Genomic DNA, 234,400 nt, shown 5'->3' with positions numbered 1-234,400 from the left:
AGTCACAGCCACACCTAACTATCAGAAGAAGAAGAAGTATTCAAACAACTCTGCAGTCACTAATCTCATGTCTACAAATGGCAGGGAAGAGCCAACGTTTTGGAGGGCGATGCATCATCACTGAGTGATGCCCTGTCCTCTTGGCCTCCTTCCACACTCCTCATCTGTCCAGGTCCCACCCCTCCCGCCAGCCCAGGGGCTCCTCCCCACTGAGCCCCAAATGTGCAGTGCCCTCCTCTCACTGGCTAAACTGTTTTTCTCTGCAAGGGGCCCATGGTGGAATAGGCAGCTCCTAAACTCTTGTCACACAATGAAATCAACAGCCTAGAGTTTGGGGGATTGGGGGCTGAAGAGGGGACCCACAGGGCTAGTTTGAATCTCAGCTCAGCCACCAACAAACAGTGGACCATGGACAGCTCATTTGACATCTGGGACCCTCCCTTTGAACATCTCTAATACGGCGTAGACGCCAATGGCTCTCTCAAATGACAGGTGTGAAGGGACCACATGGACAGTGAGACACCAGCAAAGGCGAGGGGCAAAGAGAGCTGCTATGGTGTTCTCTCCTTTTCCTCATTTACAAGTCCAGGTATGGAAAGTTCAGGAAAGCAGGCCACTGTTCAGTGTACAGTCATGCCTAGTGATGGGGATACATTTTGAGAAATGCATTGTTAGGCAACAATTTCATCAAGTGGTACAACTGCAGCCTTCACAATGACCTAGTGCTATCCCCATTTTATGGATGGCAACACTGAGACTCAAAAGGGTTAAGTAACTTGCCCTAGTTCCCTGGGCTGGTGAATGGCCAAGCTGCCACTCAACCCCATGTACCAAAGCCTGTATTTTAACCACTAGTGCAGAGAGGAGGAAGAGGAGGGGACAGAGCAAGGAGAAGTGAAGCATTAGTCCAGATTCCCAGGCTACTCCCAGGCCGGCCTCCTGCTGTGCCTGCCCCCCCACCTCACCCCCAGTTTGGCACTTGGCCCTGGCTGCCTGAAGGTGTGGGGCATTTCAATGAGTCATTAATTATAACACGTGCAGGCAAAAGTCAGCAGTGTTCCAGGCACCATCTTCTGCCAAACGCCTGGGTTTCCTGAAAACTCAGAGTCCAGGATGAGAGCAGATGAAACAGGAGAGTTAACCATCACTAGGGGCCTGCAGAAGGCGGCGCTGAGAGCCACAGCCCAGTGTGACCATCCCCCCGCCATGGGTCCTAACTCCGTCTGCGAGATGAGGCAGAGAAGCAGCTCCTTGCAGAAGGAGGCCCAGAGGCCTGCAGGCACTGCTGAGACCCTCACCAAAGCTCTCACCTGTGAGCCGTACCCACCCATCTATCAACCTGCCACTGGGGCTGGGATTCCAGGAACACAAAAACCAGATGCAGAAGTCCTTGGGCGAGTCCATTTATGCGAGGTAGTGAGAGCAGTCAAAATAACACGGACAGAAAGTAGAACAGTGGTTGCCAGGGGCTGAGAGGACAGGAAAATGGGGAGTTATTGTTTAATGGGTACAGAGTTTCAGTTATGCAAGATGAAAAGAGTTGTGGAGGTAGATAGTGGTGATGGTTTCATAACATTGAAATATATTCAATACCACTGAACTATACACTTAAAAGTGGTTAGGATATTAAGAAAATGTGGCATATGTATATCATGTAGTACTACTCAGCCATAAAAAAAAAAAAAAATGAACTAATACCTCTTGTATTAACCTGGATGGAACTGGAGGCCACTCTTCTAAATGAAGTATCACAAGAATGGAAAAACAAACACCACATGTACTCAGCATTAAATTGGAACTAATTGATCAACACTTATGAGCATATATGGAAATAACATTCATCAGAAATCAAGCAGGTGGGAGCAGGGAGGAGGGGATGAGTAAATTCACACCTAACAGGCATACTATCTGGGTGGGGGCCATACTTATAACTTTGACTCAAACATTACTAAAGCCATTTATGGAACCAAAACATTTGTACCCCCGTAATATTCTGAAATAAAAAATATACACATAAAAATGGTTAAGATATTAAATTTAATGTTGTATATATTATATCACACTAAAAAAATAATACATTTTAATGATATGTAAATACATTACAAATAATGTGATTAAGAAAATAAAAAATCCTTGGGTGACTGAAAGACCCATGAAGGTAGGCATAGGGATGGGAAGTTATTTGACAGATACTGGTTGAGTATTTGTCCAAGCGCTAGGGGTGCAAAGTGAACAAGATGAACATAGTCCCTTCCTTTCAGAAGCTTAAAACTCATGCACATGCTTGCTTAATGGGCGGGTTGGAGAGGGCTCCTTTCTGGGTGATGGAGAGTTTCAGAACTAGAGGGACACGGTGGCTGCACAGCACTGTGAAGGTGCTAACTGCCACTGAGTTGTTATTGCATGTTATGTGGATTTCGCTCATTTCTATAAATAAATAAATGCATGCACAAAGCATTGGGCCTGGAGATAAAAAAAAAAATTAAATTCCCTACCCAGATCATTTCTCCCCAACCTGTTGACCCACCTTAAAAGTTTCATGGGGGCCAGGTGTGGTGGCTGCGTGCCGTGGCTCATGCCAGTAATCCTAGCACTTTGGGAGGTCAAGGTAAGAGAATTGCTCAAGGCCAGGAGTTCAAGACCAGCCTGAGCAAGAGCGACACCCTGTCTCTACAGAAAAATAGAAAAATTAGTCTGGTGTGGTGATACGAACCTGTAGTCCCAGCTAATCGGGAGGCTGAGGCAGAGGGATCACTTTATCCCAGGAGTTTGAGGTTGCAATGAGCTATGATGAGGCCACTGTATTCCAGCCTGGATGATAGAACAAGACCCTGTTTCAAAACAAAAACAAAAAAAAAAGTTTCATGGGTTTCATTCATTTTTTTCAATATGTCATTTGAAGAGAATGAAAAGGTAAAGAACTTATTTCACCATCAAAAAAATACTCTCTCTCCCATCTCATAACCCTGATAATTCTACATTGAGAAACTTACTTATTCATTTATTCAGAATATCCATCCTATGCTGGGCACTGGGATCACAAATTCAAATAAGACACAAGCTCTGCCTCGAGCCCTCCCAGTCCATCAAGGGAAGCTGACATGTGACATGCAGATACTGTTCCCTGTGCAGGGACTCATCTCCCCTACTCTTCTCCAGGGTAACTCTCACGATCCTTTAATCTCAGTTTCCATTTCTTTCAGAGGGCTCCCTGACCCGCACCCCACCCCTGAGCTAAATTCTGTCTCCAAGAGCCCTGTTCTCATCCTTCCTACACGTGCCTCGGTTTTCAATTCACATCTACTCATATGACTATACTTTTAATATCTGTACCCCCCACTATAGTATAAGCTTCAGGAGAGTAATGCCAGTGTCTGCTGGCCATCCCTGTGCCTGGGACTGGACCTGGCATATAGCAGATGCTCAATAAGTATTAGCTGGGTGAATACATGAATAAAATAATGAGCATAAACCATTTACATCGTGATAAATGCTCTGACACTGAGGCAAGGTGAGGAGAATATGTCTAACTTTGTCTTGCTAAGGGAGATAGAGAGAGGACATTTGCATTGAGTCTTAAGAGATAAGCAGGCAGCACAGTTGGGGAAACGTGGAGATGTGGCAGCCCACGGTATGCATATTCAAGGAACTGGAAGTGCTTGTGGTCTACATAGCTGGGCAGAACAGCAGGAGATAAGCCCAGAGACGTGGGCAGGAACTGGAGGACCACAGGGGACCTTGGGTAGCATGCTAAGCATGCTGGATTCATCCCATAGAACACTGGAGAGCTGGTAAAGCATAGGTTCTAACCTTAGACTCATGAGTCCCTCAGAGGTGGGTTTGGACATCCATCCACTCCCTAAGACTGTATGCATAATTGTGGTCAGACTCACGTTCTCTTGCAGAGAGGGGCATGGCTTTGATCAGATTCTCAGAAAGATGAATAATCCAAAAATAGGTAAAGAGCCACCACCTTCCTTAACCACCCTAGTTAAAACAATCCCACCTCAACCCACGTCATAACTTTCATAGTACTCATAACAAAATATAAAATTCTTGTTTTTTTCTTTGTTTACTTGTTTATTGCCTGTCTTCCCCACGAGAAGGCAATCAGGGACTTTGTCTTTCTTATTCACTGTTCTATCTCTAGCACATGTAACCTGGAACTTATAGAAGCTCAATAAATATATGTTGACTAAATAAATCTTGTCATACATATTTTTTCATGGTGGCAAGATACACATAACATAAAATTTACCATCACAACCAGTTTAAGTATAAGCTTCAGTAGCATGAAATACATTTGTATTGTTGTGCTACCATCACCATCATCCATCCACAGAACTCCTTTCATCTCACAAAACTGAAACTCTGTACCTATTAAAAAATAACTATTAGAACCTATTAAAACTATAAGTCTTCATTCTCTCAGCCTGCCCCTGCCCCAGTTGCCCCTGGTACCCACCATTCTACGTTCTGTCTCTATGAATTTGACTACTCTAAGTACCTAATATAAATGGAATCACATAGTATTTTTTCCTTTGTAACTGACGTATTTCACTTAGCACAATGTCCTCAAAGTTAACCCACATTGTAGCATGTATCAGAACTTCCTTCATTTTTTTTTTTTTTTTTTTTTTTTTTTTTTTTTTTTGAGACAGAGTCTCACTTTGTTGTCCAGGCTAGAGTGAGTGCCGTGGCGTCAGCCTAGCTCACAGCAACCTCAAACTCCTGGGCTTGAGTGATCCTTCTGCCTCAGCCTCCCGAGTAGCTGGGACTACAGGCATGCGCCACCATGCCCGGCTAATTTTTTATATATATATCAGTTGGCCAATTAAATTCTTTCTATTTATAGTAGAGACGGGGTCTCGCTCTTGCTCAGGCTGGTTTTGAACTCCTGACCTTGAGCAATCCGCCCGCCTCGGCCTCCCAAGAGCTAGGATTACAGGCGTGAGCCACAGCGCCCGGCCTTCCTTCATTTTTTTAAGGTTGAATATTATTCACTGTATGTATATACCACATCTTGTTTATCCATTAATTCATTCATTCATTGATGCACAATTGGGTTGCTTCCACCTTTTGGCTATTGTGAATAATGCTGCTATGAACATGGGTGTGTAGGTATTTTTAATCCTTTTTGCAATAAAGAGTAATCATGGAATGAGTGGGTGAATGAATGGATGCATGGATAAGTGATGGATGGATGGATGGATGGATGGATGGATGGATGGATGGATGGATGGATGATGGATGGATAGATGGATGGATGATGATGGGTGATGGACAGATGGATGGATGGATAACAGATAGATGGATAAATAAATGAAAGTACTCTTAACTGAGAGTTAGGGTAGCTGTTCCCTGTCCTGGCTGGCCACTTTCCACCTGTATGACACACTAGGCATCAGACAAACTATGAGGTAACAGTGATCCCATTGTAACAATGGCAGTAGTATTGAGTTAAAGGGAGTTTCAAAATATTTATAAAGATGAGTAACTCTGTGCTAGTTCATAATCACAGTTGGTATGTCCCAGTAAAAGGGTTGCGTGCCAGAACCAAAGGTGTTGCTGACTAAGGAGAGCGGGGTTTCCCGGAGTGATAACGCTGAGAAAGAAGGGAGTGACTCAAGTTGGATAAAACCATCTTCAGTAACAAATATGAAATGACCAAAACATTAGTCAAGATGGCAATGTCAAAACAGGGTTAATGAAACGTCAGAAACTTGAGCCAGAGGATGCTGGCAGTGCATGGGCCCATTTGCCAAAAAAGCTTGTATAAATGAAGAGTGACAAGAGAGGAGATTGTGAGAATACTGCACTCTGCCCTGAACTGGCCCACGGGATTTTCTCAACCACAGTCACACCATCCATGGCAACCATAAGAACCAACCCCAATAGAAAAGGAAAAAAATATAGTGAGCTCATACAAAAGGAAACACAAGTAGCACACAAACATATTAAAAGATACCAAATCTCTCTCTAATAAGATAAATGCCAATTAAATAGGATCTATAGTGAGATACCAATTTTTGCTTATCAGACTGGAAATATTATAAACAACCTGATGACACATTTTGTTGTGAGAGGAAACATATGCCCTCACACATCACTGGTGGGACCATCAATTGGTACCACCTCAAAAATAGTAATTTGAACACATCTATCCAGATTATATCAAGAGAATGAGAAGATAAGCCACAAACTGGGAAAAAATATTTACAATAGGTATATCTTATAAAAGACTGTTACCCGAAATATACAAAGAACTCTTAAAACTCAACAATGAGAAAGTTAACAACCTGATTTAAAAATGAGCAAAAGACCTGAACAGACACCTCACCAAAGAAAATATAGAGATGGCAAATATGCATATGAAAAGATGCTCAACATCATGTCATTAGGGAATTGCAAATTAAAACAACAGTAAGATACCACTACGTATCTACTAAAATGATCAAAATCCAAAAAATTAGCCACACCAAATGCTGGCAAACGTGTAAAGCAACAGGAACTCTCGTTCACTACTGGTAAGAATGCAAAATGGTACGGTCACATTAAATGAAACTATAGCAGTTTCTTACAAAGCTAAACATAGTCTTACCACACAATCCAGCAATCGTGCTCCTTGGTATATAGCCAAATGAGTTAAAAACTTACGTCCTTCAGAAAAACCTTGCATATAGATGTTAATAGTAGCTTTATTCACCATCACAAAAACTTAGAAGCAAACAAGATGTCCTTCTTTAGATGAACAGGTAAATATACTGTGGTGTATCCATTCAATGGAATGTTATTCAGCACTAAAAAGAAATGAGCTATCAAGCCATGGAAAAAACATAGAGGAATCTTAAATGCATATTACTGAGTGAAAAAAAGCCAATCTGAAAAGGCTAAATACCATGATTCCAACTATGTAACATTCTGGAAAATACAAAACTATGGAGACAGTAAAAAGATCGGCGGTTGCTTGGGTTAAAGTGGAGGAAGGGATGAATATACAGAACACAGATTTTTAGGGAAGTAAAACTAAAATTCTGTGATACTATAATGGTCGGTACATCATCTTACGTCTGCCAAAATGCATAGAAGGTACAACACCAAGAGTGAGCCCTAATGCAAACTGCGGACTTTGAGCACTCATGAAACATCAATGTAGATTTCTAGATTGTAGCACATGTACCACTGTGATGTGGGGCGTTGATAGTGGGGGAGGCTGGACATGGGGAGCACAGGAATATATGGGAACTCTCTTTACTTTCCACTCAATTTTGCTCTGAACCTAAAACTGCTATAGAAAATAAAGCTCATTTTTTAAAAATTATATGTTCATATATCCTTTGACCCAACTATTTTACTTCTCAGAATTTATGCTACAGATTGGCTCACATAATAGCAAAATGACCTATGTTCAAAGTTATTTATTGCAGCTCTACTTGTAATTGAAAAAGATTAGAAACAACATGAATGCCCATCCATAAAGCACTGGTTAATACTGTGTAGCTATTTAAAAAAAAAAAAAGAAAGCTCTTGTGTATTGATATGGATTGATCACAAGGATATTTTATTGGGTTCAAAAAGCAAAGTGTGCAAAACAGTGTCTAGCATGCAAACATTAGTGTAAAATACCAGGAGATGGAGGAGGAAATAGGTACATATTTGCTTATATGTATATTTTTTAAAATCTCTTTTTTTAAAATCTCTGACAAAATTGATTGCCTTCAGGGAGAAAATTTGGATGATGGGGGGGATTTCTCTATATATATATTTATGTATCTTAGGAACCATGTGAATGTGTTATTTACTAGATCAACAGATGGTAGGAAGAATGGATGGCAGAAGAGGTAAAGAGGAAGAGAAAGAGAATGAACACTACCCCGGGATCACTGAATATCCAAGTAATAAAGGACCTCAGCGATCTTCTAATTCAACTTCATAGTACAGTCACTGACTCAACAAATACAAGGGCTCTCTGGAAAGTATCCAACCATGTAATATGTTCTTGTTAGATTAACAAGATTAACTGGATAATTTCTGGACAGCCCTTGTGTACCTTGAGTGCTCTCTGTATGCCTAGCACTTGCAGGTGCTGTAGATCGCAAGATGCAAAGATATAGGGGTAAACAATCTCATGGAGAAAGACTTTGCAGTTTATCAGTAAGAAACTGAGGCCCAGAGAAAGGACAGGCCTTGGCCAAGATTGGTGGGACAGCCAAGGCTGAAACCCCCAGGTTTGAGACTCCTGTTTGGTTTTATTACCTACCCTGGGCTTAAAGTACAGCAAAGGAAATGGACTTGATCACCCAGTCAATGTTTATCAGCACAGTGATAACTGAACCACAACGCTAGCTTCCCAGGAAGGCTTTCTTCTCCTAATAGTCCTTTCTAATAGTCATAGTCACCGATGGCCAGTCTCTCATTACTATTTAACACTGTCTTCATCCTCTACCTACAGAAACTATTATTTAGGGGTCACTATAAATAAGTATGGTTAACACACACACAAACACACACACATCCCTTTCCCAATGATGGCTCGTCTGTCCCTGCTGAGACACCAAAAGTGGTTAGACAAAGCAATAAAGCATAAACTCAAAGACACCTGCACTCAAATGTTTATAGCAGCACAATTCATAATTGCAAGGCTGTGGAAACAGCCCAAGTGCCCATCAATCCAAGAATGGATTAATAAAATGTGGTATATGTATACCATGGAGTACTATTCAGCTCTAAGAAACAACGGTGATATAGCACATCTTATATTTTCCTGGTTAGAGCTGGAACCCATACTATTAAGTGAAGTTTCCCAAGAATGGAAAAACAAGCACCACATATACTTACCTGCAAATTGGTATTAACTAAACAGCACCTAAGTGGACACATAAGTACTACAGTAATAGGGTATTGGGCAGGGGGGAGGCGGGAGGGGGGCAGGTATATACATACATAATGAGATGTGCACCATCTGGGGGATGGTCACGCTGGAAACTCAGACTTGTGGGGGGAGGGGGGAAAGGGCATTTATTGAAACCTTAAAATCTGTACCCCCATAATATGCCAAAATAAAAAAAACAATGTATATAGACACACCAAGGGCCCAAAAAAAAAAAAAAAAAAAGAATGATTTTCCGTCTGAGCAAGACGAAAAAAATCTAATCCACTATTAAGTGTCCCTGATCCCTGGGATTTTCTAAGGGTCTTAGGCAAACCCCTCAACAGGGTTTTTCCAAATTTGGGAAATATTACCCAGAAGTGAGAAAAGAAAATAGGAGTGTCATTCTTATTACCTTGAATGACAAAGGCACAATAATCAACAGCTCGGGCCTCAACCTAATGTTCTAAGTTAACTTTGCTTTAAATATTTTATAACACACATGAAAATGGAACCATATACACACAAACGCATCTATAAATGTCCCCCAAATATAGACCCACACAGACATATACACAAATATCAACCCCAGAGCACAGAATAGGATGAAGAACGATTAATTCTAAACTTGCCTACACTTAGAAAGAAATAACCACTGTGATGAATCAAAATGTGAAACCCTAAAATCCCTGTCTTTAGAGTGATTCTATCATATTGCAGGAGGGCCTGGGATCAACCTTCCAGCTTCAGAGTGGCTCAGATGGGTAGGTATACCAAGGAATTGATCCTTGCTGAGAGACATCAATTGCTGATGAGAGAGAGGAGATGGCTCAGGGTTGTGCTTGAAAAGAGAGGCCAGGCGCAGTGGCTAACGCCTGTAATCCTAGCACTCTGGGAGGCTGAGAAGGGCGAATCGCTCAAGGTCAGGAGTTCGAAACCAGCCTGAGCAAGAGCGAGACCCCATCTCTACTAAATATAGAAAAAAAATTAATTGGCCAACTAAAAATATATAGAAAAAATTAGCCAGGCATGGTGGCGCATGCCTGTAGTCCCAGCTACTCGGAAGGCTGAGGCAGAAGGATCGCTTGAGCCCAGGAATTTGAGGTTGCTGTGAGCTAGGCTGGCACCATGGCACTCTAGCCTGGGCAACAGAGTGAGACTCTGTCTCAAAAAAAAAAAGAGTAGAGAAGCCAAACGGAGATTTTTTTATATGAGCTTAGGCCATGAGTCTAACCACAGAGCCTCATTTTTAACGGAAGGCCCCACTGCAAGGCCCCTTGGCTCTGCTCTCCAGCCAGCAGTCATCTTAGATCCCAGTTTAATCTCTTGTTTTGACTCATCCTGAGTCACTTGCCTCTTGCTTCCCACTTCCACTCCTTGCAAAAGCACCTGGGCCGGGAGAGCTTCCCTCAGTGCAAAGTATACTCCAAAGTCACCACTGCATGTGAAAGGGCTGTGAGCAGTTTGGGGCAAAGGCCTCTTTAAACTATAAATGCTATTAATAGTGCGATTACCCCCACACAGCTCTGATATGGGAGAGCTGCTTGTGCTCCCTGAGCACGGGAGCTGCTTGTGTGTGGCCTTGAGTTCCTTTAATGCCCGAATCAGGCCTGGGTCAGGTTTTGGATTTCCACAACCTCCAAGAATAACAGCCTCTTCATACTTACAAGAGTTAAAAGCGTTCAATCAACCCCCTTATTCTACAGTGAGGAAATTGAGACCCAAATTGAGGTACTCTCCCAAATTGAGAGACTCGTCCAAGGTCATGACCTTGTCTCTGAGCTCCTAACCCAGGGCTCTGCCATCTCTAGAAACGTTGTTCAAAGCGAACTTTTACAATTTCTCATAAAGATAAACCTACACCTACCCTGTGGCCTAACAATTCCACTCCGAAGTATTTACTTGAGAGAAATGAAAACCTATATCCACAAAAAGACAAGTACACGAATGTTCCCAGCAGCTTTATTCATAGTTGCCAGAAACTAGATACAACCCCAGTGTCCATTAACAAGCAAATGCATAAACAGATTATGATTTATCTATTCAACAGAATGCTACTCATCAATAAAAGGGAACAAACTACTGATTCACAAACATGGGTGAATCTCATGGACATTGAATTGAGAAAAGTGAGCAAACATAAAAGAATACACACTGTATTATTCCACTTATATGCAGTTCAACAACAGGCAAAATAACTAGTCTGTGGTGATAGAAAATAGACATTTCATTTTCCACCTATGATATTGCTGGATGTCTAGAAGATTAATAATATCCAGTGTTGGCAAGGGTGAGAGAAAATGGGCAACCTCATGCACTGTTAGTAGGAGGATACATTTTTATGGTAATTTAGAAATTACTATCAAATTTTTAAATATGTACTCTCTGACCCAGCAATTCCAACTTCTAGGTGTCTATCCTGTAGAAATATTCACACAGATGAGCAAAAATATTCAACATGCATTATTCATTAGAGTGGAAAAAACTAGAATAATTTAAATGTCCACTATGGGAGATCAGTTTGAATACAGAATTCTAAAGAGCTTTTTTCACATAACAATATATGGAGGAAAACTTTCTTGTATGTTGATAACAGCCTCTTGTTTTTCCAATGGCTGGGAGTAGTCCATAGTTTGTATGTACAATAACCAATTGAACCATTCACCTACGAATGGGCATTCAAGTTGTCTACAGGTGTTCTTTTTCTGACAAGAGTGACAACTCTCTAGATAAAGGGGTGAAAATACACATGAATTAAATTTCAGTGAACTCAGCCAAACCAAACTGAAACATGGACATTACCAGGTTGGCAAATATTAAAAATAATTCTAAAAATCACACAAAAAGATGCTAGCATCACTAACCATTAGGGAAATGTGAATCATAACCACGACTGCATACCTTTTCACACCCACTAGGATGGCCATTATTTTTTTTAAAAGTCAGAAAATAACATGGTGAGCATGTGGAGAAATTAGAACCTTTCTATGCTGCTGGTGAAATTGTAAAATGGTGCAGGAAACTAGTATAGCAGTTCCTCAAAAAAATTAATAATAGAATTACCGTGTGATCCAGTAATTCTACCTCTGAGTATGTACTCAAAAGAACTGAAAGTAGGGATTCAAATAGATATTTGTATTGCATGTATTCATAACAGCATTAGTCACAGTAACCAAGAAGTAGAAATAATCCAAATGTCCACTGACAGATGAATGGATAAACAAAATGTGGTATATACATATGACAGAATATTATTCACACCTGAAAGGAAATTCTGATGCATAATACATCATGGACGAACCTTAAGAACATAGGGCCAAGTGAAACTTCTTAAGCCAGATACAAAAGAACAAACATTGTATGACTCCACTTATATGGGGTACCTAGAATAGGCAAACTTACAGAGACAGAAAGTAGAGTGGTAGTTAGCAGGGACAGGGGGAGGGGAGCATGGGGGTTTATTGTTTAATGAGTACAGAGTTTCAATTTGGAATAAAGGGAAAGTTCTCGAGATGGATGGTGGTGATGATTGTACAACAATGTGAATATACTTAATGCCACTGAGCTTAAAAATGGTTAAAATGATAATTTTTATGTTATATATATTCTACCACAATAAAAAGAATGAAAAATTTCTGAGTTTCAAGTCAAGTGAAAAACAGAAAAAAGTCATCAAAAAATGATAATAATTCTAAATCCCACTGCAGTGAGAATATGGATGAACCCACAGTTTCACACTTTGCTAAAGGGAGTGTCATTTGAGACAATTATCCTGCAAGGCAGCTTGGCAACACATATCAAAGCCTTAAAAATAATCAAGCCCTTTGACTAATAGGTCCTGGGCTAGAAATTCATCCAAAAAAATAATCAGACAAATGTTAGAGGGACATTCATCTCAGTAATGTCTACAATGATAATAGCTCTAACTGACCAAAATTTCCAAAGATGGAGGATTTATTAAATAAACACAAATATATCAATATGCTAGAATAAGTTGTGGTACTTAATAAGGCTGTTGTAGATCTATAAAATGTTTATAATTATTAATAGATGTAATATATTACTATATTATGTTTAATATATATTTTTTAGAAATCTGACAGAATATATACACCAAATGTTAACAGTGGAAATTTGTGGAATATGGGCTTAAGAATAAGACATTTCTTCTTTTGGCCTGCCTATATTGCCTTCTTTTTTAAAAAATAAAATACAATAATGTATTTTGGGCGTAATTAGAAAAACACAAATGAATATGTGCATGTTCTCATACACCTGGATGTCAAAGAGGCTGCCTGAGGAATGGGAGGTGAGTCTGTTGGCAAATTTTGCTTAGTTTTTTGTTTTCTCCTTTTTTTCTTTGCTTTTTCTTTCCCCTTTTTTAAAATTTTTTTTTGTAATCAACAAGAAAGCAACCTGATATTTTGGTTTATGAGTCCAAGGTTGCAATTTTCATAACGCATTATATATAGAGAGAGGTATATGTAAGTGTACACCTCCGTAATGCAGGCGTCAGGGAGAGATGGTCCCAGCAGGTGACTTTCTATTCTGAGTTTAACACATATTTATTAGTATCTTTGAAGAACCAAGAAAGGCTTTACAAAGGAGGCAACACGAAAATGCCTATTTAATGTATAAAGCCTTTCTGCTGTGACAGTTACAGGGAACTGCACAGGCAAAAGCAGGGGAATGTGAACAGTCCTGTTTGGATGTATATTCACTATTAATATTACTATATCTATTCATATAATTTAATGAATAGTTACTGGACACCTTCTATGTGCTACACGTACTCCTCTGGGCACTAGAGGTACAGCAGTGAAGAAAACACAGTCCCCCTTCCCATCTACTCGTGGAATATAGGTTTAAAAAAAGCAAGCAAAAAAGTACATAATATGTCAGGCAACAGTTAAGTGCTAAGAAGGAAAATAAAGCAAAATAAGGCGATAAAGAGGCCAGGAAGGGGACAGCTGAGCATTAGCCTTTGCTAATAGTGTCAAAGGAAAGAGGGACTGAGCTGCGTGGATGTCCGGGGGATGGCCCCCCAAATAGAGAGAACAGCAAGTGCAAAGGCCCCGAGGGGGAAGCATGAAGAAAAGGAGAATGAAGTTTGGACAGACAGACCCAGGACTATGTTGCCAAAGGCCTCAAACACCTCTTAATTCAACAGCAGGGATTCTTCCAGGAGTTTGACATAAGGCAAGAACACTGGTCTAGGAATCAAGATTCCTGGATTAGGGTCTGAGCCTGCTTTGTGTCCTTGGGCAAGTCACTTCAAGTCCCTGGGACTCAATTTCCCTTTGGTCCAGTGTAAGCAATAATCTTTACTCATCCATCTTGAGGTGAGGCTCAAAGGAAGGCAGAGATGTGTGATTGTTTAGAACACGCAGAGTTCTTTTTAAGAGGGGAGGCAGTGTGACTGGTAAGGCCATAGAAGGGCTGGGAGAACAAGAGGCATTCGCCGTTTGGAAGGAAACGCTCTAAAAGGAAAGTATTAAACAGGAAGCTGATTGTCCTAAAAGTGGGAAAGAAGAGGTGGCTTGGATACTCTCCTTGAAAATCACTTTGGAGCCCCCTTCCAAGGCCAGGCTGCAGAAGCCAGAGAACATGAGAAGGAATGTCTCTGGAAGCCCCCTACAAAAAGTGTCTACATGACCTGGAGGTGGCTTGACACTCTAGATTTCTTACACTCTGTGTGTGTGTGTGTGTGTGTGTGTGTGTGTGTGTGTGTGTGTGTGTAAAGTGGTGGAGGAAGGAAAGAAAGCCTACAGGACAGCATAGGGGGTCCAGGGAAGAGGGTGCAGTTCAGGGCTTTGCAGCAAACCTTCTCTGTCTTCGACCAAAGCAGTGATTCTCTGGGAGGCCATTAGAAGAATAAAAGAGCTGTCATTAATCAATTGCTTGCTAGCATTTATTGAGCACTGCAGTAAATCCTTTACAAACATTATCTCCCTTAATCCTCACAACACCCCGATGACATAGGTGCTATTATATTATCCCCAGTTTCCTCAGATAAGGAAACTGAGACTTTAGATTAAAGTAACTTGCCCAAGGTCACACAACTACGGAAGGACAGGACTGGACTGTGACCCCCTTGCTTGTAACCACACATTAAAGACACGTGCCCAGAGAGGATGTCCTGGGGGGGGGACTCTGAGTAGGAACTCAAAACCCTGGTGTCCAGTCCTTGCCCCACCCTCGATTCACTGTGTCACCCTAGCAAGTCCATTCCCCTCTCTGAAATGGTGTGCTTCTCAGCAACCCACCTCCACCAACATCTCCTAATTCCTCGGCCCACTGGCCTCCTTCATCCGCTCGGGAGTTGTGCATCGCGCTACTGGCCCCTCTGCCCACATTTCCAGCTGTGCCAGACTCAGGTTCTGGCTGGAGCCCAAGGTCTTGATGGCCAGTGGGTGAGGATCTGGGAGGACAGGCCGGGTTGCTCTGCTGTGCTCAGGCCCCTGGGATCCTTCTCTGCGACCTTTAGCAAGGCCCATAACTCAAGCCTTATCGCATAATGAGTTGGCACTTGGAGAGGTCAAGAGACCACACACTACCCTCTGAGAAGGTACACAATTTAGGCAATAAAGTCATGTCAACATACCCCCCACTGCAAAAAAAAAATGTAAAGGGAGCAGAGTATCTAACACTGTTATCGCAGCTCCCTGATTATCCACGTGTCACAGTGATCCCAGCTCCTCGGCTACCTGACCCAGGAGCCCAGAGCTTTGGCGTCGTGCCAAAGTCAGCGCACCACCCCAAGCTCTGCATTTCCAATCTGCTCACCTCAGTCCCAGCTCACTCGGCTTCTTTAGAAGACCAAGAAATTAGAGAGTGGCTCCAACGTAAACCCAGGAAAAGCCACTAGAGACGGCACAACTGACCCCTGCCTTTCCCTAATGGGACGCTGAGGCCCAGTGAGGCCACGTGACTCAGCTGGACCCAGATGCCAGGCCTCTGATCTCACACCGCTTCTTTGATTCTTGCCCCCATTTCATCCCTTAGCTGGTTTCTGGACCCCATGGAGGCTTCCTTTGAAATGCCTCTTCTAGTGCTTTCTTCAGCATGGGCATCCCAGACCAGGCCCCGTCACCTTTCCCTGGGTTATTGCAACGGACGGACCCTTGCGGGCTCCCTCCCCCAGGTCTCCCCTTTCTCCAACCCATCCCTCGCAGTGCACTGTGTCACTCTCTGACCCAAAACTGTCAGGGGCTCCACCAAAGAAAACCCAAGGCCCCAGCCTGACATTCAAGGGCCCCCACCAACCAGCACCAACCTGCTTCTGGCTTCCCGTATCCCCCCACCTCCTCTCCTCACACACCCGAAGTCCAGCCCAACTGGATTGGCTGCTGTTCTCAGTATCTCCCTTCTCCGCATTTCATCAGCGCTGCTTCCTCCAGTGAGTCTGCGGGACCACCTTGCCCATCGCCCCGCCTGCCACCCCCACCCCATGAAACCTCCTCACACTCCACTCCCAGTGGGAGTAATTGTCCCCGCCTCTGGGCCCCGAAGCACTTTCTTGGTGACCCTATTATGGGTAGATCAACATTAAGCCTTAGCATTTATGTACCTGTTTTCTCACCTAGCAGGAGACAAACCTGCTGAAAAGCAGAATACAGAATCAACTCTTCTGTGTGCTTCCCACAGGCCCAGCATGGTACCTTTGGCTCATTGATTCATTCTTTCTTTCATTAATACTTTATCAGGCCGGGCGCGGTGGCTCACGCCTGTAATCCTAGCTCTCTGGGAGGCCGAGGCGGGCGGATTGCTCGAGGTCAGGAGTTCGAAACCAGCCTGAGCAAGAGCGAGACCCCGTCTCTACTACAAATAGAAAGAAATTAATTGGCCAACTAATATATATAGAAAAAATTAGCCGGGCATGGTGGCGCCTGCCTGTAGTCCCAGCTACTCGGGAGGCTGAGGCAGTAGGATTGCTTGAGCCAGGAGATTGAGGTTGCTGTGAGCTAGGCTGACGCCATGGCACTCACTCTAGCCTAGGCAACAAAGTGAGACTCTGTCTCAAAAAAAAAAAAAAAAAATACTTTATCAAACAGAGTTTTGGAGTCCAACCGACCTAAGGATAAGTCCAAGCTCTATCACTTGCTAGTGGTATAACCCTGAGCAAATCATTTAACCATTGTGAGCCTCAGTTTCTCCTCTGCAAAAGGGGAATAACAACACCTATTTCACAAATTTATTTTGATTAATGAGAAAACATATAGTATATGTTTAGCACATTGCCTGGCACATAGTAAGTATTCAATTAATAAGTCAATACTACTACTAATAATAATCATCATAAATATAGTTCCTACTATATGCCTGGAATGGTGAAGAATGCTTAGGATACAGAGATAAATAAAACAAGGCTCATACCTTTGAGCACTCAAAGACTAGAAGGGAGACAGACAACAAGGAAACAGCTGACCTCCATATGTATACAGGGCAGCAAGTACTGGGTGGTAAGTGCTATAACACAGAATCCTCACGGTGCTCCAGAGCTTCCAGAAAGTGCACTGAATGGGGCTGTGCCCGGGGAGACTGGAGGCAAAGGAAGGCTCCCCAGAAGAGTGATGTGGGCAGCGTTTGGAAAGACCAGCGATGGTGATCTTGGGGGAAAGGGCAAACTGGAAAGGCAAACAGAAGGCACAGCACAAGAGTAGGAGCACACAGGCAAGTTGGAGCAGCACTGCACCCTGCAAACAGCTGGTGCTCAGTATTTGCCAAATGAGAGGCAACCTGGAGGGGAGAGCAGAGCCCTTGGATTTTCTGCCACCATCATGGCATGTGGCCTTGAGTAAGCCTCACCCCTTGTCGTGGGCTCCGTGTGCTCAGATAACTCGCTAGGTCTGCCCCAGTTCCGAGATTCCGAGATAGGGAAGTAACATCAGGTCTTTGACTTGTGCTCCTTCCTTCCTCCAGCCCAGGCAGGCAGAGGCATGCCTGAATTCAGAAGTTTGGCCCACGGAGGCTGGCACCACCCTCTTCATACCAGTCTCTGAAGCAAGAAACACTAATCACTTTACGAGTATTGTCACACCCTCTCCCTGGGAAAACTGCAGACTCCTTTTCCTTTTCAAAGCTGGGATAGGGAAGCCAGAGATTCTGAGGGGCTACCGGCCTCTGATTCTATCCGAAGAGCACCTGGTATAGAACAGGAGCAATCGTTGAATTGGGGGTAAAAATAAGCAATTTCAGTGAGTATACATTTTTTTTCAGTGAGTGTAAATTTGATTCATCTGATGAAAAACAAATAAATTACATTTAAAACAATCATTTTGGGCCGGCCATGGTGGCTCACACCTGTAGTCCTAGCACGTTGGGAGGCCGAGGCAGGAGAGTCACTTGAGCTCAGGAGTTCAAGATCAGCCTGAGCAAGAGTGAGACCCTGTCTCTACAGAAAATAAAAAAGTTAGCTGAGCTTGGTGGTGAACACCTGTATTCCAGCTAGTCAGGAGCCTGAGGTAAGAGGATAGCGTGGGTCCAGGAGTTTGAGGTTGCAGTGAGCTATGATGACACCACTGCACTCTAGCCAGGGCAAGAGAGTAAGACCCTATCTCAAAAAAAAAAAAAAAAAAAGAAAGAAAAGAAAAGAAACAATCATTTCAAAAGGAAAAATACTGAATTGTAAAAAACTAGTCAATTTTGTCAATTCAGTATTAGATTAGCTGCTTCGTTTTTTTTAAAAACTCACTCTATTTGATGAAAATATCCACCTAAATTATTTGCATCATGTAACCCAAAATGATATAATCAAAAGATTTGGCTCATTCTTTTCATTTTTTTATTGTTCTAGTGTTGTGTATAGTGCTAGAGAGGAGGCAATGGACCAGGTCTCAACCATAGCCTGCACTGTGATTCACAAATGCAAAATTAGCATCTTAAACATCCAGCTGCTCCAAGAAGGAAGTGAGGTGAGGATGGGGGAGGGCAGGTGTATTAGTTTCCTATCCTGCCATAACAAATTACCACAAACTTGTTGGCTTAAAGTAACACAAATTTGATTCAACTGATGGAAACTCAGTTTAAACCTATATAAAGGGCCAGGTGCAGTGGCTCATGCCTATAATCCTAGCGCCTTGGGAGGCCAAGACAGGAGGATCACTTGAGGCCAAGAATTGGAGACCAGCCTTGGCAACACAGTGAGACCCTGTCTCTAAAAAAAAAATTAAAAATTATCTGGGCATGGTGGCATGCACCTGTAGTCTCAGCTACTCAGGAGGCGGAAGCAGAAGGATTGCTTGAGCCCAGGTGTTTGAGGTTCCAGTGAACTATGATGATACCACTGCACTCTAGCCTGAGACAATAGAGCAAGACTCTGGCCAAAAAAAAAAAAAAGAAAGAAAACCTACATAAGGGAAAATAAAATAAACACAAAGCATGAGTGAGTAACATATCTGTATATTCAACAAAATTGTGGGCAGGATGATAGGAGGTGGATTTATGCATCACTGGACCCAGAAAGCCAAAATGTCAAGATTCCCTTGTTCTAACTTTGTTATCTCATCTTTGCTTTTCCTATGTTGACCTCTTTCAAACTATAGCTGAGTGTCCGCATATGGTGTGGAGCATGAATACTATTGAAAAGTATTTTTAAGGCCAGGCGCAGTTGCTCACACCTGTAATCATGACACTCTGGGAGGCCGAGGCGGGCAGATCGCTCAAGGTCAGGAGTTCGAAACCAGCCTGAGCAAGAGCGAGACCCCATCTCTACCACAAATAAAAAGAAATTAATTGGCCAACTAATATAAATAGAAAAAATTAGCCGGGTGTGGTGGTGCATGCCTGTAGTCCCAGCTACTCGGGAGGCTGAGGCAGGAGGATTGCTTGAGCCCAGGAGTTTGAGGATGCTGTGAGCTAGGCTGACGCCATGGCACTCACTCTAGCCTGGGCAACAAAGCGAGACTCTGTCTAAAAAAAAAAAAAAGAAAGAAAGAACAGTATTTTTAAGTCATCCAGCATCCAAGATAAGCCCTACTAACAAGTTTCCTTCCAGGTTTTATGTATGTTATTGTATGTACATATAATACCTCCCCAACATACACACATACACACACACACAAGCATACATAATTATTTGGGGACCAAACTGTGTGCATATAATTTTATAGCCTGTTTTTGTTATTTAGCACTTTTTTTTTGAGACAGAGCAATAAATGCCTATACCAAAAAAGAATATCTCAAATAAATAATCTAAGGTTATACCTCAAGGAACTAAAAAAAAAAAAAAAAAGAACAAACTAACCCCAAAGTTAGTAAAAGGAGGAAATGATAAGATCAGAGCAGAAATAAATGAAATAAAGATAAGAAAAGCAATAGAAAAGATCAATGAAACTAAGAATTTGTATTTTTTGAAAAGATTTTAAAAATCCTCAAAACCTCAGCTAGACTAAGAAGAAATAGAGAAGACTCAATAACAAAATCAGAAATAAATTAGAAGATATACAACTGATACACAGAAACACAAAGGATCATTAGAGTCTACTATGAACAATTATATACCAACAAATCGGATAATCTAGAAAAAAATGGATAAATTCCTGAACACATACAACCTACCAAGACTAAAACATGAAGAAACAGAAAATCTAAATAGACCAATAATGAGTAAGGAAACCAAATCAATAAAAATAAATCTTGCATCAAAGAAAGCTAGAACTTGATAGCTTCACTGCTAAATTCTACCAAACATTTCAAGAAGACTTACTACCAATGCTTCTCAAACATTCCCCAAGTCAAAAAGAGAGAAGACACAATACATGATTAGAAAAGCAGCCATTAAAAGAGTAACAATAAATGACTATTAACAATTCTACACACAAAACTTTGACAAATGTGATGAAATAGAACAACTTGTTGAAAAGACAAAAACTACCAAAACTCATTCAAGAAAAAATAGATAACCAAAATAGTCCTTTTTATGTTGAAGAAATTGAACTCATAGTTTTTAAATCTTCCAACAAAGAAAATTCCAGGCCCAGATGGTTTTGCTGGTGAATTTTACCAAACATGTAAGGAAGAAATAATACCAGTTCTACAAATCTTTTCTAGAAAATTAAAGTGGCAGGAACACTTCTCTAGTCATTTTATGAAGACAGCATTACTTAACACCAAAACGAGACAAAGACATTACAAGAAAAGAAGACTACAGACCAACATCTCTCATGAACATAGATGCAAAATTCCTTCACAAAACATTAGGTGGCTCATGTCTGTAATCCTAGCACTCTGGGAGGCCAAGGTGAGCGGATTGCTCGAGGTCAGGAGTTCAAAACCAGCCTGAGTGCCTACAACTTAAAAGCTGAAAGAAAAATAAAAAAAAATAAAAAAAAAAAAACCAGCCTGAGCAAGAGCGAGACCCCGTCTCTACTATAAATAGAAAAAAATTAATTGGCCGACTAATATATAGAGAAAAATTAGCGGGGCATGGTGGCACATGCCTGTAGTCCCAGCTACTCGGGAGGCTGAGGCAGAAGGATTGCTTGAGCCCAGGAGTTTGAGGTTGCTGTGAGCTAGGCTGACGCCATGGCACTCACTCTAGCCTGGGCAACAAAGCAAGACTCTGTCTCAAAAAAAAAAAAAAAAAAAAAAATTAGCAAATCGAATCTAACAACATACAAAAAGGATCCTAGTAGGATTTAGACCACAAAGACTGGTTCCACATTTAAAAATCAATCAGGCCGGGTGCAGTGGCTCAGGCCTGTAATCCTAGCACTTTGGGAGGCTGAGGCGGGAGGATTGCTTGAGCTCAGGAGTTTGAGACCAGCCTGAGCAAGAGCAAGACCCTGTCTCTACTATAAATAGAAACAAGTTAGCCAAACAACTAAAAATAGAAAGAAAAAAAAAATATCCAGGCGTGGTGGCGCGTGCCTGTAGTCCCAGCTACTGGGGAGGCTGAGGCAGCAGGATCACTGGAGCCCAGGAGTTTGAGGTTGCTGTGAGCTAGGCTGACGCCACGGCACTCACTCTAGCCTGGGCAACAAAGTGAGACTCTGTCTCAAAAATAAATAAATAACCCAATCAGAGTAATTAACCACATCAGCAGACTAAAAAAGAAAAACTCCATGAGGATCTTGGTATATGCAGAAAAAGCACATGATAAAATTCAACATTCATTCACAATAAAAACTCCCAGCAAACTGGAAATAGAAGAACTTCCTGAACCTGGTAAGAAGTACCTACAAAAAAACCTACAGCTAAGAACTTGTCTAAAATTGAAAGAGTAAAGGCTTTCCCCCCTAAGATCAGAAAAGGGCAAGGATGTCCAATCTCATCGTTCCCATTCAATACTGGCCTAGCAAGTGCAATTGGGGGAGGGAGGGGTAGGATGCGGGGGGAAAAATGAGGCGAGGAGGGGAGATGAGGACAAGAAAAGGAAGGAAAGAAGGGAGGAAGGGAAGAAAAGAGGGAAGGAAGGAAGAGGAATGGAGGGAGGAAGAAAGGAAAATTTATTTTAAAAACTAAAAAAACAAAGTTTAATAAAGAGAGAAAAATTTTTTTGAAAAAAGAAAGTTAGATTTGTTGGAAAGGAAAATATAAAACAGTCTCCACTCATAGACAACATATAAAATCCTGCGGAGGCCGAGCATGGTGGGTCAGGCCTGTAATCCCAGCATTTTGGGAAACCAAGGTGGGAGGATTACTTGAGACAAGGGGTTTGAGATCAGCCTGAGCAACATAGTGGACCTTGTCTTTACCAAAAATGAAAACAAAAAAACATTAGCCAGGCATGGTGGTGTGCCCCTGTAGTCCCCACTACTCAGGAGGCTGAGGCAGGAGGATCCTTTGAGCCCACGAGTTTGAGGCTGCAGTGAGCTACAATGAGGCCACAACACTCTAGCCTAGGCAACAGAGTAAGACTCTGTCTCAAAAAAAAGAAAAAAACCTCATGGAATCTACAAAAACATTCTAGAACTAATAAAATAGTTTAGCAAGGTAACAGGGTACAAGATCAATGTACAAAAATCAATTACAGTTCTATACTAACAAAGAACAATTGGAAATTAAATTTACAGTATTATAATAGCATCAACAAATGAAATGCTAAGGTATAAATCTAACAAAACAAAATATATGCAGGCTCTGTATTCTGAACATTATAAAACTCTGATAAAAAATAGCAAAGGCCTAAACAAATGGAGAACTATATCATGTTCATGGATTGGGAGATTCAATATTGCTAAAAAGTAAATTCTCCCCAAATTTATCAATAACTCAACACAATTTCAGTCAAAATCCCAGCAAGATTTTTTGCAGATATTGAGAAGATCATTGTAAAATTTAGAAAGGCAAAAGAACTAGAATAGCCAAAACAATTATGAAATAGAATAACAAAGTTGGAGAACTCAGACTATCTAATTCCAAGACTTATCATAAAGCTAAAGTAATCAAGACAGTATGGTATTAGTGAAAGGATATATGCATAGGTCAATGGGGATAAAGAGCCCAGAAATATACAGAAATATAACCAGTTGATTTTTTAATTAATACTTTACTTCTTAGAGCAGTTTTAGGGTTATAGAAAAATTGAACAGCAAGTACAGAGAGTTTCCATACTCTCTCTCCTCTTCCCCCAGTTTCCCCTATTATTAGCATTTTGCATTAGTGTAGTACATTTGTTACAATTGGTGAACCAATATTGATATGTTATTATTAAATAAAGTCCATAGTTTATATTAGGGTTTTCTCTTTATGTTGTACAGTTCCACAGGTTTTTGCCAAATGTACCATGTCATGCAACCACCACGACAGTATCATAGAAGAGTTTCACTGTCCTAAAATCCCCCTGTGCTTCACCTATTCATCCCTCTACCCTCCCAACCCTTGGCCAACCACTGATCTTTTTACTGTCGTGATGGTTTTGCCTTCTCCAGAACGTCATGTCGTTGGAATCATGCCATATGTAGCCTTTTCAGACTGAAACCTGATAGAATTTGAAATATGATAGTCGATTACATAATCTATTTAAATTGTGGAGCCACATGTTAGTTACCATTCTATTTGTTGAGTGACAATATGCAAATTTAGAAATTTTCAAGATAGAAACTAAAAGCAAAGGAAGATACAGCGCCACCTTGTGGTGAGACCCAACACTGCACTAAGATGGTCCCTCACCCCCTGCAGCCCTGCAGTCATACTTGGCCACATCTGGGTCTGAAGTCACTGCATGGTGAGGGACCAGCAGAAGCTAAGCTAAGAGCTAGAGTAAACAACAGAGTCGGGGGGCCTTGTTCTGGGGCTCCCTGGATGACCTAGAGGCCTCCCTTCTTCCTAACATACTCAGGCAAGATCAGGACAGCCAAAATCCTCAGCCAACAAAGCCTGGAAGGTAAATTAAATGAGAGAAGACAAAGGAATACTGTAGTGACATTCCCAGGTGGCAGAAATAAAGTGTTATTGATTACCTGTGAGCCTCAGACCTTCTTCAAAAATAAATTAACCGGGTGAAGAAGGGGCCGGCCTTCGAGCGACAGCGACGCAAGATGGCAGCCACCACGGGCTCGGGAGTAAAAGTCCCTCACAATTTCCGACTGTTGGAAGAACTCGAAGAAGGCCAGAAAGGAGTAGGAGATGGCACAGTTAGCTGGGGTCTAGAAGATGACGAAGACATGACACTTACAAGATGGACAGGGATGATAATTGGGCCTCCAAGAACAATTTATGAAAACCGAATATACAGCCTTAAAATAGAATGTGGACCTAAATACCCAGAAGCACCCCCCTTTGTAAGATTTGTAACAAAAATTAATATGAATGGAGTTAATAGTTCTAATGGAGTGGTGGATCCAAGAGCCATATCAGTGCTAGCAAAATGGCAGAATTCATATAGCATCAAAGTTGTCCTGCAAGAGCTTCGGCGCCTAATGATGTCTAAAGAAAATATGAAACTCCCTCAGCCACCTGAAGGACAGTGTTACAGCAATTAATCAAAAGGAAAAACCACAGGCCCTTCCCCTCACCCCTATTCGATTTAAGCAGTCTTCATTTTCCACAGTAGTAAATTTTCTAGATATGTCTTGTAGACCTCAAAGTACTGGAAAGGAAGCTCCCATTCAAAGGCAGTTTATCTTAAGATACTGTAAATGATACTAATTTTTTGTCCATTTGAAATATATAAGTTGTGCTATAACAAATCATCCTGTCAAGTGTAACCACTGTCCACGTAGTTGAACTTCTGGGATCAAGAAAGTATATTTAAATTGGTTCCCATCATCACTGGTGGGGCACATCTAACTCGACTGTGAAAAGACACATCACACAATCACCTTGCTGCTGATTACATGGCCTGGGGTCTCTGCCTTCTCTCCCCTTCCCCCGCCTCCATCCCTCCCTGCAACAGCCCTCCAGCTCGGGGGCTTGTTAGAGTAGATGAGATGTGAAGGTTTCAGGTCGCAGCCTGTGGGACTACTGCTGGGTGTTCGGGGTGCTTTGCCTGCACCCCTGGTTTCTTTCTTTAAGTCTTAAATGATGCCCCCTTCCAAGCCATCGTCCCCTCCCCCCTCTCCTCCACTCCCGCCCTTGGCCAAAGCGTAGATTGTAACCCCTCTGCTCCCCTCTGAGATTGGCCTTTGGTGAGGAATTCAGGGCTCTCCATATCTTCTCTCCCCCACCTTTATCGAGGGGTGCTGCTTCTCCTCCCTCCTCCTCAAGTCCCTCTTTGCACTGTCATCACCCAACACTTTACATGACACTCCTTGCTTTGGCCAGAAGCCATCAGGTAAGGTTGGACAGAGTCTCTGACCTCCCTCGTTTAGTTTTGGAACCGCATTTATTCACTCCACCAGCCTGGGAAATAAATTTGGGGTCCTCAGCCCTGCCACCCTCTGCTGTCATCATCAGCTGATGCGTTTTTAGCTCAGGTTTTGATAAGGTGAAAAGAACAGTCACCAGGGTTACTCAGACCTGCCAGCTCTCAGAGTCCTTGGTGGTTAAACTTGGAGAAAGCCCACATGAAGACACTCCTAAGCACACATGGTCCCTCTGAATTGTTTTATTTTCCTGTAATTGCTTTTGCTTTTAAACATTGAAGAAGTTTTGAACAGGGCTCTCATGTGGTCATCCTTGCAATCCATTGGGGTCTAGTTTGGAATCTGACAACTGGAACAAAAAGAACCTTGAATTCAGTTCATACTTTGGTTTTGGTGCTGCTGCTTCTCACGACACTCAGCAGGGATCCAGAAAGAACTGGGTGTGCACAGCAGATCCCCGAAATTGGCAGGCTGACTTCCTGGCAAATTGCTGCGTTTTTCCACTTTCTGTTCAGGACCACTAAACGCTGAAATGTGGATGCATACCGAAATAAAAGCAATTCATTGTGTACTAAAGTTTTTTTTTTTTTTTAATTTAATATTTGTGTAAAACCACCTTTTGAGCAGCAACTGTCAAAAGTCTGAAAAGCGATTTCCATTCATCTTTTTCTGGGGAAAACCTTAGTTCTAAGGATTTAACATCCTGTAAGCAGAGTTTAACGTAACAGTATTCCATAAGCAGCCTTTTTATTGTCAGACCATTGCCTGATTTTAATATAATAAAAGAAAAGTGTGCGTTAATATTTAAAATAAATAAATAAATAAATAAATAAATAAATAAATAAATAAATAAATTAACCGGCCAGGCGTGGTGGCTCACGCCTGTAATCCTAGCACTTTGGGAGGCCAAGGCGGGCGGATTGCTCAAGGTCAGGAGTTCAAAACCAGCCTGAGCGAGACCCCCCCACGTCTCTACCAAAAATAGAAATAAATTAATTGACCAACTAAAAATATATATACAAAAAAAAATTAGCCGGGCATGGTGGCGCATGCCTGTAGTCCCAGCTACTCGGGAGGCTGAGGCAGGAGGATCGCTGAGCCCCGGAGATTGAGGTTGCTGTGAGCTAGGCTGACGCCACGGCACTCACTCTAGCCTGGGCAACAAAGTGAGACTCTGTCTCAAAAATAAATAAATTAATTAATTAACCGTTTTTTTACATTTAAAACTGCCCAATAGCAGAAGCGAGGATCACCAGTCACAGATGGCAAATAGTTTTCATCTCCAATGTCAACTTCAACTAATTGGTAGGCGCCAATGGGAACACTGTGTTAAGTAGGATTCCAAGCCAGAGTTTGAGCTCAGTGGAAAGAAGGCCACTAATGATCACAGCATCAGTCCCATGCATGGGAGGGCAGAGGAGCAATACATGTACCCTAGGGAAGGTTCCGCTGCTGTAGAACTCTATGTAGCTCTAACTTCTCTGAGTCTCTGTTTCCCTCAGTTAAAAAATGAGGATAATTATGCCTCCTAGGTCTATTGCACAAAAAGAAAACCACAGATTTGAAGAGTTTTCAAATTTTTAAGGATATATACAAGTGTGAGGTGATCCAAGTATTTCCGTTGCCTTCTCTGGATGAACGAGAGATCTCATGACTCCAGAGTTATGAAGGAGCTAAAAGACATTGGATTAAAAATGTTAGGGGCTAATTAGATCATAACATCAAGTCAAATAAATTGTGTAAGCTGGGGTCTAAAGAGTTTATATCTGCCAAGCATGTTAGCTCACATCTGTAATGTTAGCACTTTAGGAGGCCTAGGCAGGAGCATCACTTGAGTTCAGGAGTTCGAGACTAGCCTATGCAACATAGTGAGACCCTGTTTCGGCAGGTGGCATGCACCTGTAGTCCCAACTACGTGGGAAGGTAAAGCAGGAGTATCACTTAAGCCCAGAAGTTTGAAGCTGCAGGGATGCCACTGCACTCTAGCTCCAGTGACAGAGTGAGACTCTGCCTCAAAAAAAAAAAAAGAGTTTAAATTATTAGTTGTGAGAGACTGGAAAATCCTTGGCTTGGTGTTGTAATTTTTTTCAGGGCCAGAGATAAAATTAAATGGAATCAAATAGCCTCATTGAAGAATCCTTAGATCAGTTAACTCAACAATTACTTATTAACCATCCACTCATTTGCTGATTTAACAGATATTTATTGAGCACCTATTATGCAGAAGTTCTATGCTAGGGCTAGGAATATAGTCAAGGATAAGACAGTTAGGTACCTGCCCTAAAGGAGTTTACAGTGTAGTGGGAAAGGTAGATAATAAATAAACAATTATCATAAAAGTGGTAAGTTTTATGAAAAGGGGGATATGGAGTACCGGAGGAGCCACTGGAAGAGGCTTTAAATGTCTGGAGGGGCCAGGCACTGTGGCTCATGCCTATAATCCCAGCACTTTGGGACACTGAGGAGGGAGAAAGATTTCTTGAGGCCAGGAATTTGAGACTAGCCTGGGCAACATAGTGAGAGTCTCTACAAAAACATTTACAAATTAGCTGGGCATAGTGGCATGTGCCTGTAGTCTCAGCTACTCAGGAGTCTGAGGCAGGAAGATCACTTGAGCCCAGGAATTCAAGGTTATAATGAGCTATGATAGGGCCACTGCACTCCAGCTTGGGTGACAGAGTGAGACCTCATCTCTAAAATAAATAAATAAATATAAATAAAATAAATGTGTGTAGGACAGGTTGTAAATTCATGGTATGTGAAACAAATTCAACCACAAATAACTTTTTTGACCTGCCCCATGCTTTTAAAGTACTTAAATTACAGACCAATGTTTCTTAAAAACATTGATGTGAAAGTCCTCAACAGAATACTAGAAAACTGAATTCAACAGCATAGTAACAGGTTATATATCATGACCAAGTGGGATTTATTCCCAGAACGCAAGGATGATTCAACATGTAAAAATTGATCAAGGTATAATAATATACCATAGTAAAAGAATGAAGGCGGATCATGATCATTTCAACTAATGCAGAAAAACATGACAAAATAACACCCTTTTATGATAAAAAAAAATCAACAAACTAAAAATAGAAAGAAACCACCTCAACATAATAAAATCCATATATGAAAACCCCACTGCATACATCAGTAAAAGACTGAAAGCTTTTCCTCTAAGATCAGGAATAAGGCAAGAATGCCCACTCTCACTACTTTTATTCAGCATAGTACAGGAAGTTCTAGTCAGAGCAATTAGGCAAGGAAAAGAAACAGAAGTCATACAAATTGGAAAGGAAGAAGTAAAATTATCTCTGTTTACAGATGATATGATCTTACATGTATAAAAATCTAAAGGTAAAAAACTGTCAGAACTAATCAATGAATTCAGCAAAGTGGCAAGATACAAAGGCAACATGTGAAAATCAGTTGTATTCTCTACACTAGCAATGCACAATCTGAAAGAGAAATCACAAAACAATTCCATTCACAATAGCATCAAAAAGAATAAATACTTAGGAATTAACCAAGGAAGTGAAAGACTTGGTTTGAAAGTGAAAAACTATAAAACATTACTTAAAGAAATTAAAGAAGACATAAATAAATGGAAAGCTCATATTCCTAGATACATCTCATATTCCTGCATTGGAAAACTTAATATTGTTAAGATGTCAATACTACCCAAAGCAATCTACAGATTCAATATAATCCCTATCAAAGTCCCAATGATGAGGCCGGGCGCTGTGGCTCACGCCTGTAATCCTAGCTCTTGGGAGGCCGAGGCGGGCGGATTGCTCAAGGTCAGGAGTTCAAAACCAGCCTGAGCAAGAGCGAGACCCGTCTCTACTATAAATAGAAAGAAATTAATTGGCCAACTGATATATATATAAAAAATTAGCCAGGCATGGTGGCGCATGCCTGTAGTCCCAGCTACCCGGGAGGCTGAGGCAGAAGGATCACTCGAGCCCAGGAGTTTGAGGTTGCTGTGAGCTAGGCTGACGCCACGGCACTCACTCTAGCCTGGGCAACAAAGTGAGACTCTGTCTCAAAAAAAAAAAAAAAAAAGTCCCAATGATGATTATTTTATAAATAGAAAAGCCTATTCTTTATTTTTATTTCAGCATATTATGAGGGTACAAATTTTAAGGTTTCAAATAATGCCCTTGCCCCCGTCCCCCCACAAGTCTGAGCTTCAAGCGTGACCTAGCAATTCCACTTCTGGGCATATACCCAAAAGAACTGAAAGCAGGATATTGAGGAGATACTTGTATCCCCATGTTCATAGCAGCATTATTCAAAGTAGCTACAATGTGGAAGCAACCCAAGTGTCCATCAACAGATAAATGCATAAGCAAACTGTGGTAGATACATACAATGGAATACTATTCAGCCTTAAAAAGGAAGGAAATTTTGACACATGCTGCCATAAGGATAAAACTTGAGGACATTACTGATAAGTGAAGTAAGCCAGTCACAAAAAGATAAATACTAATGACTCCAGTTATATGAAGTAGTTAGAGTAGACAAAATAATAGACACAGAGAGTGAAATGGTTGTTGCCAAGGGAGGGGGGTAGGAATTAGTGGGCAGTTATTGTCTAATGGGCACAGAGTTTTAGTTTTACAAGATGAAAAGAGTTATGGAAATGGATGGTGGTGATGGTTGCATGTTATGAATGTATTTAATACCACTGAACTCAACACTTAAAAATGGCTACGATGGTAAATTTCATGTTACATGTTATTCACTATAATAAAAACAAATTTCTTTTAAAAAGTGCTGGACAGCTTCAGTGGCACAGACACTCCCCAGTTTTCCACAGTCCCCACCGTTCCATATTGTGTCCCCCCCCCCGTGCTTGCTCACATGGAGGTAGCCCGGACCCTGAAGGACATGCCGTGGAGGAGTCAGCCAGGTGAGTGGGCTAGGAGAGGGAGTGAGGGAGCGTTCCAGGTGAACAAACATCCAGATCAGAGAGAGACCGTGGTGCATCCCAGGAATTGGAAGTTCCAGGTGGCCAAAGTGTGGAAGGAGACCAAAGGGTTCAACTCCTTTAGGTGACATATGGAGAAACTGACACCTGGAGGGAACAGACTTGCTCAAGTCACGCAGCTAGCAAGTGACAGACCCGAGGCTCAACCCCAATCCTTCCTGCCTCTCCAAAGACCAACTCTTTCCCTGCGACCCTTTCCTTTACTCCTAATCTCTAGTGATGCGTCGCCCAGGGAATCTCCAGGAATCCTGGCCCATTCACACCACCTGTCCATCAGGATTCAGACCAATCAGGCAAGAGGCCTTACTCCCGGCGTTGCTCCACAGCATCTTCTGTGACTTCCTTGAGTGTGAGTCAGGCCCCGACTTAGTAGCTGGCAAGTTTCAGGGGCTGGTTAAGGATCCGCCCCATCTGTGGTTTCCTAAGTTGCGTGATGACCATGAAATACCTCTCCCAAACACGTGAGGACACTTAGAATTTCACCACTAGCCCTTCCTTCCTTCCTCTAGTCTAAGGCTCTGTCCCGCCTTTAAATGCAAATACCTGGGGAGAAGCAACACTGTCACCTTAGTCTGAGTGTACATAGAAAACCACAACTGGAAAGAAACCCACAGAGTAGCCAGGCCAACTCTATTCTCTTACTAATGAGAAACAGGAACCCAGAGCAAAGGGACTGCCCCAGGATTATCTAGTGTCCAAAGCCAGGGGAGAACCCTGGTCACCCGATATCTGGTTCCAGGTGCTTTCTACGGCTCCGCACAGTTAAGGACATTAAGTCCTGTCCTAAGAATGTTCTCCTGGAGGAACAGAGGAGAGAAAGAAAAGGAAGCATCACAGAGGTGGGGAAAGGCATCAGAAAAAAAAAAAATAGGCGGGGCGTGGTGGCTCACGCCTGTAATCCTAGCACTCTGGGAGGCCGAGGCGGGCGGATTGCTCAAGGTCAGGAGTTCGAAACCAGCCTGGGCAAAAGCGAGACCCTGTCTCTACTATAAATAGAAAGAAATTAATTGGCCAGCTAATATATATATAGAAAAAATTAGCCGGGCATGGTGGCGCATGCCTGTAGTCCCAGCTACTCGGGAGGCTGAGGCAGGAGGATCGCTTGAGCCCAGGAGTTTGAGGTTGCTGTGAGCTAGGCTGACGCCACGGCACTCACTCTAGCCCGGGCAACAGAGTGAGACTCTGTCTCAAAAATAAATAAATAAATAAATAAGGAAACTTGGTTGGCTTTATAAATTTTCAACTCTGATTTAGTTCATTCTTTGATTCAGCATATATTTACTGAGGGTCTTCTATGTTCCAGGCACTGTGCTGGCTGGCTGCCGGAGGTAGTGCCTTTGCTTGGAGAACTTCCAGGCCAGGGCCTCCAGCTGACCTGCCTGCCCTGCTCTTCCCTTCCCCCACCCCACCTCACTGTCCCCTTTGCTAAGCCAATCAGCAAGCTCATAATAATCACTTCACTTGCTGCATTTTTCATGCACAGGGCACTGTATGTTCATTATTTCATTAATTCTCCCCAAAGACATAATAAAACATGACAAAGAGATTATCACTCATTTAACAGATGAAGACACTAAAGCTCACTCTTGCCTCGGTTCAAGCACCCTTGCCTCTCTCTCACGCAAACCACCTTCCTCCCAACTGGTTTGAAAAAGGAGGAGAAAGAAAGGATCTCGCCGCCTCCTCCCCAAAAGCTCTCCCCTCCTCCAGCCCACAAACAAGTCTGAGGCAAGAAGGGCAACCTTTCATCTCATAGAGTTTCTAGGAAGATTGGGAGCCTGGTGCCTGAGTCTGCGTACCCTCAGCAAATGAATGACCAATGAAATTCTGCCAGAGGGTAGGAGGAAAGGGCCCCCACTATTTGGTTGGAAGACTCAGTCCCTACAGAAACACAGGAATCTCCATGGGTGCAGAAAAAGCTCCTTTCACCTTTCTGATTCCCACTTCAGCACTCTCTGCGATGCTGTCCTCTGTAGAGGCAGAAATCAAGGCCCAGACACAGGCAGTGTCTTGCAGAAGATCACACAGTGAGGACAAGGGAGCCAGACCGAAGCCCCCAGCGTCTGATGCTGTTTCCACTACCTCGCGCGACTTCCTTGGAGCCTTAGGCGACCTGGCACAAGAATCAAGTCCTTGGCCAGAGCCCCCGTCTCCTCCTAAGAGAAGCCTAACAGGGTTGGAGGGAGGAACAACATCTTACTGAGGCTGTCTCAGATAAAGACCCTGAGCCAAGGACCAGAACAAAAGCCTGGCTGTCTTTCTTAGGACTCTCCTTATTCATGAACACCTTCCCACTACTGGATATAGAACCAAAAGAAAGACAGTTGGTGTATCGAAGAGATATCTGCATGTTTATTGAAGCACTATTCACAATAGCCAAGACATGGAATCAACCTAAGCATCCATCAACAAGATGAATAGAGAAAGAAAATGTGATATTTGTATATATATGCAATGGAATACTATACAGCCACAAAAAAGAATGAAATCTTGCCATTTGCAGCAATATGGATGGAACTGGAGGACATTGTGTTAAGTGAAATAAGCCAGGCACATAAAGATGAATATCATATGTTCTCCCTCAAACATGGGGGGGCTAAAAAAGTTTTGTTTTGTTTTTGGAGACAGGTTCTCACTGTGTTGCCCAGGCTGCTCTTGAACTCCTGCCCTCAAGGGATCCTCCCACCTCAGCCTTCCAAAGGGCTGGGAATACAGGAGTGAGCCACCAGGCCCTGCCTTTAAAAAAGCTGATCCCATGAAGGTAGAGAGTAGAATGATGGTTATCAGAGGCTGGGAAGTGTAGTGGGGAAGAGATGAAGAGAGGTTGGTCAATGGGTACAAACATACAGTTAGACAGAAGCAAAACGTTCTTATGTTTGATAACAAGTAGGGTTGTCAACAGTAATTTGTTGTATATTTCAAAATAACCAGAGAAGAAATGAAATGTTCCCAACAAAGAAACGATGCATGTTTAAGGTGATAGATATCCTAATTACCCTGAATTGATCATTATACACTTTATGCGTGTATCAAAATATCACATGTACCCTTTAAATATGTATAATTATTATGCAGCAATGAAAAAATAATTTTTAAAATTTAAAAGAAAGAAAGTACTTAATTCCACTGAATCGTGTACTTAAAACATGGTTTAACAGGCCAGGCACAGTGGCTCGCACCTGTAATCCTAGCACTTTGAGAGGCCAAGGGGGAAGGATTGCTGAGGCCAGGAGTTCGAGATTGGCCTGAGCAAGAGCAAGCTCCGTCTCTACAAAAAAATAGAAAAATTATCTGGGCATGGTAGTGCATGCCTGTAGTCCCAGCTACTCAGGAGGCTGAAGTAAGAAGATCCCTTGAGCCCAGGAGTTTGAGGCTACGACAACACCACTTCACTGTAGCCTGGGCAATAGAGTGAGACCCTGCCTCCAAAAAAAAAAAGGTTTAAGTACATTTTATGTTGTGTATGTTTTGCAATTTTTTCAAAAAATAGCTGCTCCTTCTAAGCTGAGGATAATGGCTGTGGAAGATGTCTCATGCAGCTGTTCCATAAAAATTAAATCCATGTTTCTTCTCTTTATCCCCACCACCAAAATTGACAAAGATTCTATGCTTGACCAAACTTTAGTCAGGTTCCTGAACCTTCTCCTAGGCCCATCTGTGCGTTTCCATATAAACTTCGGTTTTAGCAAAGAACACTGCCAAGTCAGTTTAGCAAGAGCCCCTCGCCCTCGATGCCTGAGCCGGTTTCTCATGCTCCACCACCCGCCAGGGGACTCCGGTCACCCTGGCCTGTCTTCAGTCAGAATCCCGTTAGGTTGGTTTAGCTGGTATTCCCCTTCCCCCTGATGTTTCCTCTTGTAACTTTCCCTCCACTGACCCCCACCCTGCTCCTTGGCTATAAATTCCCACTTGCCCATGCTGTGCTCAGAGCTGAACCCAATCTGTCTCCCCTGGTACAAAATCCCATTGCAGTGGTCCCCATACCTGTCACAATGGTTTTAAATAAAGGTTTCCTCACCATGCTTTAACCAGTGTCTTTGAACAAGTTTTTCTTTAAAAAAAATAATAATAATAATACAGCTGGAGAGCTACACACAGTGGCTCATGCCTATAATCGCACACTTTGGGAGGCCAAGGCAGGAGGATCGCTTGAGCCTAGGAGTTCAAGACCAGCCTAGGCAACATAGCAAGACTCTGTCTCTACAAAAAAATAGGAATAATTAGCCAGGCATGGTAGCATGTGCCCGTAGTCCCAGCTACTCAGGAGGCTGAGGAAGGAGGATCACTGGAGCCCAGGAGATCAAGTTTCCAGTGAGGTAAGATCGTGCCACTACACTCCAGACTGGGCAACAGAGCAAGAACCTGTCTCTAAAAAAAAAAAAAAAAAAAAATACAGACGGATGAGATCTTAGTGGTTAAGAACATAGATTTTATAGTCAGAACACAGCTGCATTCATTGTTTGCTTTGGTGACCTTAGCAACCTCTATAAAAAGGCTTCCAAACTCCGACGTGCACACAATCCCTTGAGGCACTGAAACTTCACCACAGAAACAACCGGGGTGCTGATCTCTGTTTCATAGGGTTGTTAGGAAGATGAGATGAGACACTATTTGTAAAGTGCTTAACACAGGGGCCGGGCGCTGTGGCTCATGCCTGTAATCCTAGCACTCTGGGAGGCGGAGGTGGGTGGATCGTTTGAGCTCAGGAGTTTGAGACCAGCCTGAGCAAGAACAAGACCCCATCTCTACTAAAAATAGAAAGAAATTAATTGGCCAACTAAAAATATATAGTAAAAATTAGCCGGGCATGGTGGCACATGCCTGTAGTCCCAGCTACTCAGGAGGCTGAGGCAGCAGGATTGCTTAAGCCCAGGAGTTTGAGGTTGCTGTGAGCTAGGCTGATGCCACAGCACTCTAGCCGAGGCAACAGAGTGAGACTCTGTCTCAAAAAAAAAAAAAAATGCTTAACACAATTCTGAGCATTCAATGAATGGAAACTAATATTCTTTTTCTTTTTTCTTTTTTTTTTTTTTTTTTTTTTTTTTTTGCCTAGTCTTTGTCTTTCCAAATTTAAGAGTCATCTGAGGGTTTGGTGGAATTTGGTTTTTGGTTTTGTTGTTTGTTTTTTGTTTGTTTGTTTGGGGTTGTTTGGGGTTCTGGGGGTTTTGGTGTTTGTTTTTGTTTTCTGTTTTTTGCTGTTTGTGCACAACTGGGTACATAAAAGCCCTTGCACGTGCAGCAAGTTCCTCGCACAGTCGTTTGCATGCTGGGAACATACAGACCGGCGTAGAAGCACGTGCCATGGAGGCACGCGCCCGCCCGTGGCAGCTGAGCGGGCGTGTGCACGTGTGTCTGTGTGTTTATAAAGCACTGTTTCCTCAGAAGACTTCATTGTCAATGAACTAATTCAATTTATCATGGTATCAGCCAAGGTTAGTGAGTGCGAAGGTAATTAAAGATTAATTGGTCAAAGGGAAAGACTGTGTTTTTATTGAAGTCTCTTATCCTACCCAAAGGTTCTAGATACTGGGGAGAAATGTAATAACAGGTCGTAAAAATCCTGGTCTATAGATTGCTGTGGATCACCAGGCTGTACACGTCACAAGGTGCCCCAGGTCTCCTGCCCAGCCTTCCCAGCCCGGGGTAGGAAGACTGATCGTGGGGTGGCCCTGGTCTTGGAATGCCCTTTGTGCTGCCCTCCAGAGAGGCTCTCTGCAGGCTCGGGGAGGCTAAGGCCTAGGAGGCAGGACCCCTGAGTTCTGGCTGGCATCTGTGGCCGCCTCACTTTCCCATGCCAGGATTCCAAGGCCACACTGGCAGAGGGGTGCAGTGTGGTGCAGTGGTTAAGAGCACAAGCATTAAAGTCAGACAAGCCTGGGCTTAACTCCCAGGGCCTCCGCCTTCCAACTGGCAAATGTGTGATTCAGTGACTTCCTCTTTCTGGGCTTCTAGATCCTCAACTACAAAACATGGATCTTAGAAAAGAAAAGAAAATTCATTCATTCATTCAACAAACACTTATTGAGCATCTCTTATGCTGTAGGCATCGTGCTCAATGGGGCAGGGTCTTGGCCCTTCTGATCTCAGTCTGGTGGGGAGACAGACGTATAAGCAGATAGTCAGAAACACATTTGATGAGTGCCGTAGCTGCCATTAAACTTTGTTTAATTGGGAGGCCATTAGGCTGAGATGGCTTTAGCGCTTTAGGTTGCTACCCAAACAAATTGTCACCCAATGTAAATAGTAAAATAAAACTAGAGATTTGGCCGGGCGCTGTGGCTCACGCCTGTAATCCTAGCTCTTGGGAGGCCGAGGCGGGCGGATTGCTCAAGGTCAGGAGTTCAAAACCAGCCTGAGCAAGAGTGAGACCCCGTCTCTACTATAAATAGAAAGAAATTAATTGGCCAACTGATATATATAAAAAAAAAAAAAAACTTAGCTGGGCATGGTGGCGCATGCCTGTAGTCCCAGCTACCCGGGAGGCTGAGGCAGAAGGATCACTCAAGCCCAGGAGTTTGAGGTTGCTGTGAGCTAGGCTGACGCCACGGCACTTACTCTAGCCTGGGCAACAAAGCGAGACTCTGTCTCAAAAAAAAAAAAAAAAAAACTAGAGGCTTTACCAATCAGAAACCTCCAACTAACCTCTAAATAGGAACTTTTCACTCTAACCAAATGTGTTTTCTTTGTCTTGTTTCCACAAACGCTTTATAAATGTTTTGCACCCCCTCAGCGGAGTGCTAGACTGGTTGGGGTCTGGCGCTGCCTGATTCCTAAGTCACCATCTACTCAAATAAACCCTGTAACGCTTCCACGTGCCTAAGTTTACCTTTCAACACTGCAGTAAATGCCATGCACTGTAGGAACTAGGTAGGGAGGGTGATTCTGCCTGGGGCGTCAGAGAAGGCTTTCTAGTGAGGAGATGAGCTGTATCTTCAAGGTTAAATAGTAGTGCCCCTTGGCCAGGGGGCCAGGAGAGAAATTCTAAGTAGAGGGAACAGCTCGTGCTGCCCCCGTGGGTATGAAGAGTAACTAGGTACAGCCGGTGCTCTGAGACACGTGGATGCCTGGGGCAGAAGAGGCTGAAGATGTGGCTTCAGACTCACTAGGAAGGATGTTAGACTCCAGGCCAATGAGTTTAGACTCCATCCTGGGCCAAAAAGGAACAAGGAGGGTTTTTACATGGGGGAGTCGTATGTCACATGTTTATTTTGAGAAGATCTCTCTGGCAGCGGCCTGGGGGTGGGGAGGGGGTGGGAGGTGAAGAGTCTGGAGGCAGGGAGAGCAGTGAGGGGGTCAGTCCAACAGCTCAGGTGACCGATGATGAGGTTTGAACCAAGGCAGGGGTCATGGCAGTATAGAGGAGAGGACAAACTCAAGATGTCTAACAGGTCTGCAGTTTGGGAAACTGGGTGTTTACATTGGCGACAGTTTGCTTGGGTAGCAACCTAAAGTGCTAGAGCCATCTCGGCCTGATGGCCTCCACATTTAAAAAATTTTAACAGCAGCTACGGCACTCGTCAAATGTGTTTCTGACTATCTGTTTATACGTCTGTCTCACCACCAGACTGAGCTCAGAAGAGCCAAGACCCTGCCCTGTTGAGCATAATGCCTCTGACACAAGAGATGCTCAATAAGTGTTTGTTGAGTGAATGAAGGAATGAAAAATTGATAAAGTGAGCACAGAAAAGAAAATAAATGAGTCCCGTGCAAGGACCAATTTCTGAGCCTTGGTCTCACCCAGTAGCACAAATTAAGAGTCTATAAGATGGCATGGAGGCTGAGAACTAACCAAAAACTAGCCTTGTTTTGCCACCTGGGAATCACAGATTGTCAAAGTGAACCAAAGACCAGGGAGATACTAAGACCTCCAGACAAGTGATTTGTCCAAGGTACCCCAGTGAGGCATCCACAGAGCAGAACTAGAAGACAAGCCTCCTGCCTCCTACTTCTGGAAGTTCTCATCCAGGCCAGCTTCTGTCCAAAGTTCCAGATAGGAGAAGCAAGGTCGTCTTATACACAGGGCCCCCAAGAAGGTACCCCTTTGCTAAAGCTGCCAGATGCACAGTCAAGCTCTGCTGGGTTGAGTTGTGTTCTCCCCACTGCGAAAAAATTCACATGTTGAAACCCTAACCTCCAGTAGCTCAGAATGTGACCTTATTTGGAGATAGGGTCTCTACAGAGGTCATCAAGTTAAAATAAGATCATTAGAGTGGATCCTAATCTAATATGGGCTGATGTCCTTACAAAACGGGGAACTTTGGACACAAAGACACCAACACTACCGGACCTTGGTTTCAGACTTCTACCCTCCAGAACTGTGAGAGAATAAATTTCTATTGTTTAAGCCACCCAGTTGGTGGTACTTTGTGCTGGTACCTAGCAAACTAATGCAAGTGCACCAGGGCAGTGGTTCTGCAAGTGTGGTTCCTGGACCAGCAACATCGGCATCACCTAGGATTTGTTAGACAGGCAAGACCTGCCATAGAAAGTCTGGGAATGGACTCAGCAAGCCCCCAGCTCATTCTGATGCACACTACATTTGAGAACCACTGCTTTCGAGCTACTCTATCCATGCTGGGTTACTGGTGCCCTTCTGAAATTCAAGTTCACCTAGACTCTCAGAATGTGACCTAGCAGAGGCAGGGAACTTACAGCCTTGGGGCCACATGTGGCCTTCTGGATCCTTGAGTGTGGCCTTTTGACCGAATCCAAATTTTGCAAAACAAATCCTTGTAACAAACAGATTAAAGCCATAACAAACAGATTAAAGCAGGATCCAAATGTTTACCCTTCCCCAACCCTAGGTAAAAGCCTCTGAAACTCAGCCTATTTTTGTTTCTTTAGAGATGAGGTCTCACTATATTGCCCAAGCTAGATTTTAAACTTCTGAGTTCAATCAATTCTCTTGCCTCACCCTTCCAAGTAGCTGGGACTACACTGTCTACACCCAGATCCTAGTCTACTTTTAAGACCCAGGTGATGACCTAGAAAAGGTGCTCGACTCTATGGCCAGAGACCTGACTTCAAATCCCAGTCCCTCTGACGTCCCCTGGCTTCGGTCTTGCCTCTGCAAAAGTGTCAGGCCTGAGTGGGTTGACCTCTGAGGGCCCCTCAACTCTGCTGTGGGCCATTCTGGATCTTAGGGTTGTGTATCTGTATGCATGGAACAGGGTCCAGGCAATTCCTAAAGGGGACAAACAGATTAACCATTAGGCTGGGTCGGTTCCAGGAAGTACTCAAAAATTAACCTGGTTACTCTTTTTTTCCCATTTAATCTTTACCATTTGTAATTCCAGTGAGGCATCATTCCTCTCCTGTTCTTAACTCTTCAAAGCACCTGTGGGTCTCTTAGCTCCTTGGATCCTTGCAGGAACTCTGTGAGACAGGCAACCACAGGACAAATGAGAATCTAGAGCCCATGGAAGTGAAACAATTTGCTTAAGTCCACATGGCAAGTTGGTGGTAAACCTCAAAACTCATGCCAGAGTTCTTGCCTCCCAGCCCCAGACTTTGGGGTGTACAAATCATAGCCTCAGTTTCTTTCTAAGAAACTGCAGCCTGGGGATGCCTCCATACCAGCATGTGAAAACACACACACACACACCATAGATATCTATCTTCACACTCCATTCTTTATAGGAACAACAGCCCAAGGAAGTTCCCAGCCAGCCCGATACATTTTCTAGAAGAGATTGCAAGAGACCAGAAGATGCTGAACTTGGTCCTGCTTGCTCTGATGAGCTCTCCTCGGCTCCTTCCCACCTCCCCGTGCACCAGCTTGCTTAGCAGGGAGTAGAGAGGGCTGAGAGCTCTGGAGTGTATATTAGTTTGCTAGCATAAGAAAATACCATAGGTTGTGTGGCTTAAACCAGTGGTCCCCAAGTTTTTAACCTTTTTTGGCACCAGGCACTGGTTTCATGGAAGATAATTTTTCCACAAATGGGACGGGTGGGAGAGGGATGGTTTGGGGGTGATTCAAGTCCATTTCATTTATTGTGTAGTCAAATCTCTCTGCTAATGATGACCTGCATTTGCAGCCGCTCCCCGGCGCTAGCATCACCACCTCGGCTCCACCTCAGGTCACCAGGCATGAGACTTTCACAAGGAGTACACAACCTAGATCCCTCGTATGCACATTTTACAGTAGGGTTTGTGGTTCTACGGGAATCTGATGCCGCCACTGATCTGACAGGAGGTGGAGCCTAGGGGAGCGGCTGTAAATACAGATGAAGCTTCATTTGCTCACCTGCCGCTCACCTCCTGCTGTGCGGCCCAGTTCCTAACAGGCCACAGACTGGTACCAGTCCACAGCCTGGGGGTTAGAGACCACAGGCTTAAACAACAGAAATTTTATTTTCTCACAGTTCTGGAGGCTAGAAGTCCAAGATCAAGGCCAGCACGTTTGGTTTCTCCTTTGGCCTCCCTCCCTGGCTTGCAAGCGGCCACCTCCCCACTTGTCCTCCCATGGTCTTTCCTCTGTGTGCACGCGTCCTTGGTGTCTCTTTGTGTGTCCAAGTTTCCTCTTCCATCAGTAAGATTGGATTAGGGCCCACCCATACGACCTCATTTACCCTTAATTATCTCTTTTAAGGCCCTGTCTCCAAATATAGCCACATTCTGAGGTACTGTGGGTTAGGACCTCAACATGTGCATTTTAGCAGGGGACACAATTCAATCTATAAGAGAGTATGTGCAAGCATTCCAGCACACAACTGGTAGGTGGTCTTCCCAGTCAAAACATCATCTTTGCCCAGCCCAGCATCTGCGGAACCGTATTCTCTCATCATAGCCACCACCGCTGCTTGTTTTGCAGAGTTATTTAGGAGTCTGTAAATTTACATACATATTCATAGGCACGTGCAGGTGTGTATGGACAGGTGCATTTTGCTATTGTGTTTGGTTTGAATGTGTGTGTTGTGTAGGTATAACGCAAACATGCATGTGTTTATCTGCAGTTACCCTCCTGCAAATGCGTACACGAGTGGATGAGCATGTGTGTGGGCATAAATATTTGTTCATTCACCATTCACTCATCAGTCCAACAAAGATGTGTTGATGTTGCAGGCACTATGCAAGGTTCTGGGGATGAAGAAGACACAGTGCAGGCCGGGCGCGGTGGCTCAGCCTGTAATCCTAGCTCTCTGGGAGGCTGAGGCGGGCGGATCGCTCAAGGTCAGGAGTTCGAAACCAGCCTGAGCAAGAGCGAGACCCCGTCTCTACTATAAATAGAAAGAAACTAATTGGCCAACTAATATATATAGAAAAAATTAGCCGGGCATGGTGGCTCATGCCTGTAGTCCCAGCTACTTGGGAGGCTGAGACAGGAGGATCGCTTGAGCCCAGGAGTTTGAGGTTGCTGTGAGCTAGGCTGACGCCATGGCACTCACTCTAGCCTAGGCAACAAAGCGAGACTCTGTCTCAAAAAAAAAAAAAAAGAAGACACAGTACACGGATGGATGTTCACCAGGGTACATGAGTGGTGGGTGTATTTTTCAGTACTGTATAGGTGTCTATGAAATATTTACATATACGTATGTGTACATAACAGCCCACATCAAGCTAGGAGAGTTCTAGATTGCATCTTTAGCATCTGTTGATGTTAAGAGATGCCGCTGTGGTCTGTCCCCAAGCCTAAGGATCAGCTTCAACAGCCCTTGTGGAAGCCATGGGCAATAGAGGCATCCTCTGCCCACTGGTCTACTAGGATGGAAGGCTGAAGTTCTGGGTCCTTCATCATCCCAGCCACCCCACCCTCCCCACCCATAGGGAGGGGAGGCAGCATTTCTCGATAACAGGGCACCAAGAGTCCAGGCCACTGGAGTCCATCTGAGCTTCACGTGGTTTTATGGTTTCACAATTAATGTTTGGCCTTGGGTTATTTCTAGGAGGTAAGCTGGGAAAGGCAGGAGAGAGATGGGGTCAGGCGAGATAAGGTGCCAGGTCACCTGCAGGAGGCACCTGCCCTGGCAGCTGCCTCTGGCACCACAATAACTGCAGAATTCCAGATCCTGCCAAGGGAGGGAGGTGCCACACAGGGAGAGATCAAGGGCTTCTGGGAACAGGGGTGGAAAAGACAGCCTCTGCAAAATGCTCCCAAGACCCAGGAAGCCCCGCTATCAACAGTCAGCCAGCCTATGCGAGGTCACTCCCAGGACATGAGGAGCTCACAACCTCCAAGATGCTCCCGTAAAATATATATTGGGAAGAAGTCTACCTCCTTCCATTCACTGATCCTATTTTCCCTCTCAAAAAAATAACTTGACTCTCACTGGGAATAACTATCCTTTGATTAATGTCTCCAGGAGATCCTGTTTCTAATGCTAATATATAACTTAGAAAAAATACATTATTACTTTATAGCATATTTGACCACTTTTCTTTCCCATTTGAAGTCTTCAAACTTCCTAAGAGTAGAAATAAATGTATACACACATATATATTACAAACTATGTATATGTGTATACTATGTTCATATATTTTATATGTAAATACTATGCATATATATTTTATATGTATATATTTTGTGTATATATTTATATACATATTATATATTTGTGTGTAAATATACATATATACTGTATATACCACCATTTAATTAATATTTACTATATAAGGCACCATATTCAAAATTCACACATGTGCTCTCTTATTTAATCTCTACAACACTGGAGAGCATTATTTTTTCTATTTTATAGAGGAAAAAAAAGAGAAGTTAAGTGCCCTGAGCGAGACCCCCAAGCTAATGAGTAGAATTCAAACCCAAGTCATTCTGATTTTAAGCCTGGCCCCTTGAGCACCACACTATAATTATTCCTGTGCCATGCACAAAGTAAGGCTAAATTAATGCTAGGTGAATTGCATTAATTATAATAACTAACCCATCCATTCCTAGCATGAGTGAGTTTATCACATGAGTCGGCTGCAACTAGAATGGGTGGGACATAGGACAGATGAATTTACACGGGAGGACAAGAGACAGTCTGAGCCTAGACCAGAAGTGTGGGCCTTTGGACTTCAAGGTGTTGCCAGTAGAGGAGGGAGACACGTGAACGGAAATGCAGTGGGCTTCTGAGCTTCCCCCCAAATCACCCTTGAGCTGAGTCCTTGGGAAGAATCCCTGAGTCTTTTACCTAGAATGCCTTCCTCCCCCTTGTCAGCCTCTCCTCCTTCAAGATCCAGCTCACATGGCACCTTTTCCCTACAGCTCAAGCTACCCATTCTTTCTTTCGAGGCAGAATTATTCCTCCTCCGGCTGGGTTCCCACTGTCCTTCATACACATATCTCAACTATAACACACATCCCATCACATTGCATTGAAATGTCCGCCTATCTCCCTAGACTATGAGGTCCTCAAATGCTGGGCTTTTCAGTCTAAAGGCTTATTAGCACAGGCCCCTGCAGAGGTGACACTCAGTAAACAGATGATGTGAATGAGTCAGTGAGTGAGCGAAAGATTGAAGAAGGCAAGAGCCATCTTGCAGAAAGGAGAAATTCCTAGGCCCAAAGCAGGCCAGAGGTTTGCACCTTACAAATGACACGCAGGAGTCCACCTGCTCAAGTCTTCTTGGGAGTGCCTCCGGGTCATGGTCCTCTAATTTGGCTCAGAATAAATCTCTTTAAAATTAAAAAAATGACATACAGGTTTTTATCACTGTCATGCTCCTGCCTTGAGGGTTGGCATGGCAACCCCCTTCTTCTCCAGGGCCAGGGTCCTCCAGAGACCTCCCCACCACTCCCAGTGAGAACTGAAGTGTGAATCATCTGTCACCCCAACACCCTTCTCCTTGGGGAGACCAGCCAGCTAGTCTCCTGTCTTTTTCTTTAGCTGTGGACAGGACACGAGAAGCCCCTGCTCTGCAAAGTTTGCCAACTGTGTCCACGCGGGACCAACAGGGACAGTCTAGGACACCTTGGAGACCAAGAAATCTAAGATAACTGGAATGAGTAGGATGTGGAGAGAGGAATTCAGTGAGGCCAAAGTGGACAAAGGCTATAGTAGCCAAGATCCGGCTACACAAACAATAAGGAATATGTCTGGGCAATGGAGAAGGGCTCCAAACACACAATTGTTACCCCTTGGGAACAGTATGGCCAGTGGGAAAGGCCCAAAACCTAGGGCAAGACCTGGGTAGAGAAGGGACCACCAGGACACATGAGGCAGAAAGGGCACTAGACTGCATGTTTAACATCTAAGTCTAGCTGTTCCCCAGAGCAGTCTTACAGGGCAAGGTTTCCTGATAGGATGTAGGGTAGAACTCACCAGGCTTAAATCAAAGAATCTCAGACTATACCACTGGCGCATCTAAGAAACTCCTCTGGATAACACAGTTCTATCCAACCTGGCTTCCAAACGGGGCTCTAATCTGCTCAAGAAAAGAGAAGAACAAATGGCAACAAGCACATGAAAAGAATTTCAGCATCATTAGTCATTAGGGAGATGCAAATCAAAACCACAATGAGAACCCACTTCAGACCCAAGAGGATGGCTAGAGTCAAAAAGCAAAAATAATAATAAAAAAATAACAAGAGTTGATAAGCATGTGGAGAAACTTCATACATTGCTTACGGAAATGTAAAGTGGTGGTCCTCAAAAAGTGAAACAGAATTACCATATGACCCAGCAATTCCACTCCTAGAAGAATTGAAAACAGGCATTCAAACAAAACCTTGCACACAAGTGTTTATAGCAGCATTATTCACAATCACCCAAATGCCCATCAACTGATGAGCGGTTAAACAAAATGTGGTAGGTCCATACAATGGAATATTATTCAGCTATGAAAAAGAACAAAGTACCAATAATACATGCTACAACATGGATGAACTTTGGAAACACTATTCTGTGTAAAAGAAGCCAGACACAAAAGATCATACACTGTATGATTCCACGTATATGAAATGTCCGGAATAGGTAAATCCATAGAGACAGAGCAGATTAGTGGTTGTCAGGGATTGGGACAAGGGAGGATTGGAGAGTGACTGTTTGATGGGTATAAGGTTTATTTTGGGGGTGATAAAAATGTTTTGGAACTAACATAGAAGTAATGGTTGTACAGCATTATAAATATACTGAAGGCCATGGAATTATATACTTTAAAATAGTTAATTTTTTGCTTGATACTTATTATTATGCTACAAAAATATAAAATAAAATAGTTAATTTTATTATTGAATTTCACCTCAATTTAAAAAAAAATGAAAAGGCCATTGGCTATCAGGGCCATATGAGTCACTCTGCATGGTCATTGCCTTCTCACCAAGGTGGACACTGGGCCTCTGCCTGACATACTCAGGGAGTCACAGCTGGGGACCTTTAGCAACCCAGACAGCGTTGGGGCAGAGTGCCCCTTCCTTACTTCCCTCCTCGCCACCTCAGCACCTCTCTGTCTAGCGAGGCCACGGCACCCCCTCAAGCCCTCAGAGGCGTCAGAGCAGGAAGTCAGGGCAGAAGGCCAGCTCCTCAGCACTGACCTTCCCTTGAGCTCACTAAGTACCTCCTTCACGGGTTTGCACAGTCAATACCTGCCTCCCTGCCAAGGCGCTGGCGGGGCAGAAAAGCCCCCCACTTCTCTGCTGTTAAAGGGGCCCAGGCTGGTGAGGGAGATTCTGTCTGCTCCCCACTCTTTACTGATGGCCTACTATGGGCCAGCACAGCACGTGCGATTTGACATGATTATCACATTGAATCCTCACAATAACCCTACTTTGGGGTTTTATACACACACACACACACACACACATATGTATTTAGGTTTCAACTAAAATATCACCTCCTCAGAGGCCTTTCCTGACCAGCCATTCTGAAGGATCCAATTCCTACCCCTGCTCTCAGTTACATTGCCCTCTTCCTCTCTCCCTAATTCACCAGCAGTTAATACGCATAATGGTTTATTCAGTAACTCGTATATCAACTCTAACTGGTCTAGAATATTCTCAATGATATCTGTTTGCCACTACTGTTATTCCTTTTGTCTGAAACACAATAAAGACTTGATAAGTAATATTTGTGGACTCAAAAAAGAATGCAAAGGAAATACTCAGGACCAGGAAAGAAGATCTGCGGAAGTGGAGAAGTAGTTAAGACCCACCAGGTGAAACCAATAATAAACCCCGTCTCAAAAGCCTGAGAACTAAAGAAACCACAGTTGGTTCTGGAACACAAAATCCCATACTGGGCACAGGCAGGGGGATGGAGGGTCCAAGTGGGCCAGACCTGATGCCAAGGGTGGGGCATTACCTGATGCCACACGCAGCCCCTCCCTGCTCTAGGACCAGGAGAGAGGGCAGGAGGGGCAACCCTGAGAGCACTTTACCCGAGTCTCCCTTCGACACTAAAAGGGGCAATGTGAGGATCTCGAGCTCCAGGGCTGCACTCAGGCTGCCGCCCTCGGCCTGGCCCTGCCATCCGGGAGACTTGCGGGCCCAGGGGCGTGGTGAGGCTCAGAGCGCCACAGTGACAGGCGAGCACAGCCTGTGCCTGAGGTAGATATTATCAGGGCCTCAGTAGGACTTTGCGGGTCCAAGGCACTGTTGCCTTTATGGGCCCCTTTCTCCATTAAAAAACATGAAAAATTCTATTTCACAACTGCATTGAGATAAATATATTAATATTATCTTAATTTATTTGACCTAAAAGTTCATTTTCTTCTTCTGATTTGAAAAGAAACTAAAACGTTTTCATGGACCCCTAAAAGTACTGCCAGACCTAGACATTATGCCTCCTGTGGCTGATAGAGAAGTTAGTCCTGGTATATTATTATACCACTTTACAGATGAGAAAACTGACACTTAAATTACAGAGCTCAAAAGTGGTAGGAATGTTTATGGTCAGTTGATTTTACTTTCTTTTCTTTTTTTATTTTTCTTTTTATTTTTTCAAGACAGTCTCACTTTGTTGCCCAGGCTAGAGTGCAATGGAATCAGCCTAGCTCACAGCAACTTCGAACTCCTGGGCTCAAGTGATCCTCCTGCCTCAGCCTCCTGAGTAGCTGGGACTATAGGCATGCACCATTACAGCCAGCTAATTTTGTCTATTTCTAGTAGAGATGGGGTCTTGCTCTTGCTCAGGCTGGTCTCAAATTCCTGAGCTCAAGCGATCCTCCTGCCTCAGCCTCCCAGAGTGCTAGGATTACAGGTGTGAGCCACTGCACCTGGCCTGGTCAATTGATTTTAAACCAGGGTGCCAAGACAATTCAATGGAGCAAAAAATAGTGTCTTTAACAGATGGTACTGGGACAACTGGAAACCCATATACAAAAGAATGAAGTTGGACCCCTACCTCACACCATATATACAAATTAACTAAAAATGGATGAAAAAAACTAAATGTGTCCACAGGTCGCTCCTAGGCAAAAAAAAAAAAAAACTAAATGTAACAGTTAAAACTATAAAACTCTTAGAAGAAAACATAGATGTAAATCTTCATGCTTTCTTAGATATGACACTTAAAACACAAGTCACCAAAGAAAAAGAAAAAATGGATAAATTGGGATTCATTAAAAAATTTTTTTTAACTTTTGTGCTTCAAAGACACTATTTAAAATGTGAAAAGACAACCCATGGAATAGCAGAAATATTTTCAATCACACATCTGATGAGGGTCTAGTATACAGAATATATTAAGAACTCTTAAAACCCCAAAATAAAAAGACAACTCAATATAAAAATGGGCAAAGGACTTGAATAGAAATTTCTCCAAAGAAGATACACAAACAGCCAAAGACATAAAATGATGTTCAATGTCATTAAGGAAATGCAAACCAAAGCCACAATAAGGTACCACTTCACACCCACTAGGATGGCTATAATTTTTTTAAATGGAACTTAAAGTGTTGGCAAGGATATGGAGAGATCAGAAACCTCATACATCACTGGTGGGACTGTAAAATGCTGCAGCCCCTTTGAAAAACAGTCTGGCAATTCCTCAAGAAGTTAAATATAGGCCGGGCGCGGTGGCTCACGCCTGTAATCCTAGTACTCTGGGAGGCCGAGGCGGGTGGATTGCTCCAGGTCAGGAGTTCGAAACCAGCCTGAGCAAGAGCCAGACCCCATCTCTACTATAAATAGAAATAAATTAATTGGCCAGGTAATATATATAGGAAAAAAAATTAGCCAGGCATGGTGGCGAATGCCTGTAGTCCCAGCTACTCGGGAGGCTGGGGCAGTAGGATAGCTTGAGCCCAGGAGTTTGAGGTTGCTGTGAGCTAGGCTGATGCCATGGCACTCACTCTAGCCTGGGCAACAAAGTGAGACTCTGTCTCAAAAAAAAAAAAAATTAAATATAGAGTATGACTAGCAAATCCACTCTTATGTGGATTCAAGGGAAATGAAAATGTATGTCCATACCAACATCTGTACATGAACATTCACAGCAGCATTATTCATAATAAAAAAGCAGAAATAATCCAAACATCCATCGAGTGGTGAGTGGATAAACAAAATATGGTCTATCCCTATAATGGACTATTATTCAGCCATAAATTGAAATGAAGTACTTTTACATACTACAACATGGATGCACCTTGGAAACATTATGCCAAGAGAAAAAAGCCAGATGCAAAAGGCTACATAGTATATGAGTCCTTTATAGAAAATATCCAAAACAGGCAAATCCATAGGGACAGAAAGTATATTAGTGTTTGTCAGGGACTGAGGGGAAGGGGAATGGGGAGTGACTGCTAATGGGTAAAGGTTTCTTTTGGGGCGATGAAGATGTCTAGAAATAGATAGTGGTGATGGTTGAATATACAGAAAATCACTGAATTGTACACTTTAAAATAGTGTTTTATGAGTATGTTAATAGCACTTCCTCTGTGTCTCTAGTTTTAAAAAGTAAATTTGATTGTGGTGATGATAACTGCGAATATACTAAACATCATTAAATTGTACACTTCATTTTTTTTAATTTCAGGATATTATGGGGATGAATGGTATGGTATGTGAATTACACCTCAATAAAGCTATTACCAAAAATAGTTATAGGACAAGGGCTCAAATCCAGGTCTTTCCATTTCCAAAATGAATATCTTTAACCACTATACCACACTGCCTTATTTGCCAGCTCACTAATCCCAGAGGGGCTCTTGACCTCCCTCCTTTCCTCCTACAAGCACCTTTCCCTCTCCTGCCCTGTCCTATGAGCACCAAAAGCTCCAGGCAAGTGGTTTCTTCCTTCTAAGCTCTGTGCTATCCAGATCAGTCCCTCCTGAAAAACTCATAAATGCCTACAATTTAAAGTCCAATCTCCTTAACCTGGAAATCAAGACCTCTCAAGGTCCAGCACCAACTTGGCTTTCCGTGACCCGGCTCCACGTGGCCAACGCCTGCCCTTCCCTGAATCATGTCCTTTCCTGCTGTCCTGCCTGCAAAATCCTGTCTCCACCCCTCCATCGCATGGCCAAATCCTGCCTCTCCACTCTCGTGCTACCTAGCAACTTCTCTGAGTTCAAAGTTACACGCACCCACACACGGGTGTTAATTGCACTTCCTCTGAGCCCTCACGGGTCTCTATTTATACCTCTACATCCTTCTCCGTGTATTAAAGCATCTGGGCATATATTCCTTGAGGCCAACACAATAAACAACCCAAAGCGCCCAGCACAGTGTCAGGCACCCAGCGGCGCTGACAAAAGTCACAGCAAACTAACAGATGTGAATCCAATCCCACCCCTTATCGTCTCACTGATCTTTTTTCCCTAATGGCAGTTTTCCTGCCACCTAGAAACACTGCAGGCAGATTGAACAAGATGTTTAGAATGATAATGAATGAAAATGGATTACAGCCACATTTATTTCATATAAATTAACCTCTGTGAGCTTTATTGCCTTGGTTGCCTTGACTACCCAGCTGTTGATTGGCATAAACTGCTCAGCCCAAGGGGTGGAAATGTCCCCCTGGCAGGGCGATGTCAGCTGGGGGTGATATGAAGTGGATGAGAACTCAGGAGCTAAGGCACCAGCAACATCCTGCATGCTTCATACTGTCACCTCATTGGGACCCCTCCTGCCTGTTCCTCAATTGCAACTGAGACAGCCAAGGAGTTGGGAAGTCCAGGGGGTGTGCCACAGTTGTGCTCTAACAAGGTCCCAGAATCGGAAGCCAGGGAGAGCCAGGTCAACAAGCCCTACTTTGGGTTTCCTGTAGGGGTGCCCTTGCCAGAGATGTCCTTCGATTTCCTAACCACTGCTGCCCCCTGGTGCCCCAACCTACCACGCCCTACAAGCCCCACTAGCACTGCGGTTCCCACCGCAAACCCCAGGGCTTCAGACCGGTGCTGGTCTGTGGCCTCTTCGTGGCCGCTCCCCATCGCTCACAGCACTGCGTGGGCCCCACACCACCTATCAGATAAGCGGTGGCATTGGATTCTCATAAGAGCACAAACCCCACTGGGAACTGCCACGTGCAAGGGATCTAGGTTGCGCCCTCCTCGTGAAGAGTCTGGTGCCTGATGACCTGCAGTGGTGCCAGTGCTGAGGAGCGGCTGCAAGTGCAGACTGTCATTGGCAGAGAGGTCTGACTGCACAATGAATGTGGTGCGCTTGGGTCACCCCAGGACCACCCTCATTCTCGGCACTCACTCTCCCTCGCCCCTGGCCGTGGAAGGATTGTCTTCCACGAAGCCAGTCCCTGGTGCCCAAAAGGTTGGGAACCACCCTCTAGCACATTAGAAATACAGTGTAAGGCTGGGCACAGTGGCTCACACCTGTAATCACAGCTACTCAGGAGGCTGAAGCCTGGCAACAGAGCTAGACTTTGTCTTCAAAAAAAGAAGAAAAAAAAATACTAGCACAAATGTAATTTTCTAGTAGCCACATTAAAAAGAGGTAAGAGAGGCCGGGCGTGGTGGCTCACGCCTGTAATCCTAGCACTCTGGGAGGCCGAGGCGGGCGGATTGCTCCAGGTCAGGAGTTTGAAACCAGCCTGAGCAAGAGCGAGACCCCCATCTCTACTATAAATAGAAAGAAATTAATTAGCCAACTAATATATATAGAAAAAATTAGCCAGGCATGGTGGCGCATGCCTGTAGTCCCAGCTACTTGGGAGGCTGAGGCAGAAGGATCGCTTGAGCCCAGGAGTTTGAGGTTGCTGTGAGCTAGGTTGACACCACGGCACTCACTCTAGCCTGGGCAACAAAGCGAGATTCTGTCTCCAAAAAAAAAAAAAAAAAAAAAAAAAAAGAGGTAAGAATAAACAGGTGAAATTAATTTCAATAATATATTTTATTTAACCTAATATATCCAAAAGATTAGCATTTCAACATGTAATCAATATCAAAATTATTCATGAGATAGTCTACAATCTTTTTCCATGCTAATTCTTTGAAATCTGGTGTGCATTTTACACTTTTAGCACACCTGAATTTAGACAAGCCACATGTATGTACCCAACAGCCATAGCCACACTGGGCTAGTGGCCACTGTACTGGACAGCTTAGCTCTTGTGCCTGGAACAGCACTGCCTCTGTGGACCCCATCAACGCTGCCTGTGCCCTGAGCAAAAATATTATCTCTAGTCCAGTCCTCATCCCTGAGCTCCAGACTCTGAGAGCTGCCTGCTTGTCATCGCCAATTGCCTAACAGAAACCTCCTGCTCAACTCATTTCCACTTTCTGCTCCCTCTACCTGGAATGTTCTTCCTCTTGACCTTCAGGTCTCTGCATGGCCTTCCCTCGCCACCTTTTCTCTTTTCTCTTTTTTGTCTTCTCCCACCACCCTCATCACTACTTCTAGATTTCTAGACTCTGCACTCCAAAAACAAGGGGCAGTGTCTGTACAGTTCACTACAATGTCACCACTGCCTAGCACAAAGCCCAGCAAGTGTTGGGTGTCTGAGAAATACTTGTTGAATGAATAACTGACTCTTCTTGGGACCTCCTAGCCCTGCCCAGGCGAGTGATTCCTTGGGGGCATCCTATCAGGTCTCTACAAAAAGTCTGCCTTGCCCTGGTCCCCTCTGGCTTCCAAGGGTGAACCACTGGACCACCCGGGCATGACGTGAGCTGTGGACCTGGCTTCAAAGAAACGGTCAGGACTGGGGCAGAAAGAGGAAGGACCGCTGTCCCCAGGGTACGCCTGCGGTAGCCCATTCCCCTCTCTCCCTCCCTCCCCCAGGGTCATCAGAGCCCTCCCCCAGAAAGGGTCCCAATGGCCCACCCAGGTTGGTCTAAGGCAGGGTTTCTGACCCCTGAGACCCAGCACCTACCCCACGCCCACTGGGCTGGGCACACAGCCCGGCACGCCAACGCTCCCACTTACCGGGCCAAAAACAAGAGTCTATTCCTCAACCCCACCCTGTGGCTGCACAGAGTTCCACAGTGTCCTCGGGAGGGATTTCCCCCTCAGGGCTTGTCCTTCCACTGCAGAAGCCCAGAGAGGACCAGGGCCTTGCCCAGGGTCACACAGCCAAGGCCAGACCCCCAGGCTCCTGCGGTAGCAGGTAACAACCATGGTCTCCCCTGGAGCCCAGGGCTCCTGGCCACCCGACCTTTCCTGTCTTCCATTTTCCCTCCCCGGCTCTGCAAAACCAGGAGAAGCCCCGTTCAACCCTCCTCACACCTGGGCCCGCACCGCCTCGGTCTCATCCCCAACCCCACAGCGCGGGGCTGCGGAGACACGCGCGTCGCAGCCCGGCCCAGCACGGGCCCAGGAACGCCACCCCAGCTCAGGGCCAGGGCCGCCGTGCCTGAGCCCGGGGCGGGCAAGCCCGGTCCCCACCGTGCGGGCCCTGACGCGGCGCGGGGCAGCAGCTCAGGCCGCATCCGCGCCTGCCCGGGGCGGACCGCGTCTGCGCGGCACAGCGACGCGGGCGGGACGTGGCGGCACCTCCCGCTCAGCGCCGAGAGCCAGGCTCGCCCCTCCGCGCAGGGCGCCGCCCCCGCTCCCTCTTCCCGCGGCCTGGGCTCCGCGCGCTTCCTCCCCTCGGCCACCCGCGCGGCTTCCCCGCCCCCCCTGCGAGCAGGGCCAGCACCCCGGGACACAGGTGGCAAGGGCGCCGCGACGGCCAGCTGACCGCAGCCAAGAAACTCAACGAGTAAGGGACAGTCCGAGGAAGTGCGTGGCCAACGGGCTGGTGAGGACCGACGGCTGACAGGCCGCCTGACGGGCTGGCGAGGACCGACGGCTGACAGGCCGCCTGACGGGCTGGCGAGGACCGACGGCTGACAGGCCGCCTGACGGGCTGGCGAGGACCGACGGCTGACAGGCCGCCTGACGGGCTGGTGAGGACCGACGGCTGACAGGCCGCCAGGCCGCCTGACGGGCTGGCTCGAGTGGTCGACAGGGTCGACTGACACTCTGACTGGACTCAGGGGTGACGACAGGACCTGCCCTCATGCGGGCTGCGGCGGGTGTGCGGCGGCCGCCGGCCTCAGCGCGGTCTCCGGCTCCAGCCCCTTCCCGCCGGCTCTCCCGCAGCGTCTCCCGCGGCGGACGGATTCCGGAGCCCGGGCGCGGGGAGCTGGGCGTCCGCGGCGCCCTCCAGGGGTCGCTCGAGCCCCCGCGCGGCTCCGCGGCGCCACCTCGTGGCCGCGCCCGGAGGAAGGGGCGGGGCGGCTTGTGGGCGGGGCGGCTTGTGGGCGGGGCGGCTTGTGGGCGGGGCGGCTTGTGGGCGGGGCGCGACCGGGCAGTGCAGAGCGCTCCGGCAGCCCCTTTCCCTGGTCACCAGCCGCTTCCCCTCGTCCCTCGCTGGGCCCCAGAGCTTGCTCCTCCTCCCCTGTCCGAGCGGACGGGTCCCCGCGGGAGCCTGCGTCGCACTTCAGACCCGTCCAATGGCCTGATGGGGTAGGAGAGACTCCCGGCTTCACCTTGGCCCGCTGGCAGCCTGGGCAACCCGGCGACTCCGGGGACCCGCTGGGGCGGAGGACTGCGGCACCCTCGGGGCGCCAGGCTGGCGCAGAGCACGGCGGGGGCCTGAGTAAGCAGGTCAGGGCAAAAGCTGGTGAAATTTGCATCACAGTATTTCTGTTACTGGGCCCAGAATTACTCGTCACCCCCACTTGCTCCCTTCCCACCACCCCCGTCCCGCGGGTTCACCTGCAAACTCACCTGCCTTCCGGAGGGCCGGGCTGGAGCGTGGTGAACACTGGCGAGCCCACTAGGTGGCGGCAAAGGCCTGAGGAAGTGGTGCCAGGCTGGCGCCTCCCTTCCACCTTAAACACAGAGGAGAGAAACAGCCTCACACCCCAAAGTGCCTTGAACCCCGACTTCCTGCCACAAGGCAGAGAGAGGAGAGGCTATCAGGGAGGGTCCATAGGAAGTGACGATTCAGAACACAAGTGCACTCATAGCTGCCATCCGGACCATGTGACTGCGGGAGTCTCCTCACCTCTCTGAGGCTCAGTGTCCCTACCTGTAATATTAGGGACAAGAAGGGTAGATACCTGCTTCACAGGACGTTTTGAGGATCAACTGATGCTGCATGGAAATCACTTAGCACCGTGCCTGGTGCTCTGTAGTCACATTAATAAATGTAAACAACATCCAAGACCATAGCCAGCTGGCATCTGAGTGTGATGTTCTTTTTAGTGGGTCAAATTGGCTAGGCTACAGCCCCCAGTTATTCTATCAAACACTTATCTAGATGTTTAGATGAAGGTATTTTGTAGGTACAAATAAAGTCCATTATCAGTTGACTTTAAACACATTGACTGCCACGCTACAAAAATATTTTTTTCCATGGGGCCATGGTGTTTTATTATGAAAATAGAATAAAAACTTCAAAAACAAAATGATCCTTTCTAATTTAATGCAAAATGTGTTATTTTTTTTTATTGTTTTCTGTGTGTGAGTTATATGCAACTTGAAAAATAGTTCCTGAGGCTTCCAAGGTAAAGAGATGTGTGAGTTACATATGCTTCATGAAGCCCCGGCTCAAAACTAGCGTGAGTTAAATATAACTCACATGGTAGTTAATGTGTTAAGAAAGAAAATCCTTTTTTTTTAATTTTTAAAAAAATTTTATAATTCTTAAAAAATTTTATTTCCATTTTTATTCTTTTCCATCTATGATTGTAAATTAATGGCAGAAAAGAAAATCCTTGATAATCTGAGTGAGCCTGATGCAACCAATTGAAAGTCCTTAAAATCAGAGCTGAAACTTCTCTGAAGAAGAAATTCTGCCCGTGGACAACAGCTTCAGCCCTTGGCAAGAGTTCCAGCCTATGCTGATTTCAGACTTGCTGAGCTAGCTCTACAGTCACACACACAACTGCTTGCAACAAATCTCTTAATAGGCATCCCCTTGCTGGTACAGTTTCTCTGTTTCTCTGGTTGAACCCTGACTAATACATTGAGGAAGCAATGTGTGTGTGTGTGTGTGTGTGTGTGTGTGTGTGTGTTGGGGTCACAGGGCCTAATCCTCATGTTTATCCTTTCCTTTTTAAGCTCCAGGTAGTTTGTGGCTTTGGGGGTCCAATAGTTGGAGGCTGTGGCCAAAGCATGCCTCTTGATGGGCTCTGAGGGACTGATAGGGGCTGAGTGCCATCCACCAGCCCTGCCCCCCAGGCCGCGGCCCCATGGATGCGACCTGCTTGTTCCCCGCTCCCCACCCCCACTTCCCAGGGGAGCCCAGGCTCGTCCATGGGTATATGATCGGAATGGGGGCTCCAAAGCATGCTATCTCCCTGGAAACCAGCTGGTGAGGAGGAGGCTTCTGCCTCAGCAACTAGCAGGTCCGCATGTCCCTGCCTCTCCTGCCCCTACCCCCCAGGCCCGTGTGTCATGCACGAACCCACGCCTCTTGCCCTCCCACCCGGATTCCAAGAGACGCTCACATTCGTGGATTACATTCTACATGGGGGCACTGTGCCAAGCCCCTTACTCGGCATGCTCACCCTCCCCACCAGCCTGTGGGGTAGGAATTATTACTGATGTCATCTCCATTTTACAGAGGAGGAAGCTGAGGCATAGGGCCATCCCCTTAGCCTTCTGCCCATTCCTCCTCCTGGGGAGACCTGCCCCAGGCGGAACCTTAAAGGCTGGCTGAGAACGCCCATGGTGGAAAGCAAGCGGCTCCGGTGGTGAAGCTGTGCTGGGCTGGCATGACTCGTCATTTCCCAGACCCTTGGTTCATGGTGTTGGACAAGGAGGTGGCTGGCCTGAACCACGTGGAGCTTTACAGGCACTTGGCTTCCTGTCACCAGGCAACTGGAGGCTGGTGAAACATCAGCTAGTGGGAACAGCGTGGGCCCATGAGTCAGCAAGCCTCAGTTTGAGGCCTGGAGCTGCCACTTGCAAGCTGCGAAGCCTTCAGCATGTTCTGGAAGCTGTCTGAGACTCGGTTTCTACATCCGTAAGATGGGCCAGGGAGGAGCCCCCCTCACAGGGCCCCTGTGGGGACAGTATCACAGGTGGCACATACTGTTCTCTCCACCTTTGTTAGAAGGTGGTAAAAGTGAAGGCATTGTTTTACAAACACAAGAAATTGTCATTACCACTGCTGAATGGACACCACCTCCTCCAAAAAACCCCAAAAACCTGCTCGTCCCAGGGGCAGCATGCAAGGAGGCACTCCTATTTAGGACTGATCCTGACTCCTCACATGCCACACCCTGGACACCTCTCTTGCTCGCCTTGGTCCCAGCCCTGCCTGCCTTCCTCATCTGAGAGAAGAGCAGCAGCACTCCCCCACCCAAGAAACCTGGGTATCAGCTCAAGTCCTTCCTTGCCCTCACCCTCGTATCCAGCAAGTCCTGCCAGTTCTACCTTCCAAATACAGATCCACTGTGTCCCTCCATCTCACAGCCACCACCCAGGTCCCCACTACCCAGGCTCCCTCCTGGACAAACGCCTCTCCCACCACCTGCCCCACACAATAGCTAGGGCAGTGTTGTGTTGTGTTTTGTTTTGTTCTTGGAGACAAGGTCTTGTTCTGTTGCCCAGGCTGGAGTGCAGTGGCATCACCATAGTTCATTGCAGCCTCAAACTCCTAAGCTCAAGCGATCCTCCTTCCTCAGCCTCCCAAAGTGCTGGCATGAGCCACTACACCCGGCCCAGGATAAGATGTTTTAAAAACACAAACAGGTTCATGTCTCCCACTGCTCAAAACACTTCCATGGGGCTCCTTAGTGCTCAGAAGACAGATGCCAAAGCCCTGGGCTCCAAGGCCCTGCAAGGCCTAGTCCCTGCCACCCTGCCCTCTCCATTCGTCTCAAATTCCTTTGCCTCCTGCTCTGCACTTGGCTGCCCACCTCTTTTCCCTTGCTGATACTCTTTGCATCCTCCCTTTGCACATGCTGTTCCTTCTGCTAAAGCCGTCTTTTCCCCTACTCCACCCCACCGCTTCATTCACTCCCCTCCATAAGGAGGGCTTCCGGCCCCTCCTGCCCAAGCTGCTTCAGGTACCTTCTGCTAAACATGCCCCTGGAGCTTGGTGCCTTCCTTTGAGCACTGCACTCAGTATCACGGCTTGCATTTGGGTTACAGCGGGACACCCTCACCCGTGACACATGTACACGCACACACTGCGAGCTCCGGGCTCACAGGGACCAGGGCTGGTTTTGCTCACCATGGCACCCACAAACCCACACAACAGGAAGAGCTGAGTCAATGCTTGTTGGATGAGCCATTGGTGAGGGAATGAGGCCAGGCCCTTGCCTGATTATGGGCAGGGGGCCACGTGCCCTGGTTTGCTTGGGGAGGCCCAGGGGTCACTTGTCAACCCTGCATACTAATGTTAGTGCTCCTGTTCACGCTCAACTATCCCATTTCGGTGACATATGATCAGTCTAGTTACTAGAAAGAAGGGGTTCATCCCAGAGCTTCCGCTCTTTCCCAGACCCACATTAATTTTCCACTCTTCCCCGACAAGCTGAAAGCTTTTTCTTCTCCTGAAGTATTTTTCTTCTTTTACTATTCTCCCTACATTCCCCCCAAGCCCTAGAAATATATAAGAGTTCTGTTTTCCGGTTTCACTGCAGAAGTGTTCTCCTGGATGGTTGCCACGGTGATCGAATGATGTCATTGCCCTGGAAACAGTTGCCTAGGAGATGAGTGATGTCACTTCCAGGAGATGATTCCTATGGCAACCGTCTCGGTAAAACTGGGGGGTGGCCAGGAAAGTGAAGGGGGTGGAGGGCGGATACAGAAGGGACAAATATGAAGGGCGGAAGGAAAGGGGGAGGGGGAAGAGGAGGCAGGAAAAAAAGGGCAGGAAGAGGATGGGGACCATCCCAGAGAAGTTGAAAATAATACAGCATCACAGAATCTCAGAAATGGAAAGGTCCCCAGAGACCATCAAAAGCAAAGACCTCATTTTTTACACAGGCTGCTGAGAGGCCAGGACTTGCTCAAGGTCACACCAACAGTTTACAGGTGATGTTCAAACCAAGCCGGAGGCTTCCTGACTCTCCCGTTTTTTATATGGCCCATCAGTAGATCCGTGCGGGGAAATGAAGGATTCCTTTCCATCATTTCTTTTTTTAAAAGTTCTGACTTCAGATCAATCAATTATTCATAAATTCAACAAATTCTTCTTGGCAGCTGTGTGCTAGACCTGGAGAGGATCCTGAGTGACATTTTCAAAATTACTTTACATCTTTTTATTGTATTTCCCCCCCCTAAAGCATCAGCGCCATGAGGACAGGGGCCAAGTCTATGTCATTTACCAAGGCACTCCCGCCACCCACCCAGTGTCTCCCACACAGGAGCGGCTCAATGTGATTGCTGAATGAAGACAGAGTGATAAATGCTACAGTGTGCGGCAGACCGTAGTACAGGACCCCAAAGAGGGGCTCGCAGTAGCTGGCAGGAAGGAGGTAGGATCTCATAGATAGAATTTGAATACAGTGAGAGAAGAAAGCCAGAAGGGAGGGTAACAGCTTGAGTAAAAAGGGAGAGAACAGGCTGAGCAAGGTGGGTGCAGGTGGAAAGGGATTTCAAATGTAGCACCTACAGGCGCCTCACTTTATGAAGTAAAGGAGCTCCAAGGCTTAGGAGAAAGAAAGGCATTAAGGTTTGGATTGCAAGATGCGCCTGGGGGTGGGGGTGATGCAGAAAAAAGACCAGTCTGGCAAACATAAACAAGTCCAGTGAATGAAGTCCGGCCAGCAAGGGAGGACAAGGTCTCCTCAAGAAAGACCTGGAATGTCTGGCTTTCAAGCCCTGCCTGAAGGCAACGTGGCATTATGAAAAGAACAAGGACCTGCGCAGAGACATGCTCTGCCACCTCCCAGCTATGTGACCACAGGAAAGTCCCTTCTCTCTGAGCCTCTATTTTGGAGCTGCACAACCATCTTGGAGCTCACAAGATTATTAGTTTTGAATTTTAAAATGTAGGTAAAGCCCCACTTAGGAGGGTGGCTAGCCCCACAGAAGAGAGTCAGCAAAAGTTCTCTCTCCCCTCCTTTCCTGATACAGTTTCTGCCCTCCAGAATGGCATGGGAGTAGAACTTTGGGAAATGAACTTGACAATGGATTCCTTCGAGCTTTAGCTCACCCAACCTTTTGGAGGCCTTGCTTTGCTAGGCGCCACAGGGGCCTACAGACCAGTGGGGATGGGGAAGAGCCCTCCACAGTAACTTAGAATGATGCAAAGACTAACTCAAAGTCACCCAGCAGTTCAAGAGACAGAGGAGGCTTCCAGCCAGAGCAGAGAGAGATGGCATTTCATTAGGCTTTTGTTTTGTTTTTGAGACAGGGTTTCACTACATTACCCAGGCTGGTTTCAAACTCCTGTAATGTCAGCCTCCCAGGTAGCTGGGATGACAGGTGTGAGCCACCAGGCCGGGCCTCATTAAGCCGTGAAGGAAGAATTTGATTTAGGAAGGACAGAGACCAGAGGCAGAGAGGCTAGTTATTACTTTTCTAGGACTTTTTTCTCCAGATGGGGATCAAAATATGCATTGGGTAGTGAAAAAAGCCTCAAAGAAAGACAGCTTATTTTTGGTTTGTTTTTTTAAGAGATAGGGTCTTGCTTCGTCACCTAGGCTGGAGTGCAGTGGCACAATCATAGCTCACTGAAGCCTCCCGGGCTCAAGGGATCCTCTGGCCTCAGCCTCCCAGATAGCTAGGACTACAGGCATGCACCACGTCTGGCTAATATGTTTACTTTTTGTAGGCACAGGGTCTCACTATGTTGTCCAGGCTGGTCTTGAACTCCTGGCCTCAAGCAACCCTTCCACCTTGGCCTCCCAAAGCCCCACATCCAGCATACACGGGCCCAGTTTTGACCTCAGTTTTACTTCTTACTAGCTGTGTACCTTATACCACCAGTCTGATACCTAGTTTCGTCTGTTAAAAAATATTAACATCCCGGCCGGGCGCGGTGACTCACGCCTGCAATCCTAGCACTCTGGGAGGCTGAGGCAAGTGGATTGCTCGAGGTCAGGAGTTCAAAACCAGCCTGAGCAAGAGCAAGACCCCATCTCTACTATAAATAGAAAGAAATTAATTGGCCAACTAATACATATAGAAAAAATTAGCCAGGCATGGTAGCGCATGCCTGTAGTCCCAGCTACTCGGGAGGCTGAGGCAGCAGGATTGCTTGAGCCCAGGAGTTTGAGGTTGCTGTGAGCCAGGCTGACGCCACGGCACTCACTCTAGCCTGGGCAATAAAGCAAGACTGTCTCAAGAAAAAAAAAATTGACATTCCTACCTTCCAAGTTTGCTGTAAAGATTCAGAGACCATGCACATAAAATGCTCAGAACATAGTAGGTATTTTACTTTTCTTGTTTTGTTTTATTTTTCAATTTTTTAAGTGACAGGTCTTGCTCTGTCACCCAGACTAGAGTGCAAGCAGCACAGTCACAGCTCTCCAAAGCCTTGAACTCCGTGGCTCAAGTGATCCGGCTGCCTCAGCCTCTTAAGTAGCTGGGACTACAGGCACATACTACCATGCCCCACAGTCGGTATTTGAAGTGGTTTTTATCAGCCAGCCTAACTACTGGGTTTCATAAGGAAAGATGATCCGTTAAGTCCCACCCATCTCTGAATCAGTGTTTGTGCTTGCCTGAGAGTTGGAAGGGTCTCCTAAGAACTGAGGCCCCATCTCAGCCTCTGAACGGCAGACAGCGTCTGTGAGGGTGTATGGGAGGAAGGTGTGGAGGGCCCGACAGTCCAAACACAGCCTACTTTACCTTACAGAGCCATGAGGAATCCCGGGCTCCCCAATCCCAAGTGATTTGAATGGCCTAGTATTTACCCCAATAAAAGCTCCATTATCAAGAATCCTCTAAGAAATGGACTTTTGAGCAGGGTTTGAGAGGAGCTACTGGAAATCAACAGCACCACTAAATTTTAACATCCCTTTCCAAGTATAATTTCTTCAATTCTAAGTGAAAACATTAAAAGCACTCAGAGTGGGATGTGTGACATTCATTTTTGTTCTAGTCTCAACCAAAAGAAGGGCATGGCACAGTGAAAAGAACCATGGACAAGGACTTAGGGGATCTGAATGCTGGCCTAGGTTGTTTATTTTCTTCTTTATTTTTTTCCCTTTTTGAGATGGGGTCTGGCTATGTTGCCCAGGCTGAGTGCAGTGTCTATTCATAGGCGCGCTCCCACTACTGATCAGAACGAGAGTTTTGACCTGCTTGGTTTGCAACCTGGGCCGGTACACCCCTCCTTAGGCAACCTGGTGGTCCCCCGCTCCCAGGTCACCATATTGATGCCAAACTTAGTGCGGACACCCAATCAGCATAGCGCACTACAGCCCAGAACTCCTGGGCCAAGGCGATCCTCCCGCCTCAGCCTCCTGAGTGGCTGGGACTACAGGCACACACCACCCACCGCATCCAGCAACCGTCTAGGTTCTGTCACTCATTTTGCTATGACCTAGAAAACTTATTTTATTTCTCTGGACTTTAGTTTTCCCTACCGTAACACTGAGATGACCCCTTCTTAACTACTTCAGAAATTTATCTCGATAGGAAACGCTTTAAAACACTAAGTGGAGAATTAGAGAAAAGCTTAAACCATGCAGCAGAGAAGCCGTCCAGACTTAGGTCACATGTCATTTATAGCTCCCTCTTAGATCTTCTCAAAGAACCACATTTATCATTGATAGGGCTAATTTTAACCAAGCATTTCCATTCTTCCCTGTACCCCATTACCAGACCAAAAAAGGCACCATACCCACAGAGAACCATGAGTTGAATTAAAATATATAATCCAAACTCCACACTTAATAAAAGAGGAACCTGAGCCTCAAAACTGGCATAACTTGCCAAGGCAGCATGGCTCTGCTGGAGCCCACCAGAGGGGCTGGAATTCTGAATTAGAAGCAGAGGCTGTCCTCTGTAGCTTAGCAGCTGTGTGACTTCTAGGGGTCCACAAAGCTGCACCTCAGCTTCCTCACCTGTAGAGACATCTTTCAGAAGATGGCTATGAAAACGCAAGTGCTCTAGCAACTGTGGAAGGACATTTCAAATGCAAGAGCAATTTTTATGTCTACCTGCGTATCAAAACCAAGTCTTAGCCAAATAAAACTTGTAGTTTTAAAATACCTGACCTACTAATTGTAGTAAAACTCAATAACCACTTTAGCTTAAAATTAGGTCAACTTGAAACCAGCAGTATATTTATTGGCTTGTGGGTGGTCATACCTCTACTTCAGAATGAGAAAATAGGTTAAACTTCCATGCTTAAGGGTTTTTATGCTCCACAATATAAATTCAAAGACAGAAAAGGTCATGGCCATTTTCATTAGTCTAGTGCCAAGCTTTGGTCAAAAATAAAGTGTTTAAGACCTCTGGATACCTGAACGAGTCAGCCTAACACACTCATTCCTAGGTTCCACACTGGCTGTGAAAAAACACTGAGGGGCTGGAAACCACATCACTCACGGATGGTCCATTGGTGCTGCTGGCCTCCGGGGACACCTTGGGGTCCACCAAATTAGGGAGTGTTTAAGGGGTTAGTTAGGCTTTTTTTCTTTCAAAACTCAGAATGGGGTCTGTTTTCCTATTTTAAAGAATACTTAAAAGTTTTCTTAATAATAATCACTAAAGATGACTTCAGGGATCCAGGCTCTGCCCCTAATTAACATTTTATTATATCTAATACAGAAAGAATATTAAGAAAATTTGAGGACATGTACAAACTCAGTTTACCTTCAGTGTTAAGTATCAACCAACATTCCAGGGTGGGTTAAACAACCAACCCAAGTTACACACCACAGCCTCTCAGAGGTGCTCTACTGAGGAAGATTACTTTCATTCCACGAGGCTCATTTATAAGCATCAGTTTGTTATCAGAAGATGGATCAGAGAGGCTACGGGTTCAACTGGGTTCATAGACTATTTAAAACCCATGAGACTTATGTGTGTACCGCAAAATATGTAATGGAATCAGAGGGCAGGAAAACTTGAATACTGTACTACAAATACTTCAATGTTTGAGAGCCTCAGACCAGAATTCAAAATGGTTTAAATGGCTCCTTGAGAGAGGAAAAATCAAGACCATACGCATAGATAATATCCCCAAAGCAGCATTTATTTACCCACTGAATTCCAAAACATTTATTTTAGAAGTCTGGCATTTCATAATCACCCATCTTGATTGACATGGGCTGACACACATGGCGCTGTCAGGATACACAAGGACAATAGCCAAAGAGTTACAAAAAATAAATCCATGATTCTTAAACAATTGCAACCAAAAAAAAAAAAAAAAAAAGTTACAAGTATCAAAACTTTAGATGCATTGCATTGAAAAGAAGGTTTGTGCACATCATAATTTAAAGAGGCAAAACAAGGCGCTACTGAAACCTCACGTTGAACAGTTTATTATAAAGCTGACGGAAAGGAGCAAGTTGTCTGTCTGTATCAGCTTCCCTTAACAGTTTTCCATTAGCTGAAGAAAGAGGTGGGAGGGGTGAATTCATTTTTGCATGCACAAGATGTACTGCTTAACAAAACACTATCGGCTTGTTTTAAATGGATCTTTTAAATATCAACTGCAGCCTGTGTTGGCTAATTCTCCTTTCTAATCTCCCCCATTACTTTCACCTGGATTTCTCACAGATCACTAGGCACAGTAAAATGCCTCATTCAGAACGCACTTCTGTGCACAATTCAAAAAGGGAGCTCCTGTGGGCTTCAAAGCAACCATCGGTCCAGCAATGCCCATGAAGATTTATCTGAAACTGCTTCCCAAGGGACAGGAAAGCAGATCTGAGTAGCTGTGCTGCCAATACAGATAGGTTTAGCACTAGATATTTAGTGATTGTGGCAAGGAAGAATCGGTGATGATGGGGGTGGTGGGTGAAGGAAGGGTGGGGGACCCGAAGGATCTTCAGTTGCCTTCTCCTGCTTCTTCATCCTGCTGGTCGCTTGTCCAGAGGGTGAGGTTGTCTCGCAGCAATTGCATGATGAGCGTGGAGTCCTTATAGGAATCCTCGTTTAGTGTGTCCAGCTCAGCTATGGCGTCATCGAAGGCTTGTTTGGCTAAGAGGCAGGCTTGCTCGGGTGCATTCTGGATCTCATAGTAGAACACGGAGAAGTTGAGGGCCAGGCCCAGCCGGATGGGATGTGTCGGCTGCATGTGCTCTTTGCTAATTTCAAAGGCTTCCTTGTAGGCAGCTTCAGAAGCTTCAACCACACTGTTTTTCTTCTCCCCAGAAGCCACTTCTGCCAAGTAGCGATAGTAATCGCCTTTCATTTTCAGGTAAAACACCTTGCTCTCATACTGGAAATCATTGCAGTTCTTGATGAGGAACTTGTCAAGCAGAGCCAGGACATCGTTGCAAACTGTCTCCAGCTCCTTCTCAATCTTCTCCCGGTAAGCTTTAACTTTCTCCAATTTCTTTTCATTTCCATCAGCCATGGTTTTCTGCTCAATGCTGCTAATGACCCTCCAGGAAGATCGCCTGGCACCAACCACATTCTTGTAGGCCACAGAGAGGAGGTTGCGATCTTCATTGGAGAGAGGTTCATTCAACTCCGTCACCTGCAAAACCCCAAAAAGAAAAATATTGAGAGCAAAGTCTGAAAATCTTGGAAAGAAACATTCTCTTCAACATAATCAACAATCCTTCTCAAGAATAAGATTATGGACAAGTCACTGGAGAATAAGCACCACTCATGGACAAAACCAACATAGGCAAGGATCCTATCTAAAGGAAGAATATAGTCTAACAGAAGAGATAAGTATAGCTCATATAGCAAGTGACAGGGACTTGAGAAATTCATAATTCAAGTCTTAAAGATGCTGCTTTCCTACTGGTAGAGGAATGGGGATAAGGATAGTCATGGAGGCCAGCGCGGTGGCTCACGCCTGTAATCCTAGCACTCTGTGCGGCCGAGGCGGGTTGATCATTTGAGCTCAAGAGTTCGAGACCAGCCTGAGCAAGAGCGAGACCCTGTCTCTACTAAAAATAGAAAGAAATTAATTGGCCAACTAAAAATATATAGAAAAAATTAGCTGGGCTTGGTGGCACGTGCCTGTAGTCCCAACTACTTGGGAGGCTGAGGCAGCAGGACTGCTTGAGCCCAGGAGTTTGAGGTTGCTGTGAGCTAGGCTGACACCACAGCACTCTAGCCAGGGCAACAGAATGAGACTGTCTCAAAAAAAAAAAAAAAAAAAAAAAGGATAGTCACAGAAAGGTTGTGAGGTCGTGGTGCATAATGGTGGGGAAGAAAATCTTGAGGTTCAACTATTCTGCAAAAGATATTCTGAACAAGATCGTGCAATCCCTTTGTCAAATGTTCCAAGATGACAGACTGGAATTCTGTTGTTTCAGATTCTACTTCCAGCTTTATAGTCTGAAGAAAACCAATCACTCCTCAAATACATATTAACAGATGAACAGGAGCTTCGCAGATGAGATCAAACATCACACCGATATAGTGGCCAGAGCTTTGCCCCGTGTGGTTACAAATGGAACCCCACTGATATTCCCCCAAACCAGAAGGAAGAACAGTGCATTAGGGACACTAAAACGCCCCAGCTGCTGGTGAAAGGAAGCTTAGCTACTCAGTACAAGCTCTACTCTGGTGACCTGACAGGAAACCCAGACTGGCCACGAAGGATAGGAGCATCAATTATTTCAGATCAAAGAGTTAAATATCATAAGCTGCAACTTCTCCTAGTTTTCCATGATGCCAACTACAAGTGAACTAGCTATGTAGTTAGTAGAAAGCACTAGACCTTCCTGTGGGTTGAAATATATTTTGAAGTCCTAACCCAAGGTACCTGTGAATATGACCTTATTTGGAAGCAGTGTCTTTATAGATGTAATTAGTTAAGATTCAAACATACTGGAATAGGGTGTGTCCTAAACCCAATAACTGGTGTCCTTATAAGGACAACTGAAATTTGGAGACAGACACAAAGACACACACAGAACACCATGTGACAATGGAGGCAGAGACTAGAGTTATGCACCTCCAAGCCAAGGAATACCAAAGGTTGCCAGAAGCCACTAGAAGCTGAGAGAGAGGCAAGGAAGGATTGTTCCCCAGAGCCTTCAGGGGGAGCATGGCCCTGCCAACACCTCAATTTCAGACTTCTAGCCTCCAGAATTATGAGAGAATACATTTCTGTTATTTTAAGCCACCCAGTTTGTGGTAATTGGTTCAGCAACCTTAGGAAATATACAGAATTAGAATCAGAAAACCTTGGTCTGGGCCCCAACAAAGCCACTGACTTGCTAAATTGACCCAGCATATTTCACAAACCCTCAAAAGAGGCTGCATCTTCCTCTACAAAGTAGGATTCCTTAACATGACCTACTGGTAAAGGCCTTTAATTTTACAAAGGATCAGGAAAAAAAAAAAGTAAAGCACTTTTAGGAAACCATAAAATACTAAACAAAAAAAGTATTACTTAAATCAAACTATAAGAACAGATCCTCCAACAAATGGAGGGGAAAAGCCAAGTTTAACGGAGAAAGTTATCAATAGCATATTCAAACACATATGCTTAAAATGGTCTCAGAAGACTGAGCTGTGGAGAACCAGAAATTCTTTTTCACTTTTTTTAAACAAACAATGAAGGTTCATTGGGGAGTTATTGGTTCAAGAACATAAGCAACAAGTGTAATCATCATTACATGTAAAATTCAGAAAACTTGTTTTTTGGTGTCTTTTCAATCCTGAGATCCAGGAATCCAAGAAGTTCTTACCAAGTAAAACAAGCAACTGTCTGAGTGCCTCCTGCACCCCAAACCCCAAAGTAAAAACACCAGTTCCCTCTTCTAATTTCCCCATTTCCCTGTTCCCAGGACCCTTATTTTGCTGCAAATCCTTAACCCAAGGCTAAGGTCTCTCCTCCTTTGTCTACTCAGATCAACCGAACCCCACTTCTTTCTTCAGTATGGTCCTGGCTAACTCCTCAGGAGGGCTGCCTCCCCTCCAGTCAAGCCAGGTTTCTCATTCTTCCTCACACTTGCATTAGTAGTCTCCATTCCTCTGTGATCTGCCCCAGTCACCACTAATTCAAAATCCATGCTCCCTCCAAATCTGGTTGAAGACCTGTAACCCCACTGGTTTTCTCATTCAGTAAGTGCCTTTAAACATTAAAGGAACTGAACATTTAAAGTTAAACATTTAAACACATTTCCTTGCTGCACATACAAAGAGATTCTGTAAATATTTAATAACTTAGTCTCTTAAGGAAGCAAACTTTCTAAATCAAAATTCCATCCCAAATACTCTGACAAATTTCAGAATGTGTGAATCCTCTAGAATGACTCGATTATCTAGGGCAATATTCCACAAAACAAAGCATGAGGCAAAGAACAAAATTTGGAGCGCTCCTTAAATCTTGTAGTCACTAAACCAGACTAAGGCCACTTGACATTAAATGGAACTGATATCCATAACGAAGCTGCTTTTATAAGACTATTGCAAAGATATACTAATAACTGCCCAGAGTATATCACTAAAATTGAGCATGTATCTGAAATCCATTTATGTATCATACAGTGTGTCTATACAAGGGGCGGTATAAACCCCTTTAGTAATTACTAAAACCCAAGACATCTGGAGTTTAGTCTGGGCTAGCTGTGTGACCTTAAAACACCATCTTTCTGGACATCAAAACCAAAATAAGGAGGATGAGCCCTAATGATCCCGAAGGCCTCCTTCAGCTCCAGCATGGTATGATTCCATTTTTCCTGAGCACCAATAAAAGCTGTGTTAAGGCACGAGGCTGAGGTTGACCCTATTAACATAAAAGAAGTTTGGGTGTATCTGTGGGTTTCAGGAACTCACGTAAGCATATCCTTTCTCCATCAAGAGTAAATGGCCAAAAAAGGCTCTGGGCAATATTTATAGTGACACCTTCAAAAGAAAAATCATTTACTAAGAGTATTAGTGTTTATGTAACAATCATCTGGTTGCCTGCCAGTCTGAATGAATCACTATCATCATCAGCTGAGGGTGACTAACATAACTAAGCAAGTAAACATTATTCTTAGAACCCCAGCCAGAGCCTAACTAGGAAATAACTGGATACATTTAAAGATAGTATTTTTTTAATAGTCCTGATAGTTATAACTCAGTTAACAAAAGAAACTTATGGAATGAAGATAGTTTTATTACTTGATCAGATAACTAAAGAAAACTATGTTTTCCCCAGACTGGAAAATTATAGACCCAAGTGAAATCAAATGGCCCATTAAAACACAAAACATTTACAACCAGTCTTAATCGCTGATACTTACTGAAAATAACCTCCATGAACATTAGCAACCAGTTCCAAACACTTCCAATACCAAAATACAGGAGCCAGGAGAACTAACAAAGCACTAAGAGAAGCAGACACTGGGAGGCAGCGCAGTGTAATGGAAAGGCCCATGAGACACTACTAGTTCCACCCACGCTACATACGAAATCAGCTGGATGATCATCCCCATAATCTAGGGAGATGAGATTTATTGCATCTCTGCAATCATAGGTTTCTAAATAATTTTTCTTTCTTTCTTTCTTTTTTTAAGAGATGAGGTCTTGCTATATTGCCCAGGCTGGCCTTGAACTCCTGGGCTCAGGAGATTAGTCCCCCAAGTAGCTGTGACTAATATCACTGAACTTGGCTCCTAATAGTTTCCAATTAGGACATGAAGCAAAGACAAGACATAAAATTTTAGAGATAGAGCTAGACAAGTTCTCAACCTTCTTTCCACTCCAACACCAGTTACAACACTCATTTCCGCCACACACAGCAGCCCTCAGCACAGCAGCCCTCAGCACTGCAACTCTGGGCACTAAGTCTTCATGGCTACAACCCACCTAAGGGATTTTGCCACCTTTACTCACAGCCTATGCCTTCCTGATCCCCTGCCCACCTCCCCACCACCATTTAACCTACCCACAGCCCTCCCACATATAAAGGCCCTCCTCTCCATTTCTTTTAAGGACTGCACTCCCTGCCAGCCATTTACCTACCCACCCAACCTTTGGCTACACCCACTCCCAACCCCAGGGTGCTCACTCCACAACTTTTCTTTGCTCCAGAACTACACAGCATTACCAAATGTCACAAATGAACTGTCCTGCTGCTAATTCATTTATCTTCCTATGACACCATTTGCTTACTCAAAAATCCCTAAGGGCCTCCTCCCACTACTCACAAGACAATAAACTATGTGTTTGTGAGTAAAAATAGATCCACTGCCAAAAACAGCACAGGAACTATTTAGGAAAATTTAAAGTCCTTAATCTGGGAAATAGCAGCACCAAAAGTAATACTGAGCAAATCCTACACACACACTACTGGCTCATCCTTTCCCTTATCCACACTTTGGTGCCATCAGCTGGCTTCCTTTTAAGAGTCTGTAACAGAAGAAAATGATTCTCACGAACAATTAAGTAATCCCCCATCATAAAATCTTTAAGCTTCTTTGCCAGAACCTTGTGTTTAAAAAAAAAAAAAAAAGTGAGCTAGAGGGATGAAAGTTTTTTTGGCTCTTTTCCAAGTTAACACCCAGGATCTTGCCCGGCCTGACCCCAAGCTGGCAAAGCACCCACTACCAGACCACTCCCTACAGGTCACTGTGCAAGGAACAGCCCCAGCCAGGACCAGGCCAAGCCCTCGTCCTCACCAGGGCGCGGCTGCAGTTCTGTAGAGCCACACAAGATTGGCTGAACTTCAAGCTCAGAGCAGAAATGTTCAGGTAATATCCACTCTAAACTTAATGCTGGTCAAATAAAATAGCTATCCTTGTACAGTTAAAGAGACTGCCTTTGCCTTGCTTTGGACATAATTGGACATTTTCTGAGGGATTGGCAGAGATCAAATACAACTCTATCCAAATGACATTACTGCATGCTACCGTCCCTGGCAGGCACCAGGACTGAAGGCTTCAGAAGCCGTGCCAGGTTCCGATCCTGGAAGTGCCCACACCCACCGCTGCAGAAGGGAATGTCACTGCAGCAAGGAATAGGGGTGGGAGGAGCACCAAATGCTGGGGTGGAGGGCGAGCTGACTGCTTGGACACTTGGGAGGAATTTTACCAGCAACCCAGAGACAAATTTGAGGGCCCACAGGCTCATAAGTCACTAAAGGCAATATGGAGAAACAATTGGTGCCAAGGATATCAGACGATTTCTTAAACACAAGTAAAATTTAATGTAATAGCAGGAACTCAAGTTCAACTAAAAAAAACCTTATGACCATCAGGAAAACAAGCAAAATCCAGATCTGTGAGTTTCCCTCTTATGCTTTTCTGCATAAGACCCGTAAGTGGTAAGACCCATAAATGGTAGGTTGTTTTTATTCAGAAAAAACTGACTTGCGTCCAATACATAAATTCATTGTGTAAAATGCTTGGAATTTAGTCACCAATGTTAACAGTGGTTAATATACCAAAGTATACGCTAGACATATTATCCCTTAGCCTCATGGGGCTTATTATACAGTGGTAAAAGCAAGAGCTCTAAATTCAAGAGTTCAAATCTTGGCTTCACAACTTAACTGTTTGACCATGAGAAAATCAACCTCTTTTAAAAGTGTCATTTGTAAAATGGAGTTAATAACAGTGCCTATCCAGAATTGTTATAAAGATTACATGAGGCCTGGAGAACATTTAGGAGATTAAAAGTAAAATTTTCTTAATTTAAAAAAAAGATTAAACAAGAATGTACATATGAATGACAGCTACCATTTACTTACTGCCTAACAAGTAAAATGAAAACTTCCATAAACTTTCTGAATATAACAGGAAAAATACATCCAAACCATATTTCCAGGTAAGTGTGACACTAAAGTCCACCACTAAGATAAAACCCAAGACCAAGAGAACACACATTTTTGGTTTCTTTTTAAGGAAGTCAGTCCTTGACTGTGGGAGAAGCTCTTCTGGGGACAATTCAGGAACCCGAACCCAGAGGAGCGCCACAATTCCCACTTCAGTGCAACAAAGCTCTTTGAGCTGTTTGCCACCTGAAGTACCTTTAATTCAGACTATTACAGTAATCCAGAAGGAAGGCTATCCTCCTTCCTCAGCCAATAAATGCCTGAGATAATTACATTTCAAATGACCAGTTAGTGGGAAACAGGGTTTCCTTGTTTTTATAGATTTCAAGCCGTAGTACCAATGTGGCTCTAGAGATTTCATACTGCCCACAACTTGGGTACACCTCAGATCACCCGTCACTATCGGAGTCTGTCTCACCCTTAGCCACTCAGTCCTGCTCTCCTCTTACATAGCACCTGCTCACGTCCCCAGTTCCATAATCTCACAGCTGTCGGAAGAGCCTTCTACCACTGGTTGGGCCAAGTGCCTCTTCCTCTCCAACTCCTGTTTCCTTAAACTGCAGGTTTGTTTCCTGCACTTAAGATTTCCATAGATATTCTTCAAGTCCTTCAAATATATTTCTCCCTGTCTTCTGTCAACGTTGTCATCAACTGGGCATCAGTGTTAAAACATACCATGCGGGCCCGGGCACAGTGGCTCACGCCTGTAATCCTAGCACTCTGGGAGGCCGAGGCAGGCGGGTCGCTCAAGGTCAGGAGTTCAAAACCAGCCTAAGCAAGAGCGAGACCCCCATCTCTACTAAAATTAGAAATCAATTGGCTAACTAAAAATATATAGAAAAACTTAGCTGGGCATGGTGGCGCATGCCTGTAGTCCCAGCTACTCAGGGAGGCTGAGGCAGGAGGATCGCTTGAGCCCAGGAGTTTGAGGTTGCTGTGAGCCAGGCTGACGCCACGGCACTTTAACCTGGGCAACAGAGTGAGACTCTTGTCTCTAAATAAATACCATGTTACCCCAAGATAATTTTTACAATTTTTAACTTCATGATTACCACCTATGTTTTTTTAATAAAATAGTTGACTCAGGGCAGTAAGAGATATGACTCGATTGTGTCTACTCATGAATATTCACTGGAAATCTGGTTATTTTCCCTCCCTTAAATCATTTAGTCTAATGTACTAACATTTTAAACCTACTTTATAGGTTTATTTCATAGTTCTCATAAAATAGTGTTATACTCATTTTACAGAAGTTATGAATTGTGTAAGGTCATTCAAAGGACTTGGCTTCTAGAATCTTTCACAATGTTTCCTCCCATTATTAGACTCTATGCAAGCTACTAGGTATGAGATAAAGGGAGCCTGAAGATACTCCTTTATAAGTTCATTTCCGAAAGATTTCTTGCCTCTTCAAATTATGGGGTGAGGCACGAATCATAGTTCTCAATTGATGAGGCAACACCATTGTTCCGAATATGCATGATTTTTCTTAAACCTTACCAACACTGTCCTCCAGGTGATGCTGGTAGAATAAGGAACATCAATTATTACAGGCAGGCAACTTTATTGGGTGACCATTTAAATTATAAAGGAAACAGAGAACAAGTTAGAAGATTGAAGGTGAAAACTGACTTGTTAGTAACACCGACATTACTGGTTTTATACTTCAGAGGACCTGAAGCCAAGAGATTTAAATTTCAAGGTCATAGAATGGTGGCATCAGAACATACCCTCAATGCAGGTTCCCTGCTCCCTCCCTATAGTCTACTTACCTGCCTTTCCACCGCCCTGAAGAATACTCATGTAAACCCAGAGAGTTACTGAAGTTCGTTAAGGCTTATATTAATAAAATGGGGACTGAGTTATCCCAATAACATTAAAAATTTAATCTACAGACACTGACTTAACATATAAAATATAGGGTGTTCACCACTGACTTCTAAGTCCCTTGGAATAAATATATTTCATTTACATGACAAAAAAATGTTTAACATGATAAACAGGCATATTGGTGAAAAAATGTTTGTATTTTTTGAAAGCAGTTACCTTGAGGAAATGGTTTATTACAATTCTACAATGACATAATTAAAGCTTGGACTGAATTTTCAATGTTCATCAATCATTTCGGATAGAGACATTATAGACTCCCAACACACTGAAAGGTCCATTAGTTTGCAAAATAATACCTTAATGCCTCAGAGATAATCTGCTGGACACAAGCTAGCTGCAGGGAATCATTTTCAAGCCTATCTACAAAGACCAGAAAGCCAATCTTCTCTGCTCCAGCTAGATTTCATTCTGGAAACATCTCTCCCTTCTTTCCTTTATTTCCCATCTCAGTAACCTCAGGTTTCTGATAGTTCCAGAATGTACCTTCAAGCCATTTTTACTTAACCTCAATTCACATTCAAACCCCATCCTTTCTTTCTTTTCACCATCTTTACTTCCCAAAGGGCTCCTACCACTGCAGCCTTCAGAAGTTCCACTCATGGGGTTGGTTAGCAAGGGTCTTACAAAAATGTCCAGAGGCCTCAGCCCTACATCGTCCCAGTTCCTCTCAGTTACTGGGGAGAAGAGGCTCACTTAAGTGTGACTTGCTGTGTGGACAGAGGCAGCTTTATCTTAAAAAGATTAAACTTTAGGGCCCCAAAGAAACACAGTCATACAGCCAGTCCCATTTCTGTAAATTTATAAAATTATAGACTCATTTTTTTAAAGAGGGACCCCATAAATTTCAGGCCCCAAACCTAGACCATTCCCTGGTTTGGATGAAAAGCTCCTATTTAACCACAACAGCACGCCAGAGTGTTCAAACCAAGATCACCAATGAATCAACAAATGGGCCTTGCTGTTGCCGGCTTCCAAACAGACCTAGTTAAATGTGTTAACAAGGACACCACAGTGAAGATAACTCAAGTATCTTTCTTCCCTAAATATTGGCCTCAAACGAGTTTTTCATATGACCCTTAAAATTTTAGAAAGCCTTGGTATTTGTAGTTTTTCTTTTAACAAATCCCTTCAAAAGGATGTGTTAGGTATAACCCAGGGGGGTAATTCTCAAACTTAAGCCAGCTAAAAATTGCCTATGAGAGCTGGTTGAAATACAGATTTCTGAATATCACCCCCAGATTTTCCAAATCTTTAGCTAGTCTAAGAGGGAGTCCCAGGGGATCCTCCCAGGTCTCAGGAGGTTGTACACTGGTTGAACACAGCAGGTACCGTAGGTGGCCGCAGTGTAGCTCCACCACTGTGTGACCTTGACGCAGAGAGAAATAATGTTCATTTAGAGAAAATGTAAAATACCGTGGAGAGAGGGACAGTGAAATGGTAACCGGAACCCAAAGTGTCAGAAATGCAGGTGGTGCCTACGCCGCCGTATTTGCTAGGGTGTGGCTGGGCACACTCTACCGGAAATCGAGCTGCAGAGCGTTTACGAGGGTCTGGGGAGCGCGGAGGCGCACAGGCTCGTCTGGCCGGGCAGTCACGCCGCATCCCAACCTCCAGCGGACGGCGCGGCAGCATCCTCGGCCCGCGCCCCGCCGCCGTCCGCCCCAGACTGCAGGACGAGGGTCTTCGCACACAAAGCCAGACCCGGGCGTGGGAAGGCGGACCAGAGCAAAACAGAATGACAGACTTCAGGTGGCGGCAGCGAAATCCAGGGGAGACGGGGCGCCACTCACTAGCGATTCTTTATTACGAGTTGGGGAATGGAGGAGGGCGAGAAGGGGTGAGCCCCGGGTCCGGCAGAACGGTCTAGATGGAAAAACGTGGTTCCCTCGCGCCGCCTCGGGCACCCCTCCCCCACGCAGGGCTCCGAGCGGGGACGCGGCGACCCCCGCCCGCCGGCCCGCCCGCCGGCCCGCCGCGACCCGCGCGCTCCCTCCCGAGACCCACCCCGGCGCAGCCTCAGGAAATGGCGGGGCGCCGGGCGGGCGCGGGAAGCGCGGGATGCGGCGGGGCGGCCGCGCCCAGCCAGGTCGCGGGGTCGCCCCGGGCCAAGAGGGAGATGCCACCGGCCGCCCCATCCTCCCCTACGCCGGCCGCCCTCCCGGGCTCCAGGCGCGCTCACCGCCTTCATGGCGGAGGCCATGTCGTCGTAGCGCTCCGCCTGCTCGGCCAGCCGCGCCCGCTGCAGCAGCTGCTCCCGGTCCCCCATGGCACTCGCGGCTCGGCCTCGCCTCGCGCCCCGCACCGCTCGCTCGCTCGCCCGCCCGCCGGTCCGCTCCGGGTCGCCGCGGAGGCCGCCGCCGCGCACGCGCACTGGCTCGCCGGCCGGCCGGAGGCTGCAGGCTGCAGGCTGCAGGCAGCGCCGCGCTCGCGCCCTCTCGCTGGCTCGCCCCGCGCGCTGTGGCTCGCGCCGCCGCCGCCGCCGAGGGAGGAGAGCGGCCGCGCGGGGGGATGGGAGGACGGCACGACGCCTGCGCAGTGGGAGCGGCCGGTCCGGGCGCCGGGGAGCGGCGGGAGTGGGAGGGGGGAAGGGCGGGCCGGCCCTAACGGTCTATTTCAAGGTGACGTCACCTACTATAAATAACTGCCGCCACCGCCCCTCCGGAAAGCCGCGCAGGCGCCCTGCGAGTGCTGCATTTTCCAGCCGCAGAGGTGGAGGTGGGAGCGGGGAGAGCCGGGCTGGGCCGCGCGGCCCGAGGAGGGGCGCGGTGGTGGCGGTGCGCAGGCAGTCGTTCTCACAGCCCCACCCTGGAAAGCGCCGCTGCAGCCACGTTAGCGATCTGGCGTCGAGAAGGGCCCAAAAAGCAAATAAACCTTGCGGGTGGAGAAGCCGGAGGCCCGCCTCCGCCGTCTGTCCCACCTCGAGCTCAGCCGGGCTGATGGGCTCTGCGGGCCGCACCTGCACTGCCCTGGGCAGGACCCTTGGCGGCACCCCTGGCGCACACACACCGCTGCACAGCTGCGCCCCCACCCTGAGACGTGGCCTTGGGCAGACTGCGCCTCCCCGAGAGGGGAGTCTGGGTGGCCCGGCCAGGACGAGTGACATTCAGGACACACCCAGGAGCCGGCGCAGTGCGAGGCCTGCACGGGCGTTTTCCTGTCTAACCCTCACATTCCGCCCGGTGGAGGGGCACCGCTGGTCTTCCCATTTTTCAGATGTGGAACCGGAGGCAAAACAAGTTTAGTGACTTGCGCGAGGTTACGCAGCCTGTAAGTGGTGGGGCCAGAATCCAGTTCAGCCCAAAGCTGGACTTCCTCCTGTGGCAAAGGGGGGATCCACCGACTGGCTGGTCATGAAGGCCCTCCCAGTCCTGGCATTGGGTGCTGAGGGTCCCGCAGGCCAGGCTCTGGGCTGGGCTGCCCGACAGGCTGGGAACATCCCAATGACTAAAACAGGGCCCGTCTGAAGTCTAACATGCCAAGGGCAGTTTAGGAGAATGAGCCTGGGCTCGCTGAGAATTTTATTGGGCCGTACTGCACACATCGGGTGGCTGGAGAGAAGGAGATAAGTAAGACACATTCCCTGCCTCTGAGGTGAGGTCTGAATACAAAAGAGCAGGTAAGCTAGCCCTTGAAGGAGGTCAGAGTCAGGAAAAGATAACGGGGTGGGGAACAGCATGGGTAAAGGCTTGGTGGTGAAGACAGACACAAAATCTGGGGATGGTGAGAAGAGAGGCCTGGCAGTGGGAAATGAGGTTGGGTAAAACAGGATTCGGGAATATTTCAAATGCCAGGCTGAAGATCTGAGGCTATATCCTTAGGTAATGGGGAACCACTAGAGGTGGTGGAAGCCGGATTTCAGGACAGGTCTCTTGCTCTGGAGAGTCAGATGCTGTAGAAGGGAGAAAGGAGGGACTGGAGACTGGGACTTTTCCAGATGGACCTGTTTTGCCATCTGGAAAATTGGATTTAAAGAATTGTTTAAAGCTGTGGTCCCCACCCCCCCCCTCATGGCCCAGTACCAGTCTGTGGCCTGTTAGGAACCAGGCAGCACATCACCTGGGCTCCGCCTCCCCCTCACCCCAGCCACCCCCTGTCCCTGGAAAAATTATCTTCCATTAAACTGGTCCTTGATGCTAAAAAGGCTGGGGACTGCTGGTTTATTTTATTTTTTATGCATGTTTCTCATTTTTATTTATTTATTTTTTGAGACAGAGTCTCACTTTGTTGCCAAGGCTAGAGTAAGTGCCATGGTGTCGGCCTTGCTCACAGCAACCTCAAACTCCTGGGCTCAAGCAATCCTGCTGCCTCCCGAGTAGCTGGGACTACAGGCATGCACCACCATGCCTGGCTAATTTTTTCTATATATATTAGTTGGCCAATTAATTTCTTTCTATTTATAGTAGAGACGGGGCTGGTTTTGAACTCCTGACCTCGAGCAATCCACCTGCCTTGGCCTCCCAGAGTGTTAGGATTATAAGCGTGAGCCACCACACCCAGCCGGGACCACTGGTTTAAAGGACTGCAGTATAGAAAGCCACATCCTAGAATGTCAGAGCTGGCAGTACCCTTACAGTCACTACTGTCCAACCCCTTATCCTGCATAAGGGGAAACTGAGGTTAGAGGAGAAGGAGGCTGGCCCTAGTTTGTTCAGCAAGTAAGCAGATCTAGGGCTTCCATACCAGGTCTTCTACCTCTCAGGCCTTCTTCTTCCTGCTTGGATGCTAAAATGACCACCGTTTCGGTGCCTACAAAACAGGATTTGAATGTGGGCCTGAGAGGAGGTCCCTACCCCAGGCTTTGCCATGCTTTGGGAGTCACCTTTGCTGATGGAATCCAGGTTAACAAACCAGGCTGATCTTCCCCTAGTGAATATTATCAAAGAGCATGCGCAGGCTGGATAGTAATTAATCACCCACCCACCCTTGGTGAGGATGGGGTTCTGGTGAGAGTAGGGAGGAGGGCCAGCACCGGATGGGGACACATCCTCAACTCCTTCCAGCTCTTAGAGGGCTGAGAGCCCTTCCAGCTTTTCTGATCATGTTCGACTGAGATTGATTTCAAAACAGTGAAAATTTAGGTAGAACTGGGACATTCTGAATAATCGAGTTTGTTTGTTTTGTTTTTTTGAGACAGAATCTTTCTCTGTTGCATGGGCTAGAGTGCAGTGGCATCAGCCTCGCTCACAGCAACCTCAAACTCCTGGGCTCAAGAGACCCTCCTGGCTCAGCCTCCCAAGTAGCTGGGACTACGAGGCGCTCACCACCACACCTGGCTAATTTTTTCTATGTTTGTTTTTTGTAGAGATGGGTCTTGCTATGTTGCTCAGGCTGGTCTAGAGCTCCTGGACTCAAGTGATCTTCCTGCCTCATCCTCTCAAAGTGCTGGGATTACAGGCGTGAGCCGCTGTGCCCAGCCAGGCTGCTTATTTTTGTCCTCACGGCTTTCCAACCTGTTCCAGGGCTTGAACAAAATCACAAGCTGGTCTTGGGCAGTGCCAGGATTCATGCTCAGGTCTGCATAATCCCAAGTCTGACCAGTCCCACACTGCCCCGGGGTGTCAGCTAAGAAGGGCTCAAAGTGTGACTCCCCTGTCGGGGTCATTCAAATTGTAAAAAGCATATACAAGCCCCCCACCCTATAGCCTGCACACGCTTACCAGCACTCATCTTTGCTCTCTGGGGAGAGAGCTGCAAACTCCCCAGACCCTGCTCCCAGGGCTTCTAAGTCTCAACAGTAAACACACCCTGAGCAAGATGAAGGAGACCAACAGTTAATGCGTTGCCCCAGGGCTCAGAGCAGGTCCCCAGCACAGGGTCCCAATCTGTGTCTTCACCTGGTACAGAGTCTGGCTCAGGGAACACAGCAAAAAGCCCCCTAGCTTCCTTAGGATGTGTAGTGTGATGGGAGAAAGAACTTGGTTGTGGACTTAGGTTCGAATCCTGTTCTGCCAGTGTACCAGCTCAGTACCATCGGGGAAGCTACTTGCACAAAGGGACAAACGGGGGCTGAATCAGTGGTTTACGCCTGTAGTCCCAGCTGCTTGGGAGGCTGAGGTGGGAAGATCCCTTAACCCCGGGGGGTTCAAGGCTGCAGTGAGCTATGAATTACGACACTGCACTCCAGCCTGGGTGACAAAGTGAGACCCTGTCTCAAGGAAGGAAGGGAGGGAGGGAGGGAGGGAGGGAAGGAAGGAGGGAGGGAGGGAGGGAGTCAAGTCTCATCCTGGACCTACTGAATCAGAATCTTCATTTTAAAATAACCAGGACTGACCATGCCTGTGTCTTAGGTTTGTTGTGGGGGTCAGCAGGCGTGTGTGCTGTGCCTGCATGGTGCTGGCACCAGCCATCACAGCTGTGAAGCTGTAATAATTCTTCGCTGCAATGCACTCTGAGCTAGTGGTCACGACTGCTCCTCATGCGGGGCTGGATTTCCAAAGCCTTGATAGAACCCTCCACCGGAGCCCAGTGAATAGGTGACCCAGAAAAAGCACGACCTGGTTTTTGGTTTTTTTTCTCAGATACTCCAGGACACTCTGAGCTGCCTAAGAAGTCTGGACAGCAAGGGACATATTACAAAGAAAACCTGGTATTGTTCTAGTGTTCACACTGTTGGCATGGTTACCATCTTGAGCTGGAGGGGCTACCTACACACAAATTAGTGTTGCACAGATAGGATTTTAATTTTTTTCCCCCAATGTAGGCTGCCTGCTGCCAAGGTGACCTTACTGATCCCCAGCCAATGACAATAAACACCACCAACAATAGCATCAACAACAGCTTTTGTTTTTTTTTTTTTTTCATTTTTAATTTTTTTTTAGTGAACCTGGGCAGTTCAATAGCTCTTGTTTATTAATCACTCTCTGCCTGCCTTGAGGGTAAACAATTTACCCTCATATATTATCTCATCAAATTGTCTGCACTCGAAGCCAGGTGCAGCAGCACACGCCTGTGATTCCAGCTACCTGGGAGACTGAGATGGGAGGATCCCTTGAGCCCAGGAGTTCAAAACCAGGCTGGGCCATATAGCAAGACCCCTGTCTAAAAAAAAAATCATCACTTGAAGGAAGGTTGTTATCCCTGTTATACGGACAAGTAACTGAGCCCCAGAAGGGTCAGATGCTTGCAGTCATCCAAAGCCTTCCCCAGTCACACCCATTTTCTGTCATTTCCTTTGACCCCAGTGTTCTTTTGCTGATCCCAAATCCCTCCCCCTGTGTCTAAGATCAGAATGAGCACACAGATTTCAGGATCATCCAGAGCCTTCTGTCGCTCTTTCAGAGCCTGCCTTGGAAGCAGACAGGCACCCAAGGCAGCTTTTGGCATTAAGACGTGCAAAAATGTCCTGGTAGCTGCAATCTGTGAGCGGGTGGAGCTCAAAGCCCCATTCACAGCACTCGCCCCCCTCGAGCTCGAGCTCGTTCAAAGGAGCTCGGCCCAGGGGGAGAAGGAAAGCTGTCACCTATGGGATTGCAGTGAAAATGAAGGCAAAAGAGGCTTCTGCAGATGGTCTGGGAGCTTGTGTTTCTGAGAGAGAATTTTCTAGATCCTTTGGCTCGAACCATCTGGATAATTGCCTCAAGTTTCTGCATGGCACCCACGTGGTGGGCCCAGGTGGGAGGGCTGTTGTGGTCCAGGAAAGCTAGAGAATGCTGTTACTTCACCTCTAAACCTAGGATGTCTTTTTTCTTTTCTTTTCTTTTTTTTTTTTTTTTTTGAGACTGAGTCTTGCTCTGTTGCCTGGGCTAGAGTGCTGTGGCATCAGCCTAGCTCACAGCAACCTCAAACTCCTGGGCTCAAGCGATCCTCCTGCTTCAGCCTCCTGAGTAGCTGGGACTACAGGTGCTTACCACCATGCCCAACTCATTTTTTCTATTTTTAGTAGAGACGGGGTCTCACTCTTGCTCAGGCTGGTCTCAAACTCCTGAGCTCAAGCGATCCTCCTGCCTTGGCCTCCCAGAGTGCCAGGATTACAGGTATGAGCCACCTCACCCAGCCTAAGCCTTAGATATCTTACCTGTAAAATGGCAGGCTGCACTGGTGATGACAAAGTCCTTTTTTTCCTCTACACTCCGAAAGTCTAGGGTATTTCACCCTTGGAAGATGAACAGAAGATGACAGGACAACCCGAGAGGATAAAACAGGCATGCTTCAAGCCAAGTGTTTGGATCATGTCAAGTCGTGGAGTGAAGAAGGCCATGAACCCCTACTCCACAGCAGGCCACGGGGGAGCAGTTTGTCAATACCCTCCCTCTTGGTTAAGGCAAGGTCAGTATTATAGTTTCCACCTTACAGATGAGGAAACTGTGTCGCAGGGAGGTCGAGTGTCTTGCCCAACTGCAGCAGAGAAAGCAGAGGGGCAGGAACCAGGATCCAGAGCCGCTCCATCTCCTCCACCGCGGCCCCCGACCTGAGAGCCTGAGAACATTCTTTTAGTCGCTGAGCTGTGAGCATAACTGTCATCAACTGCTGCTTCAACCAAACCCTGGGAATAAGGGAGAGAGAGGGTCGCTGAGTTTTCCCCACAGCTCCCTGCCAGGAAACTCTGCTAAAAAACATCGTTTCCTCCCCAGTATGTTAGTAGGAGGCAAGCAGATTGTTACAGCCTTCTGTCTTCTGAGCTGAGACAAAACGGTGACAGGCTGGCCCCCACTCAGGAAACAAAGGGATCTGGGAGGAACAAAGCCACATGGGAAGGCTGGCTCTAGGAGGCTGACCTCTGCAGACACAGCGCTGAGCTGCCCCTGGGGTCGTAGGTGGAACCTCACCCCCTTTAGACATCAAAGTTCCTCCACCTGACCCTTCCTAACCTGGCCCAGGCCCCTCATTCCAAGGTCATCACCCACTCCATGAACATTGTAGGCCACCAAGTCCCTGATTCTGTCAGTGAGTTTCTGGAATGTCCTTTCTCATCCCTCCAACTCATTCCTTGCTTCTTCAATCCTTTACTATCCAGCTGAAATCTTACCTCCTCTAAAAAGCCTTCCCAATTTCTGCAACAAGAAGTACTCTTGCCTTCCACCTACTCCTACTGTGACTGGTACTCGCCATCTGCAGAGAGCGACATCGGTAGGGTGGACGCTACTGGCCAGTACAGGGTGTCGAGCACTGTGTTACGTCATTTAATGTAATGTATAATCTCATTTAATCCTCACAGCAACTATTCCTTTTATACCCATTAAACAGATGAGGCAATGGAAGCTCAGAGAGGCTTCCTCTCACCCGAGGTCATGCAGCTAGTAGAAGAGTTAGGATTTGAACCCGGGTCTTTCTGACTGTAAAGTTAATGCTCTTTGTCACTTAAACCACCTGCTTCCCGCTTCCCAGGAAGTTGCCATTTCCCTTGCAGAATGTGAGCACCGGAGGCTAGGGCCTCTATTTCATTCATTATCTGAGCCTCTGGGATGCCTGGCTGAGGGTCCTGAATCTAGGCACCGCTCCACGATTGCTGAATTGAATGTGGTTACACCGTCTGCATATTACAGAAATCCCAGCACAAAAGCCATCTTTGTGAGTGGCCAAGTTCTTCCTTTTCCTCTACCCCAGGAGTGGGAAAACTTTAAATCAAGTGACCGCTTACTGATTAAATGACAGCTGAGTGAAAGATAAGAAAAGGGAGAGAGGAGAGGCGAGGAAGGCAGGACTGCAGGGGCCAGGAAGGAGCTGAAAGGAGGAGGAGGGCGCCCAGGTTGCATCTGACCTGTTTGTGATTATTCAGAGCTCAAGATTGGGAGTTAGCGGACCTGGCCTCAGATCTCAGCTCTTCCACTGTAGCTGGGGGAACCTGGACAGGTTGCTGCACCTCTCTGAACTTAAGTTTCCTCTTCCATAAAATGGGCATGTTGCTGTCCTTGCTAGACTGAGCTGTTGCCAGGAGGAGTAATGCTCTGCCTGGGGAAGGGAGTGGGTGCTACCTACCTGGTACTGTGACAATGTTGTCACCCCCTTTAAATGGGGACAGTTGGAGGATCAGCCTAGGCCCCGAAAGCTTGTGGCAACCGGGAACTCAGAGTCGCAGAATGACAGACCCATAGTGAAGATCTTGAAGACAATTAGCTTTGGCTTTCTTACTCTAAGAGGCGGCACAGCATGGTGGACTGATGGCCAGCTCTGCCAGCAGATGAGCCTGGCTCCAAATCTTGGTCCCCACTTGCTAACTGTGTGGCTTTGTGCGTGTCACTTTGCCCCCCTGGGCTGGTTCCTCATCTTTAATATGGAATTAAAAGTAGTTCCCTTGCCACAGCACTGTTAGGAGGATTAGCGACCCAGACAATGGCAGCTGGTTATTCAGCTGGTCCTAAGGGAAATGAGGCTCAGAGAAGGAAAGTAATTCTCCCGTGGTCACACAGGTTAGCAGCAAAACCATGTCCTTGGCCTCCCAAAGCCTTGTCCCTCCCAAAGCCCTGACCTTGTCCAGGCTTCCCAAAGCCCAACCTTGGGCTTATCCTCAGACAGCTGAGGCCTTACCTCAAAGGAAGCCAAGACTGACCTTGAAAATGCAGCCAAGGAACTCATGCTGGGATCACCAGTGGGATTCTGTGTCTCACTGAGCTGAAACAACTGCTCAGGTTGCCTGTGGCTACAGTATGGCAAAATGCCCAAGTCAGAGCCTAGGGTCATGTGTCCAACTTGGGGGTCTACCATGTAACCCTGGGCATGTCTGGTCACCTCTGTGAACCTCAGTTTCTCTGCTTACCAAATGGGGGGAAGAAATCCTGGCAGTTTAAAGGAACCATATAAAGGCAGAGAGCTATTTTCATAACAGCTTCCCCTGAGTTCTCCTTGCGTATCTCACTATGCACCCAGCCCTGCACTATTGCTAGCAATGGCTTCATTTGGTCTTCATAGCAACCCTGTGAGCTGGGGCCCTAACTTGCAGAGAAATGGCTCAGAACAGGTGGAACAAGGATCTGTGCTCCCAACCTATTCCCTCTGCCTAAAACACGCCTCCTCTTTCTCTACCTAACTTGGGCTCCTTCTTCAGGTTTCAGCATCATCCTGGCTTCCTTTGGAAGGATCCTTTGGGCTCAGGCCAAGGTAGGCACCTGCCCTCACCTGCAGTGCTGGGTTTCTCACTCTCCTCCAACAGACAGGGAGCTCCACAATGCAAAGACCTTGCCACGCTCATGGCTGTATCTCCAGAGCCTAGCACTGTGCTTGGTATACAGCAGGTGCTCCGTAAATACTTGCCAAATGACTGAATGCATCATGCCAGCATCAGGATGCCTCCGCAGCCTGTGCGAGCTGGCGAGATCAGAGGAAGAGGAAAACTTCTGGACTCCTGCCACGCCTTACATTAGCAGCATCTTCTCTGAGGCCTGACAGCCGGCCTCCTGGGATGCCATTTGAGCCAGCTTAATTCCGGTCACTGCTTCACCTTGGAAAGGCAGCCGCAGCCCTCACCGAGTGGCCCAGTAATTGACATCACAGCAGTGCTAGGAGCTGCCCTATTAATATTTGATGTGGCCTCGCTGCGGCAAAGCCCCGGTCTCCAAGAGCTGGAGGGGCCGTGCAGAGTCTCCATGGGGTCGTGGGGCGGGCAGGGGTGGGAAAGGGCTTCATAAACCATAAGGCCCCAGCAGATGAGCATTACGCTGACCCATTTTAGTCCCTGGCTTAACTCAGGAAGAGCCGGGCAGCATGTGCTTGCAGTGGGACAAGAAGACTGCTGACTGAGCCCAAGCACTGAATACATGGGGGATTAGGGGTTCCCGGGGACATTTCCTGGAGACAGGGGAGGGCAGAACCCTGGCGCCGGCCAGATCTGGACTCCACTCGAGCCTGGCCCTGCCCAGCTGTGTGACCGGGGCAACTGGACTGCTGAGCCTCAGCTCCCTCGTCTGTGAAATGGCCTAAGACTTGCCTGTGCTGCTGCTGTGAGGATGGACTGAGACACGCGGTGCAGAGGCCCTAGCTTGCCACATAACAGGACGTCCACAAATGCCGAGTCCCTTCTCCCAGACGGGCCTGGGACCTGAAGCTGGAGAGAGGAGGTGTGGGGCCCTTCCCGCATTCATTGGCCAGAGTGATGGCAGAAGGGAAGAAACAGCAAGGAGGCACAGAAAGGTGACCTTGGAGCCAAACACCTCGGGTTTGGACTTTCCACCATGGTGGCCCGGACAAGCAGAGACACCAGAGAGAGGATGGGCAGACAGCCCCAGGATGGCAGAAGCAGAAGGGCCCTCACAGATCTCTCTGCCCATCGGACCCCTCTGTTTGGCAGATGAAGATACTGAGGGTCCAGGAGGGAGCAGACAGTGCCAGAGGCTCACACGCAGAGCGGTTGATCTGGTCTGCAGCCCTCCGGGGCCCCATCGCCTGGCATGTATCCAAGGCCACCTCCCAGGTGGGGCCGGTAGATGGGTTGGCAGATAGCATGTGATGCCCCATTCCTGGTGTGGACCCCACTCCTCTGGCCTGCACAGTAGGAGGAGCCTCATCCCCTGCCCCTTGGTCTCCCTCTAGTCTATTTTCCTGCAAATCCTGGGAGCTTCCTAAAATATAAATATGAACTTGTAGTCTCCCTGCTTAAAACCCTTCCACGATCCCGCATTTAAAGTTACCAGGAGGAATCCTAGCACTCTGGGAGGCCGAGGTGGGCGGATTGCTTGAGGTCAGGAGTTCGAAACCAGCCTGAGCAACAGCGAGACCCCCGTCTCTACTATAAAATAGAAAGAAATTAATTGGCCAACTAATATATATAGAAAAAATTAGCCGGGCATGGTGGTGCATGCCTGTAGTCCCAGCTACTCGGGAGGCTGAGGCAGGAGGATTGCTTGAGCCCAGGAGTTTGAGGTTGCTGTGAGCTAGGCTGACGCCACGGCACTCACTCTAGCCTGGGAAACAAAGTGAGACTCTGTCTCAAAAAAAAAAAAAAAAAAAAGTTACCAGGAGGCGCAGCTAAAACTGAATTTCCAGCTGGGTGCAGTGGTGTTCCCCTGTAGACCCAGCTACATGGAGGCTCACTTGAGCCCAGGAGCTTGAGGGTAACCTGGACAACATAACATAAAGTCAGCATACAGTCAGCATAAAACCCTAACTCAAAAAGAAACAAAAGAAAAAGAAACCCTGAATTTCAGATAAACAATGAATAATGTTTTAGTATAAGAATGTCCCACTAGCACTCTTGGAGGCTGAGGCAGGAGGATCACTTAGATTCAGGAGTTCAGTACCAGCTTGAGCAAGAATGAGACCCCATCTCTACTAAAAATAGAAAAAATTAGCCAGGTGTGGTGGTGGGCACCTGTGGTCCCAGCTACTTGGGAGGCTGAGGCAGGAGGCTCACTTGAGCCCAGGAGTTTGAGGTTGCTGTGAGCTACAATGATGCTGCTGCACTCTAGCCTGTGTGACAAAGCAAGACTCTGTCTTAAAAAAAAATGTCCCAGATATTGCGTGCACATGCTTATGCTTAAAAAATTATTTATTATTTAAGTAAAATCCAAATGTAACAGGAGAACCTGTATTTTTATTTGTAAAATCTGGAAAAATTTCAGAATTTCCCTCAGGAAAAAGGATGAAGACTTCAGTTGGCCCACGAGGCCCATTTTGGCCCTGAGCTCATCCCTCCCCTCTTCCACATGGACCCTGCTTCAGACACAACTCCTTGCCTTAACTTGAGAGTCCCAAGCCCTCCCTCCTCTCTGACCTCTACAGACTCGTTCCCCCCACTGGGACGGTCTTGGTATCCTCTACTCCTCCTAGTGCCCCACTGTGGTTGACCTGACTCATCCATCAGGCTTCTGAAGCATCGTCACTTCCTCCAGGAAGCCTTCTTGGCTTTCTAGGCCTGGCTGGTGCCATCCCTGTGCCCCCACAATTACTCTCTCTGCCTGTTCTGTTCCCCTCGCATAGCACAGGGACTCAGCAAGCATTTGTTGCCCTGAATTGCAAAATTCCACAGCCCCCTGCATCTCTCCTATCAACAGTCCCCTCCTTCAACCACATCTTATGAGACCCCCAAGGCCTTTTTGGAATCCATCTCCTCCAGACCTTCCCCGAACCCCAACATCCTTCCAGCTCTTCTCTGTGAGATGCGCCTGGCGTGCCCCAGTCACAGCTGGGGCAGTGAGCGATCTTTCCCACAGTCTCAGCAAGATCATCAGCCCTGGGACTCTCCTCTTGTGACCTGTGGTGCTGAGCGCTGTGCCTTCCTGTCAGACAGTGCTCAACAGATGCTGCGGAGCTTTGGGAAAGCCAAGCCAAGCTCCTGTGTTTGATTCTCCTTCCACCCAGTGGCCAATAACCCAAATCGTAACGCTGCCCTGAGGTAGAGCCTCTCACATCCTATATGCTATAAAAGATGGGAAGCATCCTTAGTTCCCGCTTTACAGGAGGGGAAACCAAGGAGGTGGAGGAAACCATTGTCCAAGGCTCAGGTCTCTGGGCTCCATCCTACCTCAGGGCCTTTGCACCTGCTTGCTGTTCCTCTGCCCGGAACACTCTTTCCCAAGCTCTTCTCGTGGGTGACGGGGCAGGTTAAAGATGGTCACAAATACTTTGCTGCCCCCCTGCATTAAGAGGTGACGTCTCTTTCCCCACCTCTCAATCCAGGCTGGCCTTGTGACTTGCTTTGACAACAGAATGTAGCAGAAGTGACCCTTTATGATTTTGAGAGCCTAGGCCTCAAGAAATCTTGCAAGCTGCTGCCTTCACTATCTTGGCACACTGCTCCTAGACCACCACGTAAGGCAGCCGGTCTAGCCAACTGGAGGATGAGGGGCCGCGTAACACGGAGCCAAGGCGCCCCAGCCAACAGCCAGCACCGACCTCCAGAGGTGTGAGTGAGGCCGTGTTGGACCAGCTGTGCCTCCAGCTGAATGCAGCGCTCGTGTGACCAGGAGAAGTGGGCAGAGGATCCACCCAGGCCAACCGCGGACTCATGAGAAATAAGAAAATAGTCGCTGTAAGCCACTAAATTTGGAGGTTTTTTATATGACCATACATAACTGATACAACTGCCTCCTCCTCATTCAGGTGTCTGCTCTGAAGTCACCTCCTCAGAGAGACCTTTCTGGACTATTCTGGCTAAAATAGTATCCCACCCCACCCCCAAACCCACCCCTACCCCAACCCCACGAGCCATCGTTTATCCCATTATCCTGTTTCATCCTGTCCAAGGCATTTATCACCATCTGAAATCATGATTTATTCACTTGTGCATTTACTAACCACCTCCTGCACTAGGCTGCAGGTTCCGTGAGGGCAGGGGCCAGCATGGGGGGCCCTGCCACCTCCCTAGCACCGTGGGGTGTCTGGCACAGGGAAGAGCTGCAAACTGTTGGTGGAGAGATCGTGAGCTTGCTGGTGTGGCACAGGGGAGCAGAGTGGCAGGTGTGAACTCCCACCGGGGCACATCTTCCAAAATCAGTGCCCTTGGAGGGAAGGAAGGCTGGCCAGGTGGCTGGGCTCTGTTTCAGGGACAAGAGCTTCTGGGAGCCCAAGTTGAAGAGGAAGGAAGAGAAGCCGCCAACATGTTCATTTTCAGCAGGGGCTCAGGTTCAGATCAAGGAAGTCACTAGGGCTTCTCTCCTGCCAGCTGCTGAGTATCTGCGGCTCAGCCACACCCTCCTGCAAGATGAGCAAGCAGAGCAACAGGGCAACAGGAGACAATGTTGGGGACACTGAGTCACTCCCCAGGGACCAACTATTTCCAAGTCCCTCAGAGTCCTCAGAGCCTGCTTTCCCCAGTGCCACGAAACTGATCCAGCCATAGCCTCCATGGAGCAAAAGAAATACATATGCGACAGCAAAAACAATCAGCTCCAGGATGCAGCTTCAAGCTATACCACTCTGCATTCTGTGGGAGCAGAGAGAGCATTGCTGTGGTTCCAGCCGAGCTGCTTTCAAGTCAGGCACGACAGTGTGACCTTGCGCATGTTGTTCCACCTTCCCAAGCACTGATTTCTGCATCTATAAACAGTGGACAATGAAGGCTGAACTCCTAAGGCTGTGATGAGAATTCACTGAAAACAGGATGCTCAGCACAGCTTCAAGCACACAGAAACAGTCAGACTGATTGCAGTGAAGCTTGTGAGCATCTCTTCACCTGTCGGCATATGGCGGTGAGGGGAGGCAGGGAGCAAGATTTGCAGTTAAACACAGACTCTTCCCAGGACCAGAGACATTTAGGAGTTGCCTGGCATTGCCTGGCAGGGACTAGGGTGATAGTGTGAAACCTTTGGTCCACGTTGGAGTGTCTGATTCTAATTGGCTTCTCTAACAGATGAGAAAGCCCCTCAGAGCAGCCCTCCCACCCTCCTGGAGGCCCCCTGGTGTGACTAAGTCAACGGTTTGGAGGTGGAACCCTGACAAGGATTCAGCAGGCCTGGATTAGGGACCCAGCTCTGGCACTAAATGTTGTGTGACAGGGAACAAATCACTTGCCCTCTCTGGGCTCTAGTGTCCTCATGTATAAAATGGGTCATTCACCTCTTACTTACCAAACTCATAGGGTTGTTGAAATGATGAAATGATGACATGGTTTTCAAAGAGTACTTTGAAAAGCATTTGTTGTTTGACTAATAAAAAGGGAATAGCTATGAAAACTGAAAGAACCCCTGGATTCTCTAGAAGAGACCCCCTAAAGCAGAGCTCCTCAAACTTTTTAAACGGGGGCCAGTTCACTGCCCCTCAGACCGTTGGAGGGCCGTTGGAGAGTGAGGCTCATATTCCACACATGCGCAGTGTGGGCCCTGGACGAGTCGGCTGCTAAGCAGGACAGGCAGCGGCGGCAAAATCACCCGGTGGGCCAGATAAATGTCCTCCCCGGCGGGCCACATGTGGCCCACGGGCTGTAGTTTGAGGATGCCTGCTCTAAAGGCTTTGAGTCAGGCAATATAATATGAGTTCAAATCCTGGCTTGCAATGTGCATGACTCGGGGCAAATGAGTTGACTTTTGGCACTGCCAGAGGTTTGGTTTTTCTTCTGTGGGAGACAGGGTAAAAGAAGGGCTGGGAAGACACTGCAAGATACAGGATAGACAAGATGAGAAAGAAGCCCATCAGCTTCCAAAACCCCTGGAAAACCAGGGGAGAGGGCTCCCCACCTGACTGTGAGCTTAGGTGGGGGTTACCTCTTCCCCTTTCCATCCTCTACAAGCAGCCCTCTGGATCTCAGCCCACCCCAGGTAGATGGTGACTCAAGTTATTCTGCAGAGACTGATCCCTCTGCCTCTGTTGCCATGGCACTGCAGCACTGCCTGGCCAATCAGGAAGGAGATGGGTATCTAAGCCTCTGTTGCTAAAGCTGGAGCAGGACACCTAGCCAATGGGAAGGGCAGCAGAGTGGAGCCACCATGGAAACCTCAGCAGCGAGGTTCAAACCATGGTTTTGTCTCCATGTCTCATTTGCTGGGGGTAGGCTGGGCTTTCTGCATTCCTTTTTTTTTTTTTTCCAAAGAGCATCTTACAGCCCTAGGAGGATGTTCAGAAGTCACAGCAGGCATATGTGACAAAAGGCAATCTTCAAAGAGTCAGAAGGACTCCAGCTTAGCAGGGCACACTTTTAGATGATCCCTTCATCATTCTTTCCCCAGATGCTCAGCATCACAGGTGTCTCTGAGTGTGGCCATCCTCACAGCTCTACCTAGCCCCATCCGTCCTAGGGAATGTCTGTAGGCTGCAGACAAATCCTCACCCCCAAAGTAAGAAAAAGGTGTGGGGCTCACCCCCATTTGCCCCATAGCTTTGTGGCTTTGGATAAACTCCTTAACTTCTCCTCCTACAGGCAAGGTAGTACAAGAGGACAGAGATAAGCAGGGGTCAGACGCAGGTGCTGCCCCGCTCTGTACAACTAGAAGACTGTGCACGTGGGCTCTGTGATTCCTTTTAGATTTCACATTCTAGATGTAATGCTTCCTCATCTCCAGGCTCTGGATAAAGTCGATCTATAAGGAATAACTTCCCAAGGAGGAGCCCTGTAAATAGTGCAAGTGGACACAAGTAAGACTCAGACCGTTTTGTGCCCTTAAGTTGCCAGACTAGGAGGACCATCATTTTAGAGCTCAGGCCCAGAGGGGTGAAGCTGCCCTCCTGGAGTCACAGCTACCTGGATGCAGAGTCAAGATGCCCTAGCTCCCTGCAGCCTGCGAAGTGCAGCCTCCTTAAACTAACCTCCTCACCACTGGGCAGGCAGTCAGGGTGCTGTGTGCCCCATACCTCCAATGCCCGTTATTTTGCAAACACAGGCATCAAATCAACCAAAAGGGAAAGCATGTCCCACCCCTTCCCCACTCCCTCCTGGCTTTCACTGTTGCCTAGCAACAGTTCTATCCAGAAACCTGGGTGTCATCCTTGACAACTCCCTCACCCTATCCTTCCCACAAAACCCATGGCCCAATCATGTCAGTTTTATCTCCTAAATGGCCCTTGAGTCCATCCACTCCTCCCCTCCCTCCCCCCCCCCCGCACTTCCCAAGTCTGAGGTTCCACCATGAATTTCCTGGACAACTACATTGGCTTCCCACAGGCCCCCGGCTTTCACACTTGTTCATCCCATCCCCCGCCTCTCTCTTCTATAATCACAGCCAGAACAATCTTTTAAAAATACAAATCTAATCCTATCACCTGCTGCTTGCTTAGAACCTCTAAGGATAAAAATCAGCAGCCTACTCCCCCAACTTTATCTCGCCCTTGTGTGTGCTCTTCCCTCTACCTGGAATATTCTTCCCTCCCCAATTCTTCTAGTTACTCCTGCTCACTCTGTAGCTCGCAGTTCAATGGTCACTTCTTTGGGGAGCCTTTGCTGACCTCCATGACAAGGTCAAATCACCCTGTGATTGGCTCTTCTGGCACCACATGTTCCTTTCAGCTATTTGTAGCACTTACCACAGTCACAATTTTACCCTTATTGGTGGGTAATTATTTGATTCGTATCTGTAAGCCCTGACCACATTTGATGTAAGCTTCATGAAGGCAGTGCCTTTGTCTTGTTCTCCACCGGAAACATGGATGAATGGATGGATGGACAGGAGTTAGATAAATAGGTGTATAGATGGATGGATGGATGAGTGGATGGGTGGGTGGTTGGATGGGTGAGTGGGTGGTTGGATGGGTTGATGGATGGATGGATGAGTGAATGGATGGGTAGGTGGAAGGATGGATGGATGGGTGAGTAGGTAGATGATGGGCCAGTGGATGAAAGGAAGGATGGATGGATGGATGGAAGGATAGATGGATGAATGGAAGGATAGATGGATGAATGGATGGATGGATGGATGGATGGATGGATGGAAGGATAGATGGATGAATGGATGGATGGATGGATGGATGGATGGATGGATGGATGGATGGTTATATGCATGAGTGTATAGATTGATACTACCATTTCGCCCAGCTTATTTAGATCTAATCATATCTCCCTCTAGTCTGTGGCTAGCTAATCTTTCTCCTATTCATTCAACATATACCAAGCATTTCTGATGTGCCAGGAGTATGCCCACAGTGCTGTAGGAACCCGAGGAAAGAGGGATTTCCATGCCCTTGAAACATAGATAATAATAACAGCTACTTCCAGTTAACCCTTACTACTACGTGCCAGAAACCACTGTAGGCTGTCCTCCTGGGAAGCTCCCACTTCTTTCTCTTTACTTTTCCAATAGTAGAGACCAGAAGCCTATCGGTGTCTCAAAGTTTAGTTTAGGTATCACCTCCTCCAGGGATTCCTCCCTGATCAGTCAGCACTTGGCTGATCTCCCATCCTCAGAGCTGCCCCAGCATGTACTTCTGGCACACTCTTGCTGGTCCTTGCTCACAAACTGCTTCATATTATCCTTTCTCTGTCTCTTCCTCTCCACCAAAGGAGTGGAAATCCTACCTCTTCCCCAGGAAGCTCCCTAGGGACATATGTGAGGAATCACATCTCACAGAAGGCCTATTCGTGGGCTAGGCATTGTACATGCCCTTCCCTCTTTTAATCTTCACGGGATTCTGAGGGAAGCATGATTACCCCAATTTTATTTATTTATTTATTTTTATTTTTTGTGGAGATGGGTCTCCCTGTTTTGCCCAGGCTGGTCTCGAACTCCTGGCCTCAAGTGATCCTCTCATCTCGGCCTCCCAAAATGCCGGGAATTCAGGTGTGAGCAACTGCACCAGGCCTACACCCATTGTAAAGAGCAAGAAAGTGATTTGCCCACAGGTATGAATGGTGAAACTGGTGCTGAACCCAGGTCAGTTTGAATCCAAAGCCAAGATCCTTAACCAGTATCCTTAGATCCAACAAGTCTCTCCAACAGCCCAACTATGGCTGCTACACCATCTGCTGCACCTGTGCCTGAACACCACCGGGTGGGGCAGCCTAGTCCACTGTTGCGTACCTGCCTGTCAAAGGCTTTCTTCTAAACTGGTTGAAATATGCCCATCTGAAACTGCTCCCCGAGACCCAGATTCTGCCCCCTGGTTACGGCCAGAACAGGCGCATCCCCTCTTCCACATGGCAGCCTGTCAACAATTCACAGCCAGCTCTCCGTCTCCCCTGCCTCCTCTCCTCCCCAGGGAGGGGCTGCAGAGCAGAGAGAATGCTAACCTGGAGCTAGAAAACCCAGGTTCTCATCTCGGCTCAGCCACCACCCACAGACCCGTATATTTCAAAAGAAAATTAAATAGGTGATTTTGACAAACAAGGACATAAAAAAAATCACCAATTTTCTAGCACCCTTGTTTCATAAAAGAAAGGGCATCCTGACACAGAAAAAAGTAGGGCGGACAATCTCAGAATTAATTTAGCTTTCTGAAAACTCCCTACATTGTCCCTGTTTTTCTCATTTGGCCAGGTCCTGGTGCTGACTCCGTGGGGGCCTGGCCCAGGTCTGGAGGCCCGTGAGAAGCTCTGCTCTGACCCCTTCGAGAAAACATCACCAGCCGGGAAACCAGAGCAGAGAACTCCACCATCAGAACAGAGCAGTCACCCTGCCTCAAAGGGGAAGGAAAAGGCAAAAGTGCCTGGCACCGCGAGACAGCCACGCTCAGGAAGTGGCACAGACTTCTCCATTGCACTGTGGCTTCATGTCCACATTCTGTGTCGGCTTAGAGGAACAAAGGCTCTCCCCACTCTTGTAACTCCTTGGGTACCCTGTGACCATGTAAGGCCACGTCTCTAGCAGGAGGAACTTACTAGAAGTCAGGAGGGCTGTTCTGGTTCCATGACGGGAGGCCAGTGGGAAAGGCTGGCTGGTTGGTTAAGCAAAGGCAGCAGATTTTCTTTGGGGGCAGTTCTGGGCTTGAAGGGCTACCCTCCAGCCCAAAGGCTTTCTTACCACTCATTCATTCATTCATTCATTCAATATTTATTATCTCCCATGTGCAAAGTGCTGGCTAGCATTGGGAGTACAAGGTGAGCCAGGAATGATTTGGTCTCTATTCTCATGGAGTTTAGAGTCTATTAGAACAGGCGGACATTAGTCGGAGTTGAAGGAGTAAGTGTAAACTGATGACTGTGGCGAGGGCTACGACAGAGGCACGTGTTGCCCTGAGAGCGAGACAGGAGGGAATTCCCCCAGCCAGTGGCCGTGGAAGGTTGAGACAGCAATGGCCAAGCTGCGACTGGAAGAAGGAAGAGCAGGCGCTAGCCAGGCGGAGGAGGGAGAGCATGTTCCGGGCAGGAATGGCAGGAAGGACTGCCAGCGAGGCCTGTGTGGCCGCGTGGGGACGAGCGGCAGGAAGAACATGCAAGGCGAGGCTGGAGAGGTGGGTGGGGGCTCACACGCTACTTAAAGGGGTTTGGGCCTTTTCTTGAGTGAAATAGGAAGCCACTGGAAGGCCCCGAATGTGAAAAGTGGCAGAAGTATTATTCCTCGAGGCCAGAGAGGAAACAATCACCTCTTCCAGGAGTCAAACCCATGATGGTGATGGTGGCAAAAATGATAACAATAAAAAACACTAATAGAACTAATGTTACTGAACACTCTGTCCCATGTACTGTAGGTAGACACTGTTATTATCCCCATTGTGCAGCTGACAAAACTGAGGCACAGAGAGATTAAGTAACTTGCCCAAGGTCACATAGCTGGTAGGTGGTAGAGCTGGAAAATAAGTGAGTGACCTCTGAACACTTAAAGAAATTACTCTCTTAAAGAAGTCATAGGACAGGGAAATGCTGTCCTACAAAAGAGACTCTGGGGACAATGACTCGGAACAAACTTCATTTTAATTTAAGCCTTTAAGCCACATGGTTCGGCGTTCTGTGCACTGTTTTTTTTTTTTTGAGACAAGAGTCTCACTCTGTTGGCCAGGCTACAGTATTGTGTCGTCAGCCTAATTCACAGCAACCTCAAACTCCTGGGCTCAAGTGATCCTCCTGCCTCAGCCTCCTGAGTAGCTGGGACTTCAGGCATGCGCCACCATGCCCAGCTAATTTTTTTTTTTTTTTGTAGATACATATATATTTTTAGTTGTCCAGCTAATTTCTTTCTATTTTTTTAGTGGAGATGGGTCTTGCTCTTGCTCAGACTGGTCTCGAACTCCTGAGCTCAAATGATCCACCTGCCTCGGCGTCCGGAGTGCTAGGATTACAGGCGTGAGCCACTGCGCCCGACCTGTGCACTGTTATTGAGTGCCTACCATGTGCTAAGCACACCGTGTAGGTATCAAGGATATGGCGGGGACCAAAAACAGTCCCAGAACTTACATTCTAGTGAGGGAAAAGATTGGCACAGGTAGGCCAATAATGCAGATACTTGCAGATGAGGATGGTCTAGGAAGAAGAAACAACAGGGCGGGGGGGGGGTGCTTCTCTAGACAGAGTGGTCAGGGAAGGCCTTTCTGAGAAGGCAACACGCCACTGACAACGAGGAACCAACTGAACCACAATGTCGGGAAGAGGGTCCCAGGAAGAGATGTGCCAAGGCCCCGAGGCAGGGGCAACCCTGGGGTGTTCACAGGACAGAAAGAGAAGCCCCATCATTCTGAGTGAGCAGGAGATGGGAATGGAGAAGCCCAGGTGGGCTTCAGAGGGTCTTGCAGGCCCTGGCAAGGAGCTGGGATTTTATCCTGAACTGATGGGACGTTACTGAAGGGTTTTTAAGCAGGAGAATGTCACAATCTGTCCTATGTTTAGAAGAGAGCAGGCTGGCTGCTGTGAGGAGAGCACATTCTTGAAGGCAGAGGAGGATGCAGGAGGACCAGTTAGGCTGTGTTGCATCAGGTGAGGGTGGGGTGGGGAGGAGGATCAGACTATGGTGTATTTTTGCCAATGGATTAGGTGTGGGGTTGAGGGAAAGGGAAATATAGGATGATTCCAAGGCTGGGTAGATGATGGTACAGTTACTAAATCGGGGAAGACTGTGGGTGAAACGGGTTTGGGTGGGAGCTGAGGGTGGGGTGCAGAGCTAAATGAAGAGCTGGTTTTAGACATACCACGTTTGTCATTACTCTTAAGTCTCTAATGAGAGGCCTGGAAGGCAAGTGGACTGACAGGTTGAAGTTCGGAGGTGAGCTCAAGGCTAGAGATCTTAAGTTGAGACTCACGGCCATGTAGGAGGTAGTTAGAATCACACTGCTGGGTCACCCAGGGAATACAATGCAGAAAAGAGGCCCAGGGGCCACAACCTAGGGTCGGTGCCCCAACATGCAGAGACTGCACAGAGGTACAGAGGCCAGCAAGGGAGGGTGAGACAGAAAGCCAATGAGGGAGTCCTCGAGGAGAACCCTAGTTTGACCGAGCTCCGCTGTCCCACCTCATTTCCCCTCTGTAGACAAGGGGATGGCCACACCCATTGCTCAGGTGGCTCCAGCCTGATTATTCTGTGACACTCCTGAGAAAGAGCAGCAGCAACTGCAGCAGCCACTTGCCAGAGGAAGAAATCAAAGCTCAGGCTCTTGCTTGATACTTAATTGCTAAAAAAATAAATGAAATTTTAAAAAGGGCTCAGGCTTGCCTAGCTCACTCCTACAATGGCCTCACACTGGGTGAAATCCAAAATATAACAAAACGTAGCCCAAAGGTCCATCACCAGGGATGGAGGGCTGGGCAAGGCCATGGTGACCTGGAGTAGTCTAGACTCTTTGTCACTTGCCATGTGGGTAACCCCAATCCACAGTCACTTGTCTGAAAAAGGCAGCCAAAAATAGCCACCGTGAGGGGTGTTGCTAGCACTAAGCCAGGAAGCAAGCGGAGCACCCTCACGGCTCCAGCGTGCATGCGGTCAGCGACGGCTCCTTTCTGCTTTAGCAGGATTTGCCCGCCTGAATCAAAACAGAGAGAGTCCAGGGTGGCTCTACCCTTTCGGAATAATGCAGTCCTGCTGCCGGTCAACCCCAGGGTTGCCAGCTCTGTGCCACCCCTGCCTCTCACCTGCATGGCACATGGAGACCCAGCTGATCACGGGAATTAGGGGTCAGCAAAGACTGACTAGGTCACCCAGCTGGAGCCTGAGGTGCTTGTGGAAGGTGGAGTGAGGAGGGGGGACATCAGCTTCTAAGGCTGAACACAGCTGTCCACTGGCCCGAGCCCTTCTCCAGGCTGTGTTAACTTGGCTGGCAGAGGGCAGTGATACGGCTGCAGAGAAACACTTCAGCAGCGAGCAAGTGAACTCAGGCCAATGTGCTCAGCCCCCAAGACGGCTCCTTGGTTGTCTCTCCTAGCAGCAGTCCTGGGAAGAAGGCAGCCACTGCCACGGCAGCCACTGGAAGGGGAGCTGGGCAGGCAGCCTGGGTCCCTGGCCTGCCTTTGTCACAACAATTACACTGATGGCTCCACTTACTGGAGCCCCTCCAATGTGGCAAGCGCTGTGCTAGGTGCTTTACCTAAGTAACAGCTCCTCAACAACTCTGCAAGGAGGGCGAACATGCTCCCATTGAAAAGATGAGGAAACTAAGGCCGAAAGAAGAGGAAGGCTTGCTCAAGGTCACTCAGCCTTGCAGACACTCTTTCTCTTGAAAGACATATAAACAGGCAGGACCCCCTTCTGTAGCCCACAGGGTCCTGCGTGATCCGGTCTCTGCTTCCAGCTCCAGCGGCACTGACCCGCTCCTCCCCCTTGGGCCACCCATCAGGTCTTCACAGAAACCTCCAGAAACCTTCCCTGAGCCCCAGAACTGGTTGAGGTCCTCCTCAGACCTTTCCCAGCAGCCTCTCCTTTGCCTTTGGAGCACTTTTCATAACTAATTGTTTCATAACGACAGCAATCATTATTTGTGTAATTTTTTGTTTGACATCCTTCTCCCTCCTGTATGCACAAAATGCCTGCACACAGATGGTCGTTAACACGTATTTGTGGATGGGAGCATGATGACTGAACTCGTGAACAATGAATGAGCAAATAAACTACAAATTGATCTCCGTCTTGCAGGAATGGGCTGGCTGTGATTATGCTGGGAGATAGGACCTGTACAAAGGGCCATCTCCCTTAGACCTAAATCATAAAACCTGGTAGAAACAGAATCTTCCATTCACTGGGACGCTGCCCAAGGAGGCGTGCACAAAGCGATGTGCGTGGGAGGCAGACACCGGCTCCCTATACAGGTTGGCCCAGAGCAAGTCGGCTTCTTTTGTCATCCCCCAGTCTGGCTCCCAGGGGTGGCGGCCACTCTCCTGTTTCCTGAAGAGAGATGGTGGCTGGGGGTAGTCAGGCTTGCCTCTTGTCTTGCAAGGGGAACTGGCCGTTTCACTTCTGCTTTGAGGTGAGACACTTCCTGTGTGTCAGGCCACCACGGAGTGCTCCCGGCCCCAGGGCCAACCACCAGCAGCAGCCAGGAGCCAGTGTGGTGGGGGAGCAGGAACAAGAGAGTCTGGGAGTTGGGACTGGGGACGTGGCTCTCATCACTGTGCAGGGAGCCCAGGTCTCAAGCCCTGCCCGCCCTCCGTCCCTTCTAGTACGGCTGCCCCACTACAGAGGCCATTGCCACGGGGCTTCTCTCTCCCAGGCCCCAACTCATTCTCTCTAAGGGGAAGAGCCCCTGGGGTGGAGAACATAGCTGGGTTTAATCCCTTCTCTGTCACGTGTGCTCAAAAACCCTGGATAAGTCCCTTCACTTCTTTGAGACTCAGTTTCTCCTCTGGGAAGTGGCGGGGAAAGGGTTCCATCATCCACTGCCTCCCTCAGGGCTGTCCTCAGGCTCTAGCAGGACGAAGGGTGCACATTGCTTGGGGCCCCACACACAAGTCAGCTCTTGCTGGTACCTTCTGCTCTCTTTCCCTCCCTTCTCGAGCTTCAGACCAGCTGGTGGTGTACCAGGCTCTTTGTGCACCTGCCAGGCACATTCAAAACTGAACATTTGGCCTCCATTAGGGGAGACTTTAGAGCACTGCCTTAAAATTAGGGAGCGCTCTGCGCCACCCAGACACCTTTGCAAAGCTGACTGTTTCAGATCCTCACCATGACCCCTTGAAGGAGGCTGGAGAAACGCCACCATCACCACACCCCCGACTTGAGGTCGAGTGAGGTGAATGACTTGCTCAGGATCACACAGGTAGTTGGCACTCACTCAGACACGAATAACGGCAACGCTACCTCACACTGTAGTGTCTCAGTTCTCAAAATGTTTTTGCAACCCTTATCACCCAGGTTCTCATGGCAACCCCACCCCCTCCGCTTGATAATTCCCATTTTGCCAATAGACTGACAAGGGTCAGGGTGGTTTTGGGAGTCTGCACAGGGTCACGTGGTGAAGAAACAGCAGGCTGAGCCAGGGAGCAGGGTTCCCGGATCCCTGAGGGGAAAGGGGATCACAAAAGAGGATCCCTCTCCTGCCTGTCCTGTCCAAGACACCAGCTGCCGCCTTGGAACTTGGGTGTGTATAGAGCCCGCTGTTCCATCCAGATCAGGGCCAGGGAGGCCAAAGCCTGACGGGTGAGCAAGGACCCACGGGGCGTGACCCCAGGGGACAGGCTGCTCAGGGCTTCAAGACAATGGGCCATTTGTCAGCTCCAGTTTGCACCTTGGAACTTGACAACATTCACCTCTGCTCTGGAAATCAGTTGTCGAAAGGACAGGCTAGGTGGGGCAGGTTTGGAGAATTCTCTCTCCAGTTCTCTCAGCTTTTCAGCTGAGTCCCCTTCTCCTGACTGATTTTGTGCCCAAACCCTCCAGCGTTCCCTTCCCCACCTCATCGTCCTCACCTGCTAGAACTCTTATGAAGCCATCAAAAACCCAGCCCAAAGCTCCTTTGTCCAGGCTTCCCTAGCCCCCTACACAGAGCCACGCCCCCTCCTGTTTCCGTAGTGCTTTACACACTGTCAGTCCCAGAGTGTCACAGTTGTCGCTCTGCGTGTCTGTTTCCCTCCACCATGAGGGCAGCGCCCCATTGGTTCAGCTTTACATAAATATTGACTGAATGAAGGCCGGGCATGGTGGCTCACGCCTGTAATCCTAGCACTCTGGGAGGCCGAGGTGGGTGGATTGCTCGAGGTCAGGAGTTCGAAACCAGCCTGAGCAAGACCCCCCCCTGCCCCCGCCTCTACTAAAAATAGAAAGAAATTAATTGACCAACTAAAAATACATATACAAAAAATTAGCCGGGCATGGTGGTGCATGCCTGTAGTCCCAGCTACTCAGGAGGCTGAGGCAAAAGGATCGCTTGAGCCCAAGAGATTGAGGTTGCTGTGAGCCAGGCTGACGCCACGGCACTCACTCCAGCCTGGGCAACAAAGTGAGACTCTGTCTCAAAAACAATTATATATACATATATATATATATATATTGACTGAATGAATTCAACCAATTGTAAGGAACACCTAATGTGTGATGGGCACTTGTCCTGGAGGACAGGAGGATGAGCAAGATGTGCTCTCTGCCCCCAGGTTCCATCTAAACCTCTTACCCAATCAGAGTCTAGTTCATGGTGTCTCAAGCCAACACTATTGACATTTGAGACTGATCCTCTGTTGTAGGAGCGGTCCTATGCATTGTAGGGTGTTTAGAAGTATCCACTAGATGCCAGTAGCACCCCCTGCAGTTGTGACAACCAAGTGTCTCCAGACATTGCCAAATGTCTCCTGGCAGGAAATACTGCCCCAGCTGAGAGCGCCTGTCCAGTTCCTGATTCTCCTCCAGCTTTGTCCAGGGGCCTGGAAAGGGGTCAGGGCGTTTTGAGACAGTGCTGGGACAAAAGCCTTATAGGCTTGCCTTTGGCAGAGTCCCTACGCATCCCTGCAAGCTTGCTACTCAGGTTCTGAGGACACACAGCTTGAGGAGAGGCAGGACGTACCACCTTGAAGAGGGGCCCTTTCCCCAAGGCAGCCCCTGACCACACCTACAAGATACTCTCAGACTGCAGAGAGAGAAGGACTCAGAACATAAGCTACTAGGGTTGGACAAACGTCAAAGGCATTAGGAAAGCATTTCTCTCCCGGGATGTCATGGGCTTAAAAAGAAAATTTTCTATCTCTTAAGAGACATTTGAGAAGTATTAAAGGGGGAAAACTGAGCCTGGACAAGCAATGTGGTACAATGTAAAGAGCACAGAGAGGAGGAAAGAGACTCAGTTCTATTTGCAACTGCCATGAACTGCCAGAGGCACTAAGTGGAGCTGGAATTCTCTCTCAGCACTCAGCCTTCCCATTGTTTTGAGAAGGGGAAAGATCTATAAACTGTGGTCCTCAAGGTTTCTCCCAGACTCATTGCCAGATGAGTTCAGATGAAAATTCTGGAGCTCAGAGAGAAAGGGGTTTGCACAGTGGTCCCCCATCTCCCCTTGCCTCCATAGGGAAAGAGATTTTCTTCTTGGAAGGACTATGTGCTGACTCACCGAGGAAACAGATGAATCTTGCTGCATCCAGAGAAACAGATGGAGGTCAAATATGAAGGCTGGTAGGACTGAGTTCTTGGCACCGGCTTTGCTATAAGCAAATGCTACAATCCGGGCATTTCAGGCCAGGTTTAGGGCAAGCTCCCAGCTTGAAGGCTGGGAGCTGCCTGAAACACTTGCAGGCTGAAGTCACAGCTTCAGGCCAGAGGGAAGAACCAGACAGTGCCTTCCTGATAGGAGCCGGGAGGAGAGGAAAGGCCACTGGCCCTGGCTCAAAGTCACTGCCCACACCCTATGAGAAAGCCTGTATATGGGGCCTCTATACCTGCTCAGGGCTGCACTGCACTCGTAATACAGTCAGTTGAGAGGAATGGAGGGGCCTCCAGCCTGGAGCAGCGGGTGGCACTCATCGCCAGCACTCCCAGGAGGTGAAGGGGACAGCACAGTGGGCAGGGACTGGGCTCTGAGGTTGCGGACATGATCCCCAGCCCAGCTGCTTGTCAGCTGCGTGGCCTTGGGCTCTACCTCCTGAGGCCTTCCCCCTCTCATACAGTACGTCGATACGATCATGAGATGAAAAGGCATATGATACAGTGCCCATAACACAAGAAACACTCAGGGAATGGAGGGAGCATTGTTATTCCATGTACCTGAAGTTTTCTAGGTAACTGAAGAGGCCTGTAAATTGGCTTCCATTCAGCTTTCTCTCCCACTATTTCCTATCCACTTGAGCAAGGCCTCACAGATTTGCTCAGATGTGTATGTCATGTACACCTTCCTTTTAATAGCCGAACATTCCATTTTCATTATTTTGATGAGTCTCTTCCTACAAATTGGATATGGCTTCCATGCCTATTTATCACAGTGCGTGGCAGTTTCCGGCCCGGCTACTCAGCCTTTGGCGGTCCTGTGCCTTCGGAGGCCCTTAGTTCTCTGTTGGCTCCAGTTGCCATCAGTCAGTTGCTGTTTCACCCTGCTGTCGGGCTCTCTGCCTATATTATCTCATATTCCAGCGTGCTGCTCTTGCAGTCTGAGAATAGTATTTCCAGGGCTGGTTCACACTGTGTGTAAATGGGAAGAAGCTTAGAGAAGGAGTCTGGGTTTCTCCAATGCAGCACTGATGGCAGAATCACTGGGAGTGTCTGTTTGCAGTAGAGTCCCAGACCTCCTGATTCAGGATTCAGCAGGTCTACCAGGGAGCCCTGGAATCTGTGTTCTAAGGGAGCTCTTAATGTATGGGAGCATTTGAGAACCGCTGGTGAGGGCACTAAGACAGCTACTTCTGCTTTGAAGTCTTTTGGGTTTATTCTTAGTTCCTTTGGTAAGGAATGTGTTACTTTACCTTGTTTCTTTTTCTTTCTTTTTTGGAGGCAGAGTCTTGCTCTGTCATCCAGGCTAGAGTGCAGTGGCATCATCCTAGCTCACTTCCACCTCAAACTCATGGGCTTACGTGATCCTCTTGCCTCAGCTTCCCAAGTAACTGGGACTATAGGTATGCACTGCCATGCCTGGCTAATTTTTCTATTTTTTTTGTAGAGATGGGGCCTTGCTCTTGCTCAGGCTGGTCTTGAACTTCTGGCCTCAGCCAGTCATCCTGCCTCAGCCTCCCAGAATACTAGAATACAGCCCTGAGCCACTGTGCCTAGCCCTCTACCTTATTTCTTTTCCTGTTGCACTTTTCTGCATCTCACTCCCTGTGTGGCTCCCTTCTACCCCTACTCCATGTCTACATCCAGGAGGCTGACTTGGTGCTGCCCCAGGTGTAGTGGGGCCTGTGCGTACACACAACCATGAAGCTGACAAACTTCCCAGGAGCCGCCCAGCCTTGGGCAACAGCCCTGTTCACAATGGGCAGGCGCTAGGGCAGTGGAGACCTTTCTTCTACTGGGTGAGGAGAACTTTCTTCTACTCTTGGCAATGTGGCACCTCTACCAACAGAAAAAACTTTCCCCAGTAGAGGTTCTTACCCAGACAAGGCAGAATTACCATGGCAGCTACAGAGCCGGTTAGAGGAGTGCTCCTCCATAGCTCTTCAGCCCAATCTGACCCCTACACATCCTACAAGGACCAAGGTTACTTCCTCTTTAAACAGTACCCTGTCCACTCTGGCCCTGTGATTACTCCCTTCTCTAAACCCTTGGGGCTCAGAGTCTACATTAATAATCATCCTCATGACATTAACAGCTGTGAAGGGGTTACAACCTTCCAGGCACTAAGCTTTACACACACTCTCCCAAGTGATCCTCAGGATTCCATGAGCTGGTATTATCCACTCATTTTACAGATAAGGAAACTGAGGCTCTGAGAGGTACAGTACCTTACTCAGGGTCACACAGCTGGCAAGTGGCCCTGCTGGAAACTGAATCCAGGCACTTGCCTCCCAAGCCTGCTCTCTTAACCACTATGCTATTGACCGTAACCAAATGCCTGGAAAGGCACTGCACTGGGAGCCAGAGGACCTGGGTCCCTGCCTTGTTTTCTCCCAGAGCCTGGGGCAGGGCATTCTGGGCCTGTTTCCTTATCTGGGGGAAAATGAAAGGGAGGGACCAGATCTCCAAGAACCCCTCCACGTTAAAGCTCTTGTCTTATTGGGCCACCCGCATCTCCACACACTGGGGTGACCCAAGGCATATCATGCTCATGTCTGGGCCTTAATGGCCTCATTTTTTAACAGAATAAGTCCTTCCCATGACTCAATTTAGGGAAGCACATCAGGTAACTTCCTGTCAAGGTCCTTCTTCCGGCGCTGGGTCCTGTGTGGGGCCTGGCCACACACACCTGCCCCGTTGATCTCACTGACTCGTTCAACTCTCACTGACTGAAGTGTGTGCCAGAGGTTACAGTGCACAGGGCTAGACAGAGACTCGAGGCCTGGTCCCTGCCTTAGGGAAATCCTAGTGAGCTGAAATGGGCCAGCAGACAATCAGTGTCACAGTGTAGAAGAGCAACACTTAGAAGGGGTGGGGCTAGGCTGGGGAGAAAGGTGAGGCCACAGGTTTACAGCTGGGCTGGAACTTAAACCCAGGTCCTCTTGGCCCCAAGCTTACTGCATTTACACCTACTATGCCTCTATACCAAGGCATGGTTATTCACATCTATACACCTGGCGGTGGTGTTCTCGTCTGCATGCATGTGTCCTCCATGTCTAGCCAACCACACATTCCCTATGGGCTGAGCTCTGTGTCTGGGAAGCAGGGATGGAGAGAGGTGGGCAGGTCTGAGACAGGTGGGAAGACCAGATGATGGTGCATGAGGGAGGCACTGAGTTCAGCTTGGACGAGTGGGTGGAAGGAGGTGGCCACCAGGGAGAGAGGGACTGCAGGGGAGCAGGTAGCAAGGGGAATGGGGCTCAAGGGCAGGCAAGCTTCAGGTCCAGCTCTGCCAGGTGAGTGACCCAGAATCTTCACTCTTCAGCTGCCCCTTCTGTCGAATCATTCTCTGGGCCGCCTTCTCCTGGGCAACTGCAGGGGCAATTGTTGCCTCACACACAGGATGCTGAGGATCACAGGCTGCCATGTCCAGCATCACTCGGGAATCTGTCTGGGGAGACAGTGAAGACTCCTGTTTGGGAAGTGAGAGCAGCCATTTGTTTACTGCCTTCTCATTAGTAAGTCCTTTCACATATATATCTGTCCTTTGATCCTCCAGCCGCCATGGGAGACAGCATCCCATTTTATAGATGACGGCACTGACACAGAGAGAAGCAATGGTTTGTCAGAGAGAAGGTTGGGTGAAAAAGGAAAGGAAAATGTTTTTTTACCAAAGACCTGCTCTGTGCCAGGAATCAACCAGCACATTTTCACACACACATATATATAAACAGATCTATTCCCTCAAAACCTCTACATGCAGCATCAATAGCAGCATTTTAAGAGTTCTAAATAAGTTCAAGTCACCAAAGAGTTCTGTTAAGTAAAGAAGCAGCCCAGCTAGAGAGGTGGAGATTCAGATGTAACACCCAGTGCCCAGCTCTGGAGTCCAGAGTTCATTCACTCTATAAATTCAATTAACAATCGTTTCTCCAACATCTACTATTATGCTGCACACTTAGGAACAAAAAGATGAACAAAACGTGGATGCTTCTGCCATGGTAGAGTGTGAACGTGTCAAGCACCAGGTTGGAGAAGTATAAGTTGCTCTGGAGAAGTGACATTTGAGCTAAGAGGTGATAGATGACGACCATCAGGATTTAGGAAGACAGGGTGGGCGTGGAGAGAAGGCATGTTTTGGGCAGATGGAGCAGCATGTGCAAAGGATCTGAGTCGGTACAGAGTTTGCAAAGTTCCAGGGACTGCACAACGGCCAGCGTGGCTGTAGAAACAGCCCACAGAGCCAGATTGTGCAGGGCCATGTGGGCCACATCTAAGATTTTTGAAGCTCAAGTCACCAAGGAGTTCTGATGAAGTAATGGGCATAATCACAGCCGTTTTTAAAAAAGACTCTGACTGACAAGCAGAGAATGGCCAGGAGTGAAAGCAGAGACAAATTAGGAGGTTTTCCCAGAGATCTCAGAGAAAAAGGGAAGGCTGGACTGAGTGGTGGCACAGCCCTGGAAAAAGCAGACAGATTCCTAAGCCACCAAGGAGGAATTTGGTGGGGCTGTGATTAACACCACGGGGAGAGAGGGAGGAGCACGTGGCAGTAACTAGCAGGTGCTCCCCTTTGGCCCGGGGCCCCCTGCCTACCCCTGTGCAGGTTAGGGAGGGCCCTGAGGTTGAGGCATATGCTGAGTCTTATCCCAATACACAGTGGGACCTAAACCTAAGTTAGAGTCCGCAGAGGCTCCCTTTGGTTTTTCTCAGAATGCCATAATGTCTGTGTCCCAGAGCTGGGCTCACCCACTCAGCAAGATTCACTCCGACAGCATGAGCCTAGTTACCTTGTTTGTTGTACTGCCTGCTTACCAGTCCTGACCAAAACTATCCTTGCTCTTGGCCCAAGAGCCTGTGAAAAGAAATTGCTCAGTAAATCCACAGCCAGACTCTCCAAGCCAGTGAATTCTGAAGCCCTGGCACTGTCGGTGGCTACCCCATTGACCACCAGGGCCCCAACCACCGGGCATGACTGCCTAGTCCAGGATGGGACCACTGCTGCTGGCAACCAGGCTGGGGACAGAGATGCTGCGTGTGGAGCTTTATTTGCTTCTGGTATGTACAGGTATGCACAGTTGGTATGAAGTCTATGGTACATTATTTCATAGGATTATCTTACACCCTGGCACACTTCTGGGCGGAAAGCAGCAGATTCTGCTCCTAATATCCCACGGATGGTGAAGGGAGAGGACGCTAGCAGGAGCCACCCCCTTCTGAGGACATTCGTGGGGGCTGCCTGCCCCCCTGCCAGACACTGAAGCCCTCCTACGGACAATCTGTGCCTCCCACCTCCTCTGGGCGCTTGCTGACGGGACTTGGGTGGTGACAGCAACAGCAGCTGCTTCCAAAGTCTTTCTCCTCCAGTGGAACGACGCATGTTGGGGGGCCAAAAGGAGCAATGGCCCCCACCCACCAATGGACACCTGATGCCTGACTGGAATCTTCCGCCCCGGGTTTGAAGGTAGCAGCTCACTCCGCTGCCCCTAGCATGGGCACGGCCTTCTAACCCTGCCGCAGCCTGGGCTCATGGGGCGCTGGCGTGCATTTTCTCCAGGCAACTCGTCCAGAACGTGACCAGCCGGTTGTCACGGTTGATGCAGAAATCTGTGAAGTCCTTCAGCAGCCGATCGGCAAACTTCTCATCCCCCGTGGCACTGGAGCGCCACGTCTTGGTCAGCATGGTGTTGTAGGCCCAGTTGTAGCCAACCCGCTCCTCGCAGAACATGTTCTGGTTGGTGGAGCTGGTGGAGTTCCGCCGCCGCCGTTGCTGCCCTGAGAACTTGCGCTTGGAGTAGGGCAGCTGCAGAAACACTGTCCCTGGAGAGAAGGGAGAGCACCTGTGTCACAGCCACTAGGGGGGCACCTGGAGCCACCTGAGGTGGTTCTGTGGCCACAAGCTCAGTGTAAGGGAAGGGACCTCCGTGAACAGGGCCAGGTCCCTGAGGGCTCCCGCTCCCACCACAGCCCACCTGCCCAGCTCCTCACCTGTAACATGGATGTACTGAGGCTTATTCTCAGCAGGGAAGTTAAAGGCAGAGGCAGAATATTTATCTTGTACAAACCCAAACCTAAGGGAAGGACAGGAAGACACATGGATCAGGGTCTTCCTAGCCAAGGGGACAAAAGGAAAGAATGTGGCAAATAGGACTTGCTGACATCCTGACATAAAGGGATCTAGAAAGATCTCCTTCAACATGGAACATGCAGGCTGTTCTTTTTTTTTTTTTGAGACAGGATCTTGCTTTGTTCCCCAGGCCAGAGTGCAATGGCATCAGAGCTCACAGCAACCTCAAACTCCTGGGCTCAAGTGATCCTCCTGCCTCAGCCTCCCAGTAGCTGGGACTACAGGCACACCACTACCACACCTGGCTAATTTTTAAATTTTTTTGTAGAGACGGGATCTTGCTATGTTGCTCAGGCTTGTTTAGAGCTCCTGGGCTCCAATGATCCTTCTGCCTCATCTTCCCAGGGTTGGGATTACAGACGTGAGCCACTGTGCCTGGCCAGGCTGTTTATTTTTGCCCTCGCTGTTTTCCAACCTCTACCCCTTCTACCACCATGGCTCACCAGACCTCCTTGCACCCAGGCAAGGACCTGTCATCTCAGGTCCACCATGTCACCGTCACCATAGCAAATAAAAGATCTTCCACCCACTGTACTCTTCACTCAGGCTTCATCTCTGCTCAGATGCCGCCTCCCTACTGTTTCGGTCCCCCAGCCACCCAGCAGACCTGCCCACTGTGCCTTCTCCCCCATCCCACCCTGGACCTTTCCTCTGCATCTCGCTTGAATGTACCTCATCTTGATTCACCTTAGCCATACCTCTCTACCTTTCTCCACTGTTGTTAGGCTAAGCAAGTGGAGGGTTCTCAGTAAAGGCCTTGAATTGTAATGGAATGAAGTGTCGTAACTGAAGTCCTTTTCTTAAGTGAAGAACACCAATCTGGGCCTCTCTGGTTCCCTGTGCTCTGGAAACAGGCAGGAAGAGCCATTTTTCATCTATGCCTTGTTCTGTTCCATTTCTCATCTATGGCTTGTTCTATTCCTGGTTTTTCTATTTCCATAAAGTGCATTTATTATAGCTCTACCTGCTAAGAGCTGTAAAGGACGTGGTAACAGATGTGGCTCCTGTCCTCTAAGTCTGAGGGGTTTATGTAACAAAGGCAGTGATGCAGGCAGAACTAAAGAGGGTGAAATGCCTGTCTCCTTTCCTGGACTGAGTTCCTCGGAAAGGTGCTGTATAAGCTATATAAGTTTGTGCCAGCTTTATAAGCTGCTCAGGCTGGGTGTGGTGGCTCATGCCTGTAATCCCAGCACTTTGGGAAGCTGAAGTAGGAGGATTGCTTGAGTCCAAGAGTTTAAGACAAGCTTGAGCAACACAGTGAGATCCTGTCTCTACAAAAAAATCTAAAACTTAGCAGGGTATGGCGGTTAACACCTATATTCCCAGCTATTCAGGAGGGTGAGGCAGGAGGATCACTTGAGCTCAGGAGTTTGAGGTTGCTGGGAGCTAGGCTGATGCCACAGCACTCTAGCCCAGGCAACAGACTGAGTCTGTCTCAAAAAAAAAAAAAAAAAAAAAGTTGCCAGCTTTATACTGGCATTCCATTATTATTTACCAAATAATACATGAAGTCAAATATGCAAATTAAATGGACAGGCTACTTTGCATTGCATTTGCCTTTGCTTCCTTTACTTTCTTTTATTTTTTAGACAGAGTCTCCCTCTGTTGCTTGGACTAGAGTGCCATGGGGTCAGCCTAGCTCACAGCAACCTCAAACTCCTAGGCTCAAGTGATCCTTCTGCCTCAGCCTCCTGAGTAGCTGGGAATACAAGCATGCACCACCATGCCTGGCTAATTTTTTCTCTATATATTTTTAGTTGGCCAATTAATTTCTTTCTATTTTTAGTAGAGATGAAGTCTTGCTCTTGCTCAGGCTGTTTTCGAACTCCTGAGCTCAAACAATCCTCCCGCCTTGGCCTCCCAGAGTGCTAGGATTACAGGCGTGAGCCACCATACCCAGCCTACTTTCTTTTTTTTGAGACAGAGTCTCACTCTATTGCTGGGCTGAGTGTAGTGGTGTCATCATAGCTCACTGCAACCTCCAACTCCTGGGGTAAAGTGATTCCTCCTGCCTCAACCTCCCAAGTAGCTGGGACTACAGGCATGCGCCTCCATGCTCAGCCAAGACCTTTATTATTTTTATATGCAATTTAATCACCTGTTCTGTGGCCACCTCACTGTCCAGTCAGGGAGAATGTAAGCTAGGATTGCAGGCAGGGGGCTTCTGTCCCTGGGAAGGAGATATATTTCTTTGTTTGTTGTAACCCATGGTATTGCATACTGAGTGTAATAATATCACTCCAACTGCCCAGATGAACATAGAGGAGGAGCGGGAGCCATAGAAGAAGAGGTGCAGGGAAGATGGGTACCTTTCTAGCTTCTTCTGAGACAGACATTATGGGTGGGCTGATGTGACATTTCAGAGCCACATTACCACTTAGAGCTCCACTCTATGTAGAAGCTACATACTAAACAACTGCTCTAGGCAAGGCACTTTGCTAGGCATTGTAGAAGGAAATAAAAATACCATCTGGGGGCCCCCAAATCATTGGAATACATTCTGAGTGTTTTGAAAGAAAGAGAAAGAGGAATTCAGAGTGGAAAAACCTGGAATTCCTGGTGGAGCAAGATTCTGACAGGTGTGGAATGTGGGGGAGTACAGGTGTGGAAGGTGGAGAGATGCAGATATGGAAGGTGGGGTGGGGGTTTAGATGTGGAAGCTGGGGGAGTGTAGGTGAAGAAGGTGGAGGATGTAGGTGTGGAAGATGGAGAGATGTAGGGGTGGAAGGTGGGGGTGCAGGTGTGGAAGGTGGGGGGTCTAGGTGTGGAAGGTGGAGAGATGTAGGTGTGGAAGGTGGGGGGTCTAGGTGTGGAAGGTGGAGGGATGTAGGTGTGGAGGGTCGGGGGTCTAGGTGTGGAAGGTGGAGGGATGTAGGTATGGAAGGTGGGGGGTCTAGGTGTGGAAGGTGGAGGGATGTAGGTGTGGAAGGTGGGGGGTCTAGGTGTGGATGGTGGAAGGATGTAGGTGTGGAAGGTGGGGGGTCTAGGTGTGGAAGGTGGAGGGATGTAGGTGTGGAAGGTGGGGGGGTCTAGGTGTGGAAGGTGGAGGGTTGCAGGTGTGGAAGGTGGGGGGTCTAGGTGTGGAAGGTGGGGGGTCTAGGTGTGGAAGGTGGGGGGGTCTAGGTGTGGAAGCTGGGGGGTCTAGGTGTGGAAGGTGGAGAGATGTAGGTGTGGAAGGTGGGGGGTCTAGGTGTAGAAGGTGGGGGGTCTAGGTGTGGAAGGTGGGGGGGTCTAGGTGTGGAAGGTGGGGGGTCTAGGTGTGGAAGGTGGGAGTCTATGTGTGGAAGGTGGAGGGATGTAGGTGTGGAAGGTGGGGGGTCTAGGTGTGGAAGGTGGAGGGTTGTAGGTGTGAGGCTTAAGCCTCCTTCTGAGGGAAATTAGGAGGAGGATGCTGTTAAAAAAAAAAAAAAAAGCAGATTTCACAAATAAAGGTCACCTCCGAGTGACACCCAGCTGCCTGGTGCTGTACGAGGCGAGCAGTGTAGGAGCTGCTTAGAAATGCATGAATTAGCCATGGTCTTCCCTAAGGATGACTGTCTGCTCAGGGCTCACTAGGGACATCACCAGGTTCACCAAGAACATCAGAGAACCCTCCCAACAGTCCTGTGAGGGGTGATAAAATGAAGACTCAGTGGTTCCAGGACTTGCTCATGGTTCCTCAGCCAAGTGGTGGTGGAGGTGGCAGTGGACCAAGCCCATCTGCCTCCCACATCAAGACAGTTCCCACTGACCGCTGCACTCCCTGCCTTCTGCCCTGAATCTGTACACACACTCACCCCTGCCCTTGATGGAAAGAGGAAATGAACTACGCTTGCATTCATTCCCCAGCCTTTACTAAGCACCTGAGCTAGGTCTATGAATGAAAGTGCAGACCTTAGAGTAAGGCCTGAGGTAGGCCGGGGCTAACTTGGGTGGGAGAAGCTAGAGTCTGGACCTTATGCTGTGGCTGTGCGTGTGAGTGTATGTGTGCGGGCTGCGTGGTGGGGTTGGTAGCAGCTGGAGATCCTTGCATAGGAGAGGATATGACACTGGGGGAAGGTGTAAAGAGGTTACTGAAGCAAGCACAGGAGGCTTTGTTTCACCATGATTAACATGGAAGTGGCAATCAGACACCAGGGTAGTGATGTCTGGAGACAACAGTATGGCCAAGCCTACGACAGGCTTTCCCTGGCACACATATTAGGTGCCAAGAAGTATCTACTGACTCATCTATTGGTTTTTAACTCTTCATTATCTTTCCAACACATGTCAAGGGGCTCTTGACATATTTTATAATTTTTCATTTCATGTTATCTCTTGGATAGCTTGGCTCACAGTCTTGTTGGAGACCAAGAAGAGAGTTCTATATTCTTCACTCAACTGGAAGAAGGTGGTAATGAGGTCTGAAAAACAACAGCTACAGCAACCAGGGAAGTAGCGCTTATCTCTGAAACCAAAGAGTCCCACTGGAGATAAGCAGCCAATTTGTCATTGGTGGAATAGATCCCTTTCCCCAGGAATAAAACAAACTGAGTTTCACTTTGGTAACTGCCATTCAAGATAAACGCTGATTACTTCCCTCTTGCTAAGGGACAAACCTGTGTGCAATGGCTTCCTGGAAAAGGTGCATTCGATCCCAGTATGTTTCTGGTTCAAAGCCTGAAAGGAAAAAAATAAATGCTGAGTTGTGATCATAAGGTTTGTATTTCTTTCTAAGGCCTGTCTTCTGAACCCTTCAGCAGTCTTGGAGTTAGTCCCCTTGAGCCTAAGCTCTGCTTCTCCACATTACCTGGTTTAGGAAGACTGGCCTCCATTCCAAGGAAAGGAAAGGACAGCTGTGTGTCTAAAGAAAGGATAGCTGTGTGTTCATACATCACTTCCCCCAAGCTATAGCAGGGTCTAGAAAGGTGATGAGTCCTCAACAGCCCGTGTGAGCTCCTAGAACTCAATATAAGACTCATTCTAATGATTTCCTATGCCAAAAGCTGAATGGACCAGGACATTAAAGTACAAACAGAAGATAAACTTTAAATGCATGTTAGCTACCTCTAAGGAGCAACAACAACAAAACCTTTACTTTTCTATATTATCAATCTTCCATTTCCCTAAAAGGAAAGGCAATTATTACAAGCTCCATGTTAGGGATGGGGAAAATGAGGCAAATAAATATAAAAATACATTTTTGACAAGTAATTGGTTGGGGAGGGGAGCAGAGGAGGAGTCCCCTCCTCCATTACCTACTTCATTACTCTGGCCTTGCTCCCTCTGCAAAGCTGCTGCTGAGGACCAAGAGTGGAGTGAGGTGGTGGGAGGTTGGGGCAGGCTGTCACCCAGCGTCAGGCAACTGAACCAGGCTGCTCTCGGATGAGGTGCTGGTGCCAGGGCAGCAACTGCATAGATATCCCAAAGACCAGGGTGCCTGCCATATCTCTTTTTTTTTTTTTTTTTTTTGAGACAGAGTCTCGCTTTGTTTCCCAGGCTAGAGTGAGTGCCATGGCGTCAGCCTAGCTCACAGCAACCTCAAACTCCTGGGCTCAAGCAATCCTCCTGCCTCAGCCTCCCGAGTAGCTGGGACTACAGGCATGCGCCACCATGCCCGGCTAATTTTATATATATATTAGTTGGCCAATTAATTTCTTTCTATTTATAGTAGAGACGGGGTCTCGCTCTTGCTCAAGCTGGTTTCGAACTCCTGCCCTCGAGCAATCCGCCCGCCTCAGCCTCCCAGAGTGCTAGGATTACAGGCGTGAGCCACCGTGCCCGGCTCTTGCCATATCTCTATTACTCTTTCTGCATTTGGAATTTTCTACCATGGGTGGCTCTCAGGATTCTGGGCAACTAAGGAGCAAACCACCAAAAAAGACTCTGGCTTTAAAAGCAGAAAATACACACACACAGTGCACATCCTTGTCAGATTTTTAGAATTTTGAAATCCCTGTTATAGGAAGTGGTGAGAACAAGAAGAGAAGAGACACAGACACAAGACAATAGATTTTTTAGATTCAAGTCCTTATTCTTTTAAACTAGGACCCGGTCTTTGGCTGTAACCATGGCAACCAACAGAAGACGCTGGTCTTGAAGACTGGGTTACAACTGGCCGGGAAAACCAATTTGTATAAAAATGTCCTCGATGCCAACTCTGAGGGCAATCCTGTGCTGTTACAGTGACAGCGAAAACCCCCAAAGAGTCTACGGATGGTGTGAGGGAAGATCTCTGTTTTCATAATATAATAAAAACAACAGCACAGGAGCTGCCTAGTCTAAAATCGCCTGATATGAACACAATCATCTGGCATTTCAGGACTGCATAAATGGTCCTCTCTCAGCCACACTGTGAGGTTCAACGAGAATGTGTGTGTGTAAAGGGAGATTTGTAAGCTCTACATATCAGGCACTCTATGGCCTCCAGCAGGGAGGGGCTCTGTGGGGCTCACCCGGAACCCCAACTATCATTTAGAACATTGCATCTATACAAAAGTGCCTTCCAAGATGTAAACAAAGAATACGCAGATGGGCCTTGTGGAAGAAAAGCTGTTCGCACCACAAGAGCAGCCCATCACATGAAAAACATAGGAACACTTGGCCTACCCGCATGTCACCCTCTGGGCCAGTTCTCTGCCGCCAATCATGACACAAACTTACAGGGGCATGGAAAAAAACGCATCTCCCTTAGGTCAAAAGTTATTTCCTTCACATTTATAATCTTTATATCCGAGAAAGTACAGGGCTCCTGATGTATCAGCATCAATGTTAGCTTCTCGTTTTTTTGTGTTTTTTTTTTTTTTTTTTTTTGAGACAGAGTCTCACTTTGTTGCCCAGGCTAGAGTGAGTGCTGTGGCATCAGCCTAGCTCACAGCAACCTCAACCTCCTGGGCTCAAGCAATCCTACTGCCTCAGCCTCCCGAGTAGCTGGGACTACAGGGACGCGCCACCATGCCCAGCTAATTTTTTGTATATATATTTTTAACTGGCCAATTAATTTTTTTTTTTTTTTTTTGAGACAGAGTCTCGCTTTCTTGCCTAGGCTAGAGTGAGTGCCGTGGCATCAGCCTAGCTCACAGCAACCTCAAACTCCTGGGCTCAAGTGATCCTCCTGCCTCAGCCTCCCGAGTAGCTGGGACTACAGGCACGAGCCACCATGCCCGGCTGATTTTTATATTATATATATTAGTTGGCCAATTAATTTCTATTTTTATGGTAGAGACGGGGTCTCGCTCAGGCTGGTTTTGAACTCCTGACCTTGAGCAATCCGCCCGCCTCGGCCTCCCAAAGTGCTAGGATTACAGGCGTGAGCCACCGCGCCCGGCCTGGCCAATTAATTTTTTTCTAAATTTAGTAGAGACGGGGTCTCGCTCAGGCTGGTTCTGAACTCCTGACCTCAAACAATCCGCCCGCCTCAGCCTCCCAGAGTGCTGGGATTACAGACGTGAGCCACCACGCCCGGCCTAGCTTCTCGTTTTAAACAAGATCATCTGTGAACTCATTGAAAGCTTTGAGGAGCTATTTATATGTTCATTCCCAATGAGCATTTGGGGATAAAAAGCTATGTGCTGTCCTAAACCTGCCTTCAGGGTTCTAGTGGACTGGGGTCGGGCAGCAGGTCTGGGTTGGCCCTGTGTGCTCCCTTTCTGACTGACAACCTATCCTAGAGGGAAGAGCTCTGATTTGGGTCCTCCTGTCTCCTCTGAGCCTCCTCCTGTTCTGCTCTGCCTTCCTTAAAGATGTGTGTCTCGAGCCATATGCACTGTTTCAGGGGCTGAAACGCCACAGCTTTGCACAAAAGGACACTGTTTCCTATTTTGCTTTCAATGCTCCAATGCCACCCCACCCCCCAACCTTTTCAGTCTTTTTGCATGAAACAGCACATGCAAGTCCCCTGTGAGGCTCAAAGCCCCACAGCCCAAACCAGTCAGGCTGGAGCATGGGAAAGGACAGTGTGGGAGAACACCAGTGCCTCTCGTGATTTACAGCTTGTTACACCCTCTCCCACCCACCACTCCATGCCGAGGCCTTATGATGCACTTCCTGAGTTGGCAAGGCAGCTCTAGATACTCCCAGTTTAGGAATAAGGAATTCCAGGCCTAGAGATGCTAAGTGATCAGTCTAGGGTTACCCGGCCACTAGGTGAAGAACCAGGATTAGACCCTAGATCCTTTTGGCCCCTCATCAAAAGCCTCTCTTTCCCCTAGCCCATGGCGATTAGAAACCCTGAATAATGTCTTTGGTGGAAGAAGGGGTCTTAGCTGTTGAGATGGAACCTCTGGGGGGAATATCTCTTACTATCAAATAGGTGCTCGCTGCCCTCCTTGAGCAAACAGCTGATGTTGAGCGGGATGAAGAGCTGGGCTCGAAGGGGGTCGCCATACAGGTAACTGGGCAGCGCAAAAGGTCCTTCCAAAACCGGGACCAACAAAAAGCCACAGGAGGTAGCTTTCCGATGCCAACCTTGGACCTGGTGGAAAGTGCAGAAATAAAGAGTGTCATCGCTAAGTTCTTCTAGACAACAGAAAATACTTCCCAAGGAGTGAACCTGCCAAAGCAGCAGCATGCATATCGATTGGCTTGTTCATTTATTTGTGTCCTCTGGCTCCAAACTGGTCCTAGACAGGAAAAAGTACAGTTTAACCTCCTGAAGAATACTTGGGAAACTGTGAGCTAATAAGCACATAGCTCCTCTTCATAGCCCAGGCTTCTGCAACTTTGGTGTTTCTTTTGGAAGGAACAGACTAGAGAGAGCTGAACCCCTTCCCATTCCAGGGGATATTGAAAGAAGGTCATGGGATATAGGTTAAGTCCTTACAATTTTGTTTTTTATCAGGAATTTAATAAGTCAGCAGCGTTGGGGACACATGTAGCCTTCTGGATCCTCGAGTGCAGCATTTTGACAGAATCTAATTTTACGGAACAAATCACTAATAAAGGGATTTGTTCTGTGAAGTCTGGATTCAGCTGAGGGGCTGCACTTGGGGATCTGGAGGACCACATGTAGCCTTGAGGCCACTGGTTCCCCAGCCCCCTCAAATAGAAAAACAATCCACTCAGGCTGGCTGAGACGAACATGACATAGGGTGGGAGATGACTGTGGTGGCCTCTGGCCAAAAGTGATAAGCACTGACCTAACAGAAGGAGAGCCATTCTCTGGCAAACTCCCAAAAGCTATCTGCCTGAAGACCAAGGACAAAAGTTACTAGGGCATACAGACAACTCTCTCAACAGTACATTTTCTTGGGAAGCAATGGCCATTTTCTAGTTCTTGAGATAAATTGAAAGAGACCACTCTTAATCTTTTTTCCCCAGGAACACTCAAAACAACAACAAGAAGCCAAGATCTCTGACCAGAATAACTCCTGAGGCTTGGTCAACAACCTTTTAATTTTATGTACTAGTTATCCTAATAAAATCTGATTTATAACAAATATGGACATTACCTTAAAATAATAAATTAACCTACACTACAGCTTTAAAAAGCTTAACAAAGTAATGATAAAGGGATTAGCAGCTTTCAGTGGGATTTACATAAATAGACGTGAAAAAGTATACTTTTTAAAAGACAGTTGCTAAATTCCTTTGAGGAAATAAACACCCTTCCTCCTGCTCAACTGTGACAATATACATATGTCTATGAATGCTGTGGTAGTGTTGTTTTGCGATATGGTTATCTGGTAGGGTCTGTAAGGAGAACACTTAAGCCTATTTATTGGGTCAGAGGGTTAGTTTTGCCTGAAGATGTGGTCATCCCCAGTGTCAACCAGCTGGGGAACAGCTAGTGTCCTCTAATAGCTGAGCAGGACAAACGGTGGGCTGTCGTTTTTGATTTGGACCTTAAAGATGTTCCCCAGATGAGAGTCCTTCCAAAGGAGACGTCCTTGAAGATGCTAATGCCACATGGAGGCAGACAGAGACCCGGACAAATCTCTTCTCCAGGGTACCATGTCTTGTGGAACAAAACTGAGCCTATGAACTCTGGACACAAGCACTTGCCAGCCCAGGCAGTGGTGATTTCTCTTTGGTCATCTCCCAGCTTTCAGTCAACTCTTTTTGAACTTCCCAGCTGCTCTCAGCTGTGCGATGAGATGCTTGGGCTGGTGTTGGAAGGGAGCAGGACTCAGCTGAAGCTATAGAGAAATATCCTTTTTGGCTATATTGGAGAGTTTATAAAGGAGTGGGCACTGAGACTGGGGATGGGGGTGGCCAGGGGTGGCTTCTCAGTGCAGGAGCAGTGAATAGCCTGATTAGAGAGGTGAGCCAGGACATACCAGGAGGAGGAAGGACAGGCAGGGAGTCCAGTTAAAATAGGGCTTTTCACCCTTAGCACTTATGACATCTTGAACTGGTTAATTCTTTGTTGTGGGGCCTGTCGTGTGCACTGCAGGGTAATGAGCAGTATCCCTGGTCTCTACCCACTCAATGCCAGCAGCACCCTCACCACCCGCCATCTGTGACAAGCAAAAATGTCTCCAGATATTGCCAAATGCTCCTGGGCAGCAAAATCACCCCTGGTTGAGAATCACTAAGTTTAAAGCAGTGATGTTCATTAACAGGGGATTGGCTAACTATAGTACGAATAAATAATAGAATATTCTGCAGCCCTTAAAATAATGAGGCAAAACAAAAACAAAAAATCTATAACAACCAAAAATAAAAAAACAACCAAGGCAGATTTATTTCCATGTACTGACACGGAAGACATACAGGTAACAGGAAAAATGTAATAATTTGTATCCCATGCTACGAAAAAAAAAAGTAACATGGTTTTATATATACTACATGCATAGAATCTCTCCAGAAGTTTACTTGACAGAGTGGTAGTTGCTTTTAGATGAAAGTTCCAGGGATCAAGGGTGGGAGATACTTTCCACTCTAGACCAGTGATTCTCAACAGGGAGCAATACTCCCCCCCCTCCCTGGGGACATGTGGCAATTTCTGGAGACATATTTGGTTACCACAACCGAGGGGTATGCTACTGGCATTTACTGTGTAGAGGCCACGGATGCTGCTCAATGTCCTATAATGTGCCTGACAGCCCCCCTACAACCTCAGAATTATCTGGCCCCAAATGTCAGTAGTGCCAAAGCTGAGAAACCTTGACCTTACCCTTTTTGACCATTTGAATTTTTAATTATGTTGAAATATTTTTTTAAATTTTTTAGAGACAAAGTCTCACTCTGTTGCCCAGGTTTAAATGCAGTGGCACAATTGTAGCTCACTGTAACCTTGAACTCCTAGGTTCAAGTGATCCTCCTTCCTTGGCCTCCCAAGTTGCTAGGACTATAGGTATACACCATCACACCCAGTTAATTTTTAAAAAAAAAATTTTGTAGAGATGGGATCTTGCCATGTTGCCCAGGCTGGTCTTGAACTCAAGTGATACCTCCCACCTCAGCCTCCCAAAGTGCTAGGATTACAGGTGTGAGCGATGATGCCTGGCCTATTTAAATTTCTTTAAAAGGCTACTCCAAGAGACCAGCTGAATGGTAATAGGAGCCTGAACTAAAAAACAAAAGCAACATGAATCTCTACTGAGCATCCCCCATTCCCCTCTGGGAGGTGAACCAAAGGCGCGACCACACGCATGTTCTCACCATCTCGAAGAGTACTGCGGCGGTCACTGCCATCCAGTGCAGCTTGATCTCAAAGGCTGCATTCAGGGAGAAGTTGCCGTGGTAATAACAGCTGCACCACTCCAGCCGGTCTGTGCGGTTATTCACGTCAACGTCCAGGGTCACAGTCCTCTGCTCTGGGACAGTGGCAGCTAGGTCAGCACCGCAGGAGGGGCCCCAAGAGAGGGAAAAGGAGGAGTGGGATAAAGAGAAAGAACAAAATGCTAAGCGTCCAGATATGAAACTGTAGAAGTGTCTTCTAAAAGAATCACAGTTTCTAGACATTTCCTGGAAATCATCTAGTCCAGGGATCAGCAAACTGTTTCTGTAAAGGGCCAGATAAATAATTTAGGTTTTGTGGGCCATATAGTTTCTGTCATAACTATTCAACTCTATCACTATAGTACAAAAGCAGCCATAGATATTACAGAATGAATGAGCTCAGCTATGTCCCAGTGAAACTTTATTTACAAAAACAGATGGATTTTTAGGGCAGTGAAACTATTCTGTATGACTATTAATATAATATGTCTGGCCGGGCACTGTGGCTCATGCCTGTAATCCTAGCACTCTGGGAAGCCGAGGCGGGAGGATTGCTCAAGGTCAGGAGTTCGAAACCAGCCTGAGCAAGAGCAAGACCCCGTCTCTACTATAAATAGAAAGAAATTAATTGGCCAACTAAAGACATATATATAAAAAATCAGCCAGGCATGGTGGCGCATGCCTATAGTCCCAGCTACTCGGGAGGCTGAGGCAGGAGGATCACTTGAGCTCAGGAGTTTGAGGTTGCTGTGAGCTAGGCTGATGCCACAGCACTCTAACCCAGGCAACAAAGTGAGACTTTGTCTCAAAAAAAAAAAAAAAAAAAAAATATATATATATATATATGGTATGTCACCATACATTTGTTCATGCCCACAGAATGTACAACACCAAGAGTGAACCCTAATGTAAACCATGGACTTTTAGTGATAATGATGTGTCAATGTAGGTTCGTGGATTATAATAAATGTACCACTCTGGCAGGGGATGCTGGTAGTGGGAGAGGCTGGGGGGTGGGGCAGGGGATATATGGGAACTTTCTGCTCAATTTTACTATGAACCCAAACTGCTCTGAAAAAATAAAGTCAATTATAAAACAAACAAACAAATGGCAGGCCAGATTTGGCCAGTTAAGCTGTAGTTTATCTCCCCCTATCTAATCCAACACCTTCATTTATAGAGGAGAAAACGACAGCCCAAGGAAAGGAGATGCCTTGCTGAAGATTATAGAGTCAGAACCCTCAGCCAGGCTGAACTGTAGATCTTTTGACTTCAGCGGCCTACAGAGGACACAACAGGGCCAACAGCCCAGATGACAGTGAGAAGGAAGTCTTGCTTTTCTGGTTTTAACCTGAGAAGGCAACAGTTCCATAATTTTCATTTTCTCAAAAAAATGAAATCTTATAATGAAGCTTGACACCTTGTTCCACTGTTGATGTGTCACTCAAGGACTCCAGGTGAGCATCAAACTTCTTCATTCTACTAATATCTGGGATCCTTGCTCAGAAAAGTTACTCAAACCAAGATACGGATATTTTAGAGATGTATCAGATAATCAAGTTCCTGACCAGAATAAAGACCTGAAATGGGCTCAGAAGTAAAGAAAAGGTCAGGGCTGTGCTCTGCGTGGCTAGGCACTATGAGACCTATGGTTTCTATAAACTATTATTCCCCCTTCCCTCCATGAATTAAATGGTTTTTCTTTATCTGAAGCAGTCAGCTTAGTTCTGGGTTCTGCAGGTAGAAGCCATGAGTGGCTTTTGTCACTGAAAAGGATAAACAGCTCTTAAGTCAGCAATTTTAATGAATTACTGTTGGGAGGCGGGACAGTTACAGCTAGGTCACTGATGGCACTTTGGCAAACTGATATTCAGCTACCAGGTATATCACTTAGCATTCTCTCAAAACTAGAACATGCAAATGGGAAAAGTTCTTGACTTGGAGTCAGAAGATCTAAGCCCTGCCATTTATTAGCCGTGTCTCTCTGAGAATATGCTTCACCTCTCCTGGTTTAATTCCTTGACTGCAAACTGAGATGTCCCAGGCCAGCTACTTCACAGAGAAAGGATAAGGATCAAGTGAAACATGGATGACAAGGGAGTAGAGAGAAGGGAGTGAAGATTCCCTCTCTTGCCTTCTCCTCTAACTACCTCTCAGACCTCTCCTCCTTTCCTTCTGTTCCTCTTATTCTTTGCTCCCAATTTAAGCCATGAGCTCACCAATGACTGATCCAAGGGCTGTCCATGACTTCCACGGACACTGCTTGGGCTGTCTGTGATACTTAAGGCTCAAGAATTTGGCCATTCTCATCAAAACTAAATTATGTCTCTGCTTCATTCCACTGCCAGAACAACCCTTTACTTAACAGCCCAAACCAAAGAAAGAAAGTTTTGCTCTATAGTCTTAAATACTGTGTATTTCTCCCCAGGGGAAAACCCATGCCACAAAAACAAGGATACTCAATAAACACCAGCAGTGACCTCATACATTTCTTCTCTCTCATCTGGCCTGTTAAGTTCTGATCAGGCTGGTCTGAGGAAGCCCAAGGAAGTACACTGTTTAGCCAAGTGGTTACAGGCTCAAGATACCATTGGCTTTGTACTTCAGGGGTTAGATTTGACAGAACAGATGCTTCTAGCAGGATTACAATGTTGACAAAGGTGTGAGCCCAGCTGAGTTGCAGCTTTCAGTGAGTTCAGTGAATTATTACTTGAGTTCTATGAGAACCAATTTGTTCACCCTGGAGACAGAGAGATACAGCAAGCCCAAAGGAGGAAAAGGCCGAGCATCCCATACCCAGGTCACAGCTAGGGGGTATTAACAACCTGGGGAGGGAATCAGTGTCAGTGGAGGAGAAAGAACACAGTCCTAAGAAGGGGACCAACACTCTACATAATAACCAGAGCTGCTCAAGGACAGAACAAACAGTCTCACAAGTGAGTGCCGGGTCAATGGGGGTTTTCAAAGAGAAGCTGGCTCGCCACTTACTAGGAGTGCTGTGGAAAACATCCAAGTATCAGGGTGTTGACAGAGATGCTCTACAGTTCCTTCTGAACTTAAGATCCAGTGGGCCATCAAGAAAAGGCTGAGAAGAATGCATGTGAGAAAGGCATGGGGTCACTTCTACCAGAGTCTCAGATGCACTTGCTGCTTCCTGGCTCAGGAAACAGTGGCATCCTGGATGCCAGAGATCCAGGATGACAGGGATGGGGAAGTGGGAGCCACCATGGGTGAAGCCAGAGAGGGCCATATGCCAATGCCAGGCACTTCAAAATAGGTTTCCATTGCCAACCTCTGATCGAGAATCAGAGTGTTTAAAAAGGAATATGTCAAAACAAACAAACAAAAAGGACAGTGGGAAGAAGCATCTCATTTGCTAACACAAAGGTCTAAGAGCTGTTAAGGGATAGAATTAGCTGTAATAAGGCCACATTGGGTTTAAAAAGAAAAAACACTTGTTTCTTTTGGGAAGGGGATGGGCAAGGAGGCTGACAGAGTGAAATTCCTCTCTAACAACCATGGGAGCTATTAAAAATAAAGCTATGTTTTCCCAGAAAACATACACACACACAAAATTCTGCCTAGTTTCAGATTCACTAACACCCTAAAGCTTGTACACAGAACCCAGATGAAGAACACCTATTAAATAAACTACCAGCTGTAGACATAAGTCCACTTCTTCCCTATTCTACCTTTACTTTTCTATATACTGCTCCTCTTTGAGCACTAACAACCAATGCTAAACTGAGACAATCTGAATCTTGCACTGTGCTAAAGACCATGAAAGTCAGGAGAGGGTTTTATCAGCCTGCAGGAGAAGACATCTTTGGAAATGAAGATATTCATATAGAAATTGTCAAGATAGCCTCTAGAACCAAAATGATAATGCAAAGGTGACAATACCTAAAGCATTCTCCAGAAGCAGTAACTTTAACCAAGGAGTGAGTACAAAAAATGGGCTGGAACTGTATACATGCCTCCACGACATGTGGCTTGTCCGTTCACTGTGTGGGGACTGTGCACATGCTCAAGTGATGGGCAGTTCATCTGTTCCCAGGCTGTTAGCATTTTTAACAGGATGAAGAGCAGAACTACTGCCTTTCTGACAATTGGACAATGAATTGCTTACAGTTAGAAGGTTTGCTGACTGCAGACATAATACTTTAAATTTGATTTTCCCCAATTCTGCCAAACAACATTCATTCATATTGTTTCATACATTCAACAAATATTTATTGAAGCCATGTGTCAAGTACTATTCTAGGCGCTGGGATACAGTGAGGTGGGAAAGGAAGAAAAGAAAGATGGCAAGATTAATCAGTTGTAGGTCCTGGTGGGAGTCAAAGAGTTGTTGAAGTTGAGAATGGAGGGAGCGCACTGGAAGGACCAGTGGGGGTGGCACAGAGGCGAAGACAAGCCACACTAAGAGAGCTGCAGTTCTGTAGCAAGGGCCTGGGAACCAAGTGTCCTTTCCTTCAACACTAAGGGCAGGAGTCACCCCAGGACCTGACATATCAGATAAAGTCCTGACAGGCTTTGACTTTTGTCTTCCTGAGGCTGAAGTGCAGCATGGTTAGAACTCAGGCTTCAGGGCCAGGCAGTCCTGAGTGTAAACTCCAGCTCCAGCACTTAGTAGATGCAGAGCCTTGAGCAAATGATTAAATACTTCACCTTTCTAAGCATCACAGGTTCCTGAACTCAAAACCATAAATCATAATATCTATCACAAGACTCAGATGAAGATTAAATGAGACAACTTTCTGCTTGGTATAGTGCCTGACACATACATGTGCTAGAAAGCATGGCATTAATGTTGTTGTTGCCACTGCACATCAGGTAGGGATGAAGCAACCACAACCACCAGCGCTGAAAGCACAAGAGTTGCCCACAGGCCAGGATGGAGCAGAGAACAGCACTTCCTTCTAACACCACAGCTCCAGCACTGACCATTCATTCTACCCTCAAGCTCTGAAAACATGCCTACATTATACATCAACCTCACCCCTCCTTAGGGAGTTACTGATGAGCTTCAAAACCTCTCAGGTTTTGCTGAGCTCTCTAATTTTGGCTACTATTGGAATCTGTCCTTTTAAGACAGTGGTTCTCAACTGGGGGCAATTTTACGACCCCAAGGGGACATGTGGCAATGTCAGGAGACATTATGTCACACTGGGGTGTGCTACTGGCATCTAGTGGGTAGAGGCCGGGATGCTGCTAAACATCCTACAATGCACAGAACAGTCCCCCACAACAAAGAATGATCGATCTGGCTCAAAATGTCTACACTGCTAAGGTTGACAAACTCTGCCCTAAGGTTTTGTACACTCTGCAGGAAAGATTCATATTAAAATAATTCCTTCTACCGAAGACTTTCAAGAAAAGGAAGAATTATAGTTACCTCCCCACCTTAAAAGGACCAAAACTTAGAAGATTTATCTTGCAAAACATTTTGCTAAAATGTATCAGTACATCTGCTGCCATTAGGTGCCCCTTATTCTCTCCCTCTGATCTAGGGTATCAGTGAGGGGCCTATAACCAAACTGGTAAGTCCTCAGTAAATAGGCTGTATGTGCTGGTCCAAGGGTCTTTCACCACAAGGAGGTGACACTTGGATTTGTGGCATTTATTTGGGTTCTTCAGAAACCTTTTTGCTTCCTTCAGCTCTCAGGTAAATAAAGTGTCACCATAAATGATTCAATATTTATTGAAAGTAACTCATTGTATCTTTGTCTCACAAAATGACCTCAAGAGAGTGACAGGGTTAACTTTTCAACTATTTCTTTAGTGTTTATCTGAAAGCACCTACTTTCGGGCATAGCTTCTTGTTCCTCAGTGAAGATGAAAATCCTTAGCTTTAAAATGTGGCTACTAAAAATAAGCTTGATTTAGTGGGGAAAATAACATCAAGCTTAGTTTCTTGAGAAGTTTCCCATATGCAATCCAGTGTTATAAATGAATAACGCTGTACTTATCAAGTTCTTGTGCTTGTTCTATTTGTAATAGATTTTCCTGACTCCACCTTCATTGTTAGAGTATGGGTTTTTGCTTCCCATTGATATCAGGGTCCCGCCCTTTTATTTGCTGTTTCTAGCAGGCCCTTCGTGGCACAAAATGCATGAGCTTGCTGCTCGCTATTCCAGGCGCTCCAAGGTCTTTGGTCTCAAGCCCTTTATGGTGCTCTAGGCGGTTTAGGCTGCTGGAAGTGAGCATCCCAGGATAACAGGGAGCATGTGGTTTCCAAGACCTCAAGGAGGTAGAGAGTTAGAAATGCAACAAAAGGGAGAAGGGTAGGTCATGACTGCCTGGGTGAAAGGAGGAAGAGCTGCCCTTTTCAGGGTTCCACCCTATCTTCTCCACCTCTTCACTTTTCACATACTGTAATAGGTGACACTGGGGTGAAGGTATAAGGGGAGGTCACAGCTACACCCTGGTCCAAGTGAATCTGAGGCTCTGGAAACTGTAATGACTATTAACATTTTCATCTACCAACTAGAAAAGAATTCCAATTAGTTGGGCATTTATAGGCAAACAAAGCAGAATTTGGAATTTCACTGGAGTTTGGTCTACATTATGTTTGCTTCCTTCCTGCCAGCAGCTTTCAGGGTCTCTCCAACGCCTTGAGATAAATCCCATGGTGCTTTGCCCATGGCCTGTATTTTCTAAAGACACATTTCAACCCATCAGTCCTCCAGGGCAGACTTCCCCATTTCCTATCAGAGGTCACACCATCTTTCAACAAGCAAGTATTCACCCCATCTTAGAGCTTAGAACCGTGGAAAGGACAGGAAGAGTTCGTTTACAAGCCTTGATGTGGTAAGCACATTGGGAAGGGAGGGAGGAGGCAAGGTTCCTGCCCAGCATGAACATCTGGAATGGATGACCTTTTAGGTTCCTTCATCTTTGGATATCCTAAGATGCTACAGTTCTAGGAAAGGCCTCTGGCAAGAACTAAATACCAGCTCAAATCCCCTAGATCCTGAAGGCTTCTTGGGAAAAGTGGCCACAATTTTTTCTTTCCTATCTGAGCAGTTTTGGCATCATGCTCTGAAGTGAGAGGTGCTAAATACTGTTGGTTGGGACAATAATGAAGCCACTCGGCCAGTGGAAGTTCGCACAGGAGCCCACCGTGCTGACAGCCACAGCGGCTCTAATCCCAGTCCATGTGGTCTCATTCCCTTGGCTGGTTGCCACCCTCCCCCAGCCACCCACCAGCATATCCCCAGACCGTGTCCAGATCAGGCATCTACCTAAAAGCGCGGCCGCCTGGCTCCGTCCTCCAAAACTGCGGCTAAAGGAGCTGTGCCTGCTTGCATAGGAGGCCGGCCGGCTAGGCAGCCAGGGCAGGAGGAAGGCAGGAATCTCAGAGTGCAGGAGCTCTTCTGCCACAAAGGCTACCTCAAACCACTTCCGCTGGAAGCTGGTGAAGTCGTCTACCCCTGCTGTGTGCCAGGAGGTGGCAGGCTGCTGCATGGCCACTGGGAAAGGCAGAGGGGAGAGGAGTCCTCAGCACCAATGCTTTTTCTCTTACTGAAGTATGTCACAACCTGATGAGCCTTGAAAACATACGTGAAGTAAAGGGAGCCAGACACAAAGGGCCACACGGTGTATGATTCCATTAAAAAAGTCCTGAATAGGCAAATCTTTGAGACAGAAAGCACATTAGTGGATCTGGGGGTGGGAGGAGAAGGAGCTGGGAGGCGACTGCTAATGGGTATAGGGTTTCCTTTTGGGGTGATGGAAATGGTCTGGAACCAGATCAAGGTGATGGTTGGTGAATGTACTAATTGCCTCTGAACTGTTCATTTTCAAATGTTTAATTTTATGTTATAGGAATTTTACTTCAATTTAAAAAATGTTTTACCCTCAGTTTCATATCTTTCATTTGAGAGTATATAACAGTAACATGGTACTTTTCAATTGGAAGGTAAAATAGGTATTTACCGGTCAAACTCAGAATTTAAGGGAAAAAGTGTCGATGGACATACTAATGGCAACAAGGGGAAAAAAAACCCCACACACGTCCACTTTCAACATGTCCTTAGACAGAGCACAGTGAGTGGCACTAGCTGCTTCATCTCAGATATGACTCCTTTAACCCAGAGATGGAGAAGTCATTTGCCTACAGAATGCGTGTCACTTCCAGCCCAGGTCCCCACATGCCCTGGGTGCACTAGAGACACTGGTCTGAATCATGGGTGCCTCCAGAGTTATGTGAGCCAGCTCTGACCATGCTAGAAATTGTTCCCCCCGAGGAATCACTTTTTCTCATTTTTTTAAAAAAACAATACCTAAAATATATCTGGGAAAACTTGCTAGGACTTGCTAGTCTTCCAGGGGAAAGGAATGGAGTCTGGAGACTCAGCAAGCGAAAACTGCTATTAATCACAGACTGGAACCGCTCATGTCAGAACCAGCACCACCTGCACGGAGTCGGGGTGGAAGTGAGCGCTGGCGTACTATGATTAAAAACAGCTACCAAAAAATGACTCGTGGGAATTTCCTCACATTAGGTCCCTTGGCCTCTTTGGGCTTTATCTTTCACCCACAGAGTCCTCACCAAGCACATACTATAGCTTGAGAAACCTTTGTCACTCTGGCTATGCTTAAGTTAAATACAAATGCTCGAGGAAGTTGACAGCTCTGACAACTTGGAATACAAAGTCACACATGGAGCTCAAGAAGCACTGTCATGGGAAAGGGCAAGTCGCCAGGAAAAACGTCCACCCCCGTGGGCAACCGCATACGCCTGGGCTCTGACCTCGGTCTGGCTCTTTGTCCACTACTATCTTGTAGAAATAGAAGCCATAGATGAAGTTCCGCCAGGCTTCGCCAGACGCATGCATGATGAGCTGCTCTTCCAGCATTTTCTAGGAGAGACATTGAAACACTGAAATTCCTGTGGAGGGACTTCTTAAGGGGGCAGCCCTCCATCATGCACTGGAGTCAGTGGAGTGAAAGGAGCGCTAAGGAGGCCCTTCCCCCACCATTAGATATGTGCCTGATGTAACTTACATTATAAAATGTAGCCTCATATTATATCATCAGATATTTCAAACATGAAGAAAAGCATAAAGAAAATCCAGGTATACTACTATTCTGCTTTAATAAAGTTAATATTTTGTTATACTGACTTAAGATCTTTTTATTTAAAAAAAAAGAAATCACATGGGCCAGGCGCAATGGCTCATGCCTGTAATCCTAGCACTATGGGAGGCCTAGGCAGGAGGATCGCTCAAGGTCAGGAGTTCGAAACCAGCCTGAGCAAGAGCGAGATCCTGTCTCCACTAAAAATAGAAAGAAATTAATTGGCCAACTAAAATTCTATAGAAAAAATTAGCCAGGCATGGTGGCTCATGCCTATAGTCCCAGCTACTCAGGAGGCTGAGGCAGGAGGATCGCTTGAGCCCAGGAGTTTGAGGTTGCTGTGAGCTAGGCTGATGCTACGGTACTCTAACCCAGGTAACAGAGCAAGACTCTGTCTCAAAAAAAAAAAAAAAAAAAATTATATGTACTCTCCCAAGTCCCATTCCCCTTCTTCTCTCCCCAAAAATAAATTAATATAATATTCTCATGCACATTTTTAATAATTTTATTATACAGACATGTATTAATAGAAAATAAGGTATTCTTATGGAATTTTAAATTTTATATAAAGAACATAATACTATATATTACTTTGTAAATTGGTTTTTCATGCTTCTGACATTTATCCATGCTGATACATGTACCTCCAGCTCATTCATTTTAACAGTTGTTAACAGCATTTCATTGTTGTTTTTAGAGACAGGGTCTTGCTTTGTTGCCCAGGCTGGAGTGCAGTGGTGTAATCATAGCCCACTGTAACCTCAAACTCCTGGGCTTAAGTGATCCTCCCACCTCAGCCTCCTGAGTAGGTGGAACTACAGGCATGCACCACCACATCTGGCTAATTTTTTTATTTTTTACAGTGACAGGTTCTTGCTATGTTGCCCAGGCTTGCCTCAAATTCCTGGCCTCCCGTGATCCTCCCGCCTCATCCTCCTGGAGTGCTGGGATTACAGGTGTGAGCCACCACACCCAGCCACATTTCACTGTTTGAATAAGGAAAATAGTATTCTCAGGGACGTGAGAGTATATAAAGTTACCAGGCAAAGACTAATCAAAACAGCACATCAAGACCCTCAAAGAAAGCACTGAGGATCACATGCTTATTCAAATCAGTTACTGATTTTACATTTCTTTTTTTTTTTTGAGACAGAGTCTCACTTTGTTGCCCAGGCTAGAGTGAGTGCTGTGGCATCAGCCTAGCTCACAGCAACCTCAAACTCCTGGGCTCAAGCAATCTTCTTGCCTCAGCCTGCCAAGTAGTTGGGACTACAGGTATGTGCCACCATGCCCAGCCTAATTTTTTGTATGTGTGTGTGTATGTATATATATTAGTTGGCCAATTAATTTTTTTCTATTTATAGTAGAGACGGGGTCTCACTCTTGCTCAGAGCTGATTTCAAACTCCTGACCTCAAGCCTCGGCCTCCCAGAGTGCTAGGATTACAGGTGTGAGCCACCACGCCTAGCCTAATTTTACATTTCTGTGATGACAACCCAGCTGGTCAGCAAATAGTACTGATTTATTTCCAGTGGGGGCCTCTGTACAGAAAGGATGGTGGGAACTGGCTGAGTCAACTCAATCTTTCCCATTCCTCTCCTCACTATTCCAGTTCTGAACAGTGTAAGTAAATCTGGCAAGTGTGGTACTAAGTGCCTACCATGTACCAAGCAACATGCCAGGCACTGGAATGGACAATAAGAGGTAGCCCCACCCTACAGGAGCTGGTCTAGGCAGGAGACAAATGAGATACATAGATTCTTCATTCTGTTGTGCCCAGGGCTCTGACAGAGTAAATACAGGGTGCCAGAAGGCCCCTGGGGCAGAGCCTTGAATCCAGCTTTGGGTCTTGAATAAAGCAGACACTGACCAGAGGAAACTGGGGGCTTGAGGTCAGACAGAGAGAATTCTCTGAAAATCGTTCACAGAGATTTCTCTAAGGTTTACAAGTGCATAGATCCCATACAGAACGCTTCAGTTCAGACAGTAAATTCTGCCAGATTTTGAAGTCAACATATAGTGTGTTTCGAAGCAAGACTTTTTCTTTCATCAATTCCAGACAGGCCTTAAACTTATTAAAAACAGATTCTCACTCCATATGCAGATCTCATTTCTGGGAAGGGTGACAGCTTCTGAGACAGGGTCTGGTCCCATAGGGGCCTGAGCAGATAGCTCTGCAGGCCCTGCCTTGCTGCCTCACCTGCATGATGTCGATGGCCATCGCCTGCGTCTGGACCCCCTCCACGTGGTTCACCAGCCAGTGCACCACCTCGGCACTGATGAAGCAGTATGGCGAGAGGCCCTTCTGTTCAGAGAGCAGCTGGACTCCTGTCCTGGGTTCCCACACGGTGAGCAGGGAATGTGTGTGCCCAGTGGCAACAAGTAGAAAAAAAGATGAAAAAGAAGGGACTCCCACGAACACATTTAATATCTGAAATAAGGACCTCCATAAAGCAATTTCTCTATGCTACTCCTGGACCCAGAGAAATAATCGTGACAGGACAGAAGAAAGTGTTACAGGGTGAAAAGGAGGAAGGAGAGGAGAAGGGACTGATATTTATACTTGCAGGTATTACGTTAGCCATTACGTTAGGTCCTTTGCATACTTATTTCATTTAATCCTTACATCAACCCTGTGCCTTAACCATCTTTTTAAAAATCTCATTTTATAAACAAGGTAACAGAGGGTCAGAGAGATCAAGTCATTTGCCCAAAGTCTCAAAGCTGGTAAGCAGGAGAGTCAGGTATGAATCTGCCAAACCACACTGCCAGAGCATTGCCGTGACACGAGCCCTTGGGAGCCTCCTGACCCTACGCTCACATATGTGACGAACTACTTACGAGGGGTGCTTCATGGCTTCCAGGATCTCCGTCAGGGTGGAGGATGACGTCAGGGAGCTTGCTGCCGGCTGCTGAGAGCTGTGATACAGAGCGTCTGGTCAGCAAAGCAAAAGGACACACACACGGTCGGGAGCATGAATATCAGGAACATTCTCTACTTCTCACGGAGCAGGAAACGAGGACAATGTTGACACTAAAGGCATTCAAGCAAATTCTGGACAGCTACATCCGGGGGATATCTCACAGGGGGTTTTCTACTTCCAAAGTGTACACATTAAAATAATAATAACAATTTAAAGTAGATTTGTATCTGAACTTACCCTTAGTGAGTATCTCCCTTTAAATGGCCCAACCCTTTCCAAGAAATCTCCCTGGACTGCTCTGGTTTTGCCCCAAGGGCCTCTCAAGTAGCTTCATTTACTCTTGCCCAGAGAGTGTGAGGTAATACAATAAGAGCACAGGGGACAGAATCCCAGTGTCACCACGAACCAGCCTTAGGGCCTCTAGCTTGTGTTGGCCTGAAAGAAAGGGATGATGCTATTCCTCTCTTTCAGGGTTGTTGTGAGGCTAATGTCTCTATAATACTGAGCTTAGGATCAATACCCATGAAACCCTAAATGGTAAATAATACTAAACATAACAACGAATAACATCAATCCTCTGAAACTCAGATGGGTTAAAGGAACTGGTGAAAATCAAAGAGCCGGGAAATGTCAGGATCTGGATTTAAATCCAGGTCAGCCTCACTCCAAAGCCCAGATCTTGCCATCACTTGCTGCCCAAGTTCTTCCTCAATGGTGAGATAGTCCCTTGAAACAAGCTTAATCTTCAGCAGTTGAGTGGCCACCCACCATACCAAATTGAGCCAGTTCTGGGGCTTATCTGGAAGCTCCTCAAGTTCTTTAAACCTTTCTCTTTTCTCAGTCCTGGATTCCTCTTCCTGTTTGGAGGGTCCAGGACTCACTGTAGCATTCAGAATCTCAGGATTAGAAAAAGCCTTTAAAGACCCTTGAAGTGATTTTTCCTTCCAGCCCAGGGAAATATCTGTATGGACATCTTCAATGGCAGAGAACTCAGCTCCTCTAAATGCAGTCCCCCTACTTTTTTTTTCTTCTGAGATAGAGTCTTACTCTGTCACCCAGGCTAGAGTGCTGTGGCATCAGCCTAGATCGCAGCAATCTCAAACTCCTGGGCTCACTTCTGCCTCAGCCTCCCGTGTAGCTGGGATTACAGGTGTGCACCATCACACCTAGCTAATTTTTCTATTTTTAGTAGAGACAGGGTCTCGCTCTTGCTGAGGCTGGTCTTGAACTCCTGACCTCAAGCAATCCTCTCGCCTCAGCCTCCCAGAGTGCTAGGACTACAGGACAGAGTCATCATGCTCAGCCAACACAGCCCCTTTTCATGCAGCAGTTCCTAGACCCAGTAAGTTCTTTATTATGAATTGGAATCTGTTCTCTAATTTTTTAGTCATTGGTCCTTATTCTATCTGCCAAGTTATTTTTGATCTTCTCACTTCTGGCCTAAACATCTGGTTTCTCTTTTCTCCCCAAAGCAGAAGAAAGCTTGCTGTTCTACCCTTGTAAACGATGAGGAAGCAGATAAACGCACTCCTCTCCTGTGCACTGGGCATCCTCTCCAATCTCCTTCACGGCAAGAGCCAAAAAGCCAGCCAAGAAGACGAGAGTAGAGAAGGCCAGGCCTGCTCCTGCTTCTGAACTGATTGTTGCCTCTCTTGGCCAGAATGAACAAACTGCAGTGGATGAGGCACAGGTAAAACCAGCACAGAATTTATGACATAAAGGTGACTCCTGACAGAGGCCAGTCAGGTGAGCAGCCCCAGAGAATATTCTGCTCCCAGGGAAAGGGGTACAAAAGTCAAATTTCTTAGATCATTTAGCCAAGGGCTGCTCAGTCAGTACAGTAAAGCAACAAGATTGGGCAGAATTATTCTTAAGCAAACATAATTGGGAAGAAAATAAAAGAGAAGTTTTTCAGAATTGACAATGGCATGAAAAGCTGGTGTACTTGCTCAAGCAAATGAGGTACAGGCAGCTTCTTTTTCCTCTGGATACTAAGGAATAGGAAAAGAACAGCCATGTTCAGCCTCAATTAGTAATTCATTCGTTGTTCATTCATCTCCTTACTGACTGCAGGCATCATGTACAAGGCATCATGCCACCCAATACCATGGTAAACAGGACAGACTTGGTCTGGGGCCTCTTTCCTGAAGCCCTGTTCTTCTGCACAGTGCCTGACACTTCCCTAAATCTCTGTGGAACCTCTTAGCTATCCTGTGAGGAAGGCAAGACACATATCATTTGCCCCATCACATAGATACGGATAAGGACTGACTTGCCCAGAGTTCCACATAATCAGTGGTAGAGTCAGAACTTGGCCCAGAGCTTTGGACTCCCAGCCTCTGCAGCCTTTGAGCTTAGACTGCCCCCACTCCCCAGGAGCATGAGTTCAGCCATTCTGAGTCTCACCTGTTGTCACTGGAGTTTGTGGAGAAGCCCTGTTCTCCTACGTTCTGGGAGTTCCCAAAGGCCTGGCTGTTGCCTCTGTCCACAGATTGGCCTGTGCTTACCCCCAAACTGGTGCTATCCAACATCGGAGGGACTGTTTGTTCCACAGACATCTGTAGAAGATTTAAAAATTAATACTTGGATCTAAGAATAACCAACAGGGAAACATAGTAAATAAGCTGTACTGGTTTATCCATTCAACAAGCATTTACAAAAAAATAAATCAGTAACAACTAATACCAAAAAAACCCCACTTTCATTAATTAAAGCTACTTACACAAATGCTTCTTTCCATTCCTCTCATTCTCAGTCCCCACTGGTCCCTGATGGAAGAGCTAAAGGAGTCTAGACTATAACCACTTGGGTGTGCACTGCCTTCTATCAGAGCAACTGGGAATTCCCACCCTCCAAACCATGGCAAACAAGAGGCCACCACTCACAGTAAATCCCTAGGACCAAAGAAATCACTTCAGCATCGGACTCAAACCACACGATTTGCACTAAAGAAAAGTCTCCACAGAAAGAGCGGAGAAGTCAGAATCATTCCTTATGGGACTGGGAGGAAGAGAGAGAGGACAGATTTGCAGACAAATGGGTGAACAACAAAAGGGGCATCCTCTCTCTATCATGATGCACCCTTTCCCACCTCAATCCTCCTTTCCTGTATCTGTCAGTGGTATAGTCTTCCAATGCCCACGGTGGAGCTTCAGAGGCATCGGATAGCTCTTTTGCTTTGTATCTAAAAAGAAGTCCTAGTCCTGTGGCTGCCCCTCTGCAGATTCACGTGCATCTCTCAGCCATGCCTGCACTTCCTCTGGTCAGGGAGGGCTCTAACAGTCTCCTCACTGGCCTGCAATTACAGCCTCTCCCCTGAAAACCCTACTCGCAAGCCACCTCTATTTGTATCTTCCTAAGGAACAGTTCTAATCCCTCCACTCTATTATTCTGAAATCTTTCAAGTCTCCCCATGAGCTACTACACTAAAAATTAACTCTTGGGGCACTAAGGTCCTATACAACATTAGCCTGACCTGTGAATTCACTGCAGTGCCCATGGGTACCTTTCCAGCCAAATTAAACCCTGCATGTATAACCTGTGACCTGTTACCCTGGGGTTCTCTTCCCTACAACCACCAGCTAACAATCCATCAGTCCTTGGAATACAATGACTATAAGAGGAATCATGAATGCGAGATGCTTCAAGGTAAGCAGAGCTTCCTAACAATTGGACTTCCACAGTGAGGGGGACTGCTTCTGGAAGCAGCCGTGCCTTTCCTAGGAACGAGAAGCTCCTGGGAGAGCCTAGGCCTGTTAGGAAGCTGTGCAGGAACTCATGGGTGGTTTGGATGGTCTCTGACACCTCACCCAACTCTGAAAGTTGAAAACTACAGACAAAATAAACACTCAGTCCCTGCACCTTGGATTAACTCATTTGACTGGTGTCATGGTTCATCTGGGTTGATTAGAAATATGTAAGGGATAAAAATACAAAATAAAACTTTAGGCACAGCCTCAATAAAAAATGTGCTTCTTGTCAATAAGTTCTACCAATGGATCTAAAGACTCAGAACCAAGATGTGGAAACAACCCAAACAAACATTAATAGACGAATGGATAAACAAAATGTGGTATACACACACACACACACACACACACACACAATGGGCACACAGTATTTAAAAAAAAAAAAAAAAAAGGAAATTCAGACACATCTTACAACATGATAAAACCTTGAGGACATTATAGTAAGTGAAATAAGCCAGACACAAAAGGACAAATACTGTATGATTCCATAGTATATGAGGTTCCTAGAGTAGTCAAATTCATAGAGACAGAAGGTAGAGTGGCAGTTGCCAGGGCCTGGGCATAGAGGGTGGGGAGTTGGTGTTTAGTAGGTAAAGAGTTTCTGTTTGGGCTGATGAAAAAGTTCTGGAGATGGATGGTGGTGGCAGTGGTGGTGGTTGAACAGCACTGTAGATGTGCTTAATGCCACTGAACTATATACTGAAGTGAGGCTATGCAAAGAGAGAATAGCCCAATATGTTTCCAGTTTCAAGTGGAGAGAACACGGCATCTGCTGGGAAGAAGGAAGAGGCATCCGGAGACCCTGAGGACAGTTTTGAACAATAGAGGTCGGTGGCAGGAGGTACCATTTACCCCAGATCTACAGAAAAGTGTACACATCAGCCTGGCACTTAGCTGTGTTATCCTTCAAACTTTTGCCAGGTTGGAGAGACTGATGACATCAGAGGCTTCCGACCTTCCTGATTGGCAGGATCTGACTCAGGGGTGCCTGACAGCGCAGTGGACAACAGCATCGTCGCAGAGCTTGTCTCCACTCTTGACTTCTCCCCAGCTTGGAGAAGAGATAACAGGCTTGGGTTCAACCAGAGCCCAGAAGAAGGTTTTGGACAGAACAGGGTCTGGGTTCCATGGAAGGGAAGGAAGAGCTTGGGAGAAATCATGGCCAGTTATCAACTGGACTCTTAGTCTGAGGCCAGAGCCCCCAGAGCAGCACCTTGGGGGTACTACCTCCAGAGGTAGTGGTGGATGACCAACGCCCAAGACCATCAGCCCCTTGGGTAGATCCCAGCCCCCTGCATTAGTCCCCTGGCTGGAAAAGGAAGAGGGAGTGGTCATCAGATTCCAAGGATGAGGAGTTGGAGGAGGACTGGTGGTCTCTGAGCATAAGGACATCCGGGTCGTGGAGTTGCCGTGTGGGCTCAAGATGAAGCTGAAGAAGCAGCGAGTGTCATCAGTGCTTCCCGAGCACCATGAGGTCTTCACCAGGATGTTTGAGGATCCTGTCATTAAAAAATTCCTGGCCTGGCCGGGCGCGGTGGCTCACGCCTGTAATCCTAGCACTCTGGGAGGCCGAGGCGGGCGGATTGCTCGAGGTCAGGAGTTCAAAACCAGCCTGAGCAAGACCCCGTCTCTACCAAAATATAGAAAGAAATTAATTGACCAACTAAAAATATATATACAAAAAAAAAAAAATTAGCCGGGCATGGTGGCGCATGCCTGTAGTCCCAGCTACTAGGGAGGCTGAGGCAGTAGGATCGCTGAGCCCAGGAGATTGAGGTTGCTGTGAGCCAGGCTGACGCCACGGCACTCACTCTAGCCTGGGCAAGAAAGTGAGACTCTGTCTCAAAAAAAAAAAAAAAAAAAAAAGAAAAAAAAAATTCCTGGCCTGGGACAAAAATCTGAGGGTATCTGACAAAGCAAGGTTGTTCTGTTCCAATACATAGCCTTGGGGAGGCAGGGCTTTCTAATCTACAGTTCCACTTCTCTCTTCCTCTGCGTATCTCCAATGGGATGCTCCCACAGTTCTGACCATTTTAGGACTTGTCAACATCTCCCTTCTGGGGCCTGGCGGTCTCCTGCAGAGTGAACACGTGGCCCTGCTGGGAGTCCTTTGGCATCTGAGCCCTCGCCACAGTCTTGTCCTGGACATTATTTCTTTGGTTGTTGCTGCCCTGAGCTCCTGGCCTCTCTCCTCTCAGCTCTCTGAAACTGCCCTTTGCTGTAGCTCACTAAAGATCCAGCCATCTAAAACACATTCCCTCCAGAGATCCCAGCAGAGCTTGCCATCCTGGGAGCATTGTGGACCTCTTGGATTTGCAGCCGACCTTCAGACACATCCCTCAACCCACCCAAATGAGCGTGGTCACCCAACACAGGGGTCTCTTCTTTGAGCAGCAACCCCTGCTCCTGTCCCCATGTTGTTCCCTTCCACAAGGGACCTCTCTATTACTGCTTTTACTCTCTCTCCATCAGTATCACCTGTCTATGGTCATAGCCTATGTAGCTGGGCTGGCCTCTTCTCCTGGCAATACCAACCAATTCATTTCTTCATAGCACTCTACCTGGCCAATGACATAAAGGAGGAAAACCAGGCCCCTAAACATGCCATTTTTTCATTCCTCTTATGGGAAGAGCCTCTTCCAGCGTCCCCTATTCCCCAAACTGTGGCACCAATTCATCTGATCCATGGGCTGGAGGACTACAGTTTCCCAGGAAGACTGTGAAGAGATCCAGGCTTATGATCCCGACCTCTGGGGCTGAGATGGCACCCTCAATCCCTAGAGCTCCAGGGACTGTGGAGGCCTGAGGCCTGAGGGAAGATCACTAGGCCCAGGGGAGAAGCAGAACCCACTTTTCAGCTTTTTCTAATATGCTACAAAGTCCAAACCTCGCATTTTTGTTTTAATTAATATGTTTTTCATATCTGGAATTTCTATTTGGTTCTTTTTTAAATATTCTCGATTCATCCTTTTAAAAAAAATATCCTATTCCCTGTAGATATTTTTAAACCTTTCTTTATACATGGTTAATATAGTTGAGTCTGATATTTCTGACGTCTGAAGTCCCCTCAGATCTGTTTCTGCTGTCTGCTATTTCCACTGTTTTTGCTGGTGCCTTTCCCACCAAGACAGCCCCAGAGTGTTCATTTCCCGCAGTCTCATCAGCCCTGATACTATTCAACTTTAATCTCTGCCAATTGATAGGTGAAACAAATGTTACCTCATTTTTTATTTGTAAAAAAAACAACAACAAAAAAAAAAACCATCAGTCTTGAAGGGCCATTCCAAACACTGCTCTCTTAGAAAAACATTTCCCGATCCACTCTGCCACAGCCCCCAAACAGAACCATTTTTCTTCTTACTTTAAACCTCTGTGAACCTATGCTGGTAGCTGCCAGGTTTTGCCTCATGTAATGGCATTATATCTATCTCATGTCCTTTAAGGGTTCTAGAGGCAGGACTATAACTTGCTCACCTGGAGTCCCTGCAGCACCTATCAAAGGTTGCACCTCACGGCAAATATTGGGAGAGAATTACTACGCCTTCTAGAGAACTTCTGGAAAAGTATAAGGTTCCTAGTCCATCTTAACTTGAGGTTCTTAGGTACTTCCAGAATAGGGCCCTATGTTATCAGATATTTTGTTAGATGATATAAAAATTGATTTCTAAAACAAGACTTCTCAAACTTGGCACTATTGCCATTTGGGGTCAGATACATAGATATGTTTGTTGTGGAGAGCTGTCCTGTGCATTGTGGGATGTTGACAGCATCCCTGGCTTCTACCCACCAGATGCCAGTAATATCTCACCTGTCATCCCCCTTCCCAACTTGTGACAAATAAAAATGTCTCCAGATATGACCAAACGTTCCTTGGGGGTTAAATTGCTCCTGGTTCTGATAGAACCATTTTGTTCTCCTGTGGAAAGCTCAATGATTTGTAAGAAAGGGCTACATAGGCTTTGCTGGCACCATAAACACACAGAGAAATGCAGCAAGAGGCACCTTGCAATTATTAATAACCATCTGTCCCTAACTAGAAAGGCTTAGGAACAGGTAACATACCCTAAATTTAAATTAGAATAAGTTGAGAGAGTTGAGACCCAGCCCTTATAAGAATGGCTGTTAGGGCTGGGAGTGGTGGCTCATGCCTGAAGTACCAGCATTCTGGGAGACAGAGGCAGGAGGATCACCTGAGGCCAGGAGTTTGATACCAGTCTGACCAACAGCAAGACTCCGTCTCCCCCCTAAAAATAAAAAAAAATTAGCCAGGAGTAATGACATGGGTCTGTAGTCCCAGCTACTTGGGAGGCTGAGGCAGGAGGATCACTTAAGCCCAGGAGTTGGAGGTTACAGTGAGCTATGATGACACCACCCCCCTCTACCCAAGAGACAGATCAAAAAAGAGTTGCTCTTAGGCCCTGCCTTTTAGGCCTCTGTAGTGGGGTTCTCTCATCTACTGCACCCTGAGAATTGCTCTACCAGCCTAAACTGAGGGACATTACCAGAAACTTAAATGACTCCTGCAGTTTTATTTTGATAAGGGTGTGGTTAAGGAGTTGTCCTCTAGCTCAGGAGTTGGCATCTTCTCTAAAGGACCAGATAGTAAATATTTTAGGCTTTGTGGGCCATATGGTCTCTGTCACAACTACTCAACTCTGCAGGAGAAAATAGGAAAGCAACCATTGACAATATGTAAATGAATGGGCATGGCTGTGTTCCAATAAAACTTTATTTGTAAAAGCAGATGGTGGGCCAGATTTGCCCATAGTTTCCTAACCCCTGCTCTATTATCATACAATGTCTGTCTTTTAAGAGGCTGCACAAAAAGGTATTTTGCTCAGATCTTAATACCAGGAAAAGATATGCTTCTCCCAAGGAATCGGTTTGTCTTTACCTTCAGACCACTCTGAATCTTGGAGCAGACGTTTCCCACTTTTCATTGGCTACCAGAAGCTTGGGGTTGATTTTTAGCACTTTACAGTACCTCATATGATGTTCTATCTTATTTTCTCTTTTCCTGAATTTCCCCAATCTAGTCACATTTTTATTCTGGGGGTCGCATTTACTTCCACAATCTACCTAAAGTAATTTTCCAGAATAAGATCAGTGGTAAACAAACAGAAAAGGCAGGCTGGATAGTCAGAGCCAAGCAGAAGGAGGTACTTGGTCTGTGATGCATTTCATCCTAAAAACTTCATTCAAAATCTTCTTGTAGAAGTATTCCTTTTAACATATGTAGATACTCCCCACTTCTTTTTAGAGTGGGCCAGACTTAGTGACTTTCCTCCAAAGAATAGAGTATAAAAAGGGAAAATGAGTAACTTCATAGTGGAGACAGCTGATAAATACACCACTAATCAAATGATGAAGGTTACCATCACTAGTGATGTCATGCAGATCTCATGTACCCCCCATTTCATGTGATGAGAAAGGCACTTCACCTCTGAGGCATTCTTTTTAAAAACCCACAACTCTAATCTAACCATGAGAAAAATATCAGACAAACCCATATTTGTTTTGTTTTCTTTTTCTGAGACAGGATCTCACTCTGTTGCCTGGGCTTTAGTGCAGCAATATCATTATAGCTCACTGCAACCTTGAACTCCTGGACTCAAGTGATCCTCCTGCCTCAGCCTCTCAAGCAGCAGGGACTACAGGCACTTACCACCATACCTAGTTAATTTCATTTTACTTTTTGTACAGCCAAGAGTCTCGCTATGTTTCCCAGGCTGGTCTTGGAACACCTGGCCTCAAGTGATCCTCCTGCCTTAGCTTTCCAAAGTGCTGGGATTACAAGTGTGAGCCACTGCACCCAGCAGGTGTTTAGTTAATTTTTTTTTGAGACAGAGTCTCGCTTTGTTGTCCAGGCTAGAGTGAGTGCCGTGGCGTCAGCCTAGCTCACAGCAACCTCAAACTCCTGGGCTCAAGCGATCCTCCTGCCTCAGCCTCCCGAGTAGCTGGGACTACAGGCATGTACCACCATGCCTGGCTAATATATATATATATATATATGTGTGTGTGTGTGTGTGTGTATTAGTTGGCCAATTAATTTCTTTCTATTTATAGTAGAGACGGGGTCTCGCTCTTGCTCAGGCTGGTTTTGAACTCCTGACCTCGAGCAATCCGCCCGCCTCAGCCTCCCAGAGAGCTAGGATTATAGGCGTGAGCCACCGCGCACGGCCTGTTTAGTTAATTTTAAAAAAAAACCTCAGCAGCAGCACCAGTCCCTGGTTTCTTCCCACTTTCCAGGACCCCTGTGGGAGAAGGTTAGAGAGGAAACCTTGTCACACATGCCTCTGAAATTAGCACCATCCACAACTGGCACCCCCACAGGCCGTCCCCCACCTTGTGTCTGTCACAGCCCTACTTTCTCATGCTGGAGGATAATCGGCCACCAGGAAGCAGTCAAGTCTGCCAACCCAGCTCTCCAGCTGTGCCTGGAGGCTCCCGGAGACAATACCCTGCTTTGTCTTACCTGGAGTCAAACGCCCTAAGTGGTGGTCCTGCTTTCTAGTAACCCAGCTCCTTCCAGGCAGATAGAGGCATTACAAAGGGACCCAGGACAGAATTCCATGTACCATGCAGAACAGGAGAGCTTGGGAATAACTTCCAGACCCAGAGCCCAAATGTTCTCCAAAGTTTATGATATCAGGGAAGGGGACTATCATCCCAAATTGAAACCCACTACTTTCCTCAGGAGCTTTCCATCTGGAGGCAGGGAGGAGAAAACAGATATTAAGTCATATTCATAAGGGGTTTCATTCATCCCTGTATCTCCCACAGGACTTGGCACAGCCCTGTACCTGGCAGGTACTCAGGATTTGCTATCTCAATTGATCTGAATTTTCTCCACAGGTACAGCCTTGTTCTTCCACATGTCCTTCCACCTGTCCTGCAGGTTATTTATATTTTCATATCTCACATCACTCCAAAAAATGTGAGGCCACCAGTGAATGGACAATAAAATTAAATATATGACAAAACCTAGTAAAAAGAAAAAAAGGGTAGGAGAAGTATGGAATTATAGTCTAAGTACTTTTTTGATTTTAACAATGACATTTTATATGTCTAGAGCTATGCAGTGCAATACAGTAGCTCCTAGCTATAAATGGCTATTTAAATATAAATTATTCAAAATAAAATAAAAAATTCAGTTCCTCATTCCAGCCACATTTCAAATGTTCCACAGGTACCTGTGACTAGGTACCTGTGTTGGACAGTGCAGATGGAGAACATTTCCATCACTGCAGAAAGTTCTATTGGACAGCACTGGTCTAGAGAGAAGGCTGAACACAAAAAAACGTGTACATGGGCCTATAGATAATACATAGTGACACATCTGGCTGAGTATTAAAGGGGGAAAAGGCTGCAGGCTGCTCTGTGGCCACGTGACTATTGCCAGACAGGAGCCCAGGCTCAACATTTACTTAAGTTTTGCACGTAGATCATGAACCCGATTGACATCGAGGGTTTAGGTTAGGGAAAAGGTTGATTAGTGGGTCCCTGGGATCTTCTGGAGAGATTGAACCCCTGGGGATACAAGTCTTTTGTTCATTCACGTCTCTGAAGAAAGAAAACAGAGTAAAGGGCAAAAAGTCCACTTTTAGATATATCGCCTCAGACTCCCCAGAAAACACCCTCCACAATCCCAGGAGCACACTAAAAACTGCCGCCCTAAATAGATGTGGCCTCCAAAGTGAATCCTGCAGAATCCAGTGTCTCTGGGGCCGTATAGGGCACAACTGTCTAGGGCTATGAGTCAGCTCCTCCCTCTCCCTCCACATACTTAAACCAGAACGTTTACACGTTTGAGCTGTATTTCAGGGTTTGGTATCAATGGTGGAGAAAGGGGTCCCATTGTTTAAAATAATCCTTTTTGTGCCTGCCTTCCCCATCACTATCTCAGAGGCAGTATTTATGGAACACCTCCTAAGTCCCGGGGCTGAGCTAGTTCACAAAACTGACATGGCAGCTGCCCTCTTGGAGCTTATAGTCTCGTGGGGAAGATGAGCATTAATTGCACCTACTTACATAAATCCAAAGTAGAACTGTGAGGAGTGCTAAGAAAAGAGGCACTGGAGCTATGCAAGTCCATGACATGGAATCTGACTAGCTGAGGAGGAATTAACTAAGCACAGTCAGTGCAAGGGAAGAGCCTGTGCCAGGGCAGGGCTCCAGGAGGAAACCTGGTGCCTCCAGAGGTCACTGGAGTACAAGAGGGGAAAAAAAGGATGGCAGAAGATGAGACCGTACAGGGAAACAGGGCCCCAATCACACAGGACCTTTCAGGCCATTATAAGGATTTCAGCCTTTACCCTAAAGGAAAGAAAGCCCCTGGAAAGGTTTAATTGGGGTGACACAATTAGATTTCATTTTAAAATGGGACCCTGGCGGCAAGGTGGAAAACAGACTGGAGAGGCCCAGGATGGCAGCAGGGAAACCACGCAGGAGGTAAGAAATGGTCTTGTGGACCCGGGGGTGTGGTGGTAGAGATGGAGATGACTGGAGACATTTACCATGCAAATCCACCCAGAAGTGCTGGGCTGGGCTGCCAACAGCCAAGCCTCCTTGTGAAAGTAACAGCTAGGGGAGTCAGGAGGTGGAGGGAGAGGAGAGGCCCTAACACTGGCTCAGGCTTCACATGCCAGCAGCTTCGCTTGATCGCCATGTCCCTTCAGGCTCCAAGCTGCAGACAGAAGACATCATGAGGCTGAGTTCTGAGGAAAGTCCCATTGCCAAGTGTTTCTCATGACCTTCACTTCTTACATAAGTTCATGATGAAAAAAATTAATTTCCAGAGAACAGGATATATTCACAAACCGTGTGAATAGACAAAACTGTGTGAATCTGTTCTAGTTATCAGACAGAGTGACACATTCATTGTCGTCAAGATAATGAATTGGTGGCACACAGGACCATTTTCTAAGACTGGTGCACCACCTTGTTACCTGGAACCCTCTGTGCACTGCCGTCTGTTTTCGTCTTACAGGCACTTCCTTCCCTTAGCAGAATCAGAGTCTGGGGTGATGATATCCCCCCACTGCCTCCGGCCAACAAGAACCCTTTCTCAGCAGAGAGCTGTTCTGAGGGCAAAAATCACAGGCAACACCTTTCCAACATCCTCAGCCAGAGCTGGAGGATTTGTCTCCTTTCCAAGGTCCAACAGGGTCATCGCAGAATTTCAGAGCTAGAAGGGCCAGGGGAAGTTACCTAGTCCAAGACCATTTCTATACATACACTGGAGCTTGTTCACTAGTTTGTGGCCCTGTCCTCCCTGCCTCCTTCCCCTCTTCTCTCCCCGCCACTGACACGCAGGTTCAAGTACGGAGAATTACTACATGCTAGGGTCTCGCTGACCACAAAGATGCTTGGTCTCCTTTTGCTCTCATGGCAACCTTATTAGGAGAACAAAAGTGTGAGTCCCATACTACAGATAAGAAACCAAGGTTGGGAGCAGGTAGTGCAACTGCCAAAGGGCTCACGACCAGTCCCATGAAGTAGCAGGCAACCTGATGCCAGAGCCTACACTCTGACAGTCTTTTAAGACGCCACGAAGCCCTTTGTCTAAAGGGCTCACTATACACTTCTTTGTAATTTCTGGTGCTGGATTAGGGTGGAGAGAAGCAGCAGAAATAGGAGGTAGGCACGAATAAACAGATACTCATGGCTGGGTGTGGTGGCTCACTCCTGTAATCCTAGCACTCTGGGAGGCTGAGGTGGGAGGATTGCTCGAAGTCGGGAGTTCGAGACCAGCCTGGGCAAGAGCGAGACCCAGTCTCTACTAAAAATAGAAAGAAATTAATTGGATGACTAAATGCCTGTAGTCCCAGCTACTCGGGAGGCTGAGGCAGTAGGACTGCTTGAGCCCAGGATTTTGAGGTTGCTGTGAGCTAGGCTGACGCCATGGCACTCTATCTAGCCCAGGCAACAGAGTGAGACTCTGTCCCAAAAACAAAACAAAAGAAACAGATAGTCATCAAATTAACATTCTAATCTGGCATCACAGTGACACCAATCCTAATCACAGCTAATGTTTACTGGGTGCCCACCACATACCAAGACCCCTGCTAGTCATTTACATACATCATTCCAGCCATATACATGATTAGAAGTGTGTTACTTAATTCCCAAATAAAAGCGGGTTTTCTAGTTATACTTTGTCACTGGTATGTAACTTAAGTGCACTATGGTCAGAAATATGCTCTGGGGATTTCATTCCCTTGAAATTTGTTGAGAAACATGTATTATTTCTAACCCTAAAAACAACCCTACAAAGAAATTATTTTTATTTCCTTTTACAAATGCGGAAACTGAGGTTCAGAAGGTTAACTGATGTGCCTAAAGCAGCTCCCTGGTACAGTGCTGAAGCCAAGATTTGAAAGCAGCCATCTGACTCCACTGGCCCCTTTCCTCCGTTCTATGCTGAGTGTTAGTTTTATTTTATTTCTATTTTTTCTTTTTTTGTTGTTTTTATTTTCTTTTGTTTTTTTCTATGTTGCATGTTAGAAAACAAAGCCAATTTTGTTATGTATTTTTACCCAATAAATCATAAAACAAACATAAACAAAGAAGTGCAATTTAATTTTGTGTATGTATAGAGAGCTTCCTTATTAGCCCAGATACGAGTTGAGATAAAAATTTGGCTATTTTTGTGTGTCTCACTTTGTCACCTGGGCTAGAGTATAGTGACATCATCATAGCTCACTGCAACCTAAACTCCTAGGCTCCAGCGATTCTCCTGCCTCAGCCTCCTGAGCAGCTGGGACTCTACACCTGTGCCACTATGCCCACCTAATTTTTCTATTTTTTTGTAGAAACAGGATCTCACTTATGCTCAGGCTGGTCTCAAACTCCTGGCCTCAAGTAATCCTCCCGGCTCAGCCTCCCAAAGTGCTAGGATTACAGGCATGAGCCACCAGACCTGGCCAAAATTTTTAAAAATTTATACATTTTTTAAACAACATCCTTGATGGGTAATATAAACTTTCTTCACAAGCCTCTCCTAAAGTCTGAGATCTATTTGCTATTCCCAATAGCAAACTCCACTTTTGTTCTACATGTGAATTACAATACATGAAACTGTGTGAATTACTGTATTATGGGATCTATAAAACAATTCTCTTCTAGTTCTATTGATTCTTCTTATGTTAAATTCTAATCTAAGTCTAAAACTTTCCATACCCATCTCTTGTTAGGATGTAAAAAGTTAAAAGGATCAACCTAAGTTTGTTTCAAATCAAAACTACAGTCTGCCACCCGCACTCAAAGATCAGAGATGATTCGGACTCAGAGGTTCCAACAGGGATTTGCCCAGGGCCACGCAGCTCACTGGGAAGAGGCAGGTGCAGACATCTGGAGACCTGCACAGACAGGTGCAGCAACCTCTGGCCTCCTAAGAAAGGGAAGGCTCTGACATTAACTAAATCCTGACCCTCCTGGCATAGTGGGCAGGATGATGTAAGGGTTCAGTTACTTACTAGTTGTTGCTCTCTGATCAGCTAACCTCTTTTAGTCTCAGTTCCTCATCTGGAAAATGGGGTGACAATACCTGTACCTTCTAGGTTTCTGGGAAGATTATGTTTGCAAGGCCCTTTGCACAGTAGCTGGCAGAGTGGGCACTCCATAAATATTGGTTTTCTGATTTCCACTAATTAAAGATTCCTTAACCGGCCGGGCGCGGTGGCTCACGCCTGTAATCCTAGCTCTCTGGGAGGCCGAGGCGGGCGGATTGCTCAAGGTCAGGAGTTCAAAACCAGCCTGAGCAAGAGCGAGACCCCGTCTCTACTATAAATAGAAAGAAATTAATTGGCCAACTGATATATATATAAAAAAATCAGCCGGGCATGGTGGCACATGCCTGTAGTCCCAGCTACTCAAGAGGCTGAGGCAGAAGGATTGCTCGAGCCCAGGAGTTTGAGGTTGCTGTGAGCTAGGCTGATGCCACAGCACTCACTCTAGCCTGGACAACAAAAGCGAGACTTTGTCTCAAAAAAAAAAAAAAAAGATTCCTTAACCTTTGCCTGTGGAAGGCAGCTATGCTCACCACTATACCACCAACGCCTTCCTAACCTTTGCCTTTGAACCTCCCACATCCCACCATCCTTAGCCTGCCTCACTCTGCATAAACTCTCTCAACTCTTTTTTTTCTGTAGCTAAGTCAATTTCATATACTTAGGGCCCTCCATAAAGGGCAGTGAGCCCTGTTCCTCTTTTCCTAGGCCCTGTCAAAATAGTAATTACTAACAGTAATTACAGAGTGGGTCATGAGTCAAGCCTGTGGGCCTGGATTTAAATCCCAGCTCTACTCTGTGTTGTACAAAAAGCACAACTTCTTCATCTCTCAATTTCTCCGTTTGTATAATTGGGATACAACTTTCACCTACTCACTCATGCTACAGTGCCATGGTATCAGCCTAGCTCACAGCAACCTCAAACTTCTGGACTCAAGAGATTCTCCTGCCTCAGCCTCCCGGGTAGATGGGACTACAGGCATGTGCCACCACACCTGGCTAATTTTTCTATTTTTAGTAGAGACAGGGTCTAACTCTTGCTCAGGTTGGTCTTGAATTCCTGACCTCAAGGGATCCTCCCGCCTCAGCCTCCCAGATTGCTATGATTACAGGTGTGAGGCACCATGCCCAGCCAACTTGTAGGTTCTGCTGTGAGGATAAAATAATACATGTGCTTGGCATATAGTAAGTGAAGAATTTCAAGGCTTTGAAGGCCCTTGGAGATCTGGTCCAAACCCTTTATTTGACAAATAAGTTAAGGGAATCCCAGAGGGTGGTAGAGCTACACCATTAGCCTATGATATAGTGCATGTCTAATAACAAATGTTTGCTCTGTTTTTCACCACTTCCTGCCACAGTGTTATAAATTTATCTGGTTGTACTGGGAGGAAAAAAAAAATAAGTATTCAGTCCTTGAGTAAGCATATTTCATGTTACTTATACAGCCTAAGAGGGAAGGTGCTGCAATGTGGCAGAGAATCAGTGGCAACTATGCGAAACACACAGGCAGCTGTGAGAAACACTCGAGTCAACAGTGGTACAATTACTGGCTCTCTTACATTAATCGCTTCCATCTCCCTTCACTGCCACAAACACCATGGAAGGGAATGTACATTTCTGAGACCATATTAATTTCAACTGCCCCTCAAACTCAGTTTCAGCCCAATTCCATCTGTTCAGAGCCAAACAGAAGGCCAGCTCGTGGCTCCTGCCGGTGGGACAGGCATGCGGAGCCCTGGAGTTTGACTAACCTGAGGGTAGAAGGTGGACGATGCCATGCGTGGACTGCGGACAAACTCCATAAAGAAGGCGCCGTCCTGAGGTCAGAGGAGGAGGAAGCAGCAGCAGCAGCAGCAGGTGCAAGGAAGCGAAGAAACGAATGTGTACCAGCAGTTAACCACCAAGGGAAGGAGAGAAGTATGAAAAATAAAAATAAACGTAAAAACAAGGGTGGAAGGAGAGAAACAAGGACATGAGGGGATTAGGGAACATAAAAAAAAAAAAAAGAAGAAAGAGAGAAATCCACCCAGAAAGATACTATCCAAATGCAAAGCATTAGCAGAAACTCACACCTTCCTGGGCAGACTATCCCATCCGTGTGGGAGAAATCACCCAGTTTAGAAGGTGTGTCCAAGCTCCCTCAGGTCTCATCAGAGTGTGGCCTGGACACTCTCACCCTCCCACATAGTTCTGAAATTCCTTCAGACCTATGCCAAGGAAGAGGGAAAGGCCACAAAGCAGCTTGGTGGGGCTGGCAGGGGAAAGGCTTTAGTGGCAGCATCCTGGCCTCCCACTTGGCTGGGTGACTAGCAGCACTCTTGAAGAGAGGCACTGAGGCATGAGGTTTTTCTGCTTGTTACTAAATATGGCAGCCAGATGGGAGAAGAGGATTCAATGCAGGATAAGTTCTTGCTTAATTTTCTGAGCAAACAGCATACAGAAGCAGCCACCATACCTTCTCCTCCACTGGTAGTGTAACAAAATCGTGAAGAAGCTAAGACATACATGATGTCAGATACAGAAGGATTCATTGTGAAGGGCTTCCTACAGCTGTCTTCCTCTCCCCAGCCTACCCTTTTTTTTTTTTTTGAGACAGAGTCTCACTTTGTTGCCCGGGCTAGAGTGCCATGGTATCAGCCTAGCTCACAGCAACCTCAAACTCCTGGGCTCAAGCAATCCTACTGCCTCAGCCTCCCGAGTAGCTGGGACTACAGGCATGCGCCACCACACCCAGCTCATTTTTCTATATATTTTTAGTTATCCAGCTAATTTCTTTCTATTTTTAGCAGAGATGGGGTCTCGCTCTTGCTCAGGCTGATCTCGAACTCTTGAGCTCAAGCAATCTTCCCACCTCGGCCTCCCATAAAGCTAGGATTACAGGCGTGAGCCACCACGCCCAGCCATCCACAGTCTACCCTTGTGGGGTTCAGGTGGCCATGTATTTGAAACAAGAATGATACAGAAGGGCCGGGCATGGTGGTTCACACCTGTAATCCTAGCACTCTGGGAGGCCGAGGTGGGCGGATCGCTTGAGCTCAGGAGTTCGAGACCAGCCTGAGCAAGAGCGAGACCCCATCTCTACTATAAATAGAAAGAAATTAGCCAAACAACTAAAATAGAAAAATTATCCAGGTGTGGTGGCGTGTGCTTGTAGTCCCAGCTACTCGGGAGGCTGAGGCAGGAGGATCGCTTGAGCCCAGGAGTTTGAGGTTGCTGTGAGGTAGGCTGACGCCACGGCACTCTAGCCCAGGGCAACAGAGTGAGACTTTGTCTCAAAAAAAAAAAAAAAAAAAGAATGACACAGAAGACTTTTCCAATGACCACTCCTTCCATCTTTCTTAAGTAGTACCCTCTGTCCCTTCAGAATCTTTTTACTTTTTATGCTTGATTATCACAGAAATTCAGAATCAGCACTTGATAAGTTGCAAGGTTCCTACTTTCCTACAAGTTTCCTCAATTTGAAAAGTAGAATAACTCAAATGGGTGTCCATTTAACAATACTGCTGCCACCTCTCATAAGTGACTATAAACTCAAGTAACAAACGTTGGAAACTTGTGGCTCTGGAGGTGCAGATGCAGGTAACTGCCATGCATGCTAACATGAGATGCCACCTGGAGACTCGGTTGGGCATTTCTGAGAAAATCAGCAGGGTTCTTCACTTTGGCCATCTCATAGCATCTTTGTTTTCCCTTGACTACCCAGGAGTCTACATCCAACACTACTGATGGCTCAGACATGTAGATTTTAGTGTTCAGTTGGAAGATCAGGAGAATGTTTTAAACAGCCATCTAATATTTGGTCTTTGGTGCATTTTAATCTTAATGTTTACATAACAACTCTATAATTTCTCTACTTTTCAGTATTATGGTCTTGGCATTGTTTCTAATCCTCAAAGACAGCAATGAGTAGAGGTAACAGCTGGTGGATAGCACATATGGTACTTAGGTATATCACTGTTCCATTTGTGTGCCTTATAGAAGCAGAGAAACTGATAATACTGAGATTTAGGGACACATGGAGGACTCTACACCAACAGATCATTCTTTATGCACAGACTATCCTTGGGACCTAAAGCCACTCCCTAGAGCAGAGGTCGGCAAACTATAGTTTGCATGACAACTCTGGCCAGCCACATGGTTTTTTAATAGTGTGAGCCGAGAATGTTTTTTACGGTTTTAAATAGTTATGGAAATAATGTACTTACACAATAGCCTTATTTTGCCTCTTGACCCACAAAGCCTAAAATACGTATTTAGGTTTGCCAACCTCTGGTCTATAAAAAGTCTACAAACTGCCTGTGACCACAGTTGATTCTCTATCTCAGATTTTAATTCCTCCACCTCCACTAGTCTAATTCTAGCAATTTATGCTAAGGAAATATCAGAGATGTGGTCAAATAACAAGTATAAGGATGTTCATTGCAACATTATTTATAATTGTGATATACTGTAGAATAACTGTAAAAATTTACAGACTATCAAAAATTATTTTAAAATTCAGAAACCATCTACATTTTTAACAAAATAAAGGTATAAATGAAGGTCTATTCATATGATGAAATATTATATATAATATATAAATATAATATAGCTTTTTTTTAAATAATGCTTTTGAAAAATATTTAATGACAGAAAATTATGATATGAAAATAAACTAAGTAAATACAGGGATAGATATACAATTCGACCACAATTTTAAAAAATATAACATATATCTATTGAATCTCTTTCATCTCCTAGGAGTGGAGAACAGATAGAAAATATACAGTCAACTCACCCCACAACAGAATGCTCTAAAGTCTGAATTTCCCAAAAGAGGGAGCTGACAGAGCCAAGTCTATTGGCCTTAAAAGATACAAAAAGCTTGATCTATGGTGTTTTTGGTCCCTCACTATATACTTCAATTCCTGATAGAGGTCTAAAGTTTCAGGGTTTTATGTATTTTCCCTCCCAGGATGCTCCCATTGGACTGTATTTCTCAGCAGTCTAAGAGAACTAATGGGAATTTCATTATCAAAGAAGAGTGAGCTATTGTGGAAGCTGCTTTGGTAGCTTTCTACTTCCCTCTGGGACAGCTAAAGATGAGGTTGAAAGAAAACAAGACAGCCATTTTCAAAGCTCAAGCCAGATCTTGGGCACTGACCAATATAGTTTAGCTTGACTATTCTTTTATCTGCATTTAGCTAGAAGTTAGCTTCCTTACTACTGTGAGCAACAAAGTTCCTGGATGAAAATAGTAACAGTATAGAATCTTAAAAGGGTTTGAGGTAGAATTCATCCAAAGCCCCAACACATTCAATCCTGGATTCGAAGGGCTAACCCGTTTTACCCTCCACGCTGGGTCTCTGAGATCATGCAGCAGCTCCCCGCTGGGGTGGCCTCTTTTACCTTTCGTGGGCTGTCCACGTGGGTGGGAGTCATGGCAACACTGCTGCTCTCGGCTGGCTGGGTGGAGCTCTTCCCACCATGCACAGCTGCCTGCTGTTCTCCTAGGCACCTGAAAGGAGGAGAATACAGGACTGGAGCTTGCACGGAGCTCTCTGGTGAAGGATCCATCTTAACTGAGACGAAGACAATTCTGTTGTTTTTTCTTTGAAACAAATACTTCTGCCTTGCTTCTCCTTCAGGCCCTTCATGATGCCTTTAATGCATTTATTGTGCTGAACAATCACTGGTCCTCGACAGTAAATCAGAAAACAGCCCAATTTAAAAAGCATGCTGGCAGCACCTGGTGCTTATCTATTACTTATAAAATGCAACTGAGAGAGAGAGAGAGAGAGAGAGAGAGAGAGTGTGTGTGTGTGTGTGTAAAGGCCTGGCCTCGTTGGCCCAAACCATGGCTGTTCTGGCTCCAGAGATTCTATGGGGTAGCCTGCCATTGTCACTGGGCCTGGGTTGCAGCTCAGCTTCTCCTTGTGTCCACTCCTGTTTGTCCCCTCCCTCCTACCAGTGTTGAGCCCAAGGACTCTTCTTAATAAACATCCTACTTGCTAAACCCCACCTCAGTTGGCTTTCCCAAGAACCCAACCTGCAACACTTCTCTCATCTTAAATCTTGACATTTTTGTTACTAATCTTGAAGTAATCACATTCTGGGGATTAAAAATCCCCAGATTTTTACTGGGGATTAAAAATCTGTTTCCATAGTAACCTGTTGCATTCTCTCCCTTAAAAATTTTTATTATGAAAAAATTCAAACATATACAAAAGAGGATAACTCCTATATATGCAGCCACCAAAATTATATATTTAGACCCAATCTTGTTTCATGTATACCCTCACCTGCCCACACCAATTATTTTGAAGCAGAACTCACATATTTCATCCACAAACACATCAGTATTTCTAAAACAAAGTAACTTATAAAAATGTTTCAAATTTTTCTAATATCAAATATTTCCCCAATTGCCTCAAAATAATTTTTTTTACAGTTTGTTTGTTGAAAAGAAGACTCAATTAAGGTCCCTACACTGCTATAAGTTATGTTTTTTCTCAAGTCTCCTTTGGGGGATAAGCTCCTCTTCCTCTTTCCTTATCCTTGCAGTTTGTTAAAGAAAGTAGCTGGGTCAGGCATGGTGGATCATGCTTGTAATTCTAGCACTCTGGGAGGTTGAGGCGGGCAGACTGTTTAAGCTCAGGAGTTTGAGACCAGCCTGAGCAAGAGCAAGACCCTGTCTCTACTAAAAAAAAAAAAAAAAAAAAAAAAAAAAAAAAAAAAAAAAAAATATATATATATATATATATATATATATAAATTACCCAGGCATGGTGGTACGTGCCTGTAGTCCCAGCTACTCGGGAGGCTAACGCAGTAGGACTGCTTGAGCCCAGGAGTTTGAGGTTGCTGTGAGCTAGGCTGATACCACGGCACTCACTCTAGCCTGGGCAACAGAGTGAGACTCTGTCTCAAAACACAAAAAAAAGAAAGAAAGAAAGTAGCTCATTTTTCCTGTAATTTTACATAGTCTGGATGTGCTGATTACATACCTCTATAGTTTAACATGTTCCTCTGTGCCCTGCAATTCCTGAGAATTAGAAGTTATATCAAGAGGTATGTATGAGTAGATTTTGGTTCAATTCTGGGCCAGAATCCTTCCTATGTGGTGTTGTGTACTTCTCTCTAGAGGCCCAGAATATCTGGATGCCTCTTTCTAGTGATGTTAGCTGCCACTGATGATCTTTGCTGGCTTCATTCATTCATCAGAGATTATACATACTGATATTCTAGCATTCCTTCTGGATTTATTAGTGGGGATATTTTAAAAAGAGAAACTTCCCCCACACCAATTACTTGGTTAGTCTGAGGTGTAATTCATAGAGGAAAAGCAGAATAGACGCTTGATTCTTTCCCTTGTCCACTGTCACCACACCCACTCTCTCTCTTTCTGTCACACCACAGTATGTTTTCTTGGAGCCTCATCCACAAATGCACAGTCACATTCTCTTGCACTTCCTGAAGGCTATGGTGGCAGGAAGCCTCAGTTAACCCCAGTACCTTCTCAAATGAGTTATCTGATGCACACGACAATCTACTGAGGTGCCTTCTCTGTGCTGACCCGTGGACTAGGAATCAGGGATTCAGAGATGAGGAAGACCTCGTCCTTGCCCTTACAGGCTCTTTGTCTAATGGCTAGGGGAGAGGGGACTGCCACAAAACGACAGTTACAACGCATACGTGAGAACATACATGAGGGCACAGTGTATTCTGCCAGGAGGGGCGTCACCAGCCAGGCCTCCACAGAGGTAGTGACATATATACACTAGGTGGGCCTTGAAAGGTGGGCAGAAGGAAGATACAGCCTACCCAGAGGCAAGAAGAGTAAAACATGCAAATGCCCTTCACATGCCTCTGCAGGTACATGTTGTGCTGTGTCATACTGTTGGCATGCTTCCATCACGGAGCTCTGAGCCACAAGCACACACTAGAGCCACTTTGGATAGAACATGAACATCCATCTGCGTGGGGGTGTGTAGGCGTCTCTCTCTCTCTCTCTGCCCTACTCAGCTGTCACTGGATCATCTTCATCTAACAGGAGCAGAGACGCTCACTGGCTAGCACCAGCTGCCCAGACCGGTCACACCGCTGTTAATCGGTACAAAGCTGAGACTCAAGAGGCTTCCACAGGAGGCTGACTAAAAGTGCAATATATGCCTACAGATGAAAGTTGGAAGGGAACTGGAAGAAATAAACACAGTTACGGTAAGATGGTAGGACTATAGGTGGAATTTTAAAAACTCTTTCATATTGCTGTAACATTTTTTCCATAATAAGTAAAATTGAATCTGCTTGATGCAGCAAAAGGAAAAGAAAAACATACAAATAAAAAATGCTGTGTGAGCAAACATTACATAAAGGTCTGGCTCTCTCTACTCTACCTCCAGCTTTTAGAAAATACAGCACTTTTCCCAGGAGCAGTCTTCTGGGCCAAGGAACGAGCCTTGAATCTCTTCTCCTGCCATGGGATTAGAAGACAGTCTCATCCTTCACACTGAGGGGACTACTACCCCAAGATACCCTCCTTCTTTCAGTCTGAGCAGAAAGAGGCTCCTTGGTACATACTAAACAATGACTCACGGACAAATTAAAATAAGATCCCTTCACCCCCAGCTTCACACTCCTCCCAGCAACATATGTTCCTTGTTCTCTTTTTCCAGTGAGAAAGGTCTATGATTAGTTACAGGGAGAACCTGTCACACAGAGTTCTGGGGTCTTTCCTTGGTCTGATAAAGATATTTTCAAAAGAAGACCCAGTGCCCCCAGCAATGAGCCCGAACTATCCCAGCTTTCCTTTTCTCATTTGCCCCCCACCCCAAGCACCCTATTGGTTCTTCATTCCTTCCAAATTTCCACTTCACCATCAGCCTCCACCCAGCCCTGGTTGCCTCTTGCCTGGACTAGTGGGAGCCTCCCAGTGGGACTCTGCCTCCTGGTGCCCACCCACCAAGCCTTCCCACACGGGAGGCTCGTCTCTGAAAAAACCACTTCTGCCAAAGACACTGATTGGATATTTCAGGATATTAAGGAACTATTTGTAATTCTTAAGGTAAATTATAATATCATGGTGTTTTTTTTTAAAGAGTACTTATCTTTCAGAGATAAATTCTGAAATATTACAGATGAGGGGAAATGATATGTGGAATTTGATTTAAAAAAATAAAAGGAAAGGTGAACACAAGTGGGCTAGAAATGAAACAAGATCAGCCATGAGTTGATCATCACTGAAGCTGGGTGATGGGTAAAGAGGGTTTATTATATTAATACTAGTCTGTTTACATTTTCTTATCTGCTTCAAATTTTCCAATAAAATAAAATAAATTTGCTAAGGATTCTTTGAAAAAGAGAATGTGTAAGGACAGCCTGGCAACCAACTTTCCACACTGTCTTTCCAATTGCATCTCCCACCATACCTCCTGGTCACTTGCTCACTCCCTCAATGTTAGTTCCTAAAACCCCAACGTGTGCAGGCTCCTGTCGGCATGACGCAGGCCCTCACACCATGCAGACAAGGTCTAGTCTCCCCTAACACACGCCCCCCATATCTGTACAGGGAGACCCTCAGCAGCCCATCCTCCATCATTCAATAAATATCTATCACGCACGTACTATGTGCCAGGCAGGACACACAGCCCTTGCCCTAGAGCACACAGTTAAGTCAGGTGGAAGTAAACAGACGATCACAGCCCTCAGTAGAATACTGGTCAGTGCTCTGATGGATGTAGGCCCAGGATGCTGGCATGCATAGAGAAGAGCCTGATCTAGCTGGGAGGACAAGAGGGGCAGAGAAGGATGCCCCCAAGGCAGGTCCTACCTGCACATGGAAATATTTTCTCTTTTCCCCATGTCCCATCTCTCCCCTGTATATATGCTTCACTTCCTACAAGGCCAACTTAAATCCCACCTCCAGTGACACTCTCCCTGCCCTCCCAAACAAGTGTAGTCCCCCTGGTGTCCTGTCAAATGTAGCACCTTCTATTTAGAAAGGGGCCACACACTCAAATGGCTACAGTAGCCAGCCGCGTAGCATGACTGAGGGTGCAAGACAAGTCTAAGACCAGAGGGTGAGTGCCAGCCCACCATGGCTGGGTACAAACATGGACCCAGTATTGAGCCTCTGCTATTTCAAGCAAAGCTGGATTTTATATACTATCTGTAATATAATTTTGCATTACAGTAGTCCACCCCTTATCTATAGAGATATGTTCCAAGACCCCCAGTGGATACCTAAAACCATGGAGAGTACCAAGGCCTATGTATACTATGTTTTTCCTATATATACATATCTATAATAAAGTTTAATTTATAAATTAGACACGAAAGCCGGGCGCGGTGGCTCACGCCTGTAATCCTAGCACTCTGGGAGGCTGAGGCGGGCGGATTGCTCAAGGTCAGGAGTTCAAAACCAGCCTGAGCGAGACCCCGTCTCTACCATAAAAATAGAAAGAAATTAATTGGCCAACTAATATATATAATATAAAAAAAAATAAATAAAAAATAAATTAGACACGGTAAAAAATTAACAATAAAACAGAATGATTATAAGCATAATCTGTAATAAAAGTTATGTGAATGTGGTCTCTCTCAACTAAGTATACTGTTTTCACCTATTTTTGTTTTTTTTGAATTAATAAATATATAATTTATTATACTTGATAATCTTACAGCATTTTTGTGTTATACACTGTTTATTTTTCTGTATCTTTTAAAGAAAAAAAATCCTACATCCCAGACTCAATTTCCCTATTTCCTGTACCAATCTTTTTATTTTCCTTAATAGGTATTTTTTGAACTCTTTTTTAACATTACTTTTAACTTTTTTTCCCAGAATATTATGGGGGTACAAATGTTAAGGTTATGTATATTGCCCTTGCCCCCCCCCCACGCCCCTCAGGTCAGAGCTTCAACCGTGTCCATCCCCCAGAAGGTGTGCGTAGCATTTATTGTGTATGTATATACCCATCCCCTCCTCCCCCCACCCACCTGCCTGATGCCCGATAAATGTTATTCCTATATGTCCACTTAGGTGTTGATCAGTGAAACCAATTTGCTGGTGAGTATATGTGGTGTTTTCACCTATTTTTGGACCACTATTGACTGTGGGTAACTGAAACTGTGGAAAGTGAAACTGCAGATAAGGGAGACTACTATATATTATATATAATATAGTCATAGTCATATAGTTTTATATAATTATGCATCACAGCATATATATGTTATATATTTTTTCATATAAAAATTCACATAAAATCTAGGTTTTTATATGAAATCTTCAAATTAAAAAATCTGGCTCAAACATGTTAAAAACACTTTGTGAGCCAAACTAAATGTGACCATAGTTCAAATTAAACCCCAGACTATGAGTTTATAATTTCTGGCCTATTGCATGTTGTTTGATACTTAGCAGGTATTAGCCTAGTTTTCTTTTCATGTAAATGTCTTCTTCTTAATTATAGGTTTCTTACACAAGGAAATCCTATTTCACCCTGATCACAGGAGTCAGGCACAAAAAACCCTTCTGGCCTGTGAGGTAGGGACGAGTCACCCTCCCACCCAGCACTTACTTCTGACTGGCCTCCATCTCCAACAGGGCAGACAGAGCTGAGGTTCCCTTCTTCCCAACTGGAGGGCCGGCTGACTCGAGAGAGTGCGTGGGAATAGGCCCGGTTATCTGCAAGCCTTTCATGGTGGCCCCTTTCTAAACCAGAGAAGAGGAGACAAGGTCATCACTCCAGGTGGGCTCTCTCAGTAGAAGCCACTCACGCCCCAGCACCTGCTGCTGCATCCTCAGGCTCTGGATCCAATGAACAGGGTCAAGGAACATGGGTTCTTGGTGTTCAGTAAATGACAAAAAACTGTTTTTCACTCACTGCCTGGAGAACAAAAAAACCCTGCCTCTTTGTGCATCATCTCATTTTACCCTCACCACAGCTCTATGAAGTAAATGACGTTATCTCTATTTTACAAAAAAAGAAACAGAGGCTCCGAGAGGTTAAGAAATTTACCCCAAATCCCACTGGAGTTAGAATTCAAACTCCAGTGACCTCACTTCAAAACCAAAGTTCTTTCCACTATACAAGCTCTCCCGGAAATGTTCCTAATCATAAGTGATACTGTGTACAAAAGGCAGCTGGTGAGGGAAGAAGAATTCTGAATTTGTGGTTAAAAACACAAAAATAAGGACACAGCTGATGATGAAACACCACCAAGTGATTAAAAAGAATGAACTAGGCCGGGTGCGGTAGCTCACACCTATAATCCTAGCACTCTGGGAGGCTGAGGTGGGTGGATTGCTCAAGGTCAGGAGTTCAAAACCAGTCTGAGCAAGAGTGAGACCCCGTCTCTACTAAAAATAGAAAGAAATTAATTGGCCAACTAAAAATACATTGAAAAAATTAGCTGGGCATGGTGGCACATGCCTGTAGTCCCAGCTACTCAGGAGGCTGAGGCAGGAGGATTGCTTGAGCCCAAGAATTTGAGGTTGCTGTGAGCTAGGCTGATGCCACGGCACTCACTCTAGCCTGGGCTACAAAGGGAGACTCTGCCTCAAAAAAAAAAAAAAAAAAAAAGAGAATGAACTACTGATAGACACAATAGCTTACAAGAACCCCAAAGTTTTAGGCTAAGTGAAAGGAAGGAGCCTCAAAAGCTTACATATTGTATGATTCCATTTTCTGTGGCATTTGGAACAAACAAAACAGACCAGTGGTTGCCAGGGATTAGAGATGGGGCAAAATGTGACCAAAAGAGTAGCATGAAGATATTTTTTAAAAAGTGATGGAACTATTCTGCATCCTAATTGTGGTGGTGGTTACAAGAATCTATACAATGGTTAATATTCATAGGCCTATACACACAAACCCACACACAGAGGTCAATTATACTATATGTTAATTAAAACAAAACCATACTGAATCCCAGATCTGCTCCTCATGTTTGGGTGGCCTCAGACATATTCCATCACCCCCATGAGCCTCAGTCTCCCCACTGAGCAGTGTGTGACTGAAATGAGGCATGAGCATGCTAGAAACTCTAAATGTGATAGAAGAGTAAGGAAGGATCACTGCTGTTGGCCTCCTAAGAGTTTCTACTCAGCAATTCAGCACTGAATCGCACAAGCAGCTACGCTGAACACTGGGTCCCACTTGGGGAACACATCAAACCTGTGTCCTCAGGCAGAAAGGGGTGGCTCAAGGCCAAGGAACACTGCCCAGTTGCTGTCTGGCACCAATCCCTCCCTCCTTCACCCTGCAATGGAGAAGAACACACTGTTTTGGATTTACGATAAGTGTTGGGCAGTTGTGGAATAAATAAACTGATTGAAGAGAAGACCCTGAGATAGGAGGAGGCAGATCCTACATCTCAGACCATGCCTGGGTTCCAGAGAGTCCAAGGAACCCTCACCCGCATCATGCGATCTGACCGATGTCGTCTGCGGATCCGGTTCAAGCCCTCCACAAAGCGGATAAAGCCATCCAGGAGTTGCCACTCGTCCTCATCTGCACGGGGTCTGTCCCCATAGATGTCGCAGTGCACCTCCCCCTCTGTGATGCGCTTGGTGGCGGTGACACAGGCTGGCAGCAGCAGGAAGCGGGTCCTCCAGAACTTCAGAGACTCAATTAAGCTACATAGGGCCAAGGAAAACACAGAGTGGTGATGAGGAAAAGAGATAATGAAAGTGCTCCCAGTGAACACCCTCTGGAGTGGCTGTGTGAGGGCCCACCTCCCCAAGAGTACATGTTCATCTGACACTACAGCTCATGGCTTCGCTGAAAACGTAAGTTCTAAAGGAAGAGCACAAAGATTGCTTTTGCTTTAAATCCCGGAGATGTCAGAATGCTCTGTGCACCCAGGCCAAATGAAGTTGTGGTTTTTGTATCTCCACAATCATAAATCACACACAAAAAATCAAACACTGAAAATGAGACACCACAAAGCTACCAGCCAACTATTGAGGAAGCTGTTAAGAACATGATCTGCACTGACACTTGCATCAGGGAGCACATCATCACTGAGTTTTGTTTTATTTTTCTCAATTGTGGTGAAATATACATAACAAAATTTACTTTAACAGATTTTAAATGGACAATTCAGTGGTATTAAGTACATTCACACTGTTGTGCAACCGTCACCACTATCCATCTCATGATTGAGTTTTTAACCCAATGCAGACGTACTTTTGCTTTTCCTTTTTTCCCTAAAATAGTCATTACTTTGCCATCAGGAAAAAAGGACACAAACTGTTAAAATACACATACACTCAAGGCTACCAGGATGGAAGGCCAAAGCCCACTCTCTGACCTGAAGTCCTCGGAGCCTGCAGAGCAGATATACTGATCTAAATAATTCCACTTGTACTCCTCCAGCCGTTCGTGGGAGAATTCCACCCAGCAGGAGACGAACTCCGAGTCTGAGTGGGAAGGGCAGAGGCTGTAGGTGTAGTTGATCTGGGCAGATTCATAAGGGTACCTGGAAAATAAAGGGCAGGCCCAGAAGTTCAAAAGGAGAATTCCCCCTAATTCTCCTCTACCTTTTCTGTCTCTACACACTTAGCACCATTCTTAGAATTCAACCCTCAACTGTAGTAACCAGCTCATCCCAGGGAACTGTAAAGGAAATTTCTCAGATCTTGTTAAACTTTTTCATTCTTCTCTCCTCACATTCTTTTATTATTATTTGTGTATATTTATGGGGTACAGGTGCAACTGTTACGCTGATATATGCATTATCTCCTCACATTCTTAATTTTTAATTGGCTTGTTATGAATCATGCTAAACATTGTAAGATGAATCAAATCCCTTTTGGAAGATAAGCTAAAACCCTAAAAGAACCCTAGGAAACAAAACAAAAACTCCAAGAAGAAAAAAAAAAAACAATCACTCAACTTCCTTGGTTTGAATTATGTACTATACACATAATTTAGTACTCGGACATAATCTAGGACAATAGCCAAACACCTTAAACATCCAAGGACTCACTTGGGAAGGTACCGTGTCACTGTGATCATCTTATCCTTCAGTGTCACTTTGTGGAAAGTTCTGCCCATACTCAGCCAGTACTGGTCTTCCTCCTCGGGGCGGTTTCGGGACACAAGACCTAACAGAGAAAAATGATAACTTTCCTCCAGCTAGCTGAAGCTCATTCTTACAACACGCAATTGCTCCTCATTCATAAGGATTCAGGGAAGAAGAGACAACGCTTTGCTTTTGAGGGACAGTTTCATGAAAGAAAGCTGTTCTTGGTTAAGAAAAAAAAAGTCTTCCTTCAGTGACCAAGTTTAGTCTGCAAAGAAAAAAAAAGGCAAAGAAAGTATAAAAAAGTAAAAAAAAAGAAAAAAAAAGTCCTGAGGTTGGTTTATTTTTCTGTTACTAAACCAACCAGCAGCAGCTCAGAGCCTGAGGGTGCTGATAGCACCTAGATGACACCCTCAAAGCTGAAAAACCTGATGTTTCATCCTCTGTGGAAGAATGTTCTGGAGTAAATGTTAATATGCTAAGAGATAACTGTGGAACTGAAATGGAACTCCACTTCACCGAAGCACAAGCTGCCCACCCTGGCATGTGAGGTCCTCGCCCCAGGGTAGCACCAACCCAGCTTTCTGGCCTCTACTCCCACATTGCTTATTCAAATTTCAGTCTTAAAAGACCATTGATTTATTTGCTGCAATTTCCTTCCTCGAAACATTTGCTTGGGTTGCTTCTTCTGCCTTCTCACCATTGAAATCCTATGGATCACTTAAAGTCAGTATCAAACGCCACTTTCTCCAGAAAGCTGTCAGATCCCACCAGCAGTCTAAATTCTACCTTGTATGTAGCTCCTTCTGTGTGTCTCTCTCATATCCTTATAAACTAAAAGTTCCAGGAGGAACAGAACTACTGTTTAGTTTGTTTTTTGTGGGGTTTTTTTTGAGACAGGGCCTTGTTCTGTCACCCAGGCTGGAGTACATCATAACTCACTGCAGCCTCGAACTCCAGGGCTCAAGCAGATCCTCCAGCCTCAGCCTCCCCAGTAGCTGAGACTACAGGCATGCACCACCACACCCAGCTAATTTAAAAAATTTTTTTAGAGATAAGATCTCACTACGTTGCCCAGGCTAGTCTTAAACTCCTGGCTTCAAGAGATCCTCCCACCTCAGCCTCCTGAGTTGCTGGGATTACAGGCATGAGCCATTACATCCAGCTTCAGGTATTCAAAAAATATTAGTTGAACATAGGAAAGAGGAAAATAATGATGAATCAAGAAAATAACAAGTATTCAAGAGAATAATAATTGTGCCTGGAAGAACTGAGCCAAACCAAAATTTCTTTGGTCTACAAATGAAATGCAGCCCTTTGGTTCAGCTGAGAGATAGTCACACAGTGCTAGGCAGCATGGGAGTGGTCAGGAGGACAAAGGCTCAAAGAACTTTTACTGTGAATGTGGAAATTTCCCAGATGATGCTAAGGGAGCAGCATGCCAGATGCATATAAGAAAGAGGTGAGGCTTTGACTCATGGGATTCCAGGCTAAACCCCAGCTCTTTCATTTGCCAGCTGTGTGATCTCGGGCAGCAAATCTCTCTGAGTCTTGCTTTCTGCAACTAGAAAGAGAGCATGCCCCCATCCCAACATTCCTTAATTTACACAACAAATACCCTGCTGGCTGTCAGGAAGATACTGTCATAGGATAATATTCACAAACATTTAGTATGGTACCCTGATATCCTATTCTAAGTTTGGTACACCCAAGTTATCTCTGTTTTTATCCTGCACAGTATTCTTCACAATCTATGATCAAATATATAATTGTGGTTTACTAGTTTAACATCTGTCTCGCCCAGTGGACTGTGAACCCCGAGGGCAGGGCCAATGCTGTTCTATTCCCTGCCATAACAGGGCCTGGCTCACATTCACTATTCAATAAATCTGTGATGAATGAGCAGCACAGGTTTGGTTATGATGGCAACTTTGCCAGTAATTAAACAACAACTGTACCATTTCTGTTACTATAGAAATGAGAGAGATTAAACTTATTAAAAAAGAAAAATAATAGTCAGGCAAGTAGCCTCTGGCCAGCTAGCCATCACAGGAGGCTCATGAATCAGCCAGGAACAGAACTGGACACTAGAGGAATTATTATAGGGTCATCGACCAGCCATTCGAGAGAAAAGCAAGTGGGCAGACTAGATAGGTCCAGTTACACTAAATGAGAATTCATTCCACTGTTCTTGGGATAAAGAACAAAATCCTTCACATAGTCCTATGAGGTCTCTTGATATCTCTGGCTGCATCTCTGGCTCACTCCTTGTGCTCCATCACACTAGCCTTCTTTTTGGTCCCTAAAAGTATCACAATGTCTCCTGCTGCAAGGGCCTTTGCACAAACCAATCCCTCAGCCTCCCTCACATACTCTTCTTTCTCTTCCCACTCTCCACTCCCAACCTACTTCTAATAACCTCCGCACGTACTTCAGGTCTAAGCTCAAACATCACTTCCTCGAGGAAGCCATTCCTAACCCTTCAGGCCAGATCAGGCCATGTATTAAATATCCTCACAGCCCCTTGACTTTTCTCTCACAGTGCATATCACAACATGTAATTATATTTCATACTTTGACTGTTATTTTTCCCCACTGGGCTATAAATCCCTTCCCAGAGTAGAAGCTTCAAAGATATTGTTAAATAAATGAGTGAATGAATGATTCATATATTTGTTGTCCTGATCCATATTGTAGTGTGCCAGGCACCAAGGTTTCCATTGTAGAGGATAAAAAGATGAACTAGAAATAGTTCTGGCACTTGAAAAGGTTAATATTCAGTAGAGTCTGGAATATAAACAGAAGGCAACATGCGATAAAAGTCAGAAGGTGGTTTCAAAGAAAATCCAGAGGGAGTCCAAAGTTTCATCTGCCAACAACAGGGCCTGGCCTGGATGACCACTGAACTCCCTCTAACAGGTCCATACTTGTCTGGCCCTCTGGCCAGAGGAGGTTTCGTGGAGCCAAAGATGATGTGGGGTTTAGAACTAGGTGATTAAGGGAGTGCAGGGGGTTTCATTAGCAGTAATGAGGAAGCAGAAGACTAAGATAGCTCACTGATTGTTCCAGGAAGTGAGTCCTGCTAATTCTAGGCTCCAACACTTAATTCTTTCTGTTAGACATATTTTAGAAGCGTGCTCCACAGCCTTGCTCTAATTCAATTAGCGTCACCAATTTTGTCACTTATTAGCTTCTGCCACTCATAGATGACCCATTCTTGATTCAAGTCACTAAACTTCAGTGATAAATAAGAGAAAGACGAACCCAGAATAGGAAAAAAAAAAAGAGAACAAGTATAAACTTCAGGTTTAGGTAACACCTGAGAACCTGCCGTGTACCGGGGACTGTGCTACTAACAATTAAATGCAGTTTTCTGGGGTTAGAATATTCACTGTATACTTTTGACAGCTCAGTATTGGCTCAGATGCCTGCTGCTCCTGGGTGTTGTTCAAGCCAGCCTGCACCATTCCCAAACTTGGTCACATCCTCTTCCTTAAAGGAGAGTTGTAATTTTTTTTTTGCTTTGAGACAGAGTTTCACTCTGTTGCCTGGGCTACAGTGCCATGGTGTCAGCCTAGCTCACAGCAACCTCAAATTCCCAGGCTCAAGCGATCCTCCCGCCTCAGCCTCCTGAGTAGCTGGGACTACAGGCATGTGCCACCATGCCCGGCTGATTTTTTCTATATATTTTTAGTTGGACAATTTTTTTTTTTTTTTTTTTTTTTTTTGAGACAGAGTCTCGCTTTGTTGCCTAGGCTAGAGTGAGTACCGTGGCGTCAGCCTAGCTCACAGCAACCTCAAACTCCTGGGCTCAAGCAATCCTTCTGCCTCAGCCTCCCAAGTGGCTGGGACTACAGGCATGGGCCACCATGCCCGGCTAATTTTTTCTATGTATATTATTTGGCCAATTAATTTCTTTCTATTTATAGTAGAGACGGGGTCTCGCTCTTGCTCAGGCTGGTTTCGAACTCCTCGAGCAATCCGCCCGCCTCGGCCTCCCAGAGAGCTAGGATTACAGGCGTGAGCCACCGTGCCCGGCCTTAGTTGGACAATTAATTTCTTTCTATTTTTAGTAGACACGGGGTCTCGCTCTTGCTCAGGCTGGTTTTGAACTCCTGATCTCGAGCGATCTGCCTGCCTTAGCCTCCCAGAGTGCTAGGATTACAGGTGTGAGCCACCGTGCCCGGCCAAGAGTTATAATTTAAAGAGAGTATTCAAGATAAATCCGCACCTAACGGAGACTTTATTCCTCATGTAAAATAAAATTTGGAAGGAAAAATTTTGCATTGAAAACAATTACTCCTGAATTTATCTACTCCCCACCATCTTGAAAATCTATTCCCACAAATTTAGTAAAAAAGAAAAATATGAGTCCAAGGAGAAAAACTCACCTCGGCTATAGAGTGGGCTACTGCTCAGTGGAGGCGGGACAGCAGGGTTGGGTTTCTGTGCCTTGGGCTGCACAATGATTTGGTAGCCCTGCATGAGACGCTGGCAAATGAACTCTTCAAACACCTGCTGGGCCGTCATCTGTACGCCTTCCTCATCCCTCCTGGAAAAACACGGTTGATCACATGGATGCTTGGCCTGGGCAGTGAGGCAGAGTACACAGTCCCATCCTCTGCTTGGTTTTATCCCTGATAACCATTCCATGGCAGTTCATAAAACTAACCATCTGTAAACCAGTTTTAGGAGAATCGATCAGTTCAAAGAGGAGGAAAAAGAAGGCAGGTAATTCAATGCCCAACTGAGTAAAATGAGTAATCTCAGAAAAGGAGATCAGATTTAGTGTGCCAAAAACAACTGCATTAGAAAATATGAGAACCATAGAACCATCCATGAGGAGAAATTGTTAATGTCAATAGAACTCTAAAGGAATTAACAGTTCTTACATCATACCATTTCCCAAATATAAAAGGAGGACACAGGTTTGAAAATTCAGTGTTCTGATGCATATGTTGGGATATATCTGGAAACCTCATAAATCAAGCAGAGTGTCTTTTTCTCTGACACTGACCTGTCGATATCTGCTTCTGGGAGGAGATCATAACAGCCCTCTGTGTAGTCGTTCTGCAGGCCCTGGCGGTCAGGGAAGTAGTCGGTGGTGAGGGGGAGGCACGCCGGAGTAGTGAGAGACTTCCAGTCCACTCCAACTGTGCAACAGAAGCCTGGCACTACAGGGGGAGCAGACAGCGTCAGAACTGCCTCGTGTAACAGTGGAAAAAGGTACGAGTGGTCACCATGGCAGGTTTGGAATGTGGGGCGGGGTAAGAAAGGAAAGGAAGGGTGGGGAAAATTCATGGCAAAAGGTGATCAAATTGTCAGGATAGGGAGGGAGAAGAGGAAAAGGGGGTAGGAGAGAAAGAGAAAGAGAGAAACAGAGTTTGTTAGACAACGCAGTGCACATGCTTATCCAATCCCATCATGCAAATGGGATTCACAGCTGATACTTTTCATTTTCTGCTGATCATGAGCTACAGCCGCAATGCCGGTGAAGTTACTGCAGGGCAGGCAGAGTTACACATCGAAGCAAATCAACATTTCAAGAGCAGATGAAAGGCTCAAGCCCGAGCCTCTCCCAAGGACTGCAGAGTGGCTGGGTGGGGAAAGGAGGAGAGCTCAGCCTGATTTGGGAGCAAACAGCATACAGTAGCAGAAATAAGGAATACTTTCAGAATCACAAAAATAAGTAACAGATCCAAAAGGGTAGGAGAAAAAATCAAATGAGGATGTCTGGGAATGTTATGAGGCCAGGACTTTAAAAGACAGAGTTTAATAATCCAGAAATGAAAGCTGTAATCAGCAAGGTGGGCCTGACCACAAGGGTCTGTCTGGAATTGCCTGCTCCTCAGTTAAAGCAAGGTTTCTCAACTTCAGCAACTATGGACATTTTGAACCGGGCAAATCTTTGTTGGGGCATTGGGGGTGCTGTCCTGGGCATTGCAGGAGGTTGAGCAGCATCACTGGACTCTACTCAAATGCATGCCACTGGCATCCCTTGGTTCTGAAAACCAGAAATGTCTGCAGACATTGACACATGTCCCCTGGGGAGTGAAATCCTCCCCAGTTGAGAATTATTAAGTTAAAGTATTAGAGCAGTTATCTCTTTAAGTGAAGATTATTTTTTTAAATCTCTAAGAGGGCGTAATATGAAGCAGAAACTCTATGCCTTTGCCTTTGAGCCCTGAGCAGGATACTCACACACCTTATATTTGTACAGTGCTAGACGGCTTACAATGCGGCTTACAATGTGGCGTAGCCCCTGTTGCCTCATCAGCCCTCACATTGGCCTCATGTCAGTGAAGAAGCAAGCTTGGGAGCTTAGTCACAGCAGGAAGATGCCCCATGTAGCACTACTGACTTGACAAAGATGATTTAACCTGCAATGGGCCTAACTCCATGGTCTACACAGGTCTTGTTAACTCATTAATACTTCAGAGGAATTCAAACACAGCCTAGAATAGCCTAATTAATCACCTCAATTTCCCTATATGGCAGACAAGGGGGTGAGATTATTCCTATTTCCTGGTTAGAACTAGGAACAGAAAGTAGATACGGGAGGAGGGGGAAATGGGCATTTATTGAAACCTTAAAAGCTGTACCCCCATAATATGCTGAAATAAAAAATAATAATAAATAAATAAAGGAAAAAAAAAAAAGAAAGTAGATATGTGATCAAAGCCCCACTGAGGAAGCCAGAAACAGAGGACTGCTTCTTCATGCCCTCTTAGATCACTCGGGCCCTCCCTATCTTACTGACCCTCAGGATTATAAAAACCATGTAGAAATGTTTTCTGCTGGGCACACAGCAAGAAACAAAGGATTTAAATGATTAGTCCAAAATCCCATGATAAGAAAGATTCCTGATTCTAAGTTTAATGATGTTCTGTCCCTGGGAAAAGAATGCAGCCTCTTTTCTAACTCTGGTATCTTCTGGTCCTGAAAAGTAGGCCTTTCAGGAAGTTCCACCTCAGAAGCACTAAAATAACAATGATGAACACAGGTAACAAAATCTAGTGCTGGGGCTATAGAGAAATAGGATCATCTATTCATGGTTGGCAGCTTTCTGGAAAATAATCAATCTGCCAGTCATACCTTGGGGAATATAATCTAAGGACATGAACCGAAAGAAAAAAGAAAAAAATACACCCACTGCACCATGCATTACACCTGCATTATATGTTATCACTAAAAAATAGGAACCTATCCAATGGTCACCAGTAAGAAATGACTATTCAAACCAGGATATAGTAATGTGCTTGATATCACTATTACAAATGACTAATAGGAGAGACCTGAAGAAATAGTGAAAGGATTATTAAGTTAATTGTAAGAGGGGACAAAAAGACACAGTGACTTATATCCACTGATCACTGCTACATAAAATAAAGTTTATCACGTGGTAGGATTTTTTGTGCTATTTTGTTACTGTAGATATTTAGATATTGCATAGCTACTTAAATAGAGAAGGATGATCCAAATGAATGCAAACCAGCCAAATATTTTCAACTATAGGTCTGTAAATGGTTCCAGTAATGGCCTATTACTTCTTTCCAACTTTTTCCCCAGAGACATCATAAGGCATTTAAAGACTAAGACCAGCTGGCTACTGGCACAAGAACATTGCGGGAAATTTGTTATCCTTCCTGTGTGTCCCTGAATCACATTTCATTCAGCCTCACTCCTTTCACTTTCCAGAGAGTCCAAAGAGTCCTCTTTCACCACAACACCTTTCCGTACCCCACAGATGTGTGGACTTCCAGACCACCCCCTTCCTACAGGGCTTCCTCTTGCTTCCTCATGCTCTGATCACCCCACACTCCCTCCCCCTCACTCCTACTTCCCCTGTCAGCTGCCCCCTCTTACTTGGTTCTGGAGAGGTAGAAACATTGTCTTCTAGAGAATCCTTATTCTGGGTCCTAGGATTCATACCTATGGAAAGACAAAAATAGCTTTTCTTAATAAGGCTTATTCTGCAGACGAGTCAACCTTTTATGGATGAAAAAGGCCAAAATTGTAGCTAAAAATAAAAATGTGAGCCAAGTGAAAATTCTGTGCTGAGTATTTCCAGCAGCATGGAAGAATCAATCAAGGAAAAATGATCAATCTAAAATTTGGAAGTGAGCACTTTGGGAGGCCAAGGCTGGAGGACTGCTTGAGGCCAGGAGTTGGAGACCAGCGTGGGCAACAGTGAGACCCAGTCTCTACAAAAACATTTTTTTTTAATTAGCTGGGCATAGTGGTGTGTACTTGTAGTCTTAGCTACTCGGGAGGCTGAGGCTTGAGCCCAGGAGTTTGAGGCTACGGTGAGCTATGATGATGCCACTGTAGCCTAGGCAACAGAGCAAGACTTTGTCTCAAAAAATAAAAAATAGAATAAAATTTGGAAAGGAGCCAGAACTTAAACCTAAGATTATCAATACTATTCTTTGCCAAAAGAAATCCCCACCCCCCCCTATAAGTAACTCATCACTTATTTTAAGAAAATAGTGACATTGCAAAGTCATTTCAACTAATTAGAGCAATCTTGAGCAAATATAAAATAACCTACTTAAATTAAGTCCACTCATTAGCCATCCTTATCTTCTAGAATTTTCTTCCCCAAACCATGGCTTTCTGGACTCTGTCATATAACATCAAAAGTCACTACTTTACAAGAAAAATGATTTTACCTATAACTAGGCTGAAAGGAAAAACAGGAAAATTCTCTGAAATGCAACGTGTTGACTGTAAAGTAACAGACCTATCAGTATGTAAGTGTCCCTTCAAAACGTATATTTACTAGAAAATTATGATATAAAAAGAATTGGAAAGATCCTCAATAAACTGTCAATAGTGGCTGTCTCCAAGAAGACAGCTGGAGAAGGAGGTAGGAGGCAATAAAGAACTTATACTTTTTACTCTAAATACTTTTGCATCATTTGAATCTTTTATAACAAGAACAAATATTTATAAATTCCTCATGAAACCTTTGAATAAACAAGCTATGACCTGGGAGAAAGCACTTGCAAATCACACATCTGGCAAAAGACTTGTATCCAGAATCCAGAAGACTCTCAAAACTCAAGCACAAAAGAACAAACAAGATGATGAGAAAATAGACAAAGGATTCAAAGACACTTCATCAAACATCATACACAAAAGGCAGCTAAGTACATAAAAAGATGCTCAGCATCATTAATCATTAGGGAAATAGGAAATATAAAGCACAGTGAGATACCTCTGCATGCCTATCTAAATGACTGATCATACCAAGTGTTGACAAGGCTGTGCAGCAAATGAAACCCTTATACATTGCTGGTAGGAATGCAAACTGATACATCGCTTTGGAAAACATGGTACATTTGACCCAGCCATCACACTCCTAGAAACGTACACAAGTGAAAATTTAATTTCATAAAAAACTTTGTTACTACAAAATTATGTAAATGTTAATAGAAACGTTATTCATAGTCACCAAAACCTGGAAATAGGTTTTGTCTTTCATCTGGTGAGAGGATAAACAAACTGCAGTATGTCCATACAATGGAATACTACTCAGTAATAGAAAGTAATGAACTACAGATACATGCAATAACTTGGATGAATCTCAAATGCAATATGCTGAGTGAAAGACTCAAAAGACCACACCCTGTATGGCACCATGTACACGACATGCTGGGAAAGGCAAAACTAAAGGGTCAGTGGTTTCCAGGGAGAGGGGTGAGGTTGAGTACAAAAGGACAGCAAAAGAGAATTATGGGGGGTAATGGGAATGTTTCCCATCTTGATGTGTTCTTTGGTAGGTATGTGGTTCTGTGCATTTGTCAAAACTCATAGAACTGTACACTAAAAAGAGTGAATTTTATTGGAAATAAATTTTAAAATAAGTAATTTTTTTTTAAGTTTAAAAAGATGATGTTTCTTGGCCAAAAGAATTTCAGAACTTTTTTGGAACTGCCTGGAGCAGATTTTTTTAAATTATTAATGATCACAATAGAAGATACAATTTAAGTCAGACAAATAAAGTATTTCATTTCATTCAGATTCACACCAGGAGGTAGATGTGAAGTAGGAAGGATCCTTTCCCATAGATCAAGAAACTGAGGGTCAGAAAAGTTAAGTAACTTGCTGAAGATCTCACAGTAAGTAGGTGGTAACTGCATTTAGATTCTTTCTGCTCAACTTTACAGATGCTCTATTTCTTGACTATCCATCTGGGGCACCAGTTTTTAGCTGTTGAAATGTTATCTGTTTCTTGTCAATAGCCAAAAGCCATTTGGAGCTAAAGTTTCTCAAAAAACAATCTTGGCTGACAATATCCATTTTTATGCAAACATAAAGCCTGACTGATTATAAAGAACCAATGAGATGAATTTTCTTATTCAGCATGAGAACTCATATGAAAGCAATAAAAAAACTGGCATTTGCAAAACATTCTGAGCAATATCAAATACATCACCTCCCATGGTAGGATGCTAAGTTTGATCATCTGATCACCTATTATTTTATTGCTGTTCTTAAGAAAATCCAACCCAGACTTGGTCTATGAAGCAACTGAAATTCTTACCCGAATGAAGAAATAATTTAACTTACAGAGCAGCATGGGGTCCTAAGCCAAAAGTAGGTCTGTGCCATCTCTAATGGAAACACATGCAAGTGTGCACAGAATTTTAAGGAAAAAGCAATTTAAAGAAATAAATATTTTAAGGGCTTCTGGGAAGCTACTTACAGCTTCCTTGTAGTCCAAATCCAAGAACGCACTGCCTTTTGCCCTGGCTTTGCCTTTGAGCCCTTATTTTTAGTGGAGTAGACTTGCTATTGACATATGAAGAGCCTCGCCAACTTGCAACGATGGAGGTCAGACTGCATGGTCAGTTAGCTCTGCTCCAACCCAACATTTGGGAATGAAGTCTCACTCTCAAAGTTCAAAGACAGACACACAACTCGGGAGCCAATGCTGACAAGAGTCATCTCAGTTCTGTCTCTTTTGACATCCGTTCAGAATTGAGAAGTGTGAACATGTTCTCTAATTGTAAACCTCAAGGCCAAAAAGGGTACTTAGCATGGATCCTCTGAGGCTGGTCCCAGGCTGCCATCTAGAAGCCTGTGGCTGGGGCAAGTGGTTTTTCCTCTCTGGGCCACAGAGGTGGCACTTACCCATAAAAAACCTAACCTGGCCTTGGTCAATGACTCAGAGGTTCTTCCTTCCAGCCTTAGTGTGCTATGATTTATTTTTATTTTAGCTCTCAGGCCAAATCTGCCCCATGCACCTAATATTGAACACAAACACCGAGTTTGCAGATTTTGAGTCCCAACATTAAAGAGAAAGAAAATATGGCATCTACTTATTTTCTTTTTCAAAATGATCTACCTCTAATAAAGCAAAAAACACTTACTAACAAGTTCTTCTAAACTGGTCTCCAGCTACAGAAACAGAGGGATAAAAACTATCTGCCTGGGCCCTGCTGGTCAGCACGGTGAGAAACAAGGGAAGAGTGCAGCTCTGAGGCCCCCAACAATGAATGCTCCAAATGAAACTCTACAGGGCCAGGAGGGAAACCCACAGAGACGCGACTCCTGTGAATCATGACTCACATAAGAATCATGCTCAAATGCAGTGGAAAATCTGAGTCATGCTTGAGTGCCTACAGATGGTGCAAACCAACCAGCCCCAGGGAGGTGAAGGTGGGGTCACAGATAAGGTTTTCCTGGTTATTTTATGGTTTTCTTTTTGGAGGGGGGGAGGTTATTACAGGATATTCTTTTATGTTTTTTTAATGAATGAAATGTTAACTGTTTGTGTGTTTAGAACTGCCTTGTCCGAAAACAAAGACTCAATGTGGTAACCTTGCCATTAACAAACCAACCTACTTTTGACCCTGACAACAATTCTGTCAGGTAGGCAGGTAAGAAGGTGAGGATCTTTATGCCCAATACACAGATGAAGAACCTGAGGCTCAGCAAAGATTGAAGGCTCAATTCTAAAGACCAGTGAGGAGCAGGGCTGGGACTTTGATCCTGGTTGTTTTCATCACAGCACACTCCCTCATTGAGCATCTCCTAATTTAGCAGAGATCACATGTTCAAGCCACACTTTTATTACTGGAACCACTCACACAGTCCAACTCCCAGTGAGGGGGCTTTCCTTTCATTATTGTTACCCCACAGGGGAACTGCTTCAAATAAAATCCCAAGTGAATGAGGAGCCAGAGCTCCCTGAGGTTGGGAGAGTCAGTGCCTTAATAGTTTTTGTTTCTTCTCAGGCCTTAGCACAGTGCCTAGAGTTCACTAAACATTTTTGGAATGAGTAAGAGTTTCGTGAGTTTCAAGAAAGCAAACCATATTTCGTGAAGACTGAAGATGGCTTAAAAGGAAAGTCACTTCAAAACCAAGCAAGGTTAAAGACTGGCCAAATCTTTGAAAAAAGGAATCCAGCAAGGATTCAACAAGGTTGTAAGAAAGAAAAGCATTAGAGGAAAAATTAAATCATTCTTCAGCAGAGAGAAAGCTAACATCAGAAGGCTTTTAGCATTCATTCAACTACCTGACATGTGACAGGAACTGTTTTAAGCTCTAGAAATGCAACTCAGACATATGGATCTTAGCCATGAGGCTCTCTGGAATAAGAGCACAGAAGAAGGGAGAACAAGAGTAAGGACTTGAATTTTGGGGTGTGTCTGATCTATCCGGGCAACCACTACAGTGAAGTGAGAGGGGGAAGCAGGAAACAAGGTCTGACAGTAAGAAGAGGCCATATGACATGAGGGGTCTGTCGGCTACCATAGTGCCTTGGCTTTGACTCCAAGTGAGTCAGAAAGCCCTTGGAAGAATCTGTGCAGAGAAGTTTCATGATCTAACATCTATTTTAGAAGGGTCACTCTGGATTGCTTTGTTGAAAATGAACAATATGGCAAGGAAGGAAGACCATATCAGTTAGCAGGCTACTGTATACAGGCAAAAGCCTGGTACCTTGAACCAGGCTAGCAATGGTGGAGTTAATATTCTGGATATATCCTAAAGATAGATCTGACATGAATTGGTTATTGCATATGGTGATAAAAACTAAAATGATTTAATCTAATTTATTTCTGTGGCTCATTAACATAATTAATCAGGTAGCAGAGGGTCAAAGATGAAAGTTCAATTCCCATGTGGCTATAGACCACTTACTGATGATGCCTGGCTCCTTTGAAAACACATGCTGCAGGTCATAAGGGCACTGGGCAAGGGAAAGAATGATCTCACTTAACTATACTGCCTTGACTAGAAAAACAACATAAGGAGCCCAAATTTTCCATAAGAAGATAAACATATGCATGTAATTGAACACTTGCATACCTATTAAACGATCATTTTGGGGGTTGTTCAACACTTCTCACATATGGCTGCTTGGTCTTGGAAGTATAAATTCATTTGTTAATAAATGTGTTAATAAACAATAAATGTGCACTATAGGGAGAAGAAAAATAAAAATAAGTTATTTTAGTCTAGTGGGGAGACAGACATGGAAACAAACAGTGGGATAAAGATGTGCCAAGTGGTACAATTGGGTTACCCACATGGAGCTATGTGGAAACACGCCTGACATCTCCTGGGAGGGCACGGGGAGGAGAGGGAACCACCAGGCAGGGTTCAAGAGGAGGTGTTGTTGGAGCTGAATCCTAAAGACTGAGTTAATGCTTGCCAAGAAGAATCAGGGTTGAAGAAAGGAAAAAAGCATATTCTATACAGAGGGGGTGATCTATGCAAAGGAGGATGAGGACATAATTCTTCTGAGGACCCAGAGTGTAAAATATGCTCATATAACACTAATAACAAAAATAGCTCTTGTTTACTGAGCGCTCACCATGCATGCCCAGGACCGTCCTAAGCACTTACGCGGATTATCACATTTGACATTCACAACAATCTTCCTCATAGCTGAAGAAACTGAGACAGCAGAGGTTGGTTAGGTAACTGGTCTGAGAACCTCACTATTCATTAGAGTTGGAGTCAGGACTCATGTCCTAAGAAGCCTGCGCTTCTTCCATATGCAGTACCATGGGGAAGTGGAGGCAGGTGAAGACACAAACATAGGTAGGAGCCAGGTGATGATGAGGATTGCAAGCCAGGAAGAAACACTGAGGGTTTATATGTGAGAAGGAGTGGCTGATCAGATCTGCATCTGGAAATATCTCATCCCTGACAATATGGAAGATGATTCAGAGGAGATAAAACAGCAAGAAAAGCACTTAGAAAGCTACTGCAATAATAGTGGCCAGAAACAACAGGGATCTGAACAAAAGCAGTGAAAATGGACACGAGGAGCCAAAGTCAGAAGAAAGGAACAGAAGTGGAATCATGGGTTGGGGAACAGCAAGACATGTGTTCAGCTGTCAACACATTAAGGGTGAGGCACTTGGTCATCCAAGTGGAGAAATCCATCAGGTAGACAGATCTATCACTACAGAGCCCAAGAAGAAGACTGAGCTGGCGATCCAGGTTGCAGCAAATGCTTTTCCAATGTATGTGCACCAGGGAACCCTCAGCCACAAGGACTGCATGACGGGATCATCTGAGGATCTTCTCCAACCATCCCCAAATAAAGATTCTTTGAAATCTTACTCTTTTACGAAAAGTAGATCTTTAAAATTCCAAAAGACTCATTTTCTGGGGTATCATCTGGTCTGCCTGAGCTACCCCAGGTCCAGAACAACTCCAGGACTATCCTGGGCAGATCCTGGTGCTGCTCCCATCTGAACTTGTAACTTCCTCTCCTTCAGGTCACCAATGAAACTAGTTCAAGGTATAGTCCAATGAGCTCCAGAGCAGCCTTCCTTGGTGCAACTCTACCCCAGACAGCCTGGAAAGCTCAAACTCTGGGTTCCTAAAAAGTGGCTCCTTGGTTCAAGAAAGCAATAGAAACACTGCCTCTATATCCTTCCGAAGGCACTTTAAAGTAGTCTAGCAACCAGGTAACATTTTCAGCACCAAGAGTGCAGGTTCACAAAGTCTCTTCTCATCTCTCTCTCTCTACATACATATATAGTTTTGTGGGGTTTTCTGTCTTTTTTTTGAGACAGGGTCTCACTCTGTCACCCAGGCTAGAGTGCAGTGGCATCATCATAGCTCACAGTAACCTCAAACTCCTGGGCTCCAGCAATCTCCCTGCCTCAGCTTCCTTAGTAGCTAGGACTATAGGTACACAACACCACACCCAGCTAATTTTTTTTACTTTTTGTAGAGAGGGGGGTCTTGCTATGTTACTCAGACTGGTTTCGAACTCCTGGGCTCAAATGATCCTCCTGCTTTGACCTCCCAACCCCCAAATTGTTATTCAGTGTGTTTTCTCATTAAAAAGGAATGAATAGTGATAATTAGGTTGACCAAAAAATAAAAATAAAAAACAAAATAAATGAATGAAGAAATAAAATTATAATCATTTAGGGATTCTCTTACTGTCAACCCAGTTTCCAAGCCTTAGCCATAGGCCTCTAGGAATACTGTTGGATGAACCTACCAATGAATGAAGGAAAACATCATTACCAATTTTATACAACTTCACTTTCACTATACCTTCCTTAAGTTAAGTTTTAGAAAAGTAAGTTAGCTTATAGAAACACTAAGGCATGAACTAGCAGCCCCATTATTTTTTCTTAAGTTTTAATGTTTTTCACGTTCGTTTTGTCCTCTAAGGCTCTACAAAATCTGCCCTCACCTATCGAAACTCATGTTCCCCTATACCTCCCTTTAAAGGCACTCTAAATAACGTCATCAAAGGAGGACAGCAGTTTGGGTGAGGATACCTGGCTACTGGTTTGAGAAATTAGTTTAATATCTCTGTATCTCTGGGCATTAAATTGTCTATGTGTAAAATATATTTAATAACTTATGCCCTACCGGGATGATAGGATGAAATAAAAGATATAAAAGTGCTTCTGGAAAGCATAAAATAAAATTCATACTTTTCTCCTTCCCCTCTCCACTTGGAATCCTCACCTTCTAACCCTCTACCTAACCAAATTCTGAGGTACATGCTCACTTCTCTAAGCAACTATGCCACCTTTCTCTTTTCTGATCTCATAACTGGAGCCAGTGCTCCCCTCTGGGTTTCTCCTGCCTGTTTCTAGTGAGGTGGGTTCACTTCCCCAGCCCCAACAACTGAAAGCTCCTCTAGAGCAAGAGACCACTCCTGCTCTGGCCCTGGTGTTGCCCTCAACACCAAGCTCCTAAGCAGCCCTCAATCATGACTCCCTGACAAAAGATGATAAATGTGGCTTGACCAGTACGTTCTCGACTAAAAATGTAATGTGCAGCCCATTTATAATTCCATGCATTAAATAGCACTGTTTCTAAATAGGTCACCCAAAATTGTGGCTGAAAGAATCCCAAAATAGATATGGCCCTGCTTTAATGGCTCTCGTGTCATCCCTAGAAGTGAGCCTGCTCTAAGCACCCAACTCCGTTACCTCTTGGATTGGTTACCTGCACCACTGTTGCTAAGCAGGCTGGCAGAAAGCTCTTCTGTTCCACCCAAGTTCAAGAAGGACATGCCGTCACCAGGCTGGCGGGAAGTGCTGTGCCTGCAGAGAACAGAGCCCAGCCACCTGGCTTAATGCACATCATCCACCTCTTTTTCCTGCTCACCTTGTATCCTGGAGGGGTTTCATCAAAAACTGGCCTGAATATTCAGCCACTCAGGCTGGCAACCACTAGGACTCATATCACAAGCCACCAGGCCACAGTGCCTGGTTTGTGTGCCAGCTCTGGCCTCCTGTGGCCTGTTCCTCCTGCCCTTGTACCTGGCTACTTTTCCACCACCATGCTAGACCACCTGCCCTCTCTGTCCCATGCCTCCACTTACAAACTAGGATGGATGTGAGATGCTTGAGTAGATATACCAGAGTTGCTCTGGTAAAGAGAGTCCTGCCCCACCAGACCCCTTACCCATCTCAAGGGATGTCAAGGTGACTGAAAGAGGGGCTAAAGATGGCTCTTTGCAAAGTGTTTCCTCGAGCAACACAGGAACAATGAGTCTAGGTGTAACCCAGGCTCATGCTTCTGAAGGCTTAAATGACTTTATTCCATACTGCCTCTCTTTAGATATCTTGTAACGCATTCACAGCTCTGGTTCAAAAAGAGTTGTTTCCATAAACACAGGCCTTGATTTCCACTGCTTTTAGCATTAACTTCTTCTAAACTCAACAGTGGAATTTCTCAATGATCAAAATGACCAAAGTCATAGAGAGGCTGCCCAAAACACATAGCATGAATCACCTGTCTCAGCACTCCAAACCCAAAGCATTTTCTCTTTTGTTTTCATCCTTGACTGAGGTGTAGAAAAACCCATGTTTGAGGTTTACAAAGCATGTTTTGGATTCAAGATAAACCTAAAGCAGGGCCTGGGTAACATCTCAAGCAAAAATGTCAGCTTGTCTGCTTTGTACTTTGCCCCGTGAAGGGAATGACATTGCCTGACAAAGGAAGGTCCTGATGTCATATTGTCTTTTTAAGTCTTATAAACATGTTTTGTCAGCCATCTGTTATGCACATTGTCCTGGGTGCTGAAAAGTGTTCTCAAGTTACCTTCTGGAGACCTGTGCACATCCTCACCTTCCAGCAGCTTCATGATATGCTAACTCCAGCAGCTCTGCAGAGGAGTGAGTCGGGTCCCTCTGCCCACTGCCTTGCAGCTCCGCCATATTCTGCCGGGTCTGGTGATGGATCTGGATGGCCTCTCCGGATGGTCCTACCCAGACAAAGAACCACTGAGCATCATTCCCACCTGACAGCTGCGCTGTGCACTTAACTGCAACTGTCCATTTTTCTAGCTGCTAGGATAGTGGTGGAGAGATTGAAAGAAGAACACACCACACACGAACATTATACAAGGTAGCTTCCAGAGAGAACACCTCCTCTTCCCAAGCTGGACCCATCATACTGTGGGACCTCATGTTTATCATCCTGTCCAGACTATTAAGAATATTTTAGAAGCCTGTTTCATGCACACCAACTGAGACACCACAGAGAAATATACTAGTATGGGAGGCAAGATCCATTCCCAGGAGGGTTAACATAAACTCCATGAGAAGGAAACATAAGTGAAACACCAAATGGGCTGGGCACAGTGGCTCACGCCTGTAATCCTGGCACTCTGGGAGACCAAGGCAGGTAGATCACTCAAGGTCAGGAGTTCAAGACCAGCCTGAGCAAGAGCAAGATCCCATCTCTACTAAAAACAGAAAGAAATTAGCTGGACAACTAAAATATATATATATATATATATAAAAATTAGCTGGGCATGGTGGCACATGCCTGCAGTCCCAGCTACTCAGGAGGCTGAGGCAGAAGGATTGCTAGAGCCCAGGAGTTTGAGGTTGCTGTGAGCTAGGCTGACGCCACGGCACTCTAGCCTGGGCAACAGAGCCAGACTGTCTCAAAAAAAAAGAAAGAAACACCAAATGACTCTGTTAATACTAAAGAAAATAACAGCTATGACTCTAAGAAGCAGAAAATGCTTAAGTGCAAAGAAGACAGAGTAAGAGATAAATTAGAATTAGTCAAGCCTACTGAAGAAATATTCCTAGAGAAGCTTTAGAGCTAAATGTTAAACAACATTAACAAGAGGAGGAGAGGGCAACTGGGTAGGAGAAATTATATTTGTGAAATCCCAAATGTGAAAGAGGCAAAAGGTGTGCAGGAGACCACAAGATTATTGAGAAAGATAACAGCCTCTGAGGATGGGAATGAGGAGAGAGGTTGGGAAGCCCAGCAAAGGAAGGCCTTAGCTATCAGAAGGCCAGGTTGGCAGGAGGAAGAAACACAGTAAGCCATGTCTGAAGAATATTTTTTCAGTAAAGTGTGTGTGAAGGGTAGGAGAAAGAAAAGCACAGATGCAAGAAGAGCTGAAGGTCATGGAAGAAGTACCAAAAGCTCTCTTAAGAGATTCCAAAGGTAGCCAGTGGAGAGGAAAAGATACCAGAAAGAAATAAGCAGTGTGATGAATTACAGCACAGGTAAGAGGGTGAAAAGGGGTTTGGGAGTGACCCCCAATCACAGCCATGACTCAGACTGATTTCTCACTAATTTAACCTTTAAACACTAAAAATAAGTACAAAAGAAAATAACTAGAATTTCTAGGCATTCAGCAGGATGGTTTCCATGAAAAAAAAAAAAAAACCAAACCTGGAGCTTAATGCATCTGTTCCTTCCCAGCCCAGCAGTAAGTGCCCATTAAGCTGAAGTTTAATTTTAGATGCAGCTTTATAAAACCTTACGGTCATCCTCTTGAGGATAGATCACAGATCAAAATGGATGGGCTAGGGTTGGGAGTGGTGGCTCACGCCTGTAATCCTAGCACTCTGGGAAGCCAACATAGGAGGATAATTTGAGGTCAGGAATTCGAGACAAGCCTGAGCAAGAGCAAGACCCCATCTCTACAAAAAATAGAAAACTTAGCCAGGTGTTGTGGTACGTTCCTGTAGTCCCAGCTGCCTGCCTGGGAGGCTGAGGCAGGAGGATCGCTTGAGCCCAGGAGTTTGAGATTGCAGTGAGCTATGATTACACCACTGTACTCTCACGGGGGCAACAGAGTGAGACTCTGTCTCAAAAAAAAAAAGATGGGCTAGGAAAAATAGTGACTGTGGAAAAAAAATTTTCTTTTCAGTTGTCAGAGACTCCTAAGAGAAAACAAAGTAATAACTGTGTAACCAAGACAGCCATATCAATAGCCAGAGAGGATTTAGAACAGAGGCAATGATGAGACTAAGGGACATCAGTCTCAACAAAGAAAGCACACGCCAAAGCAGTCCCTTTCAAATAGAAAAAAACAAGCCCTTGGGTTTACACAGCTAGTTAGTTACAAAGCCTGTTCACAAGAACCCCTGGAATAGCCAAAGTGGACATGGTATCCCCCTCTTACTGGAAGTTGAAATACTAGACCAAAAACACATGGATGATGAGTGCCGAAGACCAGGCTAGGAACTCCTAGTCCAAGGCTCTTTCCTGAGCAACCAACTTACCCACAGGAAAAGTGTGCATCCAGCGCCTTCTGTTGGACGTGAGCTTCATGGGCATTCGAGAAGGAGCAAAGGGGTTAATCAGTGCTCTCTGGGGCGTGTATCCACCAGGCCGGACATGTAGCATGGACTCTGCACTGCCTACGTGGAACCTTCCCGGTGCGCTAGAGTCTCGCTGTGGTGGCTCCATCATGTTCTCCAGGACATCTGCCAGTTATTCCAGAGTCAAGGAACAAAGAGAAAGCACAGAGCCATGAGGAAACCGGAACTAGGCAGACTGATAAGCCAAGGCTGACAAGAATCGTGGACATCATAAATGTCAGGGAGTGAGAGAAATGAGGCAAATTGCTTAACAATAAAGAAATACGTTTGGGTTTATTTATTTTCTAAATACTTGGGAGAAGGGGGTTCTGGTTCCTAGATTACTGGCCCAATGAAGCCACACACAAACCTGATGAGGACAATCACATATCACCTGGAGACTCTGGACTTTGAGCTGGATACAATGGCTGAATAAATAATGGGACTTGAGTTGTCTCCCTGGGGAAAGGGGTGAGTATTTTCTGTATGTGGGAGAAACAATAAAAATAGATATTTGGTGGGCAGAAGGGCAAACTGTGGCAGAACTAGTCAATTTTGTTCACTAAACCCATTTGATTTTCTTTTTAGGCACACAGCAAGACTATATAGTTCCCAGCTCCTTTGCACTGAAGCCAAATGACTTAGTTCTGGCCAAGTCACAAAGGTAGTTACAGAGTAGAAGTGATATATTCCAGTTCTAGGCCTGGACCACAGTGATATCCATGCATGATCCCCAATCTCTTTTTCCCTTCTGTGGCAACTTGGGAGACCAATACTGATGACCATGGGATTCCAGGATGGAGGGAGGCTGGGTCCCTGAATGACTAAGTGGATCTGTACCTCCTCCCATTGACAGTGGACTGGGACATGAGTAAGCAATCAAATGTTATGGTGTCAAAAAAAATTCTTGGCCTTGAGGTGGCTTATGCCTATAATCCTAGCATTTTGGGAGGCCAAGGCGGGAGAATTGCTTGAGGCCAGGAGTTCAAGACCAGTCTGAGCAAGACCCCATCTCTATAAAACATAGAAAAATTAGCCAGGCATGGTGGTATACACCTGTACTCCCAGCTACACAGAAAGATCTCTTGAACCTAGGAGTTTGAGGTTGCAGTGAGCTATGATAATGCCACTGCACTCTAGCCAGGGTGACAGAGCAAGACCCCATCACACACAAAAAAATTAGGGGTGGGGGAAAAGAATGAATAAATGGATGCATCCAGCCTTGACCAGGCAAGGAGATGTCATGATGTTTATATCAACCTGACCCATTCAAGGGCAGACAAGTCCCATTATTGAGATGGAGGCAATATGCCTGAATGGATCAAAGAGCTGAAATCCACAACCAACTCCTCTTATGTGTATCTGATGTTCACTAAGCAATCATCCAGATTTGAAAGTGGGTCCAGCAAATACAAACTCCAAGGAATCTGTCCTGTCCATCATTATCTATCCAATGCCTAGCACAGACCCTCATATATCATAATGCTGTATTTCATTCAAGGTGATTTGCATGCAAGAAGAGAATGTACAGATCTCCAAGAAAATCGGATTTTTCATTGTAATTAATGAACTGATGCTCTGATTTGTAAAAAAAAAAAAAAAAAAAAAAGAATATGGTCTAGTTCGTTATTAGGGAAATAAAAGAAGAAAACCCAATTTAAAAAAAGATGAGCACATACTTTTAAGAGGATGAAAAGTAGACCAGGCATGGTGGCTCACGCCTGTAATCCTAGCACTCACTCTGGGAGGCAGGGGTGGTAGGATCGCTCAAGGTCAGGAGTTTCAGACCAGCCTGAGCAAGAGGGAGACCCTGTCTCTACTAAAAATAGAAAGAAATTAATTGGCCAACTAAAAATATATATAAAAAATTATCCGGGCATGGTGGCGCATGCCTGTAGTCCCAGCTACTTGGGAGGCTGAGGCAGGAGGATCACTTGAGCCCAGGAGTTTTGAGGTTGCTGTGAGCTACGCTGACACCACAGCACTCTAGCCCGGGCAACAGAGTGAGACTCTGTCCCCCAAAAATAAATAAATGAATAAAATAAAAGGACAAAAAATAGAACAAAGGGATAAAGTGGGTCAAAAATATATGTGGGGGAAAGGGGAAACATTTCTATGTTACACTGGGTGGATAGGTGAGTGAGAATCCCTAAATATAATAGAGAAACAGAAAACTAACAGCCTATAGATTGTGTTGCCTTACAGAATTTCAGTGACTTGCTTTTTTGGCTTTTCCAATAAACTCCTCAATATTATTAAGGGACATGAAACCAATTTGACTATTCAGATAATAAAAACAAAAACAAAAACAAAAACTGTTTTCAAACCTGCTTGGATTACAGGCAATGTTATCGAGCCAGAAATCTGGCTTTTAGAATAATAAAGGTTTTGAAAGGATAAACATTTAGTTTAAATTACCTTTTATTAGGGACACTTTTAGGAATATTTTCAGCAGAACAGGAGTAACTGTCATGCAAACTTAAATATTTCCAAAGAGTGGAAAAAAGCTAACCTAGAAATTTCCAAATATGTTAAAAGTCTTTTGAATACTAAATTTAATGTAGGTGATATAAGTTACATTCTATAATCGCATAACTTAATATCTGCTTCCTTTTTTAGGACTTCCTTTTCATGCTTTGAGCCAGTAAAAAACCTTTTTCTCAGCAGTCAAAAATTTTCATAGGCTCTTGGTATGGTGTCTATGTTGCCTACTCAATAAAAGTGACCTGCTGCTCCCCAATCCTGAGGTCCCTGGAGCCGATGGTTTCCCCTATTAACATGCTAGATCATGGAAAACACTCTTGCCCTTTGGGAATCCTTCCAGGGCAGCTATGTGTATATACAACATTCTTAAGTCTGTGACCAAAAGTCTGGAGGTATGCTTCCATCTATTTATTAATAACATTCTTTTTTTTTTTGAGACAAAGTCTCACTTTGTTGCCCAGACTAGAGTGAGTGCCGTGGCGTCAGCCTAGCTTACAGCAACCTCAAACTCCTGGGCTCAAGCAATCCTCCTGCCTCAGCCTCCCAAGTAGCTGGGACTACAGGCATGTGCCACCATGCCCGGCTAATTTTTTCTATATATGTATTAGTTGGCCAATTAATTTCTTTTTATTTATAGTAGAGACGGGGGGGGGGGGTGTCTCGCTCTTGCTCAGGCTGGTTTCAAACTCCTGACCTCAAGCAATCCGCCCACCTCGGCCTCCCAGAGTGCTAGGATTACAGGCGTGAGCCACCGTGCCCGGCCAATAACATTCTTTTTTTTTGAGACAGAGTCTCACTCTGTTGCCCTGGCTAGAGTGAATGCCATGGCGTCAGCCTAGCTCACAGCAACCTCAAACTCCTGGGCTCAAGCAATCCTCCTGCCTCAGCCTCCCAAGTAGCTGGGACTACAGGCATGTGCCACCATGCCCGGCTAATTTTTTCTGTATGTTTTACTTGGCCAATTAATTTCTTCCTATTTATAGTAGAGACAGGGTCTCGCTCTTGCTCAGGCTGGTTTTGAACTCCTGACCTCAAGCAATCCGCCCTCCTCGGCCTCCCAGAGTGCTAGGATTACAGGCATGAGCCACCGCGCCCGGCCCAATAACATTCTTTTTTTTTTTTTTTTTTTTTTTGAGACAGAGTCTTGCTTTGTTGCCTAGGCTAGAGTGAGTGCCGTGGCGTCAGCCTAGCTCACAGCAACCTCAAACTCCTGGGCTCAAGCAATCCTCCTGCCTCAGCCTCCCAAGTAGCTGGGACTACAGGCATGAGCCATCATGCCCGGCTAATTTTTTCTATATATATTAGTTGGCCAATTAGTTTCTTTCTATTTATAGTAGAGACGGGGTCTCGCTCTTGCTCAGGCTGGTTTCGAACTCCCCACCTCGAGCGATCCGCCCGCCTCGACCTCCCAGAGAGCTAGGATTACAGGCGTGAGCCACCGCGCCCGGCCCCAATAACATTCTTAAATAACAAAATTAAAGAGGAGAATGATTAGCATGAGGGTGTGGCTATAAAGGGGAGGGCACAGTGGCCCAGTGGCTCATGCCTATAATCCTAGCACTCTGGGAGGCCAAGGCAGTAGGATCGCTCAGCTCAAGAGTTCGAAACCAGCCTGAGCAAGAGTGAGACCCCATCTCTACTAAAAATAGAAAGAAATTAATTGCCAACTAAAAACATATATAGAAAAAATTAGCCAGGCACGGTGGCACATGCCTGTAGTCCCAGCTACTCGGGAGGCTAAGGCAAGAGGATGGCTTGAGCCCAGGAGTTTGAGGTTGCTGTGAATTAGGCTGATGCCATGGCACTCTAGCCTGGGCAACAGAGTGAGACTCTGTCTCAAAAAAACAAACAAACAAAAAAAGGGGTGGGGGTAGCATGAAGGAGCCTGGTGGTGACATAATAGTTCTGTACTTTAATTGTGGTGGTGGTCATACAAACTTATATGTGATAAAATTGCACAGAGATATATTAATATGTATAAACAAATGAGCATACATAAATGTGGTGAAATTGAATATGCCCTGGAGATTGATAAGGAAAAAAGAAAACCCCTTTGACCCTAGGCCTCAGAAAAGCTCTACGTTAACATATGGAAAGATACGCAGTTACTGTGATGAGGGAAGAAATGGTAGACACAACAATAATATAATACATACATATCTATCAGCTCAGATGATTCTCACCAGTGCACTGACATGGAAATAATTAAGATGTGGGACTCATAGCCCTGACCACCACCCCCACCTCCTATCTCCCACTACAGTAAGGAAGCCATGCCCAGCTCTGCCTGTGTGTCAGCACTCTGACCTCGAGTACTGGTGTAGCCCAAGGAGCTGCTAACTTCATACTGGTGCAGGTGGGGGTGTGGGATCATCAGGATGTTGGTGCTCTTGCCCAGGGAGCTGTCGTCAGAAGCCTGGCTCCTCACTTCCTCGGTGGGCAGCGCCCGGCTCGGCAAGGAAGGGCTGGATGAGACGTCACAGGAGCTGGCACTCTTTCGACTCTGACTTTCCCGTTCTCGCACAGACCTACCAGGCGAGAGACAAAAAGTTACCACCAAGCAAGGCATGCTGTCCCACCTCTAAAACCCATCACCAGCCCAAGCCACTTGGGAAATCAACGACAGAAATCTTCATTATAATCTATGAGTGGGAAATATGTAGGAGGTACTTTGCCCTGAGCCACTTGAGATGTTGTGTAAGAAAGGGAAGTTCTCAAACAGCCAAAGTCCTGGGATCACAGCTGTAAAGAAGTGATGGCTCCAGTCTGACCCCACCTGATCCCACTGATCAATCACACATTACTAAAAAACGGGGATAAGATACAATGTGATGCAAGACAAAGTACACAGGGCCCCTGGAGACGTCTTCTTGTCCCCAAATTTGAACCTAAATCTAATCACGCCTCTAGAGATAATTGCCAGTTTAAAGGAAATTCAGAGACTAGAGGAAAAGTTAAATATAACAAGGAAAGAATCAACTAAATGAAGAAAGCAAGACAGTTTACTGTTGTACACACATAGAAAAGACATTACAACAAAAGAAAATGTGTGGATCTTATTTAGATCCCAAATTATACAAACCTACTGCAGAAACACATTTTTGAGACAACTGGGAACTCTAAATATGGACTGGCTATTAGAGGTTATTAAGGAATTAGTGTTAATTTTGTTACTAGTGATAATTTTTTCTAAAAAATCCTTATTTGTAAGAGACACATACTGAAGTATGTATCAGCAGGGGAAAAAAATAGGAATGCCTGGGATTTGTTTTAAAATTCTTCAGCCAAAACTTAAAATGTGGGAGAAGTGATGAAATAAGACTGGCAACATGGTGATAACTGTTCATGATACTAGGCTCTCTGAGTGTGATTGAACCTTTCCTTAACAAATGTTTAAAAAATAATATACTCTTATTAAAACATAAAACTCGCTAACAGGCCGGGTGCGGTGGCTCAGGCCTGTAATCCTAGCACTCTGGGAGGCTGAGGTGGGCAGATTGCTCGAGGTCAGGAGTTCGAAACCAGCATGAGCAAAAGCGAGACCCCGTCTCTACCATAAGTAGAAAGAAATTAATTGGCCAACTAATACATATAGAAAAAATTAGCCGGGCATGGTGGCGCATGCCTGTAGTCCCAGCTACTCGGGAGGCTGAGGCAGAAGGATTGCTTGAGCCCAGGAGTCTGAGGTTGCTGTGAGCTAGGCTGACGCCATGGCAGTCACTCTAGCCTGGGCAACAAAGTGAGACTCTGTCTCAAAAAAAAATAAATAAATAAAATAAAATAAAAAATAAAAATAAAATAAAACTCGCTAAGCGAAGAATCTCTAGAAGCAGTAGGAAGAAGGATCAAAAGGAGAGAAGCCCAATGGGGAAGCAAAAATTAAGAATGGAAGTTAGCCCACCAATAGGACTGCCCTTCTGGCATCAGAGCCATTCCCTCTCCTCCTGGAAGGATTTTAAGAGCTTAGATAAAGCCTGAAAATAGATCCCACATGCTGACTACATTTTCATATATTTCAACAGTAAATATTTGAGCACCAGTATATGCTTAGCCATGTGCAAGGGATGGAGCACAATTTAAGACATGGTTTGTGCCTTCAAGGTACCTAGATACCTGAGACACCATGTCTTGCCATCTTTGAGTAAACAAAAGAAAACCAACAATCTTGAACTATGAACATATTTTTAAAGACAGAAGAAAAGCCCCTAAGTACTGTGTTTCCCTGAAAATAAGACAGGGTCTTATATTTATTTTTCCTTAAGAAGACACCCTAGGGCTTATTTTCAGAGGATGTGTTATTTTCCCCTCAAAGCCTCAGCTTGCAGCACGCACAGGATGGCCAGCACCTGACAGGGGGAGCTGACCTTGTTGGTGGGGCTGCCCACACCTTTCTGGTCACCTCTGGGATAGAACCTGTCACAATGGGGCAGATGAGAAGGGCTGCTTATCTTCTTTACCGTTCTGCAACAAAATGCATGGGTTGTGCAGATAAGCTGCGTAGCCACACCCATCACTAGGTCTTATTTTCAGGGTAGGGCTTATATTGCGCAAATGCTTAGAAATCCTGCTAGGGCTTATTTTATGGGTAGGTCTTATTTTCAGGGAAACATGGTAGCTACTACTGAATCTCAAGTAGCACCCAAGTGTAGGAGAGCTGTTGTTAATAGCACTTATTCTGAGCTCTAAATAGTCTCAGGAAGAGACATTATGATGGATTGAGGGAAAAGGACAAAAACAATCATATGGCCACAATAAGTTCATGTGCCACAAAATTAAGAGACATAATAATCTTCCAGTGAGTTGTGCTTAAACTTATATATTTAAGAAATCTGGAAAATGGTATTTGGTCAACTGGGGGAAAAAAAAAACAAGGTTGAACTCTGTTCACACATTCATGAAAAAAATTCTACATAAAGAACTAAGCATAAAATCCAAGACTATAGAACAGTAGAATAAAATATAAAATACAGGGCTGGGCACAGTGGCTCAAGCCTGTAATTGTAGCACTTTGGAAGGCGGAGGTGGGAGAATCAACATAACAAGATTCCATCTTTTTAAAAAAAATTAAAACAGAGTCAAGCATGGTGGCATGTGCCTGTAGCCCTAGCCACTTGGGAGGCTGAGGTGAGAGGACTGCTTAAGCCCAGGAGTTCAAGGTTACAGTGAACTATGATCAGGCTGCTGCAATCCAGCCTGGGTGACAGAGGAAGACCTTATCTCTAAAAAAATAATAATAATAAAAGAAAAGATATGTCTAAGACCTGGAAATGAATAGATTGGTAAACCTAACTACATCACAATTTAAAACTACTATATGATCAAAATACCACACAGCAAATTTAAAAAGCAGGAATTAAAGAAAGAAAAGTTCTTGCCCTTTGGGAATAATAAACCTAAAAGAAACTCTGAGCCCAAGGATCGATATTAGTGCCAGCCTGGTAAGAAGATACTAAAATTTGTAATTTGTTTCTCTTGGCTAGAACCCCTCTTTATTTTGAGGCAATACTTCATAGCAAACAAAATGGCGGTGACTAAAGAGTCTGAAAACAGAATCCCTAATGCTCTATATGGCATGGCTTCCTTCAGGCTAATTTTTTGGGGGGGGGCATATTATGGGGGTACACATTTTAAGGTTTCAATAAATGCCCATTCTCCCCCTCCCCCCCAGTCTGAGTCTCCAGCATGACCATCCCCTAGATGGTGCACATCTCACTCATTATGTATGTATATACCCGCCCCCACCACCACCCCTCCCACCTGCCCAATACCCTACAATAATAGGGTATTGGGAAGGCTAATTTTAATTTAAAACATTTTCAGGGTTACGCTCATAAAGGTCCCCAGTGGACCTCAGGTTTTCATAAACAATTTTTATATACCCATTACCCCCCAGAGTGAATCTGGCAGAAAACCTGCAGGTGGCGAGGCGCTGAGCCCTGGATGGGCCGGGCAGCCTGAACACTTGAGCATCATAGGCATCATAATCGACTTGGATGGGAAGCGCGTTCTCAGATTCTTTTGGAGATCCAAGAGCTGAAATACAGAAATAATACAAACTATCATCCAAATGCATTTCAGACAGATGCCTTCAGAGGGTTTTCACCAAAATTTGCAAGGCATAGGTGATCATCATCTCCCCCTGGAAAAATGGGATAATAACTTATTCACCAGGTTGTTGAGATTAAATAACATGCCAAAGCGATACACGAATAGTATAGCACTCAATGAAGGCAAGGTGCCGGTAGCATTTCATTCTCCTGTGGTCCTGCTTTCCAAATACCATCTTAATATGTTTAGTACTTTAAAACTTTCTACCTGATCCTGAAAATTGATTTACGGAAAAGAAAAACAAGGTTTTGTCATCATTTTACAGTTGACAGGACAAAAATACAAGGTGGTTAAAGGATCTTCCAAAGTGACACAGAAAGAACTCAGGTTTCCTGATTTTTCTCTGAAATTTTTAAGTGACTTCACATAACTTTTTGGCATGGATTAGCTGACTCTAAAAGTGTTGAAAGAAGATCTGAAAAAATACTCACATGTATCACGGCCATTTTTTGCTTTTTCAGAGGCAGGCTGTAAAATTAAATAGATAATTAATCACTCCATCTTCTGCAAGAATAGAACTTATCACAAGGCACAGTATGCACATGGCTGCTCCCCAAGGCAGAGACCGTGTCTTAACCGTCCGTGTAACTGACAGAAAGGCAGGAGCTACCATCTGATACCTACCTATGATGGTCCTTTACCTCCCACCTCACATCTTGTTTACTCCCAGAACCCTACCCAGTGGGGGCATGGACCCCACTTTAAAAGTGAGAATATTCAATTCTAGAAAGGATAAGGGATTTGTCCACAATCACACGATTAGCAGGTGGCAAAGTCAAAATCCAAGCCCAGATCCTCATCCTCTTGGTCAGTCCACTATTGTGTTTGTTCTACCATGGCCAGGCCCCACCTGACCCAAACACGGTGCTTTCCCCTTCCCCACAGCACTGTCTCCTGTCTGCCTACACCTGACAGAGCTGAGCACTCTGTAGACTGCCCAATATGCAGAAATGGAGGACAAAGGTAGAGAAAAAACTGATAGAGCTATCACTTTTTAGATTTTCTTAATGAATCTTTTTCAGGACCCTTAAACCTCTCATAACAATATTCATTCTTGCTTCTTTAAAATGATCATGGTGCAGAAAAGTTCCTCTGTGTTCCACTTTGCCAAGAATGGTTGTGGTGAAGGCATAAAACCTCATAAGGCAGGAGAAGCCTCTTTCTAGGCAGAGTCCCATCTCCCAGCACTTTACTACATAACATGGCCTATTTAAGGAGTCCTCAGATTCCTCCAAATTAATATTTCCCCTATTAGAAGATTGACATTAACAGCCCTCCCCCACAAAAAAAAAAAAAAGAGAAGCAAAAAAGTGGCCCTGATACTACTAATGTAACACAGCCACAAATGAGGAAACCCTCAGAGAATTCAGCTCTCCTGAAAATCAGCAGAAGGGTGACAGCACTCTGGTGTGGGGCCTATAAACATAACACCCTTTTTTCTTCTCACGTTACATCAAGAACACTTGTTCAGGTTCTTAAAACTTGCATTTTTTATTAGTTACAAATATATTTCATCAAGTAGATATTGCATGGTTTATTTGGCCATTGCTTTATTCAACTTCTCACTATTATAAATAAAACTAGACCTATATCTATTTGCATATAATAACTTCGATTATTTCCCTGCACCACGTGCCCCAAAATGGAATTGCCTGGTCAAATGGCATGAACATTTACATTGTTCTCGATACACATGGTTGAACTACTTTGCAAAATTATCGCACACCAACCAGGTACTCAAGTACCAATTTCATCACACTTTTCCCAGCATGTGGTATAATTAATAATATATTTTAAACCTATTAGTAAGCAAAAAAAAAAAGAATCCCCATTCTAGTTTGAATTTGCATTTCTTTACTATTAAGATGTGACCTTTCTGTCACATTTACTCTTTGCTATAGTGTGTATCTGTGTTTTATCCCCACTGGTAACTGAGTAGCCTCACAATCTGAATAAACCAGTGACATCATAATAAAATTAATTGTCATATTTTTTCATGCTGTCTGGGGGCTTATCTTGTTATTTATTTATCTAATGTATAAAACTGTAAAGTTCTAAGATAAATTTTTTAAGCCCTATTCATGACCACAGTGGGGGAGGGGGCAGATGAAGGTACCTTGGTACTAAAATAACCTCGTCAATGTGTGACATTCCCCAAAGGCTCTGCTGGTTAGTGAAACCTACCTTCTTTCCTGCCAGTTTTATTCGTGGGGTGAAACTGTTACAAAAGAGCTGGCTTTTGGATGTGTAGAAACTGTAAAAGAAATGAACAGGGTCATTAATCTAAATCCCTTTTAATTTAACCTCAAGACACAATTGAAATCCCAGGCATGGATCAGCCCTCCCGTGATGGAATTTAAGCTTCACTGATCGTCCCAATTCTAACTTCTTTTGCAGGAAGTGACTACAAAACATTAATTAGTTTTTTTGTTTGTTTGTTTTTGTTTGTTTTTTTTTGAGACAGAGTCTCACTTTGTTGCCCAGGCTAGAGTGAGTGCCGTGGCGTCAGCCTAGCTCACAGCAACCTCAAACTCCTGGGCTCGAGTGATCCTTCTGCCTCAGCCTCCCGAGTAGCTGGGACTACAGGCATGCGCCACCATGCCCGGCTAATTTTTTTTATATATATATCAGTTGGCCAATTAATTTCTTTCTATTTATAGTAGAGACGGGGTCTCGCTCTTGCTCAGGCTGGTTTTGAACTCCTGACCTTGAGCAATCCGCCCGCCTCGGCCTCCCAAGAGCTAGGATTACAGGCGTGAGCCACAGCGCCCGGCCTAATTAGGTTTTTAATTGTCATGCTATTCTTTTTTCCCCATAAATTATTTCATGTGTTCAAGTCTTAACTCCTAACTGGATCAGAATCTCCTCCTGTGGCAGGGATTAAAATCTATTTACACTGTAATGCTTTTACCTTGATACCTGGCAAGATGCTACACCCAAGGGAGGTCCTTATCACTCACTGATTGATCAGCACTTAGTAAGCAGCATAACCAAGGCAAGAAAGGAAAGGATTCGTACTCAAGAAAAGATGGCAGAAACCATTAAATCCCAATCCCTCTGAAAATCATCTTAATATAGTCATGTCATACAAGAAAATTGGAGACTTGGCCTTGCCCTGAATTATGTTGAAAGAATGAGTCAATAGAGGCTATTCAGCCTTTGCTATTCCTCAAACATCTCTCAGTATCCTCTTTTATCTATCGTTGTGGTCACTATGTTTTGAAAATTGCCTAATCTCTACCTTCCATCAATACTCTGTCATGAATGAAAAAGAAAAAATTTTTAAAAGGCAGTTTCAATAAATAACCAATGGATTGTAAAGTAATCCTCGTGGTATATTAAGAAGCAAAGAACTTAAGATGCCACCTGGCAATGAGATCTAGAGTCTAGCTGGGGCCCTGGGATTTGGCCTCTCACAGTGGTATCCAGGAAAGTCCCAAGTAGAGGATGCTACTCTCTCTCGTCCCAGAAATTGATTGTAAAAGATCTGAGTGGTAAAATGATGTCAGCCAGAAGAAAGGGTTCTATTAAATAGAACCATAATTAAATTGCTATTTTTGAAGGTCAAAAACAGTCTAATATCATGATTTCAAATGGCTCAAACTGGGCCAGGCACAGTGGCTCACGCCTGTAATCCTAGCACTCTGGGAGGCCAAGGCAGGCGGATTATTTGAGCTCAGGAGTTCGAGACCAGCCTGAACAAGAGTGAGACCCCCATCTCTGCTAAAAAAAAATAAAAGGAAATTAGATGGACAACTAAAAATATATAGAAAAAATTAGCCAGGCATGGTGGCGTATACCTGTAGTCCCAGCTACTCAGGAGGCTGAGGCAGGAAAATCACTTGAGCCCAGGAGTTTGAGGTTGCTGTGAGCTGGGGTGACGCCACAGCCCTCTAGCCCGGGCAACAGAGTGAGACTCTGTCTCAAAAAAAAAAAAAAAAAAAAGGCTCAAACTAATAACTGCAGTTTTGCCATGAACTTGCTGTTCAACCCTAGGCAGGCCACTTAACCTCTCTGGAACTTGGTTTCCTCACCTATACAATGTGACTGGATGGTCTATATGATATCTAAAATGGATTCCAGCTACATCCTGTGATATCCCAAAACCCTCAGCTTTATAACTGTTACATATCTAACAGTAATTTACTTTTTGGATCAATTTTTGTTATTAGCCAATAATACCATGGGAGTAATAAGTTCTCTGAAGACAATCTGATTATGTTTAATAAGGTGTCTGGCTTTAGTAGAGTGGGAATACTTTGCCTGCTTCTAAAGAGGTTTTGCTGACTGGAAAAGAACAATGGCCCCTGTGAGCAGATGTCTGTCTCACGCCTTCTTGTTCCCATCCCCAAGTGGCACAGGCAAACAAGGCTCAAAGGAAATGTGAAAAGCAGGCCTTGGGCCCTTCCAGTTCTCAGACTCTGAAGCATGTAGTTCTAACCTTCATCTTAACTGGCATCAGAGAAGCAATTTAGGATGAAAAATAAAGTGAAAATTCAGGAAACTTTCAAGTTACTATAAAGTAAAGTTTGAGGAAATTGCAATACTTAAACTCATATGCAATTTTGTGTATGCTAAGGTTACTTTTTGCCTTACCTCCTGAACTAAACTGAAAACCATGAAATATGGTAGATAATTAAAGAGTGGCTATTTGTTTTTACTCGCAATTATATCTGAATGTCTATTAAAAGGTTATAAATCCCAAAATAGAGGCTGACAAAAAAGAAGTTACTCTGAAATAAGTGAAAAAAGAAATGAGCTCAAAATACTATCATTTCACTTGAATCAGGTTTTTACTTTATTTTATTTTATTTTTTATAGAGACAGGGTCTCACTATGTTGCCCAAGCTAGTCTCAAACTCCTGGCCTCAAGTGATCCTCCCACCTTGGCTACCACCAAAGTGTAGGGATTACAGATGAGTCACCATGCCCAGCCAAGAACCAAGTTTTTAAAATAATGGTAACATGAACACAAGATGAGAATGGTTACAAAGGCATCTTATTATAAAGCAGTCACTGGTTTTTTTGTTTTTATTTTTGAGACAGAGTCTCGCTTTGTTGCCCAGGCTAGAGTGAGTGCCCTGGCGTCAGCCTAGCTCACACCAGCCTCAAACTCCTGGGCTCAAGCAATCCTACTGCCTCAGCCTCCCGAGTAGCTGGGACTACAGGCATGTGCCACCATGTCCGGCTAATTTTTTCTATATATATTAGTTGGCCAATTAATTTCTTTCTATTTATAGTAGAGACGGGGTCTCGCTCTTGCTCAGGCTGGTTTCGAACTCCTGACCTCGAGCAATCCGCCCGCCTTGGCCTCCCAGAATGCTAGGATTACAAGTGTGAGCTACGATGCCCGGCCAAGTCACTGTCTTTTTTAAATGACCTCATCAGGCCATGCAACAACAACATACAAAATTGAACATCATTAAAAGTATAACTTTATATACATATACGTAAAGGAAGAACATAGGTGACCACTCAGACAGTATCTCATTGGGCTTCCAGAGATGATAGGGACATACTTAGAACAGGATAATTATAATGTGACCACATCATCCTTACAGAACTGGCCAAAATGACTGTTCCTTTGCTCATTCGTGGTTCTTCACTTATGAATATTATAGGTGACCAGCAGAACCACTAGACTGATGGCAAAAGCCCATAACAAAGATCAAGGACTTGATATCCTTGATATAGTATATCCTTAATATCAAGGATATACTATAAAGCTGAAATCAACATTTATGATGAGTTTTCAAGTTGGTTTCCAGTAAAGATTTATAACTTGGCCGGGCGCGGTGGCTAACGCCTATAATCCTAGCACTCTGGGAGGCCTAGCCGGGCATGGTGGTGCATGCCTGTAGTGCCAGCTACTCGGGAGGCTGAGGCAGAAGAATTGCCTGAGCCCAGGAGTCTGAGGTTGCTGTGAGCTAGGCTGACGCCATGGCACTCACTCTAGCCTGGGCAACAAAGCGAGACTGTCTCAAAAAAAAAAGATTTATGCCGGGCGCGGTGGCTCACGCCTGTAATCCTAGCACTCTGGGAGGCCGAGGCGGGTGGATTGCTCAAGGTCAGGAGTTCGAAACCACCCTGAGCAAGAGCGAGACCCCGTCTCTACTAAAAATAGAAAGAAATTAATTGGCCAACTAATATATATAGAAAAAATTAGCCGGGCATGGTGGCGCATGCCTGTAGTTCCAGCTACTCGGGAGACTGAGGCAGGAGGATTGCTTGAGCCCAGGAGTTCGAGGTTGCTGTGAGCTAGGCTGATGCCATGGCACTCACTCTAGCCTGGGCAACAAAGCGAGACTCTGTCTCAAAAAAAAAAAAAAAATTTATAACTAAACAGAAGCCAAAATTGAAGGTTCTATTGTACTGAGGTAAGAGCCTAGTGGTCTTCTGCTCCTCATAAGTCCTGGCCACAGACCAACAACCCAGAGGAGGACAGAATGCTCTGGAAGTACTAAAGAGAAAGCAGCTATTGGATGTTGGAGGAAGCACAGGAAGAATTCAGAGCGATATGATGGAGCTCGTTCTAGGGAATACATAGGCATTTGTGAGGGAGAGCAGATGGAGAGGCCCTTTAGATAGAAAGGCCCAGAAGTGGGGTGTTGCCGTGCAGAATGAGAGAGGGCAGTGGTGGGCACGGATGCCTCAGATGTCAAACACTTTAGTCTTTACCAAACTGGCATGAAGAATCAGAGGGAAAGAGCAGTAGGATTTGGTTTTCACAAAAATGACTTGGTAGCCAGGTACAGCAGAGGTTGCTGGACACTGCTCCCCAGACCCCCAGGGTTCTTGGTGCTATATCAGGGCTTACCATGTGAGGGCAGAAAGAAACACTATTACATTTTGCTTTTATATATTAGGATTCCAAGACTATAACTTGAAGAAAGGGCCCTGTTGCTTAAGAACAAAATTAAAAAAGAAAGAAGAAAATCACTGGTCTAAAGAAGTAATTCTCAATGAGGGGCAGGTAGGTGGATTTTGCCATACAGGAGACATGTGGCAACGTCTGCAAACATTTGTGGTGGTCACGACTGGGGAGGTGTGTGCTATTGGCATCAAGCAGGTAGAGGCCAGGGATGCTGGTCCACATGCTACAAAGCCCAAGATAGCCCCCACAACAAAGAATGATCTGGCCTAAAACATCATAGTGTCAAGGTTGAGAAACCCTGGTTTAAAGAATGAATTGAAGAAAGGAGAGACTAGAAATAGATACACCAATAAGATTAGTGCCATAGTTCAAAAAGATTAGGACGGAGATAAAGCAGTGGCACTGGCAGAGGGAAGAGAGAGGCCTTCCCTGAGGGGAATCAGCAGGAACACTGAAACCTTGTCCCATGCAAGGTGGCACGGGGACTTTCCCACAAATGAAGGAGGACAGGCATAATGTGGGTCTACTATGGTCTATGGGAATTGGAAATAGTAGGACTTGGGAACAGTAGCAGAAATAAGCCCTTCAAAATTTGTTTTGACTTTTTCACCATAGACCGTTCCCATATTGCTGCTACTGTTTTGCATGTAGAAAAGTTTTAAGCAAATGTTAGAACTTTGGTTCCCACATTTTCTTGACAAAAGGTTGTGCCATAAATAAGAACTTGACAGATTTAAAGAGAAAATGGCAAGGAAGCTATTTGAAACTCTTGTCACCTACTATTGAACAAGATCGCACCCACCTGTGGTTTATCCAGTGAGGAATATTATAGTCGTCGCCCAGACGAGAATCCCGAGGAGCACTCCGATTATGCAGCTGCAGGAAAACAGTGAGCGCACGGAGAAGTGAAAAAACAAGTAGGATGTGGAACTGTTCCAGCTTTTCTACTTTTGACTATTCGCAACCTGGCCTTTAGCAAGCAAATCCAAAATCTAATTACCTTGAACAATGGGACAGCATGTAACGGTTGCTCTCCCATGCATACCAAGTCCACACCGATTCCTACGAAAGAAAAGACAAAAAGAGGGAGGAGGGGAGTGGCAAACATAAGGGTCCCAATTTATAAATGATGCTATTTAACTGGGTATGAGGCAAAGCCAACTTACCATCCTATGCTTTATAACCTCATCAGTGCTATCTATGCAGCAAAGAAATAAATAGATGCATTCTGTCTGGCTCCCCTGAGTCTCCTAGCACCTGCCACTATTTAGTGCTTGACAATTAGCCTTTGACTGCCCTGCAGATCATAAGTTGCAAAACAAGACAACCAGGCCTCCGTCACTAAAGTTTTGAGGCCAGAAAGGAGTAAGAACTTTGCATTTCAGTAAAAACAAAAACAATCCATGTCACTTAACACATCTTCTTTTTTGGTAATCAGGATTTGCTTCCCCAGCTCCATCTTGGTGAAACAGAAATCAAATCAGAATGCATGGGGTCAAGCTGGAGACACAAAGCACGTTAGGGAGGGAGAAATGGACTAGATGACCTGATGGTGCTTCCCAAGATGGGTTGATGGCACACTGGTGCCTTGAAACAATCCCCCCAGAAAGGGTTCTCCTGTGTCAAATATGTTTGGGGAACTCAGAGTACTAGATGCACCCTGTAGAGACAAACAACATAAACTGACATATCGAAAACTCTAGGGAAGATCTGCAATCGTGGAGCCTGCTTCTTTGTGTATGACCCAGCATTTCCCATACTGATTTGACCACGCAACTCTTTTTGTCACCGGACATCTATTGACACCCCCAGATCTTATAACACACAGAACACCCTGCGGAGTTCCTCACACTCTAAGAAGTCAGTGAAAGCTCAAGGTTCTAGGGGAAAATCAGGCTATAAACCCACAAGGCCAGCACACAAACCAGGGAGCGTTACCGTTGTCTATCATCCGCTGCTTGGTCAAGATCATGAGCAGGCGGTCCACTTCGAAGACACCCACCCCGGGGGTGATCACCACAGACATCTGTCCCGTTCGGTCAAAGTTGCGGTTGATATAGTGCTTGTCAAACACTTGAAACACAACAAAAATTCCCCAATAATGATGCAACAGCTTTTCAGAAACCAGCCACAGGCAAGCATCTCTGCACTCTCAGAGGATTATGTCCATATTTCTATTACACCAACTGCCACATTCTAGTTGGTTGTCTGTCTTTCCTCTCCTACATTAAGAAGTGCTTCAAAACAGAACTAAGTCCCCGTCATCTTTGTCAATCCCCCTCATGGATGCCTAACAATTGCCTTAATGTAGCTTTAACTGCTCAGATCTCATGTCATTAATTTAAACCATCCATAAATGAGTCTATACTGAAATTTGTAAGAATCAACTATTAATTTAAGACAATATTTAAGAGAGTGGACCAGAATCTTGGGATGACTTTGTAAATTTGGCAAGTTAATTTTTATTTCTAGCCTCTGTGATTCTTACTATGGAAAATCAGTGATATTCAAATATGACAAAAAGATTTCACAATAAAAGACACTATACTCTAGAATTCCCCAGCACCTGGGTGCAAACTCATGGAAAGGTGATATAACAGTGATGTAAGGCCGGGCACGGTGGCTCACGCCTGTAATCCTAGCACTCTGGGAGGCCGAGGCGAGCGGATTGCTTGAGGTCAGGAGTTCGAAACCAGCCGGAGCAAGAGCGAGACCCCATCTCTACTATAAATAGAAAGAAATTAATTGGCCAACTAATACATATAGAAAAAATTAGCCAGGCATGGTGACGCATGCCTATAGTCCCAGCTACTCGGGAGGCTGAGGCAGAAGGATCGCTTGAGCCCAAGAGTTTGAGGTTGCTGTGAGCTAGGCTGACGCCACGGCACTCACTCTAGCCTGGACAACAAAGCAAGACTCTGTCTCAAAAAAAAACAGTGATGTAAAAACACATCATCACTTCCACCACTGGCCAGAAACCTAAGCAGAGCTCTGGGCCTACCAGACTCTCTCCTGGGAATGTGGAATTTGGAGCAGAGGAGAGCAGAGACAGGGTTGCTGCTGGGAGCTTAATGCGTCTCTAGGAATTCCTGCTGCTGTGGTTCCCAGAGCCACCAAGGTCCCTTCTCCAACATGACATTTAAGCCTTTCCTAGCTACCCCACTAAGCTCCTGTGTCCTTAGAGTAAATTTCCCTTTTTGTTTAAACCAGGTGTCCTCAAACTATGGCGCACGGGCCACATGCGGCCCGCCTAGGACATTTATCCAGCCTGCTGGGTGTTTTTGCCACCATTGCCAGTCCTGCTTAGCAGCCAACTCGTCCTGGGCTCACAGTGCGCATGTGTGGAATGTGTGCCACACTCTCCAACGGCCCTCCAACGGTCTGAGGGACAGTGAACTGGCCCCCTGTTTAAAAAGTTTGAGGATCCCTGGTTTAAACTAACTCAGTAGGTTTGTTATTTGCAAACAGTAGTATTTCAGCTAACACATAAATGCAGGGACATTCAAAAGAAATCACATCACACTGTTAACAATGGTTCCCCTTAGAAAATGACTGATAGTGCTCAGTGGTATCACTTTTTATTTAATATACCTCTCTCCATACTCGAATTCTAGGAACATGGGTTACTTTTGTACTTTTTTTTAAAGTAGAATTTTAAAAATTACCTAGAAGCAGCTGAGGATAGAGTGAAAAATAATAAGAACACAGTTTGTAGTAAAACAAAGAGGCCAAGGAAGACTCCCTCTGGCTCTTTACCATGAGAAACAGATAACACTACCACGGAAGTTAATTTCCCAATAGAAGACCCAAGAGCTAAATGTTGGTCATTAAAGCCATCTAATCAGAAGTTATTGCATAGAATTAACGTGGGGGGTAGGTGGGCAGGGGGATCATCACCTAGGTCTGGGTCTTTTGAGCAGTAGTAAAGAGAAGTTCACAGCCATGGGCAAGCAAGATGCTGGCTCGCTATGGTGGCATCTGTACTCACCGTTGAATGACAGATTGATGGCCTCCAGGTAGTTTCCCTGTGCTGAGGTAGAATTGTCTCCTTGAGGAAAGCCCTCTGAAGCAAAACATACAAGCAAAGGAAAAACATCTCATGAAAGATGAACTCTCAAAAAATAAGTAGAAGGTGTCTGGCTTCCCAGGGCCCTCCACCCTATATTGGGGACACTCTTGAACTTTCTACATATGGAATGAACAACTGGATCCACTTGGAAATAGAAACCTGACCAGAAGCAGAAATTACACACAGCAATGGATGGGAAACAAGCACAAACCTCTTCTCTGTCTTCCAGCCTCCCTCCCATACCTCCTTTCGCCACCACACCTTCTGTTACATGGATGCAGTACCTGCCTGTTCCAGGCGCACCAACACTGGATACTGGATGAAAAGTTTTTTAATGGTCACAAGGAGGGAAGTCCACTCTTCTCTTCTCTCATTCTGCACCACCACTCTGAAAGGAGTATTATCGTAAGATGGATATCAAGCAGCTATTACGTCAGTTCTCTTATAAGGTTTCAAGGAAAGAAGAAGATGAAATTCCCAGAATTGGGGGAATTAACTATATAATAGTAAGTAATAGCCGGGCACAGTGGCTCACGCCTGTAATCCTAGCACTCTGGGAGGCCAAAGGAGGGAGGAGCGTTTGAACTCAGGAGTTCGAGACCAGCCTGAGCAAGAAGGAGAACCCATCTCTACTAAAAATAGAAAGAAATTAATTGGCCAACTAAAAATATATAGAAAATATTAGCTGAGCATGGTGGCACATTCCTGTAGTCCTAGCTACTCGGGAGGCTGAGGGAGAGGGATTGCTTGAGCCCAGGAGTTTGAGGCTCCTGTGAGCTAGGCTGATGCCACAGCACTCTAGCCTGGACAACACAGTAGACTCTGTCTCAAAAAACAAACAAACAAACAGACCAGGCATGGTGGCTCTTGCCTGTAATCTCACACTTTGGGAGGCCGAAGCAGGAGGATCACTTGAGGCCAGGAGTTTGGGACCAGCTGGGGCAACACAGCGAGACACTCCCTTTACAAACACATGTAAATCTTAGCCAGGCATGGTGGTGCACACCTGTGGCCCCAGCTAGTTGGGAGACTGAGACAGGAAGTTCACTTTAGCCCAGGGTTTGATATTACAGTGAGCTATCATCAGGCCATTGTACCCTAGCCTGGGTGACAGAGCAAGATCCTGTCTCTAATAAAACAAACTCAAAAACCAACCACAGGCCAGGTGCGGTGGCTCACGCCTGTAATCCTAGCACTCTGGGAGGCCCAGGCGGGTGGATTGCTCGAGGTCAGGAGTTCAAAACCACCCTGAGCAAGAGCGAGACCCCGTCTCTACTATAAATAGAAAGAAATTAACTGGCCAACTAATATATATAGAAAAATTTAGCTGGGCATGGTGGCACATGCCTGTAGTCCCAGCTATTTGGGAGGCCGAGGCAGCAGGATTGCCTGAGCCCGGGAATTTGAGGTTGCTGTGAGCTAGGCTGATGCCATGGCACTCACTCTAGCCTGGGCAACAAAGTGAGACTCTGTCTCAAAAAAACAACCACAGTTATAAAAGATTTATTCTTTATAGATGGTATTACAAAATTGCAAAAGGAAAAAAAATACAAGTAGGAATTGTATGCTGGCTTGGGTCTTAGGAAGGAACTAGTTACAAAGATATATTATATATTTAAGGTTGGGAGTCTGGGGAAGATGGACCATTTGAGCCAAAAACTAAACCCCCATAATAAATGGTTACTCCAAAACAGAGAGACATCGTATCTCCAAGTCTGAGGTAAGAGCAGAAACTAACAAAGAATTCTGCCTCTCAGTTAAGGAAGGAAATAGTTTGAGGAAGCAAGACTCAACCAATAATAGGTTAGTAAGTTAGAGAGAAGAAATCTTTAAGGGCTTTAAACAAGTGTAGTCAAGGTGATGAAATGTGCCTCTTACCAAAGAGGTTATGTTTTATATAAACATAAAATCTTTGTACAAATGTAGGCAATAATGAAACAATCAATCCAACATCTTTTGAAAGCAAATGGCTTTCTAACATCCTTTTCAATATCTACCCTGTCCTCCAACTGAAGTGCCAATAATCATGTGATAAACTTTTTCATGCATTTGAGGCCAGGCATGGTGGTGCATGCCTGTAGTCCCAGCTAGTCGGGAGACTGAGGCTGAAGGACTGCTTGAGCCCAGGAGTTTGAGGTTGCTGTGAGCTAAGCTAACACCACGACACTCAGCCCAGGCAACAGAGTGAGACTTTGTCTCAAAAAAAAAACAAAAAAAAAAACCAAACTTTTTCATGCATTTGAGAATTTAAAAGATCATGGTCTAGGCCAGGCATGGTGGCTCACACCTATAATCCTAGCGCTCTGGGAGGCCAAGGAGGGAGCATCGCTTGAGGTCAGGAGTTCCAGGCCAGTCTGAGCAACACCCTGTCTCTACTAAAAATAGAAAAAATTAGCCAGGCATAGAGGCATGCGCCTGTAGGCCCAACTACTCAGGAGGCTGAGGCAGGAAGATCACTTGAGCCCAGGAGTTTGAGGTTGCCGTAAGTGAGGATAACACAATGCCACACTAGCCCAGGCAACAGAGCAAGATTCTGTCTAAAAAAAAAGACCAAACATAAGTTGTTTTGGGGGACAATTAAGGAAATCTAAAAATGTACTAAATGTCAGATGATATTATGGAATCATTATTAATTTTGTTAAATGAAATAATGATATTGTGGTTAGATATAAAAATGCCCTTTTTATAGGCATAAAAATAAAATGTTATGGTATCTATAATTACAAAACAAAATTCAGTCAAAAAACAGATGAATCAAATATGGCAAAATAATAACTGTTAAATGTAGGTATTGGGCATATGGGTTCATTATATTATTCATTCTTCTTTCATGTATGTTGACATTTTTCACAATAAAACATTTAGAAGACCTAAATATAATGTGACATCCTGGATTGGGTCATATAAGTAAATGGGTAGAAAAATTGGTGAAATCTGAAAAAAATCTGAATTTAATTAATACTTATGTACCATGCTAATTGCCTAGTTTTGACAAATTTAACTTGGTTATGAAATGTTAACACTAGAGGAAACTGGGCAAAGGGTATATGGGAACACTCTCTATTACCTTCACAAATTCTCTGTAAATCTAAAACTATTCCAAAATAAAAAGGTTGATTTTTTTAAAGTTAGGAAAGAAACAACCAATAAATAAATAAAAGGCATAGCAAGCACCCAAACATACTTGTAAAAGTCTTCATAGAATCGCCCCTTGTGATCCTGTCGAATTGAAGCTCGGTTTATTTCAGGAAATTCATCTGAAATAGAGAAAATGAAATATGTAGATCAGATTGAAAAGAGAATTTTACAGTTTTGTCAGCTTCCTCTTCTGGGTTAAAGATTTGCATCTGAAAAAAATAAAGATAAATGTCTATCTATTAAGTTGGGGTTTTTGTTTTCTGGGGTTTTTTTTTTCTTTTTTTAGAGACAGAGTGTCACTCTATTGCCCAAGGCTGGAGTGCACTGGTATGACCATAGCTCATTGTAGCCTCAAACTCCTGGGCTCAAGTGACTCTCCCACCTCAGTCTCCTAAGTAGCTGGGACTACAGGTGCATGACACCACACTCAACTAATTTTTTCTTTTTTTTGGAGAGATGATGTCTTACTACATTGCCCAGGCTGGTCTCCAACTCCTGGCCTCAAGTGACCCTCCTCTCTTGGCCTCCAAAGTGCTGAGATTACAGGTGTGAGCCACCATACCCAGCCTATTAACTTGGTTTTCAGATGTATCCCACAGACTTCTTGCAACCACTAATGGACTGTGGTACTTCCTGTTTTAGCCTGTCCTTACAAGGTGGGAAAGATGGAATAGCACAAAAGGAAAGAAGAAGAAAAGGAATGGTAGTCATTGGAGTAGGGGAAGCATAACCAAAAAATAACTGTAGGAAGGAAAAAGAGTTACTCACCAATAGATTTTGCATCATAGAAAGTTCTAGAAAATAGGACCACTGTTACTTCATGACTACAGTTCTTCTCCTAGGCATGAGTAGAGAAAAACAGTGCTCAAGTTTACTTCAGTTACTTCACTATGAAGCAGCCTACATGTACATAATATTCTCAATTCTGGGAGGCTGAGCAGTAATGCAAAGCATTGGATAATTTCATGTAATTATAGGCTGTATAGTGCAGGGGAAAGAGTACTGCTGAGAAGAAGACCTGGATGGAATCCTGGCTCTGAAACTTACCATGATGTGACCTTCAGCAAGTTACCAAAAGTCTTAAGAGTATAGAAGACGCTTAGAAAACTGCAAATCATCAACAAGTAATGTTCCCCCATCACACAGTTCTTGAAGTGGCATGATATTGATCAGCCCAGTATTAGAGAGACTCATGATATTTGTACCTGTTTACAGTTTTTTAAATTTCTTCAGGACCGCAGTTTGGGGAACAAGAACAGCATTCCATGGTGGATTTCAAATCAAAGATACTCCCCCATCCTACCACTGTCATAGGATAAGGATTGGGGGCTGCTCGAGATTTATAATCTGAGGGTATAATCCAAGGCCATGAATTATCTTTGGACAGGTTAGGATTAGCAAGAATAAATGTTTTCATGAATCTGAAGATCAACATCCTGGAAGGAGAGTGTTTACAGATGGACATGAAATGTGGCTTGTACCAGTGAGTCAGCAAGCTCAGTTTCAGTTCCTCCTGGGTCTTTGAAGAAAATAGCCTATACCAATCAACCTCTCCTCTATACCAACCATTCTTAGTGACAATTCAGTATGCATGCACCATGTACGGTATACAATATACTGCACATTGTAAGCCATCTTATGTTCTGCTGTGGATATATTTCAAGTGGACATCCCCAAATACAAGTCACAATAGCCAGGGCAGAGCTCTAGGAAAGAGCAGATCTTCGTTAGCTACTGAACTAATTTAATGGATTCCAATTGCTCCAAACTCAGCATCCTTATCTAATTTTCAAAAACTAGTTGCCTAAAATCAACTGACCATAGATGTATTTGTTGATTTCTGGACTTCCAATTCAAATTCTATGGATCTATAAGTCTAACCTTATCCCAGTATCACACTGTTTTGATTATTATAGTTTTGTAGTAAGTTTTAAAATTAGGAAGTGAATGTCCTCCAAGTTTGTTCTCCTTTTATAAGATTGTTTTGGCTATTGAGAATCCCTTGCAATTCCACATGAATTTTAGGATCAGTTTTTCCATTTCTGTAAAAAAGGGTATTGGGATTTTGATAGGGACTGCATTAAACTGTAGATTGCTGAAAGTAGAATTGCCATTTTAATAGATCTTTCAATCTCTGAACAGAGGTTATCTATTTATTTAGTGCTTCATTAATTTCTTTCACAATGTTTTATAGATTTTAGCATATAAGTCTTGCACAGTTCCTTGGGCAAATTATTCCTCAGTATTTTGTTATTTCTGATACTACTGTTTGTTTATTTGTTTTTATTTCTGCATATTATGGGGGTATGAATGTTTAGGTTATGTATATTGCCCTTGCCTCTCCCTCTCCCCTATTTCTGATACTATTGTAAATATTTTATTTAATTTCCTTTTCGCATTATTCATTCCTGGTGGATAGAAACATAAGTGACTTTGTTGATTTTATATCCTGAAACTTTGCCGAATTTATTAGCTCTAATAATTTTGTCTGGATTTTTTTAGGATTTTGTACATAGACAATCATGTCACATATGAATATAGTTTTACTTCTTTTCCAATTTGGATGACTTTTATTTCTTTTACTTGCCTAGTTGCTCTGTCTAGAACTTCTAGTACAATGCTGAATATCAGTGGCCAAAGCAAGCATCCTCTCTTGTTCCTGATCTTAGGGGAAAGTTTTTAGTCTTTCTCCACTGAGTATGTATGATGTTAGCTGTGTTTTTTTCACACATGCTCTTTATCATGTTGAAGTGATTAGGGCAATTTAAATCTTCGGTCAAGTTTTCTTTTTCAATTTTTAAATTTTTGAAACAGGGTCTCTGGCTCTATTGCTCTATTGCCTAGCTATGGTTGCAGTGGTGCGCTCACTGCAACCTCAAACTCCTGGGCTCAAGTTATCCTCCTGCCTCAGTCTCTGGAATAGCTGGAACTACAGGCATGCACCAGCACACCCACCTAATGGGGTCCAGGTTTTAGCTAAGATAGCTCAATTTAAGGCAGCTTAATAGAAACAGTGCATTTAAAAAAATCTGTATTGAGTAATTTTTACTCAATCAGACCTGGTATGTAGGAAGAAACGTACCTTCCACTTGGTAAATAGATCAGCAAGGAAACCATTCACAGCTTTCTCAAAATATAGATCCCCTGAAAAGAAACAATGAGAAGAAGCTGAAAACTATCTTTATTTCTTGCTTGCACTTTCTTCTTTAAGTAAAAGGAATGGGACCAAAGGGAAGATGGGTTCTTTTATATTTTAAAAGATCATAAAAGCCATGTACCAACTGGTTTCATCCTAGAGTTTCTATCAAGCCAAATTTATTTATTTACTTATTTATTTTTTCCTTTGGAGCTAGAAGTATTGGAAAGCCAAATTTAATGTCTGCATCACTCAGTAAGGAGCCATGGCTTCAAGGCAAAATATAAGTTTGAAAAAGAGTTTTGATGAGTGAAAATTATAGTGTTATCTTCAGAATAAGAGAACAATCTAACTTCCAAATATGGTAATTCTCACAGTGATGTTTAAAGTTTGTTAGAAGATGATTCAGTGGGCCCTGGGCATTCATGAATTACCACTGGCAGTTCCTGATATTCATGAGCAACCTTGTTGACACATAACAAAAATTAATTTGTAATTTTGCTAAACACAAATTTGAATTGTATGCACCATGAGGCTGGTGTGTTGGAGACAATATTTGCACCTCATAGCACCTTTATTGTTCTCTACTCATAAAATCATAATTCTAATAAAATAAAACAAACTTGGTTAATTCTGTGAATGACAGGAAGAGAAATGAAAGATATCAAAGGAAGTGTTGGTTGCTAACCATACTCATTCTATAACATTTCATCCTGTGCTTATAGAATAATTAAGGATCTGAGAATTCAGATTTTTCATTAATACTTTACTGCATTTCATGGACTTCATAATCTTTCTATATATACACATATAATTACATATATACAATTTATCTATCTATTTAATAATTTATCTTAGCGTTAGGACATATCCTTACAGAATGTCAAGAGCTCCCTGTAAAATGATACCAACTTGGGGGAAACCAGAAAATTCTCCCCAGTGACAGCTACAATCAGTACTTAGGAACAGTACCATAAATATCAAAATCCCACATTTCACAGCTCATCTGAATAAATATGTAAACCATAGCCGACGTAGAACGGAACACCACCTGAAATAAACAAAAACATAATTGCATTAGAAAGCAAAGATGTACAGTGTTCCAGTTCTGTAAGATGAAAAAGTTCTGGAGATCTGTTTCACGACAGTATAAATATAGTTAACACTACTGAACTGTATACTTAAAAATGGTTAAGATGGCAAATTTTATGATGTGGTTTTTACCAAAATTTTTTTAAAAAGTAATGATAGAAGAATTCTCTTAAGCATGATGTGGGACTTCCAAAAGCAATCTTCATCCATGCATACTTTGTTTCATTTAAATAGTTTCTGAGCTGGGCATGGTGGCTCACACCTGTAATCCCAGCAATTTAGGAGGCTAACACAGGAGTTTGAGACTACAGTGAGCTATGATTGCACCACTGCACTCCATCCTAGGGGACAGAGTGAGACCTTATCTCTAAAGAAAAAATAAAATAAATTTAAAAAATAAAAAATAGTTACTGAGCTCTTGCTCTGAGACCTGTATCATAGGCATTGAGGGTAAGATCTGGTCCCTGCCCTCTAGGAGCTTATAGCACAGGATAAACACATGCAAAATGTTGCAAAAGATACAAACGTCCATGAAAGCTCACATAAGAAATGCAGAAGTTTTAACAGATATACGTTGTGTTAAAAAAAAAAAAAAAAAAAAAAAAGAAATGCAGAAGAGGCAGTGACTCTATCTGGGAAAGTCATGGAAATCTCATCATGGTGACAGAACTTGAGCTAAGATATACTGGATGATGAATTGTCAGTTTAATAAATTAATAATTGGCCAGATGCAGTGGCTCACATCTATAATGCTAGCACTCTGGGAGGCCGAGGTGGGCAGATGGCTCAAGGTCAGGAGTTCGATACCAGCCTGAGCAAGAGCGAGACCCCATCTCTACTAAAAAGAGAAAGAAATTAATTGGCCAACTAAAAATATATAAATAGAAAAAATTAGCCGGATTGCTTGAGGTGAGGAGTTTGAAATCAGCCTGAGCAAGATCGAGACCCTATCTCTACTATAAATAGAAAGAAATTAATTGGCCAACTAATATATATAGAAAAAATTAGCTGGGCACGGTGGCACATGCCTGTAGTCCCAGCTACTCGGGAGGCTGAGACAGAAGGATTGCTTAAGCCCAGGAATTTGAGGTTGCCATGAGCTAGGCTGATGCCACGGCACTCTAGCCTGGCCTGAGCAAGACAGTGAGACTCTGTCTCAAAAAAAATAAATAAATAAAATAATAATAATAAATTAATTAATAATGTACATCATACCTTCCCTACACCCAGACTGCCTTAAGGAAAAGTGTAAGTGGTTTCTTGGCCCTATGTGCTATACTATGCTTTACTATGCTATACACACTTTACGTGTGCTATACCAAGCTTTGTTTACTTTTCCTAATTATGAAATCTATTAGATAAATGAACAAATATACACATTTTCTAAGTTTTTAAATAGTAAAAATGCAAGGTTCTTATAATTAAACTTATTTTGTTAAAAGATACCATTTTAGGCAAAATTATTCTAGAAATAGAAGCGGATTAATGGTTGCCTTTGAGCTGGGGCGGGTAATGACTGCAAAGGGATATGAGGGAACTTTTGGGGATGATGAAAATCGTCCACTATTGACTGAGGTAAGAGTGGTGTACACATTTCCCAAAACATCAAACCATACACATAAGATGGTTTTATTCTGTGCATGGATGTGTTTTACTATATGAAAACTATATTTTATTAAGTAGAGTTAAAAGATACTTTTCTGAGGCCGGGCGCGGTGGCTCACGCCTGTAATCCTAGCTCTCTGGGAGGCCGAGGCGGGTGGGTTGTTTGAGCTCAGGAGTTTGAAACCAGCCTGAGCAAGAGCGAGACCCCGTCTCTACTATAAATAGAAAGAAATTAATTGGCCAACTAATATATATAGAGAAAAATTAGCCGGGCATGGTGGCACATGCCTGTAGTCCCAGCTACTTGGGAGGCTGAGGCAGCAGGATTGCTTGAGCCCAGGAGTTTGAGGTTGCTGTGAGCTAGGCTGACGCCATGGCACTCACTCTAGCCTGGGCAACAAAGGGAGACTCTGTCTCAAAAAAAAAATAAAAATAAAAATAAAAATAAATATATATATATATACATATTTAAAAAAAAAGATACTTTTCTAGATCTTGTTATATTATACACCATGTGTCTGTGTGTATGTACATAAATAAATTAAATATTTTTAGTTATGCCTGCATTTTATAGTTTAAGTTCCCTTTACTTTGAAACTATAAGAGTCAGTTATTATTGCATTCAAATCACCTTTCTAACAGTCCCTTCTTTTTTTGTTTAGTTTTTTAGATAGATTGGTTTTTTTTGTTAAGATAAAAATTCACATAGCATAAAATTTACCATCTTAAAGTCCACAATTCAGGCGGGTGTGGTGGCTCACACCTGTAATCCTAGCACTCTGTGAGATCGAGGTGGGAGGATTGTGTTAGCTCAGGAGTTTGAGACCAGCCTGAGCAAGAATCAGACTCGATCTCTACTAAAAATAGAAAAATTAGCCGGGCGTTGTAGCTCACGCCCATAGTCCCAGATGCTATTCCGGAGGCTGAGGCCAGAGGATCACTTGAGTCCAGTAGTTTGAGACTGTAGTGAGCTACGATGACACCACTGCACTCTACCCAGGATGACAAAATGAGACTGTCTAAAATTTAAAAAAAAAAAAAAAAAAGTCTACAATTCAGTAGTTTTTAGTACATTCACAACGTTGTGCAACCATCACCACTCTCTAATTCCAAAACATTTCCACCACTCCACAAAGAAACTCCATGCCTATTAGCAGTTACTTTCCACTTCCCCTTCCCCTCCATACCTTGGGGACCACTAATCTACTTTCTATCTCTATAGATTTGCCTATTGTGAACATTTGACATAAATGGAATAATACAATTCGTGGTCTTTTGTGACTGGTTTCTTTCACTTAGCATAATGTTTTCAAGGTTCATCCACGTTGTTGCATGCATCATGCTGCATGAATCAAAAAGAACTTTATTTTTATTGCTGAATAATGTCCCACTGTATGAATATGAATATACCATGTTTTGCTTATTCATTCATCAGCTGATGAACATGCGGGTTGCTTCCACTTTTTGGCTATTATGAATAATGCTGCTGTGAACATTCGTATGCCAGGGTTTTTTTTTTTTTTGAGACAGAGTCTCACTTTGTTGCCCAGGCTACAGTGAGTGCCGTGGCATCAGCCTAGCTCACAGCAACCTCAATCTCCTGGGCTCAAGCGATCCTCCTGCCTCAGCCTCCCAAGTAGCTGGGACTACAGGAATGCGCCACCATGCCCGGCTAATTTTTTGTATATATATTTTTAGTTGGTCAATTAATTTCTTTCTATTTTTGGTACATACGGGGTCTCATTCAGGCTGGTTTCGAACTCCTGACCTCAAGCAATCCGCCCACCTCAGCCTCCCAGAGTGCGAGGATTACAAACGTGAGCCACCACGCCTGGCCCGTATGCAAGTTTTTATGAAAAATGTTTTCAGTTCTCTCAGATATATACATAAGAGTGGAATTGCTGGGTCATATGGTAATTCTACACTTAACTTTTTAAGGAACCACTAAACTGCTTTATGCAGTGGCTGTAGCATCTTACATTCTCACCAGGAGTGTATGAATGAGCATTCTAATTTCTCCATATCCTCCCCAACACTTGTTTTCCTTTTTCAAAATTTTTATTTTTATTATAGCCCTCTTAATGGATTTAAAGTGGTATTTCATTGTGGATTTGATTTACATTTCCCAAATGACTAATAAAGTTGAGTATCTTTTCACATTTTATTGGCCATTTGTATATCTTCTTTGGAAAAATGTCTATTCAAACCATTTGCCCAATTTTTTTTTTTTTTTTTTTTTTTTTTTGAGACAGAGTCTCGCTTTGTTGCCCAGGCTAGAGTGAGTGCCGTGGCGTCAGCCTAGCTCACAGCAACCTCAAACTCCTAGGATCAAGCGATCCTTCTGTCTCAGCCTCCCAAGTAGCTGGGACTACAGGCATGTGCCACCATGCCTGGCTAATTTTTTCTATATATATTAGTTGGCCAATTAGTTTCTTTCTCTTTATAGTAGAGACGGGGTCTCGCTCTTGCTCAGGCTGGTTTCGAACTCCTGACCTCGAGCAATCCGCCTGCCTCGGCCTCCCAGAGAGCTAGGATTACAGGCGTGAGCCACCGCGCCCGGCCCATTTGCCCAATTTTTAATCATGTTGTTTGCTTTCCTTTCTTTTCAATTTTTTAAAATTTAGCGCGTGCACGTGTGTGTGTGTGTGTGTGTGTGTGTGTGTGTGGATGGGTGTGTGTATGTTTGTTTGTTTTTAGAGATAAAGTCTCATTCTGTCACCTAGGCTGTAATGCCGTGGTGAATCATAGTTCTCTATAACCTCAAACTCCAGGGCTCAAACAATCCTCCTATTGCCTCCTCAGCCTCCCAAGTAGCTAGGACTATAGGCATGTGCCACCATGCTCAGCTCATTTTTTTTAAAGTGAATCAAACATTTACTTTATTTGAATGTTTTTAAAAGACACTTTGAAAATTCTAGTTAATTCTGGTTAGAAGTTTTTCTATATTTTAATATTTTTATATACATAGTATATCCTACATTATACCTACATTAACTTTTTGTTTTTGTTTTTTTTTGAAACAGAGTTTCACTTTGTTGCCCAGGCTAGAGTGAGTGCCATGGCATCAGCCTAGCTCACAGCAACCTCAATCTCCTGGGCTCATGTGATCCTCCTGCCTCAGCCTCCCGAGTAGCTGGGACTACAGGCATGCGCCACCATGCCCTCTAATTTTTTCTATATATATCAGTTGGCCAATTAATTTCTTTTTATTTATAGTAGAGATGGGGTCTCGCTCTTGCTCAGGCTGGTTTTGAACTCCTGACCTTGAGCAATCCTCCTGCTTCGGCCTCCCAGAGTGCTAGGATTACAGGCGTGAGCTACTGCGCCCGGCCTACAATAACTATTATAATAATTAATGTTGACACTCTTAATTTAGAACCTTGGGTGCTTTCTTATTATTTCTATGAAAAATTTCAAATATGCTAAAAAATTTTAAAGTTCGTACAAGACACACCCACATACTCACCACCTATCCTACACTTGAAATGACATTTGCTACATCATTTATCTATCTTTTCATCCTTTTAGTATCAATTCACCTTATTTTTTCTATAAAGAAATAAGTTACAGACATTAAACATTAATACTCCCTTACCTTTTGTCACTTCTAGTCTGTTTGTTTGTTATTTGAGACAGAGTCTCCCTCTGTTGCCCAGGGTAGCACTCTAGGTGTCAGCCTAGCTCACAGCAACCTCAAACTCCTGGGTTCAAGCAATCCTCCTGCCTCAGCCTCCCGAGTAGCTGGGACTACAGGTGTGTACCTCCACATCTGGCTAATTTTTAAATTTTTAGTACAGATGGGGTGTTGCTCTTGCTCACGCTGTTCTCTAACTCCTGACCTCAAGCAATCATCCCACTTCGGCCTCCCAGAGTGCTAGGATTACAAGCATGAGCCACCCACCTTGCCTGGCCCACTTCTAGTCTTTTATGGGTTGGAAAACCAGGTAATGGAACTGGCTATAAAGTTTAACTAAAGTAAAAGGGGCTTAGGACATTAATTAAACTAATTTCTTTTCACATATTAAAATCTTGTTTTTCTAATCAGATTATGAATTCTTAAGGCAGTGGGGAGCATGTCTAAAATTTCATTCAACAAACATTTGAGAGACCACTAAATGCCAACAGCCATGCCAGAGATCTTGGGGGTATAAATGTAAAAGATACAGTCCTTGCCCTCAGGGTGCTTGCAGTCCAGTGGCAAGGCTCACAAGCAAGTGTACCCACCACAGTGTGGTAACTACTAATGTATGCACAGGTCCAGGATGCCACGGAGACACTTTTAGCTGTGGGATCAGGAAGGCTTTCCAGAAGCAGAGAAGCCTGGATGAGTGGCTTGGGAAGGTAGGCAGGCAGGGTTGAGAGGGCAGCATGTGCAAAGTTATGGGCACAAGAGACAATGTGGCATGTTTGGAGAACAGCGAACAGTTTGCTTGGCTAGGATACTGGCGAGAGGGGGAAAACACGTGGGAGAAATGATGAAATGGAGCCCAGACTCAACTGCCTCCCCTGATTTCGCCACTCAGACGTCCAACAGGCATCTCACAAACCGAACTCTTTTTTCCTCCTAACTTGCTTATTCTCTGATATCACCATTTCATGAATAGCACCAACATCCACCCAGCTGCTCGGTTCTTTTCTTTGCTTCACTCCGTGGACTCTACCCGGAAATATATCTCCTATTTGCCCACCTCTCTCCACCATTACAGCTCTCACCTTAGTGCAAACCACCAGCTTCTTGATGGATTACAGGAGGCCTCCTAACTCATTTCTTTGATTTTTCATTTGCCTCCACAAACAACACTCTACACCAGAGCTAGAGGGGCTGCAGCAGTAATGCCAGATGCCTGTCCATTCTTCCCGTCTTCCTAAGTAACTAGAAGATGGTTTTATTCTGGGAGGCAAGAGACCCAGTCAAAAGACTAAACTTCCCAGACTCCTTAGCAGCTACAAGTGACTAAATTCTGGAAAGTAAGATATAAATAAAAGTGCTGTGTCCATAAAGGAAGCTGACTTGGGTGGAAGGTACACCCCTCTTGCCTCTCCTCCTCTGTCCTCTGCCTTGAATATGGAGATGGTTACAGCAGCTCCAAAAAGTCTTATTCTGAGGATCGCAGAACAGGAAGACAGAAGGAGCCCTGGATCACCAATATTTGTAATACTAGCATACCTACCATGAATTATGGACTTTTTTTACATGAGAGAAAAAAGTTGACCTTTAAGCATTACAGCCACTGTTATTCTGAGGGTTTTAGTTCAACAAAATCCAACTTAACGAACAGTGATCTTTTAAAGTATAATTCATGTACTTAAAATCCTTCAATGGATTCTAATTGTACTTAGAATAAATTCTAAACTGGTTACAATGACCCCTAAGGCCCTACATGATCTGGCTGGAACCTGTCTACCTCCTCGCTGACACCATTCTCCCTACCTGTCTGCAATATTTCCACCACACTGGCCTCTTGCAATTGTTTCCTCTGCCTGGAATGTTCTTCACTGCAACCTTTATACACTGCCTAAGCCTCACCTTTCAGGTATCTTTGTGAGGAAACATTCCCTGCCCACCTTTGTAAAGAAGGTTTTTCTGTTATTCTCCATCTCAGTGTTCCATTTCTCTCCGGATTGCTAATTTATTTGATTTGTTTACTAAGGAGGCCAGCGTCAGTCCCTTTCCTTCGAGAATACTCACCATAATCTGTCATTACTCCATTTATGGATGGGGTGACTAGTTATATCTGTTCTCCCGCTAGGGTATAAGCTCCTTACTAGCAAGAGGTTGACTGTGCTGTTCACCATGGACCCCAGTGCCTAGCAACAGTAGCTGGCACACAGTAGGTACTTTGATATTATTTGTTTAATAAATGAATGAAGGAGTTTGAAGAGGCAAGCACATGCCAAAGTATCATGATCTTTGTAAGCCATGCTTTCGAGTTCCAAATTTTTAGAAAACTAAGGAAAAGCAAATTAGGATCACTATGAAATACAAATTTATGACACCTACAGTTGCAAAAACCTTTAAAATCTAATGCCAACTGTCAGAAAAAGTAAAAAACAACAAATTTTATACACTGCTACTAGGAGTATAAACTAGTCCAAACAATTTGAAAAACAATTTGACAATATCTTACAGAGTAGAATCTGTGACCCAGCAAATACACTCTATATACTTTTTTTTAAAGAGATGAGGTTTCACTATATTACTCAAGCTGGCCTTGAACTCCTGGCCTCAAGAAATTCTCTCACCTAGACCTCCCAGGTAGCTGCAACTATAGCCATGAGCCCCCATGCACAGCTCCAAATATACTCTAATTACAGATTTTTGGTTTTTTTGTGGTTTTTTTTGAGACAAGAGTCTCACTCCGTTGCCCTGGCTAGAGTGCCATGACATCAGCCTAGCTCGAAGCAACCTCAAACTCCTGGGCTCAAGCAATCCTTCTGCCTCAGCCTCCCAAGTAGCTGGGACTACAGGCATGTACCACGATGCCCAGTTAATTTTTTTTCTATATATTTTTAGTTAGCCAATTAATTTCTTTCTCTTTTTAGTAGAGACAGGGTCTCACTCTTGCTCAGGCTGGTTTCGAACTTCTAACCTTGAGCGATCCGCCAGCCTCGGCCTCCCAGAGTGCTAGAATTACAGGCATGAGCCACTGTGCCCCGCCTAATTACAGATTTTTTTTTTTAAAGTTTTAAAGAGATGGGGTCTCACTATGCTGCCCAGGCTGGTCTCAAACTCCTGGCCTCAAGCAATCCTCCCACCTCAGCCTTACAGGTAACTGAAATTATTACAGGCATGAGCCACTGTGCCCAGTCTTTAATTACAGATTTAAAATATAGTACTAAGTACAAAAAAATCTAGTTAAGAAAGACTACATCCATTTTTATGCACTTAAATAAAACTCAAAAATGAGCAAAACAAATACTATCTAGGGTAAAAAAATATATATGCAATAAAATTATATAAATAAAAAACTACAAAAATAAAATTTAGATAATGGTTACCTCTAACAGCACTGGTTTTCAACTAAGGGTGATTTTGCCCCTAAGGGGACATCTGGTAATGTATGGAGACATCTCTGGCTGTCATGAGTTGTAGGGTGGGGTGTGGTGGGTGAATCTAGCATCTGGTGGGTAGAAGCCAGAGATCCTGCTAAATATTCCATAATGCACAAGACACCCCCCACAACATGACTGACATTTGGGGCCAGATAACTTTTCGCTCTGGAGGCCTATTCTGTACATGTAGCATGTTTAGCAGCATTCCCGCTAGATGCCAATGACGTAAGCCCCAAGGTGCGACAACCAAAAATGTCTCCAGACGTCAAAAGACCTCTGGGCGGAGGGGTGAAAAATCACCCCCGGTTGAAAACCATTGCTCTCAGGGGAGACAGAGAGACAGGAAAAAGGAAAAGTAGACAGTTTAATTTTTGCTATGTATTAGTGAGCACAGCATCCTACAGGCTAGATGCTATATGTCTCTGGGCAATATTAAATAAATGCCTTCAGAAGAAAAAAATGAAGATCAACTCCAAACCAGAGAGATCCAACCATAAAACATCAGAGTTGGAGGAGACCCTGACAATATTACCAGTTCCACCTAGGCAAATAGTAGCAATCAGGAGATTTATCAGATATATGTTTGTATTCTTTTTGATTTTAGGACTGAAGACATAATGGTACAGAGAGACAAAACTGAAAAAGCATCTTATAAATCTTACCCTGGTATCTTCACTGATATAACCACACATGACCTTCTCATTCTTGACCCACAGCTCACCAGCCTGTGCCCTGAAAGGAGACACACACGGAAATTATTACAAGTCTTACATTAAACCAAGAAGAAACAGGGGCAACTTCAGGTGACTTCCCCTACTCTGATACTTACATCCAATGGCCTGACTTGTTACAGATTTGCAAAGAGAAATCCATGAACAAATTAGCCAATATAAAGAATTCTCATAGCATATTGGGTATGAAAAACAGCTCTTAATCTGGGAGTCCACAGACAACATACAGATCTAAGATAGAGCTTCAGGGAATCTGTGAACCCTTTGAAATGATAAGTAAAAATTTCCAGGCAGAGAATCTACAGCTTTGGTCAAACCTTGAAAGGGCCCCATGTCACAAAATATTGAGAAGCACTGAAAAACAATTTTGCTAAGCCCAGTTTTTTGTGGGTTTTTTTTTTGAGACATGGTATCACTTTTTTGCCTAGGCTAGAGTGCAGTGGCATCATCACAGCTCACTGCAACCTTGAACTCCTGGACTCAAGAAATCCTCCCACCTCAGCCTCTCAAAATGCTAAGATTACAGATGTGAGCTGCACCCAACCTGCTAACCCCAGTTTTGATATAATGAGTTTTTCAAGAGAGACAAAAATCCATAGTCTAGTATCAGGATTAGAACACAAGCAGTCAGGAGACATGAAGGTTCAGGGTCCCTATTCAATGGAGGCCACTTTGCTGAAAAATTACAATGACAACTTGGTGCTACATTTTTCAGGCTTGATGTTTTTCCTCTGCAACTTTTGAAGGTGTGAAATAGATAGTACAGTACAAAATGCATGGCTTTCATAGCTGACCAGCCTGGAGAGAAACTGGTCTACGCAGGAATCCCAGCTGAGTGTAACTTAATAGTTAAATGGCCACAGGGAAATAACTCATGAGGTTCAGTATCCTTATCTTAAAGAATGAGACAGTGATACCTACCCTATAGAGCTATTTTGAAAATCAAACCAAATAATGTGGGGAAATTGTTCAGGACAGCCCTAGGACTGAAGACAGGTGCTCAATTAAGAGCACTAGTAGGTATTTGTATTTGTGAGAACTATTAAGTATAGCCAATATTAACACAAAATGTTACTCTGGAGAGAAAGTGGTAGCTGTTGAGGACCCAACCTCTCAAGCCCTTATCTTCTACCAATCTCACTCTCTTTCCACTAATATAGTCACCAGCCCAAGACCTAAGCAATCAGTCCTCATGAAAAAGATCAGATAAAAGCCAGAAAATGCTGTGTACCACAAGTCACAGCTCAGGTTACCTAGAAAATGCCGAATAATCAAATAACCTCTCTGGGCCTCCCTCATATCTCTAAAATGAAGATGGTTGAACCAGGCCTATGGCTTACACCAAGAGGAGTACCTCCCGGTTCTCCTTTGCCCAAAATCAGTAAATGTGGTTAATATGAATCCTGCCCCATCCATCTTCGAGGGCTCCTGGGAAGGTCAAATAAGATACTGTACATGAGAGGACTTGGTAAACTGCAAAACAGTTATTAATATTATTCCTATGGAAATAGTGCATTATTAAAACACACACAAACACACACAAAATGCAATGTTGACCCTTACTCCCAAGCCTTTAATTTTTCCTTATCCAACAGGAACCAAGAATAGCCCAGAGGCATTATTTTTCTCTTTTCTACTGGTTCATGGGAGAAAGAAATGCCACTGACAAATGCAAGCACAAAATTTATATCCCCAGGACACAACACAAGAGCACATATGGCTTCCCACAGCAACAGAGGCAAATCACACACTGCCAAGCCCTAGACAGAGATGAAGGAGACCTGGGGACATGAGCTCAAGCAGGTCACTTCCCTCCTTTTTCTATCAAATGAGTTGTTGGGGGTCAGGGATCTCCACTATCCTTTACAACTAAGTGTCATCATTCTGTAAATTAAAAAGTTAAAATAAGTTAAAATGTGATTCAGCAGGCTACAGTCCCAAGTTTAGTATTTAAAAAACCAAAAAGCTGGGCATGCTGGCTCACACCTGTAATCCTACCCCCTCTGTGAGACTGAGGCAGGAAAATTGCTTGAGGCCAGGAGTTCCAGACCAGCCCGAGCAACAGTAAAACCCTGTCTCTACAAAAAATAGAAAAATATTAGCCTGTTGTGGTGGCATGTGTTTGTAGTCCCAGCTACTTGGAAGGCTGAGGCAGGAGGATTGCTTGAGCCCTGCAGTTCAAGATTGCAGTGAGCTGTGATGATGCCACTGCACTGTAGCCAGGTCAACAAAGTGAGACTCTCTCTCAAAAAAATTAATTAATTAAAAAATTAAGAAAAGGCTGGGCGCGGTGGCTCATGTCTATAATCCTAGCACTCTGGGAGGCCGAGGCGGGAGGATTGCTTAAGGTCAGGAGTTCGAAACCAGCCTGAGCAAGAGCCAGACCCCGTCTCTACTATAAATACAAATAAATTAATTGGCCAACTAATATATATAGAAAAAATTAGCCGGGCATGGTGGCGCATGCCTGTACTCCCAGCTACTCAGGAGGCTGAGGCAGCAGGATTGCTTGAGCCCAGGAGTTTGAGGTTGCTGTGAGCTAGGCTGATGCCACGGCACTCACTCTAGTCTGGGCAACAAAGCAAGACTCTGTCTCAAAAAAATAAATAAATAAAAATAAAAAAGAAACAAATAAATAGAGCAAAAGGTCAATCATTAGGAAATAATTTTTTTTTTTTTTTTGAGACAGAGTCTCGCTTGTTGACCAGGCTAGAGTGAGTGCCGTGGCGTTAGCCTAGCTCACAGCAACCTCAAACTCCTGGGCTCAGGCAATCCTCCTGCCTCAGCTTCCTGAGTAGCTGGGACTACAGGCATGCACCACCATGCCCGGCTAATTTTTTCTATATATATTAGTTGGCCAATTAATTTATTTCTATTTATATAGTAGAAACGGGGTCTCACTCTGGCTCAGGCTGGTTTCAAACTCCTGACTTCGAGCAATCCACCCACCTCGGCCTCCCAGAGTGCTAGGATTACAGGCATGAGCCACCGTGCCCGGCCAGGAAATAAAATTTTATGGTGATATTTTTCTTTTAAAATTTTGTTTGGTGTTTTTAAAATTAATTTTTTAACATTTTAAAGAATACATTGGGAATTTATAGAGAAAATTAAACTATTTATCTTTTAAGAAAAATAATGTTTCTTCTGGTCATAATTGCTGTTAAAAAAAGAGAAAAAAATTTTAAAATATTAAAAAATATAAACATTGAAAAAAAATGTTTCAAAGGCAAGGTCTCACGATAATGAAACTGTCTCATTATCCTTAATTATTTACCTAATTACCAGGTTGAAAGTTACAGAGAAATTCCTCAAAAATTCATATTGAATTTCTACCACATCTGCGGTTACTTCAAAAACAAAAGAAAATAAAAAAACAAAGTAAAATTAATAAATTAAAAAAGAAAAACAATTCATATTGACATTAACTATACAGATAATTACTATACTTTCTTTTCCTCACATGAGGTCCAGAACATCTTCTGAGTTTATGCATTCATGCAATTGGCAAGAGAAAGTGAACTTTGATCCAATGTATAATAGAAATACTGTAAGCCTTTTGGAGAAAGGATAGAAGACTTTGTGGTTTACATTTAACCATGCCTGAGCAAAATATTAGGACAGATCATGAAAACTCTAAAACTGACATTGTGTCAGGGTCTTCTTTCTCTACCTAACACCACGTGTATGGGGGCATTTACAAAGAGAAACAAGGAATTTAAGAATGAAAGGGATCCAAGAGGGTTTCTAAACCAGGGCACAGCAAACTATATATAGCCTACAGGCCAAATCCAGCCCATCTCCTGCCTTTCTACGTCCACAGCTATGAATGGCTGTTACATTTTTAAACAGATAGACACACACAGAATATACAACAGAGACCTGACACCTATGTGGCCCAGGAAGACTAAAATATTTATTATCTAGTGCCTAACAGAAAAAGATTATAAACCAACCATTCCATACAGCACATGTGGAGACTGAAAGTTTACCTGACTTGCCCAATATCATCCTAATTACTGACCACAGTGATGGCTAATCACTGGCACTGCAGGAGATCCAGGTTTCCTGACCCTCAGTTTACCATCCAGCATGAATCTAGCTTGCATTTTTTGGTCTGCTTGAGATAAATCACTTGAGTTGTGCCTTAGTTACTTGGATTTTTTTTTCTTTTTTTTTTTTCAGCATATTATGGGGGTACAAATGTTAAGGTTACGTATATTGCCCATCCCCCCTCGAGTCAGAGCCTCAAGCATGACCATCCCCCAAATGTTGCACATCTCACTCATTGTATTTGTATACACCCATCCCCTTTCCCCCTCCCACCTGCCCAGCACCCGATAAATGTTATTCCTATATGTCCACTTAGGTGTTGGTCCGTTAATACCAATTTGCTGGTGAGTACATGTGGTGCTTGTTTATCCATTCTTGAGATACTTGACTTAGTAGAATGGGTTCCAGCTCTATCCAGGAAAATACAAGATGTGTTATATAATCATTGTTTCTTAAAGCTGACTAGTACTCCATGGTATACACATACCACATTTTATTAATCCACTCATGAATTGATGGGCACTTGGGTTGTTTCCACAGCTTTGCAATTGTAAATTGTGCTGCTATAAACATTCATGTGCAGGTGTCTTTTTCATAAAGTGACTTTTGATCTTTTGGGTAGTTGCCCAGTAGTGGAACTGCTGGATCAAATGGTAGATCTACTTGTATCGCTTTGAGGTATCTCCATATTGCTTTCCACAGAGGTTGAACTAGTTTGCAGTCCCACCAGCAGTGTAGGAGTGTTCCTCTCTCTCCGCAACCATGCCAGCATTTATGTTTGGGGACTTTCTGATACAGGCTATTCTTACTGGAGATAGGTGATATCTCCTTGCAGTTTTGATTTGCATTTCCCTGATGATTAGAAATGTTGAGCATTTTTTCATATGTTTGTTGGCCATTATTCTATCCTCTTTTGAAAAATTTCTATTCATGTCCTTTGCCTATTTTTTGATAGAGTTGTTTGATTTTTCCTTGCTGATTTTCCTAAGTTCTAAATAAATTCTAGTTATGAGCCCTTTATCGGATGTAATTGCGAAAATTTTCTCCCATTCCTCAGCATGGGTTATCTGTTTGCTCTCTTGACAGTTTCTTTGGCTGTGCAGAAGCTTTTTACTTTGATCAGGTCCCATTTATTTATTTTTGTTGCTGCTGTGATTGCCTTTGGGGTCTTCTTCATAAATTATTTGCCTAGGCCAATGTCTAGAAGAGTATTTCCAACGTTTTCCTCTAGAATTCTAATAGTTTCACACCTAAGGTTCAAGTCTGTTACCCAGCATGAGTTGATTTTTGTGAGTGGTGAAAGGTGTGGGTCTTGTTTCAGTCTCCTACATGTGGCTATCCAGTTTTCCCAGCACCATAAACAAGACAAGGTTGCCCACTATCTCCACTTCTATTCAACATAGTGCTGGAAGTCCTTGCTACAGCAATCAGACAAGAGAGTGGAATTAAGGGCATCCAAATGGGAGCAGAAGAGATCAAACTCTAACTCTTTGCTGATGACATGGTATTATACCTAGAAAACCCTAAGGATTCAACCAAGAGACTCCTTGAATTGATAAATGAATTTGGTAAAGTCTCAGGATACAAAATCAATATACAGAAATCAGAGGTATTCAAATATGCCAAAAACAGTAAAAGTGAAAACCAAATCAAAGACTCAATTCCCTTCAAAACAGCAACAAAGAAAATAAAGTATCTAGAAAAATATTTAAGGTGGTAAAAGACCTCTACAGGGAGAACTATGAAACACTGAAGAAGGAAATAGCAGAGGATGTAAACAGGTGGAAGACCATACCATGCTCGTGGGCTGGCAGAATTAACATTGTTAAAATGTCTATACTACCCAAGCTGACCTACAGAGTCAATGCAATCCCTATCAAAATATCATCATTTTTCACAGATATAGAAAAAATAATTTTACACTTCATATGAAACCAGAGAAGACCCCGTATAGCAAAATCAATTCTAGGCATAAAAACAAAATAGGAGGTATCGATTTACCAGACTATACAAGGCTATAGTCATTAAAACAGCTTGGGACTGGCACAAGAACAGGGACATTGACAAGTGGAACAGAACCAAGAACACAGATATAAAACCATCCTCCTATAGCCAACTAATCTTCAACAAAGCAGACAAAAACATACACTGGGTAAAAGTTACTTGGATTTTTAAAAGAATTTTGACCCAACAACAACCTTTAAAACATTTTTTTTAGCTCACAATCCTGAAGGCTGGGGAAATAAAAAAAAAAAATCCTTTTTTGGGGAGGAAAAATGAATACTTTATCCCTTCTTTCTTTTTAGGATCAGTATTTCAGACTAATCAAATAGCCCTAGTTGATGATAAAAAGTTCTTTACAAAAGGATTCTAGAGCTTGGTGCAGTGGCTCACACCTGTAATCCCAAAACTTTGGGAGGCTGAGGTGGGAGGATCGCTTGAGCCCAGGTGTTCAAGATGAGCCTGGAGGCTGATATCCATATGACTCAAATGCCTTATGTAGCCCAGTTACTACATAGATAAGTCAAGAGTGATATAATAGCTACCTGATGCCAGCAAATTCCACCTTCTGGGTAATATAAGCACATGTGCTGACCTAAGGGAAGAAAGACAAAGAGATTCAACACATCAAGGCCATGAAAAGTCACAAGTGAGATCTCCTGGCTTTATAATCCCTTTTAACAACCCAAAGTTCAATTAACTTGAGAGTAACAGATTTACCCCACAGGAAAACATGCTGAGGCAGGTATAACAGTAGGTCCTTAAAGAGTCTGGCAAGTATAAACAACAGTAAAGACCACATGGGTAATAAATGGCCAGCTTCACAAATATACTTACCTTCACATGTTTGTATCTATATCTATACTTACATACTTATTTAAATGCAGTAGTTTCTCATTTTAGCTCTCATGTTAGCAAATGGAACCCTCCCTCATCAAATAAAAAATAAGCCAATTATTTTACCTGAAAATACACACTGCATGGCATTTCAACCTATAACTTGTCATTTCATAATATGCAAACTACAATTAGGAGAATTTTCAGAACCAGGTCACAATTCTGATGAGCTGATCCTTTGAGTAAAAAATGTCCATTAGGACAGGCCTGGTGGCTCACGCCTGTAATCCTAGCACTCTGGGAGGCCGAGGCGGGCGGATTGCTCGAGGTCAGGAGTTCGAAAACAGCCTGACCAAGAGCGAGACCCTGTCTCTACTATAAATAGAAAGAAATTAATTGGCCAACTAATATATATAGAAAAAATTAGCTGGGCATGGTGGCGCATGCCTGTAGTCCCAGCTACTTGGGAGGCTGAGGCAGAAAGATTGCTTGAGCCCAGGAGTTGGAGGTTGCTGTGAGCTAGGCTGAAGCCACGGCACTCACTCTAGCCTGGGCAACAAAGCAAGACTCTGTCTCAAAAAGAAAAAAAAATGTCCATTAAAAATAAATAAGGAAAATGGGGGAAGTGTACAGCAAAAGGCAGTCTGACCTAGAAGCCACAAGATCTGGGTTCTTGCCAAGTGTCAACTGCTTAATAGTTATCTAGCCTTGAGCAATCACTTAACTTCTCAATCTCAGTTTTCACATCTATAAATTAGGCATAATAAATACTTGTCCATAAGGAGGAGATATGAAGAACAAATGAGATCAAGTGGAAATCTGAAAACTAAAATACCATTCAAATATAAAATATGGTATAATTTCCCATTCAAACTTAAAATGTAAAGTAACAACCTATAACAATAAACAAGGCTCAAAAAAGCTACAAAAAGCCGGGCATGGTGGCTCACTCCTATAATACTAGCACTCTGGGAGGCTGAGGCGGGCGGATTGCTCCAGGTCAGAAGTTCGAAACCAGCCTGAGCAAGAGTGAGACAACGTCTCTACTAAAAATAGAAAGAAATTAATTGGCCAACTAAAAATATATAGAAAAAATTAGCCAGGCATGGTGGCACATGCCTGTAATGCCAGCTACTCAGGAGGCTGAGGCAGGAGAATCACTTGAGCCCAGGAGTTTGAGGTTGCTGTGAGCTAGGCTGACGCCATGGCCCTCTACCCCAGGCAACAGAGTGAGACTCTGTCTCAAAAATAAAAAAACAAACTATGAAGAGAAAAGAGAATAGAAGAATACACAAGATGCTTATAATAATTATCTGTAGATGCTGGAATCAGAAACAGTTTTATACTCTTCTCCCTACTAAGCTCTTCTAAATCTCTATGATAAATAGGGGTTATTCATATAATAGAAAAAGTAACAAACTTTTTTTAAAATCACACCTTACCAAACTTTTCTTTAATCGCCACATATCCCCACGGCCAATATATTGATCCTTAAAAGTTAATTCCACTAGGTCAAGGGTCACATCCTAAAAGGGATAATAAAATAATAACTCTTGTATTACTCTGTCACAATTTATAGTCATAAGATAATGTCCACTTACCACGGAAAAAAACCTTTTTGTAAAAAGAAAACTACTATAAGACCATAATAGCAGAACCCTAATAAGCACAATAGCAGAACCCTAATAAACAGAATTTTGTTATATCAAAGAAGGCTTTCCAGTATATGTGGTAAGTCTATAACTAATCCTACAGTATTAGTATTTTATTTAGTACTTTCATAGAAAATTTTAAATATACCTTCATATATAGAATCTAATTAAGGCATGCTTCAAAAAAAGGGGGTGGATAAATGCAACCACATAGTATCTATAACCTAAAAGACATACATACATATATATATACACACACACACATACACATATATATATAGCCACATATTTAATCATCTAACACTATATTTAAGTAACCCATTATTTTCTTAGTGACTTAACCTTGAGGAAGGATGCTAATCATTCCAAAAGATACTCCAGTCCAGAACAAAGACAAACCTTAGGGTCTACAACATTCACATAGACATCTTGGTAAGGTCTTAGCCGGAACACTTGAGTCACAGTCTGGTCCACACTGATAGTTTCTGAAATAGAGAAGAAATCTGGCTCAGGTAACATTTTGAAAAATGTTAGTATATATATCCTAATCTATAAATACTCAAACTTTCAACAAGCAACACAATTGATCATTTGCCATGGGCAAGACATGTTCTCTGCCCTCCAGGAGTTTAAGCCTAAGCAATTAAGAGAGAGAGAGAGAGAGAGAGAGAGAGAAAGAGAGAGAGAGAGAAAGAGAGATGGCCAGGTGTAGTGGCTCATGCCTATAATCTTGGCAGAAAGAAAAATTAGCTGGGCATGTTGGTGCACACCTGTTGTCCCAGCTACTTGGGAGGCTGAGGCAGGAGGATCACTTGAGCCCAGGAGTTTGAGGTTGCAGTGAGCTATGACGATGCCACTGCACTCCAGTCTGGGCAATAGAGCAAGACCATCTCAAAAAAGAAAAAAAATGAGAGTGAGGCCAGGCGCTGTGGCTCACGCCTGTAATCCTAGCACTCACTCTAGCCTGGACAACAAAGTGAGACTCTGTCTCAAAAAAAAAAAAAAAAAAAAATGAGAGTGAGAGGGAAAAGGAGAGAGAGGAGATCCTTTTTTTGTTTAGAATGGTAGTTAAGGAAGAAATAAACTTTTCAATGAGCCCTCAGTCTGGTAAGTAAGAAATGCACAGGTGGCAGGAGATGGGGTGAGGGTATGAAGACCTCTCTTAGGATTAAGATTTTATAGAATGTTTCCCCAACAAACTGAAATATTGAACATGAGTGGTTGACATCAAAGCCCTTTAGAACAACCCAGAAGTTTTTTGTTTTTTCTCTTACTACTTAAGGAATTATCTGTTTAAAGAATTTATTTTGGCTGGGCACAGTGGCTCATGCCTGTAATCCTAGCACTCTGGGAAGCCCAGGCGGGGGATCACTCAAGGTCAGGAGTTCGAAACCAGCCTAAGCAAGAGCGAGACCCCGTCTCTACTAAAAATAGAAACAAATTAATTGGCCAACTAAGATATATAGAAAAAATTAGCCAGGCATGGTGGCACATGCCGGTAGTCCCAGCTACTTGGGAGGCTGAGGCAGAAGGATTGCTTGAGCCCAGGAGTTTGAGGTTGCTGTGAACTGGGCTGACGCTACGGCACTCTAGCTGGGGCAACAGAATGAGACTCTGTCTTAAAAAAAAAAGAATTTATTTTAAGGAAGAAAATAAATGTAAGGAATTTCTTATTCACTGTCAATTAATATTTTGATTCCTTGAGTAGCACAGCGTAACCATTACAGGAAAAAAGAAAGGATTTGGATCTAGAATGAGTAAGTAGAATCACCACTCTGGCTCCACTTAGATCATAGTGTGGCTAAGACTAAATTTCCTCACTCACTCAAGAGTTGTTGGGAGGATAAAGATAGATTATAAAAAGAGCCCAGGACAGTGCCTGCACACATGGTGTGCAATTATTATATTTCTTCCCCTACCACCCAATCACCCAGAGGAGGCACCTAACAAATAATTTGTGAAAAAAATATACTATTTAGGAAAACATGCTTTACCTACAATTACTACAGTTATGTATAAAGCTTTATATATTCAGATTAACTTTTCTCCGGACTCTAAATAAAGATCATTTCTTCAGTGCCTTCAAGATGCTGACAAATGAGATTCCTTAGCAGTTTTGGTAATCTGACAATTTTTTTTAGAGGGAACACAATTTGATAAGTACTTGCCCTCATCCCTTGAGATTACGAAGAGAGGTTTCTCACTGTTTCTGAGATGGTAAATATAATAATCTCAAAGAGAGACGTAATTCTTACCTTTCTGTAAATCTTCCTTAAGTGACTTGACCTGCAAAAGCAGGGGGCTGGAAAAGAAAGCAACAAAGAGGTGAGATTCTATAAGCCGTCACCCCCAGTTTTCTTCGTCCCCAACAAGAAGCAAACTGATCACTTCAGACATACTGTAACTTGTAGTACAACAATGAGAGAAAACTCTCTCAGAAACAAAGAAATTCTGCACAGGCACTAAAGGAAATGGATAAATGCTACAGAATTTTTCAGAGTTGTCATCTCAGCCTTAAAACAGAAGGAATGGACCGCGGTAAGAAATTTATTGGTTCATCAAATCCTAGAGGACATGAGCATTTTTAAAGACTTTTGCTATCCTGCATGCCCTTTAAGCCCCTTAGACAAAATATTAATATCATTTATGACCAGTAGGCTGCCCAGTTCCCTTGATCCTAACAAGAGACTCACCTGTATTCATCATTGGGATGAGCAATCTCTACGATGTCTCCAAGCTTGATGTGAGGGAACACTTTGGGGTTCACAACTAGCTCATCATCTGAAAGAAAATTCACAGAACTCAAGAAGAAAACACACTCATTTGGGTGACAGGTATACTGTGTATGTTCTCACAATGGGTTCTCACAACTCCATTGGGTTGGTATTACTACTCCATTTTGAGTTGAGGTTTAGAACAACTAAAGCTTTTTGCACAGGAAGCTAGTGGGACACAGGAAGCTAGCTGAGTGGGACAGTGCTCAGGTATCTTTGTCTCTACAGCCCATGCTCTTTCTAATATCCTACTAATCCCAGGAAAAAATGGGCCTTTGGTCCCTGAATATTAGGCCTCTGGGACATCCCTTTATTCCCTCAAATATCATATATCTGGCATACACCAGGAAAAAAAAGGCTGGCTCCCACAGATATAGCACAATCCCTTATATTATACAATGTTCAAAGAATTTCATAAACACTGCCATAATGTGACCTTATAATAAATCTTTGATTCTAATGGGAGTGAGGAAACAACTTGGGATAGAAAGTGACTCGCCTAAGGTTAGACAGCGAGTAACAGAACTGCCAGGACTGATGACTGGTCCCGGGTTTCTTCCAGTTAAAGCTTACCACCTTCTCACATGTCATAAAAATCATGCCAGATAAAATGGCCTCGACTTTGGAGGGCAGCACCTGATCAAGGAAAAACTTCAGGTATCAGTTTACATTAGAGTCCACAGAGACCCTTAACATTTAGGAAGGACAGGGTTTCACATGCTTATCTACCCCGACCCTCCTATTGGAGTGGAAAGAACGGTTTCAAATAATACAAATGCAGAATAATAAAGAAAGAATGATTGTTTTGCTGTTTTAATTTGGGGGGAAGGACATCATCTTTAATTATGCTAACACCATGAGAAATATATCCAGATTTCATATATAATCAGACCCAAGAAAAATTCAGGCTAGAAAAATGAAGCATTGGATTAATCTCAATTGTATTTGGTATGTTTCCATTGACAGTTTTATGCTAAATCCTCTGTGAAACATCCCCCTAACGTCCATAGTCTGAATTAAGCCTCCTTCTGCTTGGACTTATCATTTCCTTTTTGCAAGTCTATCTCATCAAGCTGAAAGCTCCTTAATGACAAGGGACCTTGTCACATTCATAAACTTTATGTTTAACACAGGCATACACCTAATAAATATTTTTTGGTTGTATTTTTATTTATGGTTCTGTAGAAAACTAGAAACAGCACCTAGCTACCTTTGTCTTACAGCAGAAAATATAGACTTATATACATTGTATACACTGTATATAATGTATCCTTCAATTCTTCCCTCTGCCAAAAGTTACTTCTGTTGCCTATTTATTCAGCTCTACTCCACAAATATTAATATTGAGGCAACACCAATAGCACACAAAGTATAGTGTTAACAATAGACTAGCAGAAATTGTATTTTAAGTATAGCAATACTTGGCATATCCTTCTCTTAGTAATTATAATGGCTACATTTATTGAGCAGAGCCTGTTACTCTGCTAAATGCTTGACAAAGATCATCATACTTAAACATCACAATACCCTATGATAAAGAAAATTTTGTTTTTCCTTTTTGGCAGTCCTTGTCCTCTGGAGGCTTATGCATACATAGCATAGAAGCAAATGCATCCTAAAATACAAATTTTAAAAAAAGGACTCATTGTATTAATTATAACTTTTGAAGTAAATGAAGTTGTTAACACAGAAGGTAAAAGTATTCCTTTACAAAAGAAAAAAAATCATACTGCTAACTGCCCTCTTATTCTACAGATTTATGGACTCAAGGGGCAAAGAGGAACTATTCTAAAGCCCTCAAACTTGCAGATAAGGTAAACTAGGGGCTTGCCTGAGGTCACAGGGGAAGTTAGAGGCAGAGCTGGTACTGAGATTCTGGTTTAGTGCAGCATAACATGCATCCGGTCCCTTCTTCCAATGTCTAGGAGCCAGGCAAAGGTTCATACTCTGATCATACCTGTTCTATGCACATCTATGCTACTTCTCTCTCACTGAATGCAAAACAAATACCATTTTAGTTCTCTTATCTGCCAAACCAGTACAGGCTGGAATTTTATGAAACATACACAGTAAGCTTGTAATAAACAACATAATTAAACAAATAAAGGGTGGTAAACCTGCAACATTCACAGTGTTCCTTAAAAGTGTGAATGCAAATGTTTTAGAACATTGTTGCTGTATTATAGTTGCTGCTTAACTCTGTTAAGTTGCCTGTCTAGCATCCATTGTCACGAGTTGGGGTGTAATTTTCAAAGCACTGGACACACCAGAACCTCAGCCAATTTACACAACTCCCAAAGATCAATCAATACTGACCACTGCCCCCAAAGCCCTTCTTGTGGATGACGAGTTTGTAGACCTTTGTTGTTCTCATCTTGCACCGTTGTTTCACTTCAGCTGTTCCAAGCTTGGGGCAGAGAAGTCATCTTGCCTCCCTACCATTGAAACAAACAACAAGGTTGAACGGCAGACTTTTCCTTGCAATTGTTCTTTGATTTTAGGCCAATGAAGATACTGGTGTTGCTCTGCTGACATGTGGTGCCAAGTGACTCTTGGATGAAGTCACTCCTCCAATTACAAGGAAGGATGGAGAACAAACAGAACCACGGAATCAGGGAACTAAGGGGTATTCGGGCCAGGGTCTAGTCAAACCTCAGAACAGATTTTCTCTCTCTCTGCAATTCACTTGCAGGGAATGGGCACTCATTACCTTGTCTATACCTACATCAATCACACTCAAATATTAAAGAGATCTTAAAAGAGGTTAGCCCACTCATTTTGTAGATGAGGAAAGTGAGAGCCAGAGCAAGGGACTTGCACAAGGTCACTCACAGACACTCCTACCGTCCGTGTTTCGCCGCCAACGTCCTGGGCAAGGCGACTACAAAGAGGAGGACGATACCGGTCCTTCCCCGAACCTCCATCTGTACCAACTCTCAGCGGATCTTCCCGCCTCCATTTCACAGCGGAAGCCGCAGCCTCAGAGAGGGAGAGAGACTAGTCCAAGGTCACACAGCGGCTCGAGGCACAGCCGGCACTCGAACCTCAACCACAGTCCCCCTAGCTCCAGCCCCTCAAGGCGCCAGTCCGGGGCGGACAAGCCCCACTCACCTGCAGCTCCGGAGCCCCTTCCCGCCTCAAGCCGGGGGCCCCTGGGACCGGACCCTCCTCAGGTCCCTCAGGTCTCCTCTGGACACCCCGCCTAAGCCTCCACGGCCCGCGCAGCCTCAGTCCCTCAGCTTGCGGCGCCGGCAGGCCCGCCCGGGCCACGGAGCGCTCACCTGAGAACCCGCGCCGCTCGGTGGCTCCGCCCCGGGGCCCCGCCCCCTTCCCGCCCCCGCGCCCCGGGCCTCTCTCGCTGGGCCTCCGCCGTCTCGGTGGCCGCGCCACTTCCTCATCCGGGGCTCGCGCCGGGGGCGGGGCAGGGCGTCCCGGGAGGCCTCCAGCTCAGGCCGCTTCCAGGCGTTTCCCGCTCGCGGGCCTGCTTGGTCGCCGACTTCACAGAGGAAATCTATCCCCTGTCAGACAACCGGAAATAGGTCCCACTGAGCTCCGTTTTTTTGTGTATAAATGAGGTTAATGACTCTCACTTGCCCTCACAGGGCTGCTGAGAGGCGCAAAGGAGGGTTTCTGGGCGAACTTTTGTGAAATGCAAAGGGTTGGGGACAGGACCGTGTGATGGCCCAATTGGGAAGTGTCCACTTTGGGGCTTTTCAAACCCTTCCAAACTCCAAAAGATGGTCTGCACCCCTAAGGTTGTTAATAACCATAGCTGCCATGGCTTCACAGACATCGTTGTGTAATCGGTGCATTCCTATCAGGTCGTAGGTAGAGCCTCTTTCCTAGGAAACAGCCCGAGGAAACGACCCACTCTAACCGGTATCCTCGTGTCACACCAGGGCTCAGCCTAAGCTCCCATCTGTCTGGATAGCTTTCTCAGGAGAAAACCAAGCTGGGTGGGCTGTGCCAGATGCTGGCCAAAGGCCCCAGACAAGTTGCCAGCTCCACCTGCTGCCACACCCTGGTCGAGGCCAGCGGATCTTTTGTGGTTTTTTTTGTTTTGTTTTGTTGAGACAAGAGTCTCGCTTTGTTGCCGAGTGAGTGCTGCAGCGTGGGCCTAGCTCACAGCAACCTCCAACTCCTGGGCTCAAACGATCCTGCTCCTCAGCCTCCCGAGTAGCTGGGACTACAGGCATGCGCCACCATGCCAGGCTAACTTTTCCATTTTTAGGAGAGACGGGGTCTCACTTTTGCTCAGGCTGGTCTTGAACTCCTGAGCTCAAGCAATCCTCCGCCTCAGCCTCCCAGAG

General features: G+C 44.8%; 3 protein-coding genes and 1 pseudogene across 13 annotated transcripts; 2 read left to right on the top strand and 2 right to left on the bottom strand.

Moving 5' to 3' along the window:
• The first annotated feature begins 24,316 nt into the window (after positions 1-24,316).
• LOC142863489 (ubiquitin-conjugating enzyme E2 variant 1 pseudogene) lies at positions 24,317-26,193 on the top strand (annotated as a pseudogene).
• Positions 26,194-64,017: 37,824 nt separating this feature from the next.
• On the bottom strand, positions 64,018-76,153 carry YWHAH (tyrosine 3-monooxygenase/tryptophan 5-monooxygenase activation protein eta). Its single transcript, XM_012764024.2, has 2 exons — positions 75,812-76,153; positions 64,018-65,493 (listed from the first exon to the last, which is right to left on the bottom strand). The coding sequence occupies exons 1-2, from the start codon at positions 75,896-75,898 to the stop codon at positions 64,840-64,842; spliced, it is 741 nt and encodes a 246-aa protein (XP_012619478.1). The 5' UTR covers positions 75,899-76,153; the 3' UTR covers positions 64,018-64,839.
• Positions 76,154-79,938: 3,785 nt separating this feature from the next.
• Positions 79,939-85,155, top strand: YWHAH-AS1 (YWHAH antisense RNA 1). The gene is given in 5 exon segments (XM_075996820.1): positions 79,939-81,257; positions 81,259-81,308; positions 81,632-81,680; positions 81,682-81,897; positions 84,522-85,155. Coding segments are annotated over 5 exon segments (867 nt in total). The 5' UTR covers positions 79,939-81,135; the 3' UTR covers positions 84,952-85,155.
• Positions 85,156-107,430: 22,275 nt separating this feature from the next.
• Positions 107,431-233,398, bottom strand: DEPDC5 (DEP domain containing 5, GATOR1 subcomplex subunit). 11 transcript variants are annotated; one of them, XM_075996714.1, is made up of 44 exons: positions 233,202-233,398; positions 232,407-232,525; positions 230,010-230,097; positions 229,572-229,618; positions 227,716-227,801; positions 227,107-227,190; positions 225,373-225,422; positions 218,708-218,777; positions 209,268-209,346; positions 208,242-208,303; positions 205,928-205,997; positions 205,206-205,278; positions 202,306-202,409; positions 201,941-202,015; positions 199,891-200,025; positions 198,953-199,014; positions 198,755-198,828; positions 193,263-193,332; positions 191,510-191,546; positions 190,883-191,003; positions 187,278-187,498; positions 182,409-182,612; positions 180,001-180,136; positions 178,873-178,970; positions 177,847-177,903; positions 170,293-170,358; positions 167,444-167,627; positions 166,818-166,978; positions 162,391-162,508; positions 161,713-161,880; positions 160,816-161,035; positions 158,976-159,109; positions 152,806-152,914; positions 149,169-149,234; positions 134,565-134,716; positions 132,076-132,153; positions 131,435-131,567; positions 128,909-129,017; positions 127,398-127,625; positions 120,091-120,260; positions 116,788-116,959; positions 113,106-113,166; positions 108,390-108,472; positions 107,431-108,221 (listed from the first exon to the last, which is right to left on the bottom strand). In XM_075996714.1, the coding sequence occupies exons 2-44, from the start codon at positions 232,462-232,464 to the stop codon at positions 107,929-107,931; spliced, it is 4,866 nt and encodes a 1,621-aa protein (XP_075852829.1). In that variant the 5' UTR covers positions 232,465-232,525; positions 233,202-233,398; the 3' UTR covers positions 107,431-107,928. The 11 variants fall into 11 exon arrangements, with proteins under 11 accessions (XP_075852829.1, XP_075852830.1, XP_075852832.1 ...); XM_075996715.1 differs by having other exon boundaries at positions 167,444-167,600; XM_075996717.1 differs by lacking the exon at positions 149,169-149,234.
• Between the last annotated feature and the right edge of the window lie 1,002 nt (positions 233,399-234,400).

The sequence above is a fragment of the Microcebus murinus genome, chromosome 22, assembly GCF_040939455.1.
Source record: "Microcebus murinus isolate Inina chromosome 22, M.murinus_Inina_mat1.0, whole genome shotgun sequence".
Taxonomy (NCBI): Eukaryota; Metazoa; Chordata; class Mammalia; order Primates; family Cheirogaleidae; genus Microcebus; species Microcebus murinus.
The sequence above is the reverse complement of the archived record's forward strand: the minus strand, read 5'-3'. Positions and strand labels throughout refer to the sequence as shown.

Coding starts and splice junctions, on each gene's coding strand:
- YWHAH (XM_012764024.2), bottom strand. CDS start 75,898: ATGGGGGACCGGGAGCAGCTGCTGCAGCGGGCGCGGCTGGCCGAGCAG. Junction 65,494..75,811: donor TGGCCTCCGCCATGAAGGCG/GTGAGCGCGCCT, acceptor GGGGTTTTGCAG/GTGACGGAGTTGAATGAACC.
- DEPDC5 (XM_075996714.1), bottom strand. CDS start 232,464: ATGAGAACAACAAAGGTCTACAAACTCGTCATCCACAAGAAGGGCTTT. Junction 205,998..208,241: donor ATCTATTTACCAAGTGGAAG/GTACGTTTCTTC, acceptor ACTCATGCCTAG/GAGAAGAACTGTAGTCATGA. Junction 205,279..205,927: donor CTATGATGCAAAATCTATTG/GTGAGTAACTCT, acceptor TCTCTATTTCAG/ATGAATTTCCTGAAATAAAC.